The sequence below is a fragment of the Trachemys scripta genome, chromosome 7, assembly GCF_013100865.1.
Source record: "Trachemys scripta elegans isolate TJP31775 chromosome 7, CAS_Tse_1.0, whole genome shotgun sequence".
In the NCBI taxonomy this organism is placed as follows: Eukaryota; Metazoa; Chordata; order Testudines; family Emydidae; genus Trachemys; species Trachemys scripta.
Genome location: NC_048304.1, coordinates 39,958,398 through 40,246,755, shown reverse-complemented (window position 1 = coordinate 40,246,755; position 288,358 = coordinate 39,958,398). Strand labels below are relative to the sequence as shown.

Here is a 288,358-nt window from a genome sequence, read left to right as displayed (position 1 = left end):
TTTCCCCAACAGCCAGGATATGTTTATCACCCTGGACCTGGAACCAGTAACCCCCGAACTCACCTAAGGCGTGCTCCCAGACCCTGAGGGTGCACAAGGGACCTCTAGTGAGTGTACCTTTGTAAATATTACACATGGTTTAAAAGCAAGCGTGTTTAATGATTAATTTGCCCTGGCAATCGCGGCCAGTACAGCTACTGGAAAAGTCTGTTAACATGTATGGGGATGGAGCGGAAATCCTCCAGGGATATCTCCAGAAAATTCTCCTTGATGTACTCCCAAAGCCTTTGCAAAAGGTTTCTGGGGAGGGCTGCCTTATCCCGTCTGCCATGGTAGGACACTTTACCAAGCCAGGCCAGTAGTACGTAGTCTGGAATCATTGCATAACAAAGCATGGCAGTGTATGGTCCCAGTGTTTGCTGGCATGCAGACAACATTCCGAAGAAGTGAGGTTTTTACTCACGAAAGCTTATGCCCAAATAAATCCGTTAGTCTTTAAGGTGCCACCAGACTCTTTGTTGTTTTTGTAGATACAGACTAACACGGCTACCCCCTGATCCTTATCTCTCTTTGTTATCCTCAGGAGAGTGATATCATTCACGGTCACCTGGTTGAAATGGGGTGATTTTATTAAGGGGACATTCAGAGGTGTCCGTTCCTTCTTGGCTGAACAGAAATATTCGCCGCTATTAGCCATGCGGTGGGGGGGAGGGGTGAAGTGATCATCCCAGAGAAGTGGGTGGGTGGGGGGAGGGGGTTTAGTTGGGTTTGTGCTGCATGTTAACCCGGAAACCGCAGCCCCTCCCTTTACATTGCAAACCCATTTTAAATGGACAACCCAACGAGTGCTTGGTATGGGAAATGAGGGCGCTGCTGTTTGAAACCATTCCCACATGTTATGAAGGTTAAAAAAGCCAAAAGACTGTGGCTTACTATGGCTGCCCGCAAGCCGAATTCTGTTGCCTGGCACTGTGTGAGTGATCTCTTACACCAAACCGGCAGGCCCGCAATATAAGAGGAAAAATGTGACCTTGTAATGAAAGCACATGTGCTGTGTAATGTGAACAGCAAAATTTAACGTGAAAGAGTGTACCCATTGTTCTCTAAAATGTGTCTTTTTTTAACCACTTCTCCCTTTTCCTGCTGCAAACGTTTCTCCTTCGCAGAGGCTAGTGAAGATTAGAAGGAGAAAATGGCGGACTCGGGATGATATATTCTCAGAGCTCCAGATGTCCTCCCACGCTGACAGAGCACAGCAGAATGCATGGAGGCAGTCAATGTCAGAGTGCAGAAAAGCACAATATGAATGAGAGGAGAGGTGGTGGGCTGAAGAGGATAGGTGACATCAGATTGCTGACAGAAAGCAAGAGTCGATGCTCTGGCTGCTGGAGCATCAAACTGATATGCTCCAGCATATGGTTGAGCTGCAGGAAAGGCAGCAGGAGCAGAGACCGCCACTACAGCCCCTGTGTAACCAACAGCCCTCCTCCCCAAGTTCCATAGCCTCCTCACCCAGACGCCCAAGAACGCAATGGGGGGGGGGCCTTCCGCCACCCAGCCACCCCACCCCAGATGATTGCCAAGCATCAGAAGGCTGGCCTTCAATAAGAGTTAAAGTTTTAAAGTTTTAAACTGCAGTGTGTCCTTGTCCTTCACTCCTCCCCAACCCCTTCCAGGCTACCTTGGCAGTTATCCCCCTAGTTGTGTGATGAATTAATAAAGAATGCATGAATGTGAAGTAACAATGACTTTATTGCCTCTGCAAGCGGTGCTCGAAGGGGGGAAGGGAGGGTGGTTAGCTTACAGGGAAGTAGAGTGAACCGGGCGGGGGGTTCATCAAGGAGAAACAAACAGAAGTTTCACACAGTAGCCTGGCCAGTCACAAAACTGGTTTTCAAAGCTTCACTGATGCGCACCGCGCCCTGCTGTACTCTTCTAACCGCCCTGGTCTCTGGCTGCGCGTAATCAGCGGCCAGGTGATTTGCCTCAACCTCCTACCCTGCCATAAATGTCTCCCCCTTACTCTCTCAGATATTGTGGAGCGCACAGCAAGCAGCAATAACAATTGGATTATTGGTTTCGCTGAGGTCTATCCAAGTCAGTAAACTGCGCCAGCGCGCTTTTAAACGTCCAAATGCACATTCTACCACCATTCGGCACTTGCTCAGCCTATAGTTGAACAGGTCCTGACTACTGTCCAGGCTGCCTGTGTACGGCTTCATGAGCCATGGCATTAAGGGGTAGGCTGGGTCCCCAAGGATAACTATAGGCATTTCAACATCCCCAACGGTTATTTTCTAGTCCGGGAAGAAAGTCCCTTCCTCCAGCTTTCGAAACAGACCAGAGTTCCTGAAGATGCGAGCATCATGTACCTTTCCCAGCCATCCCACATTGGTGTTAGTGAAATGTCCCTTGTGATCCACCAGGGCTTGCATCAGCATTGAAAAGTACCCTTTTCGGTTTATGTACTCGGTGGCTTGGTGCTCCGGTGACAAGATAGGGATATGGGTTCCGTCTATCACCCCACCACAGTTAGGGAATCCATTGCAGCAAAGCCATCCACTATGGCCTGCACATTTCCCAGAGTCACTACCCTTGATATCAGCAGGTCTTTGATTGTGTTGGCTACTTGGATCACAGCAGCCCCCACAGTAGATTTGCCTACTCCAAATTGATTCCCGACTGACCGGTAGCTGTCTGGCGTTGCAAGCTTCCACAGGGCTATCGCCACTCGCTTCTCAACTGTGAGGGCTGCTCTCATCCTGGTATTCTGATGCTTCAGGGCAGGGGAAAGCAAGTCACAAAGTTCCATGAAAGTGCCCTTATGCATGCGAAAGTTTCGCAGCCACTGGGAATCGTCCCACACCTGCAACACGATGCGGTCCCACCAGTCTGTGCTTGTTTCCCGGGCCCAGAATCGACATTCCATGGCATGAACCTGCCCAGTAACACCATGATTTGCACATTGCTGAGGCCCATACTTTGTGAGAGGTCTATGTCCATGTCAATTTCTTCATCACTCTCGTCGCCGCGCTGCAATTGGCTCCTCGCCTGGTTTTGCTTTGGCATGTTCTGGCTCTGCATATATTCAAGGACAATGCACGTGGTGTTCATAGTGCTCATAATTGCCACGGTGATTTGAGCGGGCTCCATGATCCCAGTGCTATGGCATCTGGGCTGAAAAAAGGTGTGAAACTATTGGCTGACGGAGGGAGGGAGGGGTGAGTGACGACATGGCTTACAGGGAATTAAAATCAACAAAGATGGCTGTGCATCAGGGAGAAACACAAACAAATGTCACACAGAATGGCCTTCCCAAAGATTGAACTCAAAACCCTGGGTTTAGCAGGCCGTTGATTTCAAGGAGAGAGGGGGAAGCAAATGAATACAGAACAAATCTGGTCCATCTATCTTTTACATATTAGGCTGGCAGCAGACGGTGCAGCATGACTGATAGCCATCGGCATCTTCTGGGTGCTTGGCAGAAGATGCTGCATTACGATTGCTAGCCATCATCATCAAGACAGTGCAATAGGATTGCCGGCAGGACTGAGTCTCCAGGAGACAAAACATGTCTGCCTGGGCGCCTCTGACCGAACTCACTGAGGAGTACGACGACAATGGATACCAGTCATTATACACCACCGACTGCCAAAAGGCAATTAGCTGCTGCTGTGTAGCAATGCAGTACCACGTCTGGCGGCACCCGGATGACATATGGTGACGGTGAGCTGAGCTGAGCGGGCTCCATGCTTGCCATGGTATGTCGTCTGCACAGGTAATTCAGGAAAAAAGGCGTGAAGCGATTGTCTGCCATTGCTTTCCTGGCGATTGGGGGGGGGGGGCTGATGACATGTACCCAGAATCCCCCGCGATACTGTTTTTGCCTCATCAGGCATTGGGATCTCAACCCAGAATTCCAATGGGCGGTGGAGACTGCGGGAACTGTGGGATAGCTAGCCACAGCACAACGCTCCGGAAGTCGATGCTAGCCTCAGTACTGTGGACGTGGTCCGCCGACTTAATGCACTTAGAGCATTTTATGTGGGGACGCACACAATCGACTGTATAAAAACGATTTCTATAAAACCGGCTTCTATAAATTTGACCTAATTTTGTAGTGTAGACATACCCTGGGAGGAAGAATTTAATCAGAAAAATCTGAATGATAATTGGGAATCATCTTATATGTATCTAATAATATTACAAGTTTGGTTGATAAAGATAATAGTGTTGACATTGCATACTTAAACTTCTGTAAGGCATTTGGCTTGGTATGCCATGACATTTTTATTAAAAAATTAGAATGATCTATAATTAACATGGCACACATTAAATGGATTAAAACCTGGTTAACTGATAAGTCTCAAAATGTAATTGTAAATGGAGAATTGTCATCAAACAGGACTGTTTCCTATGGGGTCCTGCAGGGATCAGTTCCATGTGATCTGCTATTTAACATATTTATCAATGACCTGGAAGAAAACATAAGATCATCCCTGATAGTTTGCAGATGACCCAAAAACTGGGGGAATGATAAATAAAGAAGAGCATGGGTATTTGATTCAGAGCAATCTAGATCGCTTGGTGAAGTGAGTGCAAGTAAATAGTGTGTGGTTTAATATGGCTGTGAGACAGTGCTAGCTACAGCATCCTGGTCACTTAGCTAATTGGCTAACAGAAGATTACAGGCTTAATTGGAGGCAATTATCCTGTTAGGGTGAGCTTGTTGACCTTGGGAACAATGATTGGGCTAATGAGTTAATTAGCTCAATAAGGGAAGATGTATATTTGGCAGGAACAGGAATTAAGCAGGGAGCTCAGAGTCTCAGCTGGGGTGGTAGAGGAAGTTGAGTAGAAGGCTCCTCCTGACACATGCCTATACTATGTTCTACGTTGCTGGCATCTAAAGATTAAAGATACACCTGGTGAAAGGAAACTGTGTGGATATTGTGAGTGAGACACAACCACAATGGGACAGGCAGCACAGCACAATGAGTAGTGAGGGAGCACTCTGTGACAATGGCTAAATGTATACATCTGGGAACAAAGAATGTGGCTATACATAGTTGTGGCCTCTATCCTGGGAATCAATGATGCTGAAAAAGATTTGGAGAAGGAGGTGGATGATCAGCTGAATATGAGCTCCCAGTGTGATGCTGTGGCCAAAAGACCTAATATGATCCTGGGATGCATGAATAGGGGTCTCTTGTGTAGGAATAGAGAGGTTATTTTACACTGCTGTATTTGGCACTTGTGCAACTGCTGCTGGAGTACTGTGTCCAGTTCTGGTATTCACAATTCAAGAAAGATGTTGATAAATTAAAAGAAGGGCCACAAGAATGAATAAAGGATTAGAAAATATGCCTTATAGTGCTAGACTCAATTTAACAAAGAGAAGGTTAAGAGGTAACTTGATAGTAGTCTGTAAGTAACGTCATGGGGAACAAATATTTAATAATGGGCTCTTCAATGTAGCAGAGAAAAGTGTAACATAATCCAATGGCTGGAAGTTGAAGCTTAACAAATTCAGACTGAAAATAAGGCATACATTTTTAGCAGAGTAATTACCTATTGGAACTGTTTATCAAGGGTCATGGTGGACTCTCCATCACTGACAATATTTAGATCAAGATTGGATGTTGTTTCTAAAAGACCTGCTCTAGGAGTTATTTGGGGGAAATTTTCTGGTGTGTGCTGTACGGGTCAGACTAGATGATCACAATGGACCCTTCTGGCCTTAGAATGTATGAACCTGTCCTCGCCCACTAATCCATCATTCCAAACCTCTCAGTGGCTTTGGAGAGACACAAGGTTTTCAGTCTGTAAAGCAACCAGCCTCAAAAATGTTTCCTTCTGTCTTCAAAACAGGAACTTGCTCCTTAATCATGTAACCCCACTCCTTCTCCCCTTACAACCAGCGATATAGTGAGAAAAAAGAAGTGCGTAAACTAATTTTAACTAAACTGCCTACTTCCCAAATGAGATGTGGGTAAATTCAGTTTAGTGGTGTTTACTCTTGACTGCACTGCTACTTGCAACCCACATGCACACCTGTCTGTTCCTATGCGGCAAGCCCTTTACCTCTGCAACATAGAATCATAGAATATCAGGGTTGGAAGGGACCTCAGGAGGTCATCTAGTCCAACCCCCTGCTCAAAGCAGGACCAATCCCCAGACAGATTTTTACCCCAGTTCCCTAAATGGCCCCCTCAAGGATTGAACTCACAACCCTGGATTTAGCAGGCCAATGCTCAAACCACTGAGCTATCCCTCCCTCGCATATACCCCCATCTGGCTCTGCAGCCTGCACACACACACATCCTTCTGACTCTGCTTTCTAGTGCAGCCGCAATGCCTGGTCCCAGGAAGGGTACTGCCTAGTTCAGATAACTAAGAGCTGTGCTGCCAGTCCCTAGATGCACTGAGAACAGGAAGAGGATGCAGCATACAGAGAGCATGCTCCTGCCAGTGCAGTGAAGGAAGAGAAGCAACACAGCAACCCCTGCTGACAGGAGGCTGGAGTAGATGCCATTTTGTGTTTTAAAAACAAATAAACAAACAAAAAGCACTTTTTTCTAGATCTTTGCAGCATAGCACATAGAGTGGCACAATAACACATAGCATGATTGTGATTTTGTGATGTTTGAAGGGTGCTACTGTAGAAATGTTAAAAAAGTTCTGTTGTGTCCTCGTTACTTGCTTTAAGGAAAAAGCTTTTCCTGCTAGCAAAATCTATTCTTGTCTTGCAATGAGTGAAACTTTCCAAGAAAATGACAGCAAAATGAACAAACAATTTTGGCAAAATGTGTGAACACATGAAAAAGTGAGCAAAATTTCAAATGTGTTAGCAAAACTGGCAACAAATTATTTTTTTCTCTGAACAAATGATTGGCTTGCACAGGTCTGGAAGCCACTGGTGTTCTGTTGTAGTTCTCACGTCATAGCCCAAAGCATGCTGCTAAGTTCTAGCTCATATTTCTGGTCTGCTGGTGCTGATGGTAAAGTATCTAAGATGAGCAATAGACCTCTTTTCTTTCACTGGAGCCATCCCAGCAGAGGAGCACCTTTGAGGAATTTTCTAGGTTTTTGTATCAGTGAAACTCTGTGAAGGTATCAATAATATCTGTAGCTACATAGTACAAACCAGAAAGGAGCAAGTTTCTTGTGTTCAGAACATATAAGTGTTTTTTTTTTCCTTTCTTTTTTTGTCAAGACCTCTAAAACTGGTGGAACAAAAGAGTTTTTTTCATTCAGGCCCAGACCCAAGGCAAGAGTTTCCGGGGTCAAACTAGAAGCTACAGGTAAAACTTCTATCACTGGAATATCTTAAAGGCACATGCCCATGTCAAAGACAGCATATGTAAGGAGGTGATATCATTTCTTTCAATCACCCAGATGTGTTAAGTCAGTCTGCTGATCTGTAATTCCCGGTACATTAGTTTCCTTCTTTCCCAATGGCCTCACTGTATTCGAGTTCATTACATCCCCCATCACAGCTTTCTGCTAATACCACAGTCGAGCATCCTGGGTGGGATTTTCAAAAGCAACCAGTCTTGGCCTAAATCTGTGCCCATTGAAATTTATGGTCAAACTTTAGATATAATTACATAGCGATGTTAAATTATAAATAAATTATTTTAAGTCTCCCCTGAAGTGTAACAGCTTTGTCATAGATATAAATCTTATTCTATTATACATGCTAAGAGTCTCTACCTTTATAAACTATTCATCATCCCAGATATATAACCTATAACTGGTTTAATATACCTCAGAGAAATCCTTATTTGAGTAACTTGTTTTGATGTTAGTCCTAATCAATCTTATTGAACAAAATCCCTCCATCCCACTGATTTTGGTGGAAGAAGGAAGTTAACTCTTTTATAAAAGATCCAAATAAATAACTTGATTATATACTAACTCTCAACCATAATATTGGCTTTAATATTTGGTGGTTGATGTATACACAAACCTGTTCTGATGATAGCAGCAGGAGTGCCTTTCTAACCCTTGCTGCTTCTCCCAGGACTGTAAAGGCCAGGGTCTTAGATAGTCTGTGGGGCTTAGCTGTCTCTGAGGTTTTTTCTGAGCCCTGTGAATCCCTCATTCCTTTACCTTTGCTCTTCCTCAGCCCTTTGCACAGAGCAGTGACCCTCACTTTGTTAAAGGGGGGGCTCTCCCAGGAGTCATTTGCTGCAGGCAGAAGGGGTCATGAGAGTATGACACAAGGTTTCCACCTCCTCCCCAATTGGCTGACATGATTTTTCTGTTGTGCTGTTGGCCTTGGTCTAGGAACAAGGGCCCAAGCTCAGAGCCACTTGGCTCCCCAAGGCTCTGCTGCCAGGGTGTGCCAGAAAGCCACACTGGCACCAGGGCCTCAGTGCCAAACTGCTAGGCTCTGCCTACCCCAAACCCATATATCCATTTTTCTTCTTCCTCATGCCCCTTTACATCTTTACCATATCCCCATAGCAACAAGCTCGCTCCCTGCCCCCAACTTGTCCACGCTCTGCCTCTTGGCTTCCCACAATTCTACTTCACGATGTGCCAAGGGATCGGGGGAGGGGGCTGAGTGAGTGGACCTATAGAGGGTGGGGGCAAGGGTAGGAGGGAATAAATGAGGTAGGAGGGAATTATGGGGCTAAGAGTTGTGGGGGAAGGCTGAGGTAAGTGTCGCAAAAGGCACAGGAATGCTGATAAGAGAAACAAATTACACCTCTACCCTGATATAACACGACCCGACATCACGAATTCGGATATAACGCGGTAAAGCAGTGCTCGGGGGGAGGGGGGAAGGTGGCAAGGCTGCGCACTCCAGTGGATCAAAGCAAGTTTGATATAACATGGTTTCACTTATAATGCGGTAAGATTTTTTGGCTCCCGAGGACAACGTTATATCAGGGTAGTCATCTAACAGAGAACAACAGGGATACAAAATGTTCAAATACTTGTCATGTGACAGGGTTGTTATCCAGTGATTCCTGTGGTTACTGTAAATACTGTCTCCTTTAAGGGTGAGGGTTAAATCAAATGCAAATAAAAAATAACTAAAAATAAAAAATGCAAACTGTAAAAGCCCTGCCCTTCAAACAGAAACATTACAAGGAAGAGTGATATTTCAGAATGATGCTTTTCATACAGTTTATTGAGCGTTACTTTAGCTATTTTTGACCTAGCAATTTTCTGGTTAAAGACTAAATCTGTTCTGGCTATTTTTCCTTCTGACTATGAAAGAGGTTTTCTGTCTAAGGATAAAAAAAGCCAGATTTCTACCCTCTTGTTATTTGAGCTCATAAAAACCTTACTTTTGTGAATAGTGTTAAATGTTCAGAAAAAAAATTATGCTTCAATAAAATACAAACAAACATTTGTCAAGGATGTATATCAAAACACTCCCTTCTATTTAGCTGGCTAATAATTACCCAAGGATGAATGTTTGGTGACTGACACAGCAGAAATATATTTTACAGAACTTTTGAAAAGCATTTATTTTTCCTGATCAGCCTGGTGAATACACTACCCAATTACATTCTCTGGGGTAGCTTTAATGAGAAATCATTAATGTTGTTAGCTTGATAAGGGTGCGTGATTGTGTGCACGTATAGACAGAAGCAAAAAAGATTCCATTGAATTCTTCCTGGTAAAATCTCATGAGTAATTTATAGGGTAAATAGCAGGTCAGAAACTAAAAATGCTACATATTTATTTTCAGTAACATATTAAGAGTGTGGGGGAAGAGAGAGGAAAGTAAGTGGGAGAGTTACATGGCAATTATAAGAATGTTCAACTCCCTAGGTGTGTATTGGAATGTTTTAGGTGGAAAAACTGACTGGTGGGCTGTTTGTACAACTAGTACTGGCTCGGTTTCTTTAGCTTCAAAAAGGATGAGAAGAATATTAGATATGAAACTGTCCGCCTTGTTTCCATATCCCTACACTGATATGCTCCAACATCTGTTCTGCTCCTCAAAAATCATGTGAGAAAATCTGTGTTCTATTCAAGTTCTGTGTGGTGCAGGATCTGAGAGTTCAAGATTAGTTTTAAGCCACTTTTGCATGTTGTTGTATACTTTGTGCAGTACTTGGCATTAAAGTAACTGAGGGGCTACTCTAACTTACCCTCTGTTGCAAAAGTCACCTAGGGGCAACTGAGAATAGCCAGAGCACAACCATGCCCTGGTTGTATTACCCCACTTTCCTGAGTCATTTCTTTGGGGAACCATGATGGGGTGGGGTGGCATGAAGCCATCCAGTCGGCTCTACGCCATCCAAGGAAAACCTTTTATGTTGCAGCTATTACTGAAGGCTGGTTCTGCTTGCTGGAGGCCCCTCTATACTAGTGGCATTGCAATAATTTTTGTACTGGGAATGCTGAAAGTCATTGAACCATACTGTAAATCCTGTATATGATGGAAACCACTTCAAGCCAAGGAGTGCTGCTGCACCCCCAATCCCCTAGTTCCAGCACTCTTGCTCTACACCATGAGTGCAAAACAAATTACCAAAGTAGAATTCAGCCCTTAGGTCCCTTCACTGCTGGTTAGAGTTGGGTCAAATTGCCAAGTCTATATCCAAATTTTCTCCCACTGCTTGAGTGTTTTGATCTTGGGTTCTGGAGTGGGCCCATCCCTACATTGCATTTGGAATTAAAAATAATTATTCACTGTTGAAAAGTGCTGTATTTTCTGTGGCGAACACACATACACAATTTACTTGCCACATACAGACCAGGTAATCCCCATCAGACTAATAATTCAGCCTCCCCTCAAAGACAAGTTGTATAGTACAAATTTCCTACTTATAGAATCATAGAAGATTAGGGTTGGAAGAGACCTCAGGAGGTCCTCTAGTCCAACCCCCTGCTCAAAGCAGGACCAACACCTACTAAATTATCCCAGCCAGGGCTTTGGTAAGCCAGGCCTTAAAAACTTCTAAGGATGGAGATTCCACCACCTCCCTAGGTAACCCATTGCAGTGCTTCACCACCCTGCTAGTGAAATAGTGTTTCCTAATATCCAACCTAAACCTCCCACACTGCAACTTGAGACGATTGCTCCTTATTCTGTCATGTGCCACCACTGAGAAAAGCCGAGCTTCATCCTCTTTGGAACCCCCCATTCAAGTAGTTGAAGGCTGCTATCAAATCCCCCCTTGCACTTCTCTTCTGCAGCCTAAACAAGCCCAGTTCCCTCATCCTTTCCTCGTAAGTCATGTGGCCCAGCCCCCTGATCATTTTCATTGCCCTCTGCTGGATTCTCTCCAATTTGTCCACATACTTTCTGCAGTGGGGGCCCCAAAACTGGCCGTAATACTCCAGATGTGGCCTCACCAGTTCCGAATAGAGGGGAATAATCATTTCCCTCGATCTGCTGAACCTTGTTGAATCTTAACAGATTTCTTTTGGCCCAATCTCCAATTTGTCTAGGTCACTCTGGACACTATCCCTACCCTCCAGTGTATCTACCTCTCCCCTCAGCTTAGTGTCATCTGTGAACTTGCTGAGGGTGCAATCCATCCCTTCATACAGATCATTAATAAAGATGTTGAACAAAACCGGCCCCAGGATCGACCCCTGCAGTACTCCGCTTGATACCAGCTGCCAACTAGACATCGAGTCGTTGATCACTACCCGTTGAACTTGACAATCTAGCCAGTTTTCTATATACCTTATAGTCCATTCATCTAATCCATACTTTTTTAATTTGCTGGTAAGAATACTGTGGGAGACTGTATCAAAAGCTTTGCTAAAGTCAAGATATATCACGTCTACTGCTTTCCCCATATCCGCCAGTTATCTTATCATAGAAGGCAATCAGGTTGGTCAGGCATGACGTGCCCTTGGTGAATCCATGTTGACTGTTCTTGGTCACTGTCATAACTATAAAGGGAAGGGTGTAACATCTGTCCTGTGTACAGTACTATAAAATCCCTCCTGGCCAGAGACTCCAAAATCCTTTTCCCTGTAAAGGGTTAAGAAGCTCAGGTAACCTGGCTGGCATCTGACCCAAAGGACCAATAAGGGGACAAGATACTTTCAAATCTTGGGGGGCGGAAGGCTTTTGTTTGTGCTCTTTGTTTGGGAGTTCGTTCGCTCTTGGGACTGAGAGGGACCAGACATCAATCCAGGTTCTCCACATCTTTCTAAACAAGTCTCTCCTATTTCAAACTTGTAAGTAAATAGCCAGGCAAGGCGTCTTAGTTTTACTTTGTTTTCTCAACTTGTAAATGTACCTTTTACTAGAGTGTTTATCTTTGTTTGCTGTACTTTGAACCTAAAACTAGAGGGGAGTCCTCTGAGCTCTTTAAGTTTGATTACCCTGTAAGGTTAATTTCCATACTGATTTTACAGAGATGATTTTTACCTTTTTCTTTAATTAAAAACCTTCTTTTTAAGAACCTGATTGATTTTTCCTTGTTTTAGATCCAAGGGGGTTGGATCTGTATTCACCAGGAGTTGGTGGGAGGAAGGAGGGGAATGGTTAATTTCTCCTTGTTTTAAGATCCAAGGGGTTTGGATCTGTATTCACCAGGGAATTGGTGAAAGGTTTCTCAAGGCTTCCCAGGGAAGGGAATCCATTTGGGAATGGTGGCAGCGGACCAGAGCTAAGCTGGTAGTTAAGCTTAGAAGTCTTCATGCAGGCCCCCACATTTGTACCCTAAAGTTCAGAGTGGGGAAGCAGCCTTGACAATCACCTTCCTCTCCTCCAAGTGCTTCAAAATAGTTTCCTTGAGGACCTGGTCCATGATTTTTCCAGGGACTGAGGTGAGGCTGACCGATCTGTAGTTTCCCTGGTTCGCCTTCTTCCCTTTTTTTAAAGATGGTGACTATATTTGCCTATTTCAATTGCACTGTCTCTGGCACATGGTCAGCCATGTAATTTTGGATCTGATTATGCCGAAATAAAGTCATTTTGATATTTTTTTCCCATTCACAAATTGTGGTGACATTCTTTGAAAAGTAAAGTGATGCATGACATTTTATTTGCACGCATATATATATAATGTAATGAATCTGATCTCTCTTCCCAGACATGGGGAGAATATAGAAATGTATAGTAGTTGCCATTAAAAATTCTCATTTGCTATTAATCACTGCACAGTGGTATCAGAGATTACAATAGTTTGCTTTTGTTTTTGTTTGTTTTTTTCTTATATTCAGAATAGGCAACATCTATGGTGACTGTATTGTATCAGTTAGACTTTTTAAAAATGATTTTTAAGTCATTTTGAAGTCAATGGGTCTATTCACATGCTTAAAACTAAGCACATATATTGGTCCTTGCAGGACTGGGGCTGAAATTAGCTATACCATGGGGAGAGACAATAGATATGCAAAGGAGGGACAGAGCCTGCACCAAACAAGGCCCCATAGGTACTTGTTTTTTCCAGTGTGTGACAAGGGCACCATCTTGAGCTATGAAAAGCCCCCAGAAAACAAACCAAACATGCAATATGGGTAAAAAAAATATTTCCACATATCTTTATATTGTAAAACTTGTATTTGGTATGAAAAAGGGCTGAAACATGAAGTTCTGAGCATCAAGTGGTAGAAACCTGGGGCTCTTACACTCTGGTTAATGAATCCATAGGTATGTTGTTGCTTTTTTTTAAACTTCTGAAAACAAGCAGAATAATTACTGTTTTTCCAGTAACATTTAGTGACTTGTAAAATATGGTAAACACAGAAGCAACCTGTCAACTTGGGAATACAGCAGGATTAGCCATGTTTGAGCAAAGGATACTGTTTGTACTGTAACTCAGCAGACAAAGCCCGTTTGAACAATGGTGTACCTACCAGTAGAGTGTTTGGGAATGTTAATGACTTTTGGTCAGTTTCATTGCTTGGATCTTACAGCTCCTGTCAGTTATGCAGGAGCTGTAAGTATATTGGTTTCTATTTTTGTAACCAATTTCCACTGACAAGCTGATGTAGCAACATCTTAGGTGGTCCAGCATTTTTGTTCAATTTGCATTGATACTTCTATCTTCCTAGCGAGTAGGAAAGGTCAAACAGTTAATGAACTTATTTTAGGGAATATCCAATCCTATTCTAACCAGATACTTGGCTCTCACAACATTAGGTTGCTGAGCCAGGGGCCCATTTTGTTGCCATTGTTTTCCTGCTGAGAAACCCATTTTCCATAATAAAGCAAGCATTCATGTGTAGAAGGGGAGAAAAAAACTTCAGTATAAAAAGGCCTATCAAAAGAACACAGTTAAATACCACCATGTGGCTAGTCATTTCTACTACAGTTACCAGCATTCCGTTCTAGTTCTTAGTATTCTAGCAGACAATTTTCAAGGAAAACAAGAGGAATATGCAGGGTCGCCGAGAGCAGGTTTGGGCCCCGGTGAAAAAAATTTCTCAGGCCCCCCAGCAAGGGCGGACCAGCTAAACAGAGCCGACGAGAGAGCGAGGAAGCCGGGTCCTGCTAATTTGTACCGCCTTCCCCCCCTCTCGTCGGCCCTGGGGAAATGACCTGGTTTTGCAGCTGCTAAGGAACAACTACATTTAACGTATAATTGCTGCAAATAAAGAATTTCCAGATAAATGGACTTTTCCAGGAACATCAGCCCGTGACACCTTAAATAAGGGAAATTGATTTAAAAAAAAAAGCATAAGGAGCATGGAATTTTAAACATCCAATCACAGAGCAAAATCCTTCTTCAAAAGACAGAGCACCTTTAAAACTGCTTTAAAATTAAGTCAAAGTGAGAGAGGGTTGTTCCTTCCCACTCCCACTGTCCTATGAGTGAGAGATGGCAGCTAGGTTCTCCTCCTTTATTGAAGAGTAGCTACAGAGCCACAGAAGCAAGGAAAGCAGTACTTGCCCTTGAATCTCCATATGTGGACAGTAAACAGCACAAGGTGCTTGTGCCAGGGAAATCTTTCTCAGATCAGCCCCAAACTTCCATTGTCTTGAAACAACAAAAGCTCTGGGGACAGAAGAGATTTCTTCCGTCGCTTTTCAAAATAAAATGAAGGCAAAGCAAACAGCACAGTTAGTAAAATGGAATGACTCTGTGGACATATACTGTTTTATGCTATATTTTTAATATGGCAAATGACTTGCCTTGGTATGATGCAACGAGTGTCAGCAAGTGCTGGAGCTGTGAGAAACTTGGCGCCGTCACTTCTCAGGGGTTTGTGTAAAAGTTGTGGACCAAATCCTCGGGATTCTTTGCAGCTGCTTTGTATCACGCTGATGGAGAACTTTGGTCAAAAACATTACCTAGTCTAATCCCGCAGAGGTGGCATTCATGGAAGGGACATGTGCACTGCATGTCTTCTGTGTAACACAGGAAGGGGGCATAGTTTGAAAGGCTAACCACTATGCCAATCTTAGGCTCCTTCTGTGCGCAATTTGGACATAACTAATAAGTGTAGCTTAGACTAGCCCCCATATTGTTGTGAGTCTAAGTGCATTGGGTGACCAGGCATTTCAAAACTTGGTCACCCTATCAATGACAATTTTTGCTGATGGTGTAATGGTGAGAAAAACTGCCTTAAATGCCCTCCCTATGTTATATTCACAGCATACAGACAGAGAAATTAGATAAAAAGCATAAAATATTGTTTCTGGAAAGTTGCAATGTAAAGCAGCTTTATTTCTTAAAATCCAGAACCTTAGTACACAAGAACCAAAAAACAGAGTGAGAGAAAGCAGACTGCTCTCTAAGGCAGAGAGGCACAACTCACCCCAACTTGCTCAAGGCTGGATCTTTGCAGACTGACCGCTGCTAGCCAGCCCTAGCTTGCACCTTTCCTACAGAGACCTTAGCCTGCAAATAGGAACAGAAAAACTCCCAAAAACTTAGTGATAGCTTAAAATTTTAACATACATTTTCAATACACCACAACCTAGAGAAGAGTAGACTACCTTTAAACATTCATTGATAAAGGTTACTCATTTGTGAATAAGAATTGTTGACAATTATTTCAACAAATAAACAAAACCTGCTTTGAACCTCTTCAAGGGACTCAATTGGCCTCATGAGGAGGTTTTTGGCCTAACGTGGTAGAAGATCTACACCATATCCCTTATTACTCTGGCTTCAGTTTTGTGTTCCATCTTTGCTTTGCCTATCATAGAATCATAGAATATTAGGGTTGGAAGGGACCTCAGGAGGTCATCTAGTCTAACCCCCTGCTCAAAGCAAGACCAATTCCCAACTAAATCATCCCAGCCAGGGCTTTGTCAAGCCTGACCTTAAAAACCTCTAAGGAAGGAGATTCCACCACCTCCCTACGTAACCCATGCCAGTGCTTCACCACCCTCCTAGTGAAAAAGCTTTTCCTAATATCCAACCTAAACCTCCCCAACTCCTTGTTCTGTCATCAGGTACCACTGAGAACAGTCTAGATCCATCCTCTTTGGAACCTCCTTTCAGGTAGTTGAAAGCAGCTATCAAATCCCCCCTCATTCTTCTCTTCTGCAAACTAAACAATCCCAGGTCCCTCAGCCTCTCCTCATAAATCATGTGCTCCAGCCCCCTAATCAGTTTTGTTGCCCTCCGCTGGACTCTTTCCAATTTTTCCACATCTTTCTTGTAGTGTGGGGCCCAAAACTGGACACAGTACTCCAGATGAGGCCTCACCAATATCGAATAGAGGGGAACGATCACATCCCTCGATCTGCTGGCAATGCCCCTACTTATACAGCCCAAAATGCCGTTAGCATTCTTGGCAACAAGAGCACACTGTTGACTCATATCCAGCTTCTCGTCCACTGTAACCCCTAGGTCCTTTTCTGCAGAACTGCTGCCTAGCCATTCGGTCCCTAGTCTGTAGCAGTACATGGGATTCTTCCGTCCTAAGTACAGGACTCTGCACTTGTCCTTGTTGAACCTCATCAGGTTTCTTTTGGCCCAATCCTTTAATTTCTCTAGGTCCCTCTGTATCCTGTCCCTACCCTCCAGCGTATCTACCACTCCTCCCAGTTTAGTGTCATCTGCAAACTTGCTGAGAGTGCAGTCCACGCCATCCTCCAGACCATTAATGAAGATATTGAACAAAACCGGCCCCAGGACCGACCCTTGGGGCACTCCACTTGAAACCGGCTGCCAACTAGACATGGAGCCGTTGATCACTACCCGTTGAGCCCGACGATCTAGCCAGCTTTCTATCCACCTTATAGTCCATTCATCCGGCCCATACTTCTTTAATTCGCTGGCAAAAATACTGTGGGAGACTGTATCAAAAGCTTTGCTAAAGTCAAGGAATAACACATCCACTGCTTTCCCCTCATTCACAGACCCAGTTATCTCCTCATAAAAGGCAATTAGGTTAGTCAGGCATGACTTGCCCTTTGTGAATCCATGCTGACTGTTCCTGATCACTTTCCTCTCCTCTAAGTGCCTATGCTTGGGTTGTGGTGATCTGTGCACAGCTGTGCACATTTGCTGCATGAGGCCTCCTGCATTCTGTAGGATTGCTGAAATCAGGGCCAGCTAATGATCATATTTGTGAAAATTTATAGTGAGCAAGTTAGTGACTTACTGGGCCTAATATTAGTAACATTGGGTGGGATTTTCAAAGCTGCCTGAGGGTTTTAGATGCCCAATTCCCATTTATGGAAATGGCTTTGAACATCTTGCCCATTGATTTTTGAGATGCAGTGAGAGATGATTTTTTTTTTCAGTTCTCATTGGGTATGTCTACACTGCAATTAAAAACCCAGGACTGTGACTGGGGGCTGTGACTTTGACAAGTCAGTGATGAGCTTCCACTTGCCCAGTGTTATGCAGTGCAGCAAGCACCCTGACTGTGCTGACAGCTGGTTCGTGGTCCATCTAGATGTTTGGTGTCATCACAACCTGCTTGCTAGAGGAGTTGTTAGCTGAGCTGGGCAAATGTAAAGAGTTTGCAGACCTGTGGCTACATGCAGTGGGCGGGGTTGGTCATATACCAGAGTGGATCATTGGCAGATATGCTAATGAATTTTAGATTCAGCCCAAGTGGGGAATGAAGGCACTGATTTCCCACCTTCAAGAGACTTTCAGTTTCTCACTGGTGAACTGGAGAATTCGACTCTGTAGTTGTTTTCAACTTCCTGAGTCTCACTTTGATTTTTTTGGGGGTGTGAAAACATCCATAGAATTTAAGCAAAACTCAGCCTAAACTAGTGAGTTTCACCTGGTTTTGACAAAGAATTATTAATCAGACCAATTCCCTTGAAAGGAAGTCCTCAGCAAATCTTGTCAGAGTTTAGAGTTCGTAATGAAACCAGGCAAGTTTGAATTGAATTTCCACTTTCATTTCCAATATTTTGCTCAGGTCTATGAATCACCCCTTACAGCAATTAACCATGGTACTTAGACGTTTACTACATAAATTAACATGGGGATTGCTTCTGATGCGGACTGGACTTTCCATCAGTTCTTTAAAATGCATATGTAGAAATAATGAGATATCTTGTTGAGAGCCGTTGATTGTACTGCTACTTACACCAGTATAAAACAGGATTAACTCAACTGAAGTCAAAGCTGAAAAACTGGTTTAAGTGGGGGGCTCATTATAATCAGAGAAAAGTTCAAGCCGCAAAACTCAGATCTAGATCCAGACCATATCACAAAAGAACCCTCCCTCCCCAGCCTCTCAGTGATTAGAGGTTTTTGTATCTGTGAATTTGATTTGGCCAATTATCAAGAAAGGGGGCTGATTGCAAAAGTGGGCTGATCCCGACTTGTGTTTGGCTTGTTCAGGGGCATTCAGACCTAGGGGGTTAGCTATTGGCTGATGCACAACAGGAGCATGGCCCTTCCTCTGGCATGTGGAGAGCATGCTCACTTGTTGGTTTGAAGAGTTTTGCTAGTATTCTTTTAATGCAATATACAATCTGCAAAGCAGATTTCAAAGTATTTTATAACCTTGACAGTCTGATATTTAGCAAGCTACCTAACATGAAAAATGTCAAAGAGCATGAATCTGTAAGATGTCGTCATGCTAGAATGTGCAAAGTAAAGTACAAAGGCCTCAGATGTTCGGAATCTCAGCTGTCTGGAGGTTAAATTGAAATGCAGTGAACATAGTGAAATACTTTTAACAAGTTTGATTTAACATTGCATTAGAAATATACAGTGAGTATAAAATGAAGTATTTTTTCAGCATAGTAAATATTACAATCTCCATAATAGTCCAGAAAGCATTTTAACTTATTTAAACCAATATGTTGAAAATATATATTTCCTTTACCTTTGTCTGCAAGGCATAATTATCTGAAAATAAAGTGTTGCATCCATTGGGAGGCCTCAGGAGGTATGAATTGAAATGGATAAATGGGGTTTTTGGTGGGGTGAGCTAGTCTCAGAGACTGATGCTAGTTATAGTCATTATTTATTATTATTACTCATTTTATGACAACATACATGATGTACTAGGGGATTTCCCGATACTCCTGAAAGGGGATAGAATGTTCCCTGAGGAGCTCACTCTCTATGGAGACGGAGGTCAGGAGAAGGGGAAGAATAAATGGGGGGCGGGGGGAGTTGTTAGAACCAGTCAAATATTTCCCCTAGAAAACTTGGACTTTTCATTCAAAACTGAAGAATTTTATTTTTTCATGTCAAAAATAGACAAACAACAAAAAACAAATCAATTTTGGGTTTTCAATCTTCCAACAAATAATAATGACAACAAAAGTCAAGGAAAGCAGACAATTTCAATGGCATTTTTCATTTTGTCAAAAACCCAATTTTCCCCATCAAAGAAAAGTTTTGATGGAATTTTTTTTTACCAGCCCTAGTTTTTATATACAGTCCACATGGCATGGCAGAAGCAGGACTTTAAGAAGTCATTGATGTTGTGTCTCTTTTGTTCATATGATATTAAGCCATTGAACACAACCTACGCTGTCCGCTGAGTTGTTCCTTTGGTTTATTTAATGGGGGAGTAGAAGAACCCCAAGAATTTTTGTTCCCTTTTTGTTTAGGTCCCATTTGAACTCAGAATGGAGCTTTATTTTAAAGGTCTATTAAAATCCAGACCTGGCTGAAAAAATGGGTCAGAAGTTTCATGGAAGTTTAGTCCCTTTCTTTATGGATTTTTTTAAAAATTATTTTTATTTATTTTAAATATCAACTCTGTAGCTGGTAAAAGAAAATAGGATTTATTTTTTGCAAAACTTTTTTGACCTATTTTTTCAATCTGAAATTTCAATTTTCAATTTATTTTGATCAGCTGTCATTAAAACAAAGCTTAAACGTGGCCGCTGCTTTCGCAACGGATTAGGTCAGCTAGAATGGGTGGAACCAAACATGTTCAAACACTGTTCTTTCCTAAGCCCTGGCATAGCATCATAATTTTCCTCAGAGATTCCCCAAGGTGGCTGCACCATTTTAGGAAAATATTCCCCTGGACTAGAGCATGTTAGGGCACTATGTTTAATTGTATATTGTTTCTGAATGTGGACAAACTTTAGTTTCCATTTGTCACAACTCAACCTACTTAACTTCATTCCTATGTCCTTACCTGCCAAAATGGCAACATTCTCCTGGCTTTTTAAAAAAACAATGAAGTGTTGATTAAGTTTAATTTGATTTTCAGTGAACTTTCTGTGAAATTGCTTAAAGGATGTTTGAGTAATACGACAAAATTATGGGTTAGGCTTTTGAAAGTGAAGCTCAAATGTCTGTCCCTGTTGTGGATTAGATGACTCAGTTGGAGGGATAGATGAATCTTTTAATGCTTAGGCCAAGATTTTAAACATGACTATTAATTTTGGTTGCCCAGCTTGGCATACCTTGAAGGAGCATGATTTCCAGAGATGAAGTGCACAGTGCTTTCTGAAATTAAGATTTTTTTCCCCAAATACTAGTCATTTTTTAAAATCTCAGTTGTTGTGCATATATGCATCCAAAAATGTGGATGTTTAGTTGAGACTTTTCAAAATTTCTCTAAACCTCTTTTGTTCTAGACACTGGAATGAAAATGTCAGGAGAAGATTTATAGCAATGTTCTGATACTCTTAAAGGCAATTTGGGGAAAGAATTAAGATAGTCTTGAAAGTAGGAAAAAGGGGGGAAATAATAGGGGATATCTGAACACAGAATGTGAAAGAGGGTGGGATGGTATGATTGAGTGTCCATGTGTGTCTTAGGGACTTTAGGTCACTGATCTAGCTTCCAACGTCACTCCTTTAAAAAAAAAAAAAAAGTTAAATGCTCATTGTGCCCAGTAATTGACACATGTAAGTGGTTATGGTGGGTGTCTGTTGTTCTAAGCTTTCTGATTGCGTGAATTAGTAAGGGTAGAGGGTTTAGGGAGCCAAGGTAGGAGTCAGCGGTGATTTCAGTTCATTTTGAAGGGATGACTGGGCACAAAGCAATGTCTGATTTCACTCGTAAGATTTGTAGTTTTTTTAAAGATATTTTACTGTGCTCAGAGCAATGGATGGGCACATTTTTAAACCAATCAGAATAAATACATTTAAAGTAAGTAATTAATATAGCATTGTCCACTCTTCCCAAACTGGCTGAATATAAACCCTCTCCATACGTTGGGGGCACTGCCATATTGGGACTGTGTAGGGAGGAATGGGTCTCGGTGATTGGAGGAATATGATGCTGGAAAAGGTAGCAATCCTGTGTGGAGTTTCACATGTATAATGGGGTTGACTTTCACATCCATTATCTTAGGTGGGTTCTCCCCCTGCACTCTGAAGTGGGGCTTGGGAAATGCCATAAGTATGGAACCTTTTGGAAATGGCTTCTGAAGGAGATGTGATGCTGTGGAGACTGAGGAAGCAAGGGAATGGTGGGTAGACACTGGGCATGTGCATGAATACCCTAGCCCTCCATGGATGTACTGAGATGCATGAGCTTTCTTTATGGAGGTCAGGAGAAACATAGGTATTGGAGGTAGCACCCTCTGAATCTTCTGCGGGGGGTAATCTCTCCTCCAGCCACACAGATGATAGAAATTCTACAAATTGCAACACACAAAGATTTCTGGCCCATCTGAAGGCTTTCTCTTGGAAGAAATGACTGGCCTTCAGGTTGCCTAATTACAACTGAATCTGAGCACCCAATGGAATTGGAAGACAGGGATTTGGGGAGAAGAATACCATGTTTTCTATGCCTGTCTGTCTTCATTCCTCCCTAGAGCATTGTATAATTGGCGTGGTTCATAATGCAAATTTTGGCTTCGCCTGAAGCAATCTAGGATTGGCCAGTGCCAGAGGCATAATGCTGGATTTGATGGTCCAGTAGTCTGATCCACTATGGCAAATTCTGTGTTCCAATGCACTCTAATAAAGGCATAAGCCTACAGAGAAACAAATGTAAAAGACCAAATTGATTCATGCCTGGATGCTTTAATGTGTTAACTGGAAGATGTGGCCTCTTGCCCTTTATATATAGATAGATAGATAGTAAGGATGTGGTGATTTGGACACTATGGCTTAACTTCAGTTGAAAAATTTTGCCTAGCTTTATGTGAAAGAGAGTTCCCAATAGATGGCATTGTTGAAACTTCATGTATTGTCCAGTCCAAAATGCAAATATACTCCATGGATCTGGAAATCTGGGAATTAATTTTGTGTCCTATTTTGGAAAAAAATAATAATTTATGAAACTTTGTCTGGAGCCTGGCTAAGTGAGATTCCAGATGGAAGATGTACTAAAATATAAATTGAATAACGCAAATGTTATCAGGTGATTCAGGTTTGGGGAGGGAAGGTGATGGAGGAGAATTAAAACATAAATAGTGATGAGTTAACCACAAAATGTTTGAGATCTGATGCAGACAAGACCAAAGTTCATAATTTGTTTTGGTATTCACTTCCCAGCACAGCTCCCAAAAGTCCTTTGGAACATGCATGCCAACACTTTTTAAATAGCTGTGAATTGGAAAACATTCTATGTAATATTAAATACTAGTAGTCTTCCTATTTTGTTCCAAAGTTTCCATACCTAAGTCACTGGAGTTCTCCATCTGCCTCTATCTTCAGCTCCATACCTTTGCTGTGGGGAAGAATATTTGAAGCATTTTGACATTCTGTAGAACACACATTTATATCCGACAGGCTACAGGACTGTTGTTACGTATTTCAGTCTGCCAATTAGAACCTTTGTTACCAAAAGGGAAACAGAACAGGCATTTCATCTATAAGATATGGTAAGAATCCTCTGTTCCTATTTCACATTTCTAGTAAAATGTATGATAATTACAAGATGTTTCATGGCTCTGGACTATATGTATATTATTTGACGATACAGATACAAATTCTGGTGCATAACGATTTCAGGTAACTTCATGTCTTTTGGGATTACTTGTTCTTAATGAAGTACTGAACGTGCATCTGATCTCCTATAACAAACATAATAGGCTTTCAGATTCCCCCATAATCCACTGACCTGCATTATCTGAGGCCTGGTCTACACTAGGAGGTTATGTTGAATTTAGCAGCGTTAAAGCGAATTAACCCTGCACCGTCCACACAACTATTTAGTTCGACATAGAGGTCTCTTAAATTCGATTTCTGTACTCCTCCCCGACGAGGGGAGTAGCGCTAAATTTGACATGGCCATGTCGAATTAGGGTAGGTGTGGATGGAATTCAACGCTAATAGCTCCGGGAGCTATCCCACAGTGCACCACTCTGTTGACGCTCTGGAAAGCAGTCCGAGCTCGAATGCTCTGACCAGCCACACAGGAAAAGCCCCGGGAAAATTTGAATTCCTTTTCCTGTCTCGGCAGTTTGAATCTCATTTCCTGTTTGGACATCGTGGTGAGCTCAGCAGCACTGGCAACGATGCAGAGCTCTCCAGCAGAGGTGACCATGCAATCTCAGAATAGAAAAAGAGCTCCAGCATGGACTGATCGGGAAGTCTTGGATCTGATCGCTGTGTGGGGCAATGAGTCCGTGCTTTCGGAGCTGCGCTCCAAGAAACGGAATGCGAAGATCTACGAGAAGATCTCAAAAGCCATAACAGAGAGAGGATACAGCCCCGGGATGCAACGCAGTGCCACGTGAAAATCAAGGAGCTGAGACAAGGGTACCAGAAGACCGAAGAGTCAAACGGACACTCCGGATCCCAGCTCCAGACATGCCGTTTCTACGAGCCACTGCATTCCATTCTAGGTGCGGCCACCACCACTGACCGTGGACTCTGAGGATGGGATATTGTCGACGGCCGCTTCCTCGGAGATGTTAGCGGACAGGGAAGATGAGAAAGGAGATGAGGAGGACGAGGCAGTCGACAGCGCTTACAACGCTGATTGCCCCAACAGCCAGGATCTCTTAATCACCCTCACGGAGATCCCCTACCAACCCTCCCCAGGCGTTAACCCGGACCCTGAATCAGGGGAAGGATCAGTCAGTAAGTGTTTTAAACATGTAAACATTTATTTTGAACAGAACAGGAATATTAACAATGGGTTTTTCATGATTAGTTTCCCCTAGGCGCTTAACGTTTCAGTGCTTGGCAGTGCAACTACTGCAAAAGAATCTAACAATGTCTCGTTTATCATGATTAGTTTGCCCTAGGCGCTCTACTTTTTAGTCCTTTCCAGTGCAGCTACTGGAAAAGAAGGTCTATATGTCTGGGATAGAGCTGAAATCCTCATGGGACATCTCCACGAAGCTCTCCTGGAGGTAAATGGAAAGCCCTTGCATGAGGTTCCTGGGGAGAACGGCCTTATTGTGTCCTCCGTGGTAGGAAACTGTCCTGCCCCGCTTGTCTGATCTCCACTGCAAGACCCCAGGCACTGAATGCGAAGGCTGAAAATTCGACCTTGTCCTGAGTACGCATGTGATAGGTGCTGTGCATGGTCTTGTTCACAGAGAAAGACTATATTCATTGTTCACAAAAATGTATCTTTGTGAGGAATTCACTCCCTTTTTCCCATCCCACAGCTGCGACTGTCTCCCGACCTACCCCGGCATCCCCCTCCCAGAGGCTGGCGCAGATTAGGCGGAGAAAGAAAAGGGCACGGGACGACATGTTCTCAGAACTTATGGGCTGCTCCCGAGCCGAGGTGGCCCAGCAGACCCAGTGGAGGGAGAACATGTCGCAATACCAGCGAGCACACAGCGAACGGGAGGAGAGGTGGCAGCAGGAAGACCAGCAGGCGACTCAAATGCTGCTTGGATACTAATGAGGGAGCAAACGGACACACTCCGGCGCCTTGTGGATGTTCTGTAGGACCGGAGGCAGGAGGACAGAGCCTTGCTGCCGTCTATCTCTAACTGCCCTCCCCCGCCACAAACTCCCATCCCCCCCTCACCCAAAGTCCCAAGAAGGAGGGGCGGCAGGGGCCGTGAAAACTGTCACTCCACCCCTGCAGACAGCTCAAGTACCAGAAGGCTCTCATTCCCAAAAATTTGATAAGTCCTTTCCTTCCCGCCTCAACCAAGCCCCCGTCCCAGTTTCATCCCCTAACTGTGTAGTTACTAATAAAAAATACGTTTCTGTTAATTACTGTTTCCATCATGTTCTTTTAGGGGAGAGTGTGTTTGAAGGGTGGGGAAGGGGGTTGGTAAGTGGAGAGGACAGTCACCTTTACTAGGGTACAGACACGGGGGCAGGTTCAGCAGAAAGTCACACACACATTGCAGTCACTAGGCACCCTGGTCAGTCTGGGAGGTGGTTTTCATGTTCTCTGTGTGGGGGCGGGCTATGTGACTTTGTGGCGGGGAGGGCCGTTAGAGATCTTATGCAGCGGTCCTTATCCTGGATCACAGAGCGACGCAGCAAGGGATCTGTAACCGTCCTCCCCAGCCACAAAGTCAAATAGCCCCCACACACAGAGTCCCGAAAAGGAGGGGTGGCAGGCTCCATTGAAACAACCAGTCCACCACTGCGGACCGCTCTAGGAGCAGGAGCCTGTCATTCCTCGAGTTTAGAAGCATTCTTTCCATCACTACACCCGCTCCCCACCACAGTCTGCGTCCCAGTTTCAACACTTTACCGCGAAATCCATAGTAAAGAAAACGGTGTTCATTTACAAAGTTCCATTTATTTTATTTTTAAACGTGTGTTGGAAGGGGGGGAACGGGGTGAACAGGGTATGTAACTGGAGAGGATAATGAACATTAACTGGGTAAAGAAACGGTGGCAAGTTCAGCTTCTCTTTAAACAAACTTAATAGTCACAGATTACCCTGCTCACTGGGGAACCTAGCTTTCAAAGCCTCCCGGATGCACAGCGCATCACGCTGGGCTCTTCTAATCGCACGGCTGTCTGGCTGGGCCAGGCTATTTGCCTCAACCTCCCACCCCGCCATAAAGGTCTCCCCCTTGCTCTCACAGAGATTGTAGAGCATACAGCAAGCTGCAATAACAGTGGGGATATTGGTTTCGCTGAGATCAGAGCGAGTCAGTAAGCTTCTCCATCTCCCCTTGAGACGTCCAAAAGCACACTCCACCACCATTCTGCACTTGCTCAGACGGTAATTGAAGAGTTCTTTTTCACTGTCCAGGGCGGCCTTCATGAGCCAGGGCATTAGCGGGTAGGCTGGGTCCCTGAGGATCACTATAGGCATCTCCACATCCCCAACAGTTATTTTCTGGTCCGGGAAGTAAATACCTTCCTGCAGCCGTATAAACAGACCAGAGTTCCTGAAAACACGAGCGTCATGAACCTTGCCCGGCCATCTGACGTTGATGTTTGTAAAACATCCCCTATGGTTCACCAGTGCTTGCAGCACCATTGAAAAGTAGCCCTTTCTGTTAATGTACTGGTTGGCCTGGTGGTCCGGTCCTAGGATAGGGATGTGAGTTCCATCTATAGCCCCACCGCAGTTTGGGAATCCCATCACAGCGAAGCCATCTATGATGACTTGCACGTTTCCCAGGGTCACTACCTTTGACAGCAGTAGCTCAACGATTGCGTAGGCTACTTGTATCACAACAACCCCTACGGTAGATTTGCCTATGCCAAAGTGGTTCGCGACTGACCGGTAGCTGTCTGGCGTTGCAAGCTTCCAGAGGGCTATGGCCACTCGCTTCTGGACAGTCAGGGTTGCTCGCATCCGGGTGTCCTTGCGCTTCAGGGCAGGGGACAGCAACTCACAAAGTTCCAGGAAAGTTCCCTTATGCATACGAAAGTTTCGCAGCCACTGTGATTCATCCCAGACCTGCAGTACTATGCAGTCCCACCAGTCCATGCTTGTTTCCCGGTTCTAGAATCGCCGTTCCACAGCATCAACATGACCCATTGCCACCATGATATTCACGGCACAGGGTCCCGTGGTTTGTGAGAGGTCTGTGCCACTCTCAGACTTAATGTCCTCACTGCGCTGCCGTAGCCTCCTCGCCCGGTTTCTCAGCATCTGCCTCTGAAAAAGGTGGACGATAAGGTGCGAGGTGTTGACAATGGCCATAACTGCAGTGATTATCGCAGCGGACTCCATGCTTGCAGTGCTGTGGCGTCCGCACTGTCACTCACCAGAAAAGTGCGCGAACTGATTGCCCGCCAGCGCTTTCAGGGAGGGAGGGCGGGAGTGACGGTTGAATGACGACAGTTACCCAAAACCACCATCGACACATTTTTTTCCCCAGCAGGCATTGGGGGCTCGATCCAGAATTCCAATGGGCAGCGGGGACTGCGGAAACTGTGGGATAGCTGCCCACAGTGCACCGCTTCCAATGTCGACGCTTGCCCCATTAGTGTGGACTCACAAAGTCGAATTACTGTCCTTAGTGTGGATACACATGTTCGACTTTGTAATATCGGTTCCACAAATTCAATTTAAGTAGAATCGAACTACTCTTGTAGTGTAGACATACCCTGAGACATTTCAGAATGTGATGGCACCAGAGTGAATAGAGCACTTGCAGGTTGTGCTTCTATAATTTAAAAAATGAAAATATAAGGAATTGCCTTCTGGCTGATTTAATTAAACATGTATTGCTGTGGATATCAATAAGATGAGCAAGTGAATCAGGACCAAGCTTTGGATGCAGACTGCTCTGAGGCCCTTTCAAAATATCTACTTGTGGCCCTAGGATACATCTTGCAGTAAATGATGCAAGGTGGGAAACAACTGATTCTAAGATTTTTAGCACAGTACAGAAGTGTGGGAAGCTAGTTGTAGAACAGAGGGGTGGGAAATAAAATTATCAAGGCATCTTCTTCTTCAATCCTTTTCCATTTTGTGTTGTTGTTTTTTTTATCTCTCCTCTCTCTGCTCCAATCACACAAATCTATAATCCTGCCAAGGAAGAGCATGTCAAGTTATTTAGCTGTTTTAAGTTTAGTGTGTCATTTCAGTACATTAAAGAATAGAATCTGTCTAAGCAAATAACAGAAATTCAATGTACCTCAATCCAAGGTATTGTGGTTTTTTTCTGTTCCAAGGAGTATGTATAACGTGTAATAGAGCTGGGTCTTTTTATGGCCATTTTAATAATGCCATGGGTAGGGATTATACAAATATTAGGAAAGTCTTTTGCTGAGTTAGGCTTCACTAACATGATACAGCAGTCTGAATGACTCTTTTGTGTATCTGTTTCGCCTTTTTATATTAAATCAACAGAACTGGTATCAAAATAATTTTCTGTGCGTGTGCGACTTTTAGGAGAATATAAAAGAGATCATGACTAAAGAGCATTTTATGCCAAACCATGGCACACATTAGAGTTTTTATGTCTTTTTCCCACCGAGTTACCAGAGATACCAAGGCTGGACATCCAAGGATTTATTATTTTATACTTTTTGTTTGAAAGTCAAAAACAATAACTCTGAGAAATATGTAGCAATGGGACAATTTGTTTTACCAAACCTAGAATCCATACAGAGATCCTGGATTTCTGACTGAGGGCAGAGGTTGGAACTCTGGAAGTACAAGCGTCCTTTCTCTCTTGCAGAATGTGAGTGAGGAGGTCCTGGGGTGGTGGAGTTTGTTTATTATTTTATTTCCTTGGTAGTCCCAGAAGCAGAAGGATTACTAACTTTCAAACAAGAGTCTTTTTCTCCATAGTAAGAGCTTCAATACTATTAAAAATACACATTTGGCCAGATTTTCAGCAAATATAAGCCACTTTACAACAGGTGAGGAAATGGTTCCTATTTTAAAAATTAAATGGGCATTGTAAAATAATGTTTTAAATTAAGGAGAAAATATTTAATGAAACTTGAAAAAATCCTGTGTACCTCAAAATTTAAAAATAGAAAAATGCTAGAGGTTTCTGCACACAGATGTTCCTATCTCTTGAAATAGATCCTTTATTTTTTACCTTGACTGTTTGAGTCTTGTCTCTCATCTGAATGTAAAATAGCTTAAAAATGCAGAATATGTGATTTAAACCCGCATGAGCTGGGAATAAAATAATTTAGTAGATGTTGGAGATAAAATTGCTTCCTGACAGCTTCTGCTCTGAAGTAGTATACAGATTTGATGCCATTCACTACAGTACTTCATGTTTCACATAAGTTTCTGAATGCAGCTCAGAAACTTTCTTTAGTCCCTTCATTCTAATGCAACCCAAACACTTCCTGAGCAAGCCATTAGGCAGCAGCCAAATTTTGTTTCAATCAAATGGACACGTAGATGGGTTGTTTTTGTGTCTGGCCAGTGTTCTGATTGGTAAACAGAAAAGGGGACTTAGAACTTCAGGATGCAGTGAGCAAAGTAGCAGTGATGCAAAGGATTAAGAAATAATGTGTATAAAGAGCTACATACACACAAGAGCTATGTGAACAGCACAGCACCATGGAGAAGCCAACCCAGAGGGGCCAATGGGTGTCTTGCCTTAAGGCTGTCACAGCAGTCCCACTGAGTTCAGCCCTTGCAACACAATCACAGACTCACATTACAGGTCAGTGTTACAAACCCTGTGTGACTGCCAGCCTGTGGTAAAATTGTGCTGAGGAGCCACCTTTGTTGCAATTCAAAAACAAAACTGTTTAACAACATGGAGGCAGACTGGCCTAGTTTGCTTGACCTTGCATGGGAGTTCCACAGGGCGATTGTGTGTTGTGTGAAGCACCCTATTACTCTTTTATGCTGGCTATCCAGAATATGTGGGTTGGAGAGCAGCATCTGTGGGCTACTACATCCCTTCCTATTCCTCTTCCTGCCATATACACACAAGTACTTAATTCACAGTGTATAGGTCCAACATGATGGTCAGGGATCAACCCCATACTCTGGGTCTCCCTAAACCTCTGACTGCCAGAAGCTGGGACTGGATGACAAGGGATGCATCGCCCAATAATCACCCTGTTCTGTTCATTCACTCTGAAGCACCTGGCACTGACCACTGGAGGAAGACCGGATACTGGGCTAGGTGGACAATTAGTCCAACCCAGTATGGCTATTCTTATGTCCTTATATACACTGCAGCCAGAGATGTAATTTCCAGCTTGGGTAGATGAACATGTGCTAGCTTTACACTGGCTGCACTAGTGGTGGCTCAGGCTAGCCACGACTACAATGTTGGCCTACATCCCAGGTACATTGCTTGTGCCCCTGTGGTCACACTGACATTTTCAGCACGCTGGCTCAATCAAAGCTCGTGCATGTACATCTACCCGAGCTGGAAACTATACCGCCAGCTGCAGTGTAGATGTACTCAAAGGGGTGGGAGTGGGTAGACTCTTGGCTCTGGCAGTCCAATGTGCTGGCTAGCCTCTAGCACTGTATAGACCTGGTGCAGGATATTTCCCACAAAGAGGAGGGGAACAATGCCCTTCTCCTTATTGAAGGCTCCTGACAAAGCCTGATTGAGCCCTTAAGCCAGGGGTAATCAATAGGCAGACTGTGAACCAAATCCAGACTGCCAGATACCTTTGAACAGACCATTAAATCTTTTTATTTACTTATTATTCTCATGTTTATTATTGTTTTGTATTCTTTTCTCTAGAGTCTGGATCGTGACTATACCTCGACCAAGAAATTTGGACCTTGACGAAAGAATAATTGATTTACCCCTGCCTTAAGCTCTTAATAACATGTATGAGGTTTAAAAATAGAAATATATTTATAATTACAAATGCATTTAAATCAAAGTATCTGAAACCAGTTACACCTACTTATTAGTATTGTTACCCCTTTTCAACCTGAGCAACTGTTCTAAGCCCTGGGGATGTTCCAGTTGAAAGTAGAAATTGAGGGAATCTGGTATTTGATTTGATGCCATCTTCTTCATTTACAAGGAATCTACCACCAAGTCTGGTGTCTCTGAATGCAGAAGGAACCAAGCAAAAACAGCAGTTTCTTTGCTTACAGCCCCCAATCCTCTTTAGCCAGCCACAGACCCAAAAGCTCTCTCATTAGCTTTTTCCAGGGTGACACTGTCACACCCCAATGGCCCCCTCCCTCAGGGAGTCCCCGGGGAAGGCAGATCAGCATTGTATGTGGCTAACGCTGTTGCAAGCATCGCAAAGCATTTTGGGGAGGGTCAAAGGTGTGTGAGTGGGGTATGGAAGATTCCTTTGCAGGAGTACGAGAGGCCAAAGTGGTGGGGGGGAAGAAAGAAAAAAGCAGAGAACGGGTTAGCTCGGCACTTTAGCTAGTTCCATGTGAAGATAAGACGCTGGCCCCGGCCCAAGGTCATGGGCTCGACGAGAAATCTACAGCTGCCCAGTTGTGAGAAGAGAAGAACTAAGTGGAGCAAAGCTGCAAAGATAGCAGCAAAAACAGAGCGAATGAGGTGGCGACGGTGAAGGCCAACAGAAGGGAAAACAAATTCTCTGGAGCCGGTGTGTTTTTGGCAGCCGAGAAGGCCACAGCAAGCCTATTGGGACTGGTACAAAGAGCACCAGGCACAGAGGGCCCTGGATGATGACACCCCCAAAGGGGCCCAGAACTTAAAAACCCTCATGAGAGCTGGAGCAATTCGGAGATTACAGCGGATTCCCTGGACTACCTGGGCCCAGAGCAAGAACTCCCATCCACCCCTCTCCCTCTTACGTTACACCCAGGCCTGGCCAGTCATAGAATCATAGAATATCAGGGTTGGAAGCAACCTCAGGAGGTCATCTAGGCCAACCCCCTGCTCAACAATCCCCAGACAGATTTTATACCCCAGTTCCCTAAATGGCCCCCCTCAATGATAGAACTCACAACCCTGAGTTTTGGATAGTACGTGTGTGAGTACGAAAGTGGGTTAGGGCTTGGATCTAATGTTTTCTTTCTTCCACTGAGTGATGTGGGAGTGTTCCCAGCACACTCTGATGTATTTTATTATTTTATTACTAAAGCTTTAAAATGTAAACACTTGGTGTGTTACGTCATCTCCTCCCCCAAATAATCCTGTGGCATCAGCCTGATCACCTGACGCTCCAGGCAGATTGGTAACGAAAATCTGTCACAACACTGTTTACATTCTCCTGGTTGGCTCTTTTGCTTCTCCTTCTCTTTCCATTCTTATCTGTCCTCAGTTTTGCCTCCCCCACACACCTACCAAAACTATACAGTTAGCCTGGGTGCATTCATGCACACTTTTTGTCTTAGGCAGGGGTTTAGGCTTACAATTATGTTGATTGAAGGGTAAATTCACACCCCTCATTCTCAGTATGGGATTCAACTCAACCCATAACAAGGTTTCACTTAGTGCATAACAGTATCAGCCTAGGACCTGATCCCACAAACATTTATGAACAGGAATAACTTACTGTGGTGAGAGGTCCCACTGAAACACACTATTAAAATAAAGCCAAAGGATAATAAAACAGTGCTGCTTCTAGAGAAAACAGCAGTTAAAACAATCCCCATTGGGTTAAACCTAGTTCCTCTGATTATACATATGGTCGTTGGCTTTCAGCAATATAGAACATATTTTGAAACATGCCTAAGTTAAGAATGCCTTACTGTGGTGTTGAAGCAGGTGGAACTTGTAATTCTGTAACTGACAGAATCTTACAGGCCTCTTTGAAGAAGCAAAGTATATAAGGTCTGTTGAGAATATGTGTTAGAGATAGCAGGCCTGGAGACATGTAGAACTTAAAATACCATTGGATGTAAGAAATTACATGAAAACAGTAGCTACATACTTCTTGTACTTTATTTTTTAAAACAGGAACCTTAAATATAAAAACCTAGTATTGTGGAATGTTGAGATTCAGGAATCTTGTATCTATTCTTCACATTGACAGTATATATTTTTTTCCATTCTTGCATCCCTTGTAAAATGGAAACCTGAAAATATATTGTTCTCGTAGCTAATAGATGCTCTACATGCAATGTGCATTAGTTAAGTTGTCACATTTTTGGCACAACTTAAATTTTTGTTTTGTACTGACATTTGAGTACTTGTTTTCTTCACCTTAATGCTGCATTAATGCTAATTTATTTGCATTTTTTTGCATTGGAAAATTGAGATAAGTCATTTATATTTGCAGCATTCATTTTATCTACCACAAATAACTAGATTTAAAAAAAATAAGGCATTGCAGTACTGTAAATTTCTAATTTTGGGATAGGTTCCAACATCGGTTGAATAAAATTTCTCTCATTTTCAATTGTGCTACTCTTTACATCCAATGTAGATTTGAGGTTGATATGACTGGATATGTTAACTTTTGGGGTTTTTTTCTAACTGATGCATATTTTATGTCCTGCTGTTCAATGACATTTACAAAATGTAAGAGAAAAGAAGTCCTTGAACAGACCTGGGGCATAATGGCAGCATTCTTTTATGAATACCTGGAGACCCAGAGTTTAGAATCCTCTTGGCCTTCTATACACTGGGATTAGTAACACTTAAGACTTTTGACACTATACTGCAAATTTTTTGAATGGTGAGAGCAACATACAGGCTGTGACATCTTTGATGCTTGGTTCTATGAACAGACCTGATTAATACACACGAGTGAAATTCTCTCCTCTGCCACCTGGCTTATTCTTCCTCAAAATATGGCCCTCTATAGGGTTTGAATTTCAGCCCCAGTGAAATGACAGTCAACTTCCCAGGGCTAATCTGGGTGTGGCGTTGAAACAATACATGCTCACAAGCATGTGACTCAGGACCCCAAAGTACTTCCATCCTGGCTAATGGAACCTTAGCACACAGAGGTAATTTCACTTTGGATGGAAAGATAAAAGCAGTGATGGATATGGAGCCATAGTAGTGTCTCCATAATTAAAGTTGTAAGACAGTTTCCTTGCTCAGCCTGATCTTGAAGCTCCCTCCAACTTTGTTACAGTTCACTTCGGGCTAACATTTTGCACACTTGGTTTTATGCCAGAAGAGATTAATCTGGGGAATATATGAGGTTAATCAATGACCTTCCTGCTCCTGCTTTAATCATGGAATCAGTCTATACTGGACCTCATCCCATGTGCCAGTTAGAGTGGCCTTAAAACTGCTCTAACTTGACCCTGCTTTCAATGGCTAGAGTTAAGCTTCTGGCCACTGTGGCCTATTACAATATGCAAAGCTGCAGTCTGTGCCTAACAGAACTGTTAAGTTTCAAAGTCACCATTACAGAGTTTAGAAGTTATAAAGATCTAAAACTCTGGATTGACTGTGAAAGTGGCTGTAAACACTGTAGTAGTCAGTGTGAAGTTTCTAAGCCCCATTTCCGTTAACTCCAGACTTTCCAGGCTTCTAAACTCTGAAACATCATCTGTGCAGTTACTAATCTTTGGAATAAGTGCTAATGCGTTCAGAATCTCCAGATTAATCATTCTAGAGCCAATCTTAATATTTCACAGTATGAATAACAGGTTTGGCTTAAGAACCTGAAGTGAAGTCCTTGCCAGTGATTTCAATGGGGCCAGGATTTCACCCTCGATTTTCAAATGCTGAAGCTATATGATGATAGCCAGGCAGGTGCTCAGCAGGCATTGTTGAAATCATTAATATTCATTGTTTATTTAGACTTTAAAAAATCCCTTGAGATTTTGCACACAGCTATTCTATGTGACTGAATCCCATCACTGCTATCCTTGTCTTCTTTCTCTTCTCTCTCCATCTTATGTTATGTCTGCTTTTTGTGTTTTAACCTAGGCTGTGAGGTTTCCAGTGAAAGGACTGATTCTTACTATGTCTTTCTGCCTTGCCCAGTGCAATGATGTCCTCTGATTGGCACGTCCTGGCAGTACTGTAATCAACGTGATTAAATAATTATACTAATGATAAATCAGTGGGAACAGCCAGGGCTCTGGCTTTTTGGGAGGAAGCGGGTGGGAGAGAGAGAGAAGGAGTGGCCAGGGCTACAGCAGGGGTGCTGCCACGTGGCCCCTCCCGCTGCGCCGCCTCCTGCTGCTGCTGCCACGAGGGCTCTGCTCTGGTCGGCGGGGAGGGAATGAAGAGGACTGCCCTGCAGGGTGCTCTGGTTCTCCGCGCCATCGCCCCCTACAGGGCAGCCGGAGCAGAACAACAACAAAAAAAGCGGCTGTGCCGTCCTAGGATTGCACAGAATGCCGCCTCGAACAATCTGCCACCCCAAGCACCAGCTTGCTCAGCTGGTGCCTGGAGCTGGCCCTGGGAACAGCAGGTGCTCAACACCTCTGCAAATCAGGCCTTTAAAAGAGTAATGAGGAGGACCTTCTTCCTCCTCCAAAGGAAACCCTTTGCTGATGAGGAAAAAACACTTCAGGTAAAATTTTCAAAGTGATTAAGTAACTTGAGGGAATGTTTTTTCAAAGGCACAAATGTCAGTGAGGCACCTAATTCTCCTTGAATGTCAAAGGGAGCTAGTCATCTAATTGCCATTTGTACCTTTGAAAAATTTTCCCTTAGGCACTTAAGTGCCTAAGCCACATAGGTTCCTAAATATCACTGAAAACTTTTCCTTATGGCCCAAATCTGCAAACCCTCCACTTATAGATATTTACTGAAGTCATCAGGAGAGGTCTGTGTGCTGAGAAGCTCCAGGACTAGCCCCAAAATGATGCACTGGGTGAAAACTGCAAGTACAAAACTATACTGTGTCCTTTAATATGCTAAATAAATAGATAAATTCCGGCTGTCACCTCAGGTCAATTAAATTCTTCTTCTCAATGGGTCTTTTCCCCTCCTTTAAACATAATTTACGTTTAACATCTGTTATTGGTGATGACGCTGACTTTACAGTGTAAAATATTACGGACACTAAACTTACATTAATAAATCCTGATGCTGATTAATAACATTTTACTTATAAAATTGTACCACTGCTTTTCTTCAAATTCATTTACATGGATATTGCTACTCTATAAATACCTCTTCATTGCCCCTTCATTGGGTTATGTACCAAGTATGGCATCTGGTAATATCACCTATTGATGCCAGGGTTCATCTTCACTTCATGACTCTGCTAGCTTAAACACAGTTCTAATCAGGGTGCAGGAGTAGCTCTTCTAGCTATAAAACATTCACAGAAGTAATCTGCCAAGCTGAAATTAGAACTTCCAAAGGAATCTTTTAAAAATTGATACTCAGCACATTGTACCTGCCATAAATCATCAGAACGACAATTCTTAACCCCAGTTAAACCATCTTCCTTCCTTCCAAGCCAATGGGCTAAATTCATCCCTGGTATAGGTTCACCTGAAGCCAATGGAATTACACCAGGGCTGAATATTAGACAACATGCACAAATTGAGCCCTGGGGCATTTGCCATTATCTACCCCTTGGGTGGCATTCCTAACCTTGCACCTTTTATATATTATTTACTTCAAAAGTCTACCCATTCTCTGACTTGCCTTTTCTCAATGTCTCTCTAGATTTATTTATCTTTAACTTTCCTCTCAATGTTGATTTCTCTTGCAAAATATAAAAAAAAATACACATTGGCCTATCACGGAAATGACTTTCCATGGATGATTTGATCTCTATAATGCTATATTATATGTGTTAGGTCCAGATTTTTAAGGCATTGCTCTGCTCGGCCTATTTAGGCATTGCTGTGCTCAGCATTGCAATGACTAAGGCTCATTTTCAAAAGGGATTTAGGCATTTAGGAGCCTAAATCCCATTGACATCAGGAACAATTCCAGCTTTGCTATGCATTGGGCCTTTTCTACGTGGGAATGGTATACTGGACATATTCTACAATGTTCTGGATAATGACAGTCTAGCGTTCAAACCATTAACAGGAGTTTCTGAGAGGTTTTCTTTTTCCCCATAAGATTTTGTCAGCAAATTTGTTTGCCGTGACTCGTATTCCTCTGTCCTGACAATCAAGTAGACACCATCCATTGCTGGAAAGCAAGAACAGCAAATTGGGCAAATGTATCTTCTCTTATCTTCCCGCCACACTCATCAGTAGTTGGTTTTTGAAATTTGTACCAGCTGCATTTTGTTCTGCTAACAGCTCAGAGCTTTGTAAACTGAAGGATAATCTGTGCTGTTTGCTACAATGTACTTCAGTTATTGATTTTCCTTTTTAGCTTTAACTCGATATGGGGAAAAATAGCTGTCCAGCCAATAGCAAATTACACATGGCTCTGGTGTTCTTATTCGTGATGCACTTGAGAAAGGTATCTTCTTCTTTCAGTCCTCCATCTGATCTCAGCAGAGTCTAAGTTAGTAAGTGGGAACTACTGCCTCCGTCGATGGTAATTTAGTGTCTCCATCCCATACACATCACATGCTGCTACATATTAAAAGTGTTTGAAATATGATAGACACAAAGAAGTTCACACCCTAGGCTGTACACACAATTATATTTTTAGTGAGGAGGACATATTGTAAAATTCCAGCATGCTCTATTTTTTATCACCCAAAACACAGTAGTGATGCTATTGTAGGGCGTAACAGGGTGAACCATTACAGCAGAATAATGTAGTAGTTTTGTTCTGTTTTTTTAAAAATTCAACTCACGTTTTTCAAGTCTATTAGATAAAGAACTTGTTATTCCTTGCATCGCTGAATATAAATTTACAGGTATTGAAGCAGTGCTGAGTCAACTGTTAAGAAAATGTTTTAATAAAGGGAGTTTATGATCCAGTACTAAAGTAACTTTAAACATCTAAATGTGGTGAATATAGTTAAATTTAGTCAACACAACTACCAAAAAAAAAAAAAATCCTCTTCCATACTTTTCACTAGCAGTATACAGGAGTAAAATTTGGCAGAAACATCCACACTATCACATTCCCTGTTCAGCTGGAATCTTATTGAAGCAATTAATTCTTAATTAGCAATGCTCCAAGAGAAAACAGAAGAAAGGCCTATTTGTAGATTTGTTCTGAGCGGTCATCTGTAACATATATAAAGGAGCTGATGCTGTAGCAGAGTGTCTGTTTAGGCACATCAGGCCTGCTTGCATTCTGTAGGAGTTTAGCATTCATCACTCTTATAAATACCAGCAGTATCCTAGAGTGATAAAAACCAATCCCATTAAAGGTGGACTAGGTATTCCTGAATATACTAGCACTACAATGCCACACCTTCCCTTCCAACCACTGCCACTTCAGCATCAAATGCTTCTTCTCCAGCATGGCCAAAACTGAAGCATTTCCACCAAAAATGGTTTGATTTTAAACACAAGGATTGCATAAACAGAGTGGTTAACAAACATTTAGAGGGCAAAATTACTGCCACAGACTGCAGAACTAGTGCCTTTACTGTGTGGGGGGGAATTTATATGTATGTATGTGTCAGAAATGCTAGTTGAGTTTAATCACATTTTCATAGATTACTGATAGAAAACTATGGTTTCTGAGTAGTGCTTAAATAGAACAGCTTCTATGGTAGAAACTTTCACTAGATGTCTTGTTTTTGAGTGGAAGTATGCCAGGATGCATCCTGTCTCCTGAATATCAACTACATTGCTATGCATAATGAGGAGGCAGAATGGTCTAGACTCAGGTAGGCGGGTTCTCTTCCCAGCACTGCCACCAAGCTGCTCTGATATCAAGTACTTCTCTGTGCCTCTGTTTGTCCTCCCAACCTTTCTTTATTTAGGCCTGGTCTACACTAGGAGGTTATGTCGAATTTAGCAGCGTTAAATCGAATTAATCCTGCACCCATCCACACAACGAAGCTATTTAGTTCGACATAGAGGTCTCTTAAATTTGATTTCTGTACTCCTCCCCAACGAGGGGAGTAGTGCTAAATTCGACATGGCCATGTCGAATTAGGGTAGGTGTGGATGGAAATCGACGCTAATAGCTCCGGGAGCTATCCCATAGTGCACCACTCTGTTGACGCTCTGGACAGCAGTCTGAGCTCGGATGATCTGACCAGCCACACAGGAAAAGCCCCGGGAAAATTTGAATTCCTTTTCCTGTCTGGGCAGTTTGAATCCCATTTCCTGTTTGGACATCATGGCGACCTCAGCAGCACTGGCAATGATGCAGAGTTCTCCAGCAGAGGTGACAATGCAATCTCAGAATAGAAAGAGGGCCCCAGCATGGACTGATCGGGAAGTCTTGGATCTGATCACTGTGTGGGGCGATGAGTCAGTGCTTTCGGAGCTGCGATAGAAAAGACGGAATGCAAAGATCTATGAGAAGATCTCAAAAGCCATGACGGAGAGAGGGTACAGCCGGGATGCAACGCAGTGCCGCGTGAAAATCAAGGAGCTGAGACAAGCATACCAGAAGACCAAAGAGTCAAACGGACGCTCCGGAATCCGGCCCCAGACATGCCGTTTCTACAAGGCACGGCATTCCATTCTAGGTGAAGCCGCCACCACTACCCCACCACTGACCGTGGACTCTGAGGATGGGATATTTCTCGGAGATGTTAGCGGACGGGGAAGATGAGGAAGGTGAGGAGGAGGACGAGGCAGTCGACAGCGCTTACAATGCGGATTTCCCAGACAGCAAGGATCTCTTCATCACCCTCACAGAGATCCCCTACCAACCGTCCCCAGGCGTTAACCCAGACCCTGAATCAGGGGAAGGATCAGTCGGTAAGTGTTTTAAACATGTAAACATTTATTTTGAACAGAACAGGAATATTAACAATGGGTTTTTCATGATTAGTTTGCCCTAGGCGCTTAACGTTTTATTCCTTGGCAGTGCAACTACTGCAAAAGAATCTAACAATGTCCGGTTTATCATGATTAGTTTGCCCTAGGCGCTCTACTTTTTAGTCCTTTCCAGTGCAGCTACTGGAAAAGAAAGTCTATATGTCTGGGGATAGAGCTGAAATCCTCATGGGACATCTTCACGAAGTTCTCCTGGAGGTAGAACCTTTGCATGAGGTTCCTGGGGAGAGCGGCCTTATTGTGTCCTCCGTGGTAGGAAACTTTTCCTCACCAGGCTATGATCAAGTACTCTGGGATCATTGCCTTGCAGAGCATAGCGGCATACGGCCCTGGTTTTTGCTGGATTTCACGCAGCATGTGTTCTTTCTCGGTCTCAGAAATCCTCATCAGAGTGATGTCACTCATGGTGACCTGCTCTAGAATTAGGGGAATGTTACTATTGGGACTGCTTGCCTGTTCCTTTACAGAACTGTCACCGGCAGTTTACAGCCACGCGGTGGAGGCGGGAGAGGGGCAGCAGACAGGGATCTTTCCCGGGGACAGCCGCGACGGGGTGGGACAGGGGCAGAATTCATGCTTGCCGGATTGCCGGCAGCAGGAACTGGCCAACGCTAGGAGCATTGCTTTGAACGTGAAAGGAGGGCACTGCTATAATTTAAGTTTTAAGCAGCCAAAAGTCTACGGCTTACCATGTCAGCCTGCTACCCGAATTCCGCTATCCTGCCCCGCTTGTCTGATCTCCATTGCAAGACCCCAGGCACTGAAAGCGAAGGCTGAAAATTCGACCTTGTCCTGAGTACGCATGTGATAGGTGCTGTGCATGGTCTTGTTCACAGAGAAAGACTATGTTCATTGTTCATAAAAAAATATCTTTGTGAGGAATTCACTCCCTTTTTCCCATCCCACAGCTGCGAACATCTCCCTACCTACCCTCGCATCCCCCTCCCAGAGGCTGGCGCAGATTAGGCAGAGAAAGAAAAGGGCACGGGACGACATGTTCTCAGAACTTATGGGCTGCTCCCGAGTCGATGCAGCCCAGCAGACCCAGTGGAGGGAGAACATGTCACAATACCAGCGAGCACACAGCGAACGGGAGGAGAGGTGGCGGCAGGAGGACCAGCAGGCGACTCAAACACTGCTTGGACTAATGAGGGAGCAAACGGACATGCTCCGGCGCCTTGTGGATGTTCTGTAGGACCGGAGGCAGGAGGACAGAGCCCCGCTGCAGTCTATCTCTAACCGCCCTCCCCCACCACAAACTCCCATACCCCCCTCACCCAAAGTCCAAAGAAGGAGGGGTGGCAGGGGCCATGAAAACTGTCACTCTACCCCTGCAGACTGCTCAAGTACCAGAAGGCTCTCATTCCCAAAAATTTGATAAGTCCTTTTCTTCCCGCCTCAACCAAGCCCCTGTCCCAGTTTCATCCCCTAACCGTGTAGTTGCTAATAAAAAATACGTTTCTGTTAATTACTGTTTCCATCATGTTCTTTTAGAGGAGTGTGTGTTTGGGGGGGAAGGGGGTTGGTAATTGGAGAGGACAGTCACCTTTTCCAGGGTACAGACACGGGGGCAGGTTCAGCAGAAGGTCACACACACATTGCAGTCACTAGGCACCCTGGTCAGTCTGGGAGGTGGTTTTCATGTTCTGTTGGGGGGGAGGGCCGTTAGAGATCTTATGCAGTGGTCCTTAGCCTGGATCACAGAGCCATGCAGCAGGGGATCTGTAACCGTCCTCCCCCCGCCTCAAAGTCAAATAGCCCCCCCACACAGAGTCCCATAAAGGAGGGGTGGCAGGCTCCGTTGAAACAACCAGTCCACCACTGCGGTCCGCTCTAGGAGCAGGAGCCTGTCATTCCTCGAGTTTAGAAGCATTCTTTCTATCACTACACCCGCTCCCCACCACAGTCTGCGTCCCAGTTTCAACACTTTACCGTGAAATCCATAATAAAGAAAATGGTGGTGTTCATTAACAAAGTTCCATTTATTGTATTTTTAAACGTGTGTTGGAAGGGGGGGACGGGGTGAACGGGGTATGTAGCTGGAGAGGATAGTCAACAGTAAGTGGGTAAAGAAACGGTGGCAGGTTCAGCTTCTCTTTAAACAAACTTAATAGTCACAGGTTACCTTGCTCACTGAGGAACCTAGCTTTCAAAGCCTCCCGGATGCACAGCGCGTCCCGCTAGGCTCTTCTAATAGCACGGCTGTCTGGCTGGGCGTAATCAGCGGCCAGGGTATTCACCTCAACCTCCCACCCTGCCATAAAGGTCTCCCCCTTGATCTCACAGAGATTGTGGAGCACACAGCAAGCTGCAATAACAATTGGTTTCGCTGAGATCAGAGCGAGTCAGTAAGCTTCTCCATCTCCCCTTGAGACATCTAAAAGCACACTCCACCACCATTCTGCACTTGCTCAGACGGTAGTTGAAGCATTCTTTTTCAGCGTCCAGGGTGCCTGTATACGGCTTCATGAGCCAGGGCATTAGCGGGTAGGCTGGGTCCCTGAGGATCACTATAGGCATCTCCACATCCCCAACAGTTATTTTCTGGTCCGGGAAGTAAATACCTTCCTGCAGCCATCTAAACAGACCAGAGTTCCTAAAAACATGAGTGTCATGAACCTTGCCCGGCCATCCTACGTTGATGTTTGTAAAATGTCCCCTATGGTCCACCAGTGCTTGCAGCACCATTGAAAAGTAGCCCTTTCGGTTAATGTACTGGCTGGCCTGTTGGTCCGGTCCCAGGATAGGAATGTGAGTTCCATCTATAGCCCCACCGCAGTTTGGGAATCCCATCGCGGCGAAGCCATCTATGATGACCTGCACATTTCCAAGGGTCACTACCTTTGACAGCAGTAGCTCAACGATTGCGTTGGCTACTTGCATCACAGCAACCCCCACTGTAGATTTGCCGACGCCAAAGTGATTTGCGACTGACCAGTAGTTGTCTGGCGTTGCAAGCTTCCAGAGGGCTATGGCCACTCGCTTCTGGACAGTCAGGGCTGCTCGCATCCGGGTGTCCTTGCGCTTCAGGGCAGGGGACAGCAACTCACAAAGTTCCAGGAAAGTTCCCTTACGCATACGAAAGTTTCGCAGCCACTGTGATTCATCCCAGACCTGCAGCACTATGCGGTCCCAACAGTCCGTGCTTGTTTCCCGGGCCCAGAATCGCCGTTCCACAGCATCAACATGACCCATTGCCACCATGATGTTCATGGCGCGGGGTCCCGTGGTTTGTGAGAGGTCTGTGCCACTCTCAGACTTCATGTCATCACCGCGCTGCCGTAGCCTCCTCGCCCGATTTCTCAGCATCTGCCTCTGTAAAAGGTGGATGATAAGGTGCGAGGTCTTGACAATGGCCATAACTGCAGCAATGGTCCAGCGGGCTCCATGCTCGCAGTGCTGTGGCGTCCGCGCTGTCACTCACCAGAAAAGTGCGCGAACTGATTGCCCGCCAGCGCTTTCAGGGAGGGAGGGTGGAAGTGATGGTTGGATGACGACAGTTACCCAAAACCGCCCTCGACACATTTTTTTCCCCAGCAGGCATTGGAGGCTCGACCCAGAATTCCAATGGGCAGCAGGGACTGCGGGAACTGTGGGATAGGCTGCCCACAGTGCACCACTTCCAATGTCAACGCTTGCCCCGTTAGTGTGGACTCACAAAGTCGAATTACTGTCCTTAGTGTGGATACACACGTTCGACTTTGTAATATCGATTCACATATTCAATTTAAGTACAATCGAACTACTCTCGTAGTGTAGACGTACCCTTAGACTGTAAGTGTTTGGGAGCGGAGGGACTGTCCCTTAGGATGTATTTGCACAGTTCCTAGGGCAGTGGTTGAGGGAATTCATATTCAAGACTCAGGCATGATCCTTTGTGTCTGGGCGGGGAGTGCTGGATAGGCACTTAGCTCCTAGGGTAGGAGGAGGGAGATCCTCACATTGTTGTGTAGCGCTGTTCTGGTGATCTTTGGTGTGGTGATCTTTAGTGATGAAGAGGATTATGTCCAGCTCTTTTTCACTGGACTTGGTGTGTTGTTCAGACTTGATGTATTGGAAGATTTGCTGTCTGAAAATTGTATCCTGCTGGACATTACACCTTTGATCCCAAATCATCTACAAAGTAATACAATACTGGGGTGATATATTAGTGCCACTTTAATTAGGAGGCAGTTAACTGGATGCTATCACCAGTGGATCAAGAACTGGAATGGGAGACAGAAAAACTGGGTTCTGTTCCAAGTTTTGTCATTCACTTACTGTGACTTAATCCCCCCCTGTGTCTTCGTTTACCCAGCTAGAAAAATGAGGATGATAATTACCCATCTTGGTAAACCCCTTTCAGATATATGTATAATCAATACTATATCGGGGTAGTAATTACTGTTAGATACAGCATAGTATATTAAGACTAGTTATACATTTTAAAATATTTGAAATGACATTTGAATTTTCTAAATTTTAGGAAAAACTGATTTAAAGTTCAGTGACGCTGAGAAAAATGACCGAGTGTGTGTGTGTGTGTATAACTACTTCTATGTTTACTTTCTTTCAATATCATTAAGTAGCTCTGGTTGCAAACCAGAAGAAGATTTTTTTGTTTAAACGGCCAGTATTACAAACTCAACCTGATTCTGAAAATCAGCACAAAGCCTGAGTAAATGGGCTTTGCATAGAGGAACTGCCTTCCCCTCTACACCAGGAAGTAGGGCACTGGGAACTTCAGTGATGAGCTGTGGTCCATGGGTTCCTGTAGATCTGAAGCCCACCATGCTCACTCCCCCAATTTAGAGTCAGTGGTTCCTCTGCAATGGATTGGTCCACTCACCATGCTCTAACTCCCTGCCCACATAGATCCCAATCCTATGGTGCACCAAGAATCTCTTCTGTTTCCCTGCTCCCTCCCATGCAGTAGGAAAGAGACATTCCTGTAGGATTTGGGATCTTCCATTCCTGCTGAGAGCAGCCACTGCATTCTGACCTTCAATCTTCTGTCTTCTTGCAGCATCAGCAGTACTAAAAATTCTGAAATCTGCAGCTGGCTGAGAACATGTGCAGAGGACTTGAACTGCAGCTTTCCTCAAAGATTTATCCTTTTCCCCAGGTTGTCCAATTCTCACGTGAGACCTTGTAGCAAACCTGGGCTCAGCACGTTGACACTACATAACTCCATATCTCTGGCTGCATGGACATTGAAAGTTCAGCCTTTGCTCTGGAGGGAAGCTTGAACAATATTACCAGCTGGGTGCATGGCAGCTACTTTACCCTGAGCTAAGCCTGAGGAAATGGATATCTTGCTGCTGGGTAAAGCTCTTTGTCACGAGAATGCTCTCTCTTCCTTTGTTTCATCACTTATGGAAGGGACTCATTAGCCAATACAAAGTCAGAAGAGGTCTCCAGACACCACACTCAAGCTCACCCTTCCTATGCAAAGCCCCCTAGGTTGGACATGGTTCAATAGTGTTTTTTTTCTGGTTGAACCAGGCTGCACTCGTATTTGGCACATTAAAACCTCACAGCAGCAACATTTCCCCCATGTGAGCACAGGGCTGGGTTGTTGTAATTCCCTCCCAGCTGGACTTCTCCACCCTGGAAGCTTCTGCAGCCCATGTGCCCCACCAGCTTGAACTACAGTTTCCATAGGAGGCCTACCATGTATTCTTGGCTTCCCACTGAGTTTTGAGTTGCCCTGTTGATTTTTGAATGGTATAGGCCCTGGCTATGTGTGAGACCTCTGTCTTAAACTTGGCCTCATACATATCCGACCCCACTCATTGCTGAAGGTTCCCATCACTGCATCTCATCCTATGTGAACAGGTGGTAGGGCCTTTGCTGTGTGTGGGGGGGGGGGTCTAGAGGATCGACCCCATTTCCCCGAAATCCCTCTTTCTCTGTTCCTTTAAAAAACATTTTAAAATATTGTTATGCCAAGGGTGCTTTCTGCTTTTGATCACTATTGCTTACTTGGATAGTTATTTCCTTCCCTCCCTACACCACATTGCCTTTTGCCCTTTATCACCCTATCAGTGTGGACACTCTTGACTAATGGTTTTTTTCGTGTTGATCTTTTAGAGGGCGGTCTTTTAGGTAATTGTGTTTCAGTGTTTTTCAGATTGTTTTACTGTGATGTACAGGGGTCTCAAGACCTACAGGAGGGAAGCAGGCAACACTTTATAAACAGCATTGTTCTTGCTTGTTGTTTCTTGTTCGAGCTGTTGTTCCTGACTCCGAAGTGCTAACAGAAGTAAAAATATGCCTTTGGGCCAAGTCAGCAGATATGACTCTCTGACATGAAAGGGGCCCAGTTCTGCTTAGGATAGGTGGCTGCTGCTCCCATGAAAGTCCTGTGGCAGCCATCCTACTAAAGCACCCTCAGCTGACCTCTGGCCCCTACACCTAGAATCCATGTTATGGTGGGTTCCAAACCATGAAGGGACAAGGTACTGCATGCTCTGTTTGGTCTAGGGGGTTTGTCTTTCCCTCCCCACATTAGGGTTGTCAACATTGTGTTTCAAAAATATGGGTCTGTTTTCTTAGCACCCTAAGGGGGAGAAATACCCTGTACCCATGGGAGCCAGGGTGGGGGGAACTAAGCATGTGGCAGTTGAGGAAACCTTCCGTCCTCTGCAGCAGCCAGGCAGTCTGGGCCACTGGGACCCAGCTCCGGAAGTGAACAGGGCAGCATTGAAGGGCCACGGTTGGGAGAGGAATGTAGAGATGCACCTGTGAGTACTGGCCACCTGCTGAACAGGGCCCCCTGCTGACTCCAGCCCTTGAGGGAGGCCCTGTCTGCTTTCCCTGTGCAGGCTCTGTCCGCCAGGACAAGTGGACGGGGCTGCGGGCCCTGGAACTGCACTGAAGGGCCAGAGTCAGGAAGGGTTTCTGCCTGGCAGAGCGATCAGTACTCCCGGGGTGTAGCCTCCACACTCAGTGCCTCTACCAATGTCCCCACCAGAAGAGTATAACCGCTAGTTGGTGGCTGGTGCATCTGAAGCTGTGGGGGAGCGAGGAGGCAGGGAACCAGGTCTTGGCAGCCAAGACCACCTGCACAGAGCCCTGTCAGCTTCCGCTGCCGGACAGAGCCCCCTCCTGATTCCAACTTTTCAGTGTGGCCCCATCAGGTCTTTGTGCCCCCTGATAACCCAATTGTGCCCCCCCTTAGGAGCCTGCAATGTAAGTACATTGGTTGAGTAAATCAAGGGACTGATTCTGCATTACTACATCATCTAATTTTACAAACTTTCTATCGTTGGAAGATAAGGTAATATGTTGAAATACAGGATAAAACGCATCCCCTGCTGATTTAGTACAGGACAGGCAATTTTCTATTTATATAAGGGATGTCCCTTGTAATATGGCAACCCTACCCCACACCCTCTCCCAGTCTGCAGAGCAGGAGTCTCATGAAGAACAAAGTACAAAGGACCTTGTGTGGGTTTTTTTTTTTATGGTTTATTAACATTGCCTAAGTGAACTAAAATAAAAACAGCTGTTCCAACATGTTAGTATTTTTAAAATTGGGAAAATGTGCCTGCTTTGTAGTACAGGATGTTGCTGAGCTGCCATACACAGGAATCAGGCCTAACTCTGGGAAGAGGGGGTGCTATGGAGGCAACACAGCCTCCTTTTGCAGGCTGAGGAGTCAGGCTGACATGCTAATAATGGAGTTGCATTTAGTCCTGCTCAGGTGATGTGATGGTGAAAATGAGGCAGGGCCTTGAGGGTGGAGAGTGTGAGGTAGGAGGAAAAGGGGGATCTTTTAGGCTGTAGGAGCCCACAGGAAAGCAACAAAAGATGAAATAGAGATTTTCCTGGCTTTCTAGAACTCTAGATTGAGTGTGTCTGCCATTGTGATGAATGGGTTAGAGATGGAAAAGATACCTATCTACAACAATAGCTGTTAAGCCTCTGGAAATAGAGCTTTGACAATCAATTGGTGCTTAATTTAAAATGGCTGTTATCCACTGCAATGAATAAATCCTCTTATTTTCCATTGTGCCAAACTGCTTGGACACAAGTCAGACAGGTTATTGCTGTTTGTCTTAAATACAATCTGTGATGGTCTTGCCAAAGAAGCTCAATCACATTGTAGCACACGTTCTGAAATTGCCTCAGACTTTTGATCCCACGTAATTTGTCAGATAGTATCATTAATGAAATTCCTCTTCTGCTTTTCCTTACCGCTGAGTAGCCATTTACACACTAAAAGCCTGATCCTGCAAGGTCTTTGCACTGGGTCTTTGGACTATTTTGCTTACACCAAGTCTAAAATGAATCTTTTAGATTTGGCTAGGGTTTTTTTTTTCAGTTATATAGTGATAATGGGATTCCATATTCTCTAGTCACTGAAGCCAATAGGGTTGCACTGGTGTAATAAAGAGCAGAATTTGTCCCAAATAGGCCGAGTTCCTTCAATTCTAAAATTGTATGACTGACCACTAATCTGTCTCTGGAGACAGCAGCACTGACACATGAAAACCTCTTCAGACTGAAATGCTGCTCACTCTGGGACTATTCATAATGAGAATACTCCTTTGCACAGGGAGAGATTGTCTCATCTCATAGATCCTGCCTAGCAGAAGTAAAAAGGTTTACAGGTAGGAGTGTGCACAGTGCAGGGCGAGGTCTCTACCCTCTTTCCTAGGAGCATAGTACTGTGCAGTGTGCTAGCAATGGAGGCATGAAATAAGCTGTGTTGCCTCCCTCCCCACCAAAAAAAAAAATGCTGCAAAAATGTGTGTATCCATGGTGTACAAGGGAAGCAAAATGTAAATCTGCCTTGGACAATTTTAAAATGTGCCTTCTCCCACGTGTAGGGGCAGTGCACTGAGGTGAGAGAGATTGACTCACGGTTCGTATGAAGTGCATGTTGTCCAGGGTGGGGAGCAGGTGACAGCATTGTCCATCATGCACCGCAGAAAGAACAGAGAGTTCCAGCTGTCACAGGACAGTCTGGGTGTCGTGTGCTCTGCTCCAGGACAGTGCTGTATGTTTTAACTCCATGGCAAGATTCTGTGTGAATGCTATGTTCTCTGTGGCTCTTTCCTGACATGCTTGGGGTATGTTATACTCTCATGTACATTGTGTTAAAAATGTACGGCATGTGGGACTCTGCACTGCCCTTGTCTGGGTAGGGGAAACATCTGTTCTCCATTCCCACCGCTGTCTCCGCATACAGGCTTTGGCGTGGTTTCTTTGATGGTGGTAGGATGGAATTGGAACTCCTGTTTTGATGCATCATTTTTAACAATGGCCTTAAGTGAATCCACTGGCCCTTTTCCCTGTGGAGAGGAGGTTGGAAGTAACAACAGCTGCGAAGGCTGCTGCTGCCTTGATGCTCAGCTAGTAGCCATGGAGCAGAGAGGGGGCAGGAGGAATTCTCCTCCTCCAGTTTTCCCCAAGGTACAGCCAGGCTATTCGGGGAGTGTGCTGGGCCCAGGAGCTGCCACTGCATGAAAAATGCAGTTTTAATCTTTTTAGTGTAGATGATCATCTTGCTACGAGCATGCAAGATTGTAAAATAAATCAAACCTTGACCACCAGTCTCTTGTCTTATGTTTGCTTTGTTGCAAGATTTGCTCTCATTGAGTCGGTGAGTTCAGCTGTGATTGCATGCCATGTGCAAAGCTCCTGATGGACTTGGGCATGAATTCATGATGAGAAGAGTGAGCTGTAATTCTGGGTCAGTAGAGGAAGTGAGCTGCAACTTACATTCCAGAGAGAGTTTTTTTCCTCACTCAGATGAAGTTTTCAAAAAAGGGCAGAGTTAAACAATCAGTTTAAAAATGTGGAAAGCTTTACATTGCAAATACAGAACTGTGCTTGTACTACAGCATTCACTGGGGAAAGCAGTTAATTCCCTCTTTGAACCCTGAAAATGGTAGGGGACTGAATGTCTCAGGAACTCAGGAATGGAGTACAGCACCTACCATTGTCAGGTCACCAGCTCAAATCTTAACCACTTCAGTCATGAGCAAACACTCACAGCATCTCAATCTTCCTGTTGCCTTCAGTGGGAACTAGTTCATGCCTCTTATGCTGACTAACCTTAGTCCAATTCTTAGTAAAAAGCTGTCCACCATGGGCGGCATGTGTCGTAGGCTGGGGGAGACAGTGCCACCCCAAACAGCCTAGCGTGGCCCTGCCCATACTCTGCCCCCAAGCCAGGCCCCCTTCTTCAGTTCCCAGTGGTCTTCCTTGGCCCAGTCTGGCTGGGGCTGGCCGATCTGCCTGCCACTAGGACTTGGGGTGTCTGATGATGAGGCTGCGCTGTCCGCCTGATGCTCGGACAGCCCAGCACACCGGGGCTGGGGCCTTGTCCCTTAGCTGCTGGGGGGCCATGGTGGGGGTGCTCTGAGCTCCCGTGAGGTGGGGGGGCAGAAGAGGAAGGAGAGAGGGGGCAGAGGGGAAGGGGTGGGACCTCGAGCACAAGGGAGGGGCTGGGGCTAGCCTTCTCCAATGGCTGGGTCACTGGCCACCCATACTGTCCATGTCACAGTTGACCCTATCTGAAACAGTTCCAACAGGGAGTCCAAGACCTGACTGGAGACTACACTGCCTTTATATCCCTGAAGGTGGCCCCTCCAGGTTAGGCACATTGGCATGGCAGGGTGGAGGAGCTTGCAGTGCAGCTCTCCGTGCAGTGTCTGTTCTATGGATAAATAGAAGACTTCGTTCCCTCATGCTGTAAATCTGGTATCTGTCATGGGCATTGAATTCAGCAGACCCCGGAGTGTGATGGACAGGAGGGAGGAGTATGCAGGCCAAAGGCAGAAGGGAATAGAACTTACGGGCCATCATGAGCGAACAGGGGACCACAAACAGGAAGTTTGAGAGGGGGAGAAGGAGATCCCTCTAATGAACAAGCACGGTGCAAGTACTAATCTTGGGGTGAGTGAGTTTGTTTGGCTGTTTGTGTTTTTCTTTCTCTTTCAGGTTATTTCAGTTAGAGTCAGTTGGGATTGTGTGTCTGGGGATTGTTTGAGCCTTTGTTCCCTGGATCATCTTTGATCAGCCTCAATCAGACTTATGATCACCCTCCCCGTGTGGGATTAATGAGGGCGTAGGGCTGACCTAGGGGAGACGGCCTTAAAAGCCAGAGGCTAAGCGACCAAGGGGAGCTAGAGAACAGCGCCGGCTCCAGCATTTCTGCTGCCCCAAGCAAAAAAAAAATAAAAAAAAAGCTGTGATCACGATCGCCAGCGACAATTGGGGAGGGGGGAAGCAACGATTGGCGGAGGCAGTTCAGCGGCAGGTCCTTCGCTCCTAGAGGGAGTGAGGGACCTGCTGCCCCCGAACTGCCGCAAGTGCCCCCCATCTCCCTTGGCCACCCCAAGCACCTACTTGTTAAGCTGGTGCCTTGAGCCGGCCCTGCTAACGATGTGGGGACCGCAAATCGGGGAGTTTGAGAGGGAATTTGTGGGAGGCAGTCATAATATAATCGCTATGGTTAGGAAGGGCCACATTGCCAGTGCCAACACTGCCCCTGTCTCCTCCACCTATACCTGTATCCAGACAGACAACCTAACCATGGATGCCTCTACCCAGATCCTGATGTGGATTTGCAGAGGCTGTGGCCTACATTTCCCACTCACAGAAAGCCAGGCTGGGGGGATCATCCAGGGTGAAAGGTGCCTGCTGGTGGAATCTCTCAGGAAGCAGGTGGGAGAGCTACAGGAAGAGGTGGCTAATCTGAGGAGCATCTGTGCCCATGAGGAATTCCATGAGAGTATTCATATGGAGATGTCCAAAGCTGAGGAAGCTATCCAGCTACAGAAGACTGCTGTCATGCCACCGGGGGAGGAGGATATGGCTTTCTCACAGGGAGGACACTGGCTGCTGGTTACTTCTGGCAGCAGGCAGTGCTCCACCCCTACTCTCAACCCACGCACCAGGGTGATGGAAAACTGATATGCTGCCCTGGCAACGAGCAATGAGGAATCGCCCCCAAAGGTGGAGGAGGAGAAGCCATGTACCCCCAAGGCTGGGAGGATCACAGCCACCACTCCCAGGAGGAAACGTAGGGCAGTGGTGGTTGGTGACTCTCTTCAGAGGGTGACGGAGGCACCTATCTATTGCCCTGACATGGGATCCTGGGAGGTATGCTGTCTGTCAGGGGCCCGTATCTGAGACGTTATGGAGGGATTGTCAAAGATCATCCGGAACCTCTCACTACTACCCCATGCTACTTATCCATGTGAGCACTAATGATTCTGTGAGGTATGACCCTCAGCAGATCAGAAGTGACTACAGGGTTCTGGGAGTAAGGGTGAAGGAGCTGGGTGTGCAGGTGGTGGTCTCTTCGATCCTTCCAGACAAGGGTAGGGGCCCAGGCAGAGACAGATGCATACTGAAGGTGAATGCCTGGCTGCGAGGATGGTGTTGCCAGGAGGGCGTCAGCTTCCTTGACCACAGGATGCTGTTCCGGGGAAGGACTGCTAAGCAGAGATGGGGTCCACTTATTGAGGAAGGGGAAGAGCATACTTAGATAAAGACTGGCTAAGGTAGTGAGGAAGGCTTTAAACTAGGTTTGAAGGAGGCAGGTGACCAAAGCCCACAGGTAAGTCAAAAACATGGAGACCTGGGAGAAGGGTTGGAATTTGGGGGGAGCATTGGCTATTATAGCAGGGATAAGGGATAGACAAGACAGAATGGGGGGCAGGGGGAATCAAATCAGTATCTTAGATGTCTGTATACTAATGCAAGAAGTATGGGGAATAAGCAGGAAGAACTTGAAATGCTAGTAATAAACAACTATAATAGTTGGCATCACAGAGACTTGGTGGGATAATATGCATGACTAGAATATTGGTATAGAAGGATACAGCTTGCTCAGGAAGGATAGGCAGGGAAAAAAGGAAGGAGTATGTAGGGACAAAATTAGAAAGTTCAAGGCACAAAATGAGATCAAACTAGCTAGAGACATCAAGGGTAACAAAAAAAAAAAATTCTACAAATACATTAGAAGCAAGAGGAAGACCAAGGCAGGATAGGCCTATTACTCAGTAATGGGGGGGGGAAACAATAACAGAAAATGTAGAAATGGCAGAGGTGCTTAATGACTTCTTCAGTTTTCAACAAGAAGGTTGGTGATGATAGGATGTCTAACATAGTGAAAATGAGGTAGGATCAGAAGCTAAAATAGGGAAAGAACAAGTTAAAAATTAGTTAAACAAGTTAGATGTCTTCAAGTCACCAGGGCCTGATAAAATGCATCCTAGAATACTCAAGGAGCTGACTGAGGAGATATCAGAACCATTAGTGATTATCTTTGAAAAGTCATGGAAGATGGGAGAGATTCCAGAAAATTATAGTGCCATTATATAAAAAAGGAAATAAGGACAACCTGGGGAATTATAGACCAGTCAGCTTAACTTCTGTACCCAGAAAGATAATGGAACAAATAATTAAGCAATCAATTTGCAAACTTCTAGAAGATAATAAGGTGATAAATAACAGTAAGCATGGATTTGTCAAGAACAAATCATGTCAAACCAACCTGATAGCTTTATTTGACAGGGTAACAAGCCTTGTGGATGGGGGGAAGGGTTAGACGTTGTATATCTTGACTTTAGTAAAGCTTTAGATAGTGTCCCACGTGACCGTCTCATAAACAAACTAGGGAAATGCAACCTAGATTGAGATACTATAACGTGGATGCATAACTGGTTGGAAAACTGTTCCCAGAGAGTAGTTATCAATGGTTTAGTCATGCTGGAAGGGCATAATGAGTAGGGTCCGCTTCTGTTCATATCTTCATCAATGATTTAGATAATGGCATAGAGAGTACGCTTACAAAGTTTGCAGACAATACCAAGCTGGGAGGGTAGGATTATAATTCAAAATGATCTGGACAAACTGGAGAAATGGTCTGAAGTAAATAGGATGAAATTCAATAAGGACAAATGCAAAGTACTCCACTTAGGAAGGAACAATCAGTTGCACACATACAAAATGGGAAATGACTGCCTAGGAAGGAGTGTTGTGGAAAGCGATCTGGGGGTCATAGTGGATCACAAGCTAAATATGAGTCAACAGTGTAACGCTGTTGCAAAGAAAGCAAATATCATTCTGGGATGTATTAGCTGGAGTGTTGTAAGCAAGACACGAGAAGTAATTCTTCCGCTCTACTCCACACTGATTAGGCCTCAACTGGAGTATTGTGTCCAGTTCTACATTTCAGGAACGATGTGGACAAATTGGAGAAAGTCCAGAGAAGAGCAACAAAAATAATTAAAGGTCTAGAAAACATGACCTATTAAGGGAAGATTGAAAAAATAGGGTTTGTTTAGTCTGGAAAAGAGAAGACTGAGAGGGGACATGCTAACAGTTTTCGAGTACAAAAATGGTTGTTACAAGGAAGAGGGAGAAAAAGTGTTGTTCTTAACCTCTGAGGATAGGACAAGAAATAATGGCTTTAAATTGTAGCAAGGGAGGTTTAGATTGGACATTAGGAAAAACTTCCTAACTGTCAGGGTGGTTAAGCACTGGAATAAATTGCCTAGGGAGGTTGAGGAATCTCCATCATTGGAGATTTTTAAGAGCGGGTTAGACAGACACCTGTCTGTCAGGGATGGTCTAGATATGGCTCAGTCCTCCCATGAGTGCAGAGGACTGGACTAGATGACCCCTTGAGGTCCCTGCAGTCCCATGATTCTATGATTCTTTGTTAGGTTTGGGTATTAATAAAAGGTGCATTAAGAAAGATCAGAGACAGGGGTGGGACCGTTGCCCTGAGCTGGAGCGCAGGTTAGCAGTGATGGAAGCTGTGCCCATGAGGAATGAGTTGTGAGGCAAGATTCTGAGAAGGAACAGGACCAGCATCTGCCACCCGGGCAGATGGAGGCTGTGCCAGGCCTAACGGGTGGCAGGAATGGTGGTGGGGGATCAGAAAGAGATGCGGGCAGCACTGGCTACCAACTGCCTAGGGACTGTAAGACTCTAAAGAGCAGAGGATGCCTGCTAACTGTGGGGGACCTCACTGGGCAGGATGGGGGCCTAACTAGCCCTGGTGCTCCCTTCACCCAAGTAGTAATTGATTAATAATAAACAGCAGCTGCTGCAAGGGTTGGGGTTCTGATCTCTTCCAGAACTGGGTTTGGCTGGGAGCTCCAGCTCTTCCCACTGCTGTCAGCACCACCCCAGTTCTCTCCTGACAAGCACAGCTGGAAGCTGGTGCAGTGAGCCCCCCTTCCCCTTCTCCCCTCTCCCGGGCTGCTCCTTGGGGCTGGGTGCAGGCTGCCTATCTTGCCTGGAGAGCTCGCCCCCCCCCCCTTCCCGACACACACAGCTGGAAAGGGGAGGGGGGCTGATGGTCAGTGGCAGGGGGCGGGGTAGCGAGCGGGCTGGAGATGCTCCAGATGCGATGCAGGGCGGAGGAGGCGGTGGGCAGACGGCGCTAGGTGGAGGGGGAGGCGGGTGTTATACCATCGCTCCGGGAAAGGCTGAGCAGTTGCAAATTCTCCTCCGCCGCGTGGGTAGCAGGGAGCGTCCCATCCCCTGCAGCCGGGGAGCCGGGCAGCAGCTGACAGAGAGAGGATAAGGCGCCCCTGTCTGTCCTCCTCCTTGCACCCTCCGTCCCCTGCCTGTGCCGTCGCCGGGCGCCTGCAGCTTCTCGGCTCCAGTGCAACAGGGCGGACAGTGGCAGCCCACGGGGATCCGCTCAGAGCCCAGCCGAGATCCAGCGACCCTGCCCCTCTCTCATCAGCACAGGCAGAGCCCTGGGTGAGTAGTGGGGGCGCCTGCTCTTCCGGGGAGCCCAGGAGCCTTTCATCCCCTTCCCCCTTGTATCTGTGTTGAACTGGAAGGTGTATGAGGCTGCAGGTCAGATGTGCTTGGGCTGATCTCTGTGATGGCTGAGAGGTTTGCAGAGCTGGAATCGCAGCAAAGGAAGGGATTTCTGAAAAGTGGCCGTTTGGGAGTCTTTAATTCTCCTTACTGCACCTAAATGATCCCACACCACCTACCTTTTTTGGGGTGGGGTTAACTTATCTGATCTAGCAAAGTTGGCATCTCCTTCACTTTTAGCACCTTCTAGCAAATCCCTGTATGTCATAGGACATGTAAAGACAAAGATCAGATGAGGGATTTGTGAGTGGTCGTTTGTTGTTGTGTGAAAGTGATTTAAAAATCCATACTTCTTTCTTATCCTTTCCCCCCCAGGCTGGACAGAGTCATGACCGCTGAAAAGACTATTCCCATAATTAATGGCAAGCCAGAAGATGCTTTGGACCCTGAAGCCTCAAGTACCAACCTGGTCCACAGCAACGATAAGAAAGTGCACGAAAGAGGCCACTGGAACAATAAGGTTGAATTTGTGCTTTCTGTGGCAGGGGAGATTATTGGGTTGGGAAATGTGTGGAGATTCCCATATCTTTGCTACAAGAATGGAGGAGGTAAGATGGCATCACATATAGATTCACAGCTCACCATAAACACATGGTAAATAAACAGTAAACAAATGCTTTGCGGTGACTTCTTGCATTGGTTGTAAAAAATGGGTGTTTGTAAGAGGACTTCAGGGCTCACGCTGCTATGGCAGCATTAAGCATTGTGTGGCTGTGTAAAATTATGGAACATCTTACTTATTTTTTTGCAAAATGTTTTGCACTTTCCTTTTGCAAGTTTTTTGCATCTGAGAAGTGTCATGTTTTTGTGAAGACAGTAATGCACTTACAAAATCTTGTGAAATTAAGTGGAAACCACATTGTACAAAAATGGCCTATGTGACTCAAAACTATTTTGACCCATATGGTCCCATTTTAGTACAAACATCTCATGAAAAAGAGACTAGTACACTATTAAAATGGGACTATATACCGTATGTTTTTGTGCATGTAAACATATACACATGCTGATGCTCTCAAAAACTAAACTAAATGAGAACAAAAAAACAATCCTATTAGGAACAGCTACAATATAAAGTAATTGTGCATTTTCCAAAACAAGGTACTTTGCAAAGTCAAATGTATTTTTTTATGATGGTTTAATGGCTACATGGCAATCAAGGACTAAACTTTTAGGAGGATTGTTTTCTTATCATACTTGCATCATTGGTTTGTTCTCTGTTAAATCAGAGTCCCTTTAAATCAATTACACCCAACTTTGTTTGCTTATTTTCTCCCCAGGGTAGAAAAGGAGGTTGGATTTGTTAGCTGCAGAAAGGATACTAGTCACTTTATTAAATATTAGAAATAACATTAGATACATGAAGTTGTGGAACACAGTAAACGAATGTTACTTAAGGGAGAAAAGCACAAGTTCAGGTTATGCAACAACATCACATATTTTTGGTATTATTTATAGCTTGTATGAAACACATAGGATATAATACAGTTATGAATAAACACTACCAGTGGAAAAATGATTAATCAAAATAAAAAGCAGTTTAGGAATATGGTCAGCTGGATACAGACACTCTTCCAATTCAGGCCTAAAACAGTAGTAAAAGCAGATAGCTTAGGAAGAAAGCAAAGTGCTTGGTAGCTGAGATGTACACATGCATAAAAAGACCTATTCATCAGTAAGTTTTCTCTGCCAACAATGCCAAATTTATCTCCATTGTCACTCCACTGAGTAACACCAGGGATAATCCTGACCCATTTTTGTTTGGTACATTTCTAAAAACTACTGTGCAGTAGTAGGTGTGTTTGCTTTGTAATTTGGCTTAGTTCCTTTTATTCCTGCACTTTGGCAAAAACGAGATAAAAAAGAATTCTGCTATTCTTAAGATGGTGCATGTTGATTTCTAATAGTGCTTTTATTATATAAAGATAACAATCTGGAAATGCAGAACATATTTGATGCTAATTTGTAAGAATTGTCCCAAGGGTTTTTCTGAGAAGGTAGAAGAAAACTTTGAGAAATAACATTGTGAACACACCCTTATCCCTTTGGTACCCTTTATATACTTGTTAGTTACACGTGTAGTATATCTACATATTCTAGCTAGTCAAAATGTGAAATTGCCATTTTCACCAATGTTAGCTTCACATTGAAAATATTTCAGTCATGTTTGCTGTGTAATTAGATGGAAACACATTTAAAATAAATAACAAACTCCAGCATCCTAAAGACAGAATGTAATGAAAAAAAAATTGACAAAATCCTGGCACCATTGATGCCAATGGCAATATTTTGTTACCTTCAGTGGGGCCAGGATTTCACCCAATCTGCTCTCAGCTCTTTGTGAGCATAGGTGCGATGCTGGAACTGAGATCAAAATTTGGCTTGTTTTATACATAGAGTTCCTGCATGTATGTGTAAAATGCAGATCAGGATTTGTGAAAGAGCAGTTTTAATTATCTCAGTTTGTTTATGAGCATGGGAATGTGGTGATAATTGATTGTCCAGTAAGATAAATTGCTTTTTATAATTTTAGATCAGTTATTGTTTAGTTGGCTGACTGATTGTTTATGTGGAGAGTAGAAAGCGTGGTTCTCCTCTCAGTTACACTGGTGTAAATCTGTTGAAGTCAGTGGAGTCAGATCAGCATAAAACTAGTGTAAGTGAGAGGAGAATCAGTCCCAGAGAGTCAGATCTCACACTCCTGACTTAAACAGGTACTTACGCTAAAGTCATCAGGACTATGCATTTGAGTACACCAAGCAGGATTTGACCTAGACCAGCAATTCTCAAACTGTGGAGGTTTCACTGGAGGGATCTGCAGAATTAAGTATTTGGAGAAACCATGCATTAGAGAGGTTGGGAGAGGAAGTGGTCCCTGAAGAGAACTTTCTTTAGTTATGAGTCTGCAGACTGAAGTTGCAGGTCCACGTGATGCCATGCTATACTTCTGAAAAGCAGGCATACTTTGTTTTATCTCCTGTTCTAGATCCAAGTGCGCGAAACATAATTCAACATTGCAATTTCCTCTGCTTTTTTTTTATGATTAAAACACAGAATCACTGGTTATTTATTCTTGCATCTGAAGAAGTGAGGTTTTTACCCATGAAAGCTTATGCCCAAATAAATCTGTTAGTCTTTAAGGTGCCACCAGACTCCTTGTTGTTTTGGTTATTTATACAACTAAAAAGTTGTCCTGAAACAAAGTTCAGAAACATTTGGTTGGCTGTGAAGATTCAGAAAGTAAACGCATATTATTGGAGATACAGTCTAAAAAAGGCCAGTCAGTAAAGATACTTGCATTTTCAGAGAGCTGGTTGAGGGAGATGCCATTGCCACTAAAACTCTGCAGTGTGTAGGAGAGGTGGAGTAGTGTGTGCTGTGGGTGGCAATATTTTAAAATACATACTGAAGAGAAAAAGGAAATGCGACTGTGAATTTAACTTTGTCACTTTGAAATGGACTTCATGCTGGTTTAATTATTTTATTTAGTCTTAAATGAAGCTCTAATTAAAGAGCCAGGGTTGTATGTTCAGGAACTGCAGGCAATACGTTGAGACCTGGATTCCGCCATCCTAACTGATGGTGAGTAGTGCCTTATTCTGCCAGTAGCCCTCCAGAAGTCAATGGAACTTTTCACAAGCACTACACCATGTGAGTAAAAGTGGCAGAAAATTAGGTCCTTTATGAGTATTAGTTCACCTGGTTTGAGTATGAATCGTCTGATCCATCACTGCGTTTATTAGCCATCTTTGGTATCCCTTCCTCCTCCAGATGTATTTCCTTCTTCCCTTGCTTGGATCTAAACCTGTAGTCTGTGTGTGCTATATCTCACCTCTGGACTCATTAGCAGAGTAGTGTGCTGGATGGAGCTCTCTTTCTGTCTTCTCTTCTCTTCTCACTTGTTCTCTTTGCAGTGAAAAGGCTTCATCTTGTTTTTCTCAATAAAATCCATGGGGATTGGACCAAATGCAATCGAGATGAGAATTTGATCTAACACAGTTATCCTTTCTCACCTCTGTTAATGTATAACCCATTCTGATAATATTTATCCCTCCATGTTTGCAGGTGTTGAATGTAAATATTTTACAATCTGATTAAAGGAGTGTTTGTTTCCAAAGTTTAAATTACAGTAATGTACTATTTCCACTATACCTTAGTCAATGAAGAAAAGAATGGCATTTGCTACTGTGCAACTCTTTGGCACCGGACTGCACTTATATACTACATAATTTGTATTTAATCTTTCCTGTGGGAAGCTCAGAAAGAGCATGGATGCTTTGTTATTTTCCTAGTGTGTGAAGTTAACATTTTTAATTTCTGGTGTATATCTTCTTCTGATCAAAGGCTAAATCCTGTAAATAGTTCCATTGGTTCTCTGTCTATCTATATGATCCTCACCATCATAGTACCCAGTGCCTCACAATTCTTAATGGATTTTATCTTCACAATACCCCTGTGAGGTAGGGAAGTAGTATTCCCATTTTACAGATGGAGAACTGAGGCACAAGGTGGATAAGTGACTTGCCCATGATCATACAAGAAGTGTGAAGTTAAGCTGGAAATTGGATGCAGGTGTCTTGTCCTCTAGACAATATTGTAGGAGTAGAGTGAATAGACTGACCCATAGAAATTAATTTTCAGAATTTAGGACCTGACCCTTTCTCCCATGAGTTGTGCTTCCTCCATTGGCTTCAGTGGTACTACTCAAAGGAGTAAGAGTTTGTAGGATCCTTCCTTTGTTAAGAAAAGCACATTTTTCACTTTTCTTTAAAGGATCCTTGTTTTTTCTAACCAGCTCCCCATTGATGTTTGCTTGTAGGTGCTTTCCTCATTCCATATGTGATTTTCTTTATTTGCTGTGGAATACCAGTATTTTTCCTGGAGACCGCCCTGGGACAGTTTACTAGTGAAGGAGGTATTACATGTTGGAGAAAAGTTTGCCCGCTGTTTGAAGGTAACAACCAGTTCTTTGTTCTATTTTTTTTAATGCATTATATGTTTCAGCAAAAATAATGTTAAGCAAAATGCAGAAAAAAATATGGTCTTGGTTTGAAAAGCAAACGGTTTCTGTAATTAGTTTCTTTTCTGTATTTTTTTCTCCAGGTATTGGATATGCTACCCAAGTTATTGAAGCACATTTAAATATTTATTACATCATCATTTTAGCATGGGCTATCTTCTATCTATTTAACTGCTTTACCACAGAGCTCCCTTGGGCCACTTGTGGCCATGAATGGAATACAGGTATGTCCCCAACAAACTTAATAACTATAGAAATACTTAAAAGTAATTGATTGGTAAATTAAACTGTAGGGGCCAAATTTTTTGCTGGTAGAAATTGGCTTAGTTCCATTGAAATCACATCAGCAGAGAATTTGGCCCACAATATTTACCAGCGTTTACTGAAGAGTCCTGGTGTAGAATCTTGCTCATGCTTTTGTGGTGTGTTGTTTTTTTCTTGGCATTGTATAGACATTTGTTCTTGTCAAATGTAATGATACTGTACAGGATCAGAAGCTAGGCTTTTCTTAATTCTGAAAGATGCTATGGGCTAAATCCTGGGATCGCCACTCAGGACCGTATCGTACTTCCACTTTTTTACACTCAGGGAGTTCAGCTTAAAAACTGATGGCACAATATGGCGCTCAGTTTTTCATCAATCGTTCTTCAGACAAACTCCCTGTGAAACCAATGTGTGTCTTACCTGCTTAAATGCTGAGGGAAAAATTGAGTAAGGATCTTTGTATCTGAACTTTTTATTCCGATATCTATAACTTTGTTGTATTGTATTTTTCTGACTGTACCTGGGCCCACTCCTGCAAACCCTTAACTGCACAAATAAGACTGTTTGTTTGATTGTGTTGTGTGAGTGAGGGTTTGCAGGATAGGGCCCTGTATTTGGAAGGTTTGTCCTAACGGTTATTCCTTTATCAATCTGAATGTTTAAGTACTGTATTTCACTTGAAAGGAAGATCATAATGGTTTGTGGAACTGAATGTCCACTAATACTTTCATTCTGTAGTACTGTGTATTGGTTGTAGTTTTCATGCCATTGATTTTTTTCCCTCTTGCACTCCTTATATTACTGTTTGCCCTCACCCCTACTGTTGCTTTATGGCTTTGCCTCACTCCCATTGGGCCCAATCCTGCATTCCATGCACACCTAAAACACTCTCAGAAGTCCATTTGAATGTGTTAAGAATTCAGGATCAGGCCTGGTGGTGGTGGTAGGCTTCAGTGTCCTTTTTCACCTCCATGCAGTGACACCTAGCCAGTACTGATCAGTGTTCAAATAGTATGTATCAGCTCAATAATGCTGAGCTGCTTTGATCTTGTCATCTTTTTTCCCCCTAAGAGCACACCAGAGAGTAACTTTCTCACTTGCCATATTATGGCCAGTGGATACATTGCTGGCAGAAAGTGATTCCTGAGCCTACTGTTGGCATTGGGAATTGTACCTTAGTTAGCCAGTTGGCACGGGCTGTATGTTTTAACTCTCTAGCAATCATACCAGTTCAAAGCTTCTTTCTTCTGCCTCCCAACACTGCATTGGCTCTTGCAATTGTAGCTTCTCATTCAAAAAGTACTGTAGGTGAATGTAACATGCTGTGCAGGAATAGCTTCCTGGGATGAGTCTGTGTGACTCGATGATCAAAGTACACTGTAAAGGAACTGACAATTCCATACTATTTTCAAATGCGTGGAAAGCCTTTGTCAGTTCAATTAGATTGGTGGCATTACATGATGAACATACTCTAAGCAGACAAGTGTATTGCAGATATCATAGCAAACTTTTTTTGTTGTTGTTCTTTTATAGAAAACTGTGTGGAATTTCAGAAACTTAATATGAGCAACTGCAGTCAACTTTCTTTACAAAATGCCACGTCTCCAGTCATGGAATTCTGGGAGTAAGTGTACATAAACTTTCCTTTCAATTCAAGTATGATTAGCTTCCAGTATTTTTGACCATGCACAGCTAAGTCTGACTCCTGCAGCCATAGGTGCTGGTGCTGGGGGTGTGGCAGTATCACCTGGTTTGAAGTGGTTGCCATTATATACAGGGTTTACAGTTTGATTCAATGTCTCTCAGCACCCCACAGTACAAATTGTTCCAGCACGCCTGCCTGCAGCCCTCAGCAATGTGAAAAGTTCAACTGGAAACTGTTCTCACGTATAGCAAGAAAGTCAGAGTAAGAGTTTAACCTGTTATAGGATAATGGAAAGGAGACTTTCTATTCTGTGAATAACATTTTCTGTTTCCTGTGGAGACATTCTTTTCACATAGGGCTCAATCCTGTGCCTTTATGGTGCATGGAAGTTTTGCCACTGACTTTAGAGAGAGTAGTATCAAATCCATATTTGCTAGAAGATGGTGGAGAGAGCGGGTGATTTAAAATATTTGTTATCTAGTTCTTCAGTGCATCTTTTTCTTATGAGAGATGCACAGTTTACATTATTTGAGATAACTGCAACACGCTTTTCATAAAGGCAAAGTTGCAATAATCTATTAACATACTACATTATACATTACTTGTTCAGGATCTGGTTAACATTCTAAGAACCTGGCTAGAGATTCTGTCTTGCCAGCTAGGGAGCCTTCCTCCTCTGAGTATGCTAGGGAGGATGTTTGAATTTCTAAATATCTATCCTCTTTTTGGTGCTTCTCTTATGTAGGTATTTGGTGTAAAAGCTTTCCCATTACCAGGGCACTCCCTGTTTTACTATATCACAATTTCATGGAATGAATCCTCACATTTTTCCAGTAATGTGCAATACAGAATCTAGCTGATAACTATAAAAAATAAATTAATGTGTGGCTCTATTTAAAATGCAGATACTTTACTGGAGCATTAAGTAAGCAGGTCAGGGGATCTTTAGGAAGCTGGCATGACAATTGGTATTTTGAGCTATTGTCTTTCATTATTTTACAATGAAGAGTCTTATGATTATTTACTCATCCCTAATAATAATAGGAGTGGTTTGACTGTCTTATATCTCCATGATTTTGATTTACTAGTTAACATAGTGATAGTTAATATCTATTGACAAACTGAAGGCTTTTTTTAGTGATTTTTTTACTTTGAATTGTATTAAATTGATTATTTTTCAGTAATGATTAATTTAACAAAGTGTATATATAACTGTACATTTGTTCTGTGGAAGATACAGTGTACATTAGGACTTGCAAAGATTGAGAGCATTGTGTTTAAAACAATGTCACTATTTAACATTACCAAGTATTTTAATGGCATATTCTAATCACAGTAATCTGCAGACAGAACCTTATTCTGAAGCTGTTCAATGTATGGAGTCTTAATAACAGCACTTAGACATGGGAAATATCAGTTAGGCCATGTATTTGGACCAGCTCCCAAGGGAGAGTGTAGAGCGGTTCGGCCAGGCTCGTCCCCCTCTGGGGCAGCGGGAAGCCAGACCGCCTTGCTACATTAGTCAGGTGTGTCGGGGAATTAGTTTGGCTGTGAGGGAAACAGTCCGCAGCTCCGGCCCTTTGGCCGGGGCTGAGCAAACAGTTCAATAGTAGCAAGCCCTGGCCCTGGGTCAGGGCGGGCAGCAAACAGTCAGTAGCTCAGGCCCTCAGGCAAGGGCTGAGCAAACAGGTTCAATAGCAAATCTCCTGGCTCTGAATAGCTGGGGAGAGGGGGAGACTGCTACCCATGAGGTGGGTGGCAGGGGGGATGCAGGCCCACCCACTCCACTGCGTCCCAGCCCGGAGCCCTAGCAGCAGCAGAAGACCCGCTGCTGTGTCAGTGGGGATCCTGACTGCAACACACTGACATTGGCTTTGGCAGTGTTGCAGCCAGACAGGTCGGCTGTCCCCAGGCTACTTCCTTCCTCCCCCTCTAGAGGTACCTGGGTCCGGACGGCATCCTCCATGGGGTCACACACCATGGGCTCCTCGGGGTAACTGGTGAATGGTAGGCCTGGCAGTTCCTCAGGGTAATGGGTGAGCGGAAGGCTTGGTAGCGTCTCTGGGTTTGGGCTAGCATCTCTGGGCATTGGCTGGTTGGGCCAGTCCTCAGTTCGGCCACTGATCGCCATGGTCTCCCCACTGGGAGCTACACCACAGGCGTCTGGTCTCTCTGGTGGCCAAGCTTCAAGAGAGCTCTGGGCTTTTATACTTCCTGTCCTGCGCCTTGACCTCTGAGGGGCAGGCGCACGGTTTGCTGGCTCTGCCCTCTTTGGTATCTAGGGATGCTCGTCCCCCTTGGGGGCGGCAGGGAGCCAGACTCTTGCATACCTCCCAGGCGGGACAGGAAGTCAGCATTAGCGTGGTCCTTGCCTGCCCTATGGCAAACCGTAAAAGCATAGGTCTGGAGCGCCAGGTACCACCGCTGTATTCTCATATTATTGTCTTTCATTTTATTCATCCACTGAACTGGGGCGTGGTTGGTGACTAAGGTGAACGGGGCTCCAAGAAGGTAGTAACGTAGGGCATCACAAGCCCATTTCACTGCCAAGGCCTCTTTCTCCACGACAGCATAGTTCTTCTCCCACGGAAACAATTTCTATCTGATATATAAGACCGGATGGTCTTCCCCATCTATCTCTTGGGACAGGACGGCGCCCAGTCCTACCTCCGAGGCATCCATTTGGAGGATGACGTCTCGGTTGAAATTTGGGCTGTAGAGGACCGGTTCACAGCAGAGACTCTTTTTGAGTTCCTGAAAGGTGTCTTCGCATTACGGGGTCCAAACCACACATCAAGGGCTGTCCTTGGTTAAAAGGCCGGTCAAAGGACCAACGATCAACGCAAAATGGAGAATGAAACGCTGATAATAACCGGTGAGGCCCAAGAACAGTCGCACCTGATGCTTTGTGGTGGGAAGCGGGCAGGCCACCAGGGCCTGGACTTTTCCCACGAGAGGCTTCACTTGTCCGTTCCCTATGGTGTAGCCCAGATAAGTAGTCTCTTGCCATCCAATGCAGCATTTTTTTGGGTGGTCTGTCAACCCAGCGGTCCACAGGGATCTCAGGACTGCCGCTACCCGCACCAAATGATCCTCCCAGTGGCGACTGTAGATGACCACATCGTCCAGGTAGGCAGCTGCATAGTCTCAATGGGGTTGGAGGACACGGTCCATCAGCCACTGAAACATGGCTGGGGCCCCATCGAGGCCAAAGGGCATCCAGATGAATTGGTACAGACCTGTTGGGGTGGCAAACGCGGTCTTCTCCCTTGAAGTGGGGTCAAGGGGGATCTGCCCGTAGCCCTTGCTGAGGTCAAGTGTGGTGAGGAAACGAGCCTCCCCTAACCGGCCAAGCAGCTCATCTACATGTGGCATAGGATATGCGTCAAATTTGGAAATGGCATTGACGCGTCGGAAGTCGATGCAGAAGCGCCGTGTCCCATCGGGTTGGGTACTAGCACTATCGGACTACGCCATTCGCTCTGTGAGGGTTCAATTACACCTAGCTCTAGCATGGCTTGTACCTCTTCCTTGATGATCTGCCGCATGCGATGGGGCAAGGGCCTGGTAATTTCTTGGATCACTACCCCAGGTTCTGTCTGAATGGTATGATAAACCAGGGTTCTGTAACCCGGCTGGCTGGTGAAGGTTCACAGGAAGGCTTGCAGGAGGCACCGGGCTTGCTTGTGTTGTTCGTCCGTGAGGGTCTCCGCGAGCTGGGGCCCCTGGTGTCTTGGGTTAGGATGGCATGGGGGCCCAGTTCTGGCTCCGGTGGGTAAGGGTTAATTAATAAGCCCTCGCGCTCCTACCAGGGCTTCAGGAGGTTGACATGGTACCGCTGGGTTTTCTTACGTCGGTCTGGTTGGTTGACCTCATAGGTGATGGGCCCCACCTTCTGGACCACCTTGTAGGGACACTGCCAGCAGGCCAGTAGCTTGGACTCACTCGAGGGAGGAGAAGCAGGACCCAGTCCCCAGGTTTAAAGTCGCGGCTCTGCATATCTCGGTTATAGGTTCGTGCTTGGGCCCTTAAGTTTTCCCAGGCAAGCACCCCGGCCTGAGTGAGGCGTTCTTGGAGCTGGAGGACATACTTCAAGAGGCCCCGGGTTGGTGATGGAGCTTGTTCCCAGTTTTTATGCATCAGGTCAAGCAAATCCCGTGGGCAGCGGCTATACAACAACTTAAAAGGGGAAAACTTCGTAGAGGCCTGGGGCACCTCCCAGATCGCCAGAAGCAAAGGTGGGAGTAACTGGTCCCATTGGCGTAGTTCTTCTGGGGGGAATTTGCACAACATGTCTTTTAGAGTACGGTTAAACCGTTCAGCCAAACCGTCGGTTTGTGGATGGTAGATAGAGGTGCGCAACTGCTTGATCCCCAGGAGCCTACACACCTGCTGCAGCAGTTGGGAGGTAAAGTTGGTGCCCTGGTCCGTGAGAATCTCCTGGGGCAGGCCTACACGAGCAAAGACTTCATGAGCTCGCCCGCGATGGTTCAGGCGGTGATACTCCACAGCGGCACTGCCTCTGGGAAACGGGTAGCATAATCTACTAGGACCAACGGGGCCTTGGGTGTCCGTGGGGGTTTCTTGCTGACACTCTGGGCAGGAGTTACAATAGTTAGTTACTTCCTGATGCACACCGGGCCAGAAGAAGCGTGTCAGTATCCGGGCTAGAGTCTTCTCATGGCCCAAGTGCCTGGCAGCAGGGATGTCATGGGCGAGTTTCATTACTGCCCACCAGTGATATCGAGGCACGAGTAGTTGGCTCTGGGGTTCTCCAGTGCATGGGTCCCATTCGACCCGATAGAGCCGATCCTGTTGCAGTTGGAAGTGTGGCCACTGCTTCGCCCGGTGTGGGTCAATTACGGCCCCATCGACCGTGGCTAGTTGCTCGTAAGCGTGACTGAGGGTGGGATCTGCCCTTTGGTCACGACAAAAGTCAGAGTGAAGCAGGGGTTCAGCAGCAGCTTCTGGAGGGGAGTCCTCGGGCTCTTCTTCCAGTCCACTGGGATCTGGCGCCTCCTCCCCCCCGCCCTGACTGGGTCTCAGGGAGGCTCCCTTCCAGTACTGGGGTAGTTGTGGGCCTCTCGTTGGCATTGGAGCGGAGGACTTCCGGGAAGTCTGGCCAGTCCCACCCCAGGATCACCGGATAGGCGAGCCGAGGAGCCAGGCCGACCATCGATCGCGTGACGCCATCCACGGTCAGTCAGACTTGGACACTGGGGTAGGGTCATACGTCGCCATAGATGCATTGTAGATGGATCGTCCCTAGGCGTGGGTCAGCCTGGAGGCCTAGGCTTTGGCGATCCAGCGTCTGGCCGCAGCCTGAGTCAATTAGGACCAAGGTTGGGCAATCCCCGACAACCACTAGCACCGTAATCTTAGCGGCTTTTGAGCGTCGGGCACAGGCTTCTCCCGAGCAGACCTGGCTGAAACTGCAATCCATCTTGGTGCAGTCTCGCTGTAAATGGCCATATTTCCCACAGGAAAAACAGGGTCCGATATCCGAGCGCCCAGGCCGGGAGAGTGTTCTTGCCTGGCCTCTGGGAGGGCTTCGGTTGGTCCCTGGGGCATATGGTTGAGGTGCCGGGGCTTGTCGAATCGGGACCTCGGCAGGTTGGGGTCGGGGCTCCGGACCCCGTGACGGATTTCGAGGTTCGCTCCAGGTGGCCTCCCTTTTCTCTGGGTTAGGGCGCTCCGGTCCCACTGGTGCTTCGGCAGCGAGGAAATCCTCCATCAGGATGATGGCAGCAGTTAAGGTCGTAGGCCGATGGCGGAGGACCCAGGCCCTCCCTCGCGATGGGAGTATATGGACAAATTTCTCCAGAATAATTTGTTCAACGAGCTCATCAGTGGTTCGCCTTTCAGGTTGTAGCCACCTCTTGCAGGCTTCCCTCAACTCTTGGGCTACCATCCAAGGCCCCCATAGGGTAGACCAAGCTCCAGAACCGCTGTCGGAAGGTCTCCGGGTTAACGTCCAAGACATCTAAGTTTGCCGTCTTTACCTGGGTGTAGTCCCAAGCTGTGTCTGTGGACAGACCCTGATATACAGTTTGGGTGGTCCCGGTCAGATATGGGGCCAAAATAGTAGCCCATTGGTCTTGGGCCCAGCCTGCGACTAATGCTACCCTTTCAAAAGTTACCAGAAAAGCTTCTGGGTTGTCATTGGGGCCCATCTTTGTCAACCGGATGGGAGGGGCTAGGCTGGGGGGCCCAGTGGCTGGGGCTCTGCAGGATGGGGCAGCAAGGTTGCCAACTGCTGCAGGCATTGCTGCTGGTGGTCCTGGTTCTGGCGTCCCAGCTCCAAAATCAGCTGTTGCTGTTGGGTCCCGAGTTGCTGGACCAGCTGCTGCTGCTGCTGGAGCTGGGCGGCCTGCTGCTGCTGTTGGCTTTCGGCTAAGAACTTAATAAGCTTGTCCATATCCATGGTTGCTCGGGCACGCTCCACCGCAGATTCCTTCTCACAAGGATCGGGGATCAGTGCCTGCATTCTCCACCGCGTGTAGAGCAGTTCGGCCAGGCTCGTCCCCCTCTGGAGCGGTGGGGAGCCAGATCGCCTTGCTACTTTAGTCAGGTGTGTCGGAGAATTAGTTTGGCTGTGCGGGAAACAGTCCACAGCTCCGGCCCTCTGGCCAGGGCTGAGCAAATAGTTCAATAGTATCAGAGGGGTAGCCGTGTTAGTCTGAATCTGTAAAAAGCAACAGAGGGTCCTGTGGCACCTTTGAGACTAACAGAAGGACTGGGAGCATAAGCTTTCGTGGGTAAGAACCTCACTTCTTCAGATGCAAGACTGTTCAATAATAGCAAGCCCAGGCCCTGGATCAGGGCAGGACAACAAACAGTCAGTAGCTCAGGCCCTCAGGCAGGGGCAGAGCAAACAGGTTCAATAGCAAGCCCAGGCCTTGGGTCAGGGCGGGGCAACAGTCAGTAGCTCAGGGCCTCAGGCAGGGGCAGAGCAAACAGTTCAATAGCAAGCCCAGGCCTTGGGTCAGGGCGGGGCAACAGTCAGTAGCTCAGGGCCTCAGGCAGGGGCAGAGCAAACAGTTCAATAGCAAGCCCAGGCCTTAGGTCAGGGCGGGGCAACAGTCAGTAGCTCAGGCCCTCAGGCAGGGGCTTTGCAAACAGGTTCAATAGCAAGCCCAGGCCTTGGGTCAGGGCGGGGCAACAGTCAGTAGCTCAAGGGCCTCAGGCAGGGGCAGAGCAAACAGTTCAATAGCAAGCCCAGGCCTTGGGTCAGGGCGGGGCAACAGTCAGTAGCTCAGGGCCTCGGGCAGGGGCTGAGCAAACAGGTTCAATAGCAAATCCCCAGGATCCTGGCTCTGAATAGCTGGGGAGTGGGGGAGACTGCCACCTGCGAGGTGGGTGGCAGGGGGGGATGCAGGCCCACCCACTCCACTGCGTCCCAGCCCGGAGCCCTAGCAGCAGCAGAAGACCCGCTGCTGTGTCAGTGGGGATCCTGACTGCAACACACTGACATTGGCTTTGGCAGTGTTGCAGCCAGACTCGGGTCGGCTGTCCCCAGGCTACCTCCTTCCTCCCCCTCTAGAGGTACCTAGGTCCGGACGGCGTCCTCCACGGGGTCACACACCATGGGCTCCTCGGGGTAGCTGGCGAGCGGTTCGTTTGGCAGCTCCTCGGGGTAACTGGCGAATGGTAGGCCTGGCAGTTCCTCAGGGTAATGGGCGAGCGGAAGGCTTGGTAGTGTCTCTGGGCTCGGGCTAGCATCAGGCATTGTTCTGGTCGGGCCAGTCCTCGGTTCGGCCACTGATCGCCGTGAGCTACAATACAGGCGTCTGGTCTCTCTGGTAGCCGAGCTTCAAGAGAGCTCTGGGCTTTTATACTTGCTGTCCCGTGCCTTGACCTCTGAGGGGCAGACGCAGGGTTTGCTGACTCTGCCCACTTTGGTGTCCAGGAATGCTTGTCCCCCTCCGGGGCGGTGGGGAGCCAAACCGCCTCGCTACAGAGAGCTCTGCATTGACATAATTTACTTGCATGTCAGCATGTGCCATTGTCTTTAGCTTGGGCTCAATTAGCCACACCTTGGTCTGAGCTTTCCATGGCAGGGGCTATTGTCTAAGTATGTGGTATTTGTTGTAGAGGTTCATTTCAATTGCTGTATATGACTACTGCACTTGAAGTACCACATTCACATCAGTACAGATACACCTGCCCCCTACTTATTGTCAAGGCAGGTGGAATGTGAAAATGAGAAGTGTTGCAGGCTGAGAGAGGAGGCTTGGAGCATACATACAGGAGGATGGTACATACAGGAGGCTAGTCAGTGGTTGGTTAGGGGAAATAATACCAGCCAGATGTGAAAGGACGGTTCATCTGATGGACACCCTGACCAGGGATACAGTGACCATCCTTCAAAACTATCCTTTGATCATTAGATCTCCTTGCCACAGTTCTTGAGTAATTCTCCATGCTTACAAGAGTTTATTTAAGAAAAGATGAGTAGTCTTTTCTACTAGAATCTCACTAATCCATCTATTTTATACCTTATGTCAAAATACAACCGCCTCCCCACTTCTTAGGAAAGATTTCATAGTAGAGTAGTGGGGAGAAGTCTTGACTTCATTATTTTTACAAACAGCATTATGGTACATTTACTAGTAGTGTAGGATAATTAAAAGTAAACTGTTGAACAGTTATCATAGTAAATGAATAAAGTATGATTTTGATGCATTAGCCTTGTTTTTCCATTGTGCTTATTTGCTTGCTCATTAATTTCAAAGTTCAGCAATGCACAATGGGTCCTCAATTATCAATGCAAATTGGCAAGTTTAGTTATATCAGTATAAAAGGCCTTAAAACAGATTTGTGGCTTATATCCTTGCGGTTATATTTTGTTATGAAATGCCCTGCTTTGGACTGCCTTAAAACAGTGCTCCCTTGCTAATAGGACAGAAATGCAGACACTGTTATTCTGTTCTTTGCCTCCTAAACATGAAGACAAATATGATAATACATCTTAACATGGACCTGAGTCACAATGGATTTTGAATATTCTGAAGTTTGGAGAGATTTGGGTCTGTGGCTTTAGGTGAGAGTTAGAGGCCAATTATGAAATTGGAAGGGGTGCACATAAGTTTAACAGTATGCTCAACAGTTTTTAAAGCCAAAATATATGAGAGCATAATTAAAATATTATTTTAGAAGAAGGTTCCTAATGACCTAGTCTCCCTAAGGTAGTAAATACATACTTGATTTGTGACATCAGATAAACAGTTCCAAATTAACATCCATGCTTTCTGTGAGCATACCACATCTGTTAAGAATCTACAATGCAGATACATTTTGTTACTTCTCTAGAGCTGCATTTCCTCTATTGTGGTGTGTAGACAAGCTGCTGATAATGCTAACAGTTTACTAGCCAAAAGAGCTTAATAAAATCAAACTGTTACATGTTTTCCCTGGCCAAGTAAAACTGATGTGGCGTAGCTTTCTCCGTTGGAGTCTGAATAGGTTATAATCCTGCTGAGGAAGACGTTTGTCTAGTTAAAATTTAAGTAGGTTAAGCATTGCATGGTTTAAGAATTTAGCAGACATGATCAGGAACTGAGTAAAAAATAAACCAACCAACAAATTTAGGAATATATTTTGTTTAAAAAAAAAATAACCCGAAGAATTGTGGTTATTTTCTAATGGCTGGACTGAGTGATTAGATTTAGAATGACCAGATGATTACAGTTCCATTATGTGCTTTGTGTCTCAGGCATTTAATTACGTGGCTATAGAATGACCTAGTGATCTATATATACAAAATCACAGTGCAGTTTGCAAAGAGAGTAGTAAATAAGAGGAAAATCCATTACAAGTCTAGTGAACTTGTACAGGTAGGTGTCTTGTGACTCATACAGAAATGTAATTGAACTTAACCAGAGGTCTTGTTTACACAATACTGATTTGCTTTTTTAGATTATCTTGTGCTTGTAAACAGAGTTGTCTAGATTGCTCAGGGGGGTGTAGTCCTGCTCTGAACAGCTACAGCATGGGTAAATCACTGGCTTTTTGTTCTGTGTTTGTACAACACCTAGCACAGTCATGCCCTGGTCCATGTCAGGAGCTCCTAGTTGCAGTTGCAATACAAATAATAAATATACTTTGGCTCGTCCAAATGCTTCATTGTGCTCTGGAGAAGCCACCTCTTGGAATAAGGGTTGTTCAGTCTATAATCATCCAGTCCTGATATAGACTGTCAACAAGGGTGTCAAATAATGATGCTGCTTTCTTGCCTTGTGCATTTCCAACTCATGTAAAGTAGCTATCAGAAGGGAACTTAGGTCCATACCGACTCAGGCTGGATTCAAAGTAAAACTTTAGAAGACAGAGATTCCTTATCCAGATACTATCTCCTAAACAATCCAATCCTCTCTTTTTAAATAACTAATAAAATGCAGGACCTTTTTCAATAAGAAGGTTATAAGCAGGTTTTCTGTGTCCCCCCCACACCCTCCTTTGGAGTTTGATCCTGTGGCCATTCAAGTCAATGGGAAAACTCCCATTAACTTTAATGGTGCCGGATCAAGCTTTATGTCAAGCTGTGTTCAGCACATGTGATTTTTCCAAGAGAAGGAATTAGGGTGTTATATATTCGCTGAACAGCATGCAAGGGGAAGTAGACAAATGTATAGATGTGGGAGAGAAAGAAAACAGAGATTTTCAACTCACAGGCAGATGCTCCAATGGTCATCCTTAAAAAACCTATCCTTTGATAAGTAGATCTCCTTACCACAACGTTTTTGTTATTCTCTGTACTAACAACAATTTATGTAAGAAAAAAATTATCCAGCTTGAAAAGTTGGGGTTATAGAGATTTATATTTGCATAATGCTGTATATTTCTCAAGTTACTGTTATGGGTCTAAGATACTTAAGCTAAAAAATATTTAAGCTAATACATCTCTACCTCGATATAATGCTGTCCTCGGGAGCCAAAAAATCTTACTGCGTTATAGGTGAAACCGCATTATATCGAACTTGGTTTGATCCGCCAGAGTGCGCAGTCCCGCCCCCCCAGAGCGCTGCTTTACCGCGTTATATCCGAATTCATGTTATATTAGGTCACGTTATATCGGGGTAGAGGTGTATTTATAAAGGGTACACAAATTGCTATATATTGAAGAGCAGAACATAGCTGCATCACATATCTGCGGATGTTAGTAACAGGGGCTCAAGTTGGACTTGACTTTGAATAGGTGTAACAAATATACCATGTGCACAAGAATCCTAGAGAGTATTTGTGCTTTGGATCATTGGGAGTGCTCGGGAAGGCTTTGCTTCTGGTTTTGCAAAGAAGACACCCTTAGTTTAAAGTCACTTAAGTTTTTCATGCCATCCATATCAGAAGCCTGGATCTTTGTTAAATAGCATAGGGCTTTGAGGCTGGAAATGGATAGGAATCTTCAGTGGGTTTGAGAATGGCAAATATGGCCTTGGCAATTCCCAAGTCTCCTGCTTCAGAGCCCAGGAGTAACTCCATCTAACCATATTGGTGATAGAGGGAACTACCCTGCAGCAAAATGGGAAGGAAACATTCCAGTAGCAGCTCTGACTCCCACAGTGATAAAGTTAACCTCTCCCAGAGTTGAGCACAAACCCTGTGTCTGCCTAACATTCTGTCAGGTACAGACTCTCTACCTCTGATAGTGAAGGTGGTGGCAGTGGTGATGGAGATCTGTTTTGTGTAACTCAGTATAGCACCCTGTTCCCCTCTGGTGATGGGTGGGACACAGAGAGAGGTTAATGAGCATGCTGGTAGAGCGAGGTCTCTTTGCTCAGGCAGTAGAGGCTTTTGCTTTTAGAACCACAGGTCTCAGGTTCAATCCCTGATGATGATGATCCACGCTGTGATGTGGCATTAGACTTCAAAGGATTGTGTGAGTTTACATCTTGGCTTGTGAGCCAGTAACTGATTGCTGCTTACCTATGCTCACATAGCCAAGAGGGTGTAATCCTGCTGGAGATGTAGCAGGTCAAGCGGTGGAGAAATTATTCTGAATCTTTTCTGAAAGCTTTGATCTTTTGCCCCTTTTCTGCTAGGCCAAAGGTGACCATCCCTGGTATTGATTTTGAGATTTCACCTGCATTTGTAGCCTTCTCACTATAACTTTGACCAAGGAGGTCAGAGCTGCAACACTGGGAGAGTTTAGGAGCTTGAGGAGGGGTTTATATTCTCACCATTTTGAACTACCTTGTGAACCATGGCCTTGGTAATGACGCAATATGTTTTATACATCATCAGAATGGGCATTCTCCAAGCTGGTAGTCAACTCATTCCAAATTCAGGGACCTGATCCCCATTAAACTCCAGCATTGGGCTGTGAAAGATGGCAGGCAGAAGTCTGAAAGCCTAACTCCTTGTTTGGTGTTGATGGCCAGTGATCAGAGCAAGTTTACTTTGAAGCGTAGGTGTTTCTTTCAAAGTATTAGGTATCCCAGTCAAGGCACTCCAGAGAGAAATTGTTTTCTTACATCTCTGAGGTAGTGACATGTGGTGTTTCTGGCATCCGCTCTTCATCCAGTTGGATGCTTATGCTGGTAAAGGTTCAGGTAGTGATAAAGGTGGGGGTCACCTCAGCCATGTTAGGAAAGGCCCACGGGAGATACTGGATCAGCCTGGGAGGATGGAGCGGGTGAGATTCAGAAACTGAGAGGGGATTCAGTTTGCTTGCTCAATCCCAGCAAGCCAGGAAATCTTCTGGCAAACATATGGGAGAGTCAAGGGAGCCTATGGGTACCATTTCCACTGTTCCTGTCTGTTACCATGGTCTGGAACTAGAGCTTCAAAGGCCCTGGGAAGAGAGCTGTGCTGACAAGTCCCATGGTACTGAGGTTGATTCCACCTCAATAGTTTCCTTTTTTGGCTGAGTAACAACCCAGACCTGAGCCAAAGAAGGCCTAGTTGTTAGCCTGTCATTCTCTGGAGGGGGTGGCACATCCTCGGCATTTCCAAGTCAAGCCTAGTGAGAAAAAACCTTTTTTGTCAAGGGGAAATAAAAGGAGCTACTCTTGGTAAAAGGGGAAAAAAACAAAAAAACTCCTCACAAAGTCAAAAAAAGGCTTTTCTTGTTTCTTTCAGGGTGCAAATAGTGGCAGGAGTTGCATTGTTACTAATCCCCACAATCCTATGAAAAGTCATTAGCAAGTTTGAGCCTGATCCTGAGGTGCTGAGTACCCATGGGCATTCAGTGCCTCTCAGGACTAGGCCTTTGTGCATGTCTTGGAGGAGAACATTATGCTGTGCCAGACTCACTGGTTTCTGTCCAGTTCACAGGAGGCTGTGTGAAAACGGTCTTTTGTTTTGATTCACATGAGCTCTTCATCTGGTTTTGCCTTGAAACCAAAAGCTCGGCCTGGTTTCGTTTGAGAGCAATAAATAGGGGGTAGGTTTCCTTAAAAGGTTAAGCCAGCTTCTCAGTGATGGTGGGCTGAGTTTTGAATTGTAATGAGACCTTAAATCAGGCAGGTGAATTTCCCATGGTTTTAGGGTTTAGCTATATGTATTATAACATACAAAAACTACATTAATAGAACATTGTTAAGGTTGTAAAATCAAGCACTCAGAAGTTAGGAAATGGCAGAATTAAGGTTGTTCATGCAACCTTAATGGGGCCCCCTTGTGTGTATGCATTATGATACAGTCTTTAATACCATGATCATATACTATTTTTTCCCGAGGAGCTCTGCCTCATTTAATGCACAGAATGGACAGTGCTCAAATAATGAGCAACTATTCAATATTTTGTTTTATCCTCATAGTTTAATGTGTGGCCCCAACCTTATTTACTGCATTCAAACCCTGCATCTGAAGACAGAATTATTATTTTTGTCCTGGGCTTTTCTATAGCACTCATCCCTAATAGTATCTGAGTCCTTTGCAAATACTAATAAATTTATCTTCCCAACATCCCTGTGAGATGAATGGGTGTTGTTATCCCCATGTCACAAATGGGGAACTGAAGCACCAAGAGATTACGGTCAGAAGTATTTACTGATTTTGGGTGCCCAATTTGAGGTGTCTATGATCTGATTCTTTTGAGTTCTCAGCATTATTTAGCACTTTATGTGTTCAGAGCACAGCTCCCAATCACTACAGGTGCAGCTGTGAGCTCTTGGTACTCCTGCAAAGGAGGCCCCAAGGTTTCAAGTTGGCACCCAGAAAATAAGTAACACACAATTAGTGACCACGTGTGAAAAGCTGGGTTTACGTGACTTGCCTAGCATCACACAGGAACACTCAGGCAGAGGCAGGGGTAGAATTCAGTTTCCCAGGACAGCATTCAATTGTCTTGATCATAAGGCCTTCATGTCTTTTGCTGCAATCCCCTTCCTCATTCACTTCACACCTTCCAACTCCTGCCCCAAATGGAGCAGGCAGTCCAACGCTTCCCTTCACTATATAGGCTGTGTTCATTCCCAGAGAAGGACGATCCTGTGCACTGAAAGAGGCAGGGTTCTATGGAAAAACGAGTATAGGGTCATGTAATGTACGACAGTAACATAAAGTATATGCACAAAGGGACTGAATTAAGGTTGCACAGGCAATCTTAATTCTGACATTTCCTAACTTTTGGGTACTTGACTTTGAAACCTTGATGTTCTTTTAATATAGTGTTTTTATATGTAATTTCCTAGGTTTTTAAAAAAGCAAACTGAAAAAGCAGAAATTCCATCATGTGGCATCATGTTAACTCCAACATGGTTCATCAGGAGAGGTGTAACCTTTAGATCCACCACAAGACCTCTGCCCCTTGAGCTAATGAAGTAACTGATGGTGGATTGACTTCTTTATGTGGACCAGCACTAGTCGGGAATGGGACACTTTGCCAGTGGGTTTCACAAAGATTTGCTGACAGCAGAGGTGTGGTGAGATTCAGCACTCTTGGCTTCCATTTCAGGCTCTGGTGGGGAGTGTGATATAGTGGGCACAGAGTCCTCTACCCATTTCCCTCAAGCTTAATCCCTTTTGCTCCATCACATCCAACTTGTCCCAGTCCTTTCTCTTACCCATCCCTGGCTCCTCGTGCCAGTCCCATTCTTCTTGCTTACCCAGTTCCAGTCTCTACTCCTCAGGCTTCTCATCCTAGTCTGCTTGCCCAGTTAGTCCTAGTTTCCTCCTCAGGGTTCCCTATCCAAGTTCCAGTCTCTCCCACCACTACTCCCAGTCTCCTTGTCTAGCCAGTCCCAGTGCTTTTCTCTTTGCTCCTCATCTGATCTGTCTCTCCCTTCCTCTCTGGTCTTTCCCTCAGGTCATTCATTCTACCCCCCTCCCCCCCCCCCCCCCACACACACCCTGGCTCCTTATCAGATATCTCTCTCCTCCTCCTCCTCCTATCCCTGTTTCCTACTCCCACACTGTTTCCTAGTCCCAGTCACTTTGTCTAGCCAGTCCCAGCCCCCTTTTCACTACACCCACCATCTACCCATCTCCTTGCCCAGCCAGAGTTGTAGTCTCTGCTACCCTGACTCCCAAGCCCCCAACTCACAGTCCCTCTCTCCCTCCCCTCAAGTTCCAGTCTCACCAGGTTTCCTGTCCCAATCCATTTCTTGCCCTCCCTTAGTAACATGTAGGAGCTGTGACAGGATGGAGCATGCTCAGTGAAGATAGAATCTTCAGAGATTTTTAGGAGTTAAACTCTAAGAAGTCTCTATTGAGCATGTGTGAACTTCAGTTTTTCAACAGCTTATAATTTGCCTAAATTAGAGTGGATTTTCACAAAGATGGCAAAAGGCACATTTCTGACACAAAGGCTCCCCACCTTGGCAAATTTTAACTCCCTGCTCCAAAACATGGAGTCGTCTCAAAAAAAAGTCACCAGATTTTTGTTAACATTGTAAAACAACTACATTTTCACAGCCTCTCTCTCAGAAATGTCTAAACTGTTTTGACTGAAACATTTCAGAAAATCTTAGCCTGAGTCAGACAGTGAGAACATTCAATCTAAATGGTTAAGGTCTGGCAAAGGTATAAGCAACTGAAAACAGGGTCTTATAGTGGGAAGTTATGTGCAACCTAAATAATAGGTGGTGTTACCATACCTGCCTATAATACATAGAAATGCCATTTCCAGGTATTATTAGCATCTTGAACTCTTAGCTAGAGTAGAGCAATCTATTGATAGTTAATAAATCAGCAAATTTAGCTCCTTTTTCTGATTGTGAATGATTCACAGACTTTGAGTTGTACTCCTTTCTTATTTATTCAAAACTATGTCGCAAATACTTCATACAATAATAATTCAGTCCAGATGTAGTTCAAAAAATATTCACTTTGACTATTCATTATTTGTAAGGCTAAGATTTTGGCCTGGGTATTTTTCGTAAAAGTCATGGACAGGATGCGGGCAATAAACAATAAGTCACAAAAGCTGGAGCCCCACCATCTGAGACTGAAGTCGTGGAGGTCACGTAAAATCACAGCATCCATGACCGGCTTGTAGCCTTAATTATTTGTAATCTCTGATTGGAATTCACAGTGCCTGGGTGGTTGCCATGGTGAAGTATGGGGAAAGTTGTGCCTTTGATTTTGGAAAAAAAATGTAAGTTTTGGACAAAAAAGTTAAGTCACATGATGCCATATTTTAATAGAATTGTTTTATTTTCATTTGCAAGCATGGTAAAGTGCTTGTGATCATATAATTACTCAGTAATAATTCAACCACATGTAGAGAGAGCAGAACCACAAAATAGTGATAAAACTGAGAATTTTAGAAACAACTGTATTGTTAAAGTATGATGGACATACCTAAATTATATGGCTTACCACCTATCTTTCAGTGGTATTCTTGAGTGCCAGTTCCTGCTGTGAACTGAAAGTACTAAGACTGTATATATCTCCTGTCTTTTCTAAACAGATCTTTAGACATCCTGACAAAAGGAATTCACTTCAGAAGGAGTTTGTGTGCACATAGGAAATTTTAAAGCAATCCTTGAAAGATCTGGGAATCACAAACCTTCACCCTTGCCACAACAAGATTTGGCTGATCAATAGCTCAGTCAGGGATTGACCCAAATCACAATTAAGGCAATGGGAGTGTTTCCATTGACATCAGTGGGCATTGGATCAGTTCCATATGAAGAGATAGTCCCTACCCTTGTTATGCATCCTGCTCATGTTCTTTCTAACACCTGCATCTAACCAAAGCACTAAAGCTTCTAAAATTGCTGAGTTTTTCTGTACTTTGTTTCTGAGAACCTAAGAACTGTATGTATTTTGCAAGGTGAGCTGCTTTAATTAAGTGCTGCCCAAAGCGAACAATTCCCCTGCTAGTAGATCACACTGAGGCTGTCTTAGTTCTTTAAGAAAAGAATGGGCCATTGCCTTTTGCATAGGATAAGCTGAAAAGTAACATTTAATAATTTGTGCTAAATTGTTCCCTTCCTGTAAATGTTTTTTTCCCTTTGGTCTCCCATGCGAGTGAGTAGTAGTGCAGTACAAGTGACATGAATTACTGTAGAATGGGTTTTAAAGATCTTTGGAATGCCTTAAACATGTGGGTGGCATTGTACATCATAAAATTTGATACTTACAATTACACAGAAATGTGTCAGGGCATCTACTAGAGTTTTGCTCACTCTCTTGAAGTTAACAGACTCAGGAATGACACAATCAGGTAGGAGTGACTGGCGGTGTCCCCAACTAACTTTACAATCAATATTAGGCACCACAGTCACATTCAAAACATACCTGTTGTCAAGACTGAATCCCCATTCTGGCACTCTGAGTGCAGATGGTGGGAGGCCCACAAGGATTTTAAAAATTAATACTTGCCACTCCAGGCTTATATTAAACTCCCAAGGTTACAGCTTTTCTCTGTCCTTGGCTTGATACACGTTGCCACCACCCAAATGCAAAAAAAACCCTTGGACCCAGGAAGAAGCAATTGGGAATTCCTCCCTGTTGGGTACCCTCAAGCCCTTTCATCCTCCTTCCGGGGAAGAGCTGAGAAAGAAAACAAAGGAAATTAGCTGTTGCTACCAGCTAATCAAACAACATATGCACAAACCTCTTAGGACACCAAAAATTCAATCTTGTTCTTTAAAAAGTAAATTTTATTAAAAACAAAAAAGAAAGAAAATACATCTGGAACTTAGGCTTTTGCTAGATTTTAAAAGAGCAATTCCAAAAATTAAGCACCCAAAATAGCTTTCTTGGGGGTTCAGCACAAAGGTTACAAGCAAACAAAAGCATCTGGGGTTAGCACAGAGGAGTCCATTAGCCATAAGAAATAAACAGAAATAACTCTAATCATGTCTTTCGAAATATTCCTGATCTATTTACACATTTGGGAGTTCCAGATAAGTTGTTCTAGGTATGATCTGATGATTTATGACCATACCTGGCTTAAAGCTGCTTACAGCATTGCTGCTCTCTGTGTCTCCGCTCTCTGGAGAACAACCACAGACACAAAGGGAAAGCTTCTTTCCCAAAAGTTCTAGTCTTCCTATTGGCTCTTTTGGTCAGGTGCCCTTTTCTTTTCTTTTTTTCTCTGCTTACAGGTAAAGCAAGCAGAGAACAGCCACCAAGAGGGACTTTATAGCTAACTGGCTGGCTGGGTGTCCATAAAAAGGAGCTACCCCGCCCCCCTTCATTTATCACACTGGTCCTTAGCATAATTTGTTTCATTGCATAAAATAAAAAGTCCCAGGTCATTAAATAAACTTGATATCTGCTTTGTGGCTTTTGAAAAAGTGCAGCCAAAGATAAGAGTCACAATTGAGCTGTAGTGATGAGGCTGATATTTTTATAAAGAGTATTTCCCAAATATAACTTCTGTGTTGGTTGATCCAGGAAATTAATTGGAATAATTGCCAGGATATCGTTCTCAGTCAGTTTGAGCATCTCAGTATGGGGTTCCTGCTGTGCAGAAGATGTAACCAACAAATGCTGAACAGTCCTTTCTTTTTTGGCCACGGTTTTGTAACATTTTGAAAGCTTGATCCACCTTGATTTATGTGTTGTATTGACCAGATGTTTGTAACAACCAGCTTTCCTGGTGTAATCTACAGGAATATAGCAAGTAGGGCAGAAGAGCTTTCTACCACCTCATTCCTGGAGAGCTCTCTGCATTGTACTGTTGTCACCTTTGAAGTTCCACTACATAAGAACATAAAAACGGCTGTACCGGGTCAGACCAAAGGTCCATCTAGCCCAGTATCCTGTCAACTGACAGTGGCCAATGTCAGGTGCCCCAGAGGGAGTGGACCTAACAGGCAATGATCAAGTGATCTCTCTCCTGCTATCCATCTCCATCCTCTGACAAACAGAGGCTAGGGACACTATTCCTTACCCATCCTGGCTAATAGCCATTAATGGACTTAACCACCATGAATTTATCCATTTCTCTTTTAAACGCTGTTATAGTCCTAGCCTTTACAACCTCTTCAGGTAAGGAGTTCCACAAGTTGACTGTGCGCTGTGTGAAGAAGAACTTCCTTGTATTTGTTTTAAACCTGCTGCCTATTAATTTCATTTGGTGATCCCTAGTTCTTGTATTATGGGAATAAGTAAATAAATTTTCCTTATCCACTTTCTCCACATCACTCATGATTTTATATACCTCTATCATATCCCCCCTTAGTCTCCTCTTTTCCAAGCTGAAGAGTCCTAGCCTCTTTAATCTTTCCTCATATGGGACCCGTTCCAAACCCCTAATCATTTTACTTGCCCTTTTCTGAACCTTTTCTAATGCCAGTATATCTTTTTTGAGATGAGGAGACCACATCTGTATGCAGTATTCGAGATGTGGGCGTACCATCGATTTATATAAGGGCAATAATATATTCTCAGTCTTATTCTCTATCCCCTTTTTAATGATCCCTAACATCCTGTTTGCTTTTTTGACCGCCTCTGCACGCTGCGTGGACCTCTTCAGAGAACTATCCACGATGACTCCAAGATCTTTTTCCTGACTACTTGTAGCTAAATTAGCCCCCATCATATTGTATGTATAGTTGGGGTTATTTTTTCCAATGTGCATTACTTTACATTTATCCACATTAAATTTCATTTGCCATTTTGTTGCCCAGTCACTTAGTTTTGTGAGATCTTTTTGAAGTTCGTCGCAGTCTGCTTTGGTCTTAACTATCTTGAGCAGTTTAGTATCATCTGCAAACTTCGCCATCTCACTGTTTACCCCTTTCTCCAGATCATTTCTGAATAAGTTGAATAGGATGGGTCTGAGGACTGACCCTTGGGGAACACCACTAGTTACCCCTCTCCATTCTGAGAATTTACCATTAATTCCTACCCTTTGTTCCCGGTCTTTTAACCAGTTCTCAATCCATGAAAGGACCTTCCCTTTTATCCCATGACAGCTTAATTTACGTAAGAGCCTTTGGTGAGGGACCTTGTCAAAGGCTTTCTGGAAATCTAAATACACTATGTCCACTGGCTCCCCCTTGTCCACATGTTTGTTGACCCCTTCAAAGAACTCTAACACGACATGGGGAAAACATTGCATGTACCCTTCAATGCGGAATGAAATAAAAAAGTTTTAACATTTTTACATTTTAACAAGCTGTCTTAAATATTTCAATGGGGTGAGAGCAAGTGCCATTTGATTTGGAAACAGAGTGGTAATATTCATTTACAGCACTCACGCTTAGGTTTCAGCCCTATGTCTTATCAGTTATAAAAACAGATTAATATGTGGAGAGAAAACCCCTTTGGAGATACCTAATGCACCAACATAAACAACAAACCATAACATGAATTCTAGTTATCCTCTTGCTTACACCTATTTTATTGCTGTATCTCCATTGATTTAACTGATTTACATCATATAAGTGTAAACAAAATCAGGCCCATTTCTCTCCCCCATATCTTCTGCCAACAATCTCAGGTCCTTCTTCTTCTTTTTCTTTTATGCCACTTTTCCTGGTGAGGGTTGCAGTGGCAGCATGGAGAGTATCATAGAATCATAGAATTTCAGGATTGGAAGGGACCTCAGGAGGTCATCTAGTCCAACCCCCTGCTCAAAGCAGGACCAATTCCCAACTAAATCATCCCAGGCAGGGCTTTGACAAGCCTTCCCTTAAAAACCTCTAAGGAAGGAGATTCCACCACTTCCCTAGGTAACCCATTCCAGTGCTTCACCACCCTCCTAGTGAAAAAGTTTTTCCTAATATCCAACCTAAACCTCCCCCTCTGCAACTTGAGACCATTATTCCTTATTCTGTCATCAGGTACCACTGAGAACAGTCTAGATCCATCCTCTTTGGAACCCCCCTCAGGTAGTTGAAAGCAGCTATCAAATCCCCCCCCCATTCTTCTCTTCTGCAGACTAAACAATCCCAGTTCCCTCATCCTCTCCTCATAAACCATGTGCTCCAGCCACCTAATAATTTTTGTTGCCCTCCATTGGACTTTTTCCAATTTTTCCACATCCTTCTTGTAGTGTGGGGCCCAAAACTGGACACAGTACTCCAGATGAGGCCTCACCAATGTCGAATAGAGGGGAATGATCACATCCCTTGATCTGCTGGCAATGCCCCTACTTATACAGCCCAAAATGCCGTTAGCCTTCTTGGCAACAAGGGTACACTGTTGACTCATATCCAGTTTCTCGTCCACTGTAACCCCTAGGTCCTTCTCTGCAGAACTGCTTCCTAGCCATTCGGTCCCTAGTCTGTAACAGTGAATGGGATTCTTCCGTCCTAAGTGCAGGACTCTGCACTTGTCCTTGTTGAACCTCATCAGGTTTCTTTTGGCCCAATCCTCTAATTTGTCTAGGTCCCTCTGTATCCTATCCCTACCCTCCAGCATATCTACCACTCCTCCCAGTTTAGTGTCATCTGCAAACTTGCTGAGAGTGCAGTCCACGCCATCCTTCAGATCATTAATGAAGATATTGAACAAAACCGGCCCCAGGACCGAACCTTGGGGCACTTGAAACCGGCTGCCAACTAGACATGGAGCCGTTGATCACTACCCGTTGAGCCCGACAATCTAGCCAGCTTTCTATCCACCTTACAGTCCATTCATCCAGCCCATACTTCTTTAACTTGCTGGCAAGAATACTGTGGGAGACTGTATCAAAAGCTTTGCTAAAGTCAAGGAATAACACATCCACTGCTTTCCCCTCATCCACAGAGCCAGTTATCTCCTCATAGAAGGCAATTAGGTTAGTCAGGCATGACTTGCCCTTGGTGAATCCATGCTGACTGTTCCTGATCACTTTCCTCTCCTTTAAGTGCTTCAGAATTGATTCCTTGAGGACCCGCTCCATGATTTTTCCAGGGACTGAGGTGAGGCTGACTGGCCTGTAGTTCCCTGGATCCTCCTTCTTCCCTTTTTTAAAGATGGGCACTTCATTAGCCTTTTTCCAGTCATCCGGGACCTCCCCCGATCACCATGAGTTTTCAAAGATAATGGCCAATGGCTCTGCAATCACATCCGCCAACTCCTTTAGCACCCTCGGATGCAACGCATCCGGCCCCATGGACTTATGCTCATCCAGTTTTTCTAAATAGTCCCAAACCACTTCTTTCTCCACAGAGGGCTGGTCACTTTCTCCCCATATTGTGCTGCCCAGTGCAGCAGTCTGAGAGCTGACCTTGTTTGTGAAGACAGAGGCAAAAAAAGCATTGAGTACATTAGCTTTTTCCACATCCTTGGTCACTAGGTTGCCTCCCTCATTTAGTAAGGGGCCCACACTTTCCTTGACTCTCTTCTTGTTGCTAACATACCTGAAGAAACCCTTCTTGTTACTCTTAACATCTCTTGCTAGCTGCAACTCCAAGTGTGATTTGGCCTTCCTGATTTCACTCCTGCATGCCTGAACAATATTTTTATACTCCTTCCTGGTCATTTGTCCAATCTTCCACTTCTTGTAAGCTTCTTTTTTTGTGTTTAAGATCAGCAAGGATTTCACTGTTAAGCCAAGCTGGTCGCCTGCCATATTTACTGTTCTTTCTACACATCAGGATGTTTTTTTTTCCCTGAACCCTCAATAAGGATTCTTTAAAATAAAGCCAGCTCTTCTGGATTCCTTTCCCCCTCATGTTATTCTCCCAGGGGATCCTGCCCATCAGTTCCCTGAGGGAGTCAAAGTCTGCTTTTCTGAAGTCCAGGGTCCGTATTCTGCTGCTCTCCTTTCTTCCTTGTGTCAGGATCCTGAACTCAACCATCTCATGGTCACTGCCTCCCAGGTTCCCATCCACTTTTCCTTCCCCTAATTCTTCCCGGTTTGTGAGCAGCAGGTCAAGAAGAGCTCTGTCCCTAGTTGGTTCCTCCAGCACTTGCACCAGGAAATTGTCCCCTACATTTCCCAAAAACTTCCTGGATTGTCTGTGCACCGCCGTATTGCTCTCCCAGCAGATATCAGGGTGATTAAAGTCTCCCATGAGAACCAGGGCCTGCGATCTAGTAACTTCTGCTACTTGCCGGAAGAAAGCCTCGTCCACCTCATCCCCTTGGTCTGGTTGTCTATAGCAGACTCCCACCATGACATCACCCTTGTTGCTCACACTTCTAAACTTAATCCAGACTCTCAGGTTTTTCTGCAGTTTCATACCAGAGCTCTGAGCAGTCATAGTCCTCTCTTACATACAATGCAACTCCCCCACCTTTTCTGCCCTACCTGTCCTTCCTGAACAGTTTATATCCATCCATGACAGTACTCCAGTCATGTGAGTTTTCCCACCAAGTCTCTGTTATTCTAATGACAACATAGTTCCTTGACTGTGCCAGGACTTCCAGTTCTCCCTGCTTGTTTCCCAGGCCTCTTGCATTTGTGTATAGGCACTTAAGATAACTTGCTGATTGTCCCGCTTTCTCAATCTGAGACAGGAGTCCTCCCCTCTTGCACTCTCCTGCTCATGCTTCCTCCTGGTATCCCATTTCCCCACTTACCTCAGGGCTTTGGTCTCCTTCTCCCGGTGAACCTAGTTTAAAGCCCTCCTCACTAGGTTAGCCATCCTGCTTGCGAAGATGCTCTTCCCTCTCTTCATTAGGTGGAGCCCGTCTCTGCCTAGCACTCCTCCTTCTTGGAACACCATCCCATGGTCGAAGAATCCAAAGCCTTCTCTCCGACACCACCTGTGTAGCCATTTGTTGACTTCCACAATTCGACGGTCTGTACCTGGGCCTTTTCCTTCCACAGGGAGGATGGACGAGAACACCACTTGCGCCTCAAACTCCTTTATCCTTCTTCCCAGAGCCACGTAGTCTGCAGTGATCTGCTCAAGGTCATTCTTGGCAGTATCATTGGTGCCCACGTGAGAAGCAGGAAGGGGTAGTGATCCGAGGGCTTGATGAGTCTCGGCAGTCTCTCCGTCACATTGTGAATCCTAGCTCCTGGCAAGCAGCAGACCTCTCGGTTTTCTCAGTTGGGGCAGCAGATAGATGACTCGGTCCCCCTGAGGAGGGAGTCCCCGACCACCACCATCCTCCTCCTTCTCTTGGGAGGAGTGGTCGTGGAACCCCCATTCCTAGGACAGTGCATCTCATGCCTTCCAATTGGTGGAGTCTCCTTCTGCTCCCTTCCCTCAGATGTATCATCTAGTCCACTCTCCGCATTAGTACCTGTGGAGTAGAGAGGACCAGACCTCCCTTTCCTCCACAGCAGGTTCCAGATCCTCCTTGGGGATTTCCCTGCATTCCCAGGCCAGCCAGGAGATATAATCCCTCCAGTGTGTGCTGGGTCGGCGTCAGGGCCTCTACCCAGTGGGATGTGCCTGGTAGAGTTCCAACAGAAGCCTCCCAGGGGGCATCCTTATCAGGTGTCAAAACCACCTCAACTGGCTCCTCTTGATCTGGAGGAGTAACGGCTCTACTCCTAGGCCCACCATATAGCTGAACTCTTCGTCCTATCTCTGAGAGTAAGCCCAGCCAGCCTGCAGAGAAACCTCATTTTGGCTGCTTGTACCTGCCATCTCATCCTTTCAGTCATTACCCAAAGTTCACAACCATAGGTGAGGATGGGATGGAGAATGACCTATAAACAGAAAGCTTCATCCGAGAACTCAGCTCCTACTTCGCCACCACAGATCGGTACAGCACCGGCATCGTGGCCACACCAATCTGCCGGTTGACCTCATGCTCCCGCTTGCCATCACTCATGAACAATACCCCTAGATACTTGAACTCATCCACAAAGGGCAGCTGCTCCCCCATTCACCTGGAGAGAACAGTCCTCTTTCTTCCAGGAAAGAACCATGAGCTCTGATTTGAAGGAGCTGATTCTCATCCCAACCGCTTCACACTCAGCAGTGAAACATTCAAGTGAGCGTCGGAGATCACAGTCTGAAGAAGCAAGGACAACATCAGCTGCAAACAGCAGAGATGCCACCTTTGAGTCCCTCTATTGGATACACTCCACGCTTGGCTCCACCTTGATATCCTGTCCATGAAAATCATTAACAGGAGTGGGGACAAGATGCACCCTTGGCAGAGTCTAACGCTCACCTTGCACGAACTCGACTTAATGTCAAGAATATGAACGCAACTCTCACTCCGAGAATAGAGGGACCAGATAGCACACACACAGCTGGCACTGGCAACTCATACTCCCACAGCACTTCCCACAAGACATGTCGAGGAACACAGTCATGCCTTTTCCAGGTCTACAAAACGAAGGTAGACTGGATTATTAAACTCCCACAACCCCTTGAATATCTGTGAGACAGCAAAGAGCTGGTCCAGTGTTCCACAGCTGGGATGGAATCCGCATTGTTCCTCCTGAATCTGAGGCCCTTTACTAGTTATTCCCCTCCTTAAGCAGCTACTCAGACCTCCTATCAAGCCTCTTACTGGCTGCTTATGGATGCTTCCCCCTGGTCTTACCTCAACATGTTCAGGTGAGAGTGACTTCATCCAATTTCATGGAAACAAAGGGGAAATATTTTTGATCCGTAGGAGTGTGTGCTGCTGTTCTCCATCACAATTCAAAATATGCCCTTCTGCTGCAGGGCTGTGCTGGTTGGGTGGGGAGATCTGAGAGATGGATTGAGTCTTAGTGACTATCCCTCCCTGAGCTGCCAGACTGCAAGGGGACCATGTAGATGGACCCTTTCTGAGATTCAGGTTCCAAGGTGGTAAAATAAGGCTAATGATACCAGCCTACATACTTGTGGACATAATATGAGTTGTATGTCTTTAGATTTCACCCTAGTTCAATATTGTACCCAGTTTACATATGGCAATGCTGAGGCAGAAGGTTTGAATGATGTTTGTATAATGCTCAGTGGTGTTGTAAAAGGTGAGCAAAGTGCTACAGAAGTATGATATTTTATTAAAGCCAGTCAGCAGCAGAAGTGAGGCCAGAACTTGGGACTTCCTAGATCCCAGCTCTAGGGTTAATCCACTAGACTAGGGATAACATTTCTGGTTTTGAGCAATAGAGGGTCCTGTGGCACCTTTAAGACTAACAGAAGTATTAGGAGCATAAGCTTTTGTGGGTAAGAACTTCACTTCTTCAGATGCAAGTAATGGAAATCTCCAGAGGCAGGTATAAATCAGTATGGAGATAACGAGGTTAGTTCAATCAGGGAGGGTGAGGTGCTCTGCTAGCAGTTGAGGTGTGAACACCAAGGGAGGAGAAACTGCTTCTGTAGTTGGAAAGCCATCTTTTTTTCTCTTCTTTCCTGTCAGCTCTTCTTCATCCCTGCCTCTCAAGTGTCCTGCATGGTGGACATCCCACATCTGGCCCCAGGTTTTACAGTTGTCCAGAGGTCTCTCATTGCCTTTGTAAAATCCCACTTTGGCACCTGAACACAATCACTGTTGGCAGCAGTGGTGGATACCTTCTTCTCCCCTGCTGCATGCAGCAGTGCCTCTACCCTGCTTCCTTCTGGGGCAGTGTGCAGCTGAGAAAGCGCATGGAGGCTGCTGTGGACTAGGCCGGGCTGCAGCAGTGGGGAGGTCTGTTGGGAGAGGGGAGATGGGGTCTTTGACACAAAACACAACAATGAGCATTACGGTAAATGGAATTTTTATTTTATTGTAAATAGAGACTTTCTACATAAAGAATGCGTTTAGTACACAGAATCATTGTTTAGTTTCATTATAATAAATTCCAGGCTATTTACATGGTTGCACATAAATGGTTTTAATAAAACAGTGTGTGCAATAAAAAATTTGATGTCCTTCTCAGTGCCCCTCATTTCAAGGAGTACTGTTCCTCATTGCCGCTTACTTTGAGGGTCACTGGCCCCTCCTTTCAGAGTCCAGGGGTTGAGAAGTATGCGAGTGCCCCTGTGATAAAGTCTGACCCATCACCTTCTATTTGTAATTTGTTTGTTTGACTCTTTCTTTGTTAGAACTCCTCTGAGTGCAGGCAGGACATGCTGGTATGATGGATGTGAAGAGAGAGAGATTCTTGGCCAATCACAGCACGCTTTTCACATCGGTGTGCTATGCTGGCGAAAGATAAAAAGCTGTCATTAATGTGTGGTTATTGTAGGAGACTGCAGCACATTGCTTGGTGTTCTCCCCGGGGAGATATTGTTTTAGAAAGTTACAGACTGTCATTGGCCTAGTTCAGAGGTTTTTGCTCTGGCCTATGTTCCCCACTATGTGGAATCATTCCTGAGCAGAGGGACACCTGGGGTGAGGTTGTGTAGATTCACAGCACAAAACTTTCAGCCTGACAGAGAGAGGAGTCAGGTTGCTTTAAGCCACCTTTGTGCTCTCCCAATTCTGGGCTGCTCCAGAGTGGCTCCTGTGGTAACTTTGATCACCTAGAGAAAAGGTGAAGAGGAGGGGATTTAAGCACTGAGAGATTCCTTCAGAGAGGGACATGGGGAGGAAGAGGAACTGCTATCAAAAATGCTGAGAGAGCCATAGGAGATACTGGGAGAGAACCAGGAGTCCACAGGCTGTCAATGAGTGGGAGAAAGTCATATGCTGCAGAGAAATGAAGGAAGATGAGGCTTGGAGACTTGGCCAGGAAGAAGTTACTATGACGGTGGTGAGTACAGATTAAAGAGGATGGAAGACAGACTCAATGGATCAGGAGCAAAACAGTGGCAGCTAATGCCAGGGGCGTCTCCAGGCACCAGCGCACCAACCAAGTACCTGGTGCGGCAAGCCGCGGGGGGTAGCCTGCTGGTCACTGTGGGGGCGGCAGTCAGGCAGCCTTCGGGGGCATGCCTGCGGGAGGTCCGCCGGTCCCGCAGCTTCGGCGGCAGGTACACCGAAGCCGCGGGACCAGCGGATCTCCCACAGGCATGCCCCCGAAGGCTGCCGTGCCTGGGGCGGCAAAATACATAGAGCCGCCCCTGGCTAATGCTTCAGTCATATCTATATACATCCATGTATATTTCTACTTTCATTTCCACTAGCTTTCCCTTTGGTTCTCTGTGTTGCTCCCAGTCTTTTTTCCTGGCTGCTCCCTTTGTCTCCTTCATGCCAGCTCTGCACTTGAAGCAGATCTCTAAATCCTGTGCACAAATATCCTCCTGCTTCTTTTGCAAAGCCTTCTCCAGATGTATTTCTTTGAGTAACTTTCAGCATTGATTTCCAGGCCTGTCGTGTCTCCTCCCCATTTTGTCTGGACTGCTGGTGTATCTGTATATCTTATCTGTCTGTTATTCTGATCCTTCCCCAAGCTCAAGGAGGGTTTGAGAATAGAGACTAGCTCTAGCCTGACTCCAATACACCCTGTTAAAGCAAGTCTAATGAACTCATGTAGAATGGCATCCAAGTAAATATAGTGCTGACTATAATGAGACATAGACTTGCATAAGAACACTTGGCATTTCAGCAAGTGCCATGAATCTTCGATAAGATGCATTGAAGTGAAGGTCAATCTTATCTTTAAGGTTTTAAATGCTGTAAAATGAAAAATAAAAACAGCCACATGCCGAGTTCCATCATAATAGGGCTGCAGAAGGAAAATCAGATGTGCTGACTGATAGCTAGGTCAGCCTGGTTTGGAGTATTTCATTCTATTCAACTGACATGGATAAGTCACAGAAATATGCATTGAGGTAAATTTTTCAGAGCTGTACACGATGCTGTAGCCATGTGACTGCCTCCCATTAACACCACCCCTGGGGATTGTATGGCTCATGCTCTCTCTACCACTTTGGAAAGAAATGGACAGCTAAGTGGCTTTCCAAAAGAGAATTCATACATTTTGGATGGAATTTTATTTGCAGCTCCCGATCCATTTCTAATAATTACCATACGTTGGCCCATTTAGTAGTCATGGAGTATTGACCTTTGGAGGGTACCACTGATAACTGGCATAGTCTATTGGGGAGTACTCTTGTAAGCCTTTGAATGTGTAGATTTCCTAGTGGAACTCTGAAGAAGTAAAAGGGAATGAGCGTTTAAGAGGACGCATGTACATTCCATGGATTTCAGATCCTTTACCTGTCCATTTTCAAAAGAACCAAAGTGTTAGCTACTCAATTTCCATTGACTATCAGTGGGAGTTTGGTACTACCCTTCTTAGGTATTTCTGAAAATCTGTTATTCATACCAAGAATTCATATTTGGGACCTGATTCTGCTGCCCTTGAATCCAGTGGAAGCTTTGCCATGGACTTTCATCATCAGCAGATGAGTAGGCTATTGGTGGTGTCCACATTTCTCCTGCAGATGGGTTATTTCAGTGCTTGCTGAGCACTTGTTGCAATATCATGATGTTAAATAATGTTTGTATTTCATTGCCCATTTTACTTTATTCCATTTTTACTTTAGTATTATTACTACAAGATTAGTGTTAGAAGATTAAAGAAGGAACTTCTGAGAGGATTCTGTTCCTTTTCGGTCATTCTCATTGTCAAGCATAGAAAATAAAGCCCCACTTTCTGGCTTATAGCAGAATCAGTATGCTTATTCATCTCTTATTTTATTTTCATGCCACTACTTTTGTGCAGGGAGTTTTTCAGACTGATACACTCAGAAAAGGTCTCTGTAGCAAAGAGTTCACACTCTGCTTTTCTACTCCTGCAAAGGAAGTAGAGGGCGAATCTGAGACTGAAGCCAGTGGGACTCTACGTAGACATATCCCTGAAGAATCGGGTATAAATTTATACAATGTACAGATAAAGAAGAGGGGAATGCATGAGGCATTTGAATTGTTGAGGTTTGGCAGACATCTAGTTTCATTAGGATATATATTTGTTTGCATTATTTTAAGTTTTTAGTTTGCTATAGAATAATGTAACCCACACTTCAGGAATTAGAGTAGTAAGCATTTTCCTATTTAAAAATACATTTGTAAATTTCACATAGAGGGGAAAAGTTCCATTCCCCTTTTACCAAAGTCCTGTGCCATGTAGCTCCCCGCTAACATGGATTTCTCTTATTCTGTAGCCAAATAGTCATTAAATCCAAACAGAAGAGCACTTGGAGGGAGTGACCCATCATTTGCTTTATTCAACACATTAACAGCTACTCTTTTGTATATATTATGTATATATTACATGTAAGGCACAGAATCAGATAAAAAATATCTTTTGACTTGTCTTCTCCTCTTAAAAAAGAAAACCATCTCACATATTCTGTATCAGAGATATATCAGGTTTGTAATAATCACTACCTCTGGTGCCTAGCCCAGTATTGTATTATACCATCTATTTTCCTTAAGTAGTAGTTATGAGACTTGACATGTAAAAAAAAAGTCCTAAGAGTAAAGAAGTTACAGAAAGTGACATGAATGCAATTATAAACTGGGAAATATAGACAGCTGTGGTGGTAATAATAAGGTCATATTAGTTTCACTAAGAAGGATGCATTTTTATTTACCCTGTGCTGGGAAGTAACCACTTCATTGCTGCTCAATGTATCAGACATATAGTGCAATATGCACATCCAATACTGTTGCTTATACCTAGTATGTCACCTTCAAAGGGTTGGGGCCTGATTCTCAGTGATGCTAAGGCCACATTATGCCACTCAGACACTGTAAAAAGGACGTAGAGTGGGTGGAAATTTACAACCATATTATAGTCCTTGTAAGGCCCCTTTACACCTCACAAGCAGCATAAAGGACCATAGTAGTGTAAATCAAGCCCCTAAAGTTGTCATTTCAAAGGATGTTTCTGCATCTGATCAATGTAGAGGCTAAAGCAGTAACCAGCAGAAAAAGTGTTTAGTTCTTATTAACCAAGATACTCAAGTTCTTTTTTATTTAAAAAAAAAGTTAATTAATTTGGTGCTCACAATTAATAACAAATAACATTGGATTGAACTATGAATAACACTGGCAGACTTGGTGAAAATTTCTTTTCACATCTCTGCCAAAGCATCTCAGTCCTGACCTGCAGCCTCCTTTGCTTTTTCATCCTTTGAGCACAGACAGTGATAACCACCCTGAATTATCCCACACGGCAAACCAGATCTCCATGTTTTGTCAAATTGAACTGGGAGCAAGATCTGCCAGGGAGTGGCAGTATTAGGAAGGAGCCTGTGAGACATTTTTCTGCGCCTCTCACTGTGGAGCTGTCTGGGGGGACAAACTGACCTGCATCAATTAGAGCAGCCTAAAGGCTGCTCAATTGCACTAGCTACAACAGTCTTCTAGGGACTGCTTTGCTAGCCAAGGATTTTTGGAATGCATTGTGATCTGGCACCATCCCCTTTGGCCCACATCAGACCCCTCTCCACTTCTGATATGACCCTGTGCCCAAGTGGAGGCTACACTGGCTTTACACCACAATTCCCTCTACATCAGGGTAATCCCCAGCTGCCTTTTTAGGGGAGCTCTCCATCCCCTTTGCAGTATTTTGGCACAAAAGGGGGGGATAAAGCCTGGGCATTGTATTTATGTTTTATTTTTATTAGACAACCCACTCATTTTAACTTGTATGTTAATATCTCCAAGCACCGTGGTGGAAATTTGGTCATATGGTTTTGAAACAATGGGAGGAAGGTAATATTTTTGGCAGCTAAACCATGTAACAGGAAAAGCATATATTGTGTACTTCTGATATTAGAACCAATTAATGCAAGAGTTAGACCAAGATTCATAACTGAAGCAAGAAATCCAGGTCATCAGACCAGCTGGGATCTTTATAATAGTAGCAGTTAATTTCTGGTGGTGCAGAGTTCACTGATATTAAGCAACCCCTGGCAGAAGGCTTACAGAGGAAGTTCTGGCAAATGATCCAGTCTATGGTCCAGCAACAGGCTGAAGGGAGGCATGGCAATTTAGCTGGATGTCTGTGGTGTGCTCATTGGTGCGGTACCAGAGTACCTTACAACATTATACAAATCTATGTAAATGAACTACAAAGACCTATTTTTTTCTTGTCTCACACTATTCAGGGGCCAGAAGGAAAAACATCACTTCCTTCTTCGAATCTTCTATTCTTATGCCTCTCCCCACTCCTAATTAGGTCTATGATGACCTTATGAGCTCGTTTAGGGCAGCCTAATATGCTAGATTGGAGAGAATACTAGTAATTATAAACCACTACAAAGCTGTGTACATTGCAGACAAGGCCAAGCCAATTGAGAGGTAATCAATCACTGGTACATTTTCAGAAGTTATTGCTGAGTAAAATATAACTTGGAAAACTGTCCTTTCCCTTGATTCACTGAGTTTTACATGAGTAGAGGTGAACTGTGTTAGAGTTATAATCTGCCATCCTTATTTATGTTGGAAGAGAAGCTGCTGTTACTTGCTGCTCCGGTGCAGAGAAGCTCCAATGCTCTTTAGTAGAACACATTGTTCTGGTAGGACCAGCTGAGCAGCACCAGAGCCTGAGAGATTCCCTGATGCTGCTTCCAGTCATAAAAATAACTGCCCCAAAAAAGAAGTGGAAGTGCAAGCAGAGATTGTTCACATTGGTGGTGCAACTGGGAGTAGAGGAGGGGCAACGTCAAGTGGGCCTCTGTTTCTTTTTGTGAGAAGGTCGGGAAGTGCAAATGCTGGGGCAATATTATAACAATGTATGTTGTTTATAAACCTGGTCTGTGTTTGTGGAGGAGGCTGAGCCCTTTTCTGTCAATAACCTGGCACAAGCACCCTATGTGAGATAAGTGTGTGCTTGGGTGTTGTGTAATGTGATGAATGTCACTTTACTTGCTGGTGTGTTGCTGGCAAATGTTTGTTGGACTTTCAGTGTGTTTGGAGTTCCTGGAACCATCCAGGTCTCTTTATGACTGGTTTAGCATTGGGCCTTCCAGCCAAGGAGGAGTCTTGCTAAGTAATTAGAAAGCTGAATGAGAAATTAAAGCCAGTTGTGTGACATCTGAAGTTAGGGACTTGACAGATTAAAATTTTGTAGGTGGCAAGGAGAAATACGCACACATTTTTACATGCTGTATTCAAAGTACACTTCTACCCCGATATAACACGACCTGATATAACACGAATTCGGATATAACGCGGTAAAGCAGCACTCTGGGGGGCGAGACTGTGCACTCTGGCGGATCAAAGCAAGTTCGATATAACGTGGTTTCACCTATAATGCGGTAAGATTTTTTGGCTCCCGAGGACAGTGTTATATCGGGGTAGAGGTGTAATATAAGATCTGCTATAAATAAACAATAACAAAGTACCTAGGCTCTGGAGAGAGAGAGAGAGAGAGGTGAGATGGAATTAGCAAAGTGTATATCATTAGGGAGAAAATCCTGTATGGGCACAGGGGGACTGGTATTGCTCTGCTGAATGCGGGGCAGGCTACACAAGGTGCTGAGCATTGTTGGTGGAGAGTAACATCCAATGCCACTGTGGCTCCCTGGATGCTGCTGCTTCTCAGTAAGGTTAGGGACGAGGCATACAAAGGCTGGGACCACTCTTGCTCCAAGGCCCTGTCACAGGGTGACTGGCCGTTTAAGGGGAAAAGGGGTCCATCCCCACTGTGCAGTAATTAGCTGCTTCCCAGCCTGCGGGGATCTAATGGGGTCATGTGTTAGCCTGATCAGGGCCGGCTCCAGGCACCAGCCGACCAAGCATGTGCTTGGGGCAGCACCTTATAAGGGGCGGCCAATGTTGGGGTGGCGGAGGGCGCTCGCGGTGTTTTCATTTTTGTTCGTGGGGTGGCACTCGGGGGGTTTTGTTTGTTTCGGTGGCATGGCGTGGCATGGTGCGGCGCTGAGGGGGGTGGGGGTTTGGCCGGCGCGGCACGGCGCGGCGCTCCGAGGGTTTGGGCAGCCTGGCACGGCGCTTGGGAGGGGGGGTTGGCCGTCCCAGCGCGCTGCTCCGAGGGTTTGGGCGGCCCGGCCTGGCATTCGTGGGGGGGCCGGTGAGGCGCTCAGGGGGGTTTGGCAGCCTGGCGCTCTGAGGGTTTTGGGCGACCCTGCGCATGGGGTGGGAGGTTTGGGCGGCCTGGCGCAGCAATTGGCAGGGGGCTTCAGCAGCCCGGCGCGGCGCTGGGGGGGAGTCGGCAGTGCGGCACTCGGGGGGGGGGGGGGGGTACGGCGGGGCGGGGCTCTTCTTTTTTGCCCTGGCCTGATGAACAATTGGGGCTCATAAAAAAGGGCTGCAAGAACTCAGTGAGGGAGAGTAGCTACAGGAAGTAGGTTGGGCTTCTGTGGGTGGCCCTGAGGTAGTGCAGGAAGATTCCTGAGAGAAGCTGCTAAAATCCCTTGGGAGGGAGGCAGTGGCAACCTGCTAGGAAACAGGGCCTGCAGAAGGAAAGCCCTGTGAAGCAGTGCTTAGATAAAAGAGCAAGGGAGAATTCTGCAGGGCCTGGGGGTCGGGGCCAAGAGCAGGGACTTTAGCAAGTGGTAAGACTGAGAGGGGCTCCTGGGAGCCAGTGCTCAGTAACAGAGCAGGGCAGGAGTTTAAGATGGCCCAGAAGGGGCCAAGAACTGAGCACCGAAGGAACTACAGAGTAACGCCAGAGGGGCAGAAGAACCTTTTGTTTGGTTGGACTTTTGTTAGTGACTTGGCTCGAGGACCAATCCCCATCACCAACACCGAGCCATGAGGAGAAGGTCAAGGGGATGGGTAGATTTTCTTTAACCTTGACTCCCACAGCAGTGAGCTGGGCTGGACGCTGGAGACCTTGGCTGTGAATGAATATAAAATTCTTGCGGTGTTCCTGGCTGAAGAGATGCAGATAAGTAAGTGACCCCAAGAAGCCTCCTGCCCCAATTACTTGTAAAGGAAAAGCATCTTGTAAACTGTTCTAAAGCAGTGAGTAGACACTAAGGGGTTTTCCCAAATAGATTGAATCTGTTTCTCAGCTTTTCCAAACCATGAAATAATGCAATAAGTGGCCTGGGACATTCCTTTCCACAATATGTTGGCAGCAGTTCCATCTCCTGCACATTGGAAAGCTTTATTGAAGAATCCCTTTCCCAGGAAAATGCAGTGTTCCTGAGAAATATAGTGCCCCGAAGAAGTGTACTCCTGGAAACTGAAGTAAACACATTATCCATCTTTCAAAATCACAGTGCTCAAGTTGGGATGAAGAGGTTATTTTTCAACTGTGAGAAACGGAGGTTAACACATAATCACCTATCCTCCTCTCTCTGCCAGTTCCAGCACTGGAACTTTCTTTTTTCTCTTTGTGGTTTTCTTTGCTGATTTACTAAATGTAAGGTAGGTTAGCACGCCCCCCCAAAAAAACAAAAAACAAAAACAACTAAAGACATTTTCAGTAAGTGTATAAATGCCTGCCCTCCTCCAGACATTTTATCTTCCCGAGCTTTGCTATTGCACAGGTGTGAAAGCATGATCACCGAAAAGGTGGAAGAACAGAGATAACCAGTAGTCAGAGAGTTTATAGAATTTAGCGATGGGAGAGAGATCCTGGGCTATCTACATTCCTTTCCCAACACAAGAATGGTCCCTCTTGGACATTTTCCTGTGCTTGAAACATGTTCCTAACAAGTGATGAGGAGTAGGGTGGGAGAGGGAGGATCCTATCCTCCCTCTCCCACCCTACTCCTCATCACTTGTTTCTCCCACACATTACATCTTCACAAGCTAATAATATAAGCTCTTGGGGGCAGCCGCAGTCTTTTACTAGACGCCTATACAGTGCTTAGCACAATGTTGCTTGGACCTAGATGGAGCCTTTTTGTGCTACTGTAATTCAAATGATGTTAATTTGCCCAGCCTAGCTTTAAATATGCCAGTGTCAGGTCAGCCAACATTCCTCTTGTTATGTTAACCTGCAGCATAAGGGATTTCACCATTTATTCTAATATTCATTCTAAATTTACCTTGTCTTCATTTGATTCCATATCCATAATGTGCCTGGACAATTCCTCTCCTTGCTTGGGGTTTACACCTTGCATACACTAAAAAGAAAATAAAGTCTTCCCTCTTTATTGTAATTTAGCCAAGTTATACACACAACTAGAGGTGGGCAAAAAACAAACCCCACACCTTCACATTTCTGGATTTGTGTGTTTGGGTGCAAATCACAGGATCTGAGTCCACCCTGATTATTTTGATTCTGGGTCAAATTCCAATCAGGAGAGGCCTATTGAATTTACCAATTCCAGCCAAAATCTCCTGAGTAGCACTCCTAAGCTTTCAACACCATTGAATTCCAAACCCACATCTATCTCTGATTTGGGTTCAATCTGCAACACCAAAACCTAGCCTAATCCTAACCCAAATCCAAAGAAACCCTCCTTGGCACATCTTCAGTTCATCTGATATTTCCTTTAATGTGCCAAATGTCCCAAGTCCCCAGGCTTCTTTCCCAGGCCCTTGATGGTTTGAGCTATTGAGATGTCCTATATATGAAAATTATTTCCAAATCCCAATCAATTTCTATTTTGGAGGGGGGAACCATTGCACAAAATGTAGTTAATAATTTCACCTTTCCTTTGGTTATTGCAACCCAAATCTATTTTACACAATGCATTAAACTCTGGTGGCAGAATACTCAGAATATTTCAAGGGTTCTCGCCTTAAAAATGACTTGTTACTACCATAGTTCTTAACAACAAATTATCCTTTGGTTTCCAGTGTTTTGGGGCTTTTTCCACCTAGTTTTTTTTAATTTACAGTTGAACTATTAGCTTCTTGAATAGAACATTAATTAACCTCCCTGAACCCAACCTCCCCCATGCCTCCCATCCACAAAAAGCCTAGGAGAATATATAGGCATTGCAACATTATGTTAAGGTCAACACATGTGGGGTCTGTCAGACCAATGAAGGAAGTGGATTCCAGGGGTTAGGATTCAAGGCACTTCACTAGAAACATCTGTTACCATACTATCCCCTTTTAAACCTGACAGATGTTTGCTAATGTGGTGTACACAAAGAGAGAAGTGGTCTTTGAAGTAACTAAGATCCAAACTGTTTAGTGCTTAGATGGTCAAAGCAAACACCTTGAATTGCACCTGGGCTCTCTGGATAGTGCTGTGGAGCATAGATTTAAGATGTTCCCTTTGGGAAAGTTTGCATGAATAGAGGAAGGCAAATGCTGGTTGTCTTGGGATAAGTCATTGTTTTGGCTAAAATAAATGAGTAAGTGAAGACAGCCTTTTCTCAGAAGCTCTCACAGTTCCCTATTTGGAGAAGTGACCATGATTAAATTATCATTCAGGGGACATTAAGCTTAATCATATAATGAAAAGGATAATGATATAACATTGGTAAATCATATAATGGAAAGAAAGGCTAAACTTCAACTGGTGTCAGTCTCTGTGCTGCCAACAGATAGTGTCAACAGCACAGAATCCTCCTTTGCAGCCTAGTCAGTGACTGATTCCTACAAACTGACTTATAGAAGCAAAGCACAAAGAAACACTCGCTGGATGTGTCTGCCATTATGTGGTATAGCTGGCCTGGCGCCTCTGCCAAGGAGCATTTCACCCCCGGTAGCCTGCACCCTCCTGCAATAAACCACATTGAAATGTCAAAACTCCACAGCAGAACAAGCCAAAGTACACAATGGAAAAAGCTCAGGCACACTGAAGTGCTATCGAATCATAACCTAACGCAACAGCCAACTCAACTGAATAAAGATTAGTCTCATTGGGAAATGATACCCAGTCTCTCTTCCTAACCCTTTGTCTAAGAAAGTTCCTAAGTGCAGTAAGCTCCAGTATTTCAAATGATTCAAAATGCATGCAGCAAAACAGCCAGATATCTATCATGTCTGTCAAGGAGTAATACTCCAGCTTGCCCCACAGCTCAGCTTTCTCACATGCCGCAGAATCATTAGGTACTTCTGAGATGCAGAAAATGAGCCTGTGTTCCTTTTCCCTCCCTAAGTCCCCCCTGTAGGCTCCAGATCTTATTGTATAGATAGCTTGGCGGCCCAGAAAAAAGCAATAGTTTCCACCCTGACTTTTCAATATGCTCTCATAATAGCTAAAAAAAAAAAAAAAAAAAAAAAAAATTGTAAAGATCTCTCAGCTATACTTTAATCAATCTCTCGGTAGAGTACCATGGGGTTTGCCATATGTAGATCTCTTGGATTATATTGATGCCCTCTGCTCAGGGGTGAATTTCATGCACTGTGATCAAGTGGTACTCCCAACCCGCTCCAGCCACAGTCTGTGCAGACTACACAAGATCACTCTCACCCTCTTCCTGTGAACACCATCCCAAGCCTTCTCCGCAAGCTTGGCTGTTCCTATGGTTCCTTCTGTAGAACCTCTCTGTCTCAGACCCGAGATCCTCCAGTCCGGAGAGCTCCCCCTGTTCCCAGCATTTCCCCTTATATTCAGGATGGTGTTAACGGGCCAGCTCTGCCACACCGAATGAGACGGAAAACAGTTGAGCTCTGTCGTGTTATTACCAGTAGCTCACAATCTGAGGTCCTTTCTGCTTGCTCTGACATACAGGATGGGATTTTCAGAGGTGCACAGTGTTAGCTTAACTTTGCTCCCATTGGAGTAAATGATAAAACTCCCATTGACTTCACTGAGAGCAGAGTTAGGCCAGTGCTGAGTACTCTTGAAAATCCACCCTAAGGATCCTGTGGTAGTGCTTTTTGTAAGGTCACAGTTTTCCCCCCAGTGTCTTTGGTTGAATGTTTTCTCTGTAATTATGTCATGCCAGTGAGCTGCTGCCCTTCACTGCATGAGTGTCTACTTTTCAGTGGTTCTATGTGCATGTAGCTTTGGGGTCTTTTAGGATGGATACATGCTAAGGCAGAGGTGGATAAACTACGGCCCATGGGCCACATCCGGCCTGCGGGACCTTCCTCCCCAGCCCCTCCCCTGCTGTTCTTCCTCCCCCGCAGCCTCAGCTCACTGCACCGCCAGTGCAATGCTCTGGGCAGTGAGCTCCTGGGGTAGTGCAGCTGTAGAGCCGCGTCCTGACCCAGTCTCTGTGCTGCACGGAGTGTGGCTGGCTCCAGCCGGTCGGCGCGGCTGCTGCGCCACCAGTGCTCCAAGCAGTGCAGTGAGGGGGCAGGGAACGGGGGGGCAGGGAGCAGGGGGGGTTGGATAGAGGGCAGGGGAGTTTGGGGTGGTGCTCAGGGGGTGGGGAGTGTGGATAGGGGTCGGGGCGGGCAGGGAACAGGAGTTGAATGGAGGTAGGGGTCCCGGGAGGGCAGTCAGGAAGGAGGGGGGGTTGGATGGGGCAGCGGGGGGCAGTCAGGGGCAGGGGTTCCGGGGGCAGTCAGGGAGAAGGGGTGATTGGATGGGGCAGGGGTCTCGGGGGGGGGGCAAGTCAGAAATGAGAGGAGGGGTTGGATGGGGCGGCACAGGGCAGTCAGGGGTGGGGGTTCCGGGTTTTTGTGTCAGGGGACAGGGAGCAGGGGGAGTGGATGGGGCAGAGGATCCAGGGGGACTGTCAGGGAACAGGAGGGTTTGGATGGGTCAGGAGTCTTGGGGGGAGGGGGGCTGTCAGGGGGCCAGAAGTGGGGGGAGTGAATGGGGGGCAGGTCATGCCCCCAATCCCTAACTGGCCCTCCATACAATTTCCAAAACCCAATGCAGCCCTCAGGACAAAAAGTTTGCCCGCCCCTGTGCGAAGAGAATGTTTATTAGTTTTAGGGCTATTATTTCCTTAATGCAATCACTCAAGGTACCTTGCAGCCAGGGAAAGCTTTCAGTAGGTTACATAATTAAAAGCACAATTAAATCTTAATGTAATCCATGACCATGTGACATGAACTCAAATTATAACTGTCAGCTTTGTGGTTTGCAATGTCTTACACTGAGAGACAGAGCTTCAGCTAGGATCAAGTAGGGCAGCTCCACAGAAGTCAATTGATCAGTGATGTTTTACACCAGTTGAGAATTGGGCTCTGAGTGTTGTGTACCAGTTGTTTGCATTGTGCTTGTGTAAAATGGAATCAGATTGTATAAGTACTGTCCAAAGAGATCATCACAAAACTAATATGTGTTTCTTACCAGGTGTGTGTCTCATGGGTATATCCTCTATCTCACTGGTTGTTTAATCTCACAGAGGATAATAAACATCAAAGGAAAGAGAGTATATAGAGAAAAATAGCAACGATGGTTAGATAGGAATTTCAGAAATTGCATAGCCATACTACATCACCAAGTTCAATTTGCCAAAATTTCTTGCTGCTCCATTATAGCACAATGCATTGAAACAGACTATCTTGATTTACTGTGTGTTATTGCACCAACAACTTTAAAATGATAACACTGTATCAGTATATCCTCCTCTGTTGTAGTTTCTATCTTTGGCTACAAGGTTTTGCATGCTTGGATCAAAGTCAGGCTCTCTCTGGCTGTGTTTGTACCTTGTAATTAATGGCAGGCAGAGTTCTAGCCTGGTTGACTTGGTTGGAGTGGATGGTGCGTTTTTTTTTTTTTTTCCTGAGAACTGGTCTGGCCATGCCTTGCTATGGACTTGCAAGGTCCTGACATGGTCCACAAGCTAAGGAGGCTGTGCTGTTTAGGGAGACTGTACTGGATGGAAGCCAAGTTGAGTTTAGATAGGGCTGTAGATACTTCTGTAGGTGATTCTACCTCTATTGTGTTCTGGGTCCCTGTTTATAAAACCTCTGAGTCAGTCTTCAATCCTTACAGTGAGTAGCATTGTAGTAGTTCCGGGGTGGGGATCGTCCCTTCCTGGGGCGCCTGAAAGCCAGGCCGCCCCGCTACAAAGCGAATAACAGTTCTGAGCTCAGGCCCTTTGTGCAGGGGCTGAGCAGACAATTAACAGTTCTGAGCTCAGGCCCTTTGTGCAGGGGCTGAGCAGACAATTAATAGCTCCGGCCCTGGGTCAGGGCGGGGCAGCACACCAATAGTCAGTCAGGGGCCCAGGCCCCTTGGACAGGGAGGAGGAGAGACTGCCACCCGGCGCGGGGTGGCAGGGGGGAACACAGGCCCACCCACTCCACTGTGTTCCAGCCCGGGGCCCTATCCGCAGCAGTCCGTCTGCCGCGCAGTCAGTGGGGATCCTGACCGCAACACACTGACATGGGTTCGGGGTCTGCTATCCCCGGGCCACTTCCCATCTCCTCCTCCATGGGTACCTGCTCCTCCTGAGTTCCGTCTGCTGGGTCACAGATCATGGGCTCCTCCGGGCCCCGAGCACCAGGCAGGTCTGTCGCTCCCTCTGGGCCTTCGGCGGGGGGAAGCTCAAACCGCTCCTCCGGATACCGGGCTCTCGGCAGGCTCGGCCAGTCCTCCTCAGGGTACCGGGCTCTCGGCAGGCTCGGCCAGTCCTCCTTGGGATACCGGGCTCTCGGCAGGCTCAGGTCCGCAGGAGCTCGGGCACCAGCGTCTGTCCTCTCCCGCTGCCGGCCAGCTACTGAGCGCTGGGGCCTGGCCTTTATACTTCCTGTCCCGCCCCTTGACTTCCGGGGGGCGGGGACAGGCCGCAGTGGCTCCGCCCACTCTGGTGGCTTTTCTGGCTCATCGCTTCCTGGGGCGCCTGGAAGCCAGGCCGCCCCGCTACAAGCATATTACTCCACAGACACAAGGGGACTATTTGAGAACTTAGGTACTTAAATGTGGCTAAGTATGGCAGATTCAGACCTTGAGTGTGTGGATACCATGAGGCCATAGTAACATCAGCCTCAAGTACCAGAATCCAGCAAAGAGTTCATGGTATTATTCTATAGCACTGGCCGGATTCTCTGCTCCCCCAACTTCACTTTGTACATGGTGTATGCCTGGTGCCAGTAAATTGGAATGACTAGCATGTTAGTATCCCACTCTTACTTGCATGGAGCAAAGTGAACTTAAAGTGCCTAGTGAATCTCCTCTGTTTAGGGGGAACCTTTCCTGGCACAGAGCTAGCTCAGTCAACCTACTCCACTCTCTCCTGCTGCAGCCTCACCCTTCCACTCAAATAAGAAGGCAAGCAGCATGTTGGGGAGGAAAAAGGAGTGGAGGGGATGTGTCAGAGGAGACAAGGAGGTGTGGCAGAGTTAGATCCCACCATGTCCGATTCTCTGCTGGCTGCATAAGGTCCCAGAGGATTTAACTGACGCTGGGGTTGGAAACTTGGGACAGGCCACAGGGACCTTCTTTTTGTTCTTTGTCAGAGTGTTTAGCACAATGGGGTCCTGGTCCACGACTGGAGCTCCTAGATGCTATGTTAATACAGATGATTAATAATAATAATAATAATAGTAATTAATAATGAATAATAAAGGAACTGCGATCAGTTCTCTGACAGCCCCCAGTTCACTGCACAAGCTCTGATTAGATGCAGTGGAGAATCAAGCCAATATGTATTTTTAGGGGACATAAAATACTTCCTCTTTTTTAATAATGTAAACTGCAAAATAGAAGAATATGAGCAGATCTAGCTAAAGGTGGCAGCTAGACTGAACTGAAGTTTTACAAGGACAGTTTTCAGTGCTGAATGCTTCCTTTTTTTTGAAAGCTGTGCTCTGCTGCCATTATTTAAGCCAGAGTCTCAGCAGGAGAGCTAAGGAGCTGGAACTAGGGGAAGCTGTGTTGTGCCTGGCGAGAGAATCATGGCTAGACCTTGTGCAAGGCTTTCTCTGTCTTTCTCCCATGTATTCTTTGCATACATTGTACTTCATGGCTTAATTATATGTTCTGTGCTTGTTGCTCATGGCTTCCTAAGGGAAAAAAATCTTTGTTTTGTTTAAACAAAGAACAGACAAAACAAAGATTTTGATGTAACTGGAAAAGCTTTGAATACTCATTTAAATGCTAGTAACTCAAATTGATTGGCACCATGTGTCTTTTTAAAATGGGAGCAGCATGGCTAATCACACTAGTGCCATAAATGTTCTCTATCCTCTTCTTTACAAATGCCTGATGGTGATTAAGTGATTTTTAGATGCCTCAGTTTTGGGGGGCTCAAATTCCCAAATTGAGACGCCTTACAGGGATGCAATACTCAGAAAGTGCCGAATACCAACCCTCTGAAAACAACCCCTTTAAAATGTGTCAAGTTGAGGACCCAAAACTAGCTACTTTTGAAAATCCTTCCCTCAGTGCAGCAGTTATTTCACCAGTGGTGTTGCTAGGCATAAGCAGAGCAAGCAATTTCTTAGGGCCCCAAGCAGCTGAAGTGGCTCCCAATTAATATTCCCCCCCAAAATACTGTTCATCTGATTTAATGTGGACTTGTTAACAAGTGTATTAGTATGTCTTGGATTGGTATATCTTTTGGTTTGTGGAATCAATGCAATTAGTATTTTAGGGAGTGGGTGAGGGATAAGGGAAAATTCCTGCTTAGTGCCCTTAAGGGACTAGCATGCCTCTGCATTTCATGACCAGGGATTTTGTGTGCAATAAAAAATCACCTTCTAGCATGTGGACGTTTGGCCATGGAAATACAGAATAGGTATAATTAATTTAAAAATATGCTAAAAAAGAAGCTTCAGAGTTAAAGAGCAATTTAATTTTGAGGAATTGCTTTGATTTGTTGCTCAAATTGATAAATTTGAGATCTGGATTTTCTGTTTTGAGAAAAACACAAAAGAGCAAAAATTGCAGGATTAAACTCACTTAATAAGCCAAATGCAGACTTAGAGTGAGAGATAGCAACTCCATTGGTCCAGTGGTGGTTTTCTCCCACATCAGGTTTGAAATTCTTCCATAGGGCTCCAACTGACTACAATGAGTGTGGACACATGCAACCACAGCAAGATCAAGACCAGGCTATTGAGTCCTTTCAAATTTATTTTTCAATAACATTTTTACTAAATTTAAAAAGGTTGTAAGAAATGTTGGGATCAGTTAGCTTGTAAATGCCTTTTGTTACATGTTTGTACAGTGCCTAACAGAGTGGGGTCCTGGTCTATGGCTGTCCCTAGGTTCTACCACAATACAAATGATACAGAAGGATAATTGAGATAGATGTGGCGGAAGAGTCATTGCAGTAGCATGATGACACAGATGATTCTTTGTTTCATCCAAGGCTGGTCCAAGCAGTGAATTCCAGTCATAACCAGAATGTTGTGGGTGACGTACAACTATGTGTCATAGCACACCATTTCTCAAGGAACTAACCCATCTCCCATGTTATTCACTGTATACTACAGAGTAGGCTCCTTGGCTAGATCATTTTTAAACACATGGCAGAGCAGTGTCAGTGTGCTGTTTAGCTCTTGGCTTGGGGCATTGCAAATTCAGTGTCTGCTCTGGAGGAATGTTTGATTGATATTACCAGCTGGATGTGTCAGAGCTACTTCCTCCTCAACCCTGGGAAAGCAGCAGTCTAGCTAGAGGGATAGGGATTGTTGATATGAGGGGGCTCTGGATGAAGGCAATGAGCAAAGTTAAGAATGTTTAGTATCACTATGGTCCATCCCTTCTCCAGGAAAAGGAATACGTCAAATATACTTTGGAGGCTTCCCCCCCACATTTGCATAACTTTTTTTAGGTCTCATCTTATATATCATGTGAAACCCCGCAACGGCAACAGAAGCCTCTTTGATCATGAGGCTACATTCCCTTTTAGCATGATTTTCTGCATGTTTATTCATAGCGTGAAGTATGTCAGAATGCAGCAGATATTTGATCATTGCTTGGGATGTGATGATGCTATACCCATCTTCTGCTTGGCTACCTGTAAAATGATGCATTGATTTTTAAGGTCACACTCCTGGGTTGTGTTTTTTGTTTTTTGTTTGTTTGTTTAAGAGGAGGATTAGGAGACAAGGCTGGAAGTCATACTGAACCTAATGCAGCATGCACCACAGCTGTTCTTGTCCAGTTGATAACTGGATACTTTAAACTGGCCTTTAATCATAACGTAGACCTTGCTCTAGAGGCATGGAGCATTGGCCTCATTTTCAGTTCCAGTGTGCTGATAAATTCAAAACCTTTCCTCTGTTCTTGCTCTTGACTTCATCCTTCTCTCTTTGACTGAAACACATCCTTCATCAAGTACTGCTTCTTTTGAGAGAGAAAGAGAGAGCTGGTAGTGATCCCTATTTTGGTAGCTTAACACTCGGGGTGAAATTGGGCCAGTATGGGAGAGGGCTGCCGGGGGAAACAAAAGGGACAATGATGCAGTGCTTTACTGTCATTGCCACTTTTGCCCCCCGCCCCCCGGGCCACCGACAGGGCTCCTGGCTGCCACCGCCGCTACTGTGGCAGAGGCCAGAGCCCTGGACCCTTTAAAATCACTGCCAGAGCCCCAGGCGGCAGAGGCCAGGGGGGGTTGACCCCCAGCTCTGCCCCTTCCACCCCAGGCCCCGTCCCTTCGGCCCCTGTACCAGTAAGAATTTAATATTACTTTCACCCCTCCTAATACTTCCCATTAGGAAAGATTCTTGCAACTTTTTATGAAGCTCTAACATCTCCTTTGTTTTCAGCAGGACTTTGACATTCAGCAGGAAAAAAGCCCTAGCAAAGTTACTTTTCTTTGACCCATAAGACTCTATCCAGGTTTAGCTGAATTAAAGGCTTAACTGAATTAAAAATGGTTAAAAATTACCATGTCCCTTTTCTCTCTTGGGTTTCTCAGGAAAATTTTGTTAGTGCACCAAAACAAATAAATAGGAGCATTCTAAGAAGCCAGGTCCATGCCTCCATCAAAGCAGTAACAGCAGTATAACACTGAACTTGGAACACGAGCAAGCTGCAGAAACAGCTGTTGCAACAGTGTGAGGGGTAGAATGGGTGAGATCTTAGACAGGCTTTTGTCTTCCCAACCTGACTCAGTGCATGGCTCCAACATCTTGACAAGATGATCTTGTCTCCCACCTTTGAGGGTGGGGATGGGAAGGGGGGAGCAGAAGTACCACATGGGGAAGGAGCCTGCCATCTATTGTGTGGGGGAAAGAGAGAGAGCTGGGTAAGGTTCTCCCCAATCACTACCTGAATGCAGTGCATGGCATGAGTGGGCCATCTCTCAGGGATAACAGCCTTCTCCTGCTGTCAGCTAACGTACTTAGACCTTCAGCTAAAATTGTAGCAGTCTGTGCAATGGTGGTCAATGGTGAGGGTTCAAACCCTGCTAATGATGCATGATGCAGAGGTTGTTAGTTGTACAAAAAGTCTTTTTTTTAAACCTTTTTCCTTTAAAAATAGGAAATTATATTTAAAATAAAACTATGTTAAACATTATTTATTTGTCTGTGCAACCTTAATTCAGCCTGCTTGTTCATATGCATTATGATACAGTCCTCAATTACATGATCACAGGTTTCCCTCCCTCAAGACCTCTGCCTCACTCAATACTGGGTTGGATGCACCAGGGAGCAGAATGAAGGTTTTTAATGTAGATTTTTAAAAAAAGCAATAAAATTATATCATGTAAAATATTTGGCTTTAGGAACGCGTATCCAAAGTTATCTGAGTGCACATATGTAACCCAGGCCAGCTTGGTGTGGTGCTCTGTCCCTCTCTAGTGGCACCTAGCCCAGCTAGCAATTGCTGAGTCTGCTCCAGCCTTAGCTAAGAGCCATGTGACTTTTAGCTCATGCAGTAGAGACTCATACACTAAGTTTCAGAGGTCCCAGCTTCGATCTCAACCGCCGACAACCAGGACCTATCAGCATTACACATAGACCGACAGTAATAAAAAATTAATAATGATACATTGAATCTAGTGTCTTTGACCACAGGAAATGAGCGTATTTATGAACTTTAAATTAACTAATCTTCACAGTGCCACTGAGAGGTAGGTTAGTGCTGTGTTTCTAAGACTGCAGATAACACTGAATGCAGATCCCCAAGGAAGCTTTGTTCAATAAAATGCATAGAAGTTTTAAGGCAGGAGATGAAAGGTATACATAGAAGGAAAAATGAACTAGTCCATTCTTTCTCACTTGGCACATTTAATCTGAATAAGGATTGATCTCCCTGGGCCCGATACTCTTGTATCACTCCAGTTTTACATCACATATGCCTTGCTGCAGAACCCCATGTTCTTTCTGTGACCAGAATCAATGGAAGCTTAATAAAAGGGTGAAAGGGACCTAAGTGGTTGAGAGTAATTATTCTGCAGTATGCAGTTGGGCACATGGCTAATTACTTGCTAGAAGCAGTTTAAAGTTCACTAAGCACTTTGGTATCTATGGATATGTAATTAATACAAAATGCCATTTTAAATCAACCTCAACTGCTGACTTCAGACACTGACAGAGTCAGCCTTCACTGCTCTGGTAAATTCAGCTTCCTTTAGAAATATCTTTTAATTCCCCATAGACACTTTCTTAATATTAAAAGGAGATGAAATCCCTTAAAGGGATTCATGAAATGGATCAGCTGTGCAGAAAGAAATTTGTGTTCCTACTCGTAACCTCTTTAGTCAATGTATCACAGGGTGTTATGTTTTATTTACAGGGTATGGGGGGGGGAGGGGGGCTGGTGAACAGAGACTTGAGGTTATTTGTGACTCCATTATTGTTTCCTACTAAAAATCAAGGCACATAAAAATGGCAGTTGCATGCCCAAGACAAGAAAATAATTCTAAAGTTGGGGAGCTTGGTCCTGTGGCTAAAGTACTGCACTGAGATTCAGGAGACTTAGATTCAATTTGTGGCTGTGCCACAGATTTCCTGTATGAACTTGGGCAAGCCACTAGCTTTCTTTCAGTTCCCCATCTACAGATGTGAAAAACTATACTGCCTTTCTTCCACCCTTTGTCTGAAATGACTATTTAGATTGGAAGCTGTCCGGGCTGAAACTGTCTATTGCTATGGTTGTACAGTGCCTGACACAATGGGGCTTGGTCTCGGTTGGGGCCAGTTGGTGCTACTGTAATACATATAATAATAACAACAGCAATGAGAGGTAGGAATCACATTGCACTTACTGTTTCTAAGCCCTTCTTTCTCAGCATGGTGCATTCTCAGTAGGCAGTTGCCAGTTCTGTGTCGAATTAAAGCAGCCTTCCTTTTACCCAAATGCTGTATAATTATTTTGTTCATAGTTTTGCTAATATTCTAGCATTTCACTATCACAATTTTTTGTAGACGCAGGGTGTTAGCCATATCCGATGGAATTGAACATATTGGGAATCTCCGCTGGGATTTGGCATTGTGTCTCCTCGCTGCTTGGACTATCTGCTACTTTTGCATTTGGAAAGGAACAAAGTCAACTGGAAAGGTAAGACTGAAAATGCTCTGTGTCCTCTGAGGCACTACAGGACTTGCAGTCTCAGAATACATGTGAAAACTAAGGGTACTTAGCTTGGAGAGGAGGAAAGTGAGAAGACTTTCCTACTCTGAAAAGGAAACCTGTAAATGTGTGGGGCTTGATTCTCTTACCCTGTGTTGTGTGATATCATTTACACCTGTGCAAAGTGGGTGTAAATTGCTATCAAATCAAAACAGTAGTGTCACAGGGTAGCTGGCCCCATAAGGAGAGAGGGGTCTCAGTCTACCTGTGACAAATGTAACACCTTCCCAGGTGAGGCGAATGAAGGTCATGTGACCAGTGGGTCAGGTGATCCAATCAGGCCTGCAGTAGATAAGGAAGAGACCTGGAGAGATAAGATGCTGTAGATGGTTGCTGGCAGATGTAAACAGGTCCCTGAGTCAGCAAGGTGAAGACACCAGTGGGGAAGAGGGCCTGTGGGGAAGGCAAAGAAAGTCAAACTTCAGGCTCAGAAGTGCTAGGAAAATAGGAAGATGGATGGTGGAGGGGCTATGCCCACCGTGAGACTGGGGTGAAAGAGACTTTGTTTTTCAGTTTATTTTATGTTAATAGACCAAACCCCAAAAAGGGGGGCGTTATTGGATACACGCCTTGTGGAAGTTACTGAGGAGTGTGAGTGAAGGGGAAATGGATGCAGGGCACCACAGAGCCACCCCAGGCCGAACCTGTTTCAGGGAACATTTTATATCTACCTTGCACTGGTATAACTGTCTACACAAGGTGCAGGCAATGGAGAATCAGGCCCCTTGCATTTTGCCAGTTCTGTTTTGGGTGAGAAAGTGTAAGCTATGTTTTCTCCTGAACATTGTATTCCATATTAGACTATGTAGACCTTTGCTGCGTTAAATTCACAGATGAGACCAATGCCAAATTCTGAACCTCAGTTGCAAGGCTTGGGTGAATTTTAATAGGGGGGTGGGCACACAGTATCCAAGATGTGAATTTAGTCTGAAATTGGAAGGTGTTGCAAGCATCAGTGAGGACAGGGAAATAAAACAAAGACAACTACAGAATTTAGAAACATAGGCAGCATATAACAAAATGGAATTCATCTGGAAAAGTGAAAACTAACACCTCTGGAAATAACAATCCCCAAGACAGATATCAAGTGGGAGGAAGAAATGTTGAAAGCAGTCATACTGGAAAAGACCAAAGGGTGATGATAGGTAACCAATTAGATGAGAATTCGCAATACCATATTGTGCCTTAAAAGCCAGAACAAGTCTCTGCTAAATATGCAACAGAGGCATCGCTTCACAGACTAGGGAAGCCATCTGGCACTGGTGAGATTACACATGGAATAATGCATGGAGTACTTCAGTAACAGAAAGATATTGAGGAACAGGAGAGGATTCATAGAAAGAAGACAAAACTATTAAGGATCTGGAAGGCCTGGCTTTAGAGGGAAGATGAAAAGAACTGAACTAAAAGTGTGGAGAGGTGGTGGTGGAGATAGGAGGGAGGAATGAAGCAATAAACGTCCACCTGTATTTGAAGCATGTACACCAAGAGATACAGAAATAGTTTAGGAGGCACAATGAGTGGGATGCAATTGAGCAAAGGTGAGTTTAAGTTGACTCTCAGGAAAAATGTCCTGATAATCAGATCTATTCGATTGCAGAGTAATCACCCCATAGGGAGCGGGTGAAAGCCCTATCAGTGGGGAGTTACTTTGTACAACTATACAAAACACTTTTAATTATACCAGAGGGAACAGGCATGGACTGGCAGGCAGAAGGCTTGCGTGACCTCAAACAGCTGGTCTTTTACATCTCTGCTTTCTATTATTTTTCCTACACGTACCAGGGCATGTTCCTTTAGCTTCCTCTCTTTCTGCAGAAATGGATCTCAGACTTAAACTGTGAAAATGTTTAGTCTAACTGATAGACAAGAAAGCTGTTTTAATACCGTGGCGCATAACAGAGCGCAGTTACAAAGGAAGAAGAGACGCTAATATGTAGAAGGAAGGAATTGTTTTATTTAGGTGACATTTTGTTAAGTGTGTTCAGCATGAGGGTGGTTGCAGGAGGGACATTTTGATGACAGTCAGATGGAAAGTAATTTATTTTCTATTCAGTTGAAATGTTTTGGTAAACGGTTAACTGAGCAAATAGCCAAGCCATTACAAAGATATTCAGGGGTGCGGGTGGGGGTGGGAGAGAGGTGATGGGAATTGAGCTTCCAAATCCCCTATATGGCTTTAGAAATCTCCGCCTGAAACCAAAAAAAGTTGAAGCTGGAATTCTCTAAGAATTAGGAGGAATTTGGGCCCCCCACTACAGAAAGGATGTGAACAAATTGGAGAGAGTCCAGCAGAGGGCAATGAAAATAATCATGGGGCTGGGGCATATGACTTACGAGGAGAGGCTGAGGGAACTGGGCTTGTTTAGTTGGGTATTGGTCCTGCTTTGAGCAGGGGGTTGGACTAGATGACTTCCTGAGGTTCCTTCCAACCCTGATATTCTATGATTCTGTGTTTAGTCTGCAGAAGAGAAGAGTAAGGGAGGATTTGATAGCAGTCTTCAATTACCTGAAGGGGGGGTTCAAAGAGGATGGAGCTTGGCTGTTCTCAGTGGTGGCAGATGATAGAACAAGGAGCAATGGTCTCAAGTTGCAGTGGGGGCGGTCTAGGTTGGATATTAGGAAACACTATTTCACTAGGAGGGTGGTGAAGCACTGGAATGGGTTACCTAGGGAGGTGGTGGAATCTCCATCCTTAGAGGTTTTTAAGGCCTGGCTTGACAAAGCCCTGGCTGGGATGATTTAGTTGGTGTTGGTCCTGCTTTGAGCAGGGGGTTGGACTAGATGACCTCCTGAGGTCTCTTCCAACCCTAATCTTCTATGATTATATGAAAAGGCTCATTAGAGACTCACAACACTTAGGTCATGTACAGCATTTTTGTGTTCAAATAGTTAACAAACAGCTAGGCAGCTGTATATGTAGATATATACAATAATGTAATTAATAATATCAAAAGTCCGGTTCTTGCCTTATGGCAAAACAGTGTCTTTTGTTGCTCTGTTATGATAACAATGGACTGTGTTTTAGGGACTCTTTCCATTTATGCAGCAACAGGTTAGAACTATAATTTCCTCAGGAGCGCTAGGTTTGGGGGCATCTACTGCCTGGCTGATACATCGCTGCCACAGGCAGGTATGTTCTGGTGGCTTTAGGATGGGTTCACATCCTCAGTTCCCGAATGCATTTGCTGTAGTTTGTGGTGCTCGCTGCTACCTGTGAAATGGGCAGTAAGGCACTGTAGGAGACTGCCCACGTAGGAGCTTGCACTGGCAGAATGTCTGTGGGATGCAGCTCACAGCCAGCACTGCCCCTTTCCCTCCACTGCTGCTGCTCTTACTCATAATGGAAGTATTTCACCTTATGAGTTTTCAGTATCATATCTTAGTTCTGATTAATAATTAGGCCCTTTACCGGAGACTCTTTTCCAGTGTCTTTTCTAGGCCAGTGATGCATTTTTGCTCTGTAAGAGAAACTTCCCTTTCTGGGGTGGCTGAAGGATTTCAGCCCTCTGAGAATAGTTCTTTCTTCTGACAGAGGGCTGTAGGAATGCGTATCTTCTCGCAGCCTCCACTGACTGGTTGGCCAAGTTGGTACACTACAATGATGTGTTGCTGTAGGCACTTCATAATGATGCTGTAGATTAGGGATGACAGAGTGGTTTCTGGGTATGTTGCAGTTTTTATACCTATTATAATTATGTTTTAAGTTTCTTTCAAAGATCTTCCATTTTTAGTCATTGACGTTGGCTTACACATAGTGTATGCTCATATTTATCCAAATGTGCTGGAAAAATTTAGGACACTTCCAAGTTCTGTCACTAATAACAGTCATCTCTAAAGCAAAACAAGACTTGTATTTTTTTTAAAAAGTACATGTTAGGTATAGTTTCAGAATGTACAATTCTTTCGTACTTCCACTCCCTGCCCCCAAGTATAACACCAGTCGCTTCCCTTCCACCATATTTACTAAATATTAGATAACTACATTATGAGCCTGAGTCTCAGCTGGTGTATATCAATGTAGCTTCTCTATCTGCAGAGCTGGCTGGGAACTGGAATTTCCATTCTGTGGTAAAATGCCAACATTTTTGAGGGAAAAAAGATCATTCTGAATTAGAACAAAAAATGCTGAAATTTCAAAATTTCCCAGAAGATGAAAATTCCAAAAAATTTCAGTTTGGGACCATTGAAACATTTTGATTCATTTTGATGTTTATATTATATTAATATATGATATCTAATATTTATGAATAAGATCTGGTTGGAACATTTTTGATAAAATATGCTGCTTCATCAAATTTGAAATGTCTCAGGGAGATGTATCAGTTTCAACAAAGTTTTCAACAGGAGGATTTTTGAGGTTTGGGATCGACTCTCTGGTTGTGGAGAGAAAGGGAGAAGGAGTGAGAGGGTGAAAACTTACCTTTTGGATCCAAAAAAAATCTTGTTTTAACATAATTCTGTTTCATGAAAATGTTCAAAAGGTTTTGCTTGTGTTTCATATGGAATGAAAACAAATTCTGAAACCTTGAAATTTGTCACAAAAAGGAATTGTCATCCTCTGGACAGCTGTAATATAAAGATATTAAAATATTAATGTTAATATTACATTATAAAAGTCAAAATGATAAAGCTGAAATGAAACATTTGCCACATTCTTGAAACTAAACATCTTGACTTTTTCCCATTCAAAATTTAATTAAAATAGCAACATTCCCACAAAACATTTCTATTTTGATGAAACTACAGTTTTAATGGGAAAACTGTTGTTGAAAACTTTTCAACCAGCTATGATTGACGTCAATGGAGCTATGTCTCTTTACCCTCACTGAGGATTTGGCTCATCGATAATTTACCTTTCAATCAGCTTGCTGTTATTTGACTATTTGCTTACATACTTTACAGACTAATGCACTGAATAGAGCAAGACCAAAAGGAACTAAAGGTGACAATATAATGAGACATAGAAACATAGGAATTGCCACACTGGATCAGATCTGAGATCCATCTAGTCCAGTAATCTGTATTCAACAGTGTCCACCACCAGGTGAAAGAACCTGCAGTAGGTAAATGTGGGGTAATCTGCCTTCCAAATTAGGTCTTCCTCTAGTCTCTAGTAGTTAGAGATTGGTGTAGTATTTTTTCCAAAATATTTTATGTCATTAATGATGATAATTCTGGATATTCTTGTTATCCCTATACATTCCTTTTTGAATCTTGCTAAGTTCTTGTCCTCAGTGGCTTCTTGTGGCGTGAGTTCCACAGTCTACTTACATGTTATGAGAAAAAATACCTGCTTTAATCAGTTTTGAGTTTCCCACCTTTTAATTTAATTGGATGTTTCCTCGCTCTTCTATTATCAGGCAAGGAGATCCGAAGCTTCCAATCTATCTTCTCTACAGCATTCAATATTTTATGTACTTTTATTGTGTCCCTTTTATTTGTCTCCTTTCTGGTCCTAACTATCCTAAATAAGTTTGTCATCTGCAATTTTTGCTATGTAGAGAGATGTGAGAGACCCATGTTTCTCACTTGAGTCCTAACTTAATGTCTTAGGACTGGTCTACACTAGGCAGTTACATTGGTATAGGTACATCTCACAGAGGTGTGAAAAATCCACACTCCTGAGAGACATAACTATACTGACCTAACCCCTGGTGTAGATAGCACTAGGTTGATAGCAGAATTCTTTCGTCAGCCTAGCTTTTGACTCTCGGGGAGATGGATTATGTACAGTGACCAGAGAGCCCCTCCCGTTGACGTAAGTAGTGTCTACACTGAAGCACTACAGCTGTGCTTCTGTAGCATTTTAAGTGTAGACATACCCTTTGTGAGAGCAAAGCTTTGTCCTTCCTGCTTTAGGCAAGGAGTTGATTATTAGAATAGTGCTTCCTATCCCTAACATACAGGATTCTGTGAATGCAGCTGGAGAAACCTCAAGGAACCTTACCATTAATAAGACACATTAGTAATAATATATTGCATTGCTAGAGTGTTTATTCATCATACAGCATTGCTGAGATATGCTCACTTGGGGTGGGGCGGGGCGGGGTGGAGCGGGGGGGGAAGCAATAGCCAGCTAGTGTGCAGCCTGCTGCATAACCACATGGGAAGTGAAAAGATTTGGGCAAAGACACTTGGACATACCCATCGTCTTCTAAAATATGCCACAGTTTTTAATGCCATATAAAGAACCCCTCTTCTCTACACTATATGTGAGCTTGTAATAAGAAAGGGCTGAAGCAGTGCTTCAAAAATTAATCTGTGGTTCCAGGGATTATTGGTGGTTCAAGCCTGAACCGTAGAGCACTGAGATACCCCTCCAGCTTTGCATTCTTACGTATAATACCCTGTCCTAATATTTGAAAAGCAATAATATACCAGGAGTAAAAGGACTATTTAAAAGCAAATCTAGTACAACAAGGAGCAGTAGGCTTGAATAAAAGGACTTTGTTTAGATGGTGAGGATTAGACACAATTTAGCTCTTCAAGTAATTAATGCAGTAAGCATCCCTCAATCACATGCAAGATCAGTTTATGGAATCTTGTAGAATCTTTCCTGCTTGCAGCAAGGAGCCAAGATAGATGAGTCATTTCATCTCTAGCAGCTAGTCCTTGGAATACTTCTGATGAAACCTGATGGCCTGATCCAAAGTCCTTTGAAGGTTCCCACTGATATCAATGGCCTTCAGATCAGGCAGTACTATAGCTACTTATCCCAGAAGACAAGGCTTTGATCACAGAGGATCTTTGTTGCAGATATTAATACCATATCAATTTGCTTATTGTTGGGTTGGCTAATGGCTCAGTCTTTGCTTTTGGTTTATGATTGATCATTTTAATTACTGGACTCATCAATGAAAAGGCAATAAATGATATGATCAGATAAATACTACATTGCTAAAAGCAAACAACCAACACGCCCCTGCCCTCTACAAAGCAGTAAATAAATGCATTAAAATCTGGTATTCATTCCAATTTGCTCTCTTGATGTGCTTCATAGAGCAAATTGGGATATGATTGACACAGTCCATTATGATATGTATTAATGGTACTTGTCTGGAGAAATCTTGATGGTGGGTGGAAAACTGCTTTTTTAGGTGGAGAAACCTTTTTTAATGAGTTTTAAAATAACAAAAACACACGATATCTGTCTGCAAAATTATGGGTTGTATTTTTGCCACATATGATTTAGCAAAGAGTCAAAATTTCCAATGTCAAGTGTTAAAGTAAAAATGTATTATCGCGTAACACTGAGATCAGAGGGTGAATTAATGCTCTGAGTATCACAGTACCCACATAACCACCGGGATTATGACCCATGAGTTTGGATGGATGAAATGATTCAAATCAAGTAAGATACCACCTCTCCCATTCCTTTGCCCCAAACTTAAGTCAAACCCAAATGGAAAGTTATCATCCTTTGCAATTCCCCTGCACCTCTAGGTTCTGACCAGGACTGGAACTGGCAAAGTGCAGTACTTTGTGAAAACCTCTTATTGAATTTCAGGGACCAACTGGAAGATATAGAAATCTCCCCAAAAAAGCTTGTTCCTATGAGTTCATCAGCCCTATTTTATATATTGGAGTGGTTTGAATAACCATCTTAACATTTAGCTGCTTATCCAGACTGAACTTAACCTGAGAACCTTTTGAGGTTCTCCCACCACTTGTTTTGAGTTCCCTGATGTTAAACACTACCTTAATCAATGCAGTGGTGTGATCATCCACCATCACAAATAGAAGAAAGAGGCGGTAGATTACAAAAATCGGGGGGGCTGACTCTGAGGGACTAAACTAAAGAAAAACAGAAATGGGCAGGGAAAATCAGCTCTTCAGCAGGCAGCAAATGTCTACAAGAAAAACCTTTATCATCAACACTGGTGAAACATAATGCTTCCTGTGAGATTCTCTGGTGTTACTGTATACAATTGATGCACTCAGATACTTAGTGATGGGAGCCAGATAACAGCTAGGTAGATAAGATCTTCACATTACCATGGAATGTGTGAGTGGATTGATTAAGAAAGTCCCATGAGTCAAAACATGGAATAATAGAATAGATAATTATTACACAAATATCTTCTCATTAAATATTTATGACACTTTTTCCTAATTATCATTAGTTACCTTCCTATTTTGCATTGCAGGTCTAAAAAGGATCCTGCTTGGTTAACATAATTGTTTGCAACTCATTTTAATAAGATCCCTGAGAGAGTTACTCGGCAGTGTACTTACCACACAAAAACTTAAGGACAGGAGAACTGCTGAATTGTATATTTTTGACCTTTATTAGCCATTCTTGTATTCTACTTCCTACCATGGCATTACTGAAAAAGGTATAGAAACCTTAACAGGGCAAAAGATTTCCTTGTCTCTAAAGGAACTATGTTACAATTTTACCTACATTAAGAAAATTGGTTATTGGATTGCATAGGTGTAAGTGAGGGAAAAATTTGGCACTTTTTCCTTAAAGTGCAGGTTTTTCCTACTGCTTTCTATATGCATAAATGTCTAAACCTGTGGCATTCTGCTCAGGTCTCCCGGAGCAGCTCCTCAGATTTATGGCTGGGACTGAAGCTTGTCGTGTTCTGCTTGACTGGGTTTGGCAAACTTGGTTTGAGTCAATAAAACTTCCTAATGGCACCTGGTTTGGGGGGTTTGTCACAACATGAAGCTCAGATAAGGGTAAAGATTCATGGATCCCTTAAGTGGGCTTGTTTGGATTAATGGTTTCAGGTCAGACTTGGTGAAATTCACACTTTTTAACAGCCAGATTGTTGCACTTTACTCAGGCTGAATAATACCTTACTCCTCAAGAAGTCCCACTGATTAATATGATCTGGTCCTAGCTAGATTTTCAGTCCAGGGTAACAGACCCAACAGACCTAGATAGTTAAGATCCATACTTGATGAGCACCTGAGCTTTCGAGTGCTTATCCCAATAAGTTAAACTCCAAACCTTTAAAGATCACTAGAAAAATGAAGTTGAAACTCCACTAGATCTGGTTAAAGTTTTATTTTCTTGTCAAGGGAAATCCATGAATTTAGACAAGCAGTTTATCAGTACCTGTCAACTTTCAAAGACAATTTTAAGCTGTCAAACTCAGCACTGGCTGAGTATAAAGCCATCCTTAGCTACAGAATTCAACAAATTCCTTCCAGTCCTCTCCACAACCTCTCCCCTTCCTCACTCACAAGCGCAGCTGGGTAGTGTGCGGTGATTTATGGGCATCTTTCTGTTCCTCCTGTCAAATTATTTGATTATCCATGCTGGACGAGTAGAACAGAGGACACAGTGCCAGAGAAAGAAAAATAATTTTCTTTTGTCTCTCCTTTTGCTTTACTTTTTCAAAGAAGTGACATTATTTTCAGAGGCAAAGGTGACATTTTTCATTTCTTGTACTAGGCATTCAGCACTGGAGGATCTGAAAGCTTAGCTTTCACATAATTTCCACCTGCTATTCGCTAGGGCTCAGATCTTGAAATTAATTTCCCTGGGCAGAATCTAGCTCTGTATAAGTGTTCTTTTAAGGAACAGCCCTCATGCAGCTTCCCACCACACATGGGAGAACGCCCACTATTACATCCCTTTATGTTGTCCAGCATACTCCCTATTTGCATGCTGATCTCATTCTATGTGCCAGTTAGGGCCATAGCTCCATCATGTCCGCACCTCATCTAGGTGCTATGCTTGGAGTGGGCTGTGCAAGGAAAGGAAGGTGCCTTTTTACCTTCTCCCCAACTGTATGTATTCCTGTATAAGGCCATGATCTGGCCCCTAATTTACTGCAGGGGAATGAATCCTCTTAAATTGGGCACAGGGTTATATTGGTCCCATTAGAAAGGTTGGTGGCAGACTGCGGTGACTTTACTCTGCCCCATATTTTAGTGTCTTTGAAATTGTTGACTATGATATCCTACTGTGCAGAAAGGCTTTCGTTTTGAGACTACAGTGACCCAATTCTGATCTCACATCAGCTTTACACTGCTCTGACTCCATTGACTTCAGTGGAGTGACTGCTGATTTATAATTGTGTAAGAGAGACCAGAATACAGCCAAAGCAAGAAGAAAATTGAAAAGTTGATACAAATTTGCTAGGGATTGGAGCAAAGTATTTAACTAAACTGTGCACTGCCTTCCACTGAGTCTAATATCCACTAGGCTGTCCCTGGAGACTCCTAGCAACATATCTCGTGTGTGCCAAAACATAAAGTTCAGAAATGGCTCTCCATACCTTTTGCCCATCAGTCAGCTGCCCTCCCATCAGAAGGAGTTAAACTCTGCTTGCCAGCAGTTAAAACTCAGTCAGTAGTCCCACACAGAAAATGTATTTTTCAATAGCAGACTATATAAAGACTCTAATGGATTCAATGAGGCAGAAAGAAAGTAAAAGGACAGAAGAAGAAAATAAAAGAGAAAGATGTGTGGAAAAAAAAAAAAAGAACTGGGGCCCATTGTAAGGGCCCAGGAAAAGGATCTAGGCAGCAATGATTATATCTCCTGAAGTGTCTTTTGTTTCAGCCTGAAGTAGTAGCAAAGAATAGCCCTTCATGGTGAGGCTTTAGCACTCAGTCCAAGATTGATTTCTGTATTCAAAGGAGGAAAGTAGAACGTTCATGAGATGCATGCAGAGTTTCTGCTTTCCAGCCTCCTCTGTGTGAAGTTTTAAAACAGCTCTTGAGATTTCCCCCCTCCCCCCCACCATCCCCCCCATGCAACTCTGAGCACTTAAGGACATCTCTAAGCTGTTAGCTAAGGAGATCTGTATGCAGTGCTGGCGAGCATTTTTCACAAATTGTGATTGGTGATTGTGGACAGCTTTAAATTGTAATATTAAATCAAAATAATGCAATATCTGTTTCATTTGTTTGCCATTAGCTTTCAGTAGCAGAGGTCCATCTTTACTAGGAACTGTGGCTTAGAGTATGTCAACACTTCAGAGACTATACCAGCATAGCTACTTCTCTGTAGCTATGCCAGCTTGGTCCTGAAGTGTTGATGCAGCCTACACAGATGGAAGAGTTTTTTTTCATTGGTGGAGAAATACAGCAGCTGTGTGGATGGAAGAATTCATTTTTCTACCAACGTAGCTACATCTACACTGGGGATTAGGTCAGCATAGCTGTGTCAGTCAGCAGTGTGGTTTTTTCACAGCCCTGACCCAAGGAACCTATGTCAACTTTTAAGTGTGTACCAACCCTAAAGCTATGGCTACACTAGAGAGCTTACAGTGGCACAGCTGCACCAACGTAGCTGCGCCGCTGTAAGCTCTCTACTGGAACTGCTCTAAGCCAACAAGAGAGAACTCTCCCGTCAGTTTAAGTAATCCAGCCCTGGTGAGCAGTGGTAGCTTCTACCACTGACATAGCGCTGTCCATACTGGCACTTAAGTCAGCATAAGTTATGTCACTTGGGGGTGGCTACTTCACATCCCTGAGCGACATAACTTATATCGACATAAGCTGCAGTGTGTAGATAGTCTTATACTAGATAAGAGCCTACTCCAATTTAACTGAAGTCAGTCAGTCAGGGTATATTATGCCCTAAATGTGACAGGAGGATAGCTTGGGGTCCAGGGCCATGTAAGAAGGCTGGAGGAAAGGTGTAATTCAATTTACCAAGCCAGGGCATGAAATAGAAACAACCCAACTGTTAAAACAAAATGAAAAGTATTTTCTGAAAATATTAGGATGTAGACAAATGTAGTGAAATAAAAGGAAAAGCATATTGTTTTAGTAAAGGTACCGTAAATGGACTTGTGCCTGGACCTGACGTTCTATAAAACTTTCAGACACTTTAACATTTGTTTAAAAAATAGACATCAAGTCAGCAAACAAGATTTTAGTGTCTGAATCACCTCAGTCCATTTCTTCCTCATATTATTTCTTTGTAGTTATCATGTTCCTCCCCAATCAATCACTCCACACCCCTCCCCCACAAATAAACAAACACAAGCAAACAGAAAACCAAACAGAAAAATGTCAGATGGAAGATTGGAGCCAAGCAATGAAACAAGAAAATAGCTCTCTGAGGGGGGATGTGTGATCTGTAGGTAGCATGGCATTTCAGGTGCTAAAGTATTGTTGTTGGTAGTTATTTTGGGGGGCTTGGCGGGTGAAGTACAACTTGTATTTCTGCTGGGTAACTCTCTGTTAGGTTCTATGAAGCCAATATTGTTAAAACAAAGATTGCAGAGTTAGGCCAATAGACAGCCTCGTTCCGCACATGCAGCACCCTTGAGTATAGTGCCTCCTATAGCCTTTAGTTTACATATTAGGAATATTAAACCCATTTTTAATAGAAGCAGTAAGAATTCCCCCTAGAAGTTCTGAACATAAAATGTTATGTACCAAGATGGGAATATAAACCTCAGGAATACTCACATCAGCATGCCATTTGTTGTCTGAATTCCCTTAAAGATACTTCCATTTGATTTTTCCTTTGATCAGGTGAAATAAATTACTTAGAATGAGCTTCTGAATATATAGGGTGGTCAGCGCCTCACCTGGTGTAAATTGGCGTAACTCCATTTCTGAAGATGTTTATTATTACAGGGATTTCTGTGATATCCATTCTTATAGTATCTGAGTACCCTGAGTACATGGATTAGAAATACATCAAAGTTCCCTGGTGGGAACGATGCTCATTTCCTTTAGTCCTACAGGCCAATCCATTAGCTTTTTTTTTTTTTTGCAAAGTACTGGATTTCTTTGTATTGGTTATTTTGTCTACAGTGTTGCTCTTGTGAGATTTACAAACCTTAATTCTGTATATCTCACTGAAGTCAGCTACAATGGATGCAATACAAAACCAGTGTAAAGAGCTACAAAAGCATAATGACATACCTTTCTACCTGAGCGACAAACACAGCTTCAGTGCTGGAGCTTCCATTGCTACATTGGTTACTCTAAATATTTGGCACTCCCAGAGTGATGTGGTGGCCACAAAACACCTGCTACTCACTTCTACTACTGAACACTTGGAAAATACCTAAGTTGTAAAATCGACAGCAGGTCCTAAGCATATATGATCATGTCATATGGCACTTTACAGGGGCACACATGGCTCTGCTATTACAATGGATCACACAAAGTGAGAAATAACTTAATACTACTTGAAGTTGAGATAAAATGTCCACATTTCCTGTGGGTGGCAGATATGTGCATTGTTATCTGAAGTAGCAGACATTCATTGCTATACAGTGTTATTATTTATTATGCTCCAGCCAAGATCAGAGAGAGCCCTGTCGTGCAAGCTGCTATGTAGACATGTAGTATGAGACTTCGTGTGACCCAAAGAGCTTACATTCTAAATAAGCCAAACAGACAGAAGGTGGGAGTAGTGTCATTTCCAGGGGAACTGAGGCACAAAGAGATTAAGTAAGTTGCTCAAGGGTGAACAGAAAATCTTTGGCAGAGCTGGGAGCTGAACCCAGATTGAATTCTAGCCCAATGTCTTAACCACAAGACCTTCCTTTCCCTCATATTTACTCTGCATCTTACTAGCCCTTCGCTCAGGTTGGGAAGTTCAGTAACCAGGGCATGGGTGGTTTAGCGGTTGGGAACAACTGCTGTACTAGTGGAGGTACTTTTCAGGCACTCCATTGATATAATAAAGGTGTGATCCGCAAGAATACTATGGTTAATGTAATAGGTGCAGGGAGTTGAAATGCAAAGGAAAGATGGAGACAGAGGATGTTTGTTTATATTTTAAGTGGTGAAGCTATTGAAGATACACTTGTGATTGCAAACATTTTACAATAAATACATCTCACACCAGTGAACAGGTGATAAGGACCTGGATTTCTAAGGGGAAGAAACAAGATCAATTTTATTTCCTCTTTTGGGTAGACAAGTGAATGCCTTTTCTTTAAATAATAAAAGATAGATTGTATATTATGATGTAAAAGCATGAATCATCTCAACACACAACCCCATTTCATGATCACAGAGAATGCAAAGAGGGAGTGGATTTATGAGATACTGCAGTGATGTCTGTGTTATCTATAGAGGGTGACATTAAAATATTACCCTTTACCAACACTCACTGCACAGCAGCTTCTGAGATATTTCCTATTCTAAAGTATTAAGAAACGCTGTGGTATCTCCCAGAACAGTGGTAATGGCTGGTGAGTGCTGAAACTTTAACACTGACCACTGGATGTCAGTCTGATTGCTTAGAAGATTGATGGACTACACAGAGAGAGGCTGAACATGGGATTGTGGCTGATGCAGAATTGCAAAGAAAATTCCCTTTAAATGTTGATGGTTCAGGCTTTTAATATTTGTAGTTATTTCAAAAATATGAAAATAATATACTGGGACAAAAACATATGTATGTGTTCTACTAAATAAGTATCACTCTCATTCAAAAATAAACTGGCTATGTCTTATGCTGTAGCCAACACCCGCTTGGCATAGAGGTGGGGTGAAGGGGAAGACCTGTCAGGAAACTGATTGTGGCTTGCTGGCTCCACCGTAGTTTAAGCCCCTGAATAGGTTAGCATAGCCTGGGGCTTAAACTAACCTATGCCAGTTGGCAGTGGCCCCCCAGAGACCCTCCCCCTTTTGGGAATAGCCGGAGAACAGCAGCTCTGGTTGTGATACCTCTACAAACATCCCCATTCTGGGGGTGGGGGGAAGTGCTCTATGCCGGTTGAGGAGATGCAAGCAGTTCCCATTAATGCTGCCTGATCAAAGGAAAAGGAGCATGAGAGAGAATCCGTTCAGGCGTGTTAAACACCCTTCCAGCTAGGACAGCCAGGGCAGAGCTCTGCCTTCAGGGGAGTTCAGCGAGGGCTGCATGTGCACATCCAGTGGTAAAATTGGCCTCTAGAAAGCAAACTCACATAGTGCCTAATTCGTCCCTCATATTCACCAGTGTAACTCCACCGAAGACTGAAAATGTACTCGGTGATATTGAGGGATGAGTTTGGCCCATTGTAAATTCTAGCTGAAAGTCAAACTAGTGGAGATAGCCTGGGGTTATTCTTTACCAGCCCTATCCAGAACCACAACCCCTGTTAAAAGCTGTCTAGGCTCGATACTGGTCTCTCTGCATAGGTGTAACTGCGCTCAGCATCTGGAAATCCTGGAAGCTTTTGCCTAGTAACAGCTTTGGTTTAGAAGAGCTTGTACTTTTTAAAGACCCCTAAAGACCATTTCAAAAATAACAGTCAGCTGATTTATTAGTCCCAATTGATATTTAAAATTCATCCCTTAGATTTCAAGTTGACTTTTACTTGATTAAGTAGCAGCATTTGATTTTGAGGTATTTGGGGCTGTGATGATTTCCTGCTTGTTGGGGTTTCTTCATATTTAAACATTTCAGCTTTGCTTGAATTATTGAGCTTTTCCAAGATAGCAGATGAAACTTGCTGTTGTTGCATCTCCGTTCGTACCCATCCTCCTCTTTCTTGCCCATAACTACAGTAGTTGGCATTTCCTCCTCTTTGTACAGTAGATTTTACAAAATGCAATAAATTTGCATTCTTCTTTCAGAATATTTGCATCTGTAGGACACCTATGAATAGCATTTCAGGTGCCGCTCTACAGTAAAACTTCCACACTCTCATTTATGGGGGAGATCATTTTTAATTTAAGTGACCAGCCCTTCCAGGTTAAACCCCTGTGGGTGCCAGGGCTACTAATGAGCTTACAGTGGTGTGATTTATTTTTTATTTACACTGATAGAGCTGTACCTGCTTGCTGAGGTGTGATGGCTCCTCTTGCTAGAGGCCACATCCACCTTCCCATTTTGAAATTAGAAACATTACACCACAGATGTTCTTTTGCACCACATGTTTTGTATTAAGAACATATGCCATTTGTGAGAGTACAATAGTTTAACAAATTAGTAATTCCCTCTGGGGCAGATTACTGTTTGCAATCAGCTGCACTCATGCCTTTTTTATTCACTGGCTCTCTTTGACTACAGTGGTTCCTGAGGTCGGTGTAAATTATGTCACTTTTTCAAAATATCATTTTCAGGACTGGGGAGGGAGGAGCACTTCATTGATTCCTGCTGGCATCTGTGTGGGGATGGAAGTTGTGCCCTGTGCAGTACTGAAGACTTGCGTTGCGAGGAAGCTCACAGCTGGTGTATGGCCTGATGCCCTCCCCAGAGATTCTGACAGATTTATGTCACTGTTGGGGTTTCACTGAAGCAGAGGAGATTGCCTGGGGCACGCTCTGGGTCAGCACAGATCCCTTAATTCCTCAGCCAAGCACCCTCCTGGCCATTTTGGTGCTGTGCTGGCATGATCCTAGGTCAACCATGCGTTCTGGGGACCTTGCACTGTTTTGACTTTCCCCACTCCACCCTGGGCAGACCTTTCACCACCGGTCTTCAGCTAGGGCCTGAGCCAGCAGAAGCCAATGAAGACCTGTAAGTCAATAAAGACTGGAGCCCTTATGCTAATAATATACAAGGTATATGCAGGGTCAATGACAATGGTTGGGTAAGGGATGAAGGGCAACATATTTTGTTCCTGAGTTACCTCCCAAAATATTTATCGTCTAGGGGATAATCTGCCAATTCTCCTCTGTGGGTATGTACGGCCTGGTAGGAAGCCGAAGCAGTGTGATACCACTGTACAGGTGAGACAGTATACCGGATCCAGCACTGGGAGGTCCGAAGTCTTTCAGAGCAGGCTCCATCCATACGACTACATGGGTGTTTTGAGGATATGGCTAGTAGGTCTGTTACTATGTGGATCCACTGGCTAACCCCTATGTAAAATTGGGGAACAAATTCCCCAGGAGTTAGTGCTGGCCTATGACATTGACCTCTAGGTAAAGCAGTTTTGTGTAGTTACCTTCTCCTGTGGAACCTACTCCACTTATAGTCAGCAGCCTCACTTAGGTGGCTGTTTAATTAGAATTGAGCCCACAGAAGAGCCCTGGGTTTGCAGTTACTCTGAGTTTGACAGAGATCTGTTTCTTTATTGAACCCAAATTGTAATGTGACCTACGAACACCCCAGAACGAGAGGAAAGTTTGAAACTACAATAGATTCAGATCTGAGCTTCAAGGCTCTGGTTGAGCTGCATTTTTCAGCCCAGTTTTTTTAAACCTGCATGCTCAAAATTGTATGTGCAAAATGCATCAGTGTAATCTGAGTGCACATTTGTTGTGGTTGTTCATTTATTATGGTAATTGTGCATGCAAATGACCAGTTAGATATATAATTGGCTAGTTACCTGCACAATTATCACAATTGTCACAGTTGGGCATGGGATTAATTGTTCATGTAGTTTATACCGATGCATTTCTGTCTCATTTTGCCAACATTTCTGTTTTCTTATGTCATGGATTTTTTTTTCATGTTACCATGACATAATAGCAAAAACGCGTATAGCTTTCCTTCCTTTTGGATATGGAAAATCCATAGTAGAACATTTAGTATATTGGATATTATCAAGGTATGAATAATGCATGAAATGATTCTCATTAGAATCTCATCTCCTTTCAATGTTTTTCTTTATTAGGGAGGAAATGCTATGATTAGAAGGTGAGGCAAACACTGCAAAAAAAAAAAATCAGATATGTTTGTTCAAGTTTGTCAGGGAAATTTCTCTAACCATGTGTGTGTCCTTTTTTATGTTTGCTTTCTATTCTAGCGAACAAGTTTGGTGTCAGGAATCTTTGCCAAAACAGTGAATTTTAAGCAACTGTTGAAGAATATACATACAAAATTAAGTCTGAATTTGTAAATGCAAGTTTTTGCTATGGACAATTGATTCTTCCAGTTAGGAATACGCTGTGTGATCTATGTGGTCAATCAAGACTGACCACCATACCTTGAATATCAAATACTTACAGTTAGTTACTGGAAGTTAATGCTCAGGGTGACTGCCACTCTTGCCCTCTCCTGGTTAGCAGCACTGAACCAAATCTCCCACCGTGATTTCCCTGTTCACCTCCTGTAACTTCTGAGAGACACTGTGGCCTCACAGCCAATAATCCACGAATAGTGCAGTGTTAGAATCTGTGCATCTTTCTCTGATGATGTCATGGCAGATGTAGAAAGTTTTTGCTTTCTCTGAACACTGCACAGTTAACAAGTTTCTCATGTAATTTCAGTGAATGTCCTTTGCTGGCCTTTATTTTCTAGCTCACCATATTGAACTCATAGTGAATTTTCCCTATCTCTGATGCATAATCTTCCTCTCTCTGAGCCTATTGCTGTCACTTTTCTTACCTGCTCGGTATTTGTACTGCTTTCTACTCCAAGAGAAACTGTTTGCAATCATGTATGACTCATCAGAGTTTAGGAAGAAAAAAATCTACATTTGTAAGCAATCTGGTTAAGAATGGTTCGCAACACAATTCTGGAGCAGATTGCTCTCTGTGGATAAACATACCAGGATAAAAGCAGATGATGGTGAATAAAACTGCAACACAGAGAGCGCAAATAGTGAAGTTAGATGTTCGGCTGGTTCTCTCCATTTTTGTGTGTCATTTCCCTATAAGCAAAAAAAAAAAACCCTTTCACATATTGTCATATTCAAAACTGGCAGTTTTGCTGCATACATTGATATTGGAAAGGGAAAACCTTGTAGAATGTCACAGTATGGTATGATTATTTGCAACGGTTTGGAAGGGAATTTGAATTTATAAAATAAATACGTGGGGGGTGGGCAGGATGGTGCAAGAGTTGATAATGGGATCTGGATCTTTCTCTTGTAGGTTCTTAGCATGGGCGGCTCTAGCTTTTTTGCCGCCCCAAGCACGGCAGGCAGGCGGCTTTCGGCGGCATGCCTGCGGGAGGTCTCTGGTCCCGCGGATTCAGCGCTGTGCCTGCGGGAGGTCCGCCAGTTCCGCAGCTTCAGCGTACCCGCCGCCAAATCTGCAGGACTGGCGGACCTCTCGCAGGCATGCCGCTGAAGGCTGCCTGACTGCCGCCCTCGCAGGGACCCGCAAGGTGCCCCCTGCAGCTTGCCACCCCAGGCACACGCTTGGAGCACTGGTGCCTGGAGCCGCCGCTGGTTCTTAGTATAAATCTAGCCCAGACTGGTAGTGCCTTAGGCCTTGTCCACGTGGGGAAATTGACCAGCTGAATTGGAATTAATTTGCAAACTAGACAACATTAAATTAGGTTTAAATAAAGACTGGGAGTGAATGGGTCATTACACAAAGTAGAACTATTCCTCCTACTGTTACTCACACCTTCTTGTCAATTGTTGGAAATGGGCCATCCTGATTATCACTATGAAAGTTTTTTTTTTTCTCCTGCTGACAATAGCCCACCTTAACTGATTACTCTCGTTATAGTTGGTATGGCAACACCCATTTTTTATGTTCTCTGTGTACATATATATATCTTCCTACTGTATTTTCCACTGCATGCATCCGAAGAAGTGGGTTTTAGCCCATGAAAGCTTATGCTTAAATAAATTTGTTAGTCTCTAAGGTGCCACAAGTACTCGTCGTTCTTTATACATCTAGAGTTATGCTGGTATAACTTCTTGTATGGACTCTTTATTCTGGAATAAAAGTGACTATTTTTGTGCAACATAAGATATGCAAAAATAATTAAATGAAAATCACTTTCATTCTGGAATAGTGTGTCTACACAGGGATTTATACTAGGTAAAATTCTAGGGATATAATTGTACCACTGTAGTTCTGCTGGTCCATTTCCCTGTGTAGACAAGTGCTGAAGGTCATCACCACTTGCCGACTGTTCAGTAGTCAGTCTGAAATATGTTAGTAGTGTCAATCCAAGTATAAGAGGAGAGGTGTCTACAGTACACCACAAAGAGCACTAACTGTCATTCCTTTTTGCATTCTCAGGAGAGGTGAAGGATGCAGTAGACAGGGAGACTGAACCACTACCGTAAAGGTGCATCTCTCAAAAGCAGGGTTCAGGCATATTAATGGGGGTGCTTGCCCTGACAATGAGCTGTAGGCACCTAAATCAGTTAGGTAATGCAATGCTGCGGGCAGCAACACCTAAATAGGTTTAAAAATCTGGGCCTAAGTGAACTTGAACACTTTCATTTTGTAAAAAAACCTTGTATAACATTATAGATAAAACACAGAATGCAGTTCAGACAATCTCATTTCCCATGATCTGGCATATTGTTTTGTGTTCTGTACCATCCAACCTGTGGTGATGGCCAGTAAGTATTTACACAGGAAGCAATTGGAACCAACTAAAGTTTTAATGTCACTGACATCATAGCAACGTAATTGTATTATCTTGTGGTGACAGGAGGTAATGAAACTTACCAGTGTATGAAAATTCTTCCTTCCCCACCAAAGGGCGGTTCAGCTGTGGTCACAGCAAGAGCGAAGCAAAGGATTAAAGTTCACTGCAGCCAGTTCCCTATTTAAGATTCATCCTGATAAAAGTTGCCGTGATGTAGCCTGTGAACATCAAGCTGACATGTTCTGTTGTAGCTGCAGCCTGAGCAGTCTATTTTTAACTTTTCTGGCTGCGTGGCTAAATTCATTGTGCTAAGTGCTTCTTCCTCTCTCTCAACAGGTTAATGATGTAATCTATGTTTCCTCCTGGGGTTAGTTTTACCTATTGCCATCTCTCACAAGTTGAGCCTGCTGCATCACAATCTGTGTGCGGTGGTTGTTGATCTGTCCATCCCAAAGACTAGCTTTTCACTTAGGGTAAAATTTTCAGAGTAGCTGAGGACCAGATTTTCAAAGGTATTTAGGCACTCAAAGGGGCAGATAGATGCCTTGTGGGATTTTCAAAAGCTCGTACGTGTCTAAAAGGCATTGAGTTCAATGGGTGTGCTTTTGAAAATTCCAGTAGGCACCTACACACCTTTAAAAATGTGGCGCTGTGTATCTAACTACCATTGAAGTCTTTAGCTGCCTAAATACCTTTGAAAATCTAGCCCTACGCGATTTAGGAACCCAAGATCCATTTTCAAATGAGATATAGTCACTTAAGAGCCTAAGGGCTTGTCTACATGGCGTGAATTGCAGCGCATGCCCCATGAGCATGCTGCTGGTGCAACAAGGTAGCTAGTCCACAGGGCTATGTTAACGTGAATGAGGTACTTTTTAGTTTGTACCAGCAGTGCCCACACAGGCAGGGACGGATTTCCAATTAGGCACAGTGCCTAGGGATGCCTAAAATTTAAAAGTGGGTTAAAAGTTTCATTTTTTAAAGAAAACATGAAGGTCAGCTGTGGGCAGGGGAGTGCTGACAGTGCTGTGCCTAGGGGCGCATCAGGTGTAAATCCGGCCCTACACGCAGGGGAGTTACAGCATGCACTTCACACACACACACACACACACACACACACACACACACACACACACACACACACACACACACACACACACACACACACACCGTAGTCTGCACTGCAGAACTGTGTAGATGCAGCCTGAGTCCTACTGATTTTCTATGGGAATTAGGTGTCCAACCTGCATAAGAGCTTTTAAAAATCCCAGTAGGTGCCTAACTGCATCTTTGGGTACCTCAATACCTTTGTCAATCTGGCCCTTTGTCATATTGTAATAAAAGAACTTGGTGCTGACACGGGTGTGTCCGAAACATTTATTTTGTTCCCAAGTGCTCAGACACCAGCATGGCTCCGACATCGCTGAGAGCTGGAAAAAGCATTCCGAGCATTGGCATGCTAATTAACACACCAAGCAATTAAAGTCAATTAAAACAGGATTCAACGTAATTAGAAACAGTTGTGTTCACATTTATATTCAGAGAGGTTTGACATGTTGAAAGAAAAGAAAACAATTTCAGGCAAACTTTTAATGCCTGCAGATGTGGTGATAATAATAACAACACTTTGATTTCTAAAGCCACCCCTGTCACGTCCCTGGGTGCTGTACAGCATGATAAACACAAACATAATGAGAATTCCAAAACTGGAACCCTGAGGGATCCGGGGGCTCAGCAGGCCTGGAGAAGCAAGCTGAAAATTGGACGATAGCCAATAATGGAACTAAGTTTGGGGGGTTCCTATCCCAGCCCCCATTTCAGCACATCACAAATCCAGCATCTTTCACTGGCCATTTCAGCTCAAGAAGAGCATGGAACTCCAGCAGCTCCATTGCTTTATGAGTGCCGAAAAGTCGCCCTTGTTTTTATTTTAATAGCAATGCCAACTGGCCAAAAGGGCTGCCACAGCCTGTAAACACTCCAGATCCTTCCCACCTGTCCACAGGCCTCTCTCTTATCAGCCACTCCTCTTGTTTATCCTCTTACCTGTGGTTTGGATTGGATTCATAGGCGTGTGGTAGAAATGATGTGCTATGGTACCTCTCTCCCTGCAAGGCAGTGGTAGAGGGAGGAGAGACCTCAGAGAGCCCTTCCACCCTCCCTTAATGCTGCTGCACAGGTACCAGCTGTATTTTGGCTCTTACAGACTGAAAATCAAGGAGCTCGGGGTGAGGTTTCCAATACCTTCAGCAATGCCAAAGGTCCCAGTGAGGGCATTTACCCTCCATGCCAGGATGGCTGTATGGGGGAGTGATAACTGCACTGCTGTTATGCAGAAGTATCCTTGGCTGATCTCTTCTCTCCTTCCTTGCCTGTGGAAGTATGAATTTCTAAGGTTCCTCCTCCCCCTCTTTGAAGCTCAGGCTTATAGGAGCTGTAATTGCACCCTCAGTAGAAAACTGTGTGTATTGCGAAGTTTGACTGGTGCACTCTGGGAAGAATATCTCTGTGTCTGAAAGGGCAGTCTGCATGCTGATGTAAAATGATATGGTGCAATGGCAGGTTGCATGAGATGACAGATTGTGAAGTAATATGACATAATGAAGGAGGATCCAAGAAAATGTTACTCTTTCAATTCAGGTACGGTGACCCCAGCGTCAGCCATTTGACCTGATTACGTGACTATTGGTATTAACAGCAGCCATTAATTTTAGGGGAGGGAAGGGAATGCAACGCACAGAGACTGAAATTGCAGAAATGAATGAACAAAAAAGCACAGAAATCTTGTTGAGCTAGATCCTGTGGCGTCTCCATGCACTGAGCTGTCACTGAAGCCAGGAGAGAGCTGCAGGATCAGTCTCATTCACTGCGTTTCATCCTTATTTCCTTTTATTCACATTTTTTTATTTGTCAGCCTTATTAAGAAAAAAAAGCTGTATGGAATTTTGTCCCTTTGAAGCACCGGGTTAGTGAGCGTTGAATCACTTGGTCTTAGGAGATGGCTTCTCCATCAATAGTGAACAGTAACCATACTTAGCACATGAACAAGGCTTTCCATTTTTATTGAATCCTTAATTAATCCATGCAGTCTTTTGAAGTGTCATCTCCATTTTACAGAGAGGAAACTGAGGCAGAAGACATGGCCTACATTTTCAAAGGGGATTAGTGATTTTAAGTAACTCTGTTTTTGGGTGCCCAATCTGAGACACAAAGAAGCAGACTGATTTTTAGGGGTTGGATGCTCAGCACTTTCTGAAAACTAGGCCTGTTCTGTCTCGGTGTGAGCACCCCGAGACTGAGACAACAAAATCACTAGTCGCATCTCAAAATTTATGCCTAAGTGATTTACTGCTACAGAGCGAGTTAGTGTCAATGCTGGGATTAGAACTCAGGATTCCCTGTCTCCTAGTCCTTTCATCAGACCTTGGGCCATGCCTGTTTGAGAGGAATGTATTACCCTGACATCTGATTAAACAATTAAACATCGTTGGCCCAGATCGTCCCCTCCTGCAGAGGGAATCATCCCCTCTTGGAGAACCCACTCCCAAATTCCCATTGAAAAGGCTGCAGTTCTCTCTCTCAAACCTGATAGATCCTAGGCAATCCTCAGGAGGCCTAGACTACTCAAGCAGAGGCCCTGTACCTCCACACAGGCTCTGGCCCTCATTGCCTTCTCCCATCTGGCAGTGTGGCTCTGTTGGACACCGTCCAGCCATCGCCCCCAAGACCTTTAAGGGTGACTCCATGGAGAAGATAATACAGCTATCCATGGGACTAGAGACAGGCAACATGTGTGCCCAATGCTGCTCTTCCCATTCCTTCTCTCTGGCTTGCTCAGCCTCCATCCTGTGTCTCAGTACAAACCCCGGAGCCATGGAGAAGAGTCTAAAGGAAAATGGTTGAGAGGGCAGGAAGATGGCCTCAGCTGGAGGACTGTGTCCAGTTCTGGGGGCCAGACTTTAGGAAAGAGGTGGATAAATTGGAGAGAGTCCAAAAGAGAGCAACAAAAATAATAAAAGGTTTAGATAACCTGACCTACGAGGAAAAGTTTAAAAAAAAAACGTGCATGTTTAATCTTGTCTTGAGAAAGGAGAAGACTGAGGTGGGGACCTGATAACAGTCTTCAAATATGTTAAGGGCTGTTATAAAGAGGACAGGGGTAACTTGTTCTCCATGTCCGCTGGAGGTCAGATAAGAAGTAATGGGCTTAATCTGCAGCAAGGGAGATTTAGGTTAGATATTAGGAAAAACTTTCTAACTAAGGGTAGTTAAACTCTGGGACAGGCTTCCCAGTAAGGTTGTGGAATCTCCAGTCATTGGAGGTTTTTAAAAACAGATTTGACAAACACCTGTCAGGGATGATCTAGGTTTACTTGGTCCTGCTTCAGCGCAGGGGGCTGGAATCAATGACTTATCTCAAGGTCCCTTCCAGCCATATATTTCTACATTTCTGTGATGGTGCTGGGACTGCCCCAGGCACATCACAGAGAGTGATGCTGAGCTCGTCTCATTGTATAGCTAACTGCATCACCTTAGAGCTCAGGACTGGAGGTATTTCTGTGTCCTGGCAGCTTTATTTATAAACTCGTTCTTAACTTTACCTTTTGTAGGAGGATTACACAGAATACTTCAAATCTCAAAGCAAAAGCTTGGCATGATATTGTGTTATAAAACATGTGTTGTGGTACAAATATACATAGTACTTTACAGACACAAGATACTTTCCATGCCTAAAGATCTTATCATCTAAATGAAACAAAACAAACAAATACAAGCCAAAATACTGCCCATCATGGCAGGTTAGCAGAGAGAGGATGTGGGTTTATTGAGGAAGAGTGTCAAATTTTGTTTGTAACTTGGCCAGAGGGCGAGCCACATCTCTCACACAGACCAGTTCGAATAGTCTAGGCCTCCTGAGGATTGCCTAGGATCTATCAGGTTTGAGAGAGAGAACTGCAGCCTTTGCACTGAGACACAGAGCCTTTGGGAAGGAGACTGAGGCAGAGAATGCTTGGAGAGCCCCAGTTAGCCGGGGGAGGGAGGGTTGCTTTGGGGTAGGCACATTCCTACCACAGTGGGTTTGTTTGAAGAAGTGGGTTTTAAAGACTTGATAGTTCACAGTAAAATGTTATGCCTGTTTTACTTATTAATCAACTACTTGTATGGTGTGTGATTTCTAATAATCTGTGTTGAGTAATTGATTGCAAAAAAAACAGACTGTATAAGACTCTTGAATGGAGAGGTGTGGGGGAAATCCACATTTCCTTCCCTTGGTTATACTTTCTATTGTTCTGACTTTTCCAAACACATTGATACCAGTAATAAGAGTACCATTGTTTCCAATATCGGTTGCTGCATAGTTAACATGTAATACAGCACATTATTTTCTGGCAAGTCAAATAATTTCTCTACTGTACCATATCTGGTTTAACTGTTATGCAGTGAGCCATAGTAACTTACTTAGAGAGAATGTCCCAATATGTTTGTGACGGGAGTTGGGTGAAATTTGTTGACCATTTTTTTCCCCCGAAAAAGGCAGATTCAGCAACAGTTTGCAAATTCACCAAATATTTCAGTAAAACAAACAAACAAAAACACTAAAAAAAATTGTTTTTAAATTGAAATGTTTCATTTCAATAGTGTCAATGCAAAAATTTACTTTCTGTTTCAAAATGTCATTTAATAGTATTTTTAAAAAATCAATAGTTTTAAAATGGCAAAATTGAAACAAAACATTTTGTTTGACCTGAAATACTTTTTCCAACTCTTTTATTTCCCCAAAATTAAAAAAAAAAAAAAAAAATTCGGTTTGATCTCAAATGATTTTTTTTCTGTTCCCTCCCGCCCACCCAGAATTGCCAGTGAACTGAAAAATCCATTATTCACCCAGCTCTATTTGTGATGAAGTGTTTGCCCATTTTCCTACCGGGGCTAAATTCTTTAAGAAGGAATATGCTTGGGGATGAAATTCATCCCTCTGCAGAAGACCAGCATGGATATTAGGTCTCAAAGTAGCATTCAGCGGGTGCATAAGATTGTGTGTGTATTTATATCTGGATTACTACCAGAGAAACAACACCGTCTTCTTGTTGTTTTTGTTGGGGAAACAAAACATTTTCTGATGTTTTACTTCTTCTCCCTAGGTGGTATATGTAACAGCTACATTCCCGTATGTCATGCTACTGATTCTTCTGGTTCGAGGAGTAACATTACCAGGGGCTTCTGAAGGAATAAAATTCTACTTGTATCCTGACCTATCCCGATTGTCTGACCCACAGGTAGGACCAAATAACTAATGTTCAAAACTTGCTCCGTGTTCATTGTATCTCTGAGGTGGAAATCTTTGGTGCTTCCAATTTTTCATTACATTCAAAGTTGGAATACACCAAAATGTAGCAGATTGTAAATAGATGCGTTTCAATTTGAAATTCCTTAATGGCATTAAAATAATAATTCATAGTAGTTGTAGTATACTGTAGTTGTGGGAGGGGGGTCGGGTGGGTGGGGGAATGGTTGTTTGTTTATGTATATTTTAGAGACACCTTAGCATGTCACAGTTGGATTTTCAAAAGTGTTCAGCACTGGCCTGATTCTGCCCCCATTGAAATCAATGGGAGTTTACCATTGATTTCAACGGGAGCAGAGTTTGACAAAGAATGAGCATTTTTGACATTGTGCACCCTTAGAGTGTATTCCCAATAATAAATCTCAGTGGAATGGTTCAGATAATCTGCTTCTCCTTTTTTAAAATAAAAAAAACAATAAAAATGGGTTGACATATTTGGTATCTTTGCAAATAAAACAGCATAGAAGAATGAAAAATCTCTAAACATTTTAAAGCAGCAATAAATTCTTAAAAGAAGAGAATGTGCCTTTTTAGTCACTTCTATAGAAGAGATCATCATTTAAATGCTGGGTTAAACTGAGACCTTGATGACAGATTAGCGGAACATAACAATTATGACTGTCATTTGCCTGGTATCTAAGAGAGAAAATGACACAGCTCTACATAGCTGACAGGTTGCAGACAGCGCTTCACTTACTGGGGTTGACAGCATAATAAACATTAGACTATGTTACTCCTGGAGGCGGTTATGACATTAGATGGACCCAAAGATGTAATGGAGTTGAAAAGGGGGTTTGGGACTTTTTGTCAACATTCGTTTTTTGAAGTACTCCCCTCTGTCCGGTGAACTGTAAAACATTTTTAGCAAAAGTATATTTTGACATGACAACACAGTGAGCCTTCAAGTTACTTCCCTGTAGCTTCTGAAGCTATTAAATCATGTAAAGATCACCTTAATGAAATAGTATGGCTAGGTAATAACTAACAACTGGAAGGGGACAGTCAGATTTAAAGACATTTTTTGGAAAAATAGATCAAGTTGCTGATTTTGAACTTCTTGTTACTGAAATGTAGATACTTGTTGTATAATAAACACAAGTGATTGGGAAGTGAAGGGAGAGCAATGGAAATAAAATCTGACGCCCCTATTTGTCTGATGAAGTAGGGTGGACTAACTGAGAAAACTATTAGGATTCCATGAAGTTGTGGTCTCCTTGTTCTTTGAGTTGTTCTCCGCCATGTATAATAGACCCATATACTGCAATGACTTTAGTAAGCTTGCTCAATTGAAAGTCAGTTCACAAATCTGACTGTCAAATGTTTATCTGAGAACTTGAAAAGTTTGCTTTGTCCAGCTTTGATTAGGATTGTTCTGCCTTCCTGCATATTTTTGACAACTGATGTTATTCAAAGAGTCTTAATAATGAGTGCACATTTTGCATTCTTCTCCTGCAATACATCACAGTGACTTTCCCCCAGTGTCAAATTCCTAAGGGAGCCAGAGTTACCAACCTCCAGGTCTGCACAAATCTAATGAGGAGAGGGGCCAGGCATGCTGCTTAAACATTGCTGCTTCTGTTTTCCAAGGCCTGTTATGGGAGGCCTGTTAACAGGATTTGTGCATGTACGTGGATTTCTCACATGCCACTGTGAACACACGTCCCCCATCCCTTGTTTATTCATGGAAAAAATTAATAGAAAGAGGGTATGCAAGCTCTTTTAACCCAGGGCAGCAGTAGCTTGTTTGTCAGTTTACAAGGGGTTTTTACATGCCTATTTGCTATACCATTTCCATTTGTAAAGAAATCCACTGTTGCCATGGTGATTGCCGAGCACACATCGTGTTATGGTTCTTAGGCAGCCTTTGAAACACAGGGAACCTTCTTAAAAGACACGTGTGGCCCAGTAGTGTGCCTCCCACTCTGCTGTTGTATCTAGGCTAAGTTTAGAATGTCTTGGGAGGGGAGCATTCAGTGTTACACTTTCACAGGTGAACTTTCCCCCCATTGCAAAGTGATTGCAATCAGTCTATATCTATGCTTCATCCTGCATTATTTAAAAAAATGCAGCCCCCGCCCCTCCTTATAGATTAGGAGAAAAGAGTGAAGTTGAGACTGAGATCTAATGAGAAAAATGGCAAGATGGTGTAATGGAGTGGATCGGGTTGGAAGTTTTTGACAACACAGTTTTTTGATGAAACATGCAATTTTGTCAAAGCCAGAACATTTCACAGAGAAATATCGACTGGGATGGGGAAGGTTTCTGGGATCCTCGTTGAATTCTCTGGCCACTTCCCAAGAAAGGGACCCAAAGGGAAAGCCCAACTTTCAAGCCAAGCCCAGACGTTTTGACATAATTGCATTTCACAAAAGCATTTGAAAGGTTTTGTTTCCTTTCTAATGCGGAACAAAAACAGAAACCTTGAAAGTTGTCATGGGATGGAATTATTGTCCTCCGGTCAGTTCTAGGATGGAGTGTTTAAAATGGAATTTGGAGTGTCATCCAGTTTGGAAGTGCTGCTTTGTTGCAGTCTTTTTAGTAGTCAAAGAATAGGAGAGATGCTGACACTATGTGTATTAATGTATAAATATTGAATGTTTGCAACATATGAAATTCTTGTATTGTGAAACTAAGTGCCATAAACTAGATAATTATGGAATCTTTTCCAAAAGAACCAAGAGGAAATCAATGGGACTAAACTTCACATTCATGGTTCCAGTTTTTGTCTTTACTCTTGTTTATTTGGATTTACTCCACAATTTTCAAGTATAATTCATGTGTGCTTGTAAAGGTTGTTTTCCTCGTCAGCTGGAGGTCTGTTTAAATACCGTTCCAGGGAGACTACTGTGTTTCTGTGTTAGGAGAGCAGTATTTGAACCACAGTGCCAAGTATGTTTACTGTGGATTAAATAAATTAAGTTTCTCTTCAAGGCACAGTTTAGTGTGAAGTTCTTGCATCTTTTGTCTTTGTGTGATTTGCATTCCATGGTTTGTTATAGCTTTCTAAGCAGCTATTCATCTGTCTTTTCAGTTCCTCTGAGCTTTCAAGTGCTGAGTTCTCTACCTCATTTTTATATTCTATCTTTTCAGTATGGCTGGGTCCTCATGCTCTGAAAATGCCAGCTTTTGTTCCTTCTATCTGTAAAGCTTATACCAATCACTTTTACATTGTCATAGCAGAGTGCCAACTCTGCTTTAGTTAAGGTTCAGATGCACTTTCAGTTTAAAGAATGACTCTAAATGTTCTAAATACTTATTTGGATTGTCCTGAAATTTCCCCATTCCAATTTGCCTCCTCAAGGTGCTGGGTATTGTTTGTGGGCCCAATTTGAGGTCATTTTAGCAAGGAGTTCCTGGGATACTGTCCCCCTGAAAAGAATCTAGCATTTTATTAAATCACTTTTTCTGCATGTGCACCTGGGACTCAAACTCTGGCTCTGATTGTCCCCCAACTGATCTCAGTCACTCTACATTGACCTCATTAATTACTTGGATGAGAGAGCGGAGGGTATGCTTGTAAAATTTGCAGAGGACGTGAAGCTGGCAGGAGTTGCAAGCACTTTGGAGGATAGGATTAGAATTCAGAATGATCTTGATAAATTGAGGAATTGGTCTAAAAGATTAAATTTAGTAAAGACAAGCGCAAAACATGGATTAATCAACTAGCATTGATTAACTAGAGGGAAGATGAAAAAATTAGGATAATGTAATTGTGTTTCCTGAACAATGGACCTGAGTGTGCTTATAGGCAAGGCATTCCTGATAGGCAGCCCCCTAGCGTGAGGGGCTCCGAACTTTTTTAGATTCTTATAACTTGTTTGATGCAGAGCTACGGAATATGTGGGGATGGGAGCAGTGAGGGGCCAGGTGGGGGGTAGGTGGGAGCAGTGCTGGGAGTGTGGGGGTTATGAGGGTGCAGAGAGGGGAGGGAGGATTAGGGGGTGGAGAAGTGGGAGAAATAGAAGAAGAGGTTTGCCGCTATGGCAAGGGGAGATTACGGCGAGGGAGGAAGGGTGAGATACTGGGCAGGGGAATATGGGGTGAATGGCTGGCTGAGCTGGGGAGCACAAGGGCCTATCCGCCCCACATTATCACCTCCCACATTTGTGTTGGGATATTTGGGGCTCTGATGAGCCCTTCTCCCTGATCCCTGAGTGTGTGTCAAGATCTTGGGAGCCCTGCTTCTCTTGGAGGGGCGGTCTGAGCCCCTCTCTCTATCCCCCGTGTGAGCTGGAATCTTGCAGGAAGGGCTGACCCTTGGAGGAGAGTAGTCTAAGTCCCTCTTCCTGGGTCCTGTGTGCTATGATCTGGGGAGTCCTGCCAATCAGGATGGGGAGCTGAGAACAGATATGCTTGGCACATACTCCAAGAACACTGTGCTGAGGAGCTGAGAATGGGCATGTCTGACATATATCACAGGGGACTGGGAAGGGAAGGATGAGAATATCCACTGAGATTAATGGAGCAGGTCACACCTCTCAGAGGTATTGCTTCAGGCAGCATTCATTTCCATGGGGTTTTCTCATTTAGCTGAGAACATCTCATTGAAACAAATGAATGGACCACTTTACATCTCTGAGGCCTGGTCTGTGCTAGGAAATTAGGACGGTCCATTCCCATTTTATTGATGGGAAACTGGGGCAAGAAGGGCTAAGTGACTTGTCCAAGGTCACACAGGAAGTCAGTCATGGAGCAGGGAATTGAACCCAGGTCTTCCAAGTCCCAGGCACTAACCACTGAGCCATCCTTCCTCTCATGCCTCCTCCCACATCTGTCCCCCATTTCACAAAATGTCTCCATGCTAATCCCTGCACTGTTCCTGCATCCTCTACCCCGCTCCTCCACCTGCAGGTCTCATGCTGATGCCTGCCTCTCTGTGCAGAGGATGGTTGGGGAGGGAGAAGCAGGCTGTGCTGCACAGAGAGATGGGAGATGAGGAGATGATGAAGGGGCAGGATAATGTGCAGCCAGTGCATTCTGCAGCTAACTGAATTGTTGCCAAGGAACCAGAGGCAGAAGAGTGGGAGTTGGGCTGTGGAAAATGGGGGTGCTGAGAATTCTTTTTTTAAATAGCAAGGAAATTAAGGGCTCAGAAACTTAATTAACACAGAGTGAAGGTTGCCCAGTGGTGGCTAGTGGTCTTCCAGGATGTAGAGTGGCTAAACTTACATTGCTGAAAACCAGGAAACGACACGTTAAGGTACAAGCCACCCCCCACATCGCAACCTTAACTCTGTCCTCTTTGAGCAATCCCCAGTATGCCAGTTATACACACACTGGCACTCTACCCTTACAGATGTCTTCTGAGACATTGCCGTCACTAAGCCCTGGAGACCACTGTCCTGTATGCCACCTGATGGCTGACAATCCCCATGGCGAGAGAACACTTGTCTACACCTCTGTGGAGATGACCTACAAAACTCAGTGCTGAAATGACACACACTTGATCCCTCAAGGTACAAATGCATCTTGCCTCGTATTACAGTCACTGCTCTGCCAAGCTGCTCCATCTAATCCCTCCACCATTCAGTCAGGGCCGGCTCTAGGTTTTTTGCTGCCCCAAGCAAAAAAAAAAAAACCTCCGGGAGCACAATTGCTGAAGCAAAAACAAAACAAAAAAACCTCCGGGAGCACAACTGCCAAAATGTTACCCCTGAAATTGTGCCGCCCCAAGCACGTGCTTGGTTTGCTGGTGCAGTACAGCTGCACCTAACACAGTGAGCACAGCTGGAGTGCATGCAGATAAATGATGGAATTCAAATCTGTGGAGCACGACTCAAGCAACAGCACATACCCTCTGAACTTCCTCCTGTCTATTTATTGTGGCATCTCCTCCCCCTTACTGAACATTCCCAGTGGCTATTGCCAGATTGCATTGTGGGGAGGGTGGCATGTAGCTTAACTCTGTATTTCCTGGTTTTCAGAGGTATAAGTTTAGCCACTCTCCACATCTCGGAAGGCCACTAGCCAGCATGGGGCAATGTTAACTCTTCATTAATGAAATTTATGGGCATTTAATTATCAGTTGTACCTGAGCATTCCTTGGCTTTGTTGTCCAGCTCCCTTTTAGAAAGAGAGAAGCAGATGTAAACAGCAGAGCTTGTAACAGATCCAAAATATGGGTTCTCTGTCCCATGGAATAGTGCTGGGGCTTGATCTAAATGGCTGTAGTAAGGGTGTGGGAGGGGAGGTCTCGATCTCAGGTTTCAAATAGCTTCAGCTTGTGATTAAATAAACACCTGTAAGATGAATTTTGAGTGCCAGTGCGAAGGGCTGCGGTGAAAGCCCTGGGGATGTCAGTTCTCTATTAACAGCCTAGGTAGCAGAAGTACAAACTGCTTCACACTCTCCTGCTAATGTGTCTGAGACCTGGCTTACATTAGAAAATTAGGTTGGTTTAACTACAGTGGTCAAGGGTATGAAAAATCCACACCCTGAACAGCGTAATTAGATCAACCTAAATCCCCATGTAGATAGCGCTAGGTTGACAGAAGAATTCTTCTGTAGACGTAGCTGCTGCCTCTTGGGGAGGTGGATTACCTTTGCCGATGGTAGAATCCCCTCCTGTCAGTGTAATTAGTGTCTACGCTGAAGCGCTACAGTGGTGCAGCTGTGCCACTATAGCGTTTTAACTGTAGACAAGCCCTTAATTCTTGTGCTGGAGGGGTTGCTTCTAGGAAAGAAGAGGGTAGTTTGGTCTGTTTTATTGATTAGGTCCAAAAACTCTCTGCTGAATCTGCCAGAAAAGGTGACAGCTGTGGTAGAGGCTATAGACACGGACATTGGGAACTGGACTGAGACCACCAGCTCATTCCACCAGCTGTCAGACAACTTTGGTTACTGCTTCTAGTAGTGGCTGGCAACCCTGGCCAAAATTTTTGCAGTCCATTTCAGATCCCAAGAGCCATTAAGTTGCCAAACGCGTACTGTTATATTTGGACAGTGATCACTGACAATAATGATAGACTGAATGCCTTAATAGGCACAAAATGATACTCTTCCCATTAATTTTTCTTTCAGTTATATAGTAAGATGTGCTTCATGGGCAGGGTATGTGTAATTAAATGAAAGTGTAGGCACTGCTATATTGAACAAGAATTGGTACTTCAGTGACGCCTTTGTTTTGAGAAGCAGTAGATCAGAGTCTAAAACTTTTTTTAAAAACTCTATCTCCTATATATAAAGGCATCAGTAACAAAATGTGTATTGGTGACCATCCACATGTGTTCTGACTCTATAACTGTTATGTTATGGACAAGAATTGCAAGGAGGAGTTCTAGCTGAAGTAGAAAAGGGTGTAGGGTGCAGGCCAACATGATACTGAGCACTCTGGACCTTATGCACTTAACTTTAAGCGTAGGAGTAGTCCCCTTGAAGTCTGAAGCTCAACACCCACCCTCTGAGAATCAGGTCCCTTTAAATAATCTCAGTTTGGCCACTGAAAATCCCTAGCCACTTTTGAAAAATTAGGCCATGGGGGGCATTAGTGTCAGTGCTGGGATTAGAACTCACGATTTCCTGGCTCCATTTGGTCCTTTATCTTGTGACACACATCTTACACTAGCAATTTACATTAGCACTAAAGCTGATGATTCCTAAAATAAGAGAGGCAGAGAAAAACAAACACCACTTGTTTACTGTATGCTTGTATGTTAATTACTGGCTGTCCACCTGCTGTTTTATTCATTCTAATTGCTATTATTATTTTTAATGAAAATATTAATTATAGAAATTAGCTGAGAACAGTATCTTTAGGGAGGAATATGTCTGCATATCTAGAGTCACATAACCATCTCTGAACAATAAATGCGTCCTACAATGCTGAACAAATGTAATTAACCCTTGATTTGGGAGTGTATCATGCATTACTATACTTGTCCATGAGGAGGGAATGCAGTTTGTAATCTCCCTCGCATTTAAATACATGTAAATGTCATGCATATGAAAATAAATGAATGGCAGGGCAAAGTCTTTAGGAAGAGGACAGGTGTCAGCTTAGATACATCTACAGCACCTGAACTGTCTCAGTGCAGCTAGAATGAATTTTAAAATTCATTTGATGCTTCTTGAGTGGTGGGAAGTTATAGATCTTGCAATAAAACAGAGGTGTTTATAGAATGAACAGCCATCAGCTCAATTTCTTGTTTGATAGGAAGGGGCCATGTGGTGAGGAGAAGGGGGCCAATAGCTCCCAACGCCCCCAGTTGACTTCCATTGGTATTTCTCTCTGCCCCACTGCTGCTCTGCTCCATGGACCTTCTGAAGAGCAGAGCATCAAAGCCTCCACACCTTCTCATACTCTGTAAAGAGCAGCAGAATGAACAAGGAAGACATAGGAATGCAAAGCAGACAGATAAAACGGATGGATGGTACAACAACAGTGAATAGCAAGTGGATTATTTGTTGTAAAGTGTGTCTGGGAGCCTAGTGGTGGGGCTGACCCAGAAGGACTGTACTTGGTAATATCAGAAAGTGAGATTGACAGAAAAGTCCAGAGTATGGAGGGAGGCAGTGACAGGAAGGAAAGAGAAGGGGAAATTCACTTAGTCCGGAAATTAAAAAAAAAATCATAATAAATATTTGGGTGGGTTGGAGGGAATATGTAAAAATATATTCACAAGTTAAAAATATTATTCACAACATGTGTGTATGTATATGTAAGTGAATACAGCAGAACCTCAGAGTTATGAACCCCATGGGAATGGAGGTTTTTTGTAACTCTGAACAGAACGTTATGGTGGTTCTTTCAAAAGTTTACAACTGAACAATCACTTAATGCAGCTTTCAAACTTTACTATGCAGAAGAAAATGGTGCTTTTAATCATCTTAATTTAAATGAAACATTCACAAAAGCAGTTTCCTTATCTCGTCAAATTTTTTTAAAATGTTCCCCTTCTATTTTTAGTAGTAGTTTATGTTTAACACAGTAATGTACTATACAGTATTTGCTTCTTTTTTTTTTTTTGTATCTGCTGCCTGATTGCATACTTTCGGTTCCAAATGAGGCGTGTGGTTGACTGGTCAGTTTGTAATTCTGTTGTTCGTAACTCTGAGGTTCTGCTGTATATATCTACATGTGTACACGTATTTCATATGGGCACACACAACCACCTGGTATATAAAATGTAACCACCAAGATACGAGTTCACAGCAATTAACTAATACCAAAGTAACCATAACATGCACGTGCACACACAACCTTAACAAAACCTGCGACCAGATGTGTGATGTAGTACAAAGATAACTCATGATCTCATGTTTGTCCCATTTGTCGCCCGTGTCCCTACTGTGCAGAGCTGGGACCATATCTTTATTTAGCTATATGTTTTGGTGCTCAGTGAACAGTCATAAATAAGAATAATACCTTACTCTTCAGGCAAAGCAAATGTTCAAGTGGCAGCACATTTGGCATAAATATAAGTGAAAGATAAGCATGATGTTTTTACTTTAAAACTCCGGTGCTTCATTCGGAAATTGGTCCAATTGTTTTTGAGTTTCAGGTTATTATCTTATTATCCTGATAAAAAACTTTATCCTCTCCCTCTATCAAAAATAGCATATCATTACTTCTTTAAGTGTCCATATAGCTAAAAACTTCTGCACAAGCAATGCTTAAAGAAAAGATGATGCAGCAAAGTTCTTAGTGCTTGTTATCTAATTATACTCGTTATAGTGAGGGTATATGACAGGTTTTAGGATCTTGTGTAGATGTACAGAGCTATTATGCTATTGGAATAAATCATGTATTGTACAAACTGGGAGGATAGTTTAGTATTTATCTACCTTCCTTTAGCTGTTAACTTCCAGATTTTTAAATGCGTCCATGTTTTTAGCTACAATATCTACAGCAATAACACCATTCTTGATATTTATCTCTAGCAGTGGAAAAATACCTGATGAGATTCAACTCTCAGCATTGGAAGCAAGCAACTATTACAATTGCATTGCCATCTTGAGGCTGAATGTGAGATATTTTTAATGATAATTCTGTTATTTGCTTTTATCTTCTAGCTTTAAAGGTGGGAGTAAATGAATAATGTTACATTTTAATATGTATTTCCAGATGACTATAGGAATGGCTCTGTTTGGTTTTAGCAAGAAACAGTGTAAGAAAGGTCATGCACCTTTTATATAATGTTTACCAGAAAGAAAAAGAGTCTCTGTTTGTATGGCAACTGCTTGGATTCATGGGCAGCAGACTGTAAAACTGCATTTGTATATATTTACCCATGCTGATACTCTTGATGATGGCACCTCTATGCCTACAAATTTCCTGTCTCTGAGGACTCACCATATGCTGCCGGGGTTAGCAATGGGGCATGAGTGGATCCTAACTTGACAAGTGAAGAACAATTGATTGAAATTTATTCTCAACCCCCTCCTTGCCTACAAAGAGAGAGTACTGATGGGAAGGACTTAAAATCCTCTATGCTTTAAAATTAAGTTTTTAAAGGGGAGATCCCCTCCGAAATATCCAGTTGCTGCAGTGCTTAATCACCCAGGATATTAAAAGAGAGAAACTTGCACAATAAAGAAGAAATTGATTAACCTTTTACTGAACACATCCTTTGAAGTGGTAAGAAAAGATCCTTAGTTCTGAAGAAAAGGGTGGACATAACTCCTTGGAAGCATGGTTTGAAAAGAGGTCACTCACCTGAAAATGTATGAGCCTTCTAACACTGACAGAGTCAGCTACACCTTTGCTGATTTACTGCCTTGATGCTGATTGCATATGTTTATGCAGCCAATTTTTCAAAGACCTAAATGGAAAAAAAATAGTGAAGAGAAGAGGACAATATTCTGCTCTCAGTTATACTCCTGCAGCCATATTGGATCAGATTTCCCACTAAATATGTATGTTTTGCTTACAGTAGAACCTCAAAGTTACCAACACATCGGGAATGGAGGTTGTTCATAATTCTGAAATGTTCATAACTCTGAACCAAACATTACCAAACATTTGTTCTTTCAAAAGTTCACAAGTGACATTAACTAAATACAGCTTCAAATCTTCAATATGTGGAAGAAAAATGCTGATTTTAACCATCTTAATTTAAATGAAACAAGCACAGAAGGTTTCCTTATCTTGTCAAATCTTTTTTTTAAACTTTCCCTTTATTTTTTTTAGTAGTTTACACAGTACTTTACCATAGTTGCTTTTTCTTTTGTCTCTGCTGCTGCCTGATTGTGTACTTTCAGTTCCTGATGAGGTGTATGGTTGACTGATCAGTTTGTAACTCTGGGGTTCATAACTCTGAGGTTCTACTCTATTTGACTAATTTCTTGTATTTCCTGTATTCTTTGCCTCACTGGGAGTGGTCACAGGGTGACACTGGCTCTTTAAGAGGGAAGAGGCCAGTGTACCTATGACTAGTCAGTTGACTCCCAGTTGGGCTTAAGAGATGGCACCTGGGCCACAGAGAGGAGGTGACTAGGTGACTCAAAGCCTGTGAGAAGCAGGAGATGGGTAGGTGAAAGCTGCCTGATACCCAGAGAGTCAGTGCCTGGGAGGACTTGGAGAGAGGCAGGAAAGCAGCAGAGAAGAGCTGGCAGGAGTTGCTGGGGAGAGAGCTGAGTTTGGAAGGAGAGCAGTAACTGTGCACCATCCGAGAGGCACTTGGAGGAAAGCTGTTGGTCAGAGCTGACCAAAGCTGGGGACCCCTGACAAGTGGGAATCTCAGGCAGGGGCCCCTTGGAAAAAGGGACGGTCTGGCTTCGCCAGGGCAAGCTGAGCCTAGAAGCAAGAGGGTTGTTGCAGAGAGCAAATCCCCCTCAGCAGGGGTAGGATTCCCAGGCAGGGACCTAGAGGAATGAAAGCAGTAGGGGAGGAGCCCTCAGGGCAAAGACTCCAGTAAAGGGCTGTAAGAAGACTGGTCACTGTCAGGCAGGGAGTCCTAGAGAGAGGCCCTGGATCATAGAATCATAGAATATCAGGGTTGGAAGGGACCTCAGGAGGTCATCTAGTCCAACCCCCTGCTCAAAGCAGGACCAATTCCCAACTAAATCATCCCAGCCAGAGCTTTGTCAAGCCGGGCCTTAAAAACCTCCAAAGAAGGAGACTCCACCACCTCCTTAGGTAACGCATTCCAGTGCTTCACCACCCTCCTAGTGAAAAAGTTTTTCCTCATATCCAACCTAGACCTCCCCCACTGCAACTTGAGACCATTGCTCCTTGTTCTGTCATTTGCCACCACTGAGAACAGCCGAGCTCCATCCTCTTTGGAACCCCCCCCTCAGGTAGTTGAAAGCAGCTATCAAATCCCCCCTCATTCTTCTCTTCTGGAGACTAAACAATCCCAGTTCCCTCAGCCTCTCCTCATAAGTCATGTGCTCCAGACCCCTAATCATTTTTGTTGCCCTCCGCTGGACTCTTTCCAATTTTTTCACATCCTTCTTGTAGTGTGGGGCCCAAAACTGGACACAGTACTCCAGATGAGGCCTCACCAATGTCGAGTAAAGGGGAACGATCATGTTCCTCGATCTGCTGGCAATGCCCCTACTTATACAGCCCAAAATGCCGTTAGCCTTCTTGGCAACAAGAGCACACTGTTGACTCATATCCAGCTTCTCATCCACTGTGACCCATAGGTCCTTTTCTGCAGAACTGCTACCCAGCCATTCGGTCCCTAGTCTGTAGCAGTGCATGGGATTCTTCCGTCCTAAGTGCAGGACTCTGCACTTGTCCTTGTTGAACCTCATCAGGTTTTTTTGGCCCAATCCTCTAATTTGTCTAGGTCCCTCGGTATCCGATCCCTACCCTCTAGTGTATCTACCATGCCTCCCAGTTTAGTGTCATCTGCAATCTTGCTTAGAGTGCAGTCCACACTATCCTCCAGATCATTAATAAAGATATTAAACAAAACCAGCCCCAGGACCGACCCTTGGGGCACTCCGCTTGAAACCGGCTGCCAACTAGACATGGAGCCATTGATCACTACCCGTTGAGCCCGACGATCTAGCAAGCTTTCTATCCACCTTACAGTCCATTCATCCAGCCCATACTTCTTTAAGTTGGCGGCAAGAATACTGTGGGAGACCATATCAAAAGCTTTGCTAAAGTCAAGGAATAACACATCCACTGCTTTCCCCTCATCCACAGAGCCAGTTATCTCATCATAGAAGGCAATTAGGTTAGTCAGGCATGACTTGCCCTTGGTGAATCCATGCTGACTGTTCCTGATCACTTTCCTCTCCTCTAAGTGTTTCATAATTGATTCCTTGAGGACCTGCTCCATGATTTTTCCAGGGATTGAGGTGAGGCTGACTGGCCTGTAGTTCCCCGGATCCTCCTTCTTCCCTTTTTTAAAGATGGGCCCTACATTAGCCTTTTTCCAGTCATCCGGGACCTCCCCCGATCGCCATGAGTTTTCAAAAATAATGGCTAATGGCTCTGCAATCTCATCCGCCAACTCCTTTAGCACCTTCAGATGTAGCACATCTGGCCCCATGGACTTGTGCACATCCAGTTTTTCTAAATAGTCCCGAACCACTTCTTTCTCCACGGAGGGCTGGTCACCTTCTCCCCATACTGTGCTGCCCAATGCAGCAGTCTGGGAGCTGACCTTGTTCGTGAAGACAGAGGCAAAAAAATAATTGAGTACATTAGCTTTTTCCACATCCTCGGTCACTAGGTTGCCTCCCTCATTCAGTAAGGGGCCCACACTTTCCCTGACTTTCTTCTTGTGGTTAACATACCTGAAGAAACCCTTCTTGTTACTCTTAACATCTCTTGCTAGCTGCAACTCCAAGTGTGATTTGGCCTTCCTGATTTCACTCCTGCATGCCTGAACAATATTTTTATACTCCTCCCTGGTCATTTGTCCAATCTTCCACTTCTTGTAAGCTTCTTTTTTGCATTTAAGATCGGCAAGGATTTCACTGTTTAGCCACGCTGGTCGCCTGCCTTATTTACTATTCTTTCTACACATCGGGATGGTTTGTTCCTGCAACCGCAATAAGGATTCTTTAAAACACAGCCAGCTCTCCTGGACTCCTTTGCCCTTCATGTTATTCTCCCAGGGGATCCTGCCCATCTGTTCCCTGAGGGAGTCAAAGTCTGCTTTTCTGAAGTCCAGGGTCCGTATTCTATTGCTCTCCTTTCTTCCTTGTGTCAGGATCCTGAACTTGACCATCTCATGGTCACTGCCTCCCAGGTTCCCATCCACTTTTGCTTCCCCTACTAATTCTTCCCTGTTTGTGAGCAGCAGGTCAAGAAAAGCTCTGCCCCTAGTAGGAGCCAAAGGACCTGACAACACAGTGCTTCTGTTGATTCCAGGATGGGTGAGCTGGGGGTGATGTCCCTGGAGATGGGAATGAGAAAAACCTATTGTACCTTTATATGTTTACTGTGGCTTTGTCAAGAATGGTTTTATTCTGAGGGTTTGGGGGGAACTACTGGACTGGTATAGATGAACAAATTATGCCCGGAGGCGGGCTTTGTGTCAAACACTGAGAGACGGTTCCTTTCCTGGGCCAGCAGAAAGGGAATGAGGCAGGCACATCTCTTGAATTGCATGCTGGCTCAGGAGGAGATCATCCTAGGCAGGGCTGCTCTAGCAGCATGATTTGCATCCGAGCAAATTTTGAGACATGGTAAATTCTAGGAGGGAGAATAGAAATGTTGGAAACTTGTGCAAGGATACAAGCAGTAAGAGCTTCAGAGGGGGGTGTGAGGGTTTACGCCCCTCCTTACAGGGTAGCACGGCCTAGTGGCCCAAGTCCATGTAAGCGCCCCTAGTTGCAGGGCAGCACGGCCTAGTGGCCCAAGTCCATGTAAGCGCCCCTGGTTGCAGGGCAGCACGGCCTAGTGGCCCAAGTCCATGTAAGCGCCCCTGGTTGGAGGGAAGCATGGCCTAGTGGCCCAAGTCCATATAACTGCCCCGGGTTGCAGGGCCGTAGGACCTTACTACTGGCTCAGCAAGGGGGTCCTACCAAAACATGCTGAGGCTTACTGCAGTCAAGGTACCAGTCCATCACCTCCCTCGGGTCGCTCCCTACCGGCTTGGGAGTTGGGGTCTCCCACGGATCCCAGGGTTCTCCGTGAGTCTCCGGATCCGTCGCCTCCTCTGGTTCCTCCTGTAGTAAGGGTTCGTGCCGGCCTGTAGAAGCCTCTGTTCCTGGCAGCTTCAAGAGCGTCGTCTGGTCCTCTGCAGGAGCTTCCTAGTTAGGTCCTTCCCCTGCAGCCGCCAGCCCCGACTGAGCTGAGGTCCCTCCTTTTATACTCAGTGAGCATCTGGAGCATGCCCAGTACGAACGGGGAGGGACTTCCTCTGTCAGAGCTACTGGTCTGACGTCGCTGGGGCTAGTGCGGGGCGGGGCTGCCCCATCACACACCCTCCCTCTTAAGAGGGACCCCTCTGGCTGGTCTGCCCCCTCCTCCCCCTGTCTGGAAAAGAAGTCCGCGTTAGCGTGTGCCTTACCCGGGCGATGAAATATGCGGAAGTCATAGGGTTGCAGCGAGAGGTACCAACGTAATATCCGGGGGTTTGCGTCCTTCATATTATTTATCCATCGTAAGGAGGAGTGGTCTGTGATCAGCCTGAAGTTATTCCCCAACAGATAATAACGTAGGGCATTTATGGCCCATCTCACTGCCAGGGCCTCTTTCTCTATTGTGGAGTACCGTTGTTCCCGGGGGAACAGTTTACAGCTTAAATACGGTATTGGGTGTTCTTCCCCATTGAACTCCTGGGAGAGTACGGCCCCCAGGCCTACTTCCGAGGCATATGTCTGAAGTATAAATTCTTTTGAAAAATCTGGGTGTCGCAGGACTGGTTCATGAGTGAGTCATTCTTTCAGAGCTTCGAAAGCTTTATTACACTCTTCCAACCACTGCACTTGTCGAGGCTGTGAGTTCTTTGTAAGGTCCGATGGGGGCGGCTATGGATGCAAAGTCTGGCACGAAGCGACGGTAATATCCAGCTAGGCCCAAAAACTGGCGCACTTGCTTCTTCGTCTTGGGGACGGGTACGTCTCTGAGGGCTTGCACTTTGCTGATTAGAGGTGTCAGTTTCCCACCCCCTACCTCCTCCTTCCCGAGGTGACACTTCGCTGGGTTGGCTGTAAGGCCGGCTGATCGAAGGCCCTGCAACACCCCAGCCAGATGGCGTAGGTGGTCCTCCCAGTTGTCGCTACGATGTCGTCTATATACGCTGCCACATACTGGTCGTGGGGCTGTAAGACCTTATTCATCAACCGTTGGAATGTAGCTGCGGCTCCGTGTAGCCCGAATGCCATCGTTATAAATTGGAAGAGGCTGAACAGGGTTGAGAAGGCAGTCTTCTCCCGGGAGTTTGGGGTGAGGGGGATCTGCCAGTATCCCTTGGTTAGGTCTAAGGTTGATAAGTACCTCGCTCCCCTGAGCCGCTCCAACAATTCATCCACCCGCGGCATCGGATATGCGTCGAAGCGGGAGATAGCATTGACTTTTCGGAAGTCAATACAAAAACGGGTAGTCCCGTCAGGCTTTGGGACTAAGACGATGGGGCTGCGCCACTCACTCTTTGATTCCTCCACAACCCCCATCTCCAGCATTTTCTCCAGCTCCTTTCGGACGGTGTCCCACATCTTCTGGGGTAACGGCTAGTGGTGGTCTCTTACCTTCTGACTTGGAGTGGTTGCTATATGATGGCTCGTCAGAGCACTTCGCCCAGGATGGGTGGATAAAACGTTGGGGAACTCCCCTGTCAATTGCTGTATTTGCTTTCTCTGTATAGGGGCGAGGCCCACCCCAATGACACCGGCCTCGGATCCGGGGGGTCCCCTACTAGGGGTCCGAGTTCTGATTCCGGGGTGGATGGGCCGATGAGCAGGACTTCCCTGGTCTTCCAGGCCTTCAGAATATTTACGTGGTATATGCACGTCTCCCTCCGTCGCCCCGGTAGCCGGACCTCGTAGTCCCTCTGGATAACCTCGTAGGGTCCCTGCCATTTGGCTAGCAGTTTTGATTCGGCTGATGGCAACAAAAGCAACACCCGATCCCCGGGACCGAAACTCCATCCCCTAGTTCCTCGGTTATAGAGGCGTTCTTGGTTCGCTTGTGCCTGTATCAGGTTCTCCCGGGCGAACGTACCTAGCGTTCGTAGCTGTTCTCGGAGTTGCAACATGTATTGGGTGGTCCCGAGGACTCGGGTCTCCTGGGCTTCCCATTCCTCCTTCAGGAGGTCTAGGATCCCTCGGGGCTGCCTGCCTTACAGGAATTCAAAGGGTAAAAATCCCATCGATGCCTGCGGTACCTCCCTGATGGCGAACAGCAGGGCTGGCAACAGGGTGTCCCAATGCGTAGGAGCCTCCTCCACAAACTTCCTTAACATGGATTTGAGTGTACCGTTGAAACGTTCCACCAGGCCGTCTGTCTGGGGATGATAGACAGACGTCCGGAGGGTTCGTATATGGAGTAGGCGGCACAATTCCGCTGTCAGTTTAGAGGACACGTTCATGCCCTGATCTGTCAGGATTTCCGTCGGTATCCCGACTCTAGCAAAAATCTTCACTAGTTCAGTAGCGATCCTCAGGGGTACGGCTTCAGGGTAACGCATCGCGTAATCCACTACCACTAGGATGAAGTGATTTCCTGTCTTACTTCTGTCCAGGGGTCCAACCAGGTCCATCCGAATCCTTTCAAAGGGTATGCCGACGACTGGCATAGGGATCAGGGGTACCCGGGCCACACCTTTTGGTTCCGCCAGTTGGCATTCTGGGCAAGATGCGCAGTAGTCTCGCACCTCCCGGTGTATGCCAGGCCAGAAGAACCGACGAGCTATCCTGTGGAGAGTCTTCTCCCGCCCCAGGTGCCCAGCCCAGGGGTTAGCGTGGGCTAGATGGAGGAGGCTTTGTCGCAGCTTTCCAGGGACCAATAGCTGATGGAATGTCTCCTGGGCCTGCGGTTCCTGTACTACCTGGTACAGGCGATCTTGCCATATCTCAAAGCGTGGACCCTGTAGGGGCCCACGGGCCGAGCCTTCGTTGGGACCGAGGCTGGTGGCCTGTTCCCAGGCCCTACTTAGGGTCGGGTCCTCTCTCTGTTCTTGCACAAAGTCCACATCCTGTTCCAGTTCCATTTGAGCATCCTCGACTGACCAGGCCCTTACAGAGGGGTTGGTCGTGCGGGGCTCTCCTGGAGCCGATGTCCCTTCTCCGGGGTCATCCCATGGCATGTGTCCAAGCAGCCCCACTCGTGGGGGCCTCAACCCATCGGTTCGTGGGTTGGGCGGTTGGTACCTCCGGAGGATCTCCCCGAAGTCCAGCCAGTCTCGTCCCAAGACTACCGGGTAGGCCAATCTGGGGGCCATGCCCATGTGAAGGCCCCCCTCCTGGTGGCAGACTTCTATCTTCACCCAGGCCGAGGGGTAAGGATGGATGTCCCCAGGTACACACTGTAGATGTATGTGGGTGTCAGAGAGTTTGAGGTTGGGGACCAGCCCCTCATGTATGAGGGTCTGGCTGCACCCCGAGTCCATGAGGGCATTGGTGAGGATCCCCTCGACCCGGACAGGGACCACGAGCTTTCCCAGTCCTCTCTTATGGGCCCTTCTTCCGGCGACCCAGGCTTGTCCATAATTGCAGTTCATAAATGGGCAATCCTGCCAAAAGTGCCCCTCTTGTCCACCCTCCCAGCACCCCTCTCGGGCCGCGGTGGGTCCCGGGCCTCCACCAGGTGGGCTCCCTCTCTCTCGTGGGAGCGGGTCCCTGTGGGTCGTTACCCGGGCTGCCCTGTGTCTGGGCTCTGGACTGGGGAGCTTCAGGGTCACGGAACGGGCGCCGGACGGTGGCTCCCGAGCCCCTGCTCTCTGGGGATTCCCTTTGCCCAGTCCGCCCCTTTGTTCGTAGCTTCCTGCTGTCCGGGGTGTCGCTTCGGTCCCCTCAGCAGACAAGTAGTCTTCCATCAAGGTCACTGCCGCTGAGAGGGTTGCTGGTCGGTGTTGGCGTACCCAGGCCCTTCCTCCCCGGGGCAGGGTCTGGGTAAACTGCTCCAGCGCCACCATCTCCGCTACCTGGGGTCCGGTTAAGCCTTTGGGGTTCAGTCACCTCCAACAATGGTCCCGTATCCGTTGGGCCACAGCCCGGGGCTGGGCCACAGCCCGGGGCCAGGCCCCAGGAGGGTACTGTTCTTTGCGGAGGTGTTGGCGATAGATCTCCAGACTAATGCCGGTGTGGTCCAATATGGCCGCCTTCACCCGGGTGTATTCTAGGGCCTCCCGGGGGTAGAGGCTACGGTAGGCGGCCTGGGCCTGTCTGGTCAAATAGGGAGCTAATAAAATGGCCCAGTGCTCGGGGGGCCACCTGGCGGCGGTCGCCACCCGTTCGAAGGTCATCAGGAACACCTCTGGGTCATCCTCTGGCCCCATCTTAGTGAGACGTACCGGCAACTCCCCTACATTCTCCCTGGGTCTGGCCCCGGCAGGTACGGGGGCTGTGGCTCCTGCCGGGGGTAGTAATGTGGCCATCTGCTGCACCAGGCCTTCTTGTTGCGCCTGCTGTTGGATCGCCAAGTCCCGGAGGAGCTGCTGTTGGCTGGCCATCTGCTGCATCATCTGCATCTGTTGCTGCTGCTGTTGGGCCGACTGCTCTTGCTGCCGGTCCAGCATCCAATTTAGGAGATTCTCCGTCTCCATCTTGGGGTTTAATGGGGTTCCCACAGTTAAACCCTGTTCTCACGGACCTTTCAGCAGGCCCGGATCGTTGCCCACGTTCTCCACCACATGTGAGGGTTTACGCCCCTCCTTACAGGGCAGCACGGCCTAGTGGCCAGAGTCCATAGGATAAACCCTTGTCGCAGGGCAGGATGGTCTAATGGCCCAAGTCCATGTAACTGCCCCTGGCTGCAGGGCAGCATGGCCTAATGGCCAAAGTCCCTATAAGCGCCCCTGGTTGCAGGGCCATAGGACCTTACTACTGGTTCAGCGAGGTGGTCCTACCGAAACACGCTGAGGCTTACCGGGGTCAAGGTACCAGTCCATCACCTCCCCCGGGTCGCTCCCTACCAGCTTGGGAGTTGGGGTCTCCCACGGATCCCAGGGTTTTCCGTTTGGTATGATTTTTAGGGTTCTTCGTGAGTCTCCGGATCCGTCGCCTCCTCTGGTTCCTCCCGCAGTAGGGGTTCGTGCCGGCCTGTAGAAGCCTCTGTTCCTGGCAGCTTCAAGAGCGTCAGCTGGTCCTCTGCAGGAGCTCCCAGTTAAGTCCTTCCCCTGCGGCCGCCAGCCCCGACTGAGCTGAGGTCCCTCCTTTTATACTCAGTGAACATCTGGAGCCTGCCCAGTACGAACGGGGCAGAACTTCTTCTGTCAGAGCTACTGGTCTGATATCGCTGGGACTAGAGCGGGGCGGGGCTGCCCCGTCACAAGGGGCCTCCGCTAAATTCCTAAATATGTATTTCCAAATTTGTCCATGAAAATGCTTATATTTGTCCAAACAAACAATACTTGTTCGTGAGAGACAAGGTGAGTGAAGTAATATCTTTTATTGGAGTAACTTCTGTTGGTGAAAGAGACAAGCTTTCGAGCTTCCAATAAAAGCTATTACCTTACCCACCCTGTCTCTCTAACATTGTGGGACCATCACAGCTTCAACACCCCTGCAAAACAACATTGCTTCATGTTAACCTGGAAACTAAATCTCTTCTCCCCCCCCCCTCCAATTTGTGTGTAGAAAAAAAATGCTGATGCAAATGTATAGGCTGCTCAATATTACTTTACATGGAACTGCTCTTTAAAAAACCCAAATAACAAAAGAATTGACGTTATTGAACTAAATTCTGCTCTCAGTTATACATATGCCACTCCATTGATGTCAGACTTTTACTATGAGATAAGAACTGACCAGTCTGTTATGAAGTTTGCGGTGCGGTTTGTCCTACACTACATTTGTGCATAATCTGGGTAATGCAAAACCATTCATTCTCCTGTGTTTTATCCCTAGTATTACAAATTAGTTGTGCTTTAATTTACACAACAGAATAAACTGTGATGTGAGTGCTACAGAACTTTCATGCTCAAAGGACAGGCCATAGAACAAATAGACCTGGGGCAGATTGTTCCCAGCTGCCCTAAGGAAGAAGCCCCCACAGCAGGCCTGTGAGCAGATTTATGGTCCCTCTAATACCCAGTTAGTGCTGAAGTAGAATTCTTTTGCAAATTAAATACCCTTGTGTTTTAATGTACATGTTTATTACAGTTTAGAATTGGTATATGGTATTAATTAGTACATCCAACTGTAAAGAATTTTTAAGTGTATTTGAGAGTTTACGGGATAAAGGCACTCTATAAAGCTAACTTATTATTACTGTTGTATACATTTGCATGAATGACTGACATTGATTTTTCTTCCAATGTACAAATCTGATTCTTCTTCATGCAGAACATAATATAATGAACCGTGGCCTCATTCACACAAAGTGTAGGTCCCACAGTTGAAAGTAGGGACTGAATCCTGAAGCTGCAGCAACAAAACCACAGGCATCTATTATTTGAGCTAACAAGAAGCTTCAAAAGTTGGAGGTAGTAATAGGCTGTGTAGTCAATGGGACCAGCCACTAGAGGGATACATGAAACCTGAATTGGGTCATTATATTGCAGTGACAGTGAGAGATTTTTCAAAATGGTTGCACCTGAAAAAAAATGAGAGATATCTATGCATCAAATGTGCATAGATAAACAAGCACTGTCAGGGAGATATAAAGAATTGCTGTCACTGTCAAGAGTCCAGTTTTTTAGTTTCTCTGAAAATAGAAACTCTTTTGGACCTGGATTTATCAAGGGAAAAGCTGTAGATAAAATGAAACTTACTTCCAAAACCAGTCAGAGTGGATACAAAGTAATGTCAGGTGAAGTGAGGAAGTTAAAAAAGTTAGAAACTCTTGAGCACATTGAGAATAAGGGGAGTAAGAATAGGGGATGCAGCCTGTCAGCCGGCATATAGGTGTTAAAGAACAAAAGAGAAACACAGGAGATGAATAGGTACTTAAGAATTTGATGATAGTTTTTTTGTTAATGCTTCAGGAAATGCCACAGAAAGAAATGAAAAGATTACTGTGCTAGATGAATGGTTCATGGTGTGCAGAAAATCGGAGCCTTACTTGTGAAGGACAAAGGGTTATATCATTCACCTCTCTAGAGCTGGGTGGGAAATAGTTTAACATTTTTTCCTGTCCCAAATTTGGATGAAAAATTAAAATCTCAAAAAAAATTTCCAATAATAATAATAAAAAATATATTTTATTTGGAGAATTTAGGAATGAATATTTTGTTTTGATTTCAACCCTTAAAATGTTTAAACTCTTTATAGCATTAATTAAAAATTATACTTTTTATTTGATAAATTAAAATTTCAAAATAAAAAGTAATTTCAAACTGGAACACAAAAGGCTTCATTTCTGAAAATGTCAAAAGGGGACTTTTAGACAATTTCAAAACTATTTTTCAAATCAGAGCTATTTTTAAATCTGCCCCTTTCCCATAAAGAGTTTCAGTTGTGAAAAATCTGCATATTCTGACAAAAACACGTTTCATCAGAAAATTCCCAACCAGTTCTAACCAAGTAACAAAATAAGTATTTAACTATACATACTATGGTTGCTGCATTCCACTGGTGTAACAACCTCTCTGCGGTTGCATACTTTGCTGCCGCCCTCTTTGCTAATGGGAACATAGAAGCAGGGGTGCATGTATAATGCTGTTACTTCCCCAACCCATCCTTTTCTTACCCAGTTTATATATCTATCTATAAAGATAGATAGATAGATAGATAGATATAAATATTCATGCACATGGGTGTGTTTTGATTGTAAAGGAAGGCTGAAAAAGAGAGAGAGGAGGAAAGGCAAATGGGGAGCAGGATATGGGGAGCATTAGGTCACTGACAGTCAGCCCTTGTGTGTGTGTGAAAACAGGCTGCCCCTTCCATCACCAAATATGGCAGCAATTGTCAATCTTCATCCAGATCTGAGCATCTAGATCTGAAAGAGCAAATTGGAAGGAGCAAGACAGATTTTTATACTTGCAATTGAGCACGTTTCAATGCTAGTTATCTTGAATACTTACTTTCATTTGCTGGCCATTTATCTGATAATGTAGTTTCATTATTCTGGATTCTCTTATTTAAATAATTGAAGCAGACTGTCTTGCCAACTGTATTTCTGGCTTATAAACCATGAGCCCATGATATACTAAGCAATGAGTGCAAAAATGCACTGATGATTACCACTAAAGCTGAGTGAAATTATCATTATGGGCCAAATTCAGATCCCCTTATCGAATGGTTCGCTAAACAGCAGTGAGTCCACTGAAGTACGTGGAACTATTTGTGGAGGAAGATGCTACTCTGTGTAAATTAGGGTATCTGAAAGTAGCCTATCTGATACTAAAAATCCATGTGAAATTTGCAGGGGATCATCTAAATCAGTGGTTCTCAAACTTTTGTACTGGTGACCCCTTTCACATAGCCAGCCTCTGAGTGCGACCCCCCTTATACAGCAAAAACACATTTTTATATATTTAACACTATTATAAATGCTGGAGGAAAAGCGGGATTTGAGGTGGAGGCTGACAGCCCCCATGTAATAATCTCACAACTCCCGGAGGGTCCCGGCCCCCAGTTTGAGAACCCTTGATCTAAATGTTCATGAACCATTCCAAGGAACCTAACCTGAGTTCAGAGGGAAACTGATCTGATCAATTATTTATTTTTATATTGAAACCATGTGAAACTCATATTGCCACACTGTTATGAAGCAAAACTAGCCTTGGGATCAAGGAGCAGCAGCTTAATCTGTAAGAATTGGCAGAATCGAGTCCCTGATGAATTGACTGGGCTTTGCCTGTATATTTCTCTGCCAATTTAAACCTGGAATTTCAAATAAAAAATTGGAGAATGTGTATGTGACCGCCACTCTCTTGGCTGACATACCAGGGATTGAGCTGGGAGCCCTCAGAGCTAAAACCATGAGCCATGGCTGTGGGCTGTAACAACTCATATATTCCAGGGATTGGCATAGCGGGGGACCTGTAACACGCTCACCATTGCATTACACATCAACACAAAAGGAAATATTGGCCCCAATCCAGGTGAATTCATACAAGATTCACACCACTCTGTTTGGCACCAAGAAATCCAGGTGCTGCAATACAAATACCAATTGCTTAATTTTCATTCTAGTGCTTTTTTATTGTCTCCTCTGCATGGAGCTGTTTATTTTTCCTGCCAGCTTTGTTGCATCAGTGGAGGGTTTTTTGTTTCACAGTTCATGATGAAAAGTGAGATTACGCTGTGCACAGAGCAGAATGTTACTGAGCATTGAGTTGCCTGTTTCCTAAAGTTTGCCTCTCTGGTAAAGCGTTACTATGTCTCTAAAACCAGCTCATGCTTTTAAAATATTGTAAATCCCTTTGTGTTAAATGCTAGAGTGTCATCCTGGGAAATTCACGCAGAGCTAGATGATGAGGGAAGCTGCACGCCTGCATTTGAGTGCAGGGATGAGGAAGTGAGGGGCTTTGTGAACCTGCTTATTTCCACAGCCCCTGCTTCCCGTTGGGTGGTGAGAGCATGGATGGGAAGGGGTGGAGTCTTGGCTGTGCCCCACAAGCTCAGCTGAGTCAGCATGCTGGCAGTAGTAATTTACCATACACCTGCAGTGCATTACACACAACACCTCTTGGAACAAGGAAGGAAAAATAGAAGAGAGGTAATATGATTTTTTTTTTAATAGTCGACTGGGAATTACAAGCTAAAATAATCTCTGCTATATTTTGATCTTCACCACAGTCTCGGTACTATATAAATAAACATAGGCAAAATTAGCCAATATTTATTTTCCTGAATGTTTTGAGGTGCGCAGCACATCCCTTTGCAATGCTTATAGACCACTAATAATAATAATGCTGATACTTTGCATTTACATAGCTCAACTCACCTGTAGATCTTAACCATACTTATCTACCTGTATAAATCATCCATTTTGCAGATGAGGGAACCAAGTCACAGAGACGTCAAGGTGACTTGTCCAAGGTCATAGAATTAGTCAGTGGCAAAGCCATGCATAGAAGCTAGACCACAGCTGCACTGATCCAATAACCAGTCCAATAATGATTATTTTAAGTACTTTTTCACAGCATACTCTGTCATTGACTATTCTTTTAAATGACAGTAGCAGGCAGCACTGACTCTTGAAAGGGGCCTGATGTACTAACCGGTGAAATAATCAGGGACAGATTAATTTAAAAGGGTTGTGCGTACAGACGTTTAGATGCTAATTTGAACCTCTCCAAACTATCTAGCCACCCCTTGAGTCTGCAAAACAGGGGCAGAAAATCTTGCAAGATACTTCCTGATTCCAGTTTGGAAACGAGTATGATAGCAGCCCTCAGCTGAGTATTTTGATACTTCCAGTTACGTTCAGAACCAGTTGTGAAGAGGCATGTGAACATTAAAAATGGTATACTTTGTACCCCACCATAATGGCTTAGTGTGTGTTTGGAGTGAAGGTTTGGGTCAGGTATTACCTCATTTCAATCTGTTCACTCATCCCAAGCAGTAATACGCTAATGCCTTTTTTTCTTTTGGAACTATGACTATCCCTTGAGTAAACTAATACAAATACTGTAAATCAACATGCTTAGACCCAGCGGCTGGTTAGACAAAGTGCAGTGGCCTAACAGGGAGGAAGGGACAAATTAGGCTAGATAGAAAGAAGAAATTCTTAGTACACCTCTACCCCAATATAACGCTGTCCTCGGGAGCCAAAAAATCTTACCGCGTTATAGGTGAAATCGCATTATATCGAACTTGCTTTGATCCACCGGAGTGAGCAGCCCTGCCCCCCTGGAGCACTGCTTTACCGTGTTATATCCGAATTCGTGTTATATCGAGTCGTGTTATATCAAGGCAGAGGTGTAGTTGTAAAAAGCAACAAAGAGTCTTGTGGCACCTTATAGACTAACAGACGTATTGGTATTCACCCACAAAAGTTTATGCTCCAATAGTCTGTTAGTCTATAAGGTACCACAGGACTCTTTGTCGCTTTTTACAGATCCAGACTAACACGGCTACCCCTCTGATACTTAGTACTGTAGTTATAACAACTGAATAGCAGAATAGATTTACAAGATAGCAAGATAGCAATACCATTGCTCCAGCTGTTTAACGCACTAATGGAAGTGATGCCATGGGTAGGCTGAAAGATTCAAGTGTCCTCTATTTTTGATCCTTCTATCAGTGGTTTAGATTGTAATTTGTACTATAGGCCCACGCAGAGATGCAAAGAGGAACAAGACCCTTGTGTGGACGGCTCAGATCTTGGGTTCAGGCATGTAGGAGTAAGTAGGTAGGGCAGGAGGTAGACAGGGAATGAGAGGAGAGGGGCATAGAATGAGCAAAGCCTTGGCTATACCAGTGCAGCTAAGACCGTACCTGAACACTGTCCTCTAAAACCAAGTTATGAGCCAGGAATCTGGGATGTTGTCACAGCAAGCCCAGAGCAATGGCTTGTGCAATCTGTCCCAGCTCTTGAATGTAATTTTTTTAAGAATCACGTATTCTGAGTTATCTGGAATTATGCTCAGTCACAGCAAGTGATTGAGAATCTGCCTGACAGTTCCCAGATTACTTGGTGAGAAGCTATAAATTCTAACACTGAAATCCAGTTCCAGAAAAGGCTCACCTGATACAACAGATAGCAGCATCAGTTCCCAGGATGACTCTCATAAATAAATGCATTTAAAAAAGTCATCAAGCAAATGAGTTTTATAGCTGCAGGGGAAGCTTGTCTCTTCACTGTAATATATTAGCTTTTGAGAAGTTAATTTGGAAAACAAATATTGTATCACTGATATCTAGGGATTGTTTTAAATTCTCATCTAAGAACCATAGGGCAAGATTGTGGCATTCTTGACACGGCCATGAGCTGCATCAACCCAGAAAAAGCCGTGGGAGGCACTGTGCCTCAGAGACACTGCTTGCTTGTCTCCTGGCACTGCCAATGGTATAAGGCAACAGCAAATTACTAGACCCTCTTAACTGCAAGGGGAGCAAGTGAGCAGTGTCTCCCTTGACTTTTTCTGAGATGGTGGGTCAGATCCATGCTAGCCTCTTTGCATCATTGTAGTAGCACAAAACCAGCTATAAAAATGGTGCATCCTCAGGCTACACTAATTTACCCCATGGATTGGACTCACCCCAGAACACAGAGTGATTCAGTTTGCAGAGCGGCTAATAGAATTCAGATCCCAGACTCCACAGCGTCATTGTAGAGTTCTCTAAAAATGGGACTTTCAGTGTCAGTTTTTCCCTAGAAAGCCCAGCCTTGCTGCTCCAGAATCCCACGTGCCCTCCTGCCCACAACTGGAAATGAAATAACAATCCAAACACCGATTTATGATTTGAGGCTTAACAGATCAGATGAGAGGAGAGGGAGGGATGAAAACTGCACAAGTACCTGGAAAGCATAATTCAATGAATACAGCAATCACCCATTCACTAATCCATTGGGAAGAGCAAGGAGGGTCAGGGAGTTGGTTGGAAGGTGAGGGGTGGAAAGGATCTGAAGAAGCCATGGTGGTTGCAGACCTGTGGATAGATTCCCAAAGAAACTAGGGCGTGGTGATGCTCAGCATCACCACACCTAACTTTCAGGCACCTAGAAGATCCCTGGGATTCACAAAGCCTGAGTTTGGCACCTCAGCTCCCTATACAGTCAGTGGGGAGAGTTAGGAGCCTTAGAATGGGATTCACAAAAGCCAACAAGCTAGGAGGCTCCCTGCCTAAACTAGACAGTGGGAGGTGCCAAGACAAGGGTGTGTCCTAAACCCAGCCCCTAAATCCAGGCTGCAGGGAGGCTCCTCCCATGGCTTGGTGTTCTCAGCTGCAACCCTCTCTTGGTGGTAGGCACCCACCATTTTTGCAGGAGGGAGAGGAGCTCCATAACTTTTAGCCCAGTGGTTAGGGTACTCACTGGGATGTGGGAGATACCCAATTTAAATCTCCCCTCCATCTGAGAGGAAGAAAGTGTTTGAACAGGGATCTGTCACTTCTCAGATGCATGTGCTAGACACTAGGCTATAGGCTGTTCTGATGTCAGGGCTCTCTGTTTTTCCTGTTGAAGTTGTTCCACTCCAAATAAATAATTAAATTCATTGGAGCAGGGACACTGGATTCTGGGTCTCCCACTTCTCTGGTGAGTGGTCTAACTACCAGGTGACAGAGTCATGCTTGCTCGCTGGCCTTTAGGGAGACACCTCAATATTGATGAAAAATTATATTAATACAATTATTAGGACTTATTTTTATAAGTATGTGATAGGCTGCTTGGAAATTCAACAATATATATGTTTAGCTAGTTAGGTTACAAAATATTAAAACTAATCAACGATGTACCAGGAGGTTTCTGCTCCTTGCCAAGGACAAGCAAACATAAAGAAGACAAACCATGTAAAACATTCATGTTTTAGGTTGAGGTCTAATTGTAAAAAGGAATGTAGGGTGTGTTATCAGAGCCATAAATGTAGGTTGTCAAGTGGCCATACCAACCTCCTTTTTTTAAAGGAAAATCTCTGCTTGTGTTTTTGAAACTCCAAGAAAAACATATAGTTGGAAATGTTTTAAAATTTTGTTGATTTCTTCAGTGTTGAAACTACAAACACCTTTGTGAAATGCATATTTGCAAATATGTTAGCTAAATGCAAAGCTACTAATAAAAATCATTTCTATGTAAATGGTAAAATACGTTATCTACCAACATGGAATCTAATTACCTTGCTAATCTAATTATTAATATATGAAGCCATTTAAGTATATAATATTTATATTAATGGGGAATTAATTACTGGCAGTGCGCAAGCAAACCCTCGCCCAATTCAGGAAGACAAGAAAAATTGTTGTTCCAAATATTGTCATGTCAACAACTTAAACTACAAGACTTTCTAAAAGTTATTTAATTTTAAAAAACTGTCTTGAGAACTACTATATATATATATAAAATAAAGAACAGGAGTGCTTGGTCTTTTTGAAAACAGAATTTCATTTCCTGTCAAACTCCAATAAAATTGAAAGAATTCCAAGAATAAACTTTCTTGAAGAAGAAGAAAAACTTTCAAAGCTAATTCAGCTTTCCTGCCACAAGAAGAACAAAGGTGATAAAAGAAATGCTGCTTATTCATTAATAAACTACTTATTCATGAGATGAAGAGGCTCATAAGGACTACCCATGAAGGCATGGAGTCAATGAGGCAACTAACTTGAATCTAAACAAGCCTGAGAGAGGTATATTTTCCTATAATTTCATGAAAACAGGAATGAAAAGTGTATAAAAGATTCTGAAGTGAGTACTACACACCCACACACACACAATCCCTGCTACTCTACTTCGACAGCAAGCACTCCACGATGCATCCAGTCCACATTTACAAGCAAACTGCCATAGACAGATAAGAAAAACAGGAAGAAACTAACCTAAGCAAAACATTCCCAAAATTCCAACATGGATTGGTGAGAGAAAGTTAACTAAGTTGCTGACAAGGGATTAGATTTACACGTTGGTAATGGTTTTATTGGGATATGAAAATGCTGTTGTAACTTAAATTACTAACCCCTGTTTCTCCTGTGAATCATCAAATGGGTTAGACCATATATTCCTGGTGAGGAGACTGGGACTAAACATTGGTAAATAGAGAAATAGCATGATTTAATTAGATTTAAGATTCTAAATACTCATAATTGGTCTGTTTTAAGAAAGCTCTTTAAATGGCTTCTTTTAGTAACTTATTTAAATATTTTCTTCAATTTCATAGGGTTTAGTTAAGATTGTTTACTTTGCCCAATTATGAACAGTTTAGATTATTAATAACTAGACAGGCTTCACTTGCCCTTAAATTATTTTGCCCATACATAAACAATTTTGAGTATCCAATACAATACTAACACTGAATTCACAATAATTTTGGGAAATAATCTCCTCTGATCTTAACTTACTAAGGGTATGGCTACATTTGCAGACGTAGAGTGCTGTGAGTTAAACCCGCCTTCATACAGTGGAGTAGGGAAAGCGCTGCAATCTGTCCACACTGACAGCTGACAGTGCAGTGGCATGGCCACATTTGTGGCACTTGCAGCTGCATTGGGAGCGGTGAATTATGGGCAGCTATCCCAGCGTTCAAGTGGCTGCAGCATGCTTTTCAAATGGGGGCGTGAGGGTGGAGTGTGACAGGGAGTGTGTTGTGTGTATGTCAGGGGAAAGAGAGTGGGTTTTTGGGGTGCTGAGAGTGTATCAGCATGCTGTCTTGTAAATTCAGACGCTCCTGCCCCCCTGCTTCTCACTCACTCACTCACTCACTCACTCACTCACTCACTCACTCAAAGCAAACAGCTTGCTGAAACAGAGCTTTGAAACGGCACTTCCTCATTCCTGCAGCCGATCACAACAATGAGAAGAGTGGCCACTTGATAAGGGGATTATCACAGCTCAGTAAGTTAACTCCTCTTTCACACTGACACCTGGGAGTTGTAGCCAAGGTGCAGCAAACGTTATTCTTCTCTGGGAGGTGGAGTACCAGCAGCGTTGTAGCCGTGGAGACACAGCGCTGTACGTGCCTTGCCAGTGTGGATGGGGAGTGAGGTACAGCGCTCTGGGCAGCTTTATTGCGCTGTAACTCACAACTGTAGCCAAGGCCTATGTGAAAAGTATCCCCTCCTCCCCCAAGACATTTCACTCTCCAGGGAGTAATCTTAGTTAAAAGCTCTCCGCAGAGAGACATACAGAAGAGATTATAATGGAAGTCACCAGTTTATCACTTGCACTCTGTCATTTTTGCTGGTTTTTTAATTTTGTTTCTTTCTTTAATAATAAAATAGCCAGGATTAATAGTGTGATTACTTAGAACATAGGAATGGCCAGACTGGGTCAGACCAAAGGTCCATCTAGCCCAGTATCCTGTCTTTTGACAGTGGCCAATGCCAGGTGCTTCAGAGGAAATGAACAGAACTGGTAATCACCAAGTGATCCATTCTCTGTCACCTATTCCCAGCTTCTGGCAAACAGAGGCGATGGAGACCATCCGTACCCATCCTGGCTAATAGCCACTGATGGACCTATCCTCCATGAATTTATCTAGTTTTTCTTTGCACCCTGTTATAGCCTTGGTCTTCACAACATACTCTGACAAAGAGTTCCACAGGTTGATTGTGCATTGCGTGAAGAAATACTTCCTTTTGTTTGTTTTAAACCTGCTGCCTATTAATTTCATGTGGTGACCCCTAGTTCTTGTGTTATAAGGAGTAAATAACACATCCTTATTTACTTTCTCCACACCAGTCATAATTTCATAGACCTCTATGATATCCCCCCTTCATCATCTGTTTTCAAGCTGAAAAGTCCAAGTCTTTTTAATCTCTCCTCATATGGAAGCTGTTCCATACCCCTACATTTTTGTTTTGCCCTTTTTTGAACCTTTCCCAATTCCAATATATCTTTTTTGATATGGGGCAACCGCCTCTGCACGCAGTATTCAAGATGTGGGCGTACCATGGATGTATATAGAGGCAATATGATATTTTCTGTCTTATCTATCTCCTTCTTAATGATTCCTAGCATTCTGTTCACTTTTTTGACTTCTGCTGCACATTGAGTTGATGTTTTCAGAGAACTATCCTCAATGACTCCAAGATCTCTTTTTTGAGTGCTAACAGCTATTTTAGACCCCATCATTTTATATGTGTAGTTGGGATTATGTTTTCGAATGTGCATTACTTTGCATTTGTCAACATTGAATTTCATCTGCCATTTTTTTGCCCAATCACATTCATTATTATTATCTTTCATTATTTATCCACAATGTAACAGCTTCAAGATTGGACCAGGGGTAAGGGTGGGGAGGAGAGCATAAGCAAGCATAAGAATGACTCTGTAACCTGTTGGTTAGAGCACTCATTTGGGAGACCCAGAATCCAGTCCCCCTGCTCTAATGAATTTTGTTTATTATTTATACAGAGTGGAACATCTTCAACAGGAGAGACTAAGGTAGCCCCCCCTACACACACACACACATCAGAATACCCCATAGCCCAGTTGTTATGACACTCACCTGTTCAAATCCCTTTTCTCCCTCGGGTGGAGGGAAGAATTGAATCAGGGGTCTCCCACACCACTAACCACTGGGCTAAAAGTTCTGAGGGAACTCCTCCTCCCCCTCTTGACCGCCTCTTCCCAGCCATTTTGTTTAAACTTATCTGTAGTGACCCAATCCAAAAGGCATGATCTGAGCCTACTTGCCAGATCAGGCCCCGCAGGCAAGTTAAGTGGAGGAATGCCTATCTTTCCCTGGTTCATACATCGCTTTGGGGCTTAGGCATTTGGTCATATCTGGAAATAACTGTACAGTTCTGAGATGTACTCTGATGAGGTAAGAGCAGGCTGTAGCTGAACAGAGTAAAGGGGTATAATATACAGTTGTCTAATTAGTAGCTTTGCTATGTGTATATGCTCCATAACCTGAAACTATTCATTATTGACTGATCTACTAGCCATGTTGGTCTTCCCAGGCTATAGTGCAAAGCAGCTTAAAGGGATTCTTACATGTACTTCCCAGGCTTGATGATTCATTTTAAAGCACTGTGTCTAAGAAAGACAAGTAAGATGCAACCTATTCTGTTAATTTGTACATGGGAAGTACAAGTGCAGTGTTGTTTAAACACATTTTGTGTGTGCTTTGTATAGTGAAGAGGCATCCACAGAGGTTTGGACTGGGGATGCTTAAACTATGCAGAAGAGGCTTTATTTGCCTTTCATTTCTTGTCTTCTCCTTGATTGTAATCCCAATGGTTCCTTTCAACTCACTGATGCTTCTTGTATCACTGACTTGTTCTGTTAGATTAGCTCCTATATTTATAATGCATGGAAAAAAATGGACTGAACTCTTTGACCATCAACAAAGTGAAGTGTATAAATCACAAAAATCAGAGTACCAGGCACTAATTTCTGTAGTACCTTGCAAGTTGTGTTAGCCAATTCCAAAACACGCCATTCACAAATAGACTTGACTTTATTTTCACAGTTTTCAAAAGATCCCAATGTCATACATTTCCATGGCTCAAAAACTCCAAGTTATTAAAATCTCAGACGTGGAACTTTATTTAATATTTGCTGAAAATCCACTGAATCTTCTAACTCTTTTCACAATAGCCTAGTAAGTTTCTAAGGAGTTATATGTAAAGTTCCTTTCCTGATACTAGAGTGCAGTATACGAAATGCCTTTAAATCAAGCATCAGGAAGAAGAAAATTCTTAGGAATTATGGCCCCAGTTCAGCAAAGCACTTAATTAAATCCATTCCTATTCAGCAAAGCACATGACTATGTGCTTAACTCTAAGCATGTGCTTAAATTGCATTGAATTCGATGGAATTTAAGGGAATTGCTTAACTTTAAACACATGCTTAAGTGCTTTGCAGTGGTATGCAGTGGTATGCAGTCTAGATGGCAAGACAAAAGTCTTCTAACAGCAGCAATCCCTGATTCTATGATGAAGAACAGATATACAATTTACTATCCTATGACAATATGTCGTTCCAGTGTTGTTGTAGCTGTGTTGGTCCCAGGATATGTGAGAGACACGGAGGATGAGACAATATCTTTTACTGGACCAACGTTTGCTGGTGGGCGAAACAAGCTTTTGAGCTTCACTGAGCTCTTCTTCAGGTCTGGAAAAGGTAGCCAGAGTGTCACAGCTAAATTCAAAGGGAAACAGATTGTAAAGCGCAAAGGGTTAACACATGCTACAAGAAATCTCTTAAAATGAAGGGGGAGGGAGAAATTTCACCCACCCTGTCAATGAGAATATAATTATTTTAGCTGCTAAATGTGAGTCACCCATCTTTTGACCCTGGTGACATCTCATAAACTAACCCTGTTTGTTTTCTGCTATTCTATGTATTGTGGATAGTACAAAACATCAATAAAAAGCAATGGGGGAAGGCAACTGGAAGGGATGTTCCCTTCCTTCTGCACAGCCATCTCACTCCACTGTGCACATGTCCACGCAGCTGATGGACACCAGATGGTGAGGAACCAGGGGACAGCTGCTGACAGTTCATGTTCCCTGAGAGAACTTTTCTGGGCTATGTAGAAAAACTGGCTCCAAACCGAAGGGGAAAAGGCAAGATGGTAATCAGAAGGAGGTGATTGGAAAGACTGGTGTTTTGCAATGTGCAAGGATTAGAAATGAATCTGATATGCCGTGGAGAAGCCAGGAGTCCTAGTTTATTATTTAACTTATTTCATTAGTTAATGATATAGTTCATCTATCCAACATAAAGGTGTAATGTATATTATAGCTAAAATTATAGTTATGATTTTAAAGACTTTTTATATATGTAGGTAGAGTGCTAAATTGATTCCATTACCATGTCCTAATGTAAATTTGCCTCCATGGTTTTTGTTGTATTAACTCAGTTATGTTAAATGGGAAATCTCAGTTAACATATTTATCAATTGAAAATAGGATTTTTTGGTAAAATAATTAAATGCTGTTTCTGGAGAATAATGTTATAAGGATTATTAGTTCTCTGGGAGAAAGACTGTATCTTTATATATTTGCACAGCACCTGGCCCATTCCTAATGGGGCCTCTGAAGGGTAGTATAAATATTAAATGATGAAAAGAATAATAATAAGCAGTGTAATAGGAAAAGTATATGGCCACAATCTGCAAGGACTTTACATATGTTTAACTTTAAGCACACAAGTCCTCCAGTTGACTAGAGGACTTATTGGTACTGCTCATGTGCTTAAAGTTAAACAGGTGTTTAAGTGTTTTTTGGTTTGGAGCCAGAGTGCTCGGTACAGCAGACCCTCGCTAGAACGTGCGTCTTTATAGCGCAAATTCGGTTATAGCGTGGGACCGCACATGGATCCCAAATTTAATTACCTTCATTGGAATCCTTGGTAATGCAGTCCCCGCGTTAACGCAGGACTGCGCATGGATCCAAAACCCCGCATTCTAGTGGGGGTCCAGTGTACTTTGCAGGATCAATCTTTCAAACATTAAGCACATAGGGGTAGTCCCAATTGAAATCAGTAGAGTTAATCACATGCTTAAAGCTAAGCATGTGCTTATGTACTTTGCTGAATACAGATGTGATTATTCATGTGCTTAAGTGCTTTGCTGAATGAAGGGCCTTAAACATTATTACATTATAATAAATTACATATCTATGTGGACTTCCATTTTGGGGTATTAACGTGTGATAGCAATGCCTATATAGCAATGTAACTTTTAGCATTTGTTTTTCACAAGGGTTCTGTGTTGTGTTTATATTTTGAGATTACTCTTGAAAGACGAGTATTTATTTTGGGTCTGATTTAAGGTGTTTGTATTATAACTGATAAGTATTATGTTTGGGTTTATTATGTGGTCAGTGTAAAAATTTATAATTTCTTTAACTATCAGCTTCCTTGCTTCTGTAATTGTGATATGTAAATAAGTTGTTACTTGTCCTTGATTGGTTTATGAAACAAGTTTTGGTTTTTGGAATTTCTAATTTTGTTTGTTTGCTTGCTTGTTTTACATCTTTCATATTTTCTTTTGACACTGGGCCAGATCCTCAGCTGGTGTAAATCCAATAACTTTAGTGGAACTATGTCAGTTTACACCAGCTAAGGTATGACCCAGAGTTTTTAACTTTGAATCAAAAGGGTAGGTAAACATTTTATTAAATAGGAGTGAGAGGCATGGCCAAGCTCATAATGGGTCCTCAAAATCATGCCCCATTCAATACACACCTGAAAAGATGCACATGTTCATTCCATAGCTAAATTAACTGGCATATGCAAAGCCTACATTCACTCTGATTGTTATTAACAGATATCAACAAGTCATAGCGAAATAAGTACAGTACTAGACCCAAAACTGGAACACAGATTTCTGGGTTTTACAGCCAAGGCCAAACAAGTAAACCTGGGCCAGACACTCAACTTAGAGTAACTGAGGCATATTTGATCTGAAAATCATGGCTAATCATAATGCTTTGCAGTTAGAGTGCTTTTTACATCTGTGGATCTCAAAGCACTTTACAAAGATAGGTAAACATTGTTAGCCCAATTTTACAATTCGTCTAAGTGCCAAGACTTGAGGCAGTTTCACTGGAGGCGCTATGGTCTAGTGGATAAAACATGGGTTTAGCATCTCAGGGTTTGGTTAACAGCTTTGAGCTAGGTCAAAGGGGCATTCTGGGGTGAATACAGGAGGAGTCGGCATTCACCAGACTCTGGAATTTCCTTTCAACAGGCTGATCCAGAGCTCACAGCTAACAATAAGCTCCTTAGCCCTATTTTTGTCCCCAGGGGCTTAACTGAACACAAGTTATAGCTAGTTTTCAAATCATGGCAACTTCTTAAACATTTAAAAACTACCTCTTCCATGAGCTAATAGCAAAATCTCCTGATACTTTGAACACAGTGATTTCATTGAGCAGACAGAGTGACATAAAACAGCACTGGGTGCTGTGCAATACTTATTTTAGCAAAGATACTTTAAAGTATTTTCATTTCAAATACTACTCGCTGAATTTAATCCAAATATACAGAAAATCGAGTTGCCAATGAGAAGGTAGCAGAATCAGCCTTGCAATGGTTGCAACTTTAAATAGAGAGAGATCACCCTCTCTCCATAATAAACCACATACACTTATGGAGCCAGGATAAGAACCTTGGTCCCACAGCTCCAGAAACACTGGCCTCTTGCACTATATGTAAAGGATGAAATATAGACCGGTCCTTTTGTTCTTTCTAAGCTGAAATAGTCACTTATCATGGGAACTACACCTCTGTGCAATGGGTCAGCTCAAGCCCGAAGTACCACTTACACCCTCCAGATAGAGCATATGTAAAATTCAAGGTGTGCTCCTACTGAAATCAAGGAGGCAGGATTGGATCCAAAACTATCCACATACTTACTACTTATTTTCTTCAAATACAGCTGGTGCAGGAGTTTTCCAGGAGATGGAACTGAAATGAAAGAACTGAACTGTACTCTGTTCATTCTACAGTAAACTCAAGTGGTTTCAGAATTTTTGAACTGCAGCTGCCGATGGCCTAATTCCAGCAGCTGGGCCCGAACCCAGTTGCGAGGTGCCCCCCCCTTGGCAGTAAGCCTGTGTAGTCTAAAAGGGGAAATCTGTTCATTACTTCTGGGGGGAGTCAGCACTCTAGGCTTCTGCTTAATTTGCCTTTGGGCTTTTATGCCTTTGGCAATTAGTAGAGAATGGCCGAGCTGTGAGTCAGAAAACCATGCTCTGATAACTGCCATTCTTTCCCTGCATAGTCAATAGAGACTGACACTAGCTTACTTATAATCACTTGCTAAGAAGACGGTAGTCATTGGAAAGGAAGGCTGTGTGACTAGAAACTGAAGCCATAGGTAACCATCACTGAGAAAAGGGAGTGGTTTCTATTTTCCAGTAGACTGTACTCCCCAAAATAGCTGCAGGTAGGTGAGTAATCTCATGTGCCCTAATCTGAGAATCAAGTGTTTAACCCAAAAACAATCATCTCAGGCTGGTCTAGTTATTCCCTCATCAGTATTCTACGTAGTTTTCTGACTGTAGGAAAAACAACAAACATGAAATGATCAAGGAGAGCCCTTTCTAAGAGAGCTGTTTCGTCCCCTGTCCATCATTTCTCTCTTTGTCTGTGTGTCTGTCAACTTCTCCCTTTATTACTCCCACAAATAAGACATGGTTTATGGGTGGATGAATTTAGACACAAAAATGGTGCATGCATCAGCTAAGGCAGTAGTGACCCCTCCGTTTTAGGAACATCAAACTATTGCACATGTAGAGAGAGAGAGAGAGAGTATGACCATGTGTCCTTTGACACAAGTACTCCACCTAAGGGCAATATTCTTCCTTAAGAAGTCAACAGGTTTTCTCTGTATGCATCCAAAGGCAGACTTCTGATCCTAGGTATGCTTGGATTAGATTTATTATACCTATTCTCTAAGGCCTGAAAGTCTGAGTTACAAACAGGCTGTCTAGGCCAGATTCTGGCATCAGTTACAGTGATGTAAATATGGAATTAACGCTGATTTCAGTAGAGTTTCTCCAGATTTACACCAAGGTAGGTGAGATCAGAATCTGGCCTTCTATCTCTTTCCATTACAGGGTGTTACGTTTGGTAGGATTATGCCAGTACATGTGCTACTGTTAAGAGTGTGTCACACCTCCTGCCAGTTCATTACATCTTGGAAGATTTTAAGTTAGGAAGAAGATTTTGTACTGGATTCTGAAATGAGCCAGGATATAGTAAATCTGTGTGAGTATGTGCATGACCTGCTCTGATTTTCACTCACTGCGTGGAATTGGAATTTGGAAAATACACCTACCAAAGACAGAATGATATTCCTTCTTAGATGTAATGCCAAGATTCATCTGATGTGCTCTAATTCCAAAATGATTGATTCTCTGGGGAATTACTGATGTATTGTACTTTGCATAGGGATGTAGTCCAGCACATAATTTACCAAGTGCCACATTAATTTGTATATTTCCCCTTTCAAATATTTTTTGCACACCAATCTGAGCCCTGGATTGCCCAAAGTCCAGCTGTCCTCAATGCTGAGTCATATTGCAACGAAGATCCTAGCCCAGAAAGAATTCCAATGCTGACTTTGCAACAACTCGCTAGAAGGCTGTAAAAAGCCGAGAAGCTCCTCATTAAATACCTCTCTGTTTCAGGAAGCAGACATTCTCTGGTGGGGAAAAGGGGAAAACGTGAGCAAGCTTCTTAACTGTATTCTCCTTTCAAAAATTCTAACCCTGTCAAAACTACTCAGGTGAGATCCTAGCCCCATTAAAGACAATGGCAAAATTTCCATTGACTCTAAGGGGCCAGAATTTTGTCCTGACTGTAGCTCATCAGTTAATAGCCCCAAACGTAGCAGTAAAAGGATGGTAATGTTTTTAGCCATTCCTGTAAAATGCTGCATTACTTAAAACAAAATTTAAAATGATATTTTAAAAGCTCACTGATAGGGACAGCACACCCATCTTTCAAAGGGACTGATCCAAAATTCATTGAAATCAATGGGAGCCTTTCCATTGACTTAAATGGGCTTTGGATCCGGCTCTGAATTGTTTCCTTTGCCCTCCTTAATCTTTTATCTATGATTTCTTTAAAAGAGGTATTACAGCTGTCAAGGCTGTATCCCCACTTTGAACTTTAGGGTACAAATATAGGGGCCTGCATGAAAACTTTTAAGCTTAACTACCAGCTTAGCTCTGGTCCGCTGCCACCATCCCAAGGCTAATTTCCTTCCCTGGATAGCCTTGAGAGACCTTCACCAATTCCCTGGTGAATACAGATCCAAACCCCTTGGATCTTAAAACAAGGAGAAATTAACCATCCCCCCTCCTTCCTCCCACCACCTCCTGGTGAACACAGATCCAATCCCCTTCGATCTAAAACAAGGAGAAATTAACCATTCCCCTCCTTCCTCCTACCAACTTCTGGTGAATCAAGATTCAAACCCCGTGGATCTTAAACAAGGAAAAATCAATTAGGTTCTTAATTAAAGAAGGTTTTTAATTAAAGAAAAAGGTAAAAATCATTTCTGTAAAATCAGTATGGAAATTAACCTTACAGGGTAATCAAACTTAAAGAGCTCAGAGGACTCCCCTCTAGTCTTAGGTTCAAAGTACAACAAACAAAGATAAACACTCTAGTAAAAGGTACATTTACAAGTTGAGTAAACAAAGGAAAACTAACACACCTTGCCTGGCTATTTACTTACAAGTTTGAAATAGGAGAGACTTGTTTAGAAAAATGTGGAGAACCTGGATTGATGTCTGGTCCCTCTCAGTCCCGAGAGCGAACACACAACCAAACAAAGAACACAAACAAAAGCCTTCCCCCCCCCAAGATTTGAAAGTATCTTGTCCCCTTATTGGTCCTTTAGGTCAGATGCCAGCCAGGTTACCTGAGCTTCTTAACCCTTTACAGGGAAAAGGATTTTGGAGTCTCTGGCCAGGAGGGATTTTATAGTACTGTACACAGGACAGCTGTTACCCTTCCCTTTATAGTTATGACAACAGCGTTAGGGCTTATCCTGCAAAACATACTCCCAGTAAGCCTTCCTCGCACAAGGAGTCCCATTGACTAATGTTAGTGTTGACTTCAGTGGAACTAGTCACATGATTTAGGTTTAGTCATGTTAGGGCTTCAGGGTTGTGCCCTTAATTGGAGCGGGAGGCACACAGAAGAGCTTTCACATTGTAACCGATATAGTACATCAAGAATTTTGGAGGTGACTTGGGTAGAATTTTCAAAGAGGCTTAAGTGATTTAGGAACCATTGTCCCCTTTTCAAAGTGATTTAGGCACCAAGGCCCAGGTTTTTAAAGATCTGTTGGTGTTGCTCCACTCAGTATTGCAACACCTAACACTCACTTTCAAAAGTGACTTAGGCACATAGGAATTCATTGACTTTCACTGAGTCTTAATGAGAGTTAGGTGTTGCCTCCTTAGTCAGGTAGATGTTGCGATACTGAGTGGAGCAACACCTAAAGACCTTTGCAAATCTGGGCCTTATGACATAGGTCCTATTGAAAGCCAAAGGGACTTAAAAGCATAAGCGCCAAATTCGCTTTTGAAAATGGAGGTTGGCTCCTAAGTCATTTAGGAGGGTTTGAAAATGTTACCCTAAATTTTAGGCAATTATGTGGTTAGAAACAACTAACCAAAAAGGTTAATATAGTGTGCAGCATTTCTAACGAACCTAAGAGCTTATCATCTGAACATTACAAATGGAACAGGTCTTCTTAGTACCTACCATGTTGCTGCCCTGATAATTCACATCTGACTAAATACAAATAGTTTAGTTTGGATATCATCTTTGGGTATATCTACACTGTGATAAAAGACCCGCAACACAGCCACAGCTGGCCTGGGTTTGCTGACTTGGGTTCACCAGGCTTGGGCTGTAGGGCTATAAAATTGTAGTGTAGACATTCGGTCGTGGGCTGGAGCCAAGCTCTGAGATCCTCCCCCACGCAGATTTTTTATTCCAACATAGACATGCCCTTTCTGATCAAGTGTACACAATTTTAGTTTTTCATTGTTGGGTGAAACAAGGAGCAAAGTCTTATTTTCCATTAATATAATTTTCAGAGAGGAGCAAATAATTTGTTGTTCAAAATTATTTGCCAGAAAGTAACACACTACTGTGTGTTAATTTTTGCTGGAAACATACTGCATATGATATTGTTAGTTACCTGATTCAGTAAGTGTGATTCTTAGAAATAGGTTTCCAATGCAAGTACTTCTGTGATGCTCTAGTAACATCAGTAAGTACCATATGTCTTCCTACATTTTGTTTTAGTCAAAGTTCCTATGTTATGTTGTCATTCATGATTGGTGCTTGGGTAATGCCTAACTGAAGAAATTTATAAAAACCTTTTTGTGGAAAACTGTATTCAGTCTGTGCACAGGACTGTATTAAAAATTAGTGAACTATAAATCAGACCTTTGTCTATTATATCTCTGTTTTATTGCTGTTTTGAATTCTGTAGATTTAAGGCATCCTAAAGATGAGAACTTCCTAAACTAAACAGGAGTGTTTAAGTGTTTGGGTTAATTATCAAGTTTTTTATGTAAAAGGCCTACTTAATTTCTGGGACTAATGATTTTTATTTTTTTTTCATTTGAATTATAATGTATGAGTTATATACTTGCATTTTTAAAATGATTTACAGTCATGGCTGGATGTGCTCCTTTATATATTTCCACACTCCCCTGTAACAGCAAGGATATTGATGAAGAACCTTCAAGAAAAGGCACCAGTCATAATGGCCAAGGAGGCCAGGCTTCTTTAGCATAATCAAAATGCCACTGGGACGTCCCTATCAGCAAAGAAGGATCTGCTTCATCAGTATTACATCACAACTGGCATCTGTGTATTTGATCACGTGGCCTTTGAAAGGGACAAGCTGAGGAAGGGAAGATACTCTAACTCTGAGATTTCCACCACATTGGCCTTGTGGAAGCTTACTCCGACAGCCTGAAAGATACCTTCGAGCATATAAAATAAAATAGGCTAGGTTTGCATGTTGTCACGTACGAAAGGCTGTACAACTAATTTTGGTTAGGAGTCTCCCTAGTGTTCAGTCAGGGTAATACATTCGAGACACTGAGCGTAAGGATACTGAAAGTCCAGTGGTTGGTCATAGGGCTCACAGTATACACATGAACTGAGGAATATCTTGCATATAAAAAGTACATTTCCTGATCAATAAATGCAAACCTTGAAGTTGTCCAGCATAGCCAAGATAAGAAATTACCCATCCTGGAAACTAAACCTTGTTTCTCAGCTGTCTGAGGTTCTCAACTCGGTACCATTTTAATTTAAATGGTCTTTGTTCATCTGCTGGCCTGTTTCCTCAGCTCTGGAAGGACTCATGCCGCACTCAGAGTCTTTTCAAGCCCTTCCTTCAGAGCATAGTTTATTCTTCAAACACAAAACAGTTCAACATAAATTCCACATGGAAACCCAGTCTTTTTCCTGACCTGGGATAGTCTGCCAGGGCCCAAAGACCTTTCCCCTTGCATTTCTCCCCCTGCTCCAGAGCCAGCCTCAGGAGCCAACCTTCCTCCTGCAACTCTCCTTTCCACTCACTGTTTTTTGTAATCACTTAATCAGTCTCAGCTGATCAGTGAGGCTGGGCTTAACTCCAATTCCTAACTCCATGTTCACAGGAAGTTGTGTTACCCTCTCTCTGCCCAAATGTCAATAATCCAAAAGTTAAAGATCAGCATAAAGGCAACATCTACAGGGCACTGAAGACACTCCTCAAATGGAGAGGAGGAAGAGGAAAGGTCAGCTGCAATTTTTGGAGTGTTTTCACATCATGTACAGAGCCAAGAGGATTTGATATCTGCCAACAGCACGTGTCTGAAGTGTTACATCATTCAGTTGTACAAGGCAACCCCCTTCCCCGTGCATGATGGCATTGGGGCACACTTCCACAGAGGTACACCAACATCACAGGCAGGATGGGTGGGTGCTCTAGAAGAGGAATCCAGCAGCTTGGCTGTAATGCTATAAGATGAACAATTGTTAATCAGCTGAAAGTGCTCAGGCAGAGGAAGTCAAAGGAGGGCTGACCTCGGGCACTGTTGCTATCTGTCCAACAGCTCTGCTTTGAAGATGATTGGTGGAAAAGCCTACGATGCAGCTGGCTTTCAATTTCATGCACCCGTCAGTCTCTTTAACCTTTAGCAGCCCAAATAGTGCATTTATTGAAATAAACCAAATAAGCAAACAATAGAAAGCCGCTACTGAATAAATAAGGGGTTTGTCTTTCCTACAGTATTTCTTTAAGGTTTCTTCAGGCAGCTAGAAAATGTCCCATGAAGGTCAGTTGCCTGTCAAAGCAGATAGGTTGAATAGTTGCCATAAATGGATGTAGAGCTAAACTAGTCTCATTCTTATCCCAGAGGAATGAATCAGATTGTTTCTGGTGATCTGAACTGAACAAAGCTATAAAGTTTTGGATGATGCACTGAAAGGAACTGATTCTCAGTAAAGGCCAGAGGCTTCACAAAGGTTTGGGACCAATGATATATCCCTCTGTCATCAACACACATTCTTCTAACAACATTCTTCATTTACTGAAAGTCTAGAATGTTTCTTTCCAAAGAGAATAAATGGATTTTTGTTTCACTTCATTGTGATACCTTTCTAAGTTCTGCTACAGCCATTCAATGACTTGCATTTTCAGTTCATTTAACATAAGAGTGTAAATATTTTAATAAGAGTAAATCATGTGTCTTGAAGGTTCCCGCAGAGACCATACGGTCAGCCATGGCTCCCATCTAATGAGCTCATGCTCCAGAAAAAGCAAAATCAAACAGTGCAGGGTCGGAGCCAGCCCTGATTTTAACATATATATTTACTGGGAAAATCTGCATCCACATTGCATATGAGGCAACTTACCTCCACATGCATTCTAGCCAATTATATGACCATTGTCTATCAATACTGTGTATGACGATGAAGCCTTGTATTGAGATAAGTTTACCATTTCTGAGAAGGATGTTTTCCCTGGGAGATGTTTGGAAACGTAAAATGGCAAGGAAGTTGAAAAGCTAGTGTATTGATTTGAGGTATGTCCACAGTTGAAGCTGGGGTTTGATTCCTCTCTTGCGTAGACATACTTGTGCTAACTCTGTGAGGTAGCAGGCTAAAATAGTAGGGTAGCTGGGGTAGCATGGGCTAGCCTTTCATAGTGTGTGCCGGTGGGGTTCAGGTGGGTTTGTTCTTGGCATGGCTAGCCCATGCTGCCACTCACTGCTGCTCATGCTATCCTGGCTACACTACTGTTTTAGGGCACTAGCTGGATGAGAGCTAGCGTGAGTGTGTCTATACAAGCCGGGAATCTCACCCCTAGCTCCAAGCATTGACATGATCATGGAATCAGTTCGTAGATAATTTAAGTTTTGGTGGATGGGTAGCCAAAGGTCGAGAATTTGGTTCTGTTCGGATAAGCACCCAATAGTTTGTGACACCCTTCCACTATATCTTGGCTTCCTCCATGGGGATTCCACACTACAACACCAACAAGTCACTTTAGGAATAAAGGGGCTGCCATACTGGATCGACCAATGACCCATCTACTCCAGTGTTCTGTGTCTGACGCTGGTCAGAACCAGTTGTTTCAGGAGATGGTGCAAGAAACCCCTGATCTGTGGAATAACCTAGTCAGAGCATGGCTGAGAGCATATATTCCTTATTGTTGGTGGAGGGAGGAAGCTCAGTGTGCATTTCCCCTGTCAGAAACAGAAGGGCCTAGCACATATGGTTGTTTCTGTATTAAACCCGCTGGTAGTAAACTAGCATTCACTACACAGGTGGGACTATAATCACACAGTGCACCGTGTGTTATGTTGTTTGGATTGAGCAGCAATTGCAGCGCAACAGAGAGGCTTTCAGAAATGCCAAACTCCACAATAGGAGTTGGTGAACAGACCTTGGATGGATCCCCAAACCTCTGGGCTTTTCAACTTCCCAATAGTGGGTGGGTGATTGGGGGTAGATAAATGAACTTCCCTGCAGCTCTAAAAATGTTTGAATTTTGTATGCTTCAAAGCGTGGGTGAAAATTAATTCAGGATAATTTTACTTAAATAGCCAATTCGCCCATCACTAACTTTAAGAAATTACACAGATGAAGGGAGGGTTTTTTTTAGTGGTGTGGAGTTGTGCAGTTGAGTAACTGGACGAATGTGGGGGTTGTCCTGTGTGGGGCTAGCAGCACAAGAAACTGGCAACAGCATGATCTGTTGCAAAATACCTACTGATCTGCAGGACTGTGTAGCCTTTTATTTTATTTAAAGTGAATTTTGTAATGTGGTATTACACCCCCTGGGTTTGGCTTTGGCTGCTACAGTTTCAAGCTTAACAGAATGAAAGTCACCTCTGCTACTTGCTTTAGATTTAGAGTCTCTAGGAACACACAAAGACCAAGAGTAGTGACCACACATACATTCACAAGTACAAAATCTAGTCTATTTTACAAGTTTTATTAAAGTTATAATTAAAATTATGATTACCCAAGAATATAGAAATTCTATAAAGACCTATGCACAAGTTGTAAATATAGTTATACTCACATCCTTAACAATAGTGTTAGGATCTGATGGGTCTCTCATGGATTGAACATCAGTAGAGGGATGGTTCCTGCCAGAGTTTCCCATAGGGAGCTCAATTTTCCCGCTCTGGCCATCCTCTTTTTATAATGTGATTCTGTCTATACCTACATTCTGCGCATATCCATAAAAGTGTCAACCCTCTTTTTTCCTTCTTGGTCTGATGTCCCCTAGAAACTTAAGGGACCCTGATTTCTATAGGTTGTGTAGGCTCTCTTTATTCTCATTAGCATTGACACACAGCCTGTATCATGTGGTTAAGGCACATGTTAGAAACAGATGTGCCTTTACAGCATTTTTATGATTTAAAATTAATCTTCTGGCTAATTTTTTGCAATAATACCCCTTGGTACCTCTTTCCCCATAATCTTAGGGCATCGGGTTATTCTTCTGTCACTTACTTATGTCAGCATTTCTTAGTTCCAAGGCCTAAAATAGCTAAGCTAAAATCTTGCAGGTCTCACCCTACAGGCCTTGCATTTCAACCCTACTTAGATACCTAATGCATGATTATTCCCTCTCCATACTGATCAATCTTATACTTCTATAATCAGGGCTGTCCCTAAGGAGGTGTGGGGCTCGGGGCAGAAGTGACTAATCCGTCACTTCCAAGACCGACCCATCACTTCCAGGACTGACCGCAATAGCCAATTGCACTGGGCCCAGAGCGGTCGCCCCAATTCGCCGTACCCAAGGGATGGCTCTGTCCGTAATCCTACAATTTAACTCTATTTAGCATACAATGATTACATATAACATAACATATTAGTTAATCATAAGCACACAATAAATGAACAATAAACTAAAATCATTGGCTACAACTGGAGGATGCCCTAAATTAAACCTTCAGATCATTGGAGGATCTTTTAACTGGGGATGCCAGTTCTGCAAACTTTAATCTTGTGTTCAGGGTATGCTTGATCTGATTATAGAATTCAAAGCCTTGAGATTTTCTGCCGGCTCCTGTTGTGTCCTGATGAGATAACTAGAAGTGGAGGATGCCAACCAGCAGGTCCATAATCAAATAAAATGAACTTCAAGCACTGAAACCTGCAATCAGGGCTTGGAGACCAAAGACCTGCATTTCAAAGTCTGCAGAGCAAGCACTCTTGAGATCAGTGTATCCACCCTTGGTTTACAACCCCTTAAACAGCCACACTATCAGTCCAAAATGAAATCTCTGTAACCCTAGTGATCCCAATGAGTATCATGACAAAAAAGGTGATTTCTGCCCCATAAACTCTTGTGCACCCTATTTTTACAGGCTGACCAGTAGGATAGCATTGATGGGGGCAGCTTTGGAATTAAGCCAAGGCCCACTGAGACATGACCTGGGTAGTTCAAGTAGAAATCTCGATACATTTCACAATTGATTGTAATTTCTCCAGGTGCCCAGGGCCTTGGTCATGAGAGGCAGTCAGAGTAAATGAAAGAGTCCTTCCTATTAGTTCCAGAAATAACTTTGGTGTTCTGAGCTCCAGCAGCTGACTTTCAACACTGGTTGGCACCACAAAAACATACTACCACGATGACTTCTATACCAAAAAAAGAGTCTGCTCCATTTAAGGGGAGGTACTTTGCCACCAATCATGCCTAGGCAAATTAGCATTTAAATATGTGTAAAGTAATCTGAACTATAGTGTTGGCATCTGAAGGCAGCAATGAATAAACAAAACCTTGAGTATTTAGGTCTTTCTCCCCCTGAGCTCCCCTTTCTCAGAATGAATATACTGTATTCATCAGCGTCTGCAAGTAACATTAGCAGAAGGTAGGAGAGTGACTGCCTAGCAACCCACAGAAATCCCAAAGAGAGGTGGAAAGGAAGTGATTTTTATGTAATTATTCACTTGTACAAAAGCTGTTGTCAGGTAGACATTAGAAACATAGCTGTTTTATTATTCTCCTAACCTACTTTTAATCTTTTGACAATCACTCCCATTAAAGAGGGAGAAAAGAAAGAGCTTAATTCAGCCATTTTATGCCTGGCCATTTAAGTTCTGTTTTGCTTTCTAATGAAGGCTCTGCTTACAGAAGCTGTGTTGTTAAAAACCTCTCGGTAGTAAACTTAGGAAGTAAACTCAGTCCTGTATCCAAAACTCAGCACTTTTCCTGCCGTTTATCCACAATACACAGTTCATATTTTGTCTTGTTTTATTTTCCAATTTAGTGAGTCCTCCTGGCAAGTTAAAAGGGTAACAAGACAATATATGTGTTTAAAAAGCCATGAATTGTTTTGGTGGGGGGATTAAATGAGTTTATTTATGTTCGGAAACATGATTGGTGGAAGCGCATTTGGATCTGATAATTTAATTACTCTGTTTGAAGCTGATGAGCCAAACTTCGCCCTGAGCTACTCCTTCACAATTCCATTGATTTGACTGCGATTGCATGGCTGCTACTGAGGGCCCAGTGTTAATTCCATCCCCAGCTTCTGGGTGAAGCTTAAAGTGTTACTTTCCATTTATAAAGTCATTTGGGTCCTTGCTAAACTCTCTTGCATGGTGCTGAAGTGCTTTGAGCTGATAGCCCTGCAAAGAGGGTTTGGTGGTGGCAGGGCAGTCTCAGTGAAGGGCCTTTGATTTACACCACATGCGCCACACTTCCACCATAGGCCCAACAGATTTGGTTTGATGACCTTGGAGCAAGTTGCAAGGCCTGGTTCCCAGGCTTGCCTTAAACTGGTCCGTTCAATGGGACATGAGTGGATCGAAGCAGAAGAATTTTTGTTGTTGTAGTAGGCTGGGGGGTTACGTGTGCATATCTGTGCAGTGGTATTTTATTATGATGTGTAAGTTCTTAGAATTTTAGATAGCAGCATTTAATTAAAGTACCGTTCTACTCTGAAAAATGATATGAAAAATTGCATTATGGGCTCATTTTGTCTCCCAATGACTTCCAAATAAAATCTACTTAGTTTACTGGTAGAAAGATTGGGGTAGGAGGGTTTCCCCATAGCTGCCATCCTGGAAACTCATCCTGGATTCTGAAAGTCGGCCTTTGCTCTTTCTAGCTCGTGTCTCACCAACAGTAAAGATTCTGCAACCGCAACAATTGTGTTGATGAGGCATGAAGCTGAAAAGGATAAAGCTTGCTGTCCGGTAGCTGTGTTTTCTCTGAAGAAATACTCAACAAACTTATGTACTCAGGAAATAAGCAGCAATTACTCAGAATACGCATAGGGAGTGCCTTTCTTGAGAAATAAGACCCTACTTTTAAATAGTTATTTTTGAGAGCAGAACTGTGCTTTCAGTTCAAATGAATTTTAATTCAATGTGGTTGCATAGGTACAGCTGAGGGCAGAATTTCAAATAATTTCAGTGGATTGCTTGGCTGTAACTGAAGATAGAATGTCAGTTGATTTCACTGGAGATGTCCCAGGTACAAAGAAGAAGAATGAAGAAGAAATAAAAACTGTTCTAGTTTTCATGTTCAGACTGGCAAATAGCATTTCAATTGATGGCAGCACTGCATTTTTATGAGACCTATGCAAATAGAATCCCAAAGTACCTGAAACTCAGCTTGGGTCAGGTCTGAAGATGGAAATGTGGCCAGTTTTAATTTCTTATTACTTCCACCTTTTCTGTGGTCATGAGCACCAGGACTCTACTTTTGAAACCATGAGACTGTTGGGTGAAATGTGAGCTAGTGCAGGAAGTATCTTTACAAACATCCAACACACACCATGGTAATGGTGGAGTTTACAACCAGCAATTCCAATACACTTCAATCTGGCCCTAGAACACCCCTCCACTTCCAATCCTGGGTGTCCCTTGAGAAGAGACTGCTATTTATGCCATGTTTTGCCAACCTGTGTAGGTAGCTTTGTAATTTGGACAAATATTCTCCATGAATGAGCCCACCAAAATTGCTTGAATTTGAATTAAATCTGCAGTAGCATGCTTGACTGTGCACTAATGATTATTTTATATTTTATCCATCTGCCTTCCACCATGATGATGAAAATGTAGACAAAATCTCAGGCTATAAAGGTGGTGATAAAGGATATAAAGGTAATAAAGGGAAATTTTTAAAAAGGCTCCGAGAAAGGTCAGCATATCTGCTTGTTACCTTAAGTTGTGCATTACAGTCTTTTGTTGCTAGAGTGCTTGTTAATTTTCTTGAACCTGTTGGGCTAAACAAGAGTACTGCCATTTATCTTCAATGCACCAGGCTTTCACTTCCTGTGTTCTAACACTGAGACTTGGAAAAGCTGGTCTTATAAACAAACTAGCCAGGATAGCTTTTGTCTAGTGGAGGTCAACCCATGGTACTAGAGTGGAAAAGAGCCGACTGTTGGAAACTAATTATATAATATGGCAAAAAAAAAAAAAAAGCACGAAAGAAGAGTAGTAAGAAACAATGATGTTCGTGAATTACTTAGAGATATAGCCAGGCACCACTGGGTGTGAGTGCAGCTGATATAGACATACCTGAGCTAGCTTTAGCCTAGCTTGCTTGGGTACCAGAGCAGTGAAGCCACAGCAGAGCGGGCTTCAACACAAGCTAACTGCTCGAGTAAGTACCTAGGGTTCCGGGTGCTCCACTGCTCAGTATCCATTCTAGCTAGATTAAAGTTAGCTCAAGTGTGTCCACACAAGCTGCAATCCCACCCAGTGATTGCAGAGCTGACATACTCACAGTCTGTGTATATTTATGCATGTATGAATATGTGTAAAATAAACCTTGAAACATAGCCCAAAAATATCACAGTAATTTCTCCTTCTCTGTCAGACTCTCCACTGAATTACAGGTGTTCAGACAGCCTGAGCACCAGGTGTTTTTCTGCAGAGTTACAACAGCAAGGTCACCTTGGTTTTCAGCTTCAGTCCCCATTTTGTCAAACATGCTACCTGGTAAATGCCAGTGAAAGCAGCTGCAGCCCCAACGGATAGAGTAGAATATACCCAAACTGGCTTTAATCAAAGGATGGGAAGAGCTGGAGATTTCAGCGGTTTCCCAAAGATATAGGAAACCGCAGAAAGTTCATCATGTTTTTCCCAAACACACATTTCAGAACTTCTAAAGAAGAGACTTGTATCTCTGCAAAACCACTGAGGATTCTATTCTGTCTGAGGGCAGAAGGGCACTGGGGTTGTTTGCAGGCTCCCATGTCCAGGGCCAGTCTCAGACTGACTCAGAATATTGGGTGGAAGTGGTGAGGAGGAGAGGGAAGCACGTCCAGGGCAGTATCTGCAAAATCGTTTTGAATGGGTGCAATATACACTTCCTGCTACTTTGGTTCCACTCCTCTGATTGGAGAAGGAGGTCCCACCTCCCTCCTGGCCCCTTTGAGGTGACTGTGACACCCTTTTCAAAAGGCTTGTGGGCTCCTTGCTTCCACCTAGTTGGGATTAGCCACGTCCAAAATCTAAATTGCCATAAAGATGTGCAGGTTGGTTAATCTGAGCTTACAGCTTCTACTCACACCATTTTGGGCCTTGGCTCTCACTCTCCACGTTTTCTCTCTCCACTTCCATAATGCTGTCTCTGTACTCTCTGGGCCCTTGTATTTGTTTTGGGGGTTTTTTGGGAGCGGGGTAGTTTGTTTTCCCCCCGAAAAGCACAGGGGTAGGACTATGTAATTCTCTTTCTCCTCCTCTTGCCTTTTCCATGCTCCATGATTCTGTCTTTTTGTCTCAGGTACGTTATCCTCCTTCCCGGTACCAAATCCTTTTTCCTACCTATCAGACCTGTATCTGCCATTTAGATCACATTATTGCTGCCTCCAGTGCTCACTACTTAACCGCACTACCTCTCATTTGTTTATATCACATACAATACTTTTGATACTGACATGGTTTAGCAGGGTTACAATAGATCCTGACAACACCAATGAATTAAACCTCTGCCCCCATGCTTATTACTGCAAAGCACTCAGCTTTGAGAAGATGACTTAATAATTCTAGAGCTTGAAATCTCACACAGTTCTACAATTGAAAGGAATTTTTCACATCTTTCCAATCTCTCCCTGTGTTGTACGAGTTAGCTAAGCATGAAAGCTAAACCTTTCAAGGTGTATGGAACTGAAACTGGCTGTGCTTCAGCAGAATTGTAACACCCCTTTTACAATACATAGTTTCATTCAGGCACTCTTACCATTCCAGTAATCTGTGGCTGCTTTGTTCCTTCACCTTGAACTTTTCTTTCTCATACCCTGACAGTAAAGACTTTTTTATTATTATTCAGAATTTTTAATCAAAGGAAAAGTGCTCTTTAAAATGTAAATAATACAAAGACTCATCAGAATAATGTATAATTTATATTAAAAGAAAACTATAAAAAGATTACTCATTCTCTGATAAGAAGATGGATAATAAATGACTTTTAGCATTTGGAACATTATGTTGTATAGAGCCAGTTCTGTGTTTAACTAGAAATGGTTGTGAGTTCTTCCATATTTAAAGACTAAGTACCTTATTATGGAATCATTGTTAATGGTTAATCCATAGTTATGGATGCTTTGAGCATTGCATTTGAAGTGAGTTTTCAGTCCCTTTGTTAAGGATGGAAAAAATGTGCCTCTTTCTCAAATATGTATTTTTGGGTACATATTTAGGCTCTGATCCTGCAAACGTTCATGTTGTGCTTCATGTTAAGAAAGGGACCAATACCAATGACTTCAATAGGACATATGCAAGACCAGGGCCTGAAATGTTTATAGTTCCTTATAGCTCAGGCTGTCATCTTTATAATATGGGAAAAATCAAGTAAGACAAACAAAGCGACCAAGAAAGTATAGACATTTTGTTTTATGGTAAAATAGTTACAGTATTTTGACTCTGTTCTAGTAATGTATAAAATAAAGACAATTGATGGATGTTAAATTACTGCTCCTGTGTCAGCTCGTACTCTGCAAATTATCATGCTGCTCTAATGTAATTTGAAATGTAATGATGATTTTTCTTTGTATTAGGTGGAAGGTGCTAAACTTTCTAACTATACTTTGCAAAGTGAGAAAACCCAAAAGAAAAAAGGACCACTTTTTGGAAATTTGATCTTCCTGTTCTAATATTTTTACAGATCCTTCTCCTGCACAATGCAGAAACTCAAAATGTTCCAATTTCCATGTTGTGGCCCTGATTCTGTAAGTTACTTAAGCACATGTGTAACTTTAAGCACATGAAATCAATGCGATTACTCAAGTATCTAAAGTTACAAACATCTTAAATACCGTGCTGAATCGGGGCCTAAGACATGCTCCTTACATCAACTGTATATGGTAGACTAGTTAGAACATTCAAGAAGTAAAAAATAAACTAGTTAGGCCCATTATTTGTCTTAACTGTTTCTACTGATATCACGGAAGGCAAACCATAGGTTGATGGTTAAAATCTTCCACAGAATATTTAGAACTTTAGATGACAACAGTTTGATGTCTAAAACTTTGCAGAAGTGAGAGACCAGAAAGTCTCTTCTCCTGTGAAGGTCAGAAGAGAGGGGAGTGTTTTTTGCTACTTCTCCCTTGCAGTTTTCTGAAATCTTGGAGGAGAGAGGAGTCTGGAAATTTTGATCTGATGTGGGAAAAGGGCTCACAACTCTTCCAAATTTAAAAACGGTAAGAAAGAAGGGATTAAAACTTTTCAAGGCCCTCCTGCACTCCAACAGAGCTCAGCTATTTAATACTTTTTCATTTTAATCCCCTGCAGGTTTATAGGTACTCTGTGTGTATATGTGTGTGTGTGTGTGTGCACGCGCACGCATGCATGTGCACATGTGTGTAGAAATAAGAAATTTCCACACAAAAAGTTGTGTTAACTTTTCGTTAAGGTCACTCCAGTGATTAATATAACCCTTATGTAAACTGTGTAACACAAACATTACAATAAAAAAAATCAAACAAACCCTAAGGATTAATAAGAAGGAAAGGCCTAGGTAACGTAATTAAATCACTAGTTCATTACCCTTGCAGTCTGTACATTTGGTCAAAAACATGTTTATGAAATGTGCAAGGAGAATGTTTACAACCTTCACTCTGACCCACACACATATAGGTGAGTCTCATCTTACGCGGAGGTTCCGTTCCGCGGTTAGCGCATAAAGCGAAAACCGTGTATAGTCAAAATTATATTGAATTGAATGGCGAGCGGAATCGTCCACATTACAGGTACAGTATTAAAATTAACAGAGGGTCCTGTGGCACCTTTGAGACTAACAGAAGTATTGGGAGCATAAGCTTTCGTGGGTAAGAACCTCACTTCTTCAGATGCAAGTCTCAAAGGTGCCACAGGACCCTCTGTTGCTTTTTACAGATTCAGACTAACATGGCTATCCCTCTGAAGTATTAAAATTGTTATTTTTCTCTTTTTTTTTTTTTTGCCAACTGCGTAAAGCTGAAATCACGCATGTTAAATGCACGTAAGATGCAACAGACCTATATATGTTAAGTTTTGTAAGTACACCACTAATTATATGTAATTATATGTTACAATAGCACTGAGCATGCCCTCTCTGTGCGTAGATGATGGTAAAGCAAAAGCAACAACTTCAGCAAGTACGGTTTTGAATGTATGCTGCCTTCTGAACTTGTAAACTCTCAGTATTTACACAATAGATACATGCAAAACTCAACACATCCTTAAGTATGGAGTCATGACCAGCACCTCCATTATATGCCATGGAAGTTCTACACTTGAAGGTATTTTCCACTCTGTAAAGTGTTACCCCTAGTTTGACTCTCCACTACACAGACAAATCTTTAGCTCAAGTTAAGTGGTTCTTTAAGCTTGAGCTAGCTAGCTCATTGGAGGGTAGGGGCGAGGGGATATTGAAGCTCCAACGATGCTGATGCTCCAGCTAACAACTTAGTGGAGAAGCAAGAGCTCGAGTTACCACAACTCAGCAGCAGCTAAGCCAATCACTCTGTGTATCTTCAGTGTTGTTTTGAAGTGTGGCCCCTTTCACTGGAGCTTGGCTAACTTGCGGCCAGTAACTCAACTGTACTAACATGAGCTAATTGTTGCAGTGAAGACAACCTCTGGATACAATTTCAGCTTATGACCGTACCTCTCCAGACTCCCCCACAATACACTTAGGGTATGTCTAACGTGGCAGTAAAAGACCCACAGATTGGCCACAGCTGGTCCGGGTCAGCTGACTCAGGTTTGGGGGGCTACAAATTGCCGTAAAGACATTCAGGCTAGAGCTGGAGCCAGGCTCTAAAACCCCAGAAGGATGGAGGGTCTCAGAGCCTGGGCTCCAGCCTGAGACCAAATGTCTGCACTGCGATTTTTAGCCCCATTCTGTTCATTCTCTCTGAAGCATCTGACACTGGCCACAGCTAGATGGACCATTGGTCTGATCCAGCATGGCCATTCTTAGGTTCTTTTGTTCTGATTAGAGCAGGAAGAAGGAAATTCTTCTTTTTTCTGTCTGTCTCCCTACACTACATTAGCCCAAAGGCTAGCCACTGGCATGTGGTGCATTCTGCAGATGAGACAAGAACAACCCAAGCATTAACTACAGAGAGCTGGCTGGCACACAGGTGTTTGAGCTTGTATTTGCCAGATAGCCGGCCAGCAGCAATATTGCCCAAAGCTGTAGAGAGAGAGGGAGAAAGAGAGAGAGAGTATACAATGCTTTATTCCCAAACTGGGGTGAACCCCTTAGAGCAACTTGATGCAGCAAATTCTTTTTATACAGTATCGCACATGAGAATCATGTTCATATTTTGCCACAACTTGGTGTCAAAAACATGGTTCACTCATGTTTTAGAAACAAGCACTGGATATTATAATGTTCCCTGTATTTTGGACAGTTAACTTGAAACACATGGGGTCTGATCTGCAGAAGTGCTGAGCGTTAACAGCTGCAACTGAAGGCAATGGGAGCTGGGCTTTTAACAAAGGAAGTGCTATAAAATGCTAAGTTCTATGAAAAATCAGGCCACAGGCATCTCAAAATGGGGTCCCAAAATGAGTGGACATTTTTGACCTTAACCTCTCTCTGCCTCAGTTGCTCATCTATGAAATGGTGATAGTACCACCTGCTTACCTCACAAGGGTGCTGGAATTTAAATGAATATTTGTGAAGCATTTAGATACTACAGTGGTAAGTGCCAGAGAAAAGCCGAGGAGAAAATTAATGATTCTGTCTTCAGAGCAGAGTTTCAATGGTGTACAGTAAATAAAGCCTGGGACCATGTATTGAACTATGCGGGTAAAACAAAATATTGAATAGCTGCTCAATCAGTGAGCAGCATCCAATCTGTGCACTGAATGTGGCAGGGGTCCAGTGGAAAAGTTAGTGTGTAAGTGCGTAATTACAGACTGTATCATAATGCATGGTCAGTTGCCAAATTAACATTGCACAGGTAACTTTAAGTCTGACATTTCCTAACTTTTGAGTGCTTGACTTTGGAACCTTAATTACTATTAATGTTGTTTGTGTGTAACAATGTTGAGAATTAAAGTCTCTTGTTTTACTCAGTCTGTGTATTTCTATAACCATTGCTATCTCAAGTTCATTCATTCAGCTTTTGGGGCAGTACATCTATTCACAGAACCATGGGTGTTACTTCCCAGCACTTACCACTGCTGTACAAGAGGTGGCACCGTGCAGCGCACATTGAGAGAATAGTTTAATAGAAAGGAAGTGTAGTGAGGCGGTGTGGTTCTCTGTCGCCCCGGGAAAGGACGAGCACCTCCGGCCACCAAAGTGGGCGGAGACAGTGGAGCATGCACCCGCCCCCCAGAGATCAAGGCGCAGGACAGGAAGTACAAAAGCCCAACCCCAGAGCTCACTAGAGATCCAGTCGCCGGAGAAGCCAGACGCCTGTGGCCTAGCTCCCGGTTGGGAGACCTCAGCAATTGGCGGCCGACCCGAGGACTGGCCAGACCAGCCGAGGCCTGATGCCAACCAGGCCCTGGAGAAGCTGTTAAGCCTGCCCGTTGCCAGTTACCCAGAGGAGCTGCCAAGCCTACCACTTGCCGGTTACCTGGAGGAGCCCATGGTGTTTGATCCCTTGGAGGACACCGTCCAGATGCAGGTACCTCTAGAGGGGGAGGTAGGAAGTAGCCCGGGGCAGCCGACCCTAGTCTGGCTGCAGCACACCCAGAGCCTATGTCAGTGTGTTGCAGCCAGGATCCCCACTGACAAAGCAGCAGGCCTTCTGCCGCTGCTAGGGCCCCGGGCTGGGACGCAGTGGAGTGGGTGGGCGGGCCTGCCAGACTAGTTCCCCGACGTAACTGGACGGACATAGCGAGGTGGTGTGGTTCCCTGCCGCCCTGGGGAGGGATGAGCTGCAGCCGAACCCTTCTACAAGAAGTTACAGAAATCAGAATTTCCACTGAAAATGTGCCAGTGTTTTAAATCCACATCCTTTCTTTAGATCAGTTAACATTATTATTGAACACTAAGCATTACCTAATCAAATTACATGAATAATTGTACTAGATCTGGGGAAAATGTTGCCTTTCACCTCTTCTTCCAAGGGCCTCTTCTTGTTTTCCCGAGCTGCACTCCAAAAGGGCAAGGTTCTTTCTCTTCTCCTCTTTCAGCACTCATGGGGGAATTGCAGTTTTTTATAGCCCACTTCCCTGAAAAAGGGGGCTCCAGCCCCATCTACTAAATGAAGGCAGGGTAGCTTGGACTTTGCTTCCCCCATCACCTCTCTGCAGGGCAGGGAAGGCCTCTTTGGCCAGATTCCTAATGGGCCCTGCAGCTGCTGAACTTCCTCTTTCTGCTCTCTGTGGGATGCCGTGGGCACTTCCACTGCACATGATTTCGATATTTTCAGACTACTGTGTGAACGTTGGCTGTCTTGTGAAGCCGTAAGTAAACCAAAAGGGCATAGAGTGTATCCTTTGACTTTTCCAGCACTGCATACAGCAAGAACTGTTATTCAATTACAGTGGACTTCTACTGTGACCATATAAAACCTGTCGGTCTAGTTATTATTGACTCTAACTGGCACTCCCATGAGCTTTTACATTTGTTACCTATAGCGACTCAAAATATGTAACGTTATTTCACTCCTTTGACAAGAAAGAAAAATCAGAGAAATTTGTTTCAAACTGATCTTTATGACTAAAGTAAAAGGTGTGCAATTAACCAAGTGGCAAATGGTCACATGAAAACTTTCACCATTCCATTTCAGCTGAAATTTTGGACGGTTTCTTATTTTTCACATCAGAGCACATGAAAGTGCAAATGACACCGCCATTCAGAATTCATTTTTCAGAACATTTGGAGCAGAAGTGTGAGCGGCCCATTGCCTAGCTGTTAAAAATCTGGCTCCTGGAAACTATCTTTATGGTATGTCCAAAGCAGGGTAAACACATCTCACAGACTCCACTGGCTGAATGTTTGATTCAACAAAGCCAGGAAAAAGAGAAGAATTGATTGACCACTTGTGTATCGCCTCTCTCCGCTTGTGCACTAGATTACATGCAAGAACAGACATCAGTCTCCTTTGATAGCCTTTGGTTTCCTGGTTTAATTTCCTAATTCTGGTGCTCAGACACAACAGTGATAGGAAAGGCATAAGAACCTAACCAGAAGAGAATATGATTTTTGGAAATTATGTACTCAGTATGGCAATACAGTGAATGTTGCTGATGGACTGGTCCCATCCGCATTCCACCCCTATTTCCCTGTGCAAATTTCTATTCCTGAACCCACCCCATTTGGAATATTTCATGTGTATGGTAACAGTAGTCTGAGAACTGGTTCATATGTCTCTTGTGATTGTGCCGTGAATTGCCTCTCCCCTTTTCTACCCAAGTCAACAGATGAGAACACCACCAAATACAATGCCAGTATATTTTTGTCCATCTGTCATTAAATAAGAAAGTTGGGGGAGAAAAGGAAAGATATAGCAGCATTTATACTAAACAAAGGGCAGAAACATCATTGGCATCAGGTTCAAAGGAGTGGGCAATGTGTAGACAAGAAAGTATTTGCCTAATTGCACACAGAGAACAGCAGCAGTAGGAGTGAATACAGCAGCAGCAGGGTTAGGCTAATTTACTCCAAGCAGGACTGCATTGCTGTTAATGAATTACTGAAACAGAACCTGTACACTGTACACAGGCACTGTACCCAGATAGTCATCATTGGACTGAGGAGGAACATAATTCCCTCCTCGTGTTGCTTCCATCTGATGTTACAATAGCACTGAGCATGCTCTCTCTGTGCTGTGAATGATGGTAAAGCAAAAGCAACAGCTTCAGCAAGTACAGTTTTGTATGTATGCTGCCTTCTGAACGTGTAAACTCTCAGTATTTACACAATAGATACATGCAAAACTCAACACATCCTTAAGTATGGAGCCATGACCAGCCCCTCCATTATATGCCATGGAAGTTCTACACTTGAAGGTATTTTCCACTCTGTAAAGTGTTACCCCTAATTCGACTCTCCACTACACAGACAAATCTTTAGCTCAAGTTAAGTGTTTTTTTAAGCTTGAGCTAGCTAGCCCATTGGAGGGTAGGGGTGAGGGGATATTGAAGCTCCAATGATGCTGATGCTCCAGCTAGCAACTTAGTGGAGAAGCAAGAGCTCGAGTTACCACAACTCAGCAGCAGCTAAGCCAATCACTCTGTGTATCTTCAGTGTTGTTTTGAAGTGTGGCCCCTTTCACTGGAGCTTGGCTAACTTGAGGCCAGTAACTCAACTGTACTAACATGAGCTAATTGTTGCAGTGAAGACAAGTCTTTGGATACAATTTCAGCTTATGACCCTACCTCTCCAGACTCTATCCTGGGAAGCAGTAACTCTGAAAAAGTTTTGGGGGTTGTGGTGGATAATCAGCTGAGCATGACTTTCCTGTGCAGTGCTGTGGCCAAAGAAGGTAATGCAATCTTTGGATGCATAAACAGGAGAGTGTCTTGAGTAAGAGTGAAGAGGTTATTTTACATCTTTATTTGGCACAGGTGCAACTGTTACTGTGTCTAGTTCTGTTGTCCACAGTCACAGAGCATGCCTCATAGTGATAGACCTAAGAAGCTCAATCTATTTAGTTTAACAAAGAGAAGGTTAAGAGGTGACTTGATTACTGTTTGTAAGTATCTACATTAGAATGAATATTTAATATTGGGCTCTTCAGTCTAGCAGAGAAAGGTAGAACATAATCAATGACTAGAAGTTGAAGCTAGACAAATTCAGACTGAAAATAATTTTTAACGGTGCGTGTAATTAACTATTGGAATAATTTATGAAGGATCATAGTAGACTTTCCATCACTGATCATTTTAAAATCAAAAGTGGATGTTTTTCTAAAAGATCTGCTCTAGAAATTACTTTGGGGGAGTTCTGTTGCCTATGTTATTCAAGAGACCAGACTAGATTACCACAGTGATCCCCTTCTGGTCTTAGAATCTATGAATCTATAATGTGCTGTGAAGACACAACCTCAAGAGTTCTCGAGAAGACTGAGAAGTGGCTCAAAGGCCACCAAGAATGGCAGAGCCATGGAAGAAGCCAAGAGAGCTGTTGGAATGCTGTGAAGAGCTAGAATTGCGCAGGGGAACAGCCAATGGGCTGGTGAAGTATCAGAGATGAGGAGAAGGAGATTTGAGTCAACTGATAAAGTGAATGGGAAAATCTGAGGAATATTTTTACCTTAGAGGATTGAGAAACATTTCAGAAAATACAAGAAGCTTCTGAGAGATTTGGGGAAGTTTCAGTGAAGTTCAGAAAAGCAATTTGGGAATAAAGGGACAATCCAGATGTGCTTGGGAGATATTGAAGAGACTAACAGGAGTACTGGAATGGATTAGGCTACAGCTAATGAAAGCCACGGGCCTTTGTTAGCCATGTCTCATGCTTGCCATCAGATTGTTAATATTTTCTTACAGTTATCACACTGTGATCTCTGAGACGCTGCTGTATTTGCTATTCTTAGTGAAGAGGAAAATACTGGGTTACAATTACATAGTAACTGTAGGTAAATGTTGACTTTGTAATGACCGCTACTGTTTTTGGCATGTGATACAACTTTTGAATGGTTAATGGTATAAAGTGCAGTCTGTTGGAATTTGTTCACGCATTTAATAGCTTTTTAGGATCTTCATTATTATACATTGTTATCACATTATTGTAGGTGCTACAATATATTCTTCCAAGTACAAATATTACCAGTATTTAGAATAAAGCATGTTTCCTGAGGGTTAAGAATACAGTGAGGGTATCTGTTATCCAGTTGATAAAACCAGTTGAGTAGATTTTTTAATAAGACTTGTATCCAGTTACATGCTAACTGTTATGAAATCTTCATGAGTTCCTTCTAGACAAGGCCTTGTGTGTTCTGTGATTTTATGACTACTGAATCTGACCCAGAATCCATCCCTTGCATCACTTGTATGAAAAATAATTAAGGTTTTTAACTTTACAGTTACAGAGATAACCTTAAAATGTGAACCAAGTGTGAACTGATGTAGTGTTGCCTTCCTGAGTGTGCTCTGAGAGTGCCCATTCATTTCAAAGGCTGTTGGCTCTAAAACCTAATTATGGCAATTTTCAATGCTGACATTGTTAAATCTTTCACTGCTGGTCTGAGCCTTAGTCCACAACTCCAGCCTACCTATCTCATATTCCTAGGTGTCAGAAGCCCTGGCTACATTACTAAGCCTCCCATTTCCCCATTGGCTAGGTCTACAATGCAGTTATGCATTTTCAGTGCCCTATTCTGCAGTGCATTGAACATAGCAGATTTATACACAGCATAAATTAAATTAAATTTAATATCAAACTGTATAAGTGAAGGGAAACTGCATTGATTATGTTATTCAATTTAATATTTAAGCAAATAAAAAAGCTCATTTGAAAAAAATTACCTGGAGCCACTATAGAATTTGCAGTTTTACAGCAGAGGTCTGCAACAGCCAAGGGACCTTACTCTAGAATTTAGGTCAAGCTTTCCGCAGAGTTCACAGAGCCCATTTAAAGTGTTCCCCAATATTTTGATGTTGACTCAATATTAGCTGTCACTGTCTATATTGTGCCATTATAGAAAACAGGGCTGAAGCTGCTATAAAGAAAATCCACCACCATTTCAGGGCCAGGTCTTGACTGTGGCATGATGTCTCTCAGAGCTGTATATTCTAACCAGGCCTGGAGCTCTAACTTTATCTCAAGAGGGATGTTCTCCCTACTCCACTTCCCAAGTGGTCCTGACTTCATATTACATACGTATTTGTCCCTCTTTCACAGGAGGGCTGGCCTTCCTCAGGAACAGTCAGGTTGCTGTGGTGTTGACACGAGCCCTCAGGAAGAGTTAATATGCACTGAGTGTTGTGTAATGCTGGGCCTGCATTTGACCCTTTACTGAGCAATATTGTGCAACAACTAAAACAGGGGAAAATGGTAATGGTCAAATTCTACATCTACTGATCCAGCTTCCTGGGTTTTGTTTAGACTTAAGAAAATCGTTCTCTTTCAGTTGACCTATGTTACTTCCAGCTTTCTGGAAGCTTCCAATCTCATTAAATAGCCTGTCTATCAAAAGGCTTTCCCTGTGCAGTTTTTTCCCTACCAAGTGGTGAAACGTTGAGATGTAATCAGCTGTATCTTATTCAGCATGACAGCAATGAAACCATTTAAACCACTGATGCAAATCAAATGTGACCCTAATGCCGTTCCTAAACAGAAACACTTCCAACTTCCAGCAACTCCAGAAACCAAAGCCTCCCGCAGTCACATGTCAAATAAATATGTCCCTTGTATGTTTATGTATTTCGGTGCCTTTGATTACTATGCAGAGGAGGTGCTAGCCCAAGTGGGAATATTTTTGTCATCCTCCTTCACACAACACATACTAATAATTAATAGGGGGCCCCTGTGAGCTGCTCGGGGCCCTAAGGAATTGTTTTTAGTCTGCTTATACCTAGCGCTGGCTCTGTTATTGTGATTGGCTTGGTCCATACATGAAATCTTTGAGTGGAATTTGAATCCCTTCTTGCCTCGAACTTACAGCCCCCAAAACATAACAGTCAACATTATATTATCTTGGTTTTAGTCAGGTTCCTTTTCTGCAAAACACTTCAATTGTTGTGATTAAAAGTTCTCACGAAAGTCATATAAAACACTTACTCCCAAGTGTGCAGCGTACTTCATTGGGTTGGACACAGGAGCCCAGATCTGCTGGTATGGCTCCTTTGTGTAGCTCTGCTGGCAAATTCTAGACTTACAGCTGGCCACAGGAGGATCCCTGATGGAGAACCAGAATAACAGGGCCTGCAGTGCTCCACCACAGCTGTGACAAATGACCAGGACTCCCCTAACTGCCACTAATCTCTGGCTGCCATTTCAGCCTCTGGGGCCATTTGTGACAGCCTGCCCAGCGTGTATGTACATCCCAGAATAGGGGAAATGTAAAGGCCACCTTAACTCCCCTCAAGAATTGTTCTGTGCTAAGGAACTGGCCCAGGATAGGTAGGCTTTCATCTGTAGGTCACCAGAGCAAATCCAGATCATTTTGGTAGTGAATAAACAATACTGCCCCACACGGGCTACAGTTTTAACCCTGTATATGTAACTTCTTCTCTCACCATCCAGTGATGTTAATGTTGTTTGCTGATTTCCAAGTCCTAACAATTATTCTTTTGGCAAGCTTGCTTACCTTGAATATGAACAATTCCTGCATCTAATTAATATCTGAAATACTCAGAGTATCCCCAAGGTGAAAAGGTTGTGCTCAGCAAGATCGGTACATAAATTTAAGTTGAATTGCCTGCTTACTTTTCCTTACAGAGAAACATGAAGGGAAAACCCCTCCATCCACAATCCAAATTTCAGACTAGTCTGATTATTGCACGTGTTGAGCCTGAGCATTCTGTCCCATGGAATGGGTCGCTGTCACTGGGGAGTAAGGGGATGGTGATGAAAAGAAAAAGATGAATGAAGAATTGAAAGTTCCATAAACAACAAGTAAAAATCATTTCAAGAATCAGTTAAGGCTAAATATTCTCACCTGTCTACATCATTTACAAAACCCAAGCACTCAGAAGCAAGGAAATGGATAGTTCAGAACATGATAAATCTTACACTGCCCACATAATAAAGAAACTACTCTTATCAGATATCAAGTAATGTGTATATCTACAACCATAGAAGTTCATATACAACCAAAGACTGTATGTATGAATACATAATTTTTATGATTTTTGTTTCAAAAAAAGATTTTGTGTTGTGTTTATATTTTGAGATTATTAGTGAAAGAATAGTCATCACTTTGGGTCAGAGTTAAGATTGTTGTCTTGTGATTAAATGGCAATGACTTACTTGAGTTTGGGATGTAACATTATTCTTGAGAAGTTACATGGAAAATGAGTTATCTCTAATCAGTGCCACACTTGTAATAGAAATGATTTTTAAAATCTAATAATAAACATAATAATAATATTTATCTTGCTTATAGCACTTTTCATTCATCCATCAATCTCAAGCAAATCTCATTATCCCCAAATGGTGAAACTGAGGCATAGAGTTGCCCAAATCGCGTGATTTGCCAAGGTTACATAGCAAGCCAGTGACAGATTCAGGAATAAACCCAGCTCTCCAAACTCTTAGCCCATTGCCCTACCCAATGGATCACACACAGCCTCCTGTGTTCGAAAGTGCTCCAGTTTCTGAGTTGCCAGGCTAGCCATTTAAAGCTCCTTAGATTGTGAGCCGTTTGGGGCAGGGGCTGTCTGTCTGTTTTGTGATTGTACAGTGCCTAGCAAAGTGGGGTCCTAATCCATAACTGGGGTTTCCAGGTGCAGCTTCAATACAAATTACACATAATAATTATTTGCCTGCTTTTCCCCCTGATTCATTGTTCAATGTGCATGAATCTGTGAATGACATCATGCATTGTGGGTATGTATTTAATTAATCTCGAATGATTTTTTTTTTTTAAGTTTCTAGCTATCCCATAGGGAGGAGGCCAGGGACAGACCCTCAGCTGATATAAGTTGTCAAACCTCCGTTGACTTCAATGAAGCAAGGAGGATTTGCACTTGCTGAGGATCTGCCACTAGGGTGACCAGATGTCCCAATTTTATAGGGACAGTCCTGATATTCGGGGCTTTTTCTTAAATAGGCGCCTGTTACCCCCCACCGCCTGTCCCAATTTTTTACTCTTTCTATCTGGTCACCCTATCTGCCACACAAAGCCAAAGTATCCTCTTACTTACAAAGTTGGACACTTGTGAAATCCATTTGACTTCAGTTGAGTTATTCCTGATTTGCACCAGTGGGTATAAAAGGAGAATCAAATCCATGTTTTTTCTAATTTAAACAAAGTTTGCCAGATATTTACAGTTACCTCATGTAGTTGCCTGTGAGAAAATAAACACGCTGAAAGCACAAACAATGATTCCTTCTTTCCCTTTGATAACACCTTTGGTTTCTGCCTGCAGGTCTGGGTGGATGCTGGCACGCAGATATTTTTCTCTTATGCCATCTGCTTGGGATGCTTGACAGCCCTGGGGAGTTACAACAACTACAACAACAACTGCTACAGGTAACACATTTGTTTTTAACGTAGGCCTCAATCCTGCAAACACCTATGCACTTAGCTTCATTTGTATGTGTAGCCCCACTGGCATCAGTGGAAATCTCATGAATATAGTTAAGCACATGCATGAATGTTTGTTGAATTGAGGCCTTATTTGGTTAAGAATAGTCGGGGGGGCAGGTGTCTGTTTTTCAAGTCATGTGCATGGAGGTCTGAATTGTGTGACTCTTATGGACACCAGTGGGCATTGCACAGCCTCAGCCATCCCATAAAGGTATTGGAACATGTACCCTTATTGATCTAATTCTATTTTAAAGCATTGTAAAAATCATACTGAAATATTTTAGACATATCCGCTTTTTTTTAAAAAAAAATCCTGTTAAAATAAATTAGCTTGACTTACTCTTTGGATGCTGTTCTCCTTGAAGTTGTATTAGATATTAGGTAAAGCACAGTAAAAGGCCCTAATCTATCACTGGTATCCTCTATTGAAATCAATGGGAGTTTTGCTGTTAACTTCAATGGGGCTTAAGCACATGCTTAAGTGCTTTCCTGAATCGGTGCCAACGGGAGATATGTGCCCACATAGGACTTGAGCCTGTGCAAAATTCCATTGATTTCACTGGGGTGTAGGCAGAGCCGGCTCCAGCTTTTTTGTCGCCCCAAGCAGCAAAGGGGGGGGAAAAAAACGATTGAGCTGCTGCCAAAGAGGAAGAGACGGGGTGAAGGACTTGCCGCTGAATTTCCGCCAAAGAGTAAAACGGGGTGCTTGAGCTGCCGCCAAAGTGCCGCCCCTTTCTATTAGCCGCCCCAGGCACCTGCTTCCGTTGCTGGTGCCTGGAGCCGGCCATGGGTGTAGGATCAGCCCCATAGAGAGGAGCTTAGGTGCCTGCCCTTTTTCTCTGAGTAGTAGTAACAAAGAAGTAACAAAGTATTATATACTAGTGAGAGAGTCATTCGTTTGAATGTGTTCTGCTAGCATATGGTGTAACCTAAAAGAATAGCCTTAAATGGAACTTAAGTACATGCTTTAAGTTAATCATGTGCTGACATGCTGTCTTGAGCAAGGACACTTGCTGGATCAGGACTTTCATATGAATCCATGTTACACACAAACTGGTACAAATAATAAGAAAAATGACTGACCTAAAAAAGAAGCCCCCAAGTGAACCTATATTCGGGAATATGTGTGAATTAGTCTGTAAACTGAGAAAATGGACAACAAATTACAAATACTTGAAAATTATTGTGAGGTTCTTCAAATTAATTATTCAATTGACACTGTTTAACAAGCCCTAGTCTCTCTCTCACACACCCACACCCACAAACACCACCAGGGGTGTGTACAGGAATAAACATTTGACTGCTTTTTGAGGGACACATCCTGTGCCCCCTCTCCTCCTCCCCCGTGCCCCAGGGCTAGAGGAGCTCAATCTCCCTGTTGCGGTCCCAAGCTGGAGAAGCTCTGTGCCCCTACTGATTAGGGGGGAGGGGAGGATGCCCCTGCTTGTCCTCCCTTGTGCATGCCCCTGCACACCACCTATCACACCTTCAGTGGGCCACAGGGGTGCTGGGGGTGTGGCAGGACTCTCTGGCTTGAAGTATTAAAAACAACCAAATACATGATTTCCCTCACATATGGGGTTTACAGTTTTGTTCAATGGCTTCCAGCACCCAAATTGTTCCGACACCCCTGCTGGGACAGTCACTTTTCAAACACAGATCAAGACATATGTCATATTTCTGAACTCAGCTCTTTACACTGTTTCCCCAGTCATGAACTATTCATGTGTAATTAGACAGTTAATTCATGGAACAGCACTAAAGTGGTTTTCTCAATGCACCAAACCACAATATTACAGAGAACGAATGTAACAATATCTTACCTTCATATACTAGTATCTAAAATGCAGTCTCATTGGCTTCTCCTAATATAAACTCTTACTTTTTCCCCTTTGGTTTGTATATCTAGAGCAATTAAAAGAAAAATCCCCTAATTCACTAATTTGCATTTATATAGTAAACAGGGGGCCATTGCTTTTGTTTTGGGTGGCTAATTTGTAACTTAACATATCTGAACCCAGTCAGATTTCTGGATCAGTCCCAGAACTGATCTGGGACTAGTCTGTGTGTGATTCAACAGCTTTTACTATAAGGCATTACATTAAAATATAAATGTGCTATTGCTGAAGAGATATGCAGAGTGAGTACTTAAGGGCCTTTTTAATACTAATAAAGACAACCAATGATGATATCATGCAAAAGCAACACAATTATCAACAACAACAAAACCCTGAAGGATTTGAATCCTAAATTACAGTGCATGAACAAGCCTTGCAGGAAAGTACTGGAGGCAGTTATAGAAACTGCATGCTGTGTCCGCTCAGTCCTGCCATGCCTTTCGATGAGAGAAAAGCCACCCTGAACAGCCACCAATATAAGAGAGTGGGAGAGAAAAGAGCATTAGAGAAATGTGGATGCTTAGGGAATAAAAGGCAGACCAGCTTTTGTACAAATTGAATGTCTGCTAAATTACCCAAAAGAGACTGAAGTAAACTGCCTTGCAAATATGTGAAATTGCTCACAGTTCAATAGGCAACAAAGGTTGTTATCCACTCTGGGCCAGACGCTTAGCTGGTATAAATTGGTGTAGTTCCATTGAAGGCTTGGAATGACATTAATTTGCATCAGCTGAGGGTCTGACCAGGTACCTTCAAAATCAACATGATGTCCCCACTGGAAAATTGTGGGTAATGAAATTGTTTTCTCAGTAGTTGGAGTAATGCTTTGCCCAAACAAACTACAGTTTTTCTTCTTCATTCTCTCCTGCGACATCTCTTATAAAAAACTACTTCAGTCACAGCCCCAACAGCTGCAGTAGCACTCCCTGTAGTTTTGTAATCCAGTACTGTACAGTGCTCGATAAGGGCTAAGAGAATAGATAAAGGCTCACTCTGAGGGCAGCAAGGCCTTCAGCATGCTAGGTGCTCCCCAACATGTCTCTGAAATAGTGGAATTTGATAGTAAGGTAAGGAGACTGAAACCACACTGGAGGTTCCTTGGCCCTCTGGACTCTTCGTTTACATAGGCTAATTATGTAACTCTTCAAGAGAAATCACAAAATGTTAATACTCATGAACAACCACAGCACATTACTTATGGCACCTGGACCAATGTACAGTCCTCCATGGAGGTAGATTCTTCCTGTGGTAGTCAATGGATGACTTAAAACGGGTAATGGCTTGAAGATTAAAGTTAAATTCTTCCCTGGTTGAAGGACAGATCCATTCCAAAGGCTAGAGAGGGGAAGACAATATAGAAAGCCATTTGCTTAAGAAGTAGAGGCCATGGCTGCTTATACACCTTATACTGTGTGACTTCAAGATCAGTTGGTCCTGATTTAGGAAAAAGTATGAACCATGGCCAGTTACACATGATTTCTTTTGTGGTGATAAAACAGAAATGAACACCTATGATGGAGTAAAAAAACCCTGCGTATCACATCACTGTCCGCTGGGTTTGGCTTAGCTTTCAATCAGTGCAATTCAGAAGCACAGACCACTATCACCTGAGCTAAAGAAGAACATAAAGAGCCTATGACATGTTGTTAAATTATACTTATTCTATCCAGTAGAAGGCAGTGGCACAAGTATGCTTTAGCCAGCATATTATGATATCAAACCACTGATTTCCTCCATGCCAATATCGGGGGTGCCAAGCCCAGGAACAACACATTTTATTGTAGGATTCTCTCTTTTCTGAGGGAGAGTTACAGTGTAAAATAATGAAATGAGAGAGAAGAGTCACCCAGTTGAAAAGCTATATAATTTTAAATGGCATCTTCTTTACTGGAAACAAGACAGGAGAATCTGTAGGTATACCAGCAAAAGAAATAAATTCACTGGGATTGTGAAGGGCAGTTGCCAATGAGAAAAAAACACAGATTCTTCAAATCCATCCTTAAAACTCTCCTGTGCTGTGATGCTTACAGAAAACTGGTCAGTGGGTAGGCCACTGTTGTGCTGAGACCACTGCCTAGCCTGCTGACCAATATGGTCTCATTGTTTCCTTACATTCCCACATCTGTCTGTCTGTTTCCAGCTGTTGTCTTTTGCCTCATACTTAGATTGTGAGCTTTTTTGTTCTGTGATTGTACAGCGCCTAGCACAGCGGGGTCCTGATCCACAACTGTGGCTCCTAGGCACTATGGTAATACTAATAATTATTAATAATTCTCTTCTACCCAGTATGGCTGTTGCCCTACCACTCATCAATCAATCCCAATACCTCATGGAGACACTGCTTCTGACCAAGAGCAGTCTGTGGACCCAAAGAGGGCTGCCAATGGATTCTGCAGCACCAGCTCAGGTGGAGGGGGATACAGCCAGCATCCTCCTGCTTCCATCTACATTTTGGTGCCTGCTGGAAGTGCAAAGATTCACATCACAATGATGGCAATATCCAAGCCACATATAAAGCGAGAGAATAAGGTTTTTGCCACATTAAACAATTCCACAATTTTAAATAGGGGCGAGGAGCACAGCACCTCCCTACAAATGGGGGGTGGAGGGATAGGAGGGAGAGTGAGAGGAGGCACTGAGACTCAGGAGGGGAAGGAGGGTCCAGGGGGTTGCTACCTGCTTCCAGGCCTGTTCCAGCCCCTCCAGATCATGCTCCCTGCTTCCCAGCCCCCACAGTGGCTGCTCAAGCCCCTCTGAGTTCTGCTCTTGTCCCCCCTGCTCCCCAGGTATGTGCAAGTTTACATGAGGTCAGAGCTCCCACAGTATTTCCATTGTGGAGGTGGTAGCCTCCCCTGCCATCCCAATTCTGCTGCCCTGATTTTAAAATTGTAGTGCAGTTATAGTAAAATACGTTCTACCTATGGGACTTTACAGCCCCCCATGCTGTAATCAGCAACCTTTGGCATGCGGCCCGTCAGGGAAATCCGCTGGCGGGCCGGGACGGTTTGTTTACCTGCAGCATCTGCAAGTTCAGCGGATCGCAGCTCCCACTGGCCACGGTTTGCCATTCCAGGCCATATGGGGGCTGCAGGAAGCAACGTGGGCTGAGGGATGTGCTGGCCACCACTTCCCGCAGCCCCCATTGGCCTGGAACAGCGAACCATAGCCAGTGGGAGCTGCGGTCAGCTGAACCTGCGGAAGCTGCAGGTAATCAAACCATCCCAGTCTACCAGCAGATTTCCCTGAGGGGCCGCATGCCAAAGATTGCTGATCCCTGCTGTACTATCTTTAATGGATTCATCCTTACAACATCCTATCAGGTAGGAAAGTACTGCTATCCCTGATTTCCAGATGGACAACTGAGGAACAGAGATGCTAGGTGGTTTGTCCATGCTCATACTAGAGAGCTATGTCAGAGCAGGGAATTAAGCCCCAGTCCCCTGAGTCCTAGGTTAGCAACCTAACCACTGGGCCATCCTTCCTTCCTTCAGCTCTGAAAGTCTGCATCACTTTTTGTTAGCCTCATTCATGGTTACTGGCTTCCATACTCACATAAATCCATTCTTGGTACTTCTTTAGAATTTATAAGCTGAGTACAAACTACAGAATGCTTAGCTTCCAGAAACAGATCCCCAGAGTGGGAACTTTGTGTTAACTAAGCCTGATTACCCATCCTCAAGTCCTCTTGCCTCGTTGTGCTGGCAGAGCAAAGCATTTTGTTGAATTCTTCAGCAGAAGAGAGTAATTCCCATAATGCCCTTGCATTGCAAAATTTTGTCTTGAGGAAATGCTCATAATTCAGCACAGTTTGAACTACTACATTTTGCTTTAGATTTAACAGCATACTAAGGTTTCTAGAGGCAGATTACTCCATCATTTCTAATATATACCATTTTCCCTCAGTTTATTGCCTCATTGTTGTTTAGAGTGGGTTATTGATTGATTGAACACTCACAGAAGTTAAACAGAAATCAAAGTCCTGTGAAAGGTCACTAGGGTAGTGGCAAAGAAGAATATTTGTGACAGGAAAAGGGCTAAAGTGTGAAATGGCCCTGGGTATGGTTTGGAAATGCAGCATAGAACTGTTACATCATTAAGGATCCATTGAATTTACAACCAGGAATGTGTATTATCAATGCTTACCTGTACCAATCAGAGGTATTTTTCTGTTCCTATAAATTTTTAGTATGAAACATGTGATTTATAAAGATAATCTCTGGCGGTCAGAGAGAAAGAAGTCAATGGGAGGAAGAGCCCATATCTCATAATCTAACTGTAATTTGTCTATCTTGTGGAAACTGGATAACCACTGCCATTTGCCTTTTTAATAAGAAATGGAGTTTTATAATCCCAACAAATTTGGCATTATAATTTATAGTAGTACAATGATAAAATGACGGATGGCTTGATCATCCATTAACTTACAAAGGAGTTCATCAGGAGTAACCTCATTGAAGCTAATGGTGTGTAAATGAGGGGAGAATCGGGCTCCTACACTGTGGTTTCATATTAGGGTCTTGAATGTCTAGTAGGCATCTGAAGAAGTGAGGTTTTTTACCCATGAAAGCTTATGCTCAGATAAATCTGTTAGTCTTTGAGGTGCCACCAGACTCCTTGTTGTTTTAGTAGGCTAAGTTCTCCCAATCAGTTCTCACCTTCTCACGGGCAGGCTGCACTTTAACCACCCCTGACCCTGGCCATGAGAAAGGGAAAATGGTCCAATTCCCTCTACACCTGCTCTGTACCTGTAGAGGTGGCCCATAATTTTGCAGAGTGTCCCTAGCAACTAGTTTCTAGGAGAAATGTCTTGCAATTAAGGATGCAGGTTTCTTATGTCAAGAAAAAATCATGGGTAGCATAATTTTCCTGTTTATCTGTGACGATTTTTGTGTCTGTGACTCACCCTACAGTGGCGGCTCCTGTGGCTCCTATCCTGTGGGGCTGGGTCCAGCTTTCTGTTTCAGACATTGTGGCCAGGTGTGTGGGGTCGCGGTGCCATTCATGATGGAGGTGTGGTGGGACCCAAAGTGAGGGCTTGCGAGTTCCTTCACAACCCCGGGGCCCAGCCCCAGGAGCCACCGCTGCCCGGGTTGAGTGTGGGGAAGGTTTCCTCTCCACTCCCCACCCCCATCTCCTCTCCCCACCAGGCTGGGATTAGGGTTGCTATGCATGGTTGGTGCCCCCTCAGTTGTTAGGGAATTTTTTAAATCAACGATCATGGCGCAGTCACTAAACCCGTGACTTTTACTAAATTTACTATGACTGCACGTGATTTTTTATTTTAAAAAGTGTCATGATATATCTGCAGCCCTATTTATGATTGTGTGGCCTCATCCACCCAGCCGTTTGTACTAGAGTAAGCTGCCCTGTGGCATGACACATTTTACATTGGTACATGTCTAAATAGAGGTTAACACTAATGCACCTACACTGGTGTAACCCTCTTGCATTCCCCAAAAAGTGTAGACAGGACCTGTGTTCCTTAGCATGCTATTGCTGGGAAACCACTGGGTGTGTGGTGTTACTGTCATGACAAAGTAGCATTTTACACCCACTTTGCACAGGGGTAAATGACTGCAGAGTAGCAATGGGGAGATTATGAAGTGGCACTGACCAGTTTCAAATAGGCCCTGCCTTTTGACAAGTGGAAGGATGGTGAGTGGCATCTGTGCTACTGAAAGGCAAGGAGATGAGTGGAGATAATGGGGGCCTCTCGGGACTCCATCTAGGATTCAGTGGACCTCTTCAGACAATGGCCAAGAGAATGCTTAGCAGCATTCTCCATCCTGCAGTGTGTGAAGTAGCTGATAGGTGCATGCCTTGAATTATTCAGATGATTTAAAACACTCTCATTTGGGAAAACTGGAAGCTTTCATACAAAGTTGAAGGTTTCTTTTAGTTTAAAATCACTTCGGATTTCAGTAGAGCACTGATGCCTTCCAGGCAAAGACACAGATAAAAAATTGAAGGAAGAATTAGTTAAACTTGCTTCCAGTGTTTCATGTGTATGTTTGTTTTAAAATTTGTTGGCTGCATAAATACTAATTCCAGGCCAAAACCAAAACAGTCATAGAGCTGTGTTCAAATTTTAAATTTCTGTTGATTTCTTTGGAGGAAAATGAAGAAGGAATTAAAGAGGCTGATGGAGTTCTCAAAACTCATTTGCATGAGGCTGAAAATTCAAATTTAAGGTCACACAGGGGCAGGAGCATTTACTGGGTCCCTGATGAACAAAGCGTTAACTCAATTCATGGTTGCCCTGCTACTACTTTGTGACAGCTATGCTGGTGCACAACAGCCCAAAAACAGCCTCATGGGGATGACCCCAGTACAGAGGCCTCTGACCAGGCGCAGAACCAGCCCTGGCCCCTACCCTTCAAGAGCTCCTGGTACAGAGGATGTACCAGGACATGGCAGGAGCAGGTGGAGAAAGAGGACATGGGGGTATAGCTTGGGCAGTCCTGTGCCTTAAGCTATTCTCCAGCTGCCACAAGGGAATTGGGAAAAAAAGGGACTGACCTAACTAGTGTTGGGGGCTGGAAGCTCCAGGACAGGGTGTAGGGACTGGGGCTTGGGTGGTGAGCCCTAATGGTTAGAGTCGGGAGCCTGGAACCAGAGCCAGGATCAGAGCCGAAAACAGAGTCAGGTGCCAAGCCGAAGGTCAGAGCTGGAGTCAGCATCAGGGATAGGGCGTAGGACCTAGAGTAAAGCAGGAACCGGGAACACACCAGGGCCTGAGATAAGGAGGACAGGCACCAAGAACTGGCTGTGAAGCAGGGCTCAGGAGTCAGACAAGTAGGCAGGGTTCATAGTAGCAGCCAGCCAGAGATTCCTCTAGTTGCTCAGACAACTTCCTGTACCTCTTTCTGGTTTCCATAGAGCTTTCCAGCCAATTGGGTGCAGATTTCCAGCTTTGTGGGTGCAGCCCTTTGCAAGCTGGAGCTTCACTGGCCTCCTCCTCCAGTCATTCAGATGAGTAGCTGTGTGGTGGCTGTGGTCTGAGCACTGCCTGGTGACCTGTGGGCCCACGTTTGAGACCTATGAACCCTCACATCATCCCCTCCCCTAACATGCCCTCTGGGCACTAGTAAGCCAGGTAGTAATCCAGGTTCTCTAGGAAGTGTGGATATTCTCTATCGGTTGCCAGGAGCACTCTCCAGGACTGTAGCCCTTCCGAACATAAAACAGCCATACTGGCTCAGACCAATGGTCCATCTAGCCCAGTATCCTGTCTTCCAACAGTGGCCAATGCCAGATGCTTCAGAGGGAATGAACAAAAGAGGGCAATCATGTGGTCCATCCCCTGTTGTCTACTCCCAGCTTCTGTCAGTCAGAGTCTAAGAACACCCACAGCATGGGGTTGCATCCCTGACCATCTTGCCTAATAGCCATTCATGGACCTATCCTCCATGAACTTATCTAATTTGTTTTTGGCTCCCGTTATAGTTTTTGCTTGGCAATGAGTTCCACAGGTTGACTGCATTGTGTGAAGAAGTACTTCCTTTTGTTTGTTTTAAACTTGCTGCTTATAAATTTCATTGGGTGACCCCTGGTTCTTAAACACCTTTACCTTGATATAACGCTGTCCTTGGGAGCCAAAAAATCTTACCGCGTTATAGGTGAAACTGCGTTATATTGAACTTGCTTTGATCTGCCAGAGTGCGCAGCCCTGACCTCCCGGAGCACTGCTTTACCGCGCTATATCCGAATTCATGTTATATCGGGTCGCGTTATATGAAGTTAGCGGTGTATTATCTGAAGGAGTAAATAACACTTCCTTATTTACTTTTTCCACACCATTCATTATTTTACAGACCTCTATCATATCCCCCTTAGTCGTCTCTTTTCCAAGCTGAAAAATCCCAGTGTTTTTAATCTCTTCTCATCTGAAGGCTGTTCCATACCCATTGAAACTATAGTAAAGAAAGAATTATCAGACACATAGACGAACATGATTTGTTGGGGGAAGAGCCAACACTGCTTCTATAAAGGGAAATCATCCTTCACCAACCTATTATAATTCTTTGAGGGGGTCAACAAACATGTGAACGAGGGGATATAGTGTAATTGGATTCAGAAAGCCTTTGACAAGGTCTCTCACCAAAGGCTCTTAAGCAAAGTAAGCAGCCATGGGATAAGAGGGACAGTCAAAAACTGGTTAAAAGGCAGGAAACAAAGGATAAGAATAAATGGTCAGTTTTCACAATGGAGAGAGATAAATAGTGGTGTCCCCAAAGGATCTGTACTGAGACTAGTGCTGTTCAACATATTCATAAATGATCTGGAAAAAGGGGTAAACATTGAGCTGGCAAAATTTGCACATGATACAAAATTACTCAAGATAGTTAAGTCCAAAACAGACTGCTAAGTGTTACAAAGGGATCTCACAAAATCGGGTGACTGGGCAACAAAATGGCAGATGAAATTCAATGTTGATAAATGCAAAGTAATGCACATTGGAAAACATAATCCCAACTATGCATATAAAATGATGGGGTCTAAATTAGCTGTTACCACTCAAGAAAGAGATCTTTTCATAGAATATCAGGGGTGGAAGGGACCTCAGGAGGTCATCTAGTCCAACCCCCTGCTCAAAGCAGGACCGATCCCCAGACAGATTTTTGCTCCAAATGCCTAAATGGCCCCCTCAAGGATTGAGCTCACAACCGTGGGTTTAGCAGGCCAATGCTCAAACCACTGAGTGATTCCTTGGAGTCATTGTGGATAGTTCTCTGAAAATATCCAGTCAACATGCAGTGGCAGTCAAAAAAGCAAACAGAATGTTGGGAATAATTAAGAAAGGGATAAATAATAAAACAGAAAATATCATATTGCCCCTATATAAATCCATGGTAGGCCCACATCTTGAATACTGCGTGCAGTTGTGATCACCTCATCTCAGAAAAGATATATTGGAATTGGAAAAGGCTCAGAAAAGGACAACAAAAATGATTAGGGGTATGGAACGGCTGCCATATGAGGAGAGATTAATAAGACTGGGACTTTTCAGCTTGGAAAAGAGACAATGAAGGAGGGATATGACAGAGGTCTATAAAATCATGACTGGTGTGGATAAAGTAAATAAGGAAGTGTAATTTACTCCTCATAACACAAGAAGTAGGGGTCACCAAATGAAATTAATTGACAGCAGGTTTAAAACCAACAAAAGGAAGCATTTTTTCACACAACACACCGTCAACCTGTGGAACTCCTTACCAGAGGATGTTGTGAAGGCCAAGACTATAACAGGGTTAAAAAAGAACTAGATACGTTCATGGAGGATAGAGCCATCAATCAATCAATGGCTATTAGCCAGGATGGACTGGGATGGTGTCTCTAGCCTCTGTTTGTCAGAAGCTGGGAATGGGCGACAGGGGATGGATCACTTGATGATTACCTGTTCTGTTCATTCCCTCTGAAGCACCTAGTATTGGTCACTGTCGGAAGACGAGGATAGTGGGCTAGATGGACCTTTGGCCTAACCCAGGTTGGCTGTTCTTATGTATCAGTGTGGTGAGAGAATGGTTCCTGAATGTGTGGCTTCAGGAGTGTCCAAAACTAGGTGTGTTCAGTGAGAAGGGGCAAGTCTAGTTCAAAGGTGACGGGGTTAATTTGCTGGCAAACTTGGTAGAGGCTAAGAAACTGGTAGTCAGTTTACGAGGTGGCCTGTTCTTGTGTAGGTTTTTCATCAAGAGCCAGACCCTCCTGTTGTTGGCAATCCTCATATTGTGTGTAGCTCTTCTGGGCATCTTCCAGGTGAACTTTTAGGTCATCTTGGTTTTGATGTCTTTGTTTTATCCAGTCCAATGCTGCTGGGTTGTGGGTAGCTCTGGGTAGAACCAAGGGTGGAACCCGTAGTTTTTTTTAAAAAGGGCTTTGCCCCATAGACACATGTTCTGTGTTATTGTACACAAACTCTGCATGAGATAGCAGCAAGAGTCAGTTATTCCGGTGGAAGTTTATGTAGCATCAGATATAGTGCTCCAGGAATAGGTTGGTTCTCTCTGTTTGACCGTTTGTTTGAGGGTGTTAGACGGAGAAGAGACAAGAACAGATACCCACAATCCGAAGAGTTTCTTGCCAGAAACGGGATAATTGTGCACTGGGGCTGGAGGCAATGCACTCTGGGAGGGCATGGAGGCAGACCAATTGGTCCACCCAGAGCAAGGCAGAGGGTAGGCCAATGCAGGGGATGAAGTGTGCCATCTTTGTGAGGTGGATCACTACTGTCAGAATGGTTGTGAACCCTCTGGACTTGGGTAGTTCTACTACTAAATCTAAGGCAATAACTGTCCAGGGGCCAGGTGGAGTCTCAAGGGGTTGCAGGAGTCCAAGGGGTTTATTGTGTGGCACCTTGGAGCAGCCACACACATTGCTAGAAGCCACATAGGCCTGTACTTTGGCCCACATGAAAGGCCACCAGAAGACACGAGAGATGAGGTGCTGAGTTTTAAAGTGGCCAAAATGTCCTCCTGTTGGGAGTCATGACATACTCTAGGCTGTAGTCCTTGGTGGCCTGGGGGGACATATATATACCCGGTTACCCCATCTTAGCTGTCATGGGATTCCTTACTTATGGCTTCCTGCTCGATGGAGGGATCTCGTGGGCCAAGTCTGATTGCATGAGGGTGAGCAGATCTTGGCAGGGAGCCACCCGCACCCAGAAAGTTATGAGGCTTGAGGATGCAGGAGGTTTTTTGGGTTTGAGTCCTTTAGGTCAGTGTAATATGTACGCTGTGTTGCTCCAGTTGTGCTCCAGTATAACGCCATTGATTTCAGTGCAGTTACAGTGGTACAAAACTTGAGCAATGTAATAGTGAATCAGAACCAATACATCTGCTGTGTTTGGATAGTGCTCCTGTGGAGTTGAGGAAATGGGGTATATGTAGCTTTGGGGTTTTTTCATGTCTCTGTGATCCAACCATCACCTCTGTCCATGACACATAAACTACTTAATATCTCAGCTCATTCCTCAGAGTTTTGTATACCCGGATATGGCAGCATGTGTTTATGTTAAGTAACAATGTGATAAGACTTACATTTGTAACTCTAATTCAGGGAATTCTTCAGAATGACTGTTTCCCAAATGTGGTCAAATGTCCCTGTGACACTCAATAAAAGGTGGTCAGATACTATGATGATAGGCTTGGTAGGAAAGCATAGATAGATTAAATCTAAACACAAACCCTAAGCTTGATGTTTTCAATTCATATGTAGAGACAATCAGGCTTACTAGCTAGGTTGACTGTCCAATTAGCTCCTTTCTCATTTTTTAGATTCAGCGAAGATATGCATTGTTTAAAGACAGGTGTGTATTTTGTTTTATGGTAGTTCTGTGGGCTTTATTCTACATAGTACAAGTTATGATCCAGATGAAAAAGAACTGGAAAGCCCTCCTGTAGGGACCTTGGGCCAGATCCACGGCTGATGGAACTTTACATTTGCAATCTGGTGAAAATTGATTTGCATCGCTGAGGATCTAGCCCATTGTGTTTCTTGTTTGTATGTAAAGCACCACAAATACTTATGACTTTTTAGGATATATAATAAACAATAATAATCCAAGTGCAAAAGTATTCTTTAGTCTTGAAGATGGAATATATTTTGAGAAAGGTATTCCAAGTACTTCTTGTTAATAAATAAATTGATTTTTTCCCTTTTGGAGGAATTCCTCTTGGGGGAATTCCCCCAAAGCTCATCTTTATTTCTTCCATCCCCCACCAAAGGCTCTGCACTGAGCTGCCTTTTCCCTCCAGGTGAGAGAGCCTAGGTTGGGCTCTCTCCAGAATGATCAACTCAGTGTCTGAGTAAACTGAAAATAATTGCTTGTGAAGTGCCCCTTCAGTCTGCACACTTCCAAACATGCACAGTACACAGTGCTCCCACCCTGGGGACAGAAGCAGAGAGAAACTGCTTTTCGGTGCATTCCTTCTTTGCTTTCTTTGAAAAGTATCAAACAGTTCCAGTGATAATTACTGATTTTCTGAGCCAGTACTTGGGGGCATAATGCCATCATTCACAATGTATGACTGGATGGCTTTCTATAAACACAGGCACGTATACCATATTAAAAATAAATGAATAACAAGGTAGAATTCAAGTGATTTTCAGAAACAATTTGAAAAAAGTTGAGATGGTGTTAGAGAGGCCAGACATGAAAGGCAGTGTTGCCCAGTGGAGATAGACTCAGACGGGGGGCCAGGGCAGCTGGGTTCTATTCCTAGCTCTGATCTAGACTTGCAGTGTGATGTTAAACAAGCCACCCCTCTGTGCTTCTGTTTTCCCATCTCTAAAATGGGGGTGCTAATATTTATTCACTTTTGTACCATGCTTTGAGATTTATGGCTAATATGCAATACCTAAGCACTTAGTGTTATCTATTGCTGTAATTAAATGCAGAACAGTCTATGAAACAGACATCAGGAAATTTGGAGAGATTATCAAGGTAACCATAAACTTGAAGACTGAGCAGTGAGGTCTGACGGTAGGATAAAAATCTTTGAGAAAAAGGAAAAAACAATTTTAGAGAGATTGGCAAATAAGTTTTGATACATTTGCATATTTGTTGTATATGATGAAATAAACTCCAGGGCTTGGAGAACATATACTAATTATCTCAATGGTTTCAGGAAGACCCCATGAAACTGTGAGAAAGATGCGTGGCATGTTACTTAATTATGCAGAGATTAAACCTTTTAGACATTTATCTGGGTCATCTGTGCTTGTAGAAGGCCAGCTTCTCAGAGCCCGATAGTGCTGAGAAAATCAGGCTAAGGCTGAGGTCTGGCAGAGATTCTGGCTTGCTGTGTGTGCATCGATCTTTGAGGATCCTAATTCACTTTCAATCATAAATCTTAGGCTAGTAGAATCTCAACTACATAGCCATTTCTCGCAGCAAATGGCTCTTAAGAAAGTGGATGTCATATCTACCTTAGCACTCATCAAGGCTAAAGTGCTATCTGAAAATAGGGTGAACAAGGGTTCTCAGCTGAGCTTTGAGCAAATATAACACGTCTTCCCAAAGGATTCTCTCTCTTTTAAACGTGGTTTACTATTGTGACATTTCACATGTTAATGAAATATTTCTCCACACCACCCCATTAACAGACCTCAACTCTGATATGGAGGGATCACATGCAGGGTGTGAGAGAGCAGATCACTCTCCAAGCTCATTCCATCTCTAGACTTTTCTGACTCTACCAAAAAGGGTTTCAGTGGTGATTTTTGTGATGAGGACATCTAAGAAATAGATTTGATTCTGAAAGAGACTGGAGGCCAGATTCTCAGCGGGTGTAAATTGGCATCGTTCTACTGCTGAGCCACTGAGGGCCTGGCCACGATTAATTATTTGCTTTATATAATAATAATTATTTGCTTTATATACTGAAATATTGACTAATGTCATGTCTATAGCACTGAAGATCTCTTGGCACATTTTTGTAAGACTAAGGCTTTGCTCCAGAGTCCTTTGCTATATTTCTCATTAGGCGTTTATGCCTCTGTCATTTTCACCCCGGTGTGGCTTCTTTTTGGTGGCAAGTGACTGCTGTACATATATAATTTATAAAGGGCTTTGGGATCCTTTTGAATAAAATACATTCTATAAATATCACCGCTAATGAAGTACATTGTCATCCAAACCTTTTGAGGTGTCCATTTCTTGCACATCTTTTTACGGTTTTACTGAAAAACAAAGAAACAAAAATAATGGGGTAGCAACAACAGATTTCATATTTAACCAACTACAATTACAGCAAAAGTTGGAAGCCATCATCCTGCTGACAGTTATACACATGAGTAAATTTATCAGTGTGACTATTCTTGGGCAAAAGATTATTCACATGCATAAGTATATGCAGGATTAGAACTTAATGATGTGTTGCTGGAGTTTTGGGTTATGTTTGTTTTACTGTGAAGTTTGGTAAAAAAAACAACAACAACAAACAGCCACTGAAGATAAAACAAAGGTTTTTTGGCTTATTTTTCAGGGACTGCATTATGCTCTGCTGCTTGAACAGTGGCACAAGCTTTGTTGCTGGTTTTGCCATCTTTTCAGTCCTTGGTTTCATGGCTTATGAACAAGGGGTGCCCATAGCAGAAGTTGCAGAATCAGGTAAGTTTCATAAGGAGATTTCATATGGGTATAAATATGAATGATTGTTGGTGTTCATAAAGTTTGTCTGGGTACTCTCTTGCTCTCCAGTAATTAGATAGGTTGACATTGATCCAGGCTGCATTGTGTACAGTTTAGAAAAGTGCTGTTATTTAATAGCTATGCTACTAATTAGAATGACTGCTTGTAAAATGTGCACTGGTATCAATGTAATACTTTTGTGGTCACATATCTATGTGTGAATAACATTAAAATTATGATAGAAAGCAGCAAAATCCAAGAAGTTAAGAGGCCAAATCCTGGCTATATTGTGCCACAAAGCTGCTATAATTGGGCAGCCAAGTATTCCTTTGTCATGGAGAATTTTCAGTGCATTATCTCCACAACCCACTCTAGCCTCTCATCCTGTCTACTTTTGTCCCTCCCCAGTTGAGCTATATAGATGAGATAATTCTCCACAAACTTTCCATATAATAAATCATTCAGATTTCTTGTAAATTAGCTGGACCAAAATACACTGAACTGTTTGCTTCTTTTGATAAAAGAGCAACAAGCCAGATCCTCAACTAGTGCAAATCTTTGTTATTCCACTGAAGTCCTGCTGAGCCAATTGATTGATACCATGAAGTTCTCATAAGCAAACTAGAGAAATGTGGTGTAGATGAAATTACTATATGGTGGGTGCACAACTGCTTGAAAGACCATATTCAAAGAGTAGTTATCGGGGTGGAGGTGGGGGAACATATCTAGTGGGGTCCCCCCTGGGTCTGTTCTGGGTCTGGTATTATCCGATATTTTCATGAATGACTAGGATAATGGAATGGAGAGTATGCTTAACATTTTTGAGGATGACCCAAGCTGGGAAGGGTTGCAAGCACTTTGAAGGACAGGATTAGAATTCAAAACCACCTTGAGAAACTGGAGAATTGGTCTGAAATCAACAAGATGAAATTAAATAAAGACAAGTGCAAAGTACTACTCTTAGGAAGAAAAAAATAAAATGCACCACTACAAAATTGGGATTAATTGGTGAGGCAGTGGTACTGCTGCAAAGGATCTGTGGGTTACAAATCGGATATGAATCAACAGTGTGATGCAATTGCTAAAAAGGCTAATATCATTCTGGGGCGTATTAACAGGAGTGATGTATGTAAGCCACAGGAGGTAATTCTACTCTATTCAGCACTGGTGAGGCCTCAAGTGGAGCACTGTGTTTGGTCTGGGCACCACACTTCAGGAAAGATGTGGACAAATTAGAGAGAGTCCAGAGGAGAGAAAAAAAATGATCAAAAGTTTAAGAAACTTGACCTATGAGGAAAGGTTAAAAAAAATGGGCATGTTTAGTCTTGAGTAAAGATGACTGAGTTGGGACGTAATAACTGTCTTCAAATATGTTAAGGGCTGTTATAAAGAGGATGGGGATCAATTGTTCCCCAAACCTACTGAAGGTAGGACAAGAAGTAAGGGACTTAATCACAGCGAAGGAGATTGAGATTAGATATTAAGAACAAATTTCTAACTATAAGGATAGTTAAGCACTGGAACAGGCTTCCAAAGGAGGCTGGGTAATCCCTGTCTTCGGAGGTTGTTAAGAACAGGTTAGAGAAACATCTATCAGGGATGATCTAGTATACTTGGTTCTGCCTCAGCATGAGGGGATGGACTAGATGATCCCTCGAGGTCCCTTCCAGCCCCTACATTTCTGTGATTCTATGATTTATACCTGCTGAGGATCTGGCTCTACATTTCTAACAGTTGATTGTATCTCTTAATGCTATCAATGATCATCCATCAGGAAATATGCAGTTAGGGGATTTGGTTGATGCCTATACCATCTAGAGAAGAGCGTCTTTGTTCACCATGCTGAGCCCATGAGATTGTCAAGATTACTGGATGATTCTCTCTCTCTACTTCTCAAGTATTGTTGCTTGGGCTTAACTTGTAGGAGGAATCCCAACTAAGACTGGCAGTGTAGTAGTTCTTGTTCTAGGTCTGGAAAGGTATGGACTCCCTAAGGATCACTTAGCACCCAGTCAGAACAATGTGAATGTTGGATCTCCCCAGGAGGAGAAATGGTCTAATGATAGATTGTTCAGAAGGAGAAATGGACTGAAAATGAATTGAAGGAACTGGGTCAAGTATAACAAGGAATCTGTATAGCTAGTAACATTCACTGATATTGCTATGGTAAATATATGTTATTTTTTCCCTAGAATGACTAAACTAGATAGTGCAAGGCTAACAGAATAGAAATGCCACTGGAAATTACAGGGACTTGTAAAATACCATATTAAGTGAAATAGCCATAGTATGCTCATGGTCAGATTATAGCAGGACTATTTCTGCTATCATTGCAGGAATGCATAAGTGCTGCACTAAATTAGTGTCTGTGGTTTAATGGGGCAAGAGACTGCAATAGCGGGAGGGTGAGGACAAGAGACTGAGCAGTAGGCAAATGTTGAGATTTTGGTGAAGAAACAGCATGAGGGAGAGAGCAGGTGGACATTTAGCTAGGCTGGAGAAGGGATCATTGCTGTTCAAGCCTGTTCAACAAAAAATATGTCTGTATATAGGTACATAGTTACTTAATACATAATGTGCCAGCAGATGGCACTCAAGACTACACAGCAGTGTTCGTAGGTTTTGTGGGACCAATAGAAGTTATGCTTGCTGTGTGCTGCAAATGGCTTCCAACATGCAGTTCTTAACACTTGCCGCTGTGCCACTTGGTACAGTTTCAGACAAATTGTTCTTTTAATGCTGAGTTGGGTTATCACAGACTCGCTAAGGCCGAATGGTGGCCCTGGCTGTTCGCCTGCACAGGGGAGCCAGAGGGTGCAAGGAACAGAGTTGTCTCCATAGAACCACAACCCCCTCACCCCAGCGCTGCACATGTGGGCAGGGAGTGGGGGGAGCCTTCATTCTGCCCCTGCAATAAGCCATCTGGCCCAGCTGAGCTGACGCTTCAAGGGAAGTAATCTGTGCCTGGGGGGTATCAGGCTGGTGCAGAGTACTTCCCCCCACATCCAACAATTGCTAAAGCATTTATAGCAGTGCATTTTTCATTGAGCTTAAATTTATTTATTTATTTATTTATATTTATGCTCTCTCTTTTATTTAGCTCTTCACATCTGATTTATCACACGAGAATGTTAAAGTATAAGCAATTGCATTTTTTTTGCTTCCTTTTCAGGGCCAGGACTTGCATTCATTGCCTACCCAAAAGCTGTCACCATGATGCCTCTTTCTCCGCTATGGGCAGCTTTGTTTTTCATGATGCTAATATTCCTTGGATTAGATAGTCAGGTATGAATCAAACATCACTTAAAAGAAATGTTGGGTCAGATTCTCAGCATATGTACAGCAGCATAGCTTCTTTAAAGTCAAGGGAGCTATGCCTCTTTGTACCTGATGAGGATCTGGCCCTGTTTAAAGCCTCTATTTCAAGTTTCTTATTTGATGATAAAAAAAAGCAAATCTGTATATTGCAGATTCCTTTATTATTAATTGTAAGCATCATCTGAGTTCTGCTTTTAATATTAATGTCAGTATGGTATGCTATTTCATCAACATTCAATTAGAATTGACAATACTGTTCAAGTCCACTCATTGTAAAACAACGACAGCACAATGGTATGTGTTTCTTTTCAAACCAACATGCAAGAAATTTTGATCACTGGGAAGAGGATACTGAAAATGAAAGTGCTTATGCTATACCTTCATATTTCAAGATATGATGGAAAGAAAGATGTAATTAGGTAATGCAGCAAAGTGACAGCACTATAGCTATTGCCCAGTCTATTTAATTATAGAAAAATTGCACAAGAATTGCTTCACCAGACATATTGTACGGTAATGAGTGTCTCATATTATCTAAGAAATCTGTATGTGTTTCAGGAAATAAGCATGATTGTAGGCTGTACAGTAAAGCTGTGTGGTGTTTGTATTGTACTTCAGCACTTCAGATCATTCAAATTAATGTTTTATAAGGTCTACACATTTCCAAGACGCAACTTGATGTAGCAGAATGCAAAAGGGACTGGAAATTACCAACTCCTGAGTTCTGCTCTAAGCTCTTTCAGTGACACATTGTCTGGCCTGTCCTGGGACACCTAACCACTCTGCTTCATTTTATTTCATCTGTAAAAATGGCGAGAAACACACTTACCTACCTCCGCAGGCTATTGAAGATAAATAGCTCAACACTTTGAAGATTACAGTGCTGCTTAAGTGCTGCTTATTATTCTTTTAAGTGACAGTTCCACAGTGCACTGAGTGTGCAATTCCTCATGTACACCCATCTCAACTTCGGGGCACCATTTAAGTCCCATTTAAGCACATATTTCAAAGATTTAAATATTGTGCTGGGCCTGTGCTCCACAATGAATTTCACTCTGAGATTATGATAGTTTTTACTTTTGGAATTTGGCTTTGGCCTTGAAATCCATAGGTTTGGACTTTTTGACTCTGAAATTTTGTTCTTCACTTTAAACAGTATCCTCGGGGATTTTTCAGTCTATCTCTTTGATAAGAATATAGGAGGGAACTTGAAGGGTTTTTTAGCAAATCCAATTCCCCAGAGTAGAAGAGATATGTATCTTATTTGGACTCTTTGTTATTTGTTTCAGTTTGTGTGTGTTGAAAGCCTTGTGACAGCTGTGGTGGATATGTACCCAAAGATTTTCCGAAGAGGATACAGAAGGGAACTGTTGATTCTTGCTCTTTCGATTGTATCATACTTTGTTGGCCTAATAATGTTAACAGAGGTAAGATGCCCTTTGTTTCATTTCAAAGGTACAGCCAAGGAAACAAGTTGGCTATTTTTAATCATGACATACTCCAGGCATAAGCACTGGAGATGGACAAAAACTGCTTTACAATAATGTTGATCAAATGAGTACAAACCATTTAAGAGACTGTTCTTAACTTCTAGATTTAACTAAAAGATTGTTCAACTCTTTAATTGCACCCTGAGCTCAGCAAATATTGTAATCAGGGATAGCCATTGGAAGGCCATCTATTCTACACCTCCCATCCATCCACAGGGATTGTCGTTTCTCCCCAATCACTTTGGGCTGAACCAATCAGATAGGAGGGTATTTGATACTGGCAGCCAGGAAAAGCCAGCCACCTTCTTAGGAATAAGAGCAGTGGTATATATAATTGAGAAAAACTAAAAAGGAAATTGGTGGTAGCTTTAATTTTCACCCCAGAGCATTAGTTGGACTGAATGCATCAAGTGAATGAAGGCCTGATCCAACAAAGCCCTTAAGCATGTGGTTTATTTAAGCACATGTATAGTCCCTTGTAGGTCAGTGGGACTCCTCACGTCCTTAAAGTTCAATATGTGCCTTGGTGCTATGTTGGACTGTGGCCAGGGTCTGCAGCTCTAAGTGCCTGTTCCATCGGTGCCCCGCTGATCAGAATTCCCCAGGTGCAGCGAATTGGTTTTGCCATTTGGAAGTACTGCTAAAGGAACCTGTTGACCTTAAAAATATCTTCAAGGCATCATTCGAATCAGATACGGAGCGTATAGAAAATGTGTTCTCGCTTGTCACGGCCATTACTTTAGCAAATATAGATGATCTAGATCTCCTCTCTGGCTGGTCAAGATAACAGCAATAAATAAATCTTGGGAAACGTGAAAGGGTTCGGGGTTTTAAAAAGCTACTTCGATTCACAGTCTCTGACAGTGAGTTCTTTTCCACAGACAGTCTCACTGTCTTTTAACCCGTACACCATCAGGCCGAACATTCCTCTCCTCCCTAATCCTTCTCTTCCTTCCCCGAAGCAGGAGTCCCACCTGAGTACATATTTGCATTGCTGACCCATGCCGGAGTCTGTGCCACTAGGTCTTCACCGCTGTTACACACCACTCGCAGAAATAGAACCACACAATGACCCCGACCCAGAGATGAGATGCAGTTGCATGGCTGTGGCTAGGGGCCGAGGCCTTTTCTTGCTCTTGACTCTCCTGCAAGGAGGTGTGGTGGTTATGAGGGTGAGCTGCAGCCTTTGTACATATAAGAGCCTCTGATTTGCATGTAGCTCTGGATTGTGCAAAGATACATTTGTCTGCTCTGTGTATTATTTCAGTGTTCTCATGGCCAAACCAAAGCACAGAAACAATAGCCATGTGTTCTTCAGATGGTTCCCACTCCAAAGCCCACTGAAGTCAATGGGAGCTTTCCCATTGACTTCAGTGTACTTTGAATCAGGTCCAAGGTTATCATCACTTCCATCCCTAAAGGATGTTGGTTGGCACCACTCTTTGTGTGTGCATTTGTTTTGATGTATCTAGTCTGTTTAATCTGGCTATCTAGGCATTTCTAATGCATCCATTAATATTGCTAATACAGACTGAAGGCATTCCAAGAAGTAAAGTTACATTTGAACTGGGAGAAAGTGGATGATGAGCTTGGTTTGCTCCCTGGATATGTCTACACTGCAGTCAAAGGTGTGATTGTAGCTCAGGTAGGCATATGCATGCGAGCTTTACTTCAGCTAGCATGGCAAACAACAACAGTAAAGACATGGTGGCACAGGCTTCAGTGTGGGCTGTCTGGAGCACTGGGTATATACTTGTGTTGCTGACCCATGCCACAGTCTGTGCCACTGGGTCTTCGCTGCTATTTTTAGCACTCCTAGCTAGATTAAAGCTAGCGCAGGTAAAGCAAGCTGCAATCACACCTCCAATTACAGTGTAGACATACCCCTCAGTTCTTCAGCAGGTCACCAGCTAGTAAATCTGTTGCTGTGGTTGCTGTCTAATGTACTCAAAGCAGGTGTATTAATAAGAACTCCTACTAACTACCAGGAAAGTTCATGATGCTCAGTAAACCAAGGAAAAATTAGTATTTGCCCCATATCTGACTAGAAATGGTTATCCTAATCCGATTCCTCTGGCAAACTTTCAACCGATCAACTGGAATGTCAGCATTAATCATAATGCTTTACTGTAAAACCATTATTTGATCACTTCTGTTACAATGTGGCCTATCTTATCTGTATTGTAACTAATTATAAATTATAGTGAAAATACTGAGTACACTATAACTGTACCAGGCAGCCAATAAAATCCAAATCAATAGCTACCCAAGAGCAGTTATGCATATGCAGTAGAGGTTGGATTAATGTATTATGTGATGTAGAATGTTGCAAGCATCAGGAGAGAGGCCATCAATCACAATTTCTTAGCCTTTCCGTTTCTTTGGAACTATAACAAAGTGAGAGTGCTTTAGAAGTTGGCCATTATCTACAGATAATGATGAGTTTGTTAGGGAACAGATATCCAGAGTTTGTGCCACAGGATGTCAACACTTGAAGAACATACTAAATCAAGTTACTTCTATTAGGTTAATTAATGGTTCCATGTGTCAGGGAGTTTTTAGGTTAATATAGCTGGGAAAAATGATTCTTTTAAATTTGTTTTATTATTCTCTAATACAAAGTCCCTGTAGTGACCAGTTAAGGATTATTTTTGCTGTTGTTTAAATGCCAATGTTCAAGTGTACACTGTTTGGGGAAGTCGCCCTGCATTCTGATATCAGCTGACACGTTAGCTCAGAAAGCTTGTACTTTTGAGCTCTAGTCCACTTTGGCTTTTTTGATCCTTGACTTGAGTGACTCCATGAAGTTATTCTTTAACGTCCAGAAGGTACCTTCAGCAAAAGCAAAAGCTGAAGGTAGCCAAATAAATTCACAGCCCAGAGTAAATCCTTGGTGCTTGGAGAGAATCCAGGCTGTAAAGTCAGTCTGCTCATTCTGCGTTCTCATTGCGCTAAAGCCCATGATGCTACTGCTGATTATCACTCCTGTTTCTCATTTCTTTTGGCACTAAATAACTTCTAGACGGTGTATTCATTTTCAGAGGACTGTTTAGTTCCTTATTTCCACTTCCTCCCTATAAACATGCATGCACTATGTGTTGTAATTGAAAGGTGGATGATGGGCTGGATTGTGGCTCACAGAGAACGTAGCCATCCAGAATACCTTCAGGGACCCTCAGGAAGCACACTGAGCCGTGGTTCTCAAGCGTCCTTCTTCAAGTGACTTGCCCAAGGTCACAGGAAGTTTGTACCAGAGCCAGACATTGAACCCACATCACCTGAGCTTCAGGGCAGTGACTTAAATATGCACCCATTCTTCCCTTATGGCACCTGCTCCTCAATTGTCCCCCCTTCCTCCATGGCCAGTTCTAACCCCAATTTCATCTCTTCCTCACACATGCTAGCCCCAGATTTCCTCCCCTAAGTCCTGGGAGTCAGGAAGCACCCAACCAGGTTGTCTGATTTGTTAGAGGTGCGGGCCAGGTCAGCTGCTTGGGGCTGTCTTGTAGGGCTGCTCTAATGTGCCAGGTTAAGCAATCCATCTCTCACTGGCTCCCCCTCTCGTGGCTGGAGAGAGATGGCAGCATTTTCACACAGCTCTTGGGTACCTGCTGGGTTGTAGGAATCTCTGCTGCACTGGGGAAGAAGCAGAATGATCAGTCAGGCAGCTGCAAGCTTGCGGTTGCTGTCTGGGAGTTTGGCTGCACTGTGCAACGAGAAGCACCATGTGGTGCTGTTGTGCTGCATTCTCAGGCAGAGCCTGATATCGAAGCAGTCTCTCAAGCATCCCATCCAGCTAATCTTTCTCCCTGTGCAGAGAGCAGGCACAAAGCCCAGGCACCTTTTAAATGGGTGATTTGGGAATTAATGTTAAAGTCAATGTCCAAGAGTGAATTTTAGTCTCAGTTTCTATATGCTGGGGTATTTGGAGCAGAGCAGCCCTCCAGACAGCCTTGGGAGCTAACCTGCCAAGCAAATGCCCGATTTGCAGTGGCCATTGCTGGCCTGATTTCATTGATGGAGGTCATCTTTGTTGCTTATGATCAGGGAATTTTGGAATATTCCCTCCCACCCTGCCTCACATACACACACAAATCTCAGACGGCCGTAATAGATGAGGTATCTATTACCCAGACAGAAATCTGAGCTAATCTGCACAGGGAGAAAATAGAAATGAAGTTCTCCAATCTCTGTGGAATTTAGAAAGCATGTTTTCCTTTTGTTTTCTGTTGTCTATTTTATTTGGCCCAACAGATCCTTTAAAGACAGATATTTTTAAAGATTAAAAATAGATTTCTTTCAAAATCTATATTAGCGGATTCATGAATGTCTGCACAGTGTTTTGCTCATGTGAATTGCCACATAAATGGTAAGTAGCTTCAGGACCGGCACCAGCATTTCTGTAGCCCCAAGCGGAAAAAAAAACAAAAAACCGCGATCACGATCAGCGGCGGCAATTGGAAAAAAAAAAAAAAAGCTGCAATCGGCGGCGGCGGCAGTTCTGCGGCAGGTCCTTCGCTCCTAGAGGGAGTGAGGGACCTGCCGCCCCTGAATTGCCGCAGGTGCCGCCCCTCTCCCTTGGCCGCCCCAAGCACCTGCTTGTTAAGCTGGTGTCTGGAGCCGGCCCTGAGTAGCTTTATTATTACTGCTAAATGGAATGACCTATTCTGGCACAGATCTTTTTTAAGCTACAAAATCCTGCCAAACCCTGTAGCAGTCCCATAAACCATTCTACAAGAGTCCATGCTTTTTATCTGATGCTATTGCAAACACCAGATGGTACCTGAATTTTAAGAACAGAAATAAATGTCTTGATTATAGGAATATATAGGATTATATATGTATATGTAAATGTCTTGATTATGTATATATATATATATAAATGTCTTGATTATATGAATTATAGGAATATTAACTTGCAGTGTTTATATCCTATGGGCTGTCCATTTAAATGACTAGAACATCAGGACATGACAATTAGGTCCATGTGACTGGACAAGCACATTAATGAATCTTTCTGTACATAACCATACAGTAAAACTGTTAATATTGTAGGCATATAGGAAGTCATTATTATGCTGCAAAGCCAAGGATGAATAGGGACATCAACTTCCCTTATTGCTATTGTTTCAGTTTTGCTGGCTACAGACCCAAGACAGAATTGCATCAGGCTCTACTCTCAGTGATATTATTATAGCCAGAAAAGCCAAATATATCACATGAAGTGAAATGTGAGCTTCTGGAGACATTCAGGAAAGTAGTCCATTTTCCAAACCCATGGATTTCCTGCATCTACATATCTACTGTATAATCTACCTTCAGTATATCCAATGATCCCATTGCCTACCTATCTAGACTGCCGTGGCATTCTGCATCTCAGGATGCTTTTCTCAGTAGCAGAGATTCTAAAATGTGATGTGCAGCAAGACATTTTCAAGGGCACAAAGGATAGTTAGGCATTCAGATCCCCTTGAAAATCAATGGGATTTGGATGCCTAACTCCATCAGACACTTAAAACCTCCCACCCAGGGATGCTGGAATTTAAATGACACCCTCTCATTATTCTCTTTCCTTGTGGCAACTGAATTGTTCTTAATCATCTTCCAAGCACAGAGGCACCTCATTTTTTCTTGAAAGCTGTCTCTTGAATTTCACAGTGAAGTGCCAGCAGGTGCATCTGGTCAGAAGACTGACTGCCTCTCTAACTCTGCCGTGTCCAACCTCCTCTTGAAGAAGCAAGAGGTTTCTCTAAGCCTTTACCCTCTCTCTAGACAGAAGCCTTTTCCATTGTGATGTTTACTTTTCTCCCTCTCTTTGGTGCCTCTGTGGTAGGAACAGGATCCCTGCAACAGCAGTCTACAGGAAAACCTGGATTTGAGGAGAAAACCCAGCAGTGTAACAGGTCCAGCTAACATCTTAGTGACTTCTGCACATGATCCCACTGTACAATAATACAGTGCTCCCACTCTACAGCTATGTGGCAGACAAGCCTTACACTGTGTGGGGTGGAAATTCAGCAGCAGAAGCTGGCCATGCAGAATCTCCTGGCCCAACTGTTCCTGACTACTTGGTGCTCCGGGCCAAGATGATGCATGGCAGCTAGGGACTCTGGACCATTTTGTCCAGCTGTGGTAGGCAAGCTTTAAGCTGCTTTGGAGTGGAAATTCAGCAGCAATACCTAGCATTTTGGAAACCCAAGCCAGAGGTCTTTGGCTGTTTTTTTCTGCTTTGACTGGGGTGAAAAATGGCATCCAGGAGTGTCTCCAAGAAGCTGGCAAGTCAGAGGGGCAGGAAAGACTCACAGTGGGACCTCCATCCCCACCTCCTACTTCAGATTGCCACAGAAACCAGATGTTTTTTGCCCCTGTTTGTCCAGGAAGGGCCATAACCGGTCCTTACTGTGCTCAGTATCTTGTGCCCCTGCCCCCTCAATGGACCTGTCAGGTCTCCACTCTCTGAGGGCAGCTCTGGCTCCTACAGACTCTGACACCAAAGCAGCAGTTTGAAAACAAGCAAACAAAACTGCTCAGATGGCTAAGCTTCCCCGTCTTTGGTACCAATTCCTATGAACTCAGGGCACTGATCCTGTTCTCTGAGCTCCCTCCAATGTGTGTTTGTGCAGCATGGCAAGCCTGCCATTTTCCCACTCTCTTACCACTGGATTTCTTCAGTGAGTCACGAGAGCAGACTAAAATAGCTAGAACCTGCAGGAAGACGTGTGATTAAGATATTCTCCTTCCAGTTTCCCTTCATGAGCACCAGACTGGCCTAACCAGTCATTGTCATAGAGCCTGGTGGCAACTTTCACCCTAGCAACATTGCATGAAGTATCTAGCTACTTACACCATGGACCTGCCAGCGCCAGTGGACAATCAAAATGACAGTGATCCTGCACCAAACTGTCGGCATGAAGGAAAGAGAGGGCACAGTTTTGTGACATAGCTGTGAAACTTCTTCAACAAGACTTTAAAGCCCATAAAGTATTATTGCCTGAGTAAGGGGCTTCAAGCCTGAATGGTTATGCCTAATATTGCTCTTCCCTCCTCCCTATCATCCCTGACATCTATAAACATATGGTTTTTCCAACAAAAAGGCACTTCCCTGTCTCTTCAAGGGGCAGGTCAGAGACTGGGGCAGCAGCAAAAGTTTTAGTTGAAGAAGTAGCAGAATCTTTATGACTGTGAGGCAGGGTAGCCCAGGAGATCGAAGGTTGCACTACCGTTTCTGAGGTGGTTCATCCAAGTCTTTGGTGCCATGACCAAAAAAGAAAGACAGAGAACGGGGAGAACTACTTGAGTTTTTACCATTGTCCTCTTAGAACAGAGTTTCCTGCCAAAGTTTTTAAGCCTTCCAAATGAAAATAAAAAATCCTTAGCAGACAGTTGGGTGCTCAGAACTATCTGGAAATTTCCAAATTCTTCATCTTCCTCCATCCTGTCACCCCTTCTTCCTTGGGACCAGCAAGCAGTCAGTAAAGGATTGACCGTATACAAGCCCATTTCTGTATAGCGTCCAGGCCTTACTGATAAAGCGATTTCATCATTCTACAGGGAAGCTGGTCACAATATGCCAATTTGCTTCTGCCACCAATGCTACCTGCACAGGGAGAACTGTGGACTAGATACCAATTCCAGACAATGCCCTTTGTAGTTTTTCCTGTTCCTTGCTTTCTTATGAGTCTGATGGTATCTCTGATGGTCAGTCTGTGACAGGAAAGTAATAAATGACTTGTTGATAGCCCACTCATATGAGATATTATCTGCATATACTAATTAAACCTTCCAATTGCTTGACTCCCTTGTCTTCATCATCTGTTTACAGAGAGGAAATCCTTAGTACTCTCTCAGGATCTGGCCTGCTGTTGGGCATTCTGTCAGACACTCCTGGTTCTAGTCCAGTTGCCCCAAAAAAGATTTCACAATGTATTTCTTCTGGAAGCACCAAGTATTTGTCCTCCAGGGACTCTAATACTCTGTATGATAGTGACTGGTTGTGGAAACTATTCCATAGTGGTGATGCACCTCTATACTCGACATATTATCTTGATTTATTAGTGAATTTTCCAGAGTCAGTGCACCCCTGAGGGAGCTCAGATAGACCCCATTCAATTCTAGTCAAATGGTTGTCTGAGGAAGCTTATCACTACAACTTACTAGTGTTGTAAGCAGTTTAGATGGTGATTCTCTCTCTATTCTGTAAGATTCCCTCTAGATTTGGCTGCCAGTCATGTGAAAAGCAATGATTGGAACTACATGGTATACTGGCAGCTTCATGCTACAAGAAGAAAGTACAAGTTAAAACTCCTAGTGAAATTCACTTGCTTCTGGAGCGGGAAGTTTTGTGGATTATTCATTGTTTATATTGGAATTTTACAGTAGTACCCACTGCCTCTGGGGTGCTTTCCAAGCCCTCATTAAGGACAGTCTCTGCTGCAAGGAACTCACAACATAGGGCATTTGAGATGCTACATTCTCAAGTAATTAGGAGAAATGTAGTGGCCCAGGCACCCATAGTCTCTCAAATGCCTAATGATGTCAGTTCAGCATCATTGAATCTCCTAGTTCTTGAGAATTGTCTATGCCAGGATCCTCTCAAACTGCCGACCTACAGCACCTGAGACTCTTTGCAAGGTACCTGAGCAGTTTTGCCTTGTAGAGGATGAATAATCAACAGAACTTGTGGACTTACTGCTCAAATCTAGAAACTGTCCACAAATCTGGGCTTTTCAGAGGATTCTGAGAACATGGTCCTAAAGGTGTTCTTGAAAGGAAACCTGAAAGGTGTTCAGGAAACACATTTTGTCTGACAACTAGGGATGTGTTGGAGTTTCTTTTAACTGAGGTTTTGAGTGGATCTTGAATTCAAGCTTCCTGGAGGTCCAACTCTGTATTAGAGACCTTATAGAATATTCTTTTAACATCTAGCCCTTCTTTAGAGCACTCTCACCTTTCCCAATTCCTTAAAGCTGTGTCTCTGCAGAGATGTGGTCAGAAGACTAGTAGAATGATTTGATGCTTCAGGTAATCTCTGATACTGCTTTTTTAAATATATAGAGTCATCTTCCCCATACTTTGTCAATGTATTTTCCTTTAGTAAGTACTGTGACACTGGCAGACCCGGTGCCAGCTCATGCCAAGGCCCCGAGGACTCAAGTGAACACTGGACAATATATAGCTGGAAATTATTCTGGCTCATCTATGTGTTCGCACTGTTAAAATAGATGTTAAGTTTTTAAGAATGTGTTTAGTGATTAGATTTTATGAAACGCTTGTAGGATGCTGCATATATTGATCTCACTCATAACATCTGTACCCCATGTTATAAGATTATATTAAGGTTAGGTCTACTCTTAAACTGGTGCAGGTGCACTGCTGTAGCACGTCAGTGAAGATGCTACTAGGCTGACAGGAGAGCTCCATGAGAGGCAGTAGCTGTGTTGATGGGGGAAGCCCTCCCATTGACGTAGCACTGTCTACACTGAGAGTTAGGTCACTATAACTGCGTCACTCAGAGGTGTAGATTTTTCACACCTGTGAGTGACATCGTTCTGCCGGTGGAAGTTTGTAGACATAGCCTAAGGCCTTGGCTACACTTACCCGCTAGTTCGACGGCTGGAAATCGAACTTCTGGGTTCAACTTATCGCGTCTAGTCTGGACGTGATAAGTCGAACCCGGAAGTGCTCGCCGTCGACTGCGGTACTCCAGCTCGCCGAGAGGAGTACCGCGGAGTCGACGGGGGAGCCTGCCTGCCGAGTGTGGACCAAGGTAAGTTCGAACTAATTCGAACTAAGGTACTTCGAACTTCAGCTACGTTATTCATGTAGCTGAAGTTGCGTACCTTAGTTCGAATTAGGGGGGTAGTGTAGACCAAGCCTAAGTGTTTGCCTTGTAAACCTCTGTAATGATGTAGTTCGCCAAACAGGAAAGAAGCATTAACTCACATAAAACCCTGAAGGTGTTAGGCCCTTCCCACAATAAGGCCCACTGAAACTAAATGAGCCATTGTGAAACATCAAAGAGCAAAGATTTTGTTGATTGCCCCCACACACAACCCAACACCCATGAAGAGGAGACGTGCATATGGACTCATTCCATCAGCTTGCACTCTAGGGGAAGGGAATAAAAATCCTCAACAAGGAGAAACTATAGCTCTATGTTGCTTGGACTTTGGGAGGGCAAGATTTCTAAGCATAAGCAAGGGATCCCCAGCAGCTGAGCCTGGGTTAGTCCTAAAGGACATATGGAGCTTGCATATTACAGCAGTTTCTATCACCTTTTGAAACCTAACATGGCAACTCATTTATATGTGTAAGTTTACCTGCTTTAACCTTGTAATTAACTCTTATTTCCTTTTCTTGGTTAATAAATCTTTAGTTAATTTATTATAGGATCAGCTACAAGCATTCTCTTCGGTGTAAAATCTAGGGTGCAATTGACCTGGGTAAGTGACCAGTCCTTTGGGGCTGGGAGTAACTTGAGTGGTGTTGTGATATTTGGTGTAAGGGACCATCTATCACAAAGGCAAGCTTGCCTAAGTGGCAAGATAGACCGGAGTACCCAAGGGGACGGTCTGTGACTTCATGTTAAGGCTGTTACAATGCTTTAGGAGTTCACACTGTTACTTGGCTGGTGAAATCTAAGTAGAGAACTCACAACCAATTTGGGTTTGTGCCTTGCTTCTTAACAGACTACCCTGGGCCTGGTACTCACGCTCCTGAGCCACTCCAGGCAACTTGACAATTACATTGGCCAAAAGAGTTTTAGGGGCCTTCTACATCTGGAATCCTTATGTACAATTTATTTCCTAGATGAGGTGACTCTTGGGCTTGCACTAGAATTTTCTGTCCTCTCAAAATTAGAGTTTTCACTTGAACCAATTTGTTTATTTGCCTTCCACATATTCTAAGCCCTGCCACAACCAGGAGAATCAGTTGCACATGTTTTGTTTTTGAGGCACTGAAATTCTATTTATGCAAAACTATGGGATCTTGCTTTGCTGTAAGTCTTCATTTCCATTTTTTGTATAATAAATGAATAAAATGATAGATGAAGTATTCTGTGTGGAGATGGCTGAACTTTTCTAATGCGTATTAATTAAAATGTACAGATTGTCTTCTCATCTTGTGCAATGGGCTGGGGAATCAGAGAGACAATCAGTTCTCTGAACAACTTCACCGGCTGGCAATACATTGTAAGGTAGCAAGTAGAGCTGAGGGAACAGAAGCTAAACTGAAAAAAACCTGTTTGTTTCAAACAGAAATTGATTTTTAATTTTTGTTTTTGTGAGTGAAACTCTCCCCCCCCAAAAAAATAAATTCATTTTGAATGGACAGAAACTTTATGATAGATTCAAAGCAATTTTCTTTTTGACTTTTTTGTTTCAGTTTGGTCATTTTTGGGTGTCTTTCCTGGGTGTGTGTATTTAATTGGAAAAATTTCAAAATGGAATGCTGTTTCAAAACAAAAAGTAAAAACAAAACATTTGAAACTGGCCAAAATGAAATGTTTCCACTAGGGCTGTCAATTAATCACAGTAAACTCACATGATTAACTCAAAAAAATTAATCATGATTAAAAAAATTAATCATGATTAATCTGTTTTAATCGCACAGTTAAACAATAGAATGCCAGCTGAAATTTATTAAATATTGTGGATGTTTTTGTACATTTTCAATTATTTTGATTTCAGTTACAACACAGAATACACAGTGTACAGTGCTCACTTTATATTATAATGTTATTACAAATATTTGCCCCATAAAAATGGTAAAACAACAGAAATATTATTTTTCGGTTCATCTCATACAAGTACTGTAGTGCAATCTCTTTATCATGAAAGTGCAACTTACAAATGTAGATTTTTTTTGTTACATAACTGCACTCAAAAACAAAACAATGTAAAACTTCAGAACCTACAAATCCACTCAGTTCTATTTCTTGTTCAGCCAATCACTAACACAAACATTTGTTTATGTTTACGGGAGATAATGCTGCTCACTTCTTATTTACAATGTCACCTGAAAGTGAGAACAGGCATTCGCATGGCACTTTTGTAACTGTCATTGCAAGGTATTTACGTGCCAGATATTCTAAACATTCGTATTCCTCTTCATGCTTCTGCCACAATTCCATGCTGATGATGCTCATTAAATAAATAATGTGTTAATTATATTTGTGACTGAACTCCTTGGGGGAGAATAGTATGTCTCCTGCTCTGTTTTACCCACATTCTGCCATATATTTCATGTTATAGCAGTTTCGGATGATGACCCAGCGTATGTTGTTCGTTTTAAGAACATTTTCACTGCAGATTTGACAAAACGCAAAGCAGGTACCAATGTGACATTTCTAAAGATAGCTACAGCACTCAACCCAAGTTTTAAGAATCTGAAGTGCCATCCAAAATCTGAGAGGGATGTAGGTGTAGAGCATGCTTTCAGAAGTCTTAAAAGAGCAACACTCTTATATGGAAACTACAGAACTCGAACCACCAAAAAGGAAAATCAACTTTCTGCTGGTTGCATCTGACTCAGATGATGAAAGTGAACATGTGTCAGACTGCACTACTTTGGATCGTTATTGAGCAGAGCCTGTCATCAGCATGGACGCATGTCCTCTAGAATGGTGGTTGAAGCATGAAAGGGACATATGAATCTTTAACACATCTGACATGTAAATATCTTGTGACACTGGCTATAACAGTGCAATGTGAACACCTGTTCCCACTTTCAGGTGACATTGTAAACAAGAAGCGCATCTCCTGCAAATGAAAACAAACTTATATGTCTGAGTGACTGACTGAACAAGAAGTAGGACTGAGTGGACTTATAGGCTCTAAATGTTTACATTGTTTTATTTTTGAATGCAGTTTTTTGTACATAATTCTACATTTGTAAGTTCAACTTTCTCGATAAAGCGATTGCATTACAGTACTTGTATGAGATGAATTGAAAAATATTATTTCTTTTATTTTTTATAGCACAAATATGTGCAATCAAAAATAAATATAAAGTGTGTTCTGTGTTGTAATTGAAATCAATATATTTGAAAATGTAGAAAACATCCAAAAATATTTAAATAAATGGTATTTTATTATTGTTTAACAGTGCAATTAATCACCCGATTAATCACAATTAATTTTTTAATCACTTGACAGCCCTAGTTTCCACTTAGTTGAATTCAACCCAAACTCACGAATAGTTTTGGAGCCTCAAAAATGTATTTTTTAGCAAAAGTACTGTTTGCCAAAAAATATTCTCCCAGCAATAGTAGAGAGAGGGGGTTACAAAAAAACCAAAGAGCCTTTGTTCTGGGAGGATGAGGAGGAATAGCTTAGTTGTAAGGGATCATGGAGCGCAAGGTGACCACTTCAGAGAAGGAAAAATTAAGGCTGGCTAGTGAATTTTACTTCTTTGTACCATGTTAGCTTGGCACAATTGTACTGCATACTTCAGCTAATCAGGGAGGACCACTTAAAGGGATGTTATGCCTGGCTTGCATGCAGTGCTTGATTTGTAATGAAAGAGGTGCTGGGGCTCAAGCAATTAAGTGCCGAGGCTCAAGCAATTCTTTTATATTCATAACTGATGCAGCAAGCCCAGAGGTGCTGGGGCTATGAACTGCCAAGCATAGAGGTGCCAGGGTTCAGCCCTGGCACAAATTAAGCATTGCTTGTATGCCACCAAAGCCTAGAAAAAAACAGACTTCTATTGGCTTGTGCTTTGTAGATGCCAAATGAAGTTTTTGCTGAAGTAGAACCCTGTTTGCCCTTGATCACACTCTATTTCTGGAATGTCCACATTATTTAGGGAGCTCTATTTTAAAACCATTAGAAAAGCAGCTTTTTATTTGAAAGGGAAAGAAATTAAAGAAAAGCCTACCAGTAAGTCGTTAATTAATTGATCTTTGTTACATGATAAAGACTTAGATGAGCAAAGCATCTAAAAGACCTTGAGCTACATGCAAACCTTGTGTAAGTGGGTGCACCTGACTATGAGACCATGTTCCATAGGAATTACTGTTCTGCAAGTTTTCACAGGATTTAGCTAATGCTTTTTACATAGTAGTGTAACAGACATTTGAAGAAATCTGCATATTTATGCGCAGGGCTTAGGAGATCATAAGCATTTTCAGTCATTTAAATCTTGGTGCTGTAACAGTGAAGTTGCAAATATGATGGAATGGGAAGAACATTTCAGAAAAGGATCAAATGTCATGCTCCGTTATCCTAAGTTCACCTAGAACATGACATTAATTCTGATGGGTCTTGTTCCCGTCTCCCTCCCGCCCCCAAGACATTTACTATCTTAATGCAAATGTGCAGTATTTAACAGGCTAAGGGAGTAGGAGAAAAGAGCCTTCACAATAACAAATCACTGACAAATTATCATCCCTCATTACTGAACGAGAATGACTGTGCAATTAAAATCATATTTGTGCTTTGAAATATTCCCATCAGACCTCCACAGTCTATTTTGGTTTCCCTTTTCTGTCTTTTGTGTTTAAGGGTGGAATGTACGTTTTCCAGCTGTTTGACTCCTATGCAGCCAGTGGGATGTGCCTTCTTTTTGTGGCTATATTTGAATGCATCTGCATAGGCTGGGTTTACGGTGAGTTACTGAAGACTGCTACATTATTGTGTGTTTATGGAAGTCATACACTTATGGCCTTAGTTTTAGGACCAGATTTAAAGTGACACAGGGCCCTTGTCACACCATGACAGGGGCCTCCATGGCTCTGCCCTTGTATTATGGCTCTGCCTCCCACTAGGAGTGTCAGTGGCAGGAGGGGACCTCTCCCTTCCAAAGAGGCAGGAGCAGGGCCAGGGCTTTCCTTCCCTCTGGGGTTCCAGGAGTGGTAGCAGGGGTCCTCCTCACTCCCTGGCCAAAGAGGCAGAAGTGTCAATAGCAGGGGCCCAGCTCTTGGTTCTGGCTATCTGCAGACTCAGGCAGACATGGTTGCCTTGGTTACATGCAAGCCACCTTTTTAAGCTTCTCTTTGTGGCAACAAGGGCTAGAAACTTACTTTTATAAAATGAAAGCTGAGATTCTGATGTCACATGTCCTCAGAACCAGGGGCAGCCTCTATGCCTTAAATGGGCCCTGCTCAGACTGATATTGACCAGAAGCCATTAGGATTTGGCAGCTGGTTGGTCCCTATTTCCCATTGGGCAGACGCATATCCCCAGCACTGCCTTTCCTTTCTGGCCTTGGTGTCCCGGTATTCAGGGAGCACAGTGAACATATTGTATGTCCACCCCGGGAAGGGCCTCGTCACAGACATGTCCCTTCTAACTCTTCTCATTTCCAGGCTAAATAATCCTAGTCTTTGCAATCGATTGCTCACAGAAACATTCTATATTCACTTTTGGTTTGGTTTTTTTTTCGGGCAGGCAGCAATCGCTTTTATGATAATATTGAAGATATGATCGGGTACAGACCATTGTCATTAATTAAATGGTGTTGGATGGTCCTAACTCCTGGTATTTGTGCTGTAAGTATTAATCTGAATAAATTGGTTGGGAATGCGTAGGTTTCCTGCAGATTTTTTTACCAGATGTTTGAGGCTAATGAATTACAGAAATAGAGAAGTAATCATCATGGCATTTGGCATATATTTTAATTGTTTACAGGAGATTTGGTAAGAATCAATGTTAACTTCATTTTTCCCTCTGCACATAATTCTAATGCTTCCCATAACAGGAAAAAGCAAACTCCCTAGTTGGACATCTGAGGTTTGTGCACACAAATATGAGCTTTTGCACATGCAAAAGATTTCACATGCAAAACTGCGGGTGCAAATATAAAGATTGGCTCAAGACCAATAATGTTGCCCTTATTTTCTAATAGTGCTAGATTTGAAACTATCTTGCTCATTTCTCCTATCACACCTAGATTACCAGACCCAAAACTTAATCTCTGCTGTGCAGTTATGCTTTGCCATCAAAGTGCAAGTTTTATTGTCAAGTGAAAGTTAAATAGGATTTAAACTTGAAAGGTGGCTCGCTTCTGTGGAAGGAACTGAGATGTAAATTATTTGAGATGGACATAAAAAAGGATATTGGTATCTCTCTCTGACTTCAAAGCTTACACTACTTCAGATTCCCAGGGGAGAGTAGACTGCCTGTGCAGTAATTTTATTTTTTTCCCTAGACAGTGTGGCTTCAACATAGTTAATGTATTTCTCGCTTTATTTCAGGGAATCTTCATCTTTTTCCTGGTGAAATATAAACCTTTGAAATACAACAACGTTTATACGTACCCGGACTGGGGCTATGGGATAGGCTGGATGATGGCCCTCTCATCCATGGTTTGTATTCCTTTGTGGATCTGCATTAAGTTGTGGAAGACAGAGGGAACCATTCTAGAGGTGAGACATTTTTGGAATGACATTCATTTATGCAGAAGTGGGTAGAGGAGCATGAACCCTTCTCTTCTGATGACTAAGCACAGCTCAGACAAAAAAGGAGCATTTTTCTTCATGCTATGGTCCACAGATCCGTCACAATGGTATGTCCACCTGTTTGCAGGCTGGGGCAGAAACATATTTGGTGGTCACTGGCTCCAGGGTTATGCCCCAACCCATGAAGTTCCCTCCAGTTTTCTCTCCCTCCACAGCTGCTGGTGGCTCACTGAGCCCTCCCTGTTGTAGAGCTTGTCTAAGGGACAATGCTTTTATACTAACAATTCAGCTCAATACTGTGTCTGTCTAATTCCCAGCTGTGTCTGAGGGCTGCATTTGGTTTCAGGGAGATGGTCGCGTCAGCTCCGCCTCCCACTCTGAGGTGTTTGCAGTGTTTGGTGCTCTTGCAGGCTTTAGGGGCCGAGTGAGGTTGAGAAAAGCCAATGACAAAAGGAACCGTGTGTGTTTTCTGCTCCCCATTGTATCACATCTCTAGTAGGGCAGCTTGGCTGGCTCTGTGAGCAGAGAGCAGTTCCCTCACAGTCCAGTCTGGCCCGGGTTCCTGCTTGCCCGCACGGAGCGCAGCCTGGGGATAATCCTCAGCGCCCGGGTCCCTGCTTGCCCGCACGGGGCGCAGCCTGGGGATAATCCTCAGCGCCCAGGTCCCTGCTCGCCTGCACGGAGCGCAGCCTGGGGATAATCCTCAGCGCCCGGGTCCCCGCTCGCCCGCACGGAGCGCAGCCTGGGGATAATCCTCAGCGCCCGGGTCCCTGCTCGCTCGCACGGAGCGTAGCCTGGGGATAATCCCTGAATAATGTTCTCAGTATGTTCAAGTAAAGGTAGCTTTGTACCAATCCTGCATTAAATGCTTCTTTAAGGCATCAGCCTTATTCTAACCCTGCAAGATCATAGAGCACGATCAAGTAACCCCATTCTACTCCTTACAATACTATCCAGATTTTACCGAGCAGAAGTGGTGTTATACTTCTTATCTATTAGAGTAGGCCTCCAATAGCTACTCTTTTTATCTGAAGTTGGGAACTATCACTAACAAGACTGACCCAGCATTGTTCTTTAATTCAGACAGCTAGTCTTCGTAACTGTCGTAGCATTCATTTCCTAAGTGAATTCAAGAAATATTCCTTCTTTGGTTAAGCATCAAAGTCCAGTCCTTAAGAGCACTGACAATCTCAGGGCAAAGAAGTCATATCTCCTGTGCTGAGATCTATTAGATGGTCATCAGTTCACTGAATTCTGTGCATTGGTCATCCAATCTTAGCCAATGTCATTTCCTTTTTTTTTTTTTTTTTTCTTGGCAGAAGTCTTTCCCACAGCTTAGTGCTTAGGGGAAGATGGAGGAGAGTTATATATAATCCATCTCGTCTCAGATGCCTATATTTATAGAATAATCCTGCTTCCCTCCCTGGAGCCATACTGAATGAAATCAGCTTGTAATGGATCTGGGGACCTTAGCATGCAAAATAGCAAAATTTATCCATGCCAACCTGAAAAATGTCCTTTCTTTGAGTAATAAAATCCACTGATCTGGCCCACCCTGGCAACAAATGGATCATCCAGAAAAGAGATGGAAATTGACATATCATTAGGTGCAATTTATCATGCTTTGCATTAGGAGAAATTGTTGTGCTTTTCCTCAAAGTATATTTAGCACTATCGGTAATTCAGTAAAGAGATTGGAATTCTCCTGGCTGTGGAAGCTATCTCACCTGGAGGCAACTTCAGGAGGCAGGGCATTCCTCTGCTGCCAATGAGTGACAGGTCTGACTCTGTCCCAAAGCTGCAAGCAGGCCGAAATACCATTGTAACCGATCTGTGGAACTTATTTCTTAAAGAAAGGATATTTTTAGGTAAGCACAGGTACAATTTGCAACGGTAGCTTCAGTTCTATATTCAGACCCCCTATGAAAGGCTCTTGCATATCTGATTTAATACTTTTCTCACTGCGTCTGGCTGGATTGCATCAATTTCACCTGCATAAGTGGAGCCTTAGTCTTTGTGCTCACCCCTACAGAGGAATGAATATCGCCCTGCATCTATTGTGAAACTAAGCTTTTGGTCAAGCATATGAGGGTTTGCTTTCATGTTCAAGCCCTTGGATTGGAATGCTGTGGAAGGGAACGGTGTGATGTGCAGCTTGTTACACCAATTAAGTGGCTCTCACAGGGTTCCAGTGGAATGAAATGGGCCTACAGAGAAGAGAGATTCCATAGATATTCCTGCTATGAGGAGATGATGATGATTCTGGCTGCATGAGTGTATGTTTCTGTCTGAGAGAGAGCGATAATGTCTTCCATTTTCTCCAATGTTTCAGAAATTCAGGAAGCTGGTTGTACCTAGCCCAGATCTGAAGATGAGAGGGAAGCTTGGAGCAGGGGCATATGCTGCTACAGTAAATGATTGTGATGCCAAACTGAAAGGCGATGGCAACATTTCAGCCATCACAGAAAAGGAGACACATTTCTGAAAGAACTCTCTTTTTGTGTGTGTTACTTTTTGTATAAATAAATAAATAAATAAAATAAATACTTCACTTAATTATAGAGGCTGCTTGTTTTGCACAAAATTTATTAACCAGTTAATTTTAAAGTGAACATTGTATACTTGTTTAAAATGATTTTTTAATTATTATTATTATTATTATAAGTAACGATTATATAAAAGAAAAAAGAACTAGCATAGTACTGTATGTTAGTGATGACTTGTAATATGGTGATTTTAGTAAATGTTTTATAGACGTTAGAAGGACCTGTATAATGTGCTGTAAAACTTTTCTACTTGGATTTTTTGGAAAGCATGGTGTTGTATAAATATATCTGTTCTAATCTGTAAGCATTTCAGACCATTTCAGCTACTAATGTATGTCTATAAAGGGGGTCACAATGTCCTTTTGTTTATATTGGAGGGAGTTTTGGGGGACTAGTAACTCAACTGCATCATCTTTCTATCTGAATGTGGGATTGAATCAAAGCCCATTGAAGTCAATGGGAGTCTTTCCCATTACCTTCAAAGGGGCTTGGATCATGCAGTTTGTGAATCAAACTCTGCACCTGAACCGTGCAGTCCTTTTGTCCAAGTCAGAACTGCAGGCTCCAGCCTTGTACTTGGCAAAGCACTACTTGCATGGTGAGTACTCTTTCTGGAGCCTAAAGGAAATACCACCTCATCGGTGTCTTCCCCCATGCCTGAACTTCTCACCACAGCCAGGTATAGAAATGTGGTGGAATGACTATTTTCTTGGAGACATCTAGAGGCTATTTTTTTAAGAGCTCTAAAGTGTGTTGTTGTGAAGTGAGTGGTGTCTGATCTCACCTTTGCTACTTCCTGGAACATCTGAAGCTATTCCATGTTGTTTGTGGCTAGCTAAAATTCCCTGCATTTTGTTGTACTTCTTCCATTCCCTGAGTTGAAATGTGTTTGTCTTTGCTTGTAAAACAGAAAGGGAGTCCCTAGGACAGTTTCTTTAGCTGGAGAGGATCTGAGAAAAATGGAACTCATTTTAAAGCGATTCCCCCCATCAAATATCAGAGGGGTAGCCGTGTTAGTCTGGATCTGTAAAAAGCAACAGAGAGTCCTGTGGCACCTTTAAGACTAACAGCTGTATTGGAGCATAAGCTTTCGTGGGTGAATACCCACTTTGTCAGACGCATCTGATGAAATGGATATTCACCCACGAAAGCTTATGCTCTAATACATCTGTTAGTCTTAAAGGTGCCACAGGACCCCCTCAAATGAAATCCAGAAATAAATTATGACAATATAGAGCACTTATATGGCTCTTTTAATCTTCAAAGCACTTTTGAAACAGTACTGAACACAACTGGAGCAGTTGGCTCCTTACCTGCACAACAGCCCTGTGAGGTAAGTTATATAGGACGTGTTTTGCAGATGGGGAAATTAAGACAGGAGATGTGACTTGCCCAAAACTACAAAGAGAGTAGGAACTGGGTTTTGAAATGATGATTGGGCCACAGGGGTTTCCAATTAACAGTCCCAAGATCAAACCACTAGACTATCTTGTGCTCTCTCCCTCTGTCAATATTGCAAACACCACTACTAGACAATTTCTTTTCCCTCTCCCCTCAGGCTGACAGGATACATCTGACTCAGTGGCTGGGTGGGAAACTGGTGAGTTTACTGTCTCACATAGGCTTGCCTCACCAGCTAATGTGCAAGCAACAGCATAACAGAATATTGGCACAATGTCACAGCACACCTTGCTCAGACGGGTTGAAATTCATCCATGCTCAGAAGCCCAGTATAGGGAACTATTAGGGAAAGCTTAACTGGGACTAGAGTGGTACAGAGGCTTCATGCGGGCCCACTGCACAAGGGTGGATTTCACCCATAGTTTCTAGTATATCTTAACATTACATAGAGATGTATAATATAGATTTGACAATTTAATGTGATCTTAAGATAATTTGCATAGCTCCTGTAAGATATTCAGTAGAATCATATATTCTCAAATCAGATTATGTAATCTATATAATGTAATGGCGGGTGGGGGGGAAACTGGGAACTGAAGAGAAGACTATTCTTGCATCAGCCTGAAACTAATCCAAAATTTTTTGTGGGACTGGTGACTTTGGATGCCTTAATTTTTGGGTGCTCAACTAGAGACATCTTAAAGGGGCCTGACTTTCAGAGAGTGCTGAGCATGTACCTTCTGAAAATCAGGTTCCTTTAAGGAGCTCCAGCTGAGCAAACAAAAATTGAAGTGGCCAAAATCACTAGTTACTTTTGAAAGCCTTGGCTGGGATATTTACTGAAGAGAGATGTTATCAAAATTAAAATTGCAGCTAGAGCTAGTTGTAGAAAATATTGAGATGCAAGTCCATCCTATTGCTTGATGTTGGAAATGTATCCACCCCAGAGTTCAGAAATCAGTGCCTCTTTGCAGTACTAGCAGGTCATGAGAAATACATTCTGTCCAGCATCCTTCTCTAGTCCTCATTCTTGTTCCCCCACTGAAAGGGCCAGACAACTAGCTCATCAAAAACAACTTGCAATCTGTGGGTCACCTTGCCTAAGAAGGCATTCTGTATCTAGTCTCTCCAAATTATCCTGTCTAGTCTCTACTCATTTCCTAATGAGTGGTGAAGGGTCTAGAAACCCAAGTCTACTGCTTTGCTAGGGCCTGACTCTGCAAACCCTTAATTGTGTAAGGAGTCCTTACTCTCATGAGCCCCATTAACTTCAATGGAGCTACTCATGGAAGTCAAGATTACTCATGTGAGTTTGCAAGAGTAACCGTTGAAATGTGCCAATTTGTAAGATAGCCACAACACTAACTGTCCATCCCATAGAAACGAGATGATAATTCCAGGTAATTCAGGGTAGCCATTTAAATCAAAGCACATTTCACTGCTGTTGACAAAGTGAGCCATGCATTTTAGCTTGTTAATCCACTTTGGACTGTCATACTCATCCAAATATCTCTACAGGTACTATGGAACATGCTTCCTACTCTGCTGCTATGAACCATTTCACCAATAGCTTTATACACATACATATGGTTCGGCATGGTCTAAAGCATTATACAGTGTTACTAATGTGATGTGCTTGTAAATGTTTGCTTGTAATACCTGACCCATTTAACACTTTACTGATTTGTTTTTTAAGATGTGTGAGGTTGGTTTTTTTTTGTTTGGTTTGGTTTTTTTGGGGGGGTGGGGGGCAAATTTCCTACTAGTATTTGTGAACTTTTTTTTAAACAAAATATGAAGGAAAAAAAGCAATTATGTCATTGTGATGACTTTTTTTTTATATGCAGTAGAAACAATATTTCCCTTTTCTGAGTATTTGCAGTATTATGGAGGAAAAAACAAAACAAAATCCAGAAATCCAACAACCACCAAGGTTTATGTACTGGTTTACACACACGCACACACACACAAAATCGATTTGGTATTCGAAGGGCACAAAGTTTTGTCTCCTTACTCATTTTTTAAAATTAAAGGAAATGGACAAAACTGTATCTGGTGTCCTTGGTTTATATCAATCTCTCTCACTAGATATTTATATGGCCCTCATAATCACAGTCACTGATGTATTTTATCCTCACAACTCCCCATCAGGTATCTCTGTTTTACAGATGGGGAGCTGAGACACAAGATTGGCTGACTGACTTGCCCAAACTCACCCAAAAAGTCTGTGGCTGAGTTCAGGTCTCCTGAGTCCCAGTCTTGTGCTCCACCCACTCGATCCTCCTTTCTACTCCAAATATAACTGCCTCTATCCTGAGAATTTTTCCTGTGTCACTGTCCCACATGCCTATTGAGATGGTAATTTAGCACAAGATGATAATTTTGCATGTCAGGCTGATTAAAAGTTCTGATAGATAAGCTGCTCCCCATCCTCAGAGGTTGATATGCTCTGTGCACCTATACTCTGCCATGGGCAAATGTCAAAAGAGTGGGAAGGTTGGGTTGGGTTGGTTAATGACCCACATGGTCAGAGGATTACCTGATCCTTATAGTTGTGTTCAGCGAAGCCAAAAGGTCTGACTGGACCAGAAATTCCATGGGAACATCCTTTTTGGTGGCTTATGGACACTTACAATTCCAGGCCTGGCTGGAAAATGGAAGCGTAAAGCTGCATGAAAACACAGAGAAAACAATGTTGGTTATAGTTCTTTGAACCCTTCAAAAGGGTTGGTTTGGATTCATTTTGAGGGATGGATGCTGAGCCAGCTGTTGGCCTTCCTAATACTGTGGTCTGCACTGATGTGTGGGAGCTAGCAATAGAAATGCTTTTGTTTACAAAGAAAAGTGAGTCTCTAGCCCGTTTCCTCATGACGTTGAAAACATAAACTAGTATAAACTATTTACCACAGCTAAAAGGACCAAAGAGCTGGGCTCCACACTTGAAGCAAGAGTATAGGTGATGTGCCTAAACATTTCCTGCCCCAACACCCTTTTTATGTCAGTTTCCCAAATTGTTTTATCTTATTACCCTATGGACTGTGACCATTCCTTGACTTCTCTTAAAACTCCTACAACAAACTCACTGCTCTGTCGTGTAGCCTGCTATTGCCACTTCCTTGCTAGGTGGTAATCCTGGGTGGGTACTAAGTACAGTCATTACTTCTTGGTCTTCCATTCCTTTTTTCTGCATCTCTGCCCTCCTCTCTTAGTGGACACCACCATTGCCATGATGGTTGTCCATTTCATGGAAAAGAAGGACTTGAGCTTGTTTGCCATCACCTATTAGCAGAAACCAAAATCTCATACATTTTCTCATAGGAGGAACAAAAATCAGGTTTAAAAGCCAGGGGCATGTTCTAGCCAATAATTGTTCCTCATGATATTATCATGCTAAGTATGCCTTCTCCTACATAGAGACTAAACTGAATGACTGCATGTCAGAGGACCTATACTTGTGATGGCTAATGATGAGTCTCCTTCTGCCCAAGGGACAGGGATCTGTGCTTTTTGACTAAGAGGATCCCTATTGCTCTTGTGGAGTGAGTGTTCAGCATAGCGGAATCAGCAGGTTGTAGGAGTGGGTTTGTTACAGTATAACAGGGCCTGCCTTCCTCTAAGAGTTGCCGATGGATATTAAGTTAGTCAATGTAGTTAACCATCTATCCATCCGTTCCTAGGCTCTTACTCACTATGGAGTTGTGCTGCATGTTTGGCAGCTTTTCCTAAATGTTATTGAAAATCATAACCTTTTAGTGAAAAGCCCTGGTTAATCCATCATTATTTTAATAGAAACGCTGTTCTCTTATCCTGTGCATGGATGATTCACTCTTCCCTTCTCTCCCAAAGAGTGAACATTCTGCAAAAAAGGCAGAGTTAGCGGCATGCCGTGCTCAAAAAAGCAGGCTACACATATTCACACAGACAACCCCAGGGGCAGTTCCAGCTTCGGTTCATGCCATTTGTATGGAATATAGCTCTACTCTGATCACTAACCACCATCATTAAGCATGGCATCCGCTGAATCATACGCAGGTACATGTGCAAAGCCAGACCTAGAAGAAGGCAAGACAATACTAACATTCTATTTTGTTAAAAACAACAAGGAGTCTGGTGGCATCTTAAAGACTAACAGATTTATTTGGGCATAAGCTTTCGTGGCTAAAAACCTCACTTCTTCAGATGCATAGAGTGAAAGTTACGGATGCAGGCATTATATACTGACACATGGAGAGCAGGGAGTTACTTCGCAAGTGGAGAACCAGTGTTGACAGGACCAATTCAATCAGGGTGGATGTAATCCACTCCCAATAATAGATGAGGAGGTGTCAATTCCAGGAGAGGAAAAGCTGTTTCTGTAATGAGCCAGCCACTCCCAGTCCCTATTCAAGCCCAAATTAATGGTGTTAAATTTGCAAATGAATTTTAGTTCTGCTGTTTCTCTTTGAAGTCTGTTTCTGAAGTTTTTTTGTTCAACGATAGTGACTTTTAAATCTGTAATAGAATGACCAGGGAGATTGAAGTGTTCACTTACTGGCTTTTGTATGTTACCATTCCTGATGTCTGATTTGTGTCCATTTATTCTTTTGCGGAGGGACTGTCCGATTTGGCCAATGTACATGGCAGAGGGGCATTGCTGGCACATGATGGCATATATAACATTAGTAGATGTGCAGGTGAATGAGCCCTTGATGGTGTGGCTGATGTGGTTGGGTCCTCTGATGGTGTCGCCAGAGTAGATATGGGGACAGAGTAGGCAACGAGGTTTGCTACAGGGATTGGTTCCTGGGTTGGTGTTTCTGTGGTGTGGTGTGTAGTTGCTAGTGTGTATTTGCTTCAGGTTGGGGGGTTGTCTGTAAGTGAGGACTGGCCTGCCTCCCAAGGTCTGTGAGAGTGAGGGATCATTTTCCAGGATAGGTTGTAGATCGTGGATAATGCGCTGGAGAGGTTTTAGCTGGGGGCTGTATTTGATGGCCAGTAGTGTTCTGTTATTGTCCTTGTTGGGCCTGTCCTGTAGTAGGTGATTTCTGGGTACCCGTCTTGCTCTGTCAATCTGTTTCCTCACTTCCCCAGGTGGGTATTGTAGTTTTAAGAATGCTTGATAAAGATCTTGTAGGTGTTTGTCTCTGTCTGAGGGGTTGGAGCAAATTCGGTTGTATCTTAGGGCTTGGCTGTAGACAATGGATCGTGTGATGTGTCTTGGATGGAAGCTGGAGGCATGTAGGTACGTATAGTGGTCAGTAGGTTCCGGTATAGGGTGGTGTTTATGTGACCATCACTTATTTGCACTGTAGTGTCCAGGAAGTGGATCTCTTGTGTGGACTGGTCCAGGCTGAGGTTGATGGTGGGGTGGAAATTGTTCAAGTCCAGGTGGAATTCTTCAAGGGCCTCCTTTCCGTGGGTCCATATGATGAAGATGTCATCAATGTAGCACAAGTAGAGGAGGGGCACTAGGGGACAAGAGCTGAGGAAGCGTTGTTCTAAGTCAGCCATAAAAATGTTGGCATACTGTGGGGCCATGCGGGTACCCATAGCAGTGCCACTGACTTGAAGGTATAAATTGTCCCCAAATCTGAAGTGGCCGGGGGTGAGGACAAAGTCACAAAGCTCAGCCACCAGGCGTGCTGTGGCCTCATCAGGGATGCTGTTCCTCATGTGGATGGACTACAAGCTGTTCATATTCTATTTTGTTGTCTCGCCTACTTCTAGTTCTGATTTTGCACATGTGCCTCCATGTGATTCAGTGGCTGCCATGCTTAATGATGTGGTTAGTGATCAGAGCAGACCTATATTCCATCTAAATGACCTTATATTAGTTGTACTATCTAAAGTCTTCTCCATTTGGAAAACATTGTATCCTGCTGCTTATTCTAATGTGGCAGGAGTCCATGTAGTTGCTTTGGGGTTTACTTACCTCCATCTGTAAATCAGCATAAGGGCTGTCAGTAGGAACAAATTCAGTTGTGGGATTAGTGGGTCAGTCTGTTGCTGCAGAGCATCACAAAGAGCTCCTACAGTTTTTTTAGTGTGCCTTATTGAAATATAGTGGTTCTTTTTAATAGGGGCTCAATCTGCTTAAATATAGTCCCAAAATTAGGTTTGAAAAAAGAAACATCTGAGCATCAACAGAAAACTGCCCATGAATTCTCTTTTAATTTTAGTTTGTTTTCCTGTGGAATCGGTTTTGTTGCTTGGATTTAAATAGCCCCTTGCAGAATTTGCAAACATTGCAGCATTGAGCTAATGCATGAAAACCTGGAAGGGGAAATAGAATGGTGATGATAATGGAAGTAGACTGGTCTGTTTTCATTGTCTGAGCAGAGAGAAATACAGCAAGGAATGAATGGCATTGAACTGGGCTTTAAAATAATCTTTCCTTTCTAGTAACCCAAGGCATATTTGCCAACCATCTCTGTCTGAGCCCCAGAATTCTGGCCTGGTCCCATGGAGATGCTAACCTGTCTTGAGGCAGTGTTCTTCCTGAAGCTCCTCCCAGCTTCTAGGGACTGCTGCTCCTGTGACTGCCTCTCTTCTTCCTCTCCCTGCTGCATCTTGCTGCTCTTCCTGTGAATGTTGCTCTGCTCACTGCATCATCCCTGCTTCTGCAACAGGCGAAGACAGCTACCAGCTGCCTGAATGGATTCATCAGACCTAATGAGCAGCAGCCGCCGTCCTGTTTGGAGAAGGGGAAGGAAAGAGAGGAGGCACTGATTGGAAAGAGGATGCCAAGGGAGGTAAGGTCAGGGAAGGGGAAGATCCCACAGAAGAATGGAAAGAAGAAGTTGGGACCCTTGGGAAGGCAGAGTGGGAAAAAGAGAGAGAGAAAAGAGAAGAGGGAGATGCACCATGAAAATGTTGGAGGAGGAACAGGCCTGCTACAAGTTGCTGGAGGAGTAAATGGGCCTACTGACCCCTGGGCTTCTTTCTCCCCACCAAGGAAACAACATATAAGGGGACTGAGGACCTGCTGGGGAAGAGAGGGTCTCCATCCAGATCCAAATGCTGAATTCTCTGGTTTCTCCCAGTCTTAGGTTTAATCTATGCCTCCCTGTGATGGGGTGGACTAGGCCCAATCAGGGGGCCAGGAGGGCCATATAAAAGGAGCTGCAGAACAAAGCAGCAGTTAGTTGATGCTTGGAGCTGGAGAAGGAAGGACTATGTGCTGGCTGAAAGATCAGCAGGACCAAAGACAGTTTTCTGGCAGGGACTGGGGGAGCATTTAGGGAGCCTTCTCAATGGATGTCTCTTGGGAATGTGCAGGAGATGAGCATGTGCAGTCTGGGAAGCTTTCTCAGGCCCAGCAGAGAGGTCAATGGCTCAGTCAGCTATTGGCATGATTAAGAGCCCAGACCCCTTCTTTGCTAGTTCTTATGGCCACCATGGAGTCAGGCTGACCAACACAGAGACCAGCTTTGCAGCCAGGTCAGTAAGGAGTGAGTGGGCAGGGTTGTCACCTCTGTAGGGCCCCTCATAGCGAAGAGGGAACTACTGCTCCCTTGGGCCTTCTTCCTGCTATCTCCAGGCAAATCCTGTACATTTCAGAGACTCCTCCACTTCCTTCTCCCACCGTCTCTTCTATCTTTTGGGAAGTGTTTTTTGTATCACTTGTAAGAAAACTAATATAGCTCCTGACAGAAGAGAAATGTGACACACCGTTGCAGGCAGGTGTGGAATGGGGAGCACCAGTTGTTACCTGTTCTCGTGTGAGCAGACACTGAAATTTCCTCCAGACCGATATCCTTTCAGCACCATTTCCGGGGCGAAACCAGGACACTTGATGGTTGGTTAAACTCAGTCTAAACCTGACATCCCTATGCAACTGCATATAGCCATTCTTCACACCTGCTGCTTAAAGGGATCAATCTGGAGTCACGGCAGGAGGCAGGGCTGGCTGAGGTGGAGACGGCGGATGGTGGACACAGTGACCTTCCAGTGGGGCCAGTGAGTGAGGCCAGGGAACTTGTGGGGGGGGGGCCTTTGGGCAGTCAAAGGGTGGGAGAAGTGTATTGGGGCACTGGGCAGTGAGGTATCTAGATGGGGCAATAGGCAGTTGTGGTGGTGGAGCTGTGCAGCGGGGCACCTAAAAGTGGTAGGGGCCCCTCACAGCTCCCGGCTGCTGCAGGCCACAGGGGGCCCCCAGAGCTCTGAGCTGCTGCAGGCAGCAGGGGTACCCCACAACTCCCAGCCCCCTTGGCCAGGGGGGGGACCTGAGCCACTGTGGGTGGTGCCCCCCCCAGCTCGGTGTCAGGAGACCCCTGGAGCTCCAAGCCATGAGTGGGGGGGGGGAGCCCTGGAGTGCCGAGCCCCTCTGGGGAATGGTGGGGAGTTTGGAGCCGGGGTCCCACCAGCTGCCGAGCCAGTGGGAGGTACTTAGGGGTGTGCAAGGTATAAATCTGCCCTGTGTGCCTGACATGTGGTGTATTAGCGTGAGCCTTATTGTCAAAAGGCATGTTTTCCATAGCATTAGGTGGCAGCACAGGCCAGCAGAAAATCATTTGTTCTACTGCTGAACAAATGACTCAGGGATGAAGGGAGAGCAAGCAGCCTTGCTCATATTTCAAACTGCATGCTTGAGTTACATTCAGATTTTCTTCTTGACAGCATGTGGTATAAAGAAATCCATCATTGTTCACCAGCAACTCATTGAGGCATCAGGATCAGATTGGCATGGCCTTGCTAAAGAGGCATTTTCAGCATGAACAGTGTGACACACACTCATATAAAATCACTCTTGTAAATTTACGAAAACCAGTAAAAATAGTAAGGACAGAGACGATGAACATGCACAAAAGACATGTTCTTGTAGGCCCTTCAGAGCAGCTGAGCTTCTGTGGAAACCACTTCTGAATCTTTTAATTTAAGCTGATGCTATAATTTCCTCCAGATAGAGACTTTTAGCAGCATTTCTGTAGAGCAGAACACTGGTACTTTCTCCATAAGATAGAAGACGCAAATAAAGAATGTAGCTTCTTTGCAAAGAAACTGCTACATTATGCAGCTAAACAGAGCATCAAGCCCAGGGTCATAGTTAAGAGGAAAAAATAAATAAAATGCAATATTTTTCCAAAGCAGAAATACTCCTATTATCTTCACATTCCATCCTGCTGTCTATGACAGTGGAGAAGACCTGTATCAGAATGTAGCTAATATCCATCTTAGTTATGGAGCAGTAGTTCTCATAATTAATTTTTGAAGCCACAATCATATTATCACATTCAAGAGTGTTTAACATATCAATAAAGAGGCATTTGTAAATATTAGTGAGGTGATCAGCATTGCCTGGAAAACACCTGTGCTTACTATTGTGGAGGGATGTCTGGTTTTTCTCACCTGTTCTAAAACTCAAGCTTCATAGCATGCAGCTTCAGAAAAAATGTTGCCAAAAATGCTAGTTCTTGTGTGTGCTCAAATGGTGACAAATGTCAAATGGCTCAAGCCTTCATTAGGACTACATGAGATGTTCCCCCTCCCCCAAACCCCAACTAAGTCAACATGTGCTAAATGGTGCAACATAATTAACTGTAGCACCCAGAAACTCTATACTTCATAGGGAATATAAAATAACATTGGTCCATCATATATATGCGGTTTTGTCCAAAATGATCCCTAAGCACTTTATAAGCGAAGGCCATCAATGCTGTAATTGGATCCACACCTGTGGACCCTGTATGTATGTCAAGTCCCATGAACACCAGTGGAACTCCATGCAGGTGGACTTTTATTACAGGATCATATGCATACACCTGGTAGGAAAGTAGATTTGAACTAGGAGCCCTCACTGCACCAGCAAGAGCAGGGGGGGGTTGTAGGGAACACTCCCTCAAGCAAGGGAGAGGGGGAGCTCCCTGCTTAGCAGAGGAGGGGAAGCTATGCTCTGCCACTCTATTCCCCCTTACTGTAACCCCTTCATAAAGCACCACTGAAATGCAGCTAAATAATTTTTTTATGCGGTGACTAATTGCACATACACGGCACCAATATTGACTTTACCATATCTGTATGGCTCACATGAAATGAAAGCTAAAATGTTCCTACAGATGTTACCCAATGGAATATAGTGATTTACAGAGAGTCAGAGATGTTAGGGAGCTCAGAGAAAGCTGTTATGGTATAAAATAAAAATAAATTAATTAATTTGGTCCGCTAGGTCAAACTTGTAATGTTTCAAAGACTGACCCAATGGATCAGTTTAGCACCAAAAACAACCTTTTAGGTGAAGTGGATGTTATATATCTCATGTTGCTGACTCTTGTGTTTTATCAGGGATGACTGGGGTATGTTTGAATTGTTTAGGGTCAAGCACGGGGCTATGGCTGGGCTGGAGTAATGGGTTGAAACGAAGCAATTTTTTTTTAATCCCTAAATGTCAGCAACTTTCCAACAAAATTGGACTGTGATATAGCCTCCCAAGGGAAATGGTGGAAGGGCCATCACGTTGGCCATTTACAATTGGGTTGGACAATGCATTAGGAAATATACTGTAAGCAAAAGTCCTGTACCGGGGCTTAATCCAAATCCTATTGAAGTCAATGGAACGTCTCCCACTACAACAGGCATTGGATCAGGTCTTTGGTGCCCTATTCTGTTCTCTTTCATCACTAATTTGTATAAGCCACATTGTGAGGTCATTCCTCCAAGTAATGATTAAAAACAGAGTAAGACCCTCAGAGTTTGCCCTGGGAATTCTGTGGTTGCTTAGATAAGCACATTTCCCAAGCAGTGCACCATATTGTAGGATAAATATCAACACTGCATTGCATCACTTACATTCATCAATTTTGGATGGAAACCACACACACACACAATCTGGTAATGTTTCCAAGCTTAATCTTGGAACAGGGCCCTGAAAATCTTTAACTAATCTGAATTGTTTTGTCACCTCTGAGTAAGCTATTTTGTCTTTGTGAGACATAAAGAAATATGTATTCCTTACAAATTTCACATGGAATGGTAATTACAGTGCAGCTCTGAATAAAGAGCCTGATTTGCAATCAGAAAGAGGCCCTCCTTTCATTACTGCTTATAAACAACTGTAAAAGATGGAAACTATTTAAAGCTCCAAATCTACCCTGTATTTCTCTTGACAAGGTTGCACATTGACTCCGACATGCAGATTGACAACTTTCTGGCATTTTGGAATGTTCCAACTGCAGTAAATATGTGGTCCTATTTATTTTAGAACCCCATTCCCACAGCAGCCACTGACTCACACAAGAAAGAGCTTAGAGCAATATTTGGCATTTGTTTCCTGTGCATTGCAATTTTCCTGGTTCATTAACCTTCTTTATGTAGATGTAAGTTCTGAGTCTGACATGGGTTATTTTGGGGCCTTGTCAAAACTAGATTTGTCTAAATTCAGGCAGTGTTTGTTTTTGAAAATGTACGATATTGCTAAAACTTTTTTTTCTTTAAAGCAAATCTTGTATTTTTTTTCAGTAATTATGTTTGTATTGGAAATTCACATCCCAGAAGTCATTAGCTGGACTTGTGGAAGAATAAAAGATGACAAAGCCGATGTTTGTGAAGCATCAAATGTAAGACATTGCGCCATATCTATTTTCCCAGGTGCAGAATGGAAGGAAAATGCATCATCACAGAGTAAGGGAAATTGAACATCAGGTCAGCTGTCACTTGTAAATATATTGTGTTGATTATTATTATTATTATACATATTGACATTGGACATGCATAGTGCTGTACAATAAGCAGAATGTGCTACAGAAGACTGAAATCAGAGCCCTGAAGTAAGAATGTATGTGTACATATATCTGACATGAAATATATAATACAAGCCAATACTATAACCTAACATAAGCATATATAATACAAGTTGTACTATACAATAGCAAAAAACCTCAACCCAGCTTTGAGGTTAAGCCACTGGACTAGGACTCAGGCGATGTGGGTTCCGTTCCCAATCCCCCCACAGACTCTCTGTGAGATCTTGTGTAATAGGGTGCTCGGATGGCTGGGCCTGGCATCCTTGTGGTTGGCACACTTGACTTCTAGCCTCTTGCTTCCCTGGCAGAAGTGCCTCAGTCATTAAGGAGGTGTGGTAGGGGGAGCTAGGGCCTCCTTCTCTACTGCTGCCCTGGCGTGCTTCCTACCTGTTTCTTCAGTTTGGGGCCTGGTCCTTAGAGCCCAAACAGTCCGTAGTAGCTCAACTCAAGGAGCACCCCTTGCGGACCTTTTGCGGTACCTGCTGCAGCCTCAGGTCCCTCTGGGCAGGGCAAACATAAGAGTGGAGGGGCCTAACCCCACAATTTCTCTGTAGTTCAAACACACACTTTCCCCACTGCTGGGTACTCCTCAGTAAGGGATGCAGTACTTCTTTCTCAGTGACTGTCCTGGCTGTCAGGCTCCTAGTGATGCTCCCCTCATGCTGGGAGGCAGATAGCTCCTGTCTCTTCACCAGTCAGACCTGAACTGAGCCAGGCTCCCTCCTTTTCTTCCCCCCTTCTGCACCTCAAACTCCTCATCCATGGCCCCACACCAGAGCCCACATCCCCAACTGGAGCCTGTACCCAACCCCCTGCCCCAGCCCTGAACCCCCTCCTGCACTTCGAACCCCTTGGCCCCAGCCCAAAGCCCCCTCCTGCACCCCAAATCCCTTATCCCTGGCCCCACCTCAGAGCCAACACCCTCCACCACAGTCCCCACCCTCTCTGACCCCCCAACTCCCTGCCCCAGCCACAAGCCCCCTCCCACACCCAAACTCCCTCCCGGAGTCTTTCAAAAAGACTGTAACTGCTTTAATACCTTTAGATGCACTGTGACTGCATGTGCAAATCAAATATTTACATGAGCCAAACCTAATTTGCACATGCTAGCATGGCAATTGTGTGTGCAGTTTAGGTGCACAAATGAGTGGGTATAGATGAGTGCACACCCTTTTGAACATTAGCCCCAGGGTGTTTAACCCTTTTCCCAATCCATCTCCCCACTGTGAAGATCAAGAGGAGAGTGTTCCAGGAGTTAACACACTGACTCCTGTCCACTTTCAAAGGTTTTAGGTCTGCAGAGACTAGCTGTATCACACTCCTCAGAACCTCCGCCAGTTTGGGCTCCATTTTTCTGAGAGCAGGCATGGGAGAAAAAGTCCAGCAACTTTATGCATCTGCTAGAGAAAAGCAACCGGGAAGCCCAGACTGATTTTCTTCCATGTTTATGACTCTTGGCTAGGCTTAGTGAAAGTGGGTACAGAATGAGATGGAGCAGTGAAGCGAGCAGCATCAAGGACTGGATCCTGAATTCTTTGAACACACTAAATACCCATTCCAGTCATAGTGAATTTGTGTACTTAAAAACTGCAGGCTGCTAACTGGCCCTGTCCTGGGGCTCATGCAACATGAATTAACTGTAGAGAACAAGTGGAAAATCTCTAATCCAATATCTGTTTTCTCTTGCATTGCTTTATCAGAATCTGACTGTTCTTTCCTCGCACACATGCTCGCTTTTGAAGGTTCAGGCCCGAGCTCAGTCTTTCCATTCCCCTAGTTTGATGTTGAAAAGTTGATGTGCACTTTTTTGCTGTTCAGTGCTTAGCGCAGGCAGCTTCACTGACGCACACTAGATCTGCCTCAGGCTCACCTCATACGCACATACTCCCCCCTCTAAAAGAAATCACATTAAGCGTTAGATTCTCACTGACCTCCTTCTCAATATACCATATAGTTCAGCAGATCTATTAGTTCTTCGGTATGGTAGACTGAATCACCAGATGACACCATGGTGTCATTTGATTTGTTTAATCTGAGATTATATCATGACCCTAAAACATTCTCCTAGACTCTCTGGAGCTAGTTCTAAATTCCCATAACCAAGAAGTAATTCCGTGACCTGAGGCTCTTCGGTCATATGGCGATGCCCTTCTCCTCCACACACCCCCACCTCCCATGGGCAGAGGACTTGCTATAGCAGCTCCTCACCCAAGGCTGCTTTTTAACCAATGGGAGGCCTCACTCAGATGGCTAATCCTGCCCTCTGGTTGCTTTGCACCACAGATGTTTAAGGCCCCTGGAGCTCAGGCCAGGAACTGGCAGGGCTGGCCTTCCCATGAGGCAAACTGAGGTGGCCGTCTCCGGTGCCAGACTGTGGGGGGGCGCCCCTAGGACCCAGAGTGTAGAAAATTGTGTCTGATGCTGGTGCATATGTATTCTCTCTGCTCTAGATGCACAGAGATGGTGGAGTGCTGTGCTGGAGGAAGGAGGGCACAAGAGACATAACAGTCATGCAGGAGAAAAGATGAGAGGGAATAACAGAAAGCAGCAGGAGCTGCAGAGAGAGAGAGGAGGAGGAGCCTCTTATGCATATCTCTAGCACCCCCCAGGAGCCTGGACTGATTAACACCAGCTTCTCAGGGAGCTTCCTGTTTCCTGCTGCTTCCCTGAACCCACTTGAGGAGAACAGGCAGTCAACTGAAGTAGCAGGAGCCAGTTAGGCCCTTAAGATGCTGATATCTTCCCTCACTCAGGCCCTGCTACCAGCCTGCTTACCTGTCCCCTTCAACTGAGTGTTGAGAGCCTCTACAGCTGTCACAGAACAGCAATCATGAATGAAAGAAGAAAACACCCCTTTGGGGCAGCATTCAGAAAAAGCAAGAAAGCAAAGGAAGCTTTTCTATCTAAGCAGGAAGGAGCTCTCCTGAGATACATAGACACATAGACTTCCAGCCCCAGTGAGGATGTGAGTGGTGAGGAGATGCTTGATCTTCTAGTTAGTCCGAGTGCAGGTGACCTGGCAGCTACTGCAGCATCCATATCTCCATCTCAAATGGATGTAACCATGCAAATTCTTGAAGAAAAGTATAGATCAGAGAAGAGTGTGGTGGAGGTACAAGAAACAGCTGCTGCTGAGTTTAGTTCCTTAAGTCTAGATGATCGAGTTCCTTAAGTCTAGATGATCCATACACTTGAGCAGTAACCTGAGGGACTTTCTTGTACTGCATGGGCCACAGCAAGTGAAAAACTTCATGTTCCCCAAAGACAATGAAAATAGAGGTTTCCATCCAACACATTACTGGCGTGAAATCCCCAATGGTGACAAAGTGGAGAGGCCATGGCTTATGTACTCAAAAACCCAGAATGCTGCACACTGTTTTTGTTGCAAACTCTTCCAGTCTAATGTTCCAGCCAGATTGGGTTCTACAGGAACAAAGGACTGGAAAAATCTGGCTAGAAATCTGGCATGCCATGAGAAGGCAGCAAATTACCAGAGAGCTACCCAAAACCTAGCACTGCGTGGCACTTCAGATCGGCTGTATGTGCCAAACAATGGAAACTTCCTTAAAATTGTGGAACGGATGGCTGAGTTTGATGCTATACTCCAGGAGCATCTAAGAAGAGTCACCACCCAAGAAATGTACACATACCACTACCTTGGAAAAACTATTCAAAATGAGATCATACAGTTATTGGCAACAAAAGTCAAACAGAAGATTGTGGCAGATCTTAAGTCAGTAAGATATTACTCTGTTATTCTGGACTGCACACCTGACATCAGTCATACAGAACAAATGACTTTAATGGTGCATTTTGTAACAACAGAACCTAGTGACAATGTTCCTGCAATGGGGACTGTCAGAGAATTTTCTAGAATTTATTGACATTGATGATACTACAGAGGCCGATATGACAAATGTGCTTCTTAAAAAGCTGGAAGATACCGGAATTGCGATAGCTGATGTGAGAGGTCAGGGCTACGATAATGGTGCCAACATGAGAGGAAAGAACAGAGGAGTGCAGACACGGATCCGAGAGTTAAATCCTCGAGCTTTTTTGTCCTATGCAGTTCTCATTCATTGAACTTGGTGGTCGGTGATGCAGCATCAGCTTCTAGTGAGGCTGCAGAATTTTTTAACGTAATTCAAAGCATCTATGTATTTTTCTCTGCATCAACTCATCGACAGCAAATTTTGAAGCAACATCTGGGAACATCCTCTCTGACACTGAAACCACTGAGTGCCACACAATGGGAAAGTCGAGTGGAGGCGATAAAGCCTATCAAACACCAAATTGGGAAGATAGATGATGCCAGAGTTGCCATTATGGAGGATAATGCTATGACAGAAACTGTTCATGGGAGAATAGTGGCAGAGGGAAATGGAATCACAGAAACATACATAACTTCAAATTTCTGTGTGGCTTAGTGTTGTGGCATGACGTACTGTTTGAAATAAAAGTTGTAAGCAAGAGACTCCTAGGTGTTGACCTTGATATATCTGGAGCAATGGAACAGCTGGACAAAGCAAAGTCATACCTAGAATCTTACCAGTCAGATGAGGGATTTCAAAATGTTCTGAAGAGTGCACAGAAGTTGGCAGAGGAACTTCACACTGAATCTATTTTCCCACCCATTCAAGAATACAAGAGTCAACAAAGAAAGATAATCCCATAAGAGACCCCAAACAACAATTCAAAGTTGAATTCTTTAACCAGGTGCTAGACTGTGCAATACAGTCAGTTGAAGAACGTTTCATGTAGCTCAAGGAACAAAGCAGTATATTTGGAATGTTGTATGATATTTGAGCTCCCTGCCTCAGGTGCCAAAATGTTGTGGGCCGGCCCTGGGAACTGGCTTTGAAGTTTTAGGGAAACTGTAACTTCTTGTGTATTTTAACACACTCTTAATATAAAAAAAGTAGCTTTGAAAGTTGTGCAGTTGATTACACATGAAGTGGGGCAACTGGATTATCTCTACAAATTGAAAACACACACTTCTGTAAAGTGGTGTTGCTCCATTGGCCCCAGTGCAACGATGCCAATTTACACCAGCTGAGGATTTGGACAAGTAGGAACAGCAGATGTTGTTTGTTAAGGAAAATAACCTTCCAAATAAATTACATGTGCTAGATGGCTCACAGCCCTTCCCCTGGCCCCTGAACCCCAATTCATCATTATGAATACCACTATCCAATTAGTTGCAATTTGGTAATGTCCTCTAGCATATATGCCAATTCCAGAAGTATAGCAACAAATCTATGTGCAAAAGGAATTCGTGCCTTGTGATTGAGTGTCTTCCCCACACTTTCCCTGAAGGGGTTAAGGTGGGCCAGAGGGACCAATTAACCAATTAGGCTGCAAATCAGGGGAAGTAAGGCTGAGAAGAAAGCCTTAATTAGGGGACGCTCACCTGGGCAAGAACAGGTGGGGTTTCTGTAAAGCCAGGGAGCTGATAGCTGAAAGGGGTGCAGGGAAGTTGTTTGCAGTAACTCCCTGGGTGAAGGGAGGTATGTTTGGGGCTACAGAGGAATGTAGTCTCTAGTTACTCCCTGAGAGGAGGGGTGTTTTTGGTCTGGCAAACCCAGAGAAGGGGGGAGAAGCCAGCAGATAAGGAAAGGCAGTAAGATCTAAGATAGCACAGACCTTGGCTGCTGGTTATAGGATTCCTGAGCTAGAATCCAGATTGGAGGGCAAGCCTGAGGAAGTGGCTCTATAGGGCAGTGAATGGGAAGCTATTGGTAAGGAAAGACTATGAATCCCTGGGAAGGGGGAAACACGTGTAGTGACCTGGCTGCAGGGCCAAGTTGTGAAGAGTGAGCACCCTGATTTGGAGAGAGAGGCATGTGTGCAGCAAGCAGCAGAAGTGGGATTCAGACCTGGAAAGAGCTAATTCCCAGAATGTCCAGAAGGATGTACCACCTGTGGTGACTGATCCTGTACAGTAATGTGAGCTATGACTGTTATTCTAATGGATTGGCTAAGTATGTGCTGATATAAAATGGGCAGTGATCTGTCAAACTTCCATCAACATCACAAAACTTAAGTAACTGAATTTCTAAGGAGGCTATACATTGCATCTCTGTAGTTGAGATGGATGGGTTCCACTTCATTCCAACCATAGGTGCTTGGAAGCTTCAGGCTTGTCTAGTCATGAACATTAAACTGGAATGAAGTAGGGCATGAATCTAAAGCAGCGTAACTAATCCTGATTAACTCCAAATGTGGATGCTCTGATTCTGGGATAAGAGTGCCTTAATCTGAATTAGTTTATTCCATAGAATAAGACATGGAATGCGGCACTCTTCTTCCAGAATAAGTGTGTCCACATATTCCAGAATAACTATTTCTAATTCATTCCATAACTCACCTCTGTAGACAAGCCCTTAGAACAGAGAAATGAATTCCAATAACTATAATTTCTATGAAAGACTTTAAGGCTATTTTCCAGAAGTTCAAGAGGAGCAGCCCTCAGTTATATTTGTGTATTACTGTGCATAGGATGAGTCATAAGTGAATCCCTACCTCTTTACATGTCCCATATTTCTCTAACCTCTCAGTGGATATAACAGTATAACTCATAGAAGAGACAGAGCCTAATCTTTCATAAGAGCAACAGGGTATTTGGGTACCTGTATTTTCATTTGGACAGTCTTGTCTTTGTCCTTAAAGCTAGTTATTTTGCACTCACATTTCTCTTCATGTCTCTCTGAACTCTAGCAAAATGACACTCCAATAATCCAAGCACATTTAGGATTGCTGGAATTAATATTTTATGGGCAATTCACTGCTAACCTGTTATACCTTCAGCGTTATCATCCGCAGTCAATATCCACCAGGGCTTTGTTGTTGTTGTTTACAATGTGTCAGATTCCCAGTTTCAAGGGACATGAGCCTTTTATGTCAATTGTCTCAGTGAATTAATAACATTTTTCTCAAATCATTGCGTAGCCTCTTTTGCCTCATCTATGAAGCATTTCTCTAGATCATCTTTGAAGCCTTCGGGGTAAGCTCTTGTGTTGTGCCTTTCAGAGGCTACAGAGGGAGGTAAGGGTGGCTTTAAGCCAACATTGTGCCCTTATGACTTTGGGTGGTTCCAGAGGCCAAGGTGATCCCTGCAGTAACTTGGGCAGCCTTTTTCCAGGTGCCTATGAGCAGTAGCTCTGGCTGAAATTCCTGCAATTCTGTGTGGCCTCACCCCTTCCTACCTCTGACATGCCTTTCCCACCCTGGCCCTGTCCTGACACATCCCCTGCAATAAGGTCTCTGTATTTTATGGGAATTGTTGGTGCGGAAGGTACAGGATGACCTACCCTGACTGGGTCTGACTTACCACTGTTACACCAAATTTCATTTGTGTGAACAGAAATAACGTGATAGGGACTCCGTCCCAGGGTTATTATGGTTTTACAATTTGCCTCATAAATGCTACTGAAGTCTTCACTGAACTTACTGTAGGCAGTACAGTGGTAACATTCATTCTTGCAAACTGCTATAGGAGAAATTCAATTCTCCCCCTAAATCATTCTCCATTCAGTGGAAATTGCACTGGGGCAGATTTTGTCCTAAAGTCTATTAAGAATTAATTTGTTTAATAATCAGATATCTGGAAGCAAGTTCTAGGCCTGGTCTACACTAGAAAATTATATTAGGTTAATCCACAACTCTGAGCAGTCTAGTTAAATTGACCTAACCCCCAGTATAGACAATACTAGGTCAGTGGAAGAATTCTTCTGTCAACCTAGCTACTGTCTCTCCGGGAGGTGGATTACCAACACTGACAGGAAAATCCCATAGGTAGTGTCTACGCTGAAGCACTACCATGGTGCCACTGTTCTACACTTGGAATGCTACAGCAGACATTCCCTTACTCAGGACCATGAAGGTTTCAAAAAGATCCCAAAGTATAACAGAATGATAGTTTGGGACACTGATGTAAAGTGCTTGGCCTATGTTAATGAATTCTGGAGCAGCTCTGAGCTGATTGCCATCCACAAATCAGAACTACAGCTTTCATGTCTCACCAAATTCTTGAGTTCATGCATTTGGGAAGACAAATACAGAAACATGGCTATTGAAGCCATCAGGCCAATATTTGCATACTTGGGTGCTTAAAGTTGGGCACCAAAATCCATATATTTTTTCAGAGGTTTTAAGCATCTACAATCCATGTGACTAAATGGTAGCTCTGAGCATTCAGCAACTCTAAAAATGAGGCCATTTATTTAAGACCCTAAGTATGGATTTAAGTATATAACTTCAGGCTCCCATTTAGTTTGTTGCTTTTCCTTCTGATCTCAAGCTATGTTGCTAAGGGATCTTGCAAAGCATTTTTTAAAAGCTTGAAGTATAAAAAGTGTTTGAACTTTATCTGCCATATCTTGAGGGATCCCACAAACAGGATCCATTTAACCAGCCACTGGATGTCACTATAATGAAGCTCAAAGTATATTGGAAGTACAATATGTTACTCTAGTTTATTGTCATGAAAGTGTATCCAGCACATTAGGCTTAGTATTTCTCAGTGCCAGGAGTACTAAATCAAGCCGGAGTTACATATGCTCTCAAAGCACCAGATATTCCTTTAGGAAACTTATGGCTGCTGTTTCTTGTGTCTTTGGTGTCTCCGTTGTTATTGGTAGGGCCCTACCAAATTAACAACCATGAAAAACGTGTCATGGACTGTGAAAACTGGTCTCCCCCCATGAAATCTGGTCTTTTGAGTGCTTTTACCCTATACTATACAGATTTCACAGGGGAGACCAGCATTTCTCAAATTGGGGGGTCCTGACCCAAAAGGGAGTTGCAGGGGGGGTCAAAAGGTTATTGCCACCCTTACTTCTGTGCTACCTTCAGAGCTGGGCAGCTGGAGAGCAGCAGCTGCTGACTAAGGGCCCAGCTCTGCAGGCAGCAGCGCAGAAGTAAGGGTAGCAATACCATACCATGCCATCCTTCTGCACTGCTGCTGACAGCAGCTCTGCCTACAGAGTTGAGCTCCTGGCCAGCAGCCGTCGCTATCCAGCTGCCCAACTCTGAAGTCACTGTCACCACCAGCAGGGGCAGCAAGTTATATGGGCCCATGGTGCCCAGGCTCCAGCAATATTCAGGACCGGGGGGCCAGGCTCCACCAATGTTTGGATCGGTCCCACCTGCTGCCCCTGTGCACCTCCCCCGAGCACCCCTGCCTGCACCTTGGGCAGCGAGTAGCTGCCCCCTGCAGCTCCACTCTGCTGGCTCCCAGCATCAACTGCCGCCGTAGGGTCTTAGCACCCCCAAACCACTAGTGCCAGGGCAGGCTGACTCACGCTGACCCTGACCCTGCCCTTCCGCCTCAGCTAGATGGACCCTTCCCTTTTCTGGCAGGACCCTCCACTAGCACAGGGGGGGCACACAGTCATTGTTCCTGTCCCACGCTGGGCAAGGGGCAGCCCCATCCCCCACCACCAGTGAGGCTACAGTGATGGGCAGCAGTAGAGGAGGAGGCACACATGTGATGGCAGCCACCCCCCTCCCCCCCCGCACACACCACCGGGGATGTGAGGGGGCTACCTGGACCTGAGAGGGGCCCTAGGATCACATGCAGTGACAGTTGTGTGAGGTGAATGTGCTGCCGGGAGGAGGGGGGGCCTCCCCTGGAGCTCAGTACTGCCGGCAGGGAGAGGGCTGGGGGGAGTCCTCCTCTCTGGCCCCAGCCCCGGTGCAGCCTGCCTGCACCTCAAATGCCTCATCCCCAGCCCCGCCCCCGTCCCAGAGCCCACACCCCCAACCAGAGCCCACACTCCCCTTTGCCCCAGCCCTGAGCCCCCTCCTGCACCATGAACCCCTCATCCCCGGCCCAGCCCTCACCCCTGCACCTCAACCCTCTGCCTGAGCCCCTCCTACACCCAAAATCCGTCATCACCAGTCCAACCCCAGAGCCCTCACATTTTTACGTTATTTTTAAAAATATATATCGGCTTACAAGGCAGGTGGGGGGCGGGACTTGGACCTGTTCTGGGCACCACCAAAAATTATACAAACCTGTTTGTATACTGTTTGTGTATATGTGAATCCATCTAAAGCTGGATTCTCCAAGGGAGTTAGGTACCCAAATCACATTGAAATTCGGTGATTCATAAAATGTGGTCTTTAGTATCTTTACATGGCATCTGAACTCCTGGCAAGAGGTGCATCCCTCTTGTAGCCAATGTTAAGTAGCCTAACTGTATAGGAGTATGGGAAACTGAGGTTGCTAGTGTGAGAAAGTTAGAGATAAGCGAGAGACCATAAGATGGGGAAAACTGAAGTTAACTAGGACCTGGACTATGCCATAAGATACCCTATGATTTGATTATAACTGGCTTTTGCAGGGCTTTTAATGAGTGTTTAAGAATTATAAATGTTATGTTATCTATATTGATAGTATGGAGAGGACATGGGAGAAGATGTTAATTTAAATGTGTAATATAAAGAGCCAATAAGGAAGTGGAAGAAATATAATTCTGCAGGAGAGTTCCAATTAACGTCAAAAGGGTACTGTTAGATTGCAGGATTATAAGGTGTATTTTACTCTGTCAGTGGACTGATCACCTGTTACCTATTTCATCTTTGAGTATAAGTTTGATTGTAGTGCTGTGTAAATGGTAATTGCATGCCTGTTTGCGTAACTGATTATTTTCCTTTTGAATAAAGTTTGGTTTATCATTCAAAGTGTTGCTAGTGGTCCTCTACTAAATAATTTTTTTTTCTGTAACTGACCTAGTGGCTTGAACCTAAAAACTAAATTGGGATTTACTGCACCCTTATCTTTAATAACTTTTATTAATTGGGAATATTTCAGCATGAAAGCAACTCTAGGTAACAACCAAGTCACAAAAATTGTCCTGATGCATTCCTAACACATCTTCAGACACCTTAGAAGCATTTTTAGTAAAAGTCATGGGCAGGTCATGGGCAAAAATTCATAGAAGCCCTGAGATTTGTCCCGGACTTTTATTAGAAATACCGTATGGAGTGGGGGGGCTGCTGGGGCTTGTAGCTGCTCCAGCCCTGCCACTGCACCTGCGGCAGGGTCTGACTGCTGCTGCTCCAGTCTCAGAGGGACTGACCCAATCCCAGCTGTTCTGGCACTGCCCCAAAAGAAGTCACGGAGGCCCCAGAAAGTCACAGAATCCATGACCAAATCGTAACTTTAGTCATAAGGGATCTTTTATCAGAAGTGTCACATTGCTGTAATAGTGGAATTCTCTCTAAACAACATAGTGTCATTTTCTGGGGTGGTGGAAGTGCTCTGAGCCACAAGGCCAGAGTAATCTGGCCCTAAACTCCACACCACTGGAGGATTTTTGGGGGAGCCAACCTAGGATTTTTTTACCCCATTCCTGTCTCCTTTTCCCAGCAGATGTAAATAGAGGAAAAGGGGCATGCCTGGGATGCCCCTATGAAACACTTCCCTAGAGCAGTCCCCAGATTACTCTAACATGGTGCACACAATGGCAGCATCAAGTTCAGGGGAATGCAAAAGTGAGCTTTAAGCACTCTTCGCAAATCAATCCCTGCTTGATCAATGCTTGGCGCAGTTCGGCTGCACTCTAGGAACTGACCCTCTGCCTCAAACTTTTCTGAGACCATCGGTGTCCTTCCAGGGACATCAATACTTAGATGAATGTTGATGGGAAATATAATTATCTGGCAGTTGTATTTCCCATTATGCCAAAACAACTTTAAGGCTTGTAGTTTCATTACTAAACATGTGAAACAGAGATCCTGGGCAGCCCACATATGACAGACAAAATACTCTGAATTCATGCAAGCCCTATAACATACCAAGCTAGTAGTATTCTGCATGCTGGGGTAACGCTTTATTTCAGTTTTATTCTCAATAGTGAACTTTGCTGCTGGTGGAACAATCCCAGACTGATCACCCAAAAGGCTGCAATTTTCTGATTATTCACTGAGCAGGCACAGCATGATGCAACAGTGTCCAGTGGGCACTTATTTCACCCAGGCAGCTGAACAGCCATCAGAAGACAATTTGTAGTAATTACTGACCTGCAATTGAACCAGTGATCAAGAGGAAAGGCCCTGGATCCCATTACCAAGCTCATCTCAGTAAAATCAATGAGCGTTCTCTCAGTGGCATTTAAATAGATGGGCTCCTTGATAAATGTCAAAGAAGGCTGCTCAATTTCCACCAAATCACTCCATTCATTTAAGTGGATGCTTTCAGGTATCTCTCTATTTATTTTCCATCGTAGCAGTGTCCATCCTCCTAACATCACTTGTACAAGGGAGAGATCTCTCTCTCCTGCAGCAGAATCCAAGTCCCCTCTCCCACATACTGAGTGTGGGAAAGATGCTGTTACTGGAGGAAGGCTTGTGGCAAAAGGAGCATCTTGCAATTTGTTCTGAATATGTTCAGGTTGGGGCTCAGGCTGAATTTCCATAGCTGGGATCCCACCAATCCAATCCGGGTCCAAAGGAACCTTCTTCTGGGTGGCCACAGCCGCAATGATCCTATGAGGAGTAGCCATTTTGGTGGTCACCGAGGGTAAGGTAGTGTCTTAGATGGCAACGTCTGTGCCCATTCCTGGCTGGGTAAATTAGGATTAGAGTTTTGAATTGGGTCTGGAGATGAATGAGGAGAGAGTAGAATGCACTGAGCAATGCATGACAAGCTCATGATGGCCTTCGTAAATTGAGGGCGGCTGTTGGGTGCTCTGAATTATGTTTTCCTTCAGTCCCGGGGAGAGTGAGATGCAGTAATTGAATGTGGAGGGGCTGAAAGCATGAGTTGCAATGGGAAGCTCCTCACCTGAGAGGAACAGCTGCAATCTCCTGTCCAGCTGAAGAAAGATAAATGCAGAAATAGAAAGGGCTACAATCTGTAGGTTCAGGAGCAGTGTAAAGCCCTGGTGCACCTAACCCAAGGCTTCGCATTGCCTAGATTGATGATGGTGACAGTGTGTTAGGAAGCTCCTTGAAGTGCTTTCCTTTCCCTACCATCACCACTCCCACCTTTCTAGGTGAAGGTTATGCCAACTGCTCTTCATCCATCTGCTTTCTTCTCACAGGCATAGGCACGCAACACCTTCATACAGTCATCAGCCCAGAGACTTGCTCTCTCAATTCATCCCCAAGAGCCTCCAATCATTAAAAAAATTACCTACACACTCTGGCTTTCATACAATGGCCCTTTGTTCTAGGAATGTCCTCCTTCCAAGCTCTTGAAATGTGCCATTATTTCGTTTAATCACATTTGTGTTTTGTTTATAACTACAAAATGTTTGAGACCTATTGCTGCACTGAGTAGAATTTGTTTTGTGTTTATCAGGAGCAAACAATCCAGTGGAATGAGTAATCAGTGTATGGAATGAGCAGTTATTGGAGCTGTTCTTTTGGTTAGGTTGAATGTCAATGCCACTTTATGTGTTTTATAAACTCCTTCAAATGCTAAGTTGGGGTAAAAAGTTCTCATCTCTGGGAAATAAGCACATGTTGCTGCTGGGTCAGAAATTGAGTCAAAGTTAAGGCAGCATTGACACCAGGAGGCATTTTTTAAGAAGTGCATTTGTCACTTGTTTCAGTATATTGCAACTGCAAGTGTCCTGAGTGTGTTGGCTTGTTTTACTGCTATATTCACAAAGGGTGGCAATTCCTTTTTTGCATATGTTTAATAGGAAATGAATGTGACTTTGTCTGCTAAGCTCACTTACAAGGACTTTAGCTTTCATTAAATCTAAATAGTGCCATAGTTTGATTAAACTATAAAAAGTTCTCCTGTTAATTTCTTACATGAAGTTGGTCTATTTCAAGAGCATTTTGATTACTCTCTTGATTAGAAGCTTGATTGTATTGGCTGATCAGTAGATTTAACTGCATTATTGTAAACTACGTGTGGGCCAGAAACTGATGGTCAAGAAGGATGAATTAATAAGCAGCCTCCATTTATATTCTGTCAGATTAATATCTGCTTAATACCTTTTTACCTACTACTTTAGCAGTCTCTCTGATGGGGGTTCATCTGTATACAGTATTACAGCATATCTGCCATACAAAGAGCTAGTTTGAGGGGTTCTGACACAGCACTGTGTGAAGCCCAGCTGTCCCAGGAGAAGCACTGGAGTAATTGTGCCTCAAGTAGGCACAACCTCTTCAGGGCAGTTCTGTGCACAAGGTGGGCAATCTGCTTCACCCGTTAGGTTGGCAGACTGCTGCTCCTCCCTCCCAGTCCACCAGCCCTACTTTCACTGGATGGAGCCAAGAGAAGGAAGGGGCAAAGCCCCACCTCCTCCCTGCCCCCTTTTTAGAGTAGGAGTAAGCAGTCCCTGTGCTCCTCCATGTTATTGTGAGTGGCCCTTGCACAACCATGCTGGGTGGGAGATGTCTTACCTGCTCCTCCTCTGTGCAGGATGCAGGAGCTGCTCTCAACCTGGGCCTTGGATTGCAAGCTCTTTGGGACTGTGTTTGTACAGTGCTTAGCAGAATGCAACCTCTAGGTACTATGGTAATCTCAATATTTCATTATTAAATGTGTGGTTTGGCCACAGTCTTTTCCCTGGGACCATCTGCAAAGGATTTTTTTCATCAATGGAATGTGAGTTATAGGAGGAAACTTGTTCTATACCTGCTGCTCCTAGTTCCCTAGGCAGGGTCACTGGGGAGCTCAAAAGAATTGCACCTGTAGAACAGCCGTGCCTCTGGTGCTCCTATTTGTTTGCAGTATCTCCTTCCCTGCTCCTTTTCACTTCTCAGGAGCAAACTCACTCCTGTTCAGAGGGCCTATGTAGAGGGTTTAGTGATGCAAGGGCCTAATGCTGCTGCAGCTGCTCTACATCAATTGAGTTCCAGGAGATGGGCAGGTGCAAGCCTGCCCATATCAGAAGGGCCCTCCCCCAGCCTAAGGGGAGGAACTACCAAACTCAGGGATCATGCAATTATGGAGGACAACTAATGAGAACTGGGACAGGAGTGAGTGTTACAGGTTCAAAATCAGGGATCCAGTAAGGGACACCAAGTAGAGAACCCTGGATAGCACCCAGAGCTCCTCAAAGGTGTTTGGGGAGCCAGTGGACATGGCCCTGAGGATTCCACACTCACTAAACAAACTAGAAACCCACAAAGCCAAGGCCAATAGCCATTGCAGTGCCATTCAATATGGACTAACTTATAGCTGGTAACAGTACTGAGCACCTGACCACCTCAGAACTCTTCTCAAACATTAACTAGCTAACTCTTCTGGAGGTGGGCAGAGTCAGTCTTTGTTGCTCCTGTCCTACAAATGGGGGAAATGGAGGCACAAAGGAGTTAAGAGACTTGCCCAAGACCATAGAGCAAGGCAGAGTGGGGATTAGTACCTGGAAGCTCCAGACCCATGATCATACCACTATACAACACTCTCATTGGGAAGCGCTGCCTGTGTTGTCCATATGATTCCAGCCCAGACGGACAGCTGTGGAGAAGGTTGCAGTGACTTAGTGGTTGGGGAAGGGCAGTAAGACTGGTGGCTGATACTCAAGCACCAGACCCAATTAATGGAGAAGATACTTTAGTATTAATACTAGCTGATGTATACATTTTGATTCTTGTCTTCCACAAAATAATTGCATCTTATTTAGACTCTCTTCCTAAAAGATACAACAACCTCCCTCCACCCTCCTCCCGACCAATCTGACCCCTGGCCAGGGGGATATCTGCTGCCATATCGTTCTCCTGTTTGACTGTTAGTTGAGCCCGTTCTTTTCATCCATCTATGTCAGATGTAAGTAAAACAATTTCCTCTTCACTGTTCTCTTTCCTATAACTCTGTAGTTCTTTCTCCTCTTCCATTCTCCACCAATCATGATAAATGCTGATAAGACTGAGCCTGGGAAACTCCAGCTCATGATTCTGGGGCACTACGTCTGGGCTCCAAACATGTCGGATTATATACCAAGCAGATGAGTTTATTTGCTGATTTACAGTGATGGATTTGCTCATTATATTCTCAAGCCCATCCTGGCCACATGTTTCAGTACCTACCCATCTCGGTGTTGAGTAACTATTCATATGCAAAACCCACACACATCCCTTTTGAAGGAATATTTAAAGGTAAATTTGGGTGATGAACAGTTAAGGAAAGCTCTTCATTATCACATGCTTGTGTTATAAATGTATTCCTGTGATTTCATGAAAAATCTGCCTGCTTAATCTATCAATGTTCCTAAAGCACAATGGGAAAATAGTGTTTCATATGCATCCTTTCATATTTGCAACATGTTGTGACACATTTGCAACAAATCCCCTCTCCTAATTCAGGTGATACTTGTCTGGTTTTGTTAAACTCAAACCTCAGCCCAACTTTGTCAAAAGGTTAATGAGAACCTGAGCCCAGTTTCATGTGAACTTGGGCCGATGTGTATCTTGTATGTATTTGTATTCTGGTAGCACCCAGGAAGCTCAGCCAGGGACCAGGACCCCATTATGCAAAGTGCTGTACAAACACAGACAAAAAAGATGGTCTCTCCCCCCAAAAAGCGACATCTGCCTTGAATGATGTGAAACTTGCATTCCACGGGGTTTGGAGGAGAAGCTGTATTTTTGTATTTATTCTTTAAAAACTCTCCCATGCGCTAGTTGTGACCCTGTTTGAGTTGTGACTTAGACAGAACTAACACACTTGAGCTTTTATCATGCATGTGAATTTGTACTATGGGGGAAAAAATCCACAGGCTAAGTGATGGGGTGTACAAACCCCACATTGGCCAGCAAGGGTTAACTCAGACCTGCCCTGTTACACCTGCATTCGCTGGGGGTGGGGGTTAAATGGGAAGGGGCCACCCAGAAGGAGATCAGACATGACCTTTGCTCTCTGAGGAAGAGGCCAGCCCAGAGTCTCTCCCAAGACTGCTGAGGCTAAGCCTCTCTGGAGAAAGGTAGGTCTGGCACAGGACTACTGTCTGGTTTTTAACGGGACCATTTCTTTGCTTTGCTGCAGAAGATTATTGGGGCATTCTATGCTATCTGATTGTGATTTGAGGGGCCTAGTGAGACTGTTGTGGGTAACCCCTGCCCAAGGGAGTAGGGAGCTGCCTCAATAAACCCTATGGACTCTTGCACCCTACTGATGTCTGCCCTGTGATTTATCTTGGTCCCTGAGGCTGAATTCTGGCCACTTAGCCTGGGTGTGTTCGAGGTGAGAGGACACGGGCCCCTCCCCCAGTGCACCCAGGCAGGAGGCAGCCACAATTTGGTATCCAGTGTTCTGGGAGAGGCTACTTGTTGCTGTCTGCAGCATCCCTGTTCATTGGGCCATATGTAGGTGGAGTGGGAGAGGGCCACTTCCCCTCCTCTTGCACGTGGCCCATGGCAGCACAGCATCACTGAGGGAAGTCCAGCCTGGATCTGTAGAAGAGATGTACCAACCACTGCTCCTCAGCCTGGTGCCTCTAGTTCCCATGAGGCATGACATCTGCTCAAGAACTGCCCTTGTAGTATATTGGGGTCCCACCTCTTTAAAATTAGTCAGGTGTAATTACTAGAAGGCCTCCCAGCATAAGAGGTGCCTCATACCAATGGTACAGGAATATGCCAGGTCAGCATGCTAAGCTCTGTAGGATTGTCTTGTAACTCATGAAGAGAGTTCTGCTTTATATCCTTGCTCTGATTCTGGTTCCTGATGTACAGATGCTACAGCTTGCTCATGGGGAAGATACGCCTGCCTGTGCTAGAACGCATGACTTCTCTCCTTCCCCACATCCCAGAATAACTCTGGCTCCCTGAGTCAGAAAGAAATCTGTGTTTCTGAGAAATAACTGGAACTATCATAACACCTCCCCCCTTCCCCCAGGACTCTGAGTTTGGCCAAAGCTGAACTACCACAATCTCTTATTGTGGTTGGTTATTTCCATTTCTAGGTCAAACTAGGAAGTGAAGAGGTGCATGGAATTAAAATACTCCATATTTGCCACCTCCTCACACACACACCCCCAATAAAAGTTAACCAAATCTATAGTTTCTGGGTCAGTTGAGTTTGAGAACACAGTGAAAGTCTGGGCTAGTTTTACTGGAACTGGTTTGCTTATCTCTAATTGCTCAGTCACTTTGCTGTGGCACAATTGGAAATGCTATGGGACACAGCTTATTCAGCTTGAGGTAATGCAGCATGAAGTCTAAACTGCAGACTATGCGAATCTGGGGACTGAATGCCTGCTGTCAGATCAGAGAGTAGGGTTTTAAGCCTGATTTTTTTTTTTTTTTTGTCTGTCTCCCTCCCCCACCCCCCCCACCCCCCATATTCAATCACTGTATTCTTGTTACAGGGGACATACAACTCTTCAGCAGCAAGAGGTTTGCAGGCACAGATATCTCATGGAATGCACTGCCCAGTGCATTACCATTGTTTTTAGAAGACACTTATGTTTCAAATGAGGCCTGCTCTCAGCTAAGAAATCAAATTCGATAAGCCTTTTTTCACATTGAACTTTTTGTGACACTTTGAATAACCCGTCATTCATGGAAGTGAAATCTCTATCTTTAGCTTATTTCTGCCTTAGCTTGCCTAATCGAAACATTACCTGTCAGGGGAAGCACCCAATTAAAGATATCTGGCAGCAGAGGTACAGCATTTAGACCCCTCTTTATAGTTTGAAGCATTAAAAGCTAGGTCTGCAGATACAGGCCTTCATTAAAGGCAATGAAGTGACTTACACCAGCTGAGGATCTGGCCTCCTCCTTGCCATTTTTTTAACATCTTCCTTCATCTAGTGCAGCTGGTGAAGATGGATGTGGTACCATGATGTGCTGGGCTATGGGCATCCTTGGTGGGACACTGTTGTTCCCACACTTTCCCAGTTGATGGGTGGTGGGAGGGAGTGTGATGCTTTACATGGGAAGATAAGCATGAGAACCCTCGCAAAGTGAAAGTGAAGGTCTGATTGGGGATCAGATTCCCAGAGGATCATGGCTGTAGAGAGCACTGACTAGACACTAGCTGACATTCACCTCAGTGCAGAAGGTTTATATGGGACCAATTCATCACTTCAGCCTTGATGCTTTTAATGGTGCGTAGACCTCTTGCTGAGACTCTGGGGTTGGGTAGGGATTTTATCCTTTACACACAAATGGATGGCTTCAGCCATCGTGTGCCAAGCTGGCTCCTTTCACCAGTGCCAAATTTGGGTGTGGATGGGAACAGGGCACTTGAGAGGCTAGTAATATAATATAGTTATCTCACGGGCATTTTTTGGAGTGCATCAACCCAGTTCCATCTTCATATGCCTGACAGTAGATAAACTGGTGGTGATGGTCCTATGTCCATAATACAGCAATCCAAACATAATTTCTACATCCCTGTAGCAGGGTGGTCACCCACTCCTGCCCTGAGGGGTTTAAAACAGCCCAGGAGAGGCCATGGGTGGAGGCAAGCAGCTCCCAGGCTGATTGGGGAAGCAGGCACAGCTGTGGCCAGGCCCCAAACAGACCTCAGCTAGCCCTTATAAAAGGGCTATGAGCCAGCGACTAAGAGAGAGTCTCCTCTAGCTGTGGAGGGAGATGGGCCTGGCTGCTGGGGAGCGTACCAGGGTACCTGAGGTGGAGCTGGGCTGGGGAAAGGTGAGAGGAGCTGGGGAGCTCCTGCCTGGTAACTCCCCAGGCTGCTGGCCTTGTGCAAGGCCACATAGGTACTGGGGTTGCAGGGGGCAGCCCAAGAGTAGGCAGAGGCAGCAGGTCCAACCCCCCCTTGCCTGTGATGAGTGGCTTGTACACTGCAGTCCGCCCAAGTGAATGGGGGCTAGATGATGACTGACAGTAGCCTTCTACTGAGGTAAGGTGGGGATGGTGGGTGGGGGTTCCCCTGGGTGGGGAGACCCAGAAACTGTGGGGGGTACTGCCAGGGGGCAACCCCCAAGGGAAAGGGGCACCGGAGTCTGAAAGGGACATGTGGGGGCCAGTGGCAAGCAGGACACCGGCCTGCAGATGGTGCTCCAGAGGCTGGAAAGCTAATTCCCTGAACGACCATTGTGGGGTGCCACGGTGGTGAGTCTCGCACTGTTACAATCCCACATGCAGTATATGTATGCAGGTATCTTTAATTGCTATATCACTGTCTTTTACGTGAGATCTAAAGCCACATCTTCAATCCATTGGCACGTTTTGCAATGCGAGGTGTAAGCCCCAGTGTTCTGGCCAAGGTTTGGCTCTACACCGTATTTTGTCTGTCTCCTGTAGCTATGACTACATAAGATACTGTTCCTTTGTCTGTGAGAACTTTCTCAAATAATGTTGCTGTCACTGTGGGTTTTTTATTCCTTTTGCTCCCACCCCCTATACTAGAGACAGCTGTATTTCACTATTGGGTGAAATGATCCCTGTGTCTGAGAGGTAGTGTAGGTGAGTGGCTCAACTACTGGAATGGCACGAGAGACCTGGGTTCTGCTCTTTCTTGGGTACTGTTGGGCAAGTCAATTTCCCATCTATGCTTTAGTTTCTCCATGTATAAAATGGGGTTAATGATACTGACCATCTTTTTAAAGTGCTTAGAGATCTAGTGATAAGAGCTTGGTGGTGGTGATGGTTCTTTGATGACCTCAAGTAATTAGGAGTTTGGCTTCCCTCATCCAGAAGATGGCATCTCGCAGTGCCCTATGACATTGGTTCTACCTCAAATGGAAGAGCGCGACCATCTGCATCACCTCAGCATTAATGTGGCAGCCCTTTAGAAGGCTGTAAGGTCTGTTGAGATAACTGGGCCTAAAAACTTACCTTAAGTGTAAGCTCAATTCCTAGAACACTTATAAAATGTCACAACAACCTTTAATAAGAAATATTGATGGAAAAAGGGGCAAAAGGGAGACAGACTGAATTAGGCTAAATAAAAAGGCCTATTGATATAATTCCAGGACTGTGTTCAGATCATGCCTGGTAAACAGTAATGTGGGACCAGAAATCAGTGAACCAACAGTGGTGAGCTGGAAATTAGGCCTCATTGGACAAAATAAGGCAGGGATGGGCTATTCAACTCTTGCTGCCTTTTGGGGTTTTCAAAAAGAGACCTTGCGTGGGGGTTGGATGCAAATGCTGGCTGACTGAAAGACGAGAATGTGAAGAAGCAAACTTTACTATCATGGCTGTCACCTCACCATCTTCGGGACCTCAGGATCCCCAGTGACCCCATTGTGCCTTCATCATCCTGACCAAACTGGGCAGAGAGAGGGACCCAGATGATGCCACCACCTCCATTGACTGCAGCTAAATCCCAAACACCACCTGGGATATGAGACTGTCTTTTCCCTGAGCCCTCCCCCAGTGTGTCCTTTTCCTTCCTTGTCTTCTCTTATCTATCTCTCTCTCTCTCTCTCCTTTTTCCAGTGCTATCTATTAAGAGTCTGGCTTAGCCAGCCAAAACTGCATATTTTGCAACACCGCCTCTTAGCTGCATTTCTGCTCACAGGCTTACAGCAATGCTCATCACAGTCCAATGCTGGTACAAGTTTGCCAGGTCACGGAGTCGCTGATCGGACCATCTGCTGTGCCTGTGCTTCTCCAGCAATAAGGCTGCAGTGAAAGTCAACACCAGAGACAAAAGCTGCATTTTCTGTCTTTGCTGTTCTGTGTCTCTTGTTTTGCCTTCTAGGAAACAGGGTCAGCCTGACAGCAAGAGCAATAAGTAGGACTCAGCCCATCTCAACCAGCCTTTTCTCTTGTTCCCCAAAAAAGACAGTTATTACTAGCTAAGACTTTCAAATGGGGATTTTCCTTCTAAAAACTCTCCAGCTAGAGGGAAAAGGAATGTTTTTAAAGTAAGTCTTTATACTTTTCAAATGCTTTAACTGTCTTTTCTTTTGTGTATTTACTAGTGTTTGCCATGATACTAAGCAGGCTGAGGCTTCAGTGGGCCAAACACTGAACCTTGTTTAACACTATTTAATGTTGACACCTTTTGACTCTCTTGTCCCATATATTCCATTGCAATAATACAATGGGTCCTTCCCTATCTGTTTACTGAGATGCCACAGTCCTGCTCAGTGGGATGGTATGAGGTATAGTGTGTTGTATAAGCAGTGAGCTATTTGGTCCTCATCAGCACCATTTTAAGTGCCCCTCCTTGTAGTTTTTCTTAGGTTCATATTGAAGTCCAGCTGGGACCATTATGTTCAGCTGGTCCGGCCTCCTGCATAACGCACACTGTAGATTTCCTACATCAAACTCAATAACTTGTGGTTGGACTAGAGCATATATTTGAAAAAACATCCTGGCTTGATTTAGAGGCTCCAAATGACAATGAATTTGCCACATCCTTTGCTAAGCTGTGCTAATAATTAATTACCCTCACTGTTAAAATTTTACATTTTCTATTCTTGAGTTAAAGTATAATTTAGTTGTATTATACTTTAAGAGACATTCACAGCATCTCCAAGTCCTTTTCAAATAGATGATTTCTTTGATTTGAGAATCTATACATCAAATGGCAATAAGACTTCAAATTGCAATTAGCTTCAGAAGATTAAATGACCTACCTCGTGATAGGTCTTGGAGAAAGCTACCATTGCTCATTTTAAACAACAACAATTATTTTCATTTAATCAATACATCCTGCTGTAATTTAAGATTCTACTGTGAACCATTTTGCACATTAATAATGCTCTCGCTACCACTGCAATAGTCAAGCCATCAACCAACATGCCAAATTTATGTTCTTCGTATGGAGAAGAGAAGCAAAAATCCTGATTTGATATTTGAAAGAGAGCCAATCATTTAATTGCTACATCAACCTTAATTAGAAATCATTAACTGTTAATAATGTGTTTAAAGGACTCAAAGCATTACTCTTGGTGAACTATCATCCATCCAGTTCATTTGCATGTGAGACAAGCTTTCAGGATTTGTGAGAGGATTCAAGGTGGCAGCAGAAAAGCAAAGATCCATTTTCTAATCCTATATTTCCTCCTCCCTCCCCCACATTACTGCTGGCTCTGCCATCAAGCAGATTCCATTTTCCAGAGGAGAAGAGTGATAGCTATAATAGCAGACTTGCCAAGAAGCCCTTTCAAAAGGATGTTTGCACTTTATTTATTCTGTATGTTTTATGCACATTCTGCAAAGTTTTTAACCACCTGCTTCACAAGGTGTCCTGCAGCCATCTCTCCTTTAACCCCATCCTATCAATAACCTATGGACCAAATCCTAATCCACAAATGAAATAAAAATTATTACAGGAATGCCTAGAAGCCCATTATGCCAGGTCTTCTACACGCTCTTAGTGAGAAACAATCCTCATCCCAGATGACACTGCCTCCTGAAGTGAAAAGTGGAGAAATAAGAGATAGAAGGGGAACTGAATCCTGACCTCCCACTGGGAAGTAGGACATGGAATGGCTGGGCTATGGATTACAAAGTAAACTAGGTCCACACTTGTAAATTAACTGTTTTAAGGCTTGTAAATTCTAGTCTGAATTCTGTAGTATGTAACATGCAAATCAAGGCAGCTGTAAATGCCAGGCACAGTGGGTTTGACTAGAACAATGTGATTGTCAATGGAAAGAATGTTGCCAAACCAGTTGGTAGATGCCAATAGTCTAGCTGGTCACTGACACCACACTTGTGACAGGTAGACAGCTAAAGTAAGAGGAACCAAAGCACAACTTTCCAGATGCTTTTTGGCTAAGAAGGAGCATGGTCAGTCCTAATGATCACTGCAAAAATTTCCCCTTGCCAACACCACTCCTCTTGTGCTGGTTATATAGGAGTGTAGTGGTGCAAAAAAAGGAAAACCCTATATGCTACTGGAGTTGGGTACATATTGCTCAAATCCTTTTCCTTGTTAGGCAAACCCAGGAAATACCTAAGTTGGCAGCTATCCCCACTCCTCTCCTCCAACAACCATCCACCTTCGGAACCTCTTAATGGCTGCTGGAGAAGCACCCAAATATAGGTAAATAAAGACAGAATTGGTGTGGCAGTTGTTGGATGGCAGGAAAGACTTCGTCACAAGATTCCCATGCTGGCAGCCCTCCTTGTTAATTTCAGGTTTTTATTGATGTCCCTACAAATGCTCTTTATCTTGCTGCTGCAGCAGCTTTCAGCAAAAAGCCCTTAATCTCCCCCCTTCTTTGCTATAGACATGCCTTTGAGTTTCTAAGGTTGACATACCCAATTCCAGTCTCTTCTGATTTCAGTATGGATCTTTCCCATCCTTAAGGCCTGTTTCTTCCAAGTTTTCTCTGTAAGTCAGTGCCTTGAATCTTACTCTTGTCATGTTTCTAAGTTTTTTTGGAATTTCAGCAGGAATTCCAGGTCTCTTGGACATTTGCATGTCCATTCTTGTATAACCCTTTCTTTTGGTGCTGATGGACAATAAATCACTGTTTGTATTAAAACAAAGATTGTTTTGGTTCCCGTGTACCTGATAGCATTACATCCATAGATGGTAAGAGAGGAGTGGCATACAGCAGAGGTCATGGAAGTCCACATTAACCAAGAACAGCTTTAGCATGGATGTATGTGCATGCACAGGTGTTGGTATACACTCCAGATCTTCTCTTCAGGATAGCCTTCAAAAAGTATAACAGTTCAGTCTAAGACTCCCTGGGAAAACCCACTATTATGTGAAACAGAGTTAAAGTATGTAATGCTTCCATTTGAACGATCATTGTACTAAGCTTATTGCAGCCTCTTTCTCTTGAGGAGATAATCTTTACAACACTTTTACAATGTAGCATTGCCCTCTGTTTTTCTAAGGTGTAAAAACTAAATGCTTCTAGGCTGGCTAGTAATCACTTCTGACTCATCCATATGTCAGTACTTCAAAAGGCTTGGAAGTTTGGTCCAGAAGCCCATGAAAATGAGCATGTGTGTATAAACCATACAAATGTTGGACATATTCTCCCACCCTTCTCATCCTCTCTTGCCATCGCAGGCAGATCCTTTCTCTGTCCCCCCACCTGCTGTCCCAACTTCAGGTATAAGGAAAGCTCCTCAGCTGGTATAAATTGCCATAGTTCCACTGAAGTCAAACACTGAACTAAAGAAAGAAGCTTTGCTGCTAGCTTGCTTCCTTCTGGCAGGGTGGCAAGGACCATGACTGTAGTGCCTAATATGTTTTGTTTTGTTAAGAGCTTATTTTAAAAACTAAGGATGTTCCTTTTCCCACCACACATTTCCAATGCTTGTTTCATTAGTTTTTTTTTTTTTTCCCTAAGGCAATTAAACTGAAAGCTTTAGAGATGTTTTATACTTTCCCGGTTCTCCCCAGATGGATGATACTGAAAAAATAAGTAATTTGAACCAAGCAGTCATGCTTAGAAAAGAAATAATTTCTGAATTTTCCTGGCTATGAAGTAAACAAATGTGTGTACTCTCCTGCTGGTATTGTCAATACTGTAAGAGTATGCTAGGCAGGTATTGTCATAAACGATGATATTGAACTCTTAAATGGCTTGTTTGATGGAAAGCCTTTTGTCAAAATGATTTGCTGGTTTACTAAAGAACTTGAATCACTTACAAAGTCAACAGTACTAAATCTCAGCTTTGTATTGGTCAAAATAGTTTACCAACATTTTTATGGAGAGCTGCTTCTCAAAAAATGGCATCTAAACATGCCAAACAAAATTATGCATTTTTAATTCTAGGCAAAATATTTGTTATGACAATTGGAATGTGAGAAAAAATAAAGTTACTTATTAGCAACTGTAACAAGAACAGAAAATGATGCCACTAATGTCTATAGTGGCTCTCACCATGGAAAGAGAGCCACAATTATCAAGATCAGAACAAAAATTATATGTGCTTCTTGCAACAACAGAAACTAAGAACCAGACAAGTCAGTTAAACTTGTAATTAAATAAATGAAACTTGCATCCTGCCCCAAGGGCCACTGCTGGACATGGGCTGTGATGGATTTCATGAGGGGCAATTCCAAAGGCCAGTGCCCTAGCTGAAGGAACCTATTGGTCAGCAAGAGCTCAAATTAACAAGAGACTCTCAACCCAACTGTAGTATCAGGGATACAGAGTGAGATACAGTCCCTGAAAACCAGGTTCAACATCAGCTGTGTGCTAGATACTTGCGTATAAATAATACATAGCTGTATTCAGGGCTTTCAAGATCATCTTGAATTGAACAAGAGCCCAGTGTAGATATGTCTATAAGGAATGTAAAAACAATGCCAACCTGTACAGCTGTTCTAATTGTCTGTACATTTTAAAACTATAATCTTTCATATTTTTTTTTCTCAGATTCCATGAAGACTTCAAGATGGTGCACTTGATTCAAATGGCCATGTATACTTGTAACAGGGGAACTGCTTAGCATAAAATGATACTGAAGTAGTATATACTTGATCATACTGTTAATGTGTCAGCATACCAAACCAATAACAATTTTGGGCAGAGGCAGGCGGGGGGAGGGGGAGGATCTGTACCTATGACTGGGGCTACACATACACTCTGTCTTCCAGTTACACTTTCCTTGCTGTTAGTTCTGGTAGGAACCGAAGATTAGGTAGGTTTCTATGGGTACATCTACACTACCCGCCGGATCGGCGGGTAGCGATCGATCTATCAGGGATTGATTTATCGCGTGTAGTGTAGACACGATAACTCGATCCCTGATTGCTCTCCTGTCGACTGCTGAACTCCAGCTCAGTGAGAGGAGGAAGCAAAGTCGACGGGAGAGCCGCAGCCGTCGATCCCACGCCGCGAGGATGCGAAGTAAGTGATTCTAAGTCGATCTAAGATACGTCGACTTCAGCTACGCTATTCTCGTAGCTGAAGTTGTGTATCTTAGATCGATTTTTTCCCCTCCTCCCCCCCAGTGTAGACCAGGCCTATGCTGCCATAAACTGCAACAGTTTTGCAATATTGTCCAACAGCTGGTGAAAATTAAAGTCCTGCTGACTTACATCAGCTGATAAACTGCAGTATTGTACTAGCTTAGTGATGCTTTCTACCACAGTCTCCTAAGCATTTGTGCTTAACTCTTTTGTTTCAAGTTTTTTCTCTCCTTCTGTAAAATGGCCAGTCAGGACTGCCAAGGCAAACTGAAGTGGGTATCAGAGCTATATGGGGCTGTTTTAAGGGCAAACTTATCTCTTATCTCCAGCTTTTGGGGGGAAGGGGAGAGTAGAGCAAGTTGAAGATAACTGTATGTGTACATGGAGAAAGATCAGCTGAGTGCTTTGGGGCCTCATGTGGGCACCAAGGGCCAGATTCCTCAGCTGGTGCAAACTAGCTTAGCTCCATGGAATGGATCAGCTGTTCAGCCTCACTGAACTTGTGCTCAGTGCCACTGAGGAAAGCCGGTCACATCTAAGCCATCTTTCTGGCCCTGGTCTTGGGCAGCTGAGAGCTGAAAAGGCCTCAGCCTTATTTAGAACAGACTGGGGGAGGGGGGAGAACTGTGACAGAATTGTCACACCTGGCTCTGTGCTATTCAGGGATTTCCCCCCTAAAAGCACTCATAGGATGGCTGTTACAGAGCAAAGCAGCATTAATTTGGGCCAAGAAGCTGGTCCAATGATGCTTTGTTTTAGCCCAGCTGGGTATCTGGCCTAGAGAGATGATCAAATGACCTTTCCTAAGGAGGTTGCAGTTAGTTACAACTCCAATAGCTGATGAGGATTGTATGTGATACTCATGCCCTACCTTCAATTCTAAGCAAAAGCAGAGCATTGAAATGTTTTATTCCTGGGAATGTGAATTCTTCTCACTCTAGTCTTCTGCCCTTGTAGGGCCTGTGAGCCCATGACTGGGCTGCATGAAGAGAGTGGCGAGCACAGCATATGTTCCTGGATTGACTCCCCAGTTGCTAGGAAATGGCTGTTCAGAGCCCAAGTGCCTGGAAGCAGTTTCATTGTCTGGCTGAAGGAAATTACTGACCTGTGCACACTATACTTAGACCTGTCTTCTACAGAGCTTACTAAAGTGGAGAGAACTTTCTGCTGCTCTACAATAATAACTTGCCTGCACTGTATCTACAGTATCATTGCATATGATTTAAGCAGGTTGAAATAAAACAACCAAACCTGCCTTTTTAGCAGCTGGCAAACCTAGCTATGGTGCTTACTGAGGAGGCTGTTTTCAGCCAGGGGGCTGGGCGTTCCATCCACCATTAACCACAGTGGCAGCTGTACACACAATTCTTTAGGGCAAGCTTCATGCAGAAGAGATGCATGAGGCTTCTTAGGATGCCACGTTCAGGGAGGCACAGGGCATGGGCTCTTCAAAGTTGGCTGGCTGGCATTTTTCCATAGAGCTCTGTGTTTGAGGACCTAGAATGTGTGAGCAGTTCTTGTCAAGCTGGACCTCCCTTCACCATGCTGAGGGACTGGCTAATTAAGGCACCCACTCTATGCTACCAACTGCGCTCAAAATTTGGCGAGGGTCTTGGTTTACCTAGGGATAAGCATGTTTGTTTGGTGTTTTTTTTCCCTGGTAAATCTTCCTGGTCATAGAGATCCAGGAACCATCATTCTTCAAATATGTCCCCTTTCCATAGTCCTCTCCTCTGACTTTGGCTGAACCTAAAAGCATTACAACTACCAGTCTAAATATCTTTGGCCAGAGGAAATGGGAAAAGCCTTCTGTTCACCACAATATAGAATGATGGATATGGGGTGTTGACTTTCCTTGTATGGCCTCTGCAGTCTTCACCCTCCTCCTTTGAAAAGCAGTAGTTACATTTAGAGTCCGATCTAATGCCCACTGAAGTCCATGGGAGTCCTTCAGTTGAATCCAAAAGGCATTGGATCAGCTTCTTAAGATCTTCCATGTCCCCAAAGAATGATGGCAGGACTTGATCCACAGATTACACAAGTAATCTTTGCAATCAAGAAAGCTTTAACTCAAAACTTTTTGCAATGGTTTTGTAGACGTGTTGGCCCTAGGATATTAGAGAGATCTGAAGAAGAGCTGGGTGTAGTTTGACAGATTGTCTCTTTCACCAACAGAAGTTGGTCCAAGACAAGAGGATTACCTCACCCACCCTGTTTCTCAACTCAAAATTAGTATTTCTGAGTTTACTTCAGAGGACAGCCACTTTGCTGAAAAGCAACATCATTTGCAACCCAAAAAGAAAACATTAAAGAAGATTGTCAGAGTAGCTGGCCCTCCAAAGGGGTTAGGAGCTCCGCCTACTTGTGACATGCTCCACAAGGGACAATGAGGCAGCTCAGGTTGACCTGGAAGTAGTTAACTCACTGAGTGACTAAAGTAATTAGTCAAGGAAGAGCAGGGCTTATAAAGGGTTATAGGTGCTCAGACAGGAGAAAAGACAGAAAGGAAACCCATGGGGAAAACTCCTCAGTGGAGTTGGCTAGGAAGCTATGCCCAGTAGGGTCTCCCTCTCTCCAGGAGCCTCTATTCTCTAGGAACAGTCCCCACAACAAAAAGAGAGCTCCCAGGTAGAAAGCTTCTCAGTGGGAGGTGGCGAGGGAACTCACAAGGAAAGGAAACCAAGGAAGAGCGTTCCTAGCTGGGAAAGGCTCTGAAAGGGAAGAGATTAGCAAAATCACCTTCCAATGGACAGACTTTAACAGGCAGCAGCAGAAGCTGTAGATCAAAAGAATTATATGCTGTTTCAAGGAAAGGTTGTCATGGTTCGATCTCTGTACTGACCTTGCCCTAAAGGGAGAGACTCTACGAGGCCTGACTCCAGAAGAGGGCTCTGGATCAAGAGGACCTCAGTGGTAAGGGACCTGGCATAATTACAGTGTTGCATAATGCCACCAGGGAGGTGAGGGCCTCCATTACAATGATGGAAAAACCCTTTCTTTCCTGCTTTAACAACTCTGATTTCTCAGGAAATGAAATAGTATGGAATACAGTACTGGATATTTCTTAAAAGAAATAAGGATGATTTTTATCTTAGTCCTTAGATTGAGAATTTTGTTTTTTGTCCTATAGTACAACCCTGGCATTTTTTGCACTGAAATGTGTGCATAATTGCTGAACAGTAAAGGGGATATTACTCAGTTTGCTATGAAATGTAGCATTCTTGAACTACATCATCCTCTTTTGTTTATTTATATACATGTTTGCATATACGGTTCTCTACTTATACTTCTCACTATAAGCCACATTTACGTGTTGAGCTATTTATTTTCATATGCCCTTCTTTAGGGTACCACTTCTGTAAAGCACTCAAGCATATGCTTACCTGTGCATCCCTGTTCAGCAAAGCATTTATGCATGCCTGTAAGTTCTGTTGGAGTCAGATACCTGTGCCTTGCTGAATTAGAGCCAGAGCTAGGAAAGTAAAAAGCAAATACAGAAACTGGAAGAGTGGATACATAGGGCCAAATTGAGAGCTGAGTTTAAGGGAGTGTAAGTTGGGACATCTTACATCTTCTTCTAGTCCAGCATGTAAGTTACACCAGTGCATGCTTCCTTAGATTCCTAGGGCCTGATCTACAGCCCCTTGAAGTCAGTGACATGAAGGGGAGTCCTTCCAGCATGCTAAAGTTTATCTCAAGCCCATAGGCACTCAGCACCTGTACCCACGTAAAAGTTGTACCCCCTTCCATATGGAGCCCACTGCTGCCTTCTACACACCAGTGAATGGGTGGCAGAAAGTATTTTCAAAATAAAATCAAGGGACGGGGAGGGAACCTCTTGAAAATAACACCTTTGATTGGATCCTATTATATCTACAAGATACACCCCCACTTAGTGTGCTACAAAAGGTACTGGGGGAAGTTGGGATTGCTCAGTGCTTGGAGAGGATTGGAGAGGAGAATAGGAGCTACATAGAAAAAGCTTCCAGTGACTGCCTTGCATTGGTTACACATAATCTATACTTGCCTTTGGCATGGAGGATCTTTTTTCCTTCCCCTTCAGAAAGAGGAAAAATTGATGTTTAGTTGTATCCTTTGTTTGGCAGCTAAACAGGAGCAGTTCTTGCCATTGTTCTGAATCTACACAGAAGCCTGCTCACTCAGACATCAGGCATGGAAGTGTACAAAAACTGCAAGCTATAATTTGATTGAATTTATTGCTCCAAGGACACTTCAGCCCATTCACTCACATACAATTTGTTCCCCTCCTCTCCCTAGCACCTGACAATACTGATGAAATTTCTCAGGATCTTGTGAATTAAAATCACACAATATGGTTTAAATAGGTCTTTTGTGAGAATACCAGCAATACAATTATTGGCTAGTAATAAAAATTCAGTCTGATATTGGACATTGTGTGACTGGAGTCGTTTTTGTAACTCATTTTGCACAGGGCAGTAAGGACTAGATCATCCTTCATGGAGCTGAACACTCTGGCCCCAATCCAGCGAAGCACTTAAGCACGTGTTTGATTTAAATCAATGTGACATTTATTTATTACAATGCAAAATGCAGAGATCCTTTCTTGGTGTATATTTTTTTTAAACTCAGGCTAAACTCCCAGTGATTTCCATAATAAATTGCATTTATTGTTGATTACATTATTTTCAAGAAACATCATTGAAATTCTAAATTACCGCCAGCTCCAAACTGCACACTTGCCTTTCCTCATCCCTCGCCCCCACACACAATGAAATGCACCAGAAGATGTACACTTCTGTGTACCTTGTGTGCACCCAGCACCAAGCAGTTAGAGATGCACATAGCCAGCTTTGCACCCTCAGTTCAACAGCAGATGCAAAATGCCTGGTTTGGATTAGTGAGGAATGGCCACACCTCCAGGCCAGCCATAGATAATGTTAGGCACTCCATTTCTACATGTGGGCAGTGATGGATACAATAGAATCCTCCTGCTGCTGCTAACCATTTTGCTGCAAGGCTGTCACTGAGGCCAAATTTGCAAGTGCTCAGTCAGCACTCACCATTGCGGCCAGTCTTTCAAAAGTGTTCAGAACCCAGCAGTTCCCATTGTGATACTACTTTCTGCATACTGATTTTGGTGCCTGCAATCTGAAAATCTGGCCCATACAGCACGTCTAAGAAGATCATAGATGCAATTAGATAGTGTGGCCTAATATATTAAAATTTCCTATTCTTTCATGTGGACACAGAACCAATGAGACAGACAGAATACAGGCCAGGCAGAACACTGCCTCAGCAGCTCCAAGTTGAGATCTCTTTGCCCCCACAACGCCAGAAGGTGTCTCCATCATGCTCTGCCTCTCTAAAGTCATATCTGAACCATCAAGGTGAGCATTTTCTAAATTGCCTTTGTTCAATGTATCCCAGAAATCCTTAATTTCTAAAAATGTGTCAGATGTCTTACTTTTAGTTTGTGTGGTTTATTCCATGGATAGGTAAGGTGTAGTTTTAGGAGCTCGCACTGCTCCATCCCAGCGAGCAAGTAAACATGCCCTGTATGACATATACACTTTTTACTCCAGGGTGTAGAAATTTGAGGATCTCTTCCACAAATGCCTCTGGTGTCATGCCTCATTGTGCTGGTATCACAATGCCTGACTTTTCGTGCTACTTTGCCAAAACTCCAAAACTTACTGAGAAGGAATTCAGTGTACAAAGCAATGTTTTCAGAATTCATTTTCAAGTTAAATACACGAGAAAATAAATTGAAAATCTTTTTAAAAAGAATCTTCTTAAAATATTTGTGTCTCAGGTAGTAATAAAAGTACTCTATTCTTTTTGAAAAATCCTTCATCGAGCGTTTCCTCCTAAGAGCCTGTGTTTGTCAAGCTCAGGATCATCCCCAGGTGTGGTAGTGCCTCTTCATTCCAGCAGGAGGCCCTTTAATGTCAATGTGTAGTCAGTAGTCTCAAAACAGAAGCACAAGCATGACACTCACAGGAGAAAATGGGATAGATTATATATAATTTCCATCTCCATCTCCCATGGAATAATGCTTTGTCCCTGTCCATTATCAGGGTTAATTGTTATAGAATACTTTGCCTCCATTGGCGTT

The 288,358-nt window shown here is 43.7% G+C and overlaps 1 protein-coding gene across 1 annotated transcript; it reads left to right on the top strand.

Annotated features, from left to right (window-relative positions):
- Positions 1-55,229: 55,229 nt before the first annotated feature.
- On the top strand, positions 55,230-243,255 carry SLC6A11 (solute carrier family 6 member 11). The gene is made up of 15 exons (XM_034775846.1): positions 55,230-55,535; positions 55,974-56,206; positions 60,478-60,612; positions 60,762-60,902; positions 62,476-62,566; positions 110,750-110,882; positions 137,256-137,390; positions 202,473-202,576; positions 218,520-218,644; positions 221,838-221,950; positions 223,273-223,410; positions 237,981-238,083; positions 238,866-238,966; positions 239,672-239,842; positions 242,208-243,255. The coding sequence occupies exons 2-15, from the start codon at positions 55,987-55,989 to the stop codon at positions 242,358-242,360; spliced, it is 1,863 nt and encodes a 620-aa protein (XP_034631737.1). The 5' UTR covers positions 55,230-55,535; positions 55,974-55,986; the 3' UTR covers positions 242,361-243,255.
- The last annotated feature ends 45,103 nt before the right edge of the window (positions 243,256-288,358 follow it).

What these genes read in the sequence shown, in the direction of transcription:
- SLC6A11 (XM_034775846.1), top strand. Translation starts at nt 55,987, where the DNA reads ATGACCGCTGAAAAGACTATTCCCATAATTAATGGCAAGCCAGAAGAT. An exon ending in CTGCATAGGCTGGGTTTACG is followed by an intron (nt 238,084 to 238,865) that starts GTGAGTTACTGA and finishes TTTTTCGGGCAG; the next exon opens with GCAGCAATCGCTTTTATGAT. An exon ending in TAACTCCTGGTATTTGTGCT is followed by an intron (nt 238,967 to 239,671) that starts GTAAGTATTAAT and finishes GCTTTATTTCAG; the next exon opens with GGAATCTTCATCTTTTTCCT.